Source organism: Semicossyphus pulcher, unplaced genomic scaffold (assembly GCF_022749685.1).
Source record: "Semicossyphus pulcher isolate SPU_LCO1_2020_fin unplaced genomic scaffold, fSemPul1.0.p SCAF_18, whole genome shotgun sequence".
NCBI lineage: Eukaryota > Metazoa > Chordata > Actinopteri > Labriformes > Labridae > Semicossyphus > Semicossyphus pulcher.
In genome coordinates, this window is record NW_027211691.1 from 20,437,450 (window position 1) to 20,714,609 (window position 277,160).

General features: G+C 41.6%; 2 protein-coding genes across 4 annotated transcripts; both read left to right on the forward strand.

The window, feature by feature from the left end:
- Nucleotides 1–123,718: 123,718 nt before the first annotated feature.
- LOC138595781 (RNA-binding Raly-like protein) lies at nt 123,719–243,221 on the forward strand. Of its 3 annotated transcripts, XM_069667192.1 has the most exons (10): nt 123,719–124,623; nt 124,722–124,822; nt 175,923–176,196; nt 218,722–218,797; nt 219,803–219,850; nt 221,970–222,151; nt 230,075–230,191; nt 232,877–233,046; nt 235,985–236,023; nt 238,493–243,221. In XM_069667192.1, the coding sequence occupies exons 3-9, from the start codon at nt 175,941–175,943 to the stop codon at nt 236,015–236,017; spliced, it is 882 nt and encodes a 293-aa protein (XP_069523293.1). In that variant the 5' UTR covers nt 123,719–124,623; nt 124,722–124,822; nt 175,923–175,940; the 3' UTR covers nt 236,018–236,023; nt 238,493–243,221. The 3 variants fall into 3 exon arrangements, with proteins under 3 accessions (XP_069523293.1, XP_069523296.1, XP_069523295.1); XM_069667195.1 differs by having other exon boundaries at nt 123,719–124,822; nt 230,078–230,191; XM_069667194.1 differs by lacking the exon at nt 238,493–243,221 and adding an exon at nt 238,238–238,316 and having other exon boundaries at nt 123,719–124,822.
- Nucleotides 243,222–257,857: 14,636 nt separating this feature from the next.
- On the forward strand, nt 257,858–259,336 carry LOC138595692 (uncharacterized). The gene is made up of 2 exons (XM_069667060.1): nt 257,858–257,925; nt 258,430–259,336. Exons 1-2 carry the CDS (start codon nt 257,858–257,860, stop codon nt 259,334–259,336), a joined length of 975 nt encoding a protein of 324 aa, XP_069523161.1.
- Nucleotides 259,337–277,160: the final 17,824 nt, after the last annotated feature.

Here is a 277,160-nt window from a genome sequence, read left to right on the forward strand (position 1 = left end):
CCTTATAGTAGCACTGGATTATTTCCTTAATCCTTTATAGCCTTGAAAGTCTCATTAAGATACAAGATCACTTCTTCAAGGGAGTCCTTTTTCAAGATGAAAAAAACAAAAGTTTTACAAACAAAAACTGTTTCATGTTATAACACATACAACACACGAAAGCAACACATGAAAAGAAGAGAGGCATAAAGTCCATACAAGCTAAATCCATAAAATACTGACCTAGAGTCAAAGCTTATGTGAAACACTTACATCTTTCATTCAGGGCAGTATTCAAAAGACCTTTAAAGGTATTCAAAAAACTGAGAACTTTTAAGTTAATGGTATTTTGCAACCTGTTCCATGCCACGGTGCAAAAAAGAAAGCAGTTTTACCAAGAGATCACCAAAGTAATCAGGATTCATCCTCTGAGCAGCAGGGATATCTGAACTAAATTCTTGACCAAAGTGGTGCACCAGCAGACTGATACTTCCATCCTTAGAGCCATGCTGGTGGCTTGGCAAAGTTAGTGGTTGCATTACAAAAAGCATTATTCAAAGACCTGTCTGGGTGCATTACGCAAGTTTAATATTTGAAGTACATGCATTATATAGACGAGCGGGTTTTACTGAATTGTCTGGCAGGCTTTCTGAAACCTTAATAAAATTAGAGTCTTTTATGATGAAAGATATCTTTATGTACGTTAGCTGCTCTGCTATACCTTATTACATGAACGACTTCAAATAGGGAATCAGAGAATGTGAGAGACGGAGCACTGATAGAGAGAATGGGGAGCAGAAGGCAATTTAACTATGAACTCACCCTGAAAGAACCTTCAGTCTGTCAATCAGTCGACCCACCGCCTTCAGAGAGCCTCTGCTGCAACACTGAAAGTCTAATGCTTAGCGTCCCGCTCCAGACCTGTAATGAGATCTCTGGGCAATCTGATTGAATTATTCTGATGGTTTTCAGTAGGTTTGTGCCTTCGGGCCCTGACACCCCTCACTGATAAAGCCTGGCTATGAAAGAGAATAAGCTTAAGTGATGGATGTACAAATACAATCTGAGGACGGTGTATTTGCACGGGATCGTGGGGGTCCTCCATGAACGGCCAGACCCTGGGGGTTTCCAATTAAAAGTTTAACCTTGCGATATATTCTATTCAACCTCTACTTTATATAAAGTACATTTTTTCTCCAGATTTATTAAAAAAATGTTAATAAGACTGTAAGATTCTTCATATCTGCTGCCAGGTGTTCAACCTCTGAACTGCCTTTAACGAAAGCGTCTAACTAGCATTGATAATGAGTCTATAGAGACGCGAGTGAAAGACATAAAAGTTAGTGTTGCTTGATAAAAACTGAATAGCAGCCATCTGCCGTCTGCCTTTGAAAGCATTTCGGAGGCTGAAAATTGTAAGGAGCTTCAAAAATGCAAATGAACAGAGGCTCACAAACAAACTTAATCAACAACTAATAACGCAGCTGTTTCAAAGACTGAGTGTGCGAGCCAGAAATAGGTTTTTCGCCTCTTTAATTGGAGCAAATGAATGATTTAGCTGAGCATTAGCTGACTCAAGGCACTCATTGTGACTAATCTTTATCAAGCTATGCACTGATGGATGTGGAAATGGTTGCATATGAGTGAATGGATGGAATATGTAGATGGGTATTAAGAAGTGGGATGCATTTTATGCTCAGTCTTGGCATGTCGTCTAGTTTTTAATTCCTTTTGATTCATGGCTGAGGCGATGTGCTGCTCCCCAGCGACTATATTAAGAGTTCTGAGCTAATTGAAAGAGCCATGAATTATTATTTGCTTGCAGGGCGGCTGTACAGTCGCCCCCTTCTGCACTATGTTGTCTGTGAACTTTAGAAATACATAACAAAACAACTTCAAAACTTGACGGCAACTGGACCAACCAAAGACGTTGAAACGTCTTCAAGAACTTCAACCAAGTCCAGTTGCCTTTTGGACTACACTTGGGATAACCATGACCTGGTTGACTGAGAACCTTCACAGACGTAACAAAACAACAGCATTTTGAATTGTAAGTGCATCAGTGGTGCTTCTAGAATTTGGTAACAACATTCATGGTCGCCAGAGGATGATTCCTGGTCATTGTGCGGTCCACATTTTCCATTAGGCGACACTTAACTCTAGGTTTAAGTAGCTCCGGCACTTATGGGTACATTTCCATGACATTTGCAATGAATACCAATACTTACCACCATTTTTAATTGAAAAATATAAATTCCTATTAATAATTAGATTAATCTGTACTTTTAAAGAGACTTAATTTATGCTACACCCTGGAATTTAGGATGCTTATTGGATGTTTGCTGAAAAAATATGGGTTATATATATAAATATGGGTTTAACTGACTCTTTACATTCACCACAATATACTTAATATCAAAGACTTTAACCACAGAAGTCATTAACGGCATCTTACAACTTGTGATAGCCGTTAATTTAGGCCTTGAAACTGACTTGATGTCGATAATTGGATCCATTACTGAGGAATAACTGTGACATGTATCACCCAGTCATTCTCTATTGATCGCTTTCTTTATGCAACCCTTTATACAAGAGTAACTGTGTGAGCAATTTCATTCACCTTCAGCTCCGTCGCTCTATTTCCAACTGCTTTGGATTTGGTTTCAGTCGGTGACACTTCAGAGGGACAAATCCAGCGTTTGATCGTTTGCAGCCTGACCGTTACTCTGGTGATAATGGGATTGGATCATAGGATTGGTCACATTCCCGCAGAAAAAAACTCTTCTCATTCAAGGATTGTTGGCAGTGATATCCTTGCATTCGTCGCTTACCTGTGATGCTGGAATTGATTAGGAGTTGTGAAGTCATGTTTGAAAAGATTCATCAGAGGAATTTAGACTTTTTCACGCCGTTATCAGTCGCCCAAGAGCAAACTGGAGGCTGTAATTGCTTTTCCAAATTGCCTCTTTGAGCAGTGGCTGACCCAATTAGTTTTGGGATTGTGTTTGTTACAGTATCACTGTCGAACTGCTGAAACTCATCTGTATGAATATTTCAAACTCACATTGGCAGCCAATTACATCTGTATTTGTAACGTGTCAGCCGGCATGATTAGTTAATTATGTTTGCGCTCTCTAACGACGGCACTGCCAAGTGTCTCTCGGTGATTCTCGGCCTCTCAAGTCATCGAGCGCACAAACACACCTTTTTCGTCCAATGTTTAAACTCGGAGGGGAAAATCAATAGTAAAAAATCTTATTTACATGTCAACATGGGGACTCTGGTTTGATGGAAGATATCAACAATCCATTAAGGAAGAATGAGGCTGAATTAGAGACCAAATGAGAAGTAAGAGACGGTAATTCAAAAAGAAATGGATACTGGTGGACAAAACACAACAAAACCCTGATGTGAAAAACATCACCGTGGAGTTTGACAGCAGATATCAAATGTTGAGATAATCTGCAAAGTTAGAACATGAGAGTACGTGCTCTTTATCTTCCCTCTTCTTGCTAGCTGTTTTGCCCTTGTTAACAGTCTTTATGCTAAGCTAAGCTAACCATATACCTTACAGACAGGCCATTGTATCATCCTCCTCATCTAATTCTAATCAACATATAGGGAGTAAGCACTTTACTTCAGATAATAAACAATTTCTTTAAGTGACCCTTATTTTATATTATATACGTATTACAGCTTGAAACAAGAAGAGTATTAAATGATGATATTAAATGTTCAATTAATCTAAGTTGTAGGACCTCATAAAAAGACCATCCATCCATCATTTATACCACTTGTCCTTGTTAGGGTCACCAGTCAATCATAAAGATGGACAACTCACATTCACACCTACGTGCAATTTTAGAGTCACCAATGAACCTAACGAGAGCATGTCTTTGGACTGTGGGAGGAAGCCGGAGAACCCGCAGGGACCCAAGGCATGCACGAGGAGAACATGAAAAGGCCCCCTATATCCAACCCGGGACTCGAACCAGGACCCCTCTTGCTGCGAGGCAACAGCGCAATTGTCAATTTGTTACTGACAAAGACAAAAGAATATATAAGTGAAGATTTGTCTGAAGATTGTGAGTCCAAATGTATTCGTTTTTGGTCATAATTAGGTATTTAAGCCTCCGGCAGTTCATACATTTGGAAGTTATATCGATTATGCAAAATGAGCATGAGAAGACATAACCATCAGTCCCTCAGTGTGCCGAAACTTCTTTACCAATTATGTCAACAGTGTTAGAGAGTGGCAGCTGATGGAAAGACCGGAGGCCTCGCTGCATGAGTCAGAAATGAATCCTCCCGTCACCAAACATAACCCAATCAGATATGTCTTAATCTTATTCCTTTTGTACCATAGATCTCCGTTGCTGAATAAAGTTTGTAAGTAACAAATGTGCATTAATTTCGCAGCTTACTAACAAAAAAACTAAGAGTTATCTGCTATGCAAACAAAGACAGATGGATGACTACAGATACAACTTCAAAAATAAGTGAAAATCCAAAGAAAAAGAAACAAAGTTGACGCTCAGATGAAGCAAACAGTCTAAAAAGGAAAGCGACCGTCAACAAGGAAAATCAAGAGTTACAACCGGAGCCAACCGTGGACGCCACACATGCAACACTGTCTGGATATCTGGGAAGTGTGCTCCCGCAATTACCGTTTATCGCCATAGGTGCCGCCAAAGAGAACGAAACTGAGATCTTCGAGATTACTACTTTAAAGATCGAGCTTTAGTGGAAATAAATCAATTAATTGGGGTAAATTGGGGAGTGCTGCAGACAGGGTAATTAGGGCTAAAATGAAAAGACGGACTAACTCACTGATCATTGTTGAGGGATATTTTTGACAAGAAAAAAGTAATGCCACCCTCATTAAAATGCGCCTTTGTTTTAAAGACGGTGTTAATTATTTGCCTTATATCCTAACTAGTGTGTGATCAAGCTATTTGAAGTAGCTCAAATTAAAATAAAATTAAAGTCTGGTTTTGCAGAATAAAGCAGCCCTGTGTGCTGAAGCTGCTTACAGTCTTATTTGAATGAATTACAGGGCTGCTGATTCGAGCTGCACGGCGCTGCAGCACTTGATAGTATAACACAAACATGAGTGCAGAGGCAGCTTGAACACTTGGCTGACTCCATGCTAACGTTTTGCTACATCAATAGAACACAAATCAAGACAGTAGCAGCCGCGCTGTTTGACTGACAGCATGCGTCTAAGAGCTGCAGAGCACAAACACGACTTCCTGCTCCACCAACATGATTTTGGAGTGTCTCCCATTGAGATATTTTTTGATGAAACAGCGTGGTTACTTTCAATGACACGCAGAACCGTTTCCTTGAATTAATATGTGACATTTTGAAAATTAACATTTAATTTGACTGCACATAGGGATGTTTTCAAAGCTGCGTGTTTCGGGACGCAGACCATCAGGAGGACAGTGGGAACAGCTGATCCCTGCAGCTGACCCAGATGAGGACGCTCCGCTGTAATCAGGCCCCGCAGGTAATCTAGGCAGGACATTATCTGCTTCACTGCCTCTCCGCAGCATCTGGACGCCTCTGCCACCTGCTCGGGAAGGCCTCACACCTCTCTGCTGACGCTTCTCACATTGTTTGTTTCCCTTCTCGCCCTGATTTCCGAAACATTACATTTAGGCGTGTCAGGTGTGTTCTGAAGAATCATGGATCAATTTTCTTGGTTATTTTGAGACACGTTTTCTTATTTATACATTTCTCGGATGACAAATAGATTTTTTTTTTACCTGATTGGTTTGCTTTGACATTACAGAGGTGATTTATCAGTGTCAGTGCAGATTCAGTGAGTATTGCATGATGAATATTGCAACAATGTACGCTATGTATCGAAGCATTTTTTATGCTTAAGCAGCGGAAAACATTATAGGAACCTTTTGCATAATATAAGAGGTATTGTAGTATGAGAATGTGTGTTCTTATCACCCAGTTAGCAAATCAGTCTATCGAGGCGAGACACCGAGTTGAAGGCCGTTGCTAATTAGCATCATTGGTTAAGACAATGGAATAATCGATGCTTTCCTCTACATTGATTCTTGTGTGTCTGGTGCTAATTTTAGCTCGCAGTAATGACAATAATTGCACCGAGATTAAACAGTCACCTCCAGGCTGATTGAATATTAAATAAAAGGTTGCTGATCAAATTAGTACAGACTGTTTTGAATTTTTAAGCCTTGAAAGTGATGACTATCATCACATCACTATCTTTTGACTGTTTTCTCCAATTCTGCACTCACATCCCAAAGTCTTTTAAATTAAAGTCAAATGTTGAGTTTTATTTAGTTTCAAAGATGAATCAGCCGATGGCTGTATATAAAGATGGACGACGCATCTCCACCCACTCTCATTGTACAAAATTGAAGCCAAAACGCACCCAAGGCGGGCGCCGCCATCTTGCGCTGGTGACATTTTGGAGCCAGAGCTTGTTTTAGTTACGTCTCCTCTCGCCATTCCTCCTCTACTCGGCTGCAGGAGCCGGATTTGTCAACAGAGCTGTCAATCATCCTTTTTACAGCATCAAATAACTAATTAAAAATAAACTTGTCAGAAGAATTAACACTAGGACATAAATCAGCATGATAAGAACTAACTATAATGATAGAAACCATGTTTGAGAAAAATGTATTCACGTGTATTTTGATTTTATAGTTTGACTCATGTCCCATCTGTTAACATAGAGGAGGCGGGCTTTATGACCTATACTGCAGCCAGTCAGCAGGGGGCCATAGAGAGGGTTTGGCTTCACTTTCAGGGAGCTGTCATGTCGTCCATCTTTTTATACAGTCTATAGTATCAGCAGGTCTGTAGTCACGGTTTTAGATAGACTGAGGTTATGTGTCTGAATTAACCTCAACACCTTCCCGAAATCCCATAAAAAGTGGGAAACAACAACAAAAATAAAGTCTCTAAAATATTTAATTATTTGGATCTGCACGTGTTATTAATTCAGTAAACTGTTGGATTATATTTTCAGTAGATGTTTGACTGAACATTGGTCTAAAACTGGGCTCAGGTGAGGATTTTTGTTGTTGCAGTGACGGCATGCTAACATGCTGATGTTAAGCAGATTTATAATTGGGTTAGTTTAGCATGTTAGCATACTTGCTAAGTAGCATTAAACACAAGTAGAGCTGAGGCTGATGGGATATTTACTGTACTGTATCTGTTACCTTGACCTTTAAAAATTTGACCTGAAAGTGAAGCTTAACGAACCATCCGGGTGAACCAGAGTTTTTATGATTCCTCAGTAGGGCTGTAAAGTATATCTGTAATGAATATATTGGCTGTCCCTCAAGATGTTGAGGTATTTTCGCAGGATTAGTGAAAACTTTGACCTGCTGTTGGTGTTTGATGGAAAGTCAAGGGATCGCCAAACTTACCAGGACTCATCCTCTGGGGAACGTGAACATCTGTACAGAAGTTAATCCTGTAGTTGCTCAGAGGTTTCAATCTGAAGCAAAGTTGTGGGCCGACTTGCTTGCTAGATTTACAAAAAATAGCAGGGACAACATGAAGTCCTTGGTATATTTTAGGAAATACTGTGGACGCAAACTCCGAGTCCTCAGTTTCTTAATGATGCTTTCAGTCATACAGTCGTTGGCTCTATAAATATCCATCTGTGATAGTTACAAGGAGGTAAAAATATGTGCACATTTATGAAAATAAGACATTTCAGAGAAGGTAAGCAAAGCCGTGTAGCTGAAATATCACACGGCTTCATGTCGGCACAGGTGGCAGACACACCGTCAGCACACGCAGACAGGGAGCAGTCACTGTCAGCCCCCAAATCTGTCAAAACAACAAGCATCTTCAAAACAAGTCAGTCATACTTACAGATAACTTTGGAGAGAATAAACAGCCCTGATTGTTACTTCCTGAAATATTTATAGCGTGTGCAGCTCGCTCACTGAGTTCTGCAGCGCCTCCTGACAGATCCTGACTCTCTCCGAGTCTGTCAGCACTACAGAGTGCGAGAGAGACTGCTGCTGTCATCCGCATCAATGCCAGCCCGCTCTCCCAGGAGACCCTTTGCAAGCCTTTCACGCTAATAAAGATTTTCCGAGGGCAAATATGATAAACTGAGGAGTGTAGGTACAGTACGCGGTAAATGCTTGTGCACTCGGAGCGAGACAAATCATTCCCCCAAAATGACATTCAGGCTGATCTTGCAGGGGATGCTGCTGTAATACACTGTGAAATTGATTCCATGAAGTGAATCATGATCTAATCTCGTCTTCCAAAACAAGGTGCCTCGTCCCATGGATGAAACATTCAGACAGAAACGAACCACAAAGTGTGCAATACCATTTCTGCTATTATTACAAAGCTCCTTTTCACAGTTTGGAAGGTAGACCTGCGACGTTTTTAAAGTTCCCATGAAATCAAAATAAATGTTCAGGATGTTTTATCACATCTTGTATTTATTGTCACCTACATGCCAGGATTCATTTCAACCAAGAGGCAACCTCAGTGGATGAGAAAGGAAGCCTTTTCAAAAGAGCCAAAACCTGCAGTACCTCAAGTAGCCACTTGAGGCTGGCTCCAGAGGTGAGTCAATCCTCATTAGGCCCCATATAAAAGACTTAAACATGTTTACAGCCTGATTCAAGAAACAGTTTTGGTCTCTTTAGTTAATTTTTGTATTAATAACTGTACAGGGTGAATTTTTTTTACAACTTAACTATTTTAATTATATTAAGTTGAACATTTATTCATAATCAGGGGCATGGTCACTAGGTTGCTTACGCTATTTCAGTCACTTTTGGGGGTCTTTTTATGCAAATATACAACAAACATTACTGCTTGATTCACGCTTTTTTTGGGTGAGTGAATGTCTAATATTATACTATTTATGTTAGCGCTTCTTTGTAGGTAAACATGTTGACTCCTCCTACAGGCATGTTCTAATTTTAGTCCAATTAAATGCTTTTCATTTTTCTTTTCACGTCAAACAAAACGTTTTCACATTTTAATGTCAATCTACCATGACTGTAAAGTTACCGCCCAGAGGGCTAATCTTTTGCGCTAGCTAGCAGATTAGCATCTCATACGTGCTAGCCCTTTTGACTTTCCTGTCACTCTCACGATTCCATCGGTATCTATAACAAATCTCTCCCCACGGCTCCTTTTTACAGGAAACATGTTAATATGTGGCATCTAATAGCACTCTGCTAGCTGCCTTTTAGCACCTTGTTTGACATGTTATTTTTCTCTAGAGATGTGTAATGGTGCCATTACTGCCAAAACCTCTTTTGAAAGTAAAATGCAGGCACAAGTGCCGGAAGAATAATAAATCTTAGTTCCTTTTTGGATTATTTCTGACTCCCAAACCTCCAAATAAAAACTACAATCAATAAAAACATGGCCCACTTCTAGGAACTGGTCATAATCAAGCATGCTGTTTATTTTTTGAAAGCAATCTGAATCACCGGGTGACTAAGGCCTGCATCATGAATGTGTAATCAAAATCGGTCAGTGACATGCCCGCAGAGTATTTTCTCCCACTGAGCCGTGATCACACGAGTGACTCACGGGCTGCCATCAACAGCATGAAAAAAGAGCCATTCGGAGGAGAATTAAAGGCTCCAAAAATTGCAATAAACAATCTCATGTGCTATTTGAAGCTTCATATCAGTGCATTGGGATCATTCATCATTATTACATGAGACCTGTCTGACCGAGCTGTCAGAAGGCAACGACGTTTGACTGATCTCTGTACACTGTTGGCTCGGCTGCCTGTGTTTGGTTCCAGAGCCTCGTAGTTTTTCATTTGTCATGTTGGGATCGGGGGGAGGGCGGTCTGTGGTGGGTTTGAACAGAGGTCGGTCAGGTCAGTGTACCCAAAGGCCTCCCTGCTGCCTGACTGAAGAATTCAAGGAAGTAAATGGAGAATTCTTTTTGTTTTTACAACCTGGTTGGAAACATTGGCCATCACTCTTAAATGTCATGAGAACATTTTAAAACTCAGTCTTGTTGGTGTTTTTTTGGAGCGCTGTCGCCTCACAGATGGAAGCTTCCTGGTTTGAATCTTAGTTCAAATGTAGGAAACGTTTCTGTGTGGAGTTTGCAAGCTCTCCTCGTGCATGCGTGGGTTCCCTCCGAGTACTCCAGCTTCCTATCACAGTCTTAGACGTGCTCGTTGGGTTCATTAGTGACTTGAAAATGCTCGTAGGTGTGAAAGGTTGTCTGTCTCTGTGTCAGCCCAATGGCAGCTGGGATAGGCTCCAGCCCCTCCACGACCCTGAACAGGATAAGCAGTATAGATAATGGATGGATGGATGGTATTTTTTGAGGTGGGATGGTACCAGGTTTTGATTTTCTTTCCTATGTGGTTTATTGTTCATTAATATCTAATAATGATCCTGCCAGTGTTGGGCCTCTCTCTATGCCGGTGTCTGTTTGGGGTAACCACAGTTTGAATCAGGTCCTATTATCCTCAGGCATCTTCTGATCATGCCTGACTGTCCATGGGTCCATTTAGGATTGTGTAAAAGAATACATTAATTTTAGTACACATAAGGTTTGTTTTGGGTTTCAAATACTGATATTCAATCTGTGCATTGGAATACTTAACAGAGACTTCCTGCCTCCATTTGGACATACTTACTTCTGGCATTGCTGTCATGTTTTTCAAATGTAAGCAGTGAACGTACAAACAAGGACACTGACTTTGGTTTAAGATGCTCTGAAAGTTGCACATTTCGCTATTAAAATGTAACACAAACTTACCAGAACCGTAATGTAACTATAAATAGAGGTTAATATATGAATGCATTTATCTATAAAAAGAAAAAATTAAATAACATCATGTATAAAAGCTTAGTGTGCACAAATACATATTGAATGGGTAAGGCCTGCAAGTATAATATCTATATACGGAATATCTTGCGGCCAGGAAAGGGGAGGGGCGAAGGAATGGGTATTACACACAACCAAGATACCAAGACACTTGGGACCTCTATTCAACAACAGACAACCTCACTTCTTCTCACACCCCAAAACGTACAGAAACATCCGTCCATCCACCATCTTCCGCTTATCCGGGGCCAGGTCGCGGTGGCAGCAGGCTCAGCAAGGTGACCCAGGCGTCCCTCTCCCCAACAACATTTTTCAGCTCCTTCTGGGGGATTCTCAGGCGTTCCCAGGCCATACTGGGGTATATAATCCTTCCAGCAAACTCTGGGTCTGCCCTGGGGTCTCCTCCCAGTTGGACGTGCCTGGAAAACCTCCAAAGGGAGGCACCCAGGAGGCATCTTAATCAGATGCCCGAACCACCTCAACTGGCCATTCGATACGAAGGAGAAGCGGCTCTACTCCGAGCTCCCCTCGGATCTCCGAGCTCCTTACCCTATCTCTAAGGCTGAGCCCAGACACCCTCCGAAGGAAACTCCACTTGTATCTGCGATCTCATTCTTTCGGTCACTACCCAAAGCTTGTGACCATCGGTGAGGGTTGGAACGTAGGTCGACTCAGGCTCAGCTCCCTCTTCACCACAACGGTCTGCTCCGATCCGCCTGTCAATATCACAATCCATTTTACCCTCACTCGCGAACAAGACCCTGAGATACTTAAACTCCTTCGCTTGAGGCAGAGACTCACTCCCCACCCGTACAGAAACACCCGTAGAGAAACAATAGCCAAAAAAGGGTCGTTAAACACTCCCTGCAAAAGAAGAGAAAACGCTGAAAGTGAATCCATTAAGAGTTTTGCCAGTTGGCATCACATCAGAGAAAGAGTAAATCCTGTTCCTCACTGTATAAGTTAAAAAGAATTAAAGACTAGATGCTATAGTGTATGGACGATGGCTCTCTAACAACAATGGCCCATTTCAAGAGAGTATTAGCCTCTGAGACAAACGGTTCCACATAATTGGCACTAAAAAGCCCTCCAGACGGGCCCTATTCTTCAGATACGGGTTTAATTGTCCAGAATATGATTGCTAAGTGAGAGATCCCTTCACTTATCAAATTAACGGCTTTGAAAAGTGGGACAGTGGAGTACTTAGCGCTTATTAAAGTGGAATGGGTCATGCCAAAGGTAAGCTGTTTATCTCTTGGAGGAGCGCATGGAGCAGGAGCAGGAGGAGGAGGAAAGAAAAGGAGTTTTTCCTCCACAATCCAGCTTCTCATTTAGATATGATTGGAGAGCCGCGGAGTGCTATTATAATACAAAATGGGAGTTTGATGGCAAAATAATTTGAATTTTCCATGTGCAGAGGAGAAACAGGAACAGACACACAGTGATAAACACAGACACACAGGATGCATGTAATTGGATCGACCCACACGTATTTCTCCCAGAAACAGTCCAAACTTGATGTTTTATTCATGAGCAAAGGTAGAATATGGCCACACATGAGCTATCACATTCCTCACCGCTCATTTATAGCTCTCCTGTGTGAGCCTGGCAGGGCCAAGATAACAGCGAAACCGCCTGGAGGGCAGACAAAACACCCCAAAGAGTAATCCAGGCCGTCATAACACCCAGCAAGAAACATGGCAATGCAGGTAAACTCTAAACTCTTATCGAAATGCCACAAAGCTTTCAGCGGGGAGAGTGAGCGCTGTGGACCGGCTGCCAGCTGGCCTGATAACAGCTCAGACATCTCAGGTCCAAGTGTGCACGTTTCAGCGAGACTGGGAGGGAAAATGAAGATATTTGGGCCGTTTAGTGCATTGATTTTCAATAAGACTCTATCAGGACAGGAACCCGAGGAGCTTATTCTGAAAATATTTCCCCACAGGCTGGTGGACTTGCAGTTTAAATGACTGGTCTTACCGCAGGAAGCGACTCATGTTCCAAAAAAGCTGCTCAGCTCGTACATGTAAAAAACCCTTCATAACCGAAATGCCAAAGTATACTTTGATCAAGCCAACAAAATAAGATCTTTACCTTCACTATAGAACCTTTACTTTCATCTTAACTAGATCTTCTTTTTTTGCAAAACTTTGATAGCTGCTGCATTTCTGTCACGGTTTGGGTTTTAAACAAACGGTTGAGGACCCAGATGCAGTCTATGATATTTATTAAAACAACCAGGCCCAACAATAGCTTACTTCAAGAGTCCCGGTAGCAAAAATCCAACAAAAGAGGTCCAAAAAAACAGGTAACAAATAATCCAAAAACACAAGGAGCCACGAGAAGGAAGGACACTGGTAACATAGAGATCATATACCTGGACAAAAAACGACGACGAACTGACACTTAGACAAGGGAGCATGAAGGCTAAATAAACTTGGGAGGTGATGCTAATTAGACACAGGTGAGACAATCAAGGGAACAGGTGAAAACAATAAAAAGTCAGGGCACATAATCCAACAGGCGGGAAAACACACAAAGGCAGGAAGTAAAACAAGACAAAACATACATGGGGCAAGAACTACAAAATAAAACAGGAAACACTAAAAACTAAACTCAGGACTGTGACAGCAGAACTCCAGGAGATAATCTCTAAACAAACACAAATGAATACACAACTAAACAAGACTAAATCCAGACAAGAACACAATATACTAAATACAAAACTAAACAATGAAAACTCATGACAAGGGACAAAGTGACAAGGTAAAACAAGAAATAACTGAACACCGAAATACAAGACAAAACCAGAACTAAACTAGAAACTCATGACAATTTCCTCTTCAAAGTCTGTTAAATCAAGAAGTCTACGTTCAGTCTGCTCAATAAGCTGCAGTCTTTGGAAGGTCAAAAGTTTTAAGTCAAAAATCGTAACTCACCGTCAACTTGCTAGCTTTTGTAAGCTTTCAGTCCCATCTCTGTCTTTCCAATTGGACAAAGAGGGCCCAGTTGTCTTTTAATATATAGAAAATAAGTAGGTAGTTTTTTTATGGCAACTGGGCCGGTACACATCTGAGATACAAGCTGTGTCGCAATTCAGGGGCTGCATCCTTCAGAGGACGTACATGAAGGCTGTCCTATTTTAAAGGGTCCTTTCGATGCGGCCGACAAATGCATCGTTCTTTACCCGGGCCACAAAGGATCCATCCGGTGCATCCTTCACGGCCCAACATATCCCGTGATTCAATTGAACTGGCTGGTGATAAAAATGTTAACAAACTAAATGTTAATAATAAATAAAGGGCCCTTGAAATAAATGATAAAATAAGGCTATAAATGCGTCGTACGTAGACACATCCTTCGAAGGATGCAGCCCCTGAATTGAGACACAGCTACACTTGAAAACTCCAGAAAAGTTTAGTAAGAGCACAACGAGTTTCAAGGTTCTTTAGTTAGGTCGCTTGTAATGACAAAGCCACACAATTATCACAACAGTTACCCTCAGCGGCACGTTTGAACGTTTCAGCATCTTTCAGCTTATTGTTTTGGTTTTTAGGCTCCAAATCATTCCCTCTCATAGTTTTTGTCATTTCCAGACGTAACCTGGAAGCTACTTTATCAGCAGGAATAAATGAGTGATTAGCTGGTGAACCTAGTGAAGCATGGAGCTGCTAGACAGCTAGATATTTCCTTCTGGAGGCTGGTGGAGACCAAAAACAGAGCTAAAAGGGCATTGGACATTGTACATACATTCATCAGGTGGCCACAAACAAGAATCCAAATTAATGCCAAAATTCTCTGCGTGTTCAAAAAACATTCTTTTCGCTAAAAAGTTTTCAACCTCATCTTCAAAGGTTACACTGGAACAAATTTTGCACGTCACTTCTTTACTTATAATTCCATATACATGTGCTAATGTAGGCACAAAAAGACAAGGAGTTTGGTGCTGTTAACATTATTGCTCATTTTACCGTGAGGTCACTCTAGAGGCTCACTTGAGTTGACCACAAGGACTCCTGAACCCACCAGTGGGGCACTAATGGTGACCAGAGGGTCATTAGGCTGCCAAAAAGCCTCTATGGTGGGACATCAGGGCAGGAATACATTTTCTGAAATTGGGACATTTTGGCACTCAGAGCAATAAGGGCACAGGCGGTCGGCTTTTTGCTTGACAGTGCAATTTCCATATTTTCACACTCAGAGACTCATTGAAAGCCCTGAAGGTAATCACACATCAAAATGCTCCAGCATTAGCACGGATGACTCTGGGTGTTTGACCAGCTTACAGAGAGAAGGACTGTTTGACCTTGAGAGGCAACTCGCAGATACTTTTAAGTATTATTTGTAATGCATTTGCATTCCTCACTCTTATGTGCCACTAATCTCTTTCTAATATTAGAAACCATGTTAACAGAGATCACAGTCAGTCGGAATCTGTAACTCTGTAACTGAAATGTTACACAGTTGTTTCTCCCAGAGTCTGCTGTTTGACAAGAGTTCTGTCTCTGAAGATGTTGCAGACCTCTCAGCGTCAAAACATTATGGATACAAGGATTTGGTTTCCTCTTGCTCAGACTGATTTGGCTGCAAAGCATCAACAGTGTGTCAGGAAGTGTAAAACCACCATAACCCGAACCCCAATCTGGGATCCCATCGGCTACAGTCTGAGACGATCTCTTCTCTGGGGACACCGGTGAACGTGCCGGGCGGTAAACGATAAATGACTTCCCTTCCAGACTTCCTTTTCCGTGTGCTGCATTGTTACAGAAAGAGAAACCGTTTTCTTGTGATTAACTTGTTATTAACAGGGCTTACCTTTGCCGAAATTTCAACATTGTGATGCAGATTTGTAAGAAGTCAAAATTCAAGCGTTGTCAGGTCTGTCCTCAAGAGGAGAACAAAACGTTTAAAATGCTCGTTTGTTGAATGGAGGGCGGATCGATCTGCATTCAAGGAAGTCAGGAAATCTGAACGCTGAACAGCTTTCGTGACACAGCGTCAAGGGAATTCATCTCAATTTGAATTTTAGATCTAGAGCAAATTGTTAGCTGAACTTACAGATGTCTGTTTATAGAGATTAATAAGAAGCTAACCCATCGTCAGATGCCGCTGATGGGAGCCGGGATGACATTACAGTGGATTACGTTCAGCCTGCTTTTGCTCTCCTCACAGACTGTTTTTCTTGCATACGCCGCAGCCTGCTGATACATGATTGGTTAATATTACTCGGACTACAAGCGTAGTTGAAACGGCAACCAGAACACTTGCCTTCCAGGAAATCAACGTCCCTATAAATAGAGATGACCCTGACCCTAACCAGTCACACCAAGAAGAACCACTTGTTACTTTTACTGCAGCTCTCTTTGAGTACAATGTATGTACACAATCTTCTGTAGGCTACTTTATGCTAAATAAGGTTATGAACTGTAAGATGACACATTAGCACTGCTGGCTTGGAGTTTTTTTGGAACTAGATAGCAAATGCTTTTTTAATATTTGTAAGGCCTTTAGCCAGCCTTGTCCTCTACGCCAAGAAATTATCCTGAATAAATAATTTCATGAAAAAACTTGTTGTTGGTTTCCAAATCTTTAGCATTTGTTAGCTAAGCTGTGGAGGAAGTACCATCCTTTTTTAGTTAATGCTAATTATGACCAATTTTTACTCTCTCTGTGAATTGCTAAGTTCACTGTGATGTCAATAACTTATGCCTGAATCTGATGATGATGAAAAATTGGCGCGTCTATGAGGCTGATTTTTGAGTAAAAGGACCATAGGTAAAAAACTAAGTAAGGACCAAGACAAGACGCAGGTGACAGCATGATGGCATGGAAAGGTAGAGCTGGACTACAAAACAGACGCAGACTAGATGTAATGATAATGACAGTCAGTACTTTATGTCTTCCATCTTAGACACAGCACAGAAAATGATGTAGCATTAGAAGCACCTGAATTTTGCCCAGAGCTTTTAATTCTTGATGGTTCTGCTGCAGTGGATTCACTCTGTATGGATATGAGTTTGCAGGCCACAGATATGACTAAGATAAAAAGCTGAGGTGACACGATTATCTAAGCAGCCGCTCACAGGTTCAGTAAAAGTCTATTATCTGAGTGAACAGGGAAATGAACCCAGCAGTATCTCCTCATTTTTTCACTTTCTCCTTTCAGGTGCATGTAAGGGCGTCTGGTTCGTTAGCTGTCCCTCAGCACTTTGTCAAAGTGACGGTACAGGGACCGAGCGAGTCAACCGCATATTGGAAAGACAAGATTAATTTACCAGAATGATTCTCCCATGGTTCTGAGCCGAACCAAGAGACCGCGGTGAAGGGTGTTCCTCCGGTCGCACGAGTCAAGATTTATTAACTTGAAGCGGTCGGGTTATGTTTCCTTTCGTAAAAAGTGCACTTTCTTCCATTAAGGATCCAACAAACGCATAAAAAAATCATCTTGAAGCACTTTTATCGTTAATAGTCTTAGGAAAGTCATCACTCTGGTTTACTTCTGCCTTAGATAACGCATGACATCCAGCTCTTGGTGTGTCCCGGTCATAGAGGACACTTTCAGGAGGAGGGGGAAGAATGGAGGTCAGTGTATTCAGAGTGTAAAGTAGGAGGGAACTCTGTCGCACTAAGATGACAAAACAGAAACAAATGGACATGCTAGTTTGCTTTGGGGGGTCTTAAGCTGTCCAAGATGGCCCACTGATTGTCTTTTATTATGTCTTTCATTGGATAAAATGACCAACTGTCCTTTCTTACACATATTTTCTCATGTATATTGCATTTTGGCTATAATTCGGATGATACTCTGTTGTCTTATCTTTGCAAATAAAGTCCTGTTCAGCGTCGTGGGAGGGCTGGAGCCTATCCTAGCTGTCATTGGGCGGGAGGGTACACCCTGGACTGGTCGCCAGTAAGTCACAGGGCGGACACATGGAGACAGACAACCTTTTACGCTCTCCACTTCACCTAACGAGCATGTTTTTGGACTGTGGGAGGAAGCTGGAGTACATGGAGGGAAGCCACACATGCACTAGGAGAACATTACGTCCGAACTGGATTCGAACCAGGAACCTTCTAGCTGTGAGGCGACTAGCCACTGCACCACCATGCAGCCCCTGGATATAATGTGCTAGATGTAGATTTTCAGATCATCCTTGTGTAGTCACATTTGGGAAACCGGCCTTGTGATATCAAATCCCAAGACAAGAGAGAATACTGAGATCTACAGTACACCAAAAGAATCTCTGAGTCACATCTTCACATGCAGAGAGGTTTCACTCTGACATTTATGTCAATGATTGATTGAAAACAAGTTGTTAGACTTGCCACATGGCTGGGACACTCAAACAGAAATCATGTACTCATTTAAGTTTGAATAAAGTGAAAAAACTAAACAATCAATCAAAACGTCACATAACGCCTCAACCATCTGCCTTCAGTGGCTGCCTTCTGGCTGCGTAGACCAATTAGAGGGGAAGTTGAACAATGAATCAGAGAACTTCAAACACGATAGGGACAGAACTACTCATGGAAAGTTAGGAAAACTGTGTAATTTACAATCCCCTGCCGAAGGTCACCACAGTCGGTTTTGTTGTGGCCTATGCCCTCAAAAATATGACCAGAGACATTGTTTGTGTGAGCAGCTCATTAACGACCCATGGTTAGGGAGAATAAAGATTGAGAAAGTCACTGGTATGGGTGGGTAAAAGGGTCTTAATCAAGACTTACACCCAAGAGGCCAGCGTTCATGTCCTGTGTGTAGCAGAACCTTAAGTCTATGGTAAGTTAACACACTTAAAGTCGAGCTGAAACGGCATTTCGAGAGTATCTAGCTTCCGTATCGTGAAGTATTTCCGAGTGAAACAGGACGTGCAGGCGGGACATATCATTAGAGGGATTTGATTTGATCGTTGAGAAGTGGGCGTGGACAGACGTTCTCCACAGCGCAGTAGCTAGCTAACTGACCGAGCGTTCTTGGTGCTCTGCGGCTAAATGTTGCAGATTGATTGGTTGAAATTGTTTGTTGCTAACTTACGTAAGCACGCGTGAAATTTAGTTTTACCGAAAGAAAAAATGATCGGATTTTGATATAAGAATATGAAGATTTTCTGTATTTTGTTTGGCCTTTATTGTCAAATAGATGCACAATATTACCGGGGATGTGATCTAAAAGGATTAAAATAACATTTTTCATTTCACGTCGACTTTAAGAAATGTCAAGAACACTCTTGTGTTTCATACCGAGGCCGGTTTGACCATCGAACAAGCAAGGGCGGTCTGGGATCGTGCAGTCCCTAGAGCATCTCCTCTTTTTGCATTGTTTGTATGAGATGGAAATTTCCATTGGTTCAGCGCATTAATCGAAGGTCCTCCACAAGTAAGGATGTCTCCTTCCTCCATATTGTACTTGATCTGCGCAGGTAGGTGGTTTTGGTAGATGAATGGGTCAAACACAGGACATAAACCAAGGAGTTTAAGTCCTTCGTCTCACATTTTGAACACTTTGAGTCCTCTCAAACTTCATCATGTTCTCCAACCATGCTTGGTTCTCACCTGTAATCACCTGTAATCATTAATGAGGTTGTGTAGCTTACCAACTTATTTCAACTCAAACCAGGGCCTCTCCTAATCCTAACCTATTCATAGCTATGTGGCCTGCACACTGTCGTTTCTTGGATACATGTTTCTCTGGTACTCTCCAATGGTCATTTTGGAGAACACTTAAAAATCGATCTATGCAGCATTTGGTTTTTGGATGTGTTGCATCACTACATCCCTGTATCCTGTATTTCATATGCAGCTTTAATCTCATGTGCCATCACATTATCGTTAAGAAGGCCGAGCAGGAAACTGCACTACAGCTCACAAGAATTTAATGCTGTGACTCTCTGCCAGCATTTAACGACACCTCTACACTTTCAGATCTCAACAGCTGGTCCTCCCCGTTCAGATCTTTTGCCTCCATCTGACCGTTTACTGTTTAAGAGAGACAGAGGAGGCGGAGAGGATGGGGAATATGTGACAGATTAAAAACAGCCAGATTTACACCCAGTCCGTCGACTATCTCACCAGGCAGAATACTGATGTAAAACACCGGATAACATCCAGTGACAACGTTTTTAGCAGTGTGGCTCTAAAGATGGCACTGATGGTCATCCATCATTTTGGTCTGGACTGAAATATCCCAACAACCTGTGAATAAATTACCATGTGCTCCTCTTGCCTTTGAATCAGCACCAACAGAAGGTCAAAATCTACACTTTTCAAATGAAATATCTCAATATAGCAAAGATGGATTAGCAGAAATGTTGGTATAGCCATTCGTGGTCACTTGAAAATGAATCTTGAAGACGTTGGTGTGCCCCTGACATATCCTCCTGTATGATTAGTAGGTATTTGGTTCAAATCAATCAAAAGAAAAACTAATAACATTCTCATCAGCCTCTTTTGTACTTTTCTATTGTGTCGTGCTAATTTGCACGGTAGCATGCCGACACGCTACAAAAGTAAGTTGAAGATTTTAACTTTATACTTGCTAAACAGTAATGATAGTTTTGTAAATGGACTGTACTTTTATAGCACTTTTCTAGTCTTTGCGACCACTCAAAGCTGCTTTTTACACTACATATCACATTCACACACTGATGGCAGAGGCTGCTACGTAAAGTGCCCAACTGTCAATCAGATATCATATTCATACCCGTTGGCCACCGGGAGCAATTTGGGGTTCAGTGTCTTGCCCAAGGACACTTCGGCATGTAGCCTGAGGGAGCTGGGGATCGATACTCCGACCTTCCGATTGAATGACTCTACCACTGAGCCACAGCCGGTGTGTTGTTCGTACAGTTGCGCCAGTGTATCAATTAATCATTCAATTTTTAACGATATAGCTCCAAATAGCAACAAAAGTTACCTCCAAAACAGCAGCAAAGACAACGTTTCTTTTAACCTCAAGCAGAACCAGAGTCATTGGTGGAAAGCCATCTGCCTCGACCAGCTGGCTCCAAACATGGAGGTAGAGGGTCCCCCCACCCCCCCAATTATATTTGAGCAGAGTGCAGTAGAGTTAAGCCATAAACTATTCTGTCTTTCCATCCTGCTACATGCAGGGAACACTTCCTGAACTGGAATTGAACATTGCCATTAGAGGTCAGATGTGCTCTGCAGAATCATTTAACAGGAATGTAAGTCCTTACACATCTGCCTTGTATAATAGCATTGCCTTCCTTATGCAATTACATCTAGTATTTACATGCACTTACCTTTTCCAGGTAAGGTAACTGCTCTCTCTTCACCACACTAATGAGCAGAGAAACAAATCCAGATTTAGTTTTTCTATTCCTGTGAAACTGAAGTGGCTCTCCTTAGAAAAAAAAGTGTTTACCTAACTAAGTTTCCACGTCACTTCATATAAAAAGTTTGCTCTGGGAAAGCATGAGACAGGCCCTGAGGGCAGTCAGCCACGGGCAAATGAGGGAGTGTCTCAATGCCTGCAGTACCAATTGAGCTGGCATCACTTTCCGATCGAATGACTTTCAAGACAGCCTTTTGGTGCAGCTTCCAAATGTCCATGAGACTGCAGAGCTGTCCATCAAAATCATAGTCGAGAGAGAAATCAAAGTCACTTCTTGGCCTAAGCTTGTCTCTCATTAAAGTGAATAGCATCAACCCCTGACTGACCTGTCAGCATCATATTCAGGGCTGCAGTATGTCTTCTGCTATTTGCACTCGGAGATTGAATAACTGGGGTCGGCCTATCACCTGAGACAAGGAGATAACCAGGGAAATCTTTAATAAGGGCCCAAGCATGACCAGTGCGAGGACCCGGTGGAATTGCTAGGATTATCTTTTTTATTCTTTTCCCATTAAAAATGTATTGCATTTTTGACAGGCTAACTGGGTTTCACAATAACAGAAAACGCTGCACACAATTCACAAGTGGTACAAATGTAATATGTTATGGGTCTTGGTAATGGTTGTAACAAAATGGCTTGGTAGCGTCCCCTTCAAAACTTCAACATAAGAGCCCTCGCATTGCGTTCTGCCTACATTCACAAAATTAGGTAGGCACATTTAACGTCCCAAGAATTTAAGAAAATCTCTTGGTGCCTGTCAGTATGCGATCCGTCCCGGCTGCCCGATCCGTTCTGCGCATGCGCATACTTATTCCTGCCCGATTTGTACCAGACGTGAACATTTGACGGCAGCAAGTCTTTTTTTTATTAACTTTATTAACAACACAATATTAGACAAATACACTACACTGCAATACAAGTAACAGTACGTGGCCGTTATTAGCCAACATAAAAGCACAGAAAGGTTGCACAACTGTTGTGAAAAGATGTTTTACTAAAATCACGTGGTGATCAATACTGACACGCGTGCGTCGAACATATCGGGCAGTGTCGTAAAACAGGTTCAATTCAGCGCATGTGCTGACTTTTGCGCATGCACAGAACGGATCAGGCAGCCGGGACGGATCGGGTACTGACACCGCCGTTGTCTAAATGCAACAGGAAGTCGGCCATTTTGAATTTATTGTGAAACAGGAAGTTGTTGTAACTCCAATATAAAATCTATCCCAAACTAAACGTTTGCTAACAGTCAGCCTGATCACATCTACATGCCATTATTCCGTCAGTGTCTTATTGAAACCTACCAGCTAACAGAAAGTATGCCTTGTGTCACATATTTTATTTAATTACCCTAAATTACTCATTACACTTAAATTACTCGACTTTCCCCCTGGAGATTAATAAAGTATTTCTGATTCTGATTAAATATCCTAATGCTCATCTAAAACCAGATACTTGTGTAAATAAAAAAACAGAAATGTTTCAGGTACAAGGAATGTTCCAGAAGACTTACAACAGTGGACGATTCAGAGTTACAATATGTCTTATAGAAAGAAAAAACAAGAGGCAAGACGTGCAGCATGACGGCGGAGCAGCTCCGTCGATTGCCACAGTTCACAATAGCATACCGTTATGTAACCGTCAAAGCATTCAGACTATACTCTTAACTTAGTGTCCAAGGATTTTCCGCTGCCCTCATATGAAGCGCCTGCACATTTCAACCTTCAGTGGTGGTCTCCGCTCAGAAGCAGTTTTATAACGCCATTGTTTGTGGCTGTCAAAGTTCTTGAAGAAAGCCATGGCAACCTTCAGTGGAGCACGTACAACTCAATAATAATGATTCGGTGAGAACGAGTGGAAAGAGTTCTAGTTATGAACCGTATCAATACCTGTGGAAAGTGCACAGTGGTGGATACTTAAAGCCCACCTTTAAACAGTGGTTTTCATGACGGGCATCCCGAGCCCTGCTGGATTTCTCTTTGGCCATATAATCAGGGACTTCACAGCTGTAATGCTAAAAGAATGCTATTAGCTAGCTTACACAATAGGGAAACATTAGTAGACTACCGACGTGGAGGTAGAAAACTTAGTGGCCATTTTTTCTAGAGCTATTTCTGGACCTCATTGAGTTAGGAGGTCAAGGCATGAGGAGTTTAAAACAGAAAACGGCACTGCAAGAATTCAAAAGAGAGAGAAGATAAATGTGATTTGGTCTTTAAAGATGAAAAAATCTGACTAAGAACTAAGTTTAAAGAAATATTGCCTTATTAATTGGAATTAAAGGATGACTAAGGAAGTACATTGGAGCTTAAAAGAGATGATACATATACACTAAAGCACACAAACAACCGAGGTCAACGTCTGATATTTACAGAGCGACTTACACTTCCGTGATTGCATTGTTCTAGTAGTAATCACACCTCTAATGTTGGCAATCGAGCTACAAATGAACAGATGTACAAACTAACATAACACGGCCAGGAATAATAAGCCGCTTTGATTAAAAGAACAAACAAACAAGTCACAAACAAACAGGGGAATAAAGAGCTTTTGATAGCGTCGGTATTCGCTGCTTTTTATCGCCTTCCCTGTGATGAAAGCTGGAATTCATTTGGGGTTTCTGAATATTGTATTCCATCAGTGATATAAGTTGTTTTCTTATCGGATGGTTAAGATACCTTTTAAAAGTTTCATCTTTTCGGATAAATGAAAGAGAATGAGTTATTTAACCATCAAAAGGCTCCACAGACAGAGGAGAGAACGTCTATATTACTGTTTTATAGACTCCTAACATCCGCAGTCGCTCAGACATAAATAGAAGGACACGTCCTTCTGCTGGGGCCGCTCGTCCCTTCAGGGAGCCAGGTAAGAGTATACAACATGACAGCCAATCACACGCTGACAGGCCTGCACATAAATCTCTTGAAACCCTTCACTAACTTATATTTATATCTGCTGCTGACCTATAAAAGCAGTGGCTCTCGAGAGACTTTCAGCCTAAATTGAATGCTACTTGATGTTTTATACAGTATATTAAATATTTTACATTAAACAGCACAGAATCTTACTTTTTGCACTGGCTTATTTTTCCAATTCAGCCTCTACTATCAATATTTGATGGTCAAAGCTGAAGTTCAAATAATTCAATTATGGTATCAGATTTCTTTTTTACAGTCTTAAGTGAAGTCCATCAGGACTAAATGACACAAACTACAGTAGTGTCACTGAAAGACAGAGACTGTATATTGTATAATGTGTATTTACAGACTCTGTAGGTGTGGGACCAGATTTTGGGGTTGGAAGTGTTCATGTTTTCGTTTGTAGTCAGAGGAGTATTCACCAATCGTGTCTCAGCAGGGTTTGTTTGTATGCTGGAAAGCATGTATTGCTTGTGGAGAGCAAAATGTGTTTTATGCAATCATTTGTAATGACATCCCAGCTCCCATCAGTGGTCATCTGACAAGCTTTTTATTAATCTCTGTAAACAGGCGTCTGCAAGTGTAGCTCATTATCCTTTCTTAAACATTGTAGCTCAACTCCGACTCCATTCTCGCTCCTCAGGTTGCTAGGCGGACTGTAGACGGTGCAGCGCTCGGAAAAAGCCAGCCCTGGTCGGAAGTTTTTTACTGCTAACTTTGGCTACACCTCTGGAAATTTTAAGTTAAAGTAATAAGATTTTAATTTGAATAAATGTCTGTTAAGTCACCATCTATCGCCGAATGAGGTAACACAATTGATCCCACTGATGAAAGCCTTTGCATCTGCAGTGTTACAGACTGGGTGTCTGTAATAAGCGGCGCCCAGTTAGTGACGCGTTTTCCATCACCCAGCAGTGGTTGGTCTGCCAGAGAGGGTAGGCGGAGCTAAGCGGCTGCTTTTCCGCTCTCTGCAAGTGTTGCGAGTAAACAGTAATCTACTATGGCTGAACAAACAAAGAAAAGATGGATGACTACAGATACAACTTCACAAATAAGTGAAAATCCAAAGGAAAAGAAACAAATTCGACGCTCAGATGAAGCAAACAGTCTAAAAAGGAAAGCGACCGTCAGCCAGGAAAATCAAGAGTTACAACCGGAGCAAACCGTGGACGTCACACATGCAACACTGTCTGGATATCTGGGAAGTGTGCTCCCGTAATTACCGTTTATGGCCATAGTTGTGAGTCTCGTTAACATCCACTAAAATCTAAGTTAACCGTCAGAATTAACAGAAAAGCTTGTTAAACAATCTGCTGATTGTGGAGACAAGGTCACAGTTGGCGCTTCCACGTCACAGTACTTTTATACATCTGAGTCAGAATCAGAAATCAATCTATCAACATCAAAGTTAGCATTTAGCATACACATGCAACATTAGCTAAGACCCCCATTTGTTCACTATCTGCTCAAGTGAAAGGTTTTATTTAATATATTAGGATTATTTTATGACTTTGTGAAGCACCATGTAACCTGGATTTTGAAGTGCTCTCACTAAAGGTTATTATTAGTCTTCACATATGGTCTCATTATTGCATCCAGTATTTGTTGAGATATTTTAGTCTCGACCACATTGGTGGATTGACCTTGTGACACTACCATCCTTTGAGCCGTGCTGCTAGCGTGACCACAGAGCCCGGTGGCGCACAGCCTACCGAGTCATCTTTTAGAGCTCCTTGTTGATTTTGATGCAAATCCTCTTGTCTCATATGTGGACACACTCCGCAACAATAAATGTCAGAATCAGAATCAGGGTTTATTGCCAAGTGTGTTTGCAAAGGAATATGTCTTTGTGCTTTTTGGATGCATCACAGTAAGTGTAGCAACAAAATAAACAATAAAAATATGAAAAAATATTTGGTAAAATGTGTATAAAATGCATGAAAAGATGTGAGTGGAAGCGAGTTTTTAACCAATGTTGAGCTTTGTTGCATGCAAATAAATACCAGTATAAATTATGCAGACTGAATTATGTATTAACATTATTCTGCACTAAAAAGCATTACAGCTTACAGTCCGCATGAATACAAGTGTTACAGCACATGACTTTAGGCAGCAAGAAGTATAAAGCAATAAAGAGTCATGCCTGATGATTTGATAATTAATCGTCCAGGAGCTTTCATTTGAACTTCCTTAATTATTTTATTACAATCAAAGATAAACTCCGCTTTGTCAGATGCTAGCAATTTATCAGAACGTATCATTTGCAGCTTCACTTTGACTTGTATGACAAGCCTTAATCTTTAAGAGTGCACACGTCGCTGTAAATGCTTGTTCACAGCAGGAAAATTGAAGTAAGCTATTTGCAGCTTAAAAAGATTTAAGTTGTCCCCGCTGCTTCACATTTTAGGCGAAGAAAAAAAAAGAAAAGAGAGAGACACCTTCAGCAAAATAAAGCGAGCATAGAAACTATGACAGGTGACACAAGAAGGTGCTCCGTGCTTTGGTGTCATTGCTTTGATTTTTTTTGCTCCTTAGAGACACTTTTTAAATGTGCACTTCCAGACTGTAACCTTCAGTGGGGCGCAGCGATGTCTCAGATTTATTCCAAAGCAGACTCATTACTGTCAGGCTCCCTTTGACTTCTTCTTAATCAGAAAGACAGAAAAAAAAAAAGAAATCAGAGCGGGATCTTTTTTTTTTCATGTTTTTATCATTGTTGTGTTTACTTGTGCCTTCAGGTGACTCTTGAGGCCCTAAAATCACACACCTTTGCTTTGTGTTGTGGAAACTCTGCTCGTTTTGCCTCTGTTAGTACTGCTTTAGGCTAAATATGTAGAAATTAGCATGACCACAAGTCCTAAATCTTGATTATTCCACATTACACAGTCTTATAGTAATGCACTTTAGAACTGCAACACTACAGCATGAGGTCAAATCAGTGCAGGTACTTAACTGATGGAAACCGTTGCCTTTTTAAACTTACACAGTCATAAAAACCATTAAGAGGGTGCTCAATCACAGGGCTCATTTTAAACCTGCCGAACTGATGAGTCCACTCAGACTGACTGCCAACACACACATACACGTTCATTGATCTTCAGGGAATCTCTATTTTATGACAGGGTTGAGTAATATTGACAAAAGTGCATTAACGTCTTTCAGGTTTGTGTATGTGATCGCAATTTAAATCCTGCATTAATCCCTCCGTTGGCGTTCTTTTCATTCAGGGCAGGATTGCAGAGTAAAATTGGGAAACCAGGCATGCTAAATGTCATTTTCTGGCTCCTAGTTGAATTTCCAGAGTGCATTTTCAGGCCAGCTGGGAGATTGTTGTGTCTCGGGTCTGCCCTGGGGTTTCCTCACAGTCTGCCAAGACGCCTCGGGGGAATCCTCTCACGATGCACAAGAGCTGCATTTTGACTCCTGGGTCATTTTCACACATTTCTGAGTGAGTCGAGTCGCCACATGGATAAACTAAATTTGGCGTCTTATACAAAAACTGACTCATGCTTTGTTACTAATCTTAAATGATTACAGCCACTGAACACAATTTCCCCCTTTCATACATTATTCATGAGCTATCAACTACTGTCCAATCAGGCCAACTCATCTTCACACCATGTGTCATAGTCTTTGCATGTCAGCCGTGCTTTAATCTCTCTCAGGCGATTTCACCGAGAGCACATTTCTGTCATCGCGTAACAGCTAATTTAACATTTGGTACAAAATATCTTTTAAAGGATACACAGACACATTGGGAAATTCACTAAATCACTTTATGTCAAGCGTGACACAAGAAGATTGACACTACTGTCATATTTGTACAGTAAATTTAAAGCTACAGGCAGAAGCTGTGTAGCTAGCTTAGCATAAAAACTTTAAAGTACGGAACACAATTAGCCTGGCTATGTCTTAAAGTAAAAAAAAAGTCTGGCAAGGATGTGACTGCTAGTGTAAAATTTGTTGTTTTATTACTTCACTTTGTTCGCCAAGCTAGCTATATTCCCCTCTTCACGTGCTACACTTAGCTAAGCTAACCAACTCCTGGTTCAAACAACTGAAACAGGATGATACTGCTAGTGTAAAATATTTGTTTGTTTTTTAATACTTAACTTTGTTAGCCAAGCTAGCTATGTTCCCCTCTTCACATCCTTATGCTATGCTAAGCTAAGCAACTCCTATTTCAAAGAACTGAATCAGGATGATACTGCTACTGTAAAATATTTGTTTGTTTTTTAATACTTAGCTTTGTCAGCCAAGTTAGCTATATTCCCTACTTCAAATCCGTATGCTAAGTTAAACTAACCAACTCCTGGCTAAAACAACTGAAACAGGATGATACTGCTACTGCAAAATATTTGTTTGTTTTTTAATACTTAACTTTGTTAGCACAGCTAGCTATGTTCCCCTCTTCACTTCCTTATGCTATGCTAAGCTAACCAACTCTTATTTCAAACAACTGAAACAGGATGTTACTGCTACTATAAAATAGTTTTTTTTAAATACTTAATACTTAATTAGCCGAGTTAGCTATGTTCCCCTCTTCACATCCTTATGCTATGTTATGCTATGCTAAGCTAAGCTAAGCGAACCAACTCCTGGCTCAAACAACTGAAAAAGGATGTTACTGCTACTGTGAAATATTAGGTTTTTTTTATATTTAACTAGCCAAGTAAGCTACATTCCCCTCTTCACATCTTTGTGTTATGCTAAGCTAAGCTAACCATCTCCTGGTTCTAGCTTCATCATTTAGCATACAGGCTTGAGACTGGTATCAATCTTCTCGTCTAACAGTCAGATGTAAAGTAAATAAGCACATTTCTGGAAATATCTTTATTCTAAAAGCATTTTTTACTTTATACCAATGATTTAAAGATAGTTCTTACTCAGATTGGCTAACCTTTAAATGGCTTGCAGAAGTGGATCTAGAACCCTGCATTTCCACAGAAAACCAGGTATTACTGCCTGAGCCCATTTCCCAATCCACACAGCACATGTAGTATAGACAGGATTAACACACTCCCTTGGCCCTTATTTTATCTCTTAAAGTCTGTTTTATTCTTCCGTGACCAGGACGAAATCTACATTTTTTTTTTATCTTGAATCTAATGCTTTTCCATCAGGGCAGTCTCACCTCTCAGGAAACCTTGAGAAAGGATTTCCCAGAGAGACAGAAGAGTGTAATCCCTGGAAATTCCAATACTGAAAGATATATATGGTATTATCAGGTGAAACGATGGAAGTGATGCAATTACTTCTAGTTACGAAAAGGTTGTCATATACTAGCCTATCATATCATGAAGGCAGATACCTTCAATACCATTTGTTGCACCCAAAAGTGAATCTTTTTTGTTCCACTAGTCCAGTACACGAGGATGGACGGATTTTCACCTCCATTGGATCACCGTCTGACAGAATTGTTCATCCAGTTGGATTTTTGTAACCTGTAGTCTATTTTATCTTCTGACTCCTTTAGAATAAGTTACAGTGGACTTACATCATCATCTGTCAAAGCGTTTGACGTGGTGGATGATGAGAAAAACTTTTCCCAAGAAAAACTTCATCCTCTGCCACCCACTCAGAAGTCAGACCGAAGTGATGAAGCTCCCTTGCCAATAATCACGGATTTATAACACATGGGGCCTTAGCCCAAGCTGAGATCACTGCCTCCTGAATCTTTAACTGTGCGTTACTTCATGTGTAAGCAAAGCAGCTGCAAGGAAAAGGTCTGTGTGTCATGAACAGTTGACAAAAACACTGAAGCTTCTCGTCAGACTGCAAGAATATCTGAATCCACACAGTGAAATAAACTTTCCTTGTTGCTGCCGGTGCTTTGATGAAAAAAGCTGTCAACAAAACTTCAATTTTCTCTCTTTGTGTTTTTTTTTTTCCACTCTTTGTTTTCTTTTCTTTTCCCGGAGGCACAACTGATGCAATGGCGAGGAAAATTTGCTTTAAGGCAGCAGCAATACAATATTTGTTCTGTGGGCTTCTGTGTGTTTTTGTGGGTGGCTACAACTTCGCCATTTAAATAACATTTGTTGGAATGAAACTGTGTGTGTGTGTTGTGTTTGTTTGTAAGGCTGGTCATTAACTCCAATTATTTCAGTTTGACAAAAATTAATTTAATTTGACTTGTATTATTTATTGGGAGCCCTTGGCTGTAAGAGAGCCTCGGGCATTTTGCAGGTTTTTGCCAACACAAAGATAAATAATTCACGATAATGTTTTATTTTCTAATCACACATTTTCTCACACACACGCGCGCTCACACGCACACACACAGAGCGAGCTGGCAGGAAATCTGCACTACTTGGGGCACAAGTGAGAAACAATGAAACTACATATTTAACCTGCAACCTTAAACATGTAGACGCAACTTTAATTGTCTTCACGAACATGTGTTTAAGATCTTATTTGTTGTCATATAGTTTCTGTATTAGAACACAAGTTTCCTTTTCTTTGTGCCAGCACGAATTTCAAACTCATGTATTTTCAATTGGAAGTGTTTTTCGTGCCTGCAACAAGCAAGCCCCTTTCATGAGAGTCAACACGACCACATTACTTAGCGGCGTCCGTCAGCCTGCAGGGCTTTCTGCCAGAAGCTCTTTCTTTCACCCAAGAGAGCACTGTTCGTTCCTGTGTGAAACAGGAGTATTATTTTAGGCAAAAATTACCTTTCTCCTAAAAAAAACCCAAAACATTTTTGGTGCCTAAATATAAAAAAAAAGGTTGCATGCAATTTGGTTATAATTAAGCACCAAAACCACCTGGTTAAGTGCTGATAAAAGATCCTGGACTCGCTAAAAATAAATTACGAATGTACGTCACAACCTACATGATGTAACTAATGTCAGATAAATAACTCAACTTTGACTTGTGGTGTCGTACGGGACTTAAACTCATGTCTCCTGGGTTAAAGTCCTGTGCTTTCTTTTGACCCAGCCATCACCCCCAATTTATGTCATCAGCCCTCCCAAAGTCTTCCAGGTGGCTGGCACGATAAATAAGTTTGAAGTGCTGACTGACACAAATTCAGTAAAGTGTGTTCATGCCCAGAAGCCAGTTGTTGTCACTGAAAGCGCTACAGTTGCTTAGCTAGCTGCCCAAACAACAAAGTTAGCAAGCAGCTGATGATCACAGCAAATAATATATCAGCTACAGACGCATATATTTAGATCAAATGTTAGAAGAGACCGAAAACAGAGCTAGAAAGAAAGTGGAAATTGTACTTACATTTACCAGGTGGCAGAAATACTGCTCCAAATTAATGCTAATGGTGCTCCATGGGTTGGATGTGCTAATAGGTAACTGTTTGCTAGCACATTAGCTGTAGAAATTGGTAACTGTTTAGCTTGTGGTGTTATGAATGCTTGGACGTAGCTTATTATCCTAAAATGAAAACCAGATTTACAACTATACTAAAACTGGTATATATCATATACTATGTTTTTGGACTAGCATCAATGAGCTAGCTTTGTTTGCTATTTCTCAAACTGATCACACCCATGTATTTATTTAAACCCTACGTATGTCAGGATTTCTAAGATTGTTGATGTACTATACCCTTTCATTTTTTCCCCTCATATCTTGTTGAAATCAAAAACCTTTTATGTAAATATCTCATAGTTGTATTCTTAGCTCTTCTAAGGAAAAAGGAAACTGCCTCAGTCGGAGTTGTAGTAAGAAAAATGTGACAGAGATGGTGTTTGACATTGAAACATTGAAAAAAGAGAAGCGTACAGAAGCAGAGTGTGGCAGTCGAGACAAAGCCTTGGTAAAGTACAGTAAGATATCAGTGACATTTTACACTGCTGACCAGATTTTCACACCTCACTTTCCCTCATGTGACACCCTGAAGATGACAGCACTAACATCTGTCTTCCCGACCCGACTCCCCCGCCGGGTGTCAAATCCATGGTCTCTTTCTTTGCTTTAAGCAGCCATTAACTTCCCCTCCCCCATGTAATATTCACTGGCCTTTAGGTTTCCATCGTTACATAGGAGGAGCAGAGGCATTGATTTGATTAGCTGAAGTTTAAAATAGACAGAAAAAAACCTTTTAACTCCACGAGGAACAGAAGGAGAACGTGACATGAAGGGGCTGAAATGATGGACTTGACTTCCTCGCGGTCTCCAAGGTGACAAAAACAGTGTAGCTGTTTATTTTCACTGGGTTTAATAAGGAAGCTGTACAATCTATAAGGTAAAGGATTTAGCTAAATTTGCTAGCTAGCACTGTCCATAAGAAACCAGAACATGTATCTCATTTTGTAACACGATACTAATATCAATCCATATCTTTTTAAAAGACTTGTAGTATTGAACCATCCAGAGTTTGATACTATTAAGAGTATTTCACACAGGACATGTTAGCATGAATATGGCAGTATTCCATTAGCTTAAGTTTGAGGGTCCTGCTGACTCACTGTCACACTGCCATTGCTAACCAACTGTAATAATTGCATGGAATGGAGCCAATGTTATTCATAATACGCAAGTATTTCATACATTGATGAGTCAAACTGTCTGCTGTGATAAAGGCCTACAAGAACAGCAAGCTAGCACTAATTAAATATGGATTATTTATTGTGAAATATATAGCTTTTGTGACCCTCATAAGTGTAATTTTAGGTGGCAACCTCTGGCTGTAGTATCAATGATGGGAGAAATGAGCGAATACAGGTGACATTGTTTGAAGTGCAAGAACGAACGACTACGGACAAGGTCAGGTGTACCAGTGTTTGTGTCCTAAGACTCAGTTCTAGTTAACTTAGATAACGTGCTTAAGGAGCGTTGGTGATGTCTATTAAGTAAATAACTGAAGTGATGAACCGTAAAATACGGTGTATAAGACATATATTTTTACACATTTTCTTTCATCTAAAAAGTGGGCTTTATACCGGTGGACCAATATACCAGAGAGGTATTTTATTATACCCAGACGATCGCCAGTGCAGCCGCCACCCTCACAACAATCAACATTACCGTAGGCTGAGCTCAACTACGGTGCTGGTAGCTAGCAGGACTGCAAACTTGACATGGTGAAAACAGATGGTAAGCTGTAATTTGTGTGTTTCGAATGTGTTTAAAGGAAAATAAGTGTTGAAAATTTTAACAAATAGCTATAGAAAACGTGTTTTTTTCTCTGGGATACCCCCCCCCCCCCCCAAAAAAATTGCGCCTTTTATTAAGGTGCAACTTATTTTCCCGGTTTTTTCCCCAAACTTTGTACTCGTTAACCTAACCAAGTATTTTTGTGTTTAAGCCTCGCCAAACTGCGACCAAGGAGAACACAGGAGACTTGAGTTCCTTGTGAATTTAGAGTCAACATTCAGTTATTGTTTTGGCCTGAACCTAACATAGCATACCGTTTCACATTAACAATGTGTCAGAGAAAAAGAGAACAGGCGCCAAATTGTGAGCCTGAATGAGACACCAAAGGGCTGTGACTAAGCGTCAGTATTTCATGACCTGTGATAAGAACACGTTAATCATTTTGGGGACATTGCCCAATTTCGTAGGTATGAGGAGGTGTTGCTACAATGAGGACATTATCTTTGGTAAACTGGGTTGAAAAATACACGGCTAAATTTACATCTGCATAAATGGTTCTGTAAAGATGAACTTTAACCCCATTACAAAACAAAATCAACACCAAAACTCCTTTTCTGAATTTCAACCAGTGTTTCTTGAACACTTTCTGATTACATGAATTGTGCTGCGTAGGATGATGTGACCCTTCTCGAATCCGGCTTCAAAGAGCTCAATCCCAAAACTTTGGCTACAAATTACCATAGAAATGACAAATCATCACTGAAACCTCCTGCAGCTTAACACCCAACAGTCCTGAGCGCATGAAGTGAATGTTAGAGTGATTTAGCCTACGGTCACAGTCTGATCACGCCTGCGAGCGAGCTGCCTTCAAAGGAAATCGCAACTGAAGTTTAGGTAATTAGGAAGACGAGCTATCTACAGCAGGCATCATCATACAGTACGAGCCGCGTTGTCTCATCTCCTCTCTTCTTCTCCTCTCGGTAACACATATCAAAGGGAATTTCAGGGGTGATTAAAAGTTAAACTGGATCCTTAAAGGGGAATGCCAATGCTTTTCAGCTTCATGTGTTTCAGTTTCGTACCACACGAAGCGCGGTTCATTAGTGCAAGGTGTGCTACGGCCTGCGTTAGCTAGATGAGAGAGAATACACACAAACTGTCCATGTGATGGGAGCTAACGGTTATTTAACATCAATGTACGGCTCCATTACAGCCTGAATGTTTAGAAAGAACCCAGTATGACTCGTTCTTTTAAATGATTTCTTGGATAAAAGAGATGTAACTTTTCTTCTGATTGCCAGAGGGGTAGTTCTGCTTATTCGTGACCTCGATACTTTAAAGGGGGGGGTATTATGCTCATTTCAGGCTTCATATTTCACCCTGTGACACCTGTTTCTCTCACTGGTGCTCTGTGCAGGCCCTCATACAGCCTCTGCCTTAAACGACTCATTTGGCTCTGTCTCTTTAAGAAAACCCGCCCCTACAAGCGCACTTACTTCTAATTGGCCTGCCGAGGGGCAGAACTCAGTGTTTAGCCCTTTCCCACTGGTCAAAAAACCTACTAAGACACGCTAACACCAGGCTTTTTTGTTTAGTTGGAAAGGCTACAATCGGCATTCAGACCCGGGTCAAATGACTCTGCAGTAGACCCGGGTAATTATCGCCTCGGCTCCGATCGGCAATGATGGGAACACAAAACCCGTGTTGACACGCTAATCTTCGCCTCCTTTCCGGCGCAATGCTATGCTCCGTCGGTAACTTCTGCGACTCCTTGTCATCTCAGCTACAAGTTCCGCCCGTCTCCGTCCGAGCAGCGCTTGAACATCATTCCAAATTTGTTGGTGGCGAGTTTGATAAACAGACTGAATGAGTAATAGATACAATAAAGATCTAAACTCCCGGGCATTTGTGACGTCAGTCGGTGACGCAGCAGAAAAGAGACCAACGGGAGTATGCTCCACTGGCAACGGGAACAGAGACAATCAGCATCAGTTCTAAAAAACCCTAAAGCTAAATGTAGGTGGAAAAGGGGCAAAAGAAACACTTTCTCCATTCTTAACCAACTTGACAAGCAGAGCCGTTGAGCAGAGTGGTGGAGTTAAAATATGCCCAAATTTAGAGTTCCTCCACTTTGTGACATCACAAAGTGAAGCGTCTGGAGAAGTCTATCTAATAGTAAGTGTTCACAGCAGCCTGCAGACTGAGACTTTTTTAGCTGGGGATTACCCCAACATATTTTTACCTACAGATTTGAAACTGCACCCACATTTAGTCTGGACATCCAACATTGTAACATTATATATATATATGTCTTTAAATGTGAAATGGCATAATACCCCCTCTTTAAGGGGAATGCCAATGCTTCTCAGCTTCATGTGTTTCACGTTCATGACCCTACGATAGCTTGGTTCATTAGAGTAAGATGTGCCAAGACCTCTGTTTAAGATGAGAGAGAATTCACACAAACTGTACATGTGATGGGAGTTAACGGTTATTAGTAATGCATTAGTAAAAACATACATGTATTGACAGAGCCCAGTATGATACTATTTTCTTGGATAAAGGACTTTTCCTCTGATCGTCAGTGGGATATTTTCTGCTTATTCATGGACATGAAAACACAATAATCTTGGTTTACAACTTGCTTTACTTTACTGGCGCTATTTCGTACTCATTTGCACACTACCAAAACAATTTGCCCTTCAATTGGACTGCCAGGCGGGGCACTCAAAAATGCTTCTGTTTCCATCAGTAAAGTGCACTCAATACCACATTCTGGAGGTAATTTCCCCAAGGATGTGATTCTCTTTTCCCCTCTTACTCTCGCTCTCAAACACATTCAGAAACACACACACATATTCACATGCTGTCTACATGCATGAACGCATGCTTATGTGCTTTATTTATCTTTGTGCTGAGCAAACACCCCGCTGTGTCTCACTTGTTTCGTGTGTCACGATGATGAAAGGCACCTGCTGTTCTCAGCAGAAAGCCCCATCCAGCCTACGTTACTGACATCCCGCCTGCATTATTCACGAGTCGAGTGGTAATTCAGTCACTTCTTCGAGAGCCTCAACTTTGGTGACATGGGCGGAAGGGAAATGTGGGACAGATGAGTGGATCCAGAAGCTTGTGTAACCTCTCGGAAAGAGAAATGTGGCAATAATGCGGATGACTTCAGGGCAGTTTGTTTTCACCTTGTGAAATGTGAGGTGTGTTTTCTCCAGGCTGTCTGAGATAACCCGATTTCAGACTGTATGAAACGTTTTTCCGGTAAATAAATTAACTTAATGACATTGTTGTGTTTTAGTAGCACCAAATGTTTAAATGCAATATTCACGGTTATTTCTTCATTTAATTTTGTCTTAATCTTCTTAGGGAAAAGGGGCCTGTGTGTAGGCGCCGCCCTAATCAGACTTTAATGAATGTGTTTGCCTATAAGCAGCAATCTAACGTGGAATTTTCCGCTCTCATATGGTTGCTCATATTGCTAGTTTGAACCCGTTTCCTCTGAGTTTACTTTAACATCCTTTCCCTCTATCATCTTCTTACTATGAGCGATGGGTTCCTGCAACATTTTCTGCAAAGCTACAACTGTTTGGTTGATTTCACAGGATCTGTTTCTCTCTCACTGGGTTTCAAGTGCCTGAGGCTATCCTTGAAGATCTTCATGTCATGTATTTCCACACAGGATTTAGCTGTATTTAAGAAAACCTGACGACAGTTTTGTGGTATTGACCTTGTGCTGTCAATCAAATGCTCATCATCTTTACTTTTTGGTAAGTAAATGGTAAACACTTATATAGCGCCTTTCTAGTCTTGCAGCCACTCAAAGCACTTTTACACTACATTTCACATTCACCTACTCACACACACATTCATACACTGATGGCAGAGGCTGCTACGTAAAGAGCCCATCTGTCATTAAGTCATCACATTCACACACATGTCCACAGTATGGAGCAATTTGGGGTTCAGTGTCTTGCCCACGGACACTTCGACATGTAGACTGAGGGAGCTGGGGATCGAACCAGCAACCTTTCAAGTAAAAGATGACTCATTGAAACACAGCCACCGTCGTTATAAATTGATAAAAGAATGTTTTTACTTCCTGACCTTTAGTTGTTGCTAATTTGGTATTTAGTGTCAAATGTTGTGTATTTAAATGTATAACACATGTTGAAGTGCATTATATTTTTATTTGAATACATACATTGTTTTATTATTTCATTATACAACACCGTTAATAAATACTATTAAGTGTTGCGTATGCGCCATACTTTCTAACAGGCCTCAGGGTAATTCTGCGTGTGTGACAGGGGCGTCTGGTGTGAAATGTGGAGTTTTACTGCCCTGCCCTTGATTACAGAAGAGCAACGTATTACCCACATCCCAGAGTCACTGGAGTATGCTTTCATAAATTCAAGTATTACTGGTGACCAGTAACAGGACAGAATGCATGCAGGTGTGTTGTTCCACCATTTCCATCCATCTATCCATCCATTTCCTATACCGCTTATCCTGTTAAGGGTCGCGGGGGGCTGGAGCCAATACCAGCTGTCATTGGGCGAGAGGTGGGGTACACCCTGGACTGCAGTCGATCACAGGGCTGACACAAAAAATCCACTTTCCCACTGGTCAAAAAACCTGCTGACACCCGGCTTTTTCGCTTAGCTGGAAAGGCGACAATCAGCATTCAGAGTCGACATTCAAAGACCTAACCACTGTAACATCTTCACTGTTTACTGACCCTGTTTCGGGCGTCTTTGTGACGTCAGACGGTGATGCAGCAGAAAAGAGACCAACAAGAGTATACTTCACTGGCAATGGGAAAAGAGACAATCAGCATCTATAAGCGGGTCTGAAAAACCTGTGTCAACGCGCTAATTTCGGTGGAAAAGAGGTAATAGAGACAGACAACCTTTCACGCTCACACCTACAGGGAATTTAGAGTTTAGAGCACATGCAAACTCCACACAGAAAGGCCCACTACGTCCGAACAGGGGTTCAAACTAGCAACTTTCTAGCAGTGAGGCGACAGTGCTAACCACTGCACCACCGTGCAGCCCTCACCCTTTGCAATAGAAAGAAAAATTGATCGTTTGCTCAGCTGCGACAAAAAGGCAGTGTGTACTTACGAGCAGAATCAGAATTGGGGTTTATTGCCAAATAGGTTTAGACAAACATGGAATTAGGTTTGGTGTTTTGGTGCTGAACAGGTAACACAGAAGTAGGATAAAGATAAGTAAAAGACTTGCATAGAACAAGATAAAAACAATACGTATAATGCAAAATATGTACAGCAGGTGTCATTAAAAACTGTACAGATGTGCAGATTATTTAAGAGTGCAAAGCTTACAAAGCATGCTAACTGGGGTTGTAAAATATATCAATACTATTGATTAAGGTCACTGGATGTCACATTAACTGCAAGGGTAGAATTCTTATTGTGAAGAAACTGCAAATAGCATTGAGTGACTTTTTTACTTGATTTATTTCAGATCTTTTTCACTCTTTACTGCTGTGAGTAGTTGTAGTATATCAACCCCCCGCCCCCCCATGGGGTCAGCTGAGGGGAAAAGAGGGCCTATTTTAAGTGTGTACTCTTACAAAGATTAAAAACACAGCTCTCGAATTAAGATACATAATCCGTGTCCAACGATTTGTAAAAGGTCCCACGCACGGATTGGGAATACATTTTTGCCGCAGCTGACCCTCAGGGGTGATCTGTAGATTTCAGCGTAATGCTGCTATTTTTTGGCGTATCTCGTGAAGTCGCACCACCTCCTCTCTCATTCTACAAATACAAAGTTAGATTAGTATGTAATTGGGGCACAGTTGAAGTCTCAGCCTGTCTTCCAGGTTTGTTTGATTGATACCCAGTGAGAGACAGATATTTTGTGTCTTTGCTATTATACTTGTTGAAAGGAGAAAAAAAAATCAGTTCTGAAGTCACAATAATCTTTTTAAACTCACTTTCTATAGAGTACTCTCGCTTTGCAATGGACTGGGGACTGAAACAGACTCTTTTGTCTCACACTGTGAATCTTGAGTGACAGTCTGATGTGGCGATAAAGCATAGCAAAGAAATAGTTCGCTCTGAGATGCTCCTCTTCGACATTTAAATAAGGTGTCAAGTACTGAGGAGACGTTCATCTGTCCTTCTGACATCAGGGAGTCGAGAGTTTTTAGATCTTTCTTCTACCTGTTCGTTATCTGCAGTCTAATGGCGGCATTCATGCACCACTGATAGACGTGTGTCCCCTTTAAATCCAGACAATACAGTATGTCCTTGCATATTTGGAGCCTCACTCGTGTATTTTGTTCAAAAACTTTCATAAAAAAAGAAACTTTTGAGTGTCAAACACATCTAACAGCAACTTTCTTCTGCCGTCGTTGACATGCAGCTTACGGTGCATGAAAAGCGAGTGGTTTTTGATTTGTACTCACGCTGTACGTCCACCTTACCACTTATCAACCTAACAGCAGCGCCGATGCATACAGGCTAATGTGTTTTTCTGTTGTGTGTGATGAGATTCTCAGCAGGTTACAAAAGGACTCCCATCACCTCGGCACCTACCTTCAATCACTGCGATGCTTCCACCCCCCCACCACCACAAAGAAAAAGACATTTTTGCATACATTTAAATGAGAAAATACCTTAAAGGCACGCACCAGCACACACAGTTTGCCACTGGTGAGAATGCAGGTGTGGAGATGAGAGAGCAGCTAATGTGCTGTTCTGTCCTCTGAGGCTCGCCTTAGGGGAGAGGGAAAATAAGACTTCACTGTCAAAACTATTCAACGCTGAAAATGTCTATCTGTATAACGTCTTTTGGATTAGCATATTTAATAGTAGAGGTATAAGTGTAAAGGAGACTGCTGTTGTCGAATCAAAAGGTTGGTGGTTCGATCCCCGGCTGCTGCAGTCATGCTGAAGTGTCCTTGGGCAAGACACTGAACTGCACGTCAGTGGTTTGAACCTTTGCATAGCAGCCTCTGCGATCAGTGTGTGAATGTGTGTGTGAGAGGATGAATGTGACCTGTAGTGTGAAAGCGCTTTGAGTGGTCTGAGGACTACAAAAAGGGTAATATAAGTGCAGCCCATTTACCCTCTTTGTGCCCTTGAATAAAGCTCTACTCCACCCTAAATCTTAGAAACCCTCCTCCTAACAGGCTTTGAATGTGGCCTTGAAGTTTGTAGTCCTTCACACAGCACGACATCTGGAGTTTTGACAACAATGGATTCCAATATTTTTGACTGTATATAAAGATGGACGCAGCATCTCCATCTACTCCAATCGTACAAAACTAAAGCCAAAATATCCCCGGGGCGGGCGCTGCCATCTTGCACTAGTGATGTCATTTGGAGCCAGAGCTGCGCAGTAGAGATCGGTGGGTGGAGCCACAGTAGCCACTTCCATTAACCAAAACACGCACTTAACTTAGCGGAATAAAAAAAACGGATCCCACACGTCGGCGTGTTTAACAGCAGAACAGCTTCTTGTGTTGGTCTGAGGTTAATGTTCACAGATATGGAAACTCCAATGACTGATTGTTTTAGTTACGTCTCCTCTCGCCGTTCCTCCTCTACTCTGCTAATCTGGAACAAATCAGCTGCAGGAGCCGTATTTGTCAACAGAGCTGTCAATCATCCTTTTTACAGCATCTAATAACTAATTAAAAGTAAACTTGTCAGAAGAAGTAACACTTGGACGTAAATAGGCACGATAAGAACTAACTATAATGACAGAAACCATGTTAGAGAAAAATTTATTTGGCGTGTATTTTGATTTTATAGTTTGACTCATGTCCCATCTGTTAACATGGAGGAGGCGGGCTTTATGAGCTACACTGCAGCCAGTCAGCAGGGGGCGATAGAGGGAGAGGTCATGTCGTCCATCTTTTTATACAGTCTGTGAAACAACAAAAAAACATGTTCCCACTTTATATGCACAGAGTCGGGCTGTATGATTTTCATTATAATTAATCTGGTGATTTGTTTTGATTCAGTGATTAATCGTTTGGTTTATATAAAGGTCAGATTATAGTAAACATGGACATTGAAATTCCCAAAAGATGTTGTCTTTAATTGTTTGATTAGGCTCACTAACAAATTTACTACAACATCAGTCAAATAAATGAAAGGTTAAGAAACTCGAAATAGTTTAGCATTTTTGCATCTATCAATCAGCTCTAATCAATCTGATCTTTGACTAAATCAATCACCTTATTGTTTCAGCTCTGGCTTAAAGTATTGAGACAATCAGTGCATTCACCTATAACCAGTTTGACTGTGTTGTGTGTGAAAATAAAAAAGGTAAATTGTCTTTGGGCATTTGGACAAACAGCGGAGAAGAGGGAAGCTCTGGTTTTCTTCCTCGCTCCCTTTATACCACACATTTCAAAACGCTAACGAGTACGCAACTATGTTCATAATAAGCATCACAAACAGTATTATATTCAAACTGCTACTCTAATGATCTCACAGCAGACACTTAACTGTGTGTGTCTTACGGTGTGTGATACTGATTTAAATGGGATCCAGTCATCGAATTGTTTGTTTCCAGACAAATTCCTCTGGGACTAAACTCACATGCAGCGTGGGTGGTAATACCGCATGTCGAAAGCACGTGCTTCAATCCGTTTGAGTTCAGCCCAGCAACACACACATTCATTATGGGAAGAATGAGCAGAAAGAAGTGTAAAATAACCAGAATTATCTCTGAGCAGTTCAGCCTGCCCGAGTGAAAAGTTTCTGAGCAGTCAGTGGTGAAGCTCCTGAATATTTATGACAAGTGGGAGCAAGCGGAGGAGGAATATATGCGACACCTTTGTGACTTAACGTAAGGATGAAATTTGTAATTACATTTTTTAAATTAAAAATCTGAATCTTGTCAATCTTTATGTCGGATGGTAAGCAGTAAAAAAACTGTGATTTTACTGAGGTTGGAGATGCTTTGGTGTGTCAGGTCTCATCTTTCTAGTCGACATTATCACTGCTGTCTTACTGCATCACATCAATGTGTGCTGAATAATACAGCTCACTTTAGCGAGGTGGTCACTCAAAGCAATGATTAAGTTTAAGAGTACATGTGAAATGAAAGCTTATTAGCAGCAAAAGCAGTCCAGCGCTTTGTTATATAATGCTTTGAGTGTATAAGAGTACACACACTAACAACAATTGCAAAATGCAGTGCACTTACCAGGATGGTGCACTCACAACGGTCAAACCGTTGAGTGTGGACTCATCAGCGGTGGTCACCATGTAGCAGAAGTGGAGGACACATCGTGACAGAGGAGGTGGGGTACTCTCATTGTCAGCTGTTGGTGATAACGATCCTCCCTGGCTGCTATTAAAACAGAAGAAGAAGAAGAAGCGGTCAAATGTTGCTGTCATCATTTCTGGTTTGTTCAATGAAACGCTAACCTGTCAAAATCCACCCACCACACATGCACACAGGTACTACACACACACACACACACACACGCACACACATGAATTCATAAGCCATAAAAAAGAAGCAGTTGTTCGGTTTAATATACTCCACTTTTAGTTTACACTTGCGATGGTGGCTAATGTTTGCTGATGTTAGCTAACTTTAGCATAAATTAGCAAGAGATTGTTTTTGACATTACGGAGCCAGTTAGTTGACTCTTTAATTCTACGTTTGTCACATGGCTATCACCGAGTTGAACTAATATTTTGCTGAAAAGTTGTCTGTGGCCACAAGTGACTATTAAAGAATAATGCTAATGCTAAAACAGAGTGAAACTATAGCACAAGCAAAGTAAAGTACTTAAATCAGCAGGAGGTCCATTACCTTAAGATAGCTAACATTAGCTTATTTATCCACCACAAGCTACTTGTTTTACTGATAAATTTAGGGTTTTTTTTAACTCAAAAAGTCATACGCTTTTACTTTATAAAAGGTGTAGAGTACAATGAACCAATTTCAGACCTCTAAAGGACCCCAAAGTATACAGCTAGTTCAGGTACACGCATGCAGTTTTGTTGCACCACAGCCAAGTTCATTGTAATGCAACTATTTCAGCAGCTAGCACACCTACTGAGCGTATCTTTTTTGCATATGTCATATAAATATGTGTTTTTGAAAGTTTGACCTGCCAAGGGGCTGAAGATGAAAATTAGCTTTAATCTAACTCTGGTACATCGAATGGTAACAGTCATGTTTAATACTGTACATGGTTTAAAATCTTTCAACACCATGGACACCAGGAATGCAGCATTTTTATTGCCAGGCACTTTACTAATGAAAGGAGTAAGCTTTAGCATGAGAGCTAACCGTTAGCATACTGACAGACAAATCTGTGTTGAATTGAGACGCTTTGTGATTTATATCAGGTCATACTGAGTGGGACAAAACGTGATGAATGTGAATGTAAGTGCTAAAAAGTAAATATTTGTAATTTGGTGCAAACCTGGACAGTTTGGTCGTGAATGTGAAAAACCAGGACATTTATAGTTTTACAGATATTTGTTGGGCATACTTAGTGCTCCCTCCATGAGAGGAATTGTATTTTAGCACCAGTGTTCGGAAGTGTGTGTGTGGGTTCTTTCCAAAGTATAGTATTTCCCACACATCAGTCAGTGCACTGGAAGTGATTCCAGTCCCCCTGCACACATTTATCCTTCCTCGTCCTACTTTAATGCAGCTGTCAATTCCTCCTCGGACCAAATCAGTATGTTGCAACACAAAACTCTGCTATCTCTCAGCTGACTAGTTACCCCACAGTTCTGAAAGCAGGAGATGTTTTTTTCCTCTCCCTGACTTCCTCTCAGGGGTAGAGTCAAAAGGGCAGAAGTAGTTCGGCGAGATTATATTAAAAGTGGAACTTTCACAACGGTCTCATCTGTATGTAGCCATGTATCATTTGTTCACACCTTTTGCAATTGAATTGCGCCGCTAAAGTGACTCTCGGCGGTGCCTTGTTGCAGTAGCACTCTCCCATCTGACTTGCAGAGAATGAGCAACGTTATTGCCTGGCCTACTTCCTCTGGAGGCATGCTAATGGAACTATTTGGCAGCTTGCCTCCGGAGGCAGGAAGGATGGACTTGTTTCACTTGATGTCAGTGTGGGGATCTGGAGGGGAGAAGAGAATTACAGGTTGGCATTTCATCAATTGGCAGGAAGGGAGCAAAAGAAAAGGCACCACGCGATGTTTCAACCACTGCACACAGAGCTGAGCGGAGATTATTTTGGGGATTGTTTCAGTGCAATTATTTTTGGTGGCATAAGGTTAAACCACCGTGCTCGACCAGTTAAGTCCATTCCCCTTGACCAAAGAAGACACAAACAACTCAATGTAATACCGCCGCCATCTGGTGCAGGTGCATGTATGTTTAGTTTCCCATCACAGCATCGATACACTCCTGATCTGTACAGTAATTAAAACATTGAGCGCTAATGGCTCGCACATATGCTGCTGGCTTATTGGTGTCCTCTCCGGAGCAAACAGCTGTGGGTGCTGATTACCAGGACCGGCCTTGAAATGGCTCGCCAGGACTTTTCACCCCCGTGCACGGCTGTCACCTCACTGCTGGGTTTTCCCTTCCTCGGTGTTGACTCCCTCTTTTCCAGCAGCTACTTGTCTTTTCGCTGCTAATTTCAAGAACAGAATTCGCAATGCCCTCCAGATTACGTTGTCCTAAATGAGCCAAGACTAATGCCCGTTCATAAGACTATTGCCGGACACAAGGGTATTATGTTGGCTCTGCGGTGAGGCCCGCGTGACTGTGACTGGCTGCGACATCCATGTCTGGAATATTAATACATTACCTGTCTGTCTTTCCTCCAGCTCTGTCACACTGTGTCTGAATTCAGCCGCATATATTTTCATTTAAAGTGCACCTCCTGGAAGAGTGTTTCCAAGCACTATTCTCAAAGGTACAAGCTTGTAATGACATTATAATCTCGGAGAATACTGATAGCGCTCCAATGGCTCTCCTCTTTGGCGTATCCCGGGGCTGAAGGCATGAGCCCAGTGTGAGCTGAGCGCTGATGCTTGGCAGTCCCGTATGCCTGCAGCTCAACCATCTATCCGCTCAGCTTAGGCGCTTTCCACTGCTCAGGCTGACACGTACTGCCCTGACGGGAAATTCAGCGACTTAAATCTCTTGTACATGTTAAGTTGTATTACCCAACAGGATGTATTTTGGTGAAATGGCCTCATATTCTCTTACAAAACAGCAGACAAAAGAGACCTGTCGACAGACAGATCACATTTTGTACAAGTTTATGAATCCTTCCCATTTGCATAATCTCCCGAATAGAGATATCTGCTTATAAAAGCAGAATTTGTGGGCAAGGGACAAGACTTGTGGTGTTGGGAGTGTCCTGGTTTCCATTCACAGTCGGAGTAGTATTGTCCATTCACGTTTCAGTGGGATTTGGTTGTATGCAGGTGAGCAGTCAATGTGGAGGCAGAATGCACTGGCTGTAATGCCATCCCAAAACCCTTCTATCATTGGACAACGATTGAGTCTTTATAAACAGATAATTGCATACAAGTGCGGATAACTATCTGGTCATAGACGTCTTCTTCCCACTCAAACTCGATTCGTAGTTTCTTGTCGGACGATAAACAATGACCAATGCACCGAAGAAGGAAGCTTTGGACTAGATCCTTTAATACCTTACCGAAAAGTTGGCCCCCTCAGGATGTAACATTGTCAGACGACACAAGAAGGATTTTAAGATAGACATATCCACAACGTTTATGTGGAAGATACAGCGAGATCGCATCCATCACAGATGCTTAAAACGATAACATATAGATACAAGATTCATATATCACAGGGTTCTTAGATCTGGCGAATGGCATCCCCAGATTCTTAGGCAAAGTGAAAAATATGATTATATCATTTTTACTGACTTGGCAAGCCCTAATCTGAAAAGATCTGGGGTATGACAGATGTGTACATGAATAAATGTCATGTTTACTGGATTGTAAGAGATGCTAACGTTACATAGTTTGTTTGTAGCTTTATCAGTTCAGTCAGGGGTTCGGTAAAGGCTCCTATTGGGTACTAAAGACATGTAAACTTTACCTCAACATCACTACAGATGCAGATTGAAGGTGCACTTAATATGTGAAAAGATTAGGGTCCAATTTTGTCTGTTTTACTCAAAAAATAATTCCATCAAAGATCCAATGTCGCAGTGGCGGATCCAGATTGGTCACCCCAAAATCCCTAACTATGACTGGCTGTTTGCCTTTTCAATGTGGCACATTTCGTTTAGTACTTTAAATTGTGACTCTGGTCATACATGTTTTTAATCCTTTAAGAAGAAAGGGTAAATTAAATGCTATTCATTCGCACACGCATGTGTGTGGACACATATTTCATGCCACCCCTGCATAAGTCAGTGCCCCAGCTAGGTCAGACCAGTTAAAAACATCTGGATCTGCCCCTGTCAGTGTGTAATCTTGTCGTTACAGTCAGTATCTTTTAAACACAAACATATCAACACCTTGGATGTGACCTTATATTTGTGCATTTACCCCAGTTAAAGGACAGGGTGAATGCTTGAACACTGCATCTGTACTCCTGTGAATACAATTGCCTTCTTTGCAACGACATCGCAGCCGAACTTCTTGTATCTCTGGCCCCTCTTTTGAAGAGCGTAAACGCAATTTGTATGAACCTCTGAGTGACACAGTATCATATCATCAAAACTCAAATTTCCTTTTAATGCTTTGACGATCAGTGCTAACTCTGACTGTCAATGTGCCGGAGTAAAAAATGCCAAGTTCATTACTAACAGCTGCCACAGCCGTAAGAGAAAAAAAAAACTAAGCCTTGATATCAGAGGGAGCCGAGATAAGAGGGGAGGATTAGTAGCCTGTCGACATGCTGAGGAGAAATCAGACGGCCTGGTGGAGCTGTCTGTGGCATCAAAGGTCGTCCTTATTAAAGATTATTATGAAAGGGCTCGAAGATACTGTCAGATGAGTGGATTACTCTGAAAATACAGTCCAAAAACGGCAACAGGAAGCAGGAAGGTCAGGCTGTCTGGCTGATCAACCACGGGGAGAGGGTTTCATCTCGGGTGCACACAATGCCTCTGTCAAAGGTGCCCCAAAGGTGCTCCTAAGTATATTTGTCACTGATGATTAGGACTCGCCGGGATATGGAGCAGGGGTTTATGAATGCCAATACTGACTGCTTAAGGTGCTTCATCACTGTTTACTTAGAATCCAATTTATCATCGACCTGCAGCGGGAAAGTCAGCAAAAATTGTCCACTTACACAGAAAAGTGCTGATCAGAGAAAGTTTAATGGCTGCATTATGCCTGCAGCCAGAAAACGGCTCCATCATCGCACATTGATCAAGACGGACTAAATATAGAGAACTACAGTGTAGCATAAGTAACTTGAATCAAAGGCTACTTCAGCTAAAGAGGATCGAATTGCAGGAGATAAATTATCCCTTTGTGAGGTATGAAATTGCCGTTTGCAGGATTTTCATAAAGAATCCGGCAGCAGAAGCAGGTTTATTTGATTCGTCCTGGCAGAAGACTTCCTGCAGGTGAGTGAAAAGACAAAAAAAAAAGGGGCAAAGTTAATCTGTTATGATGTTAGCGTTCTGATCAAATCAGAACCCTAACAGAATTTTCCACTCTGCGTCCCGAGGATGCTTCCAAAATGCAGAAGAGGACCGGAGGACGTTTGAGGAGATTATCTGGGCTGTGAGAGGTGATAGAGGATATTTTGTCCCCTCTTTTCTCCCTGTATGATGCTGTTGGAGCGGCTGTAATGGGATGCAGAACAGTGACAAATGGCTTCTTTTACAGTATATAGGCTCATCCCTCCGACTTTGCCTCTGCCCTTGACATTTACTGTAAGAGAGCGACGTTCACTACAGTTTGACTTATAATGGCAGGGTGTTAAAACACTTAGCCTATTCTTTTTTGTCCCTGGACGTGAAGCAAAACATGTTGATGAGCGGTGTCACCCTGCTGACATTCTGTTATTGAGTCAGGTAGATAACTCCCTGTTTGTGCTTCAGCATCATTACCTGACATGGCTGTCACAGCCACATCACTTCCTCGTTAGCTGTGCTGAACATACCGTACGTCTGCTGGCAACCATTTGGTTTTAATCTAAACTGTTATTGACACCATGCGCTCTATATCTGGGTTTGTAATTGGCTCATCTTTGCTTTATCTCAGTTCTGCCTGCTTTTAGATCATATCTCAATATGGAAATTACAAAGGCGGAGCTGGCGGACCTGTCAACAACATGCAGAAAACAAACATGGCAGATCGCAGGTCAAGAGGAACAGTGCTGCTGCGTGAGCGCTGCAGGTTTTCCTTTGGAGAGGAACACATCGAAGCTTTATGTTGTGCAGCTTAAGACACCCGGACGGGTGGAATTTTGTGAAATTTAAATGTGTTGACCAAGACTTTTTTTTCATGCATGCTGTTGAATAATCCATCAGTAATAACATAAAGAGGCTAAACTGTGTTTAGTGTAGTCTATATTATAATCTACATTTAAAGTGGTAATCTCGAAGATCTCAGGCGGCACCTATGGCGATAAACGGTAATTGCGGGAGCACACTTTCCAGACAGTGTCGCATGTGTGACGTCCACGGTTGGCTCCGGTTGTAACTCTTGATTCTCCTCCTTCCCAGACAAAGACAGAGCAGGATACATCATCCATGCAAGGCACAATGGTTGTTGTAGTTATAGCATGGAAACAGTTGGAATAGCCCATACATATATTAGTTTAAAAAGAAATCTCTATTTACTTTGCTAGCTGTTCAAATGAGGTGCTAGTCTAGCGATACTCTGATGTAAAATCTGTGTGCATCATTCGGCCTTCTTGCAGAAGTCACGTATATCTAATCTAATGTGGTCAGCTTGACACCTGGAGATATGTGAGACAACGTGTGAACAATGTGTCTCTGCTTTCTAAAGATAACTGACTCACATTTTTAAACCAAGTTTGGGTGTGAGACTTTCTCGTAGCGTTTCAAAACTTCTTAGAATCATCCGAAAGTTTCTTCTTTTAATGCATTATATGAGGTCTTATACCCAAAGCCAGGTATTTTTCATATTGAGATAAAGTGGTAATCTTGAAGATCTCAGTTTCGTTCTTTCTTTCGTTTGGCGGCACCTATGGCGATCATTTTTTGCGGGAGCACACTTCCCAGCTATCCAGACAGTGTTGCATGTGTGACGTCCGAGGTTGGCTCCGGTTGTAACTCTTGATTTTCCACGCAGACGGTCGCTTTCCTTTTCAGACTGTTTGCTTCATCTGAGCGTCGAATTTGTTTCTTTTTCTATGGAATTGTACTTATTTTTGAAGTTGTATCTGTAGTCATCCATCTTTTCTTTTCTTTTCTTCCGCCTACCCTCTCTGGCAGACCGACCACTGCTGGGTGATGGAAAATGCGTCACTAACTGGGCGCGCTTGTGATTTTTTTTCTGCGAAAGTCGCACCAGACACCCAGTCTGTAATTCTGCAAATGTAAAGGCTTTCATCAGTGGATAGATAGATAGATAGATTTATTTAAATGAAAATCTTCGAGATTATTACTTTCAAGCAACATAATGTGTTGGAAACATTGATAAAACTGTATTATACTTTGAGATATGATCTGCAGCGTTATTACAATAGATTCTGTTCATGATGTTATTGGTTTGATGTTGTTTTAGAGGTTAACACTGTATTTGTTGGTGGTATGTATCACTTCTGCCGAGTATAAGAAGATGTCAATCTCTTTGTATTTCACCCTCATGAAGACCCGTACGGCGTTCCTCCTCACTCCTGATTGCAATGAGTGTTTAAACATTTCATCTAATGAATACATGAATGTGTGCATACCAGTTAAATTGGGTTAACGTAAAGCTGCACTCTGTCATGTAGACATGTACAAAATACACTTTAACAAGGTTATCGTTATGGCATTAAGGTCTTAATGTGAGGAAGTTAATCATGATTAATGGGGCCAATTTACCGATGACTGGCGTATGTACACCACCCGGTGGTTTGATTCTGGGCCACAGAAGTCTTTGACTAAACTTGAGGCAAAGTGATGTTTTAAATAAACAAAGCCAGGTTGGAAGTCGTTAAATGTTAGATGTTGAACATTGTGTTTTAATACAAGAAGATTTTATTTAAAGGTGCAGTAAAAATTAACGTCTGCAAACATTATTAAAACAATAAACAGCAACATTATACCTCCATGTTCCTACGAGGTTCTTTCTTTTTATTATCAGGCAGCTGATATGAGCCGGTTACAGGGATCTGTTCCTGAAAATATAAATCTTTTAATCTAGCTATTACCTTAATGAGGGTGCAGTAATGCCAGCATGTTCTGCATGTACTGCAATATACTAATTTACTGCAGAAGGAGCACAGACTTTAATCGCAAGTAGTCACAAGTAGCAGCCAAACTCTGCAGCCCTCCTCACATTGTTCAGCTGCTCACATGTCTTGCTGAATGATTTTAGTTTCACCCCGGGGAGGCCCTGTGGTCGGGTGTCCATGTCTTCTGTACATTAAAGAGCTGTTTCTCTTAATTGTCTCTTTCCCCGGGCTGAGTTTGCCATTTGGCTGACCTAAAGGAAGCTGTGGGTTGTAGAGTCTTTGTGGCGGTGCTGAGGGGAATGGTTTCCACACATCATAGGCTGGCTCGCTCCACTGTTTTTTGGACGAAAGAAAAGATTTCGTCACGTATTTGATGGTTTTCGGGTGTACATATTGCAATTATACGATTACTTAGTAAGTCGCATACAGTATAGAGAAAGCAAGGATTACACACCAGCAGGAACAAGCTCCATGCTACCTGAGCGATTAGCGTATTTGTTTTCTGTATGATTCATGGTTCAGAGCCTCTTGGTTTCTACAGAGATAACTGGCATCCAGTTTTAACATCCTGCAGAGAAATATCCATTGGTGTGAGCTGGCGAGGATCTCTTTCAGTCCACTGTTCTTTACCACTTTCAACAAACATAACGTTGTCTTTTTTTAGAGCCTCAAGTTAATTGTTCCACAACATTAAACACGTTTGTTATTGGATCCATTAAACGCCCCGTCTGTAACCTTACTGTGCGTTCACACTGAACGTGAATATTTGCGTTGCATTACTCGCGCGAGTTTGACCACTGGATCTAAATTTGCGTTTAAATAACGGCCGAATATTCGCCCTTCGCTTCCGGAATGGGGGAGAGGAAGCAAAGGGCTTATCTCCATGGTTACCAACGGCGTCAGGAGAATCTCGATGTTGATAGGCTTTTGCTACACCACGTGACTCGAATTTGATGAGGAAGTTACATTTTTTCAACTCACGCGAATTCGCCATGATCATGATCATTCGCGTCCATTCGTGCCGCTCAACACAAACTCCCATCTACTCGCGTCATTGCACTGGATTTGTATGGAATCTCGCCGCAGATTCGCGTCTATTCGCATTCGGTGTGAACGCACAAACGTTAAAGATTTTGGTTTGAACTATTTAGTAATAGTATTAAGTTGCGGTTAGCAAACAGCTGTCAGATGCGCTACAGCCACCGAGTGCGCCTGCTGAGATATAGGGATGTATTCTGTTGGTGCGTTGCCTTAAACCATCTACAGTTGTCCAATAATGCAAAGTCTGGAATCAGTCTAATCGCTACAGTTGTCCTGACTTTTGCTTCTATCTGTTTACAAAGTTGCTCTGAATAAAAACTTATATAAATAAGTTTGCAGTTTGGAAAACTTAAACCAAACTGTTTCTGTGAAATGCAAGGCAATCAATAACCTGAATTTTGGACATTACCATCCTCACAGTTTTTAGCTAACGGGCCTAAAAAGCACCAGAGTTCTGGCTTATCTCTCTGTTTTGATTTTCTTTCCTTCCTCGCTCTTTTTCTTCCTCTTCAGTTATCCTTGAGCTTCATGAAGTTCCCACAGTGGATCCAAGAAGCAGCAGGCGATCATCTCTCTCCCATCCCCGCATCCCTCGGTTTCTACCTCCCTTTCTCTTTCCTCTTTTCCATCTTCTCTTGGTTTGGTGGAATTTAATCCCAGGGTGTCTTCTGCTGCTTTAAATGCGCTGACTTCAGCATCTGATCTGAGAACAACTCTTGTGATCAGGCAGGATTCTTAAACTTGTCAGGACCGCCTACTGCTTCAGTACCCCTTCCTTTCTACCCCCTCTTATTTTTATCCCGTCCTCTCGCTTTCTTCTCTCCCTTTGCATCATTTCCTTTTATTCTGAAGCCGCTTGCCTGCAGTCTCTCTCTCTCTTTTTTGCCTTATTATTACTTCATAGCTTTGTAACAGCCGCTTCCAACTTTTTCACAATGGTCCAGTCGTCTGAAACATTATCCAAGTGGAACTTTCTCTGAGGCAAAACAGAATATATGTACAAGTCATTCTGCAGTGTAGTAATAGTTTTTCATTGTAACTGTTTGTGCAGACGAATAAATGATCTTGTTTTTTGTGTCAAGGGTTGCAGGCACAAGATATTTGAGGTAATCCATTTTAATAACAAAAAATGTATGTTTCAGGAACCACGGTAAGATGACATACTGCGGACAGATTCAGATATTAAAGGATGAAAAACAAACCCACAGAGGATAACGTGGAAGACATCAGGCCGTGTAACCCAGATCTATTTTGGCATCACAGTCACTAAGTGGTTGGACTGTCGCATTGCATAAAGAAGGACTAGTGCATGTCGCCACGGTTCTTTCTGCCTTGAGATCACATATTCTCCATGTCGCTCTCGTTATTCGGTTCCCTTCCAGCCTGTGCAGAAGAGCACTTAAGGGCGACTGGAGATCCTAAATGAGTTATAGTAAAGACTCATACGGCTTGTCTCTTAAGGTCGGTTCGCTCCTTTAATCCAGGAACAACGGAAAATTAAGAGATTAGAAAGCTTCAGTGCACCTCCGCACCAAACAACTGATGCAACCACTTCAATCTGAATGTTCTTTCAGGAGACCTGATGCAGCCTTGTTGAAGTTGTTGCCTTTGACCCTTCACGTCTTCAGAAGTTTCTATGAAGAAATAATGATAGAAGAGGATGTTAATGATGGGAAGTTTAATCATATTTATGAACTGCTAATTTGTAACAGTAACTTTTACAGACATGAAAGGTCATCTGGAATTCAGCCAAGTCCCACGGCTCAAAACATGCAGATGAGGCTTATTTTTGTATCTCTTTTTGATTTGCCTCAAAGTGTAACATTGCCTCTGGTTCAATGTCAGCTGGGATTGGCTCCAGCCCCCAACGGATGGATGGATGGATGGTTGGATGGATGGATGGACCAACGGATATGTTAAGAATGGATGCATGAATAAATGGATGTATGGATGGATGGATGAATTGATATGTTAAGAATGGATGGATGGATATGTTAAGAATGGATGGTTGAATAGATGGATGGATGGACGGACGGATGGATGGATGGACCAACGGATAACGGATACGGTTAAGAAGGGATGGATGGACCAACGGGATGGATGGATGGTAGGACATGTCAAGAATGGATGGATGGACCAACGGATATGTTAAGAATGGATGCATGAATGGATGGATGATTGGATAGATGGATGGATGGATAGATGGATGGTTGGACAGATGGATGGATGGACCAATGGATATCTTAAGAAGGGATGGATGGATGGATGGATGGATGGACGGACCTGTCAAGAATGGATGGATGGACCAACTGATATGTTAAGAAGGGATGGATGGATGAATTGATATGTTAAGAATGGATGGATGAATGGATGGATGATTGGATAGATGGATGGATGGATAGATGGATGGTTGGACGGATGGATGGTTGGACGGATGGATGGATGGACCAACGGATAACGGATACGGTTAAGAAGGGATTGATGGATGGATGGACGGACATGTCAAGAATGGATGGTTGGATTGATGGATGGATGGATGGACATGTCAAGAATGGTACTTTGTACCCCAAACATCAAACAACCACCTCTCTACATGCCAATTGTCCTTTTTTTAACTGAGCATAACCGAGGCATCATTTATGTTCCTTTACAACTTGTTTGCATAATTCTGCACTAAGGGAGAAAGGTTGTTTGTATTTCTTTAAAACACACAAAATCTTTTTGGCGACCAATTAAAAAGTAGCAAATGAAAAAACGGACCCTACTTTTCACTTGATCTGTTTCCTCAGTAAACATTTTCCTAACATGGTCTCAATCGCTAATCTTCTTCCAAACAGAATCATGTTGACATTACAACTCAAGGTCCTGTTTAGACAACTCACTAACACGGCAACCTGTGAACAAGGATAGAGGCCTTGCAATGGATGTCCATTCTCTTGTCCAAATATGGTACCCTGTGGCTCTGAGAGACCAAGATGGCGAAGGCAAAAATCTCAAATTCAAGGCTTCAAAATGGTAGCTCACAAAACTCTCCCTTCTGTGTTGGCTGAAACATTGGATTGCACATGGGGAGGCCAGGCCTGGCATTATAATGGTCTATCACCTGCAAAAGCAAACGCCACATAAAACATTAAAATACTTATCCAACCTAAGGATATAGACGTAAGGCCTGTCTTCTTTCATAATAAATATTCATGGCCACTTGCTGTTTTCAGCGAGTAGGCTGCCAGCTTTGAGGTTTTTGTTGTTTTATGAAGGGAAAATAAAAATGGTGAGATTTAGATTTTTGGTGCCGTCTTTCCAGGATTTAACTGTAGGTAACAATAACTTTATTGATCCCCAAAGGCAAATTCACTTGTCTGGCGTCTCATCTACCACTTACAGAATAATTAAAAAGTCTGATGGCTGTGGGTACAAAAGATCTTATATATCTCTCCGTCCTGCAGCAAAGAGAGAGGAGCCGTCCACCGCTGTTGTTTCTTTCGTCCATCGAGGTGTTATGAAGTGGATGATCCGTGTTGTTTAGAATGGCCTCAAGTCTCCTGATATTATTAAAAGGGCCTCAGGATGTTTGGTCCGTATCCTGGCAACTATTTCATAGAGAACTTCACATCGAACTTCAGCAGTTGCCTTGGGTGGGATGAACACAAGTATTGTTATGATATGACTGAATTCTCTAGGGACGTAGTATGGTCGCACACCATCTGCCAATAATTCAATATCTGGACAACACATCTTCTCCTTGACAGCAACACGAGCAGGATTACACCATCTCTGGTTCACAAACAAAGCCAGACCCCCTCCTTCTCTCTTGCCACCAGCTTTAGCATCTCTGCCTGACCGTATGAGAGTGAAGCCAGGTAGATCCACGCTGGAGTCGGAGATGTTTTCATTCAACCAGGTTTCAGCAAAACACAGAAAACTGCACTCATGGTACACTTTCCGAGTCTCCACCGACATCTCCAGCTCATCACCTTTGTTGGGCAGAAAGGGCCTACATCTCCATTTCCAAGCCTTCCTCTCTGCACCAGCACGGCAATCACTAAAACACCTCTCCATCTCAGCTGGAATAGGGTGGTATCCTCTAGCCTTGCTCTGTTTCAATGAAAGAAGCTCTTCTCTTGAACAAACTCTTCTAAAAAATACAACAAAAATAAAGTTAAGATTCAGAGAAATTCAGCGCTACCAGACTTTGCTGCTACCAGTTGAAGCGCATGTTCTTTCAATGTTCTGAACTCTCTCTGTCATTGCAGTCATTCTGACAATGTAATGTCATATGTGCTGTTTGTTTGGGCGATGGAGTGCTATCAGAACAATCCTAAAATGGTTTCTGTCTCACCGTTAAAAATCTTTGCTTCAGGCAAAACTCATACAAACCTGTGCTGCTATCTCTCAGCGTGAAAACCAATGCACTGATACCAACAACAGATTGGGTTAAGTGAATATGCTGCTTGGCCAATTTAGCAACATATTCCTGCATGTAAGCAGAAAATACATCGATATATCGCATCAGATAACAGTAACGTGCACTTATTCCCAATCTCAGCCAGTACTACAGCTGCATCAGGAGCCTAATTGAGCTCCTATGCTTGAATTTGTCATCACATGAATATGACTATTAATGCAGTTATTTTTTGTCAACTGGAGTGCTAAGCTGCTTGTAGTCTGATCCCCCAGATGGAAGGCGGCTCTCACAATGCTGTTTAAGCTCTGAGAAATCAATAAGGTCTTTGAATTGTATTACCAAGGTCTGTACAAACCGAACCTGCAGAGGGGAAGAATAGCCGAATATTTATTAAATAGCCTTGAGCTTCTAACAATTACCCAAAGGCTGCTACAGAATTAATTCAGCCTTCAGAACTCTTTGGATTAACCGTTGTACCTTGTAAATTAAATAAAGATTTTTTTGTGAGCTTTAGGAAAACTTTTAATCTTCCCCTTCTAGGAACATGCAAGAAATCGCATCTCATCTTTTAAAGAAACAAGAAAGAACCAAATAAAATCAGCAATTTTTGGCTCAAAACCCTAAAAAAGCAGATCATAGTTAATGTTTGCCTCTGCAGCTCAAACACGTCCTCCCTCAGGTTATCCCTGTGAACAAACTGTGTTCCTGGAAAGCCAGAGCTCATTTTCCAATATCTGTTTGCTGGGGAACATTATCAATACCACAGAAAGCCTTTCCCCCTGCAGGAGGTGTCACCTTCTTGGAAGCATGACAAACTTTTGGGCCCCACAACAAGCCATCAAGGTGTTTGTTCCAGTTTATTCATCTTTGTGTAGATATAAAGCTAAAGATGCACAAAACACAACCAAAAGGAAAAATAATTCTTAAACATCGCACCAGTTTTTTCCATACTTCCTGTCTATTTAGTGTCAGGCAATGTTTTGTGGAGGAAACCATGAATTAACGACCAACGTCTTTCGTATGTCAGTTGCCTGTAGGTGTACCCATACTTTTAAAGTCAGCTGGGATTGGCTCCAGCTCCCCACCACCCTCTGGGGATACACAGTAAAGCTAATGGATGGATATGTTAAGGATGGATGGATGGATGGATGGATGGATATGTTAAGAATGGATGGATGGATGAATATGTTAAGAATGGATGGGTGGATGGATGGATATGTTAAGAATGGATGGGTGGATGGATATGTTAAGAATGGATGGGTGGGTGGATGGATATGTCAAGAATGGATGGGTGGATGGATGGATATGTCAAGAATGGATAGGTGGATAGATGGATGGATGGATGGATGGATATGTTAAGAATGGATGGGTGGATGGATGGATGGATGGATATGTTAAGAATGGATGGATGGATGGATGGATGGATGGATGGATATGTTAAGAATGGATGGGTGGATGGATATGTTAAGAATGGATGGGTGGATGGATGGATGGATGGATGGATATGTTAAGAATGGATGGGTGGATGGATATGTTAAGAATGAATGGGTGGATGGATGGACCGACAGATGTTTAAAGAATGGATGGACAGACGGACAGATCTAGTGAGAATGGATAGAAGGATGGATGGATGGATATGTTAAGAGTAGATGCATGCATGGATGGGTTGGTGGATGGATCGAGAGATATGTTAAGAATGGATGGACGGATGGATGGAGGGATATAGTGAGAATGGATAGAAGGATGGATATATTGATGGATGGATGGATGGACATGTTAAGAATGGTAAATGGACTGTACTTACACAGTATAGCACTTTTCAAATAATGTTAGTATAATGAGGAAACCAAGAATGAACTACCATCATCTTCTTCTCTGATATTTTCCATAGAAATGCATGATGGTCATTTCAACCGAGCAAACCGAGTGAGAGCATAATAAGCTATAATAGTTATTCTACCACTTTCTGCCAAAGAGCTTTCTCCACAGGACAGTTCCATGAACAACGGCTCTGTCTATATCCATTACAGTTAATGTACTGGTCTAATATATTCAGTTTGAAATAATGTAACTTACATGGAGTGATGAGCTTTATTATACTCGTACGGCACGTTGTCAAACTTTGAATCTAGTTTTACAGCTTTAGGCAAATAATTCATGATTTATGTCGAATTATTATAATTTAATATAAATTTAATAAGTAGAGACCAGTTGGAGGCGTATAATACTAATAAGGTAACGTAGTGGTAGTGGAGTAGAATCAGCAGCTGACCGACCGATGTAGATTTTCATTTGACATCCAGCAGCTAATGGTGATAGGGATGAGGGGTAAGGTTTGGAATTCTAGGTCTGCGTCCACGGCCAGACTGGTGAGTGTGCAGACAGATGATGGTTAGATGTGGTGTTTTTAATAAAGAGTTAAATGCAGACTATTTAGAATTAGTTAATGGGTAGACTTTTGCCAAAGGTTGGTGACTCTTAAGTCCAGAGGTCCAGTGTGTTTACCTCTTTGATTGGGTCCCTTTATTTCTTTATTTGATTATTATTTCTTTAATTATTGTTTTTTATAATTTTTTATGTCATTATTAGTTGGTTCTTTTCTTTTATGTTGTGTTTTTGTTATTGCTAGGTCCTTTTGTCTTAATCCTTTTCTATAAATGTAGATGATATATGGTGTATATTTAGTATAAATCATGTTCATTATTACTATTATCATTATTATTATTATTATGATTGTTATTAATAGTAGTAATTCTAAGGAAGGATAGATTTATAGATTTATAAATCATTGAGCAGGGAGAAGGGGTGGGATTAGATAAGTTTCGACTTCTTCCCACTCCTTTTTGAACAAACTTTTCATTGTCTGTGTTGTTGTTTTCTTTTCTTTCTTTCTTTTTGTTCAAAATAAACTTTCAAAATTCAAAAATAAAATTAAAAAAATGTAACCCCTATACTTTGTACATGTGGGTGTACTTCGTTAATGTTTGGGGTCCTATGAACTCCAATGATAAAACAAAATTTTGTGTCCACTTTTGTGTTCTGATTGTTTTCTGAGACCAAGTATGAAGACGTAATAAAAGACTCTGCATGTAAATGACAACACAGCCCTCTTTGCACACCAAACAAGGAAATATTTCATGTTTCATGTGATTTATGGGATATGAATGACAGACTTTTCTTTCAGTTTGCCAAAATCTGATTTACAGACAAAGGCATGTTTGGTATGTTACCTTACATAGTGGTGGCATTTATGTTTGGAATCAATTACAACCTATAATTCTGATAAGTAAAAAGTACCATACTGCAAAATCGACACCAACACCTGACATTAAGCAAATGAAGTAAAAGGTATGAAGTAACAAATATATAGTAATATAGTAAAACAGTAGTATGCAGTAAAGTTGTTCATTTAGTAAATTGATAATAATACATTTTGTGTATGAAACAGAAAAACAGTAACTGATGAAATTCTCAGACTTTGTTGAATTCAAATACCATGCTGCAGACTAAAGTACATTCACGGTAATTGGATGCATTTTATGGCAAAAAGGCTTAAGCCAAAATAAAGTCATTCTCCTCCACCTACCACTGGCACACTAACTACTGTATATTCATCCTGTTTTTTTCACTCCCTCTCCAGTCTGGACGAGTTCCAGAAAGAACCATATGAATGGAGGAGGGATTTTGTGGATGCACAGGATGTTTCAGTTTTTATGCGTAAATGAGCTTGTTTTACATAACGACCTTTAGTTCTGCACTTCTGAAGCAGACTCGTGGTTTTTAAAATGCTCAGTGAGTGCTGCTCTCACTCACCTTCACCATCAATTCCTTCTTAGTGTCTGCATTTATTAACAGGGACCAGGCTGCAAAGCTATCCGTGCTTTGTCTTCTGTTACTGGAAGCTCAGTTGTACATTTATTTAAGTTAGAGTGCATGCACACGCTATTATTGTCAATTCTCAAAATTCTCTACAGACATTAAAGTGCTTTTGTGGCTGTAAACACTCAAACGGCTGCACATATTCTAGGTTCAATCAAAGAGATGAGTTCGGCTATTTTTCACTAAATTCGAACTCATTTGAATTCTGAAGAATCTCAAGTGTTTTGCTTTCAAACTCCGTCCCCTGTGGAGTTAAACTTCCAACATGGTGCTCGGTTGCTTCCCAACCCATTTCCAGTCCCGGTGATACTCTCGTTTTATGGGTTAGAGACCCAGTGCGATGACATTTTGAGGGCATGCAGTTTCCTTAAATTGATGTACAAAGTTTCCTAATTACATAGGATGTTAGGGCAGGGAAGGACACAGGGAGGGATCCTCTACACACATTAAACATGATGGATTATCAGTTAGAGGGACTCAAATTATGCTTTAATGGAGTGACAGGATTGTTAAAAAATCTGTGGTTGGTATTTTGGTAGAGGTCAAATAAGATTATCATGGGCAATGTTTGTGAACATGTTGTAATTTTCTCTCTATAACTTTTCATTGTTAATGGTGGAGTCCGCCATTCTCATTCTCATCCTCTCATTTATCAAAATTGCCTGCAGCTGAGCACGAGGGGAACGACGCACGCAGCCAACAGTGCTGTTTTTAATTTGAGTTGGAACGTAGATAAGCAGTCAGGTGCAAGTACAACGTTGTGGAAGAGGAGTGTGAAACAAAGATGGTGTAATTTAAAGTGAACCAGTCACATGAAATGTCGGGGAAAAGAACAAATGTATCATTAAAATGTTTTTGCGATAGTTGGAGACTGTCAGCTTCCAACTTTTTTTTTTATGCACAAATTGAAAATATGCATAAAAACAGATGGAAACACACCTGATATCAGTTTGTTTGGCTTAACTGTCACACACACACACCAGCTGCTCTTCTGTTGTATTCTAACAGATACAACCTCTGGGACAAGCACAGGTGTCGCAATATTAACCAGGTTTTTAATCTTAAACTGACAAAATTGAGGATTTCAGTTTCGTTCTCTTGGGCGCCCCCTAATGCCGATATACGGTAATTGCAGAGCACACTTCCCAATTTAACCAGACGTCTCCCTTTGTCACGGTTGTAACTCTTGATTTTCCTGGCTGATGTTCGCTTTCCTTTTCAGACTGTTTGCTTCATCTGAGCGTCGAGTTTGTTTCTTTGTCTTTGTATTTTCTCTTACTTTTGAAGTTGTATCTGTAGTCATCCATCTTTTCTTTTTTTGTTCAGCCATAGTAGATTACTGTTTACTCGCAACACTTGCAGAGAGCAGAAAAGCAGCCGCTTAGCTCCGCCTACCCTCTCTGGCAGACCAACCACTGCTGGCTGATGGAAAACGTGTCACTAACTGTCATTCGGCGATCGATAGTGACTTAACAGACATTTATTTAAATGAAAATCTTATTACTTTAAGAAATACAACTTTAAAGCACCCTTTGCACTTTCAAGTAATTTGCCAGTAGTTGTCATAATCAACATTAATTGAGTAATCTAAATATTGTTAAATATGGTTAAAGAAATAAAGCTCAAAGTACAGTATTTTTATTCCATGGCTTTTTATTTGCTCTCAATTTTTTGTTGAGGACCCGATTTCATTAAGGTCACTGATTACCTGGGTCCAGACCTCTGAGTACATCCACTCCACTGAGTTGAATGATTCGTCTGACACAGGGTCGTGAACTGTTGTTTTTTCAGGTCAAAAAACAACTGATGTATGCACCCCTTACAAACGAGGCACAACCAGTCTGTATGCCTGCCTTATATGATGTTACATTCAGGCAGATACATTGGTATCTATTTATTGGTTATGGAAAAACTAGAATGGTAGTAAGTGGAAACAAATAATGTAACCAGTTGACTAATTTGTCATACATCAGGTAAGTCGGTCAGAAAAGAAAAAAACCCCTCTGTGATAGGCGCTGCTGTCTTGCGATGGTGACGTAATTTGGAGCCAGAGCTGCACAGTATGGATTGGTGGGTGGAGCCAACAGCAGAACAGCTTCTTGTGTTGGTCTGAGGTTAACGTTCACAGATATAAAAACTTCAATGACTGTAGTGATTGTTTTAGTTACGTCTCCTCTCACCGTTCGTCCTCTACTCTGCAGGAGCCGGATTTGTCAACAGAGCTGTCAATCATCCTTTTGACAGCATCAAATAACTAATTAAAAATAAACGTGTCAGAAAAATGAACAGTTGGACGTAAATCAGCATGATAAGAACTAACTATAATGATAGAAACCATGTTTGAGAAACATTTATTTGGCGTGTATTTTGATTTTATATTTTGACTCATGTCCCATCTGTTAACATGGAGGAGGCGGGCTTTATGATCTATACTGCAGCCAGTCAGCAGGGGGCGATAGAGAGTGTTTGGCTTCACGTTTAGGGAGCTGTCATGTCGTCCATGTTTTTATACAGTCTGATTTTCCGACTCATTCTCAACCTCTAGAATTCGTTAGTTTGGATTGGACGAGGAGAGGTCACCTGGGAACAGTGAAGGAGGAGTCTACCCTAATGGTGACTGTTTCTGGGTTAATATCTAATGACGCTTCAGCTGCACAAACGCAACAAAACTCTGAGGTGAGCGGTAAAGAGTATGAAGTGGTAAAACTCTGCTCTGTGTGTGTGTGTGTGTGAAAGGGGCTTATGATGATATAACTGGAATTTCCAAAACAGCAACTGCGCTAAATGTCAGCTGCGGTTGTCTTTTGTGATTATGACAACTAGAGAATGGCTTTAGGAGTGGTTAATGTTCTTTGGTTCACTGTAAAAATGTCACAATCACCTTTTTATGAGCTGCAGCAGAATCACATTATGTTTTAATTAAGTACAAGGACCGACTGACGCTGCAGTGTTCTCACTTCTCAGACTGTTCTTTTGCTTTTCCTTCGCAAGCTCACTCGAACGCTCGCCGTCTGGCTGCTGCTTCACCTGTAGGCTCTTATCTTTGCATCTTGTTTTTCTTGTGCTCTCGCCTACAGCCGTCCTCTCATTTGTAACTCGCCAGCCCTGAATAAGTGGTGCAGATTACACGCTGCTGATTAATGAGACAATGGAGAGCATTTCTTACACAACGTGAGATAGCTCTGCATTGTGCTGCCCTTCTCCCCAATAAACCACAAAGACGTGTTCAAAGCACAGAAAGGCTGTGTGCATTTCCTCCCCACAGGCTGTTCAATACAATGTGTAATGGAAGATCAGAGTCTGTGGCCTTCTGGGGGATTACTGCAACCTCTGGCTGAACCACACGCAAACAACAAGCTTCAGGAATTCTCCACAATGAAATGTCATCATTTATAAACGACTGAATCTGTGCTGTGCTTGTCCCCGCCATAGAGAGCATAAATATCATTATGCTCTTTTATTATTTCAGTTGTAAAGCTGACATGGGTGGGCGGATGGATGGATCATCTATGGATGGATTTAGGCCTTGAAAACTGAAGTGAGACCCTGTTTACACCTCGTATTAAAATGTGTCTCAAGAAATCGTTTCACAAGCAGACAGCACTGAGTGTAAACGCCCACCAAGAGTCATCGTGAGACGACCCGATCACTCGGACCACAAATGGTCTGGAACAGGATACATCATCCATGCAGGGCACAATGGTTGTTGTAGTTATAGCATGGAAACAGTTGGAATAGCCCATACATATATTAGTTTAAAAAGAAATCTCTATTTACTTTGCTAGCTGTTCAAATGAGGTGCTAGTCTAGCGATACTCTGATGTTAAATCTGTGTGCATCATTTGGCCTTCTTGCAGAAGTCACGTATATCTACTCTAATGTGGTCAGCTTGACACCTGGAGATATGTGAGACAACGTGTGAACAATGTGTCTCTGCTTTCTAAAGATAACTGACTCACATTTTTAAACTAAGGTTTGGGTGTGAGACTTTCTTGCAGCGTTTTAAAACTAATGTTTCTAAACTTCTTAGAATCATCCAAAAGTTTCTTATACTTTTTTAATGCACTATATAAGGTCTTATACCCAAAGCCAGGTATTTTTCACATTAAGATAAAGTGGTAATCTTGAAGAGCTCAGTTTCGTTCTCTTTGGCGGCACCTATGGCGATAATTTTTGTGGGAGCACACTTCCCAGATATCCAGACAGTGCTGCATGTGTGACGTCCACGGTTGGCTCCGGTTGTAACTCCTGATTTTCCTCGCTGACTGTCGCTTTCCTTTTCAGACTGTTTGCTTCATCTGAGTGTCAAAATTGTTTCTTTTTCTTTGGATTTTCACTTATTTTTGAAGTTGTATCTGTAGTCATCCATCTTTTCTTTGTTTGTTCAGCCATAGTAGATTACTGTTTACTCGCAACACTTGCAGAGACTAGTAAAGCAGCCGCTTAGCTCCGCCTACTCTCTCTGGCACCACTGCTGGGTGATGGAAAACACGTCACTAACTGGGTCGCCACAGACACCCAGTCTGTAATACTGCAAATGTAAAGGCTTTCATCAATGGGCCGTAGGGTCAATCACCATTGTGTTACCTCATTCAGCGAAAGATAGTGACTTATGTGTTTTTTTTTCTGAACAACTCAGGGGAGACTTATCCTCTTCTTGTATCTGCCTGTGGTTCATTGGATACCCATTGGACGATTGGATGACCTTCGATTGAGCACCAACACATCAAAAACTGTAAGATAGTGCCGGAGAATCCTAAAAACACTGACACTATGTCCATTTTTAGTCAACTTTTAAACCAATTCCTCAACTTTATTACTTCCCCAATCTTATCTTCCATAAAAACAGGATTTAATGACACAATTATTTGGCTAAATCGCACAGAAATATAGAAATATTCCCGATCTGAAACAGCTAATTAGCACTGGAAGTTCGAGAGGCTGACACACAAAACAACACAAACTGATACTTTGGCTGCAGATCGACAATTTGCAAGAAAAGTTTGTTTACAGAGGAAATAATTTAGAGAATAATATTGTTTCATCTCGACACACTCTGAAGGACTTCATGATTTATGTAAAGCAGCAATCACCAAAATCCTCAACCCGGTGTGGATGTGACCTTTCATGCTAATTCAGCGCTATTCATTAAATGGGCAAAAAGAACCTGGCATCAAAACAAGACAGGCTGTTATTTCCATATGCAACACTTAACCATTTATCATTTAATTGTGATCGGACGATCCCTCGTCAGTTAAATTAATAGAGGCTCTCTGGAAGCCACGGCAAAGTCAAGAGAATTCCTCAGCATAATCAAATATGCTAATTAGACGAAAAGTGGAATTAATCTGCAGGCGTAGACCGAGCTGTAGATTAGTGCCGCAGAACAATAGTGTGGGAGATGCCAGAGTGTGCCATTGTGTGGCACATAAACCAATTTTCTTCTTTATGCAAATGTTTGCATCTGAAAACATAGAAATAGACTTATATTTGTATTATGTTTTACCATGTTAAGGTCACAATGATTGACATTGAAAGAAAATAAAAGCGAGTGAGATGATAATTTATCACTATTCCTTCTTTAAAGCAAAGGAATCAAACATTTCACTGAGCAAAATGTCCGTATGTGCTGGTAATTAGAAGAGCCTCAGAGGTGACCTATTAGAAGCAGAGACATGTGGTACAATATGTATTCATAGACGAATACAGGAACTGATGTCTATGCAAGCGACAGCGACAGGGAAAATGTAGCTTGCAACCATAGACTGTCTAAAAAGATCAAGCCAAACCCTCTCTATCGCCCCCCTGCTGACTGGCTGCAGTATAGGTCATAAAGCCCGCCTCCTCCATGACAACAGATGGGACATGAGTCAAACTAATACATGTCCCATACATTTATTCTCAAACATTTATTCCAAACAGCGACATTCAGCTACAGTGAAAGAACATTAGGGGCTAATATGCTGTTTCATATTTCAAAACATAAATGGAGTATATGTAATTTTACAATGTTGGATGTCCAGACTAAACAAGGTTTTAGTTTCAGATCTGTAGGTAAAAGTATGTTGGAGGAATCCCCTGCTAAAAAGAGTCTGCAGGGTGCTGTGAACGCTTTCAGAGATACTTCTCCAGACGCTTCACTTTGTGATGTCACAAAGTGGAGGAACTCTATATTTGGGCATCCGCCTGAGGCATAGCAGGACTTCCTGCACCTGGCACAGTTCAAGGACATGCCCACCCAGCAGCTCAGTCTGCCTCAGAAATGTTTGAACTCTACCAAAACTGCTCAAAGGCTCTGCTCGTCAAGCTGGTTAAGAAAGTTTTTTCTTTGGCTGTGAAGGAATGACGTCAGTGTTTACTTTCCCAACGGACCAGAGCAGCAGACGTTCATCCAAAATCGAAAAAGGGAAGTTTACTCTTTGCCGACAACTCTTTAACACGGCCACAGGGTAGGAGGCGTGCCGCAAACACTGAGTTCTGCCCCTTGGCAGGCTTTGGAGAGCTGGCCAATCAGAAGAAAGTGGGCTTGTAGGGGCGGGGTTTCTTAAAGGGACAGAGCTGACTGAGTCGTTTCATGGAGAGGAGGTATGAGGGCCTGCACAGAGCACCAGTGTGAGGAAAATGAGGAGTTTTTTTCAATGGTAAATTATGCTAAGCTACTCCACAGGTATCTCAGAGTGCAATATGAAGCTTGAAATTAGCATGATACCCCCCTTTAAGTTACAGTACAGTATATGAAAATCTGTCGATATGCACTTAAGGGTGTGCAAATGTAATAATACAGCCCATCAGAAACGGCTAGGGAACATTTGCAAAGATAATTAAGAATCCTATCACACACATACACACACAGAAATTAATGCAGAGGTCAAATTAATAGTCATCTAAACTGCCAGAGGGCACTTCTTTTTTCCCTCTCCGAAAGCTGCTTTTCTATTCATGCCCACAGTGTCGGAGCGATCTCTGTGATGATTTCTTATCAACACGCACAAGTTCCTCGACCTTTGAATACAGAAAATAGCGCAAAGACCCGAGGAGAATAATGATGATTAACTGCAGGCATTTCTGTAATTAATGAAAATTACCAGAGAATCCATAATTAATGTGAAAGAGCGAGAAGAAGTCATTGCCAACTCCTGATGTGTGATTAGAAGTGAGAAAGAGGCGCTTATCTGTGGAAAAATGAACTTTCTGAGAAAATGTATCTCGGCGACGCTTTGATTTTCATTTGGTGGCAGAGGTGAACGTTGGATTGTATAAAGATGAAAAAGGTCTTTAAATACAGAATGTTTTATATAGTTCCACAAAGGTCTATCTGGATTGTGAGTTTTTATACATTTAAATAAGCCCGTAAATCAAGTTTTACAGCAGAAGCCTTTAAAGAAAGACATAAAAAATCCTCTCACACACGGAGGCAGGGGTCAGCGGGACTTAAGAGAGCCCTTGACAAAAGAAAAACAGACTGTGCATGTTTCCACTTCTTCAAGCGATGACTGGCATTGTAATGACTTGATTGCGTGCGGCTCACCCTTTTCATTTGATTCGACACTCGCCCGGTTTTACCTTCGTCACCCTGTCGTCCAGATCTGTTTCCACTCCGCCGGCGTTTCAGGCGATCCCGTCCAATCAGGGAGACGACGACAGGTAAAATCACGGCGAGGTGAAGAGGCTGAGACCAGCAGAATTTTGATTGATTGGATATTGTTTCCTCTTGAAACGAACGCTTGGTTGCAGGGAGTAACTGTCGGGAATACAAGGTAGGAAAACATGAAGCTCTGAGGAAGCAGTTGAGTAAATTAAATGGATTCACGGCGAGCGGGGAGGCCTCGCGGAATGATTTTCAGTGAGAAGGAGATGGATGAATGTTGTGAATGGCAGACGGCTGTCGGATGCATTTGTTTTGAATCCTTCCTGTGAAATTAAATCCTCAACTGATTATGAGAGAATGGTATTACATGGTTGAGGAGGCAGGAATAGAAAAATGAAACAATTCCAAATTTGAGGAGAAAGACGAGCGAAAGTGTTTGCTCTTCCCCATTGGAAATAAATCTCCATGCTGATGCCGCTACCCTGTGCAGAATTGGATCTCGCTGATAGAAATCATCCAAGAAATGGCTTTCATGATTGCAGCTAATGTTTGCGTTCAGCTGCTTGCCTGTTTGAATATAATCTCTGCTGCACATTGATGCATTTCCTCAGCAAAGATTCACTTCCTGCCAGATATCATACACCTGTATTGTGCAGACTTCTAATGATGACTCGCTGCGTTTGTTTGACTTACAGAAAGCATGAACTCCGCGTTTAAAAGGTCGTGTAATTGCTTTCTTATCGCCTTATGGTGTTATTTTGACAAAGCTCCCAACAGACGTGTAATTTTCCGACTGTTTTTTTTTTGCTCGTCTTCTGCGGCGAGGCTGGCAGCTCGGCGAGCTCCAAAATCCTGGCCAGGAGGCCGGTGTGTACAGAGATGCTATTCACTGCTAATCTGATTAGGGTGAGGAGATAGGGATGCCTGCACTATATGTCATCTGAGTACAGCATCACCGCTATTGATTAACTGAGCCAACATCAGATGGAGACACCAAACATTTACACAGAAATGCGCACACACACAAACACACACACACGCAGCTATTCTGGGCTACGGCAGATGGTGGTCAGATAGACTCATATACAGTAAATGGGTTCATTTTTGTTGGGCCTTTTCCGAGCATTTCCTGCCAAACCGACCCTGTCTGTCCACTCTACCGACAGTCTGCTGGTGATAATATATTGGAACTGAGACAGATGTCTCTCATCAAACAACCAACTCATTCATAATGGAGTGAAAATTACAACCCTAGACGACCGTAACAAGCAATGATGGAAAGGGCGAGCGTCGCAAATCCAAACCAGACCTTAAACCCGTCAACGCGCCTGATCAAATCTTGATCAATGATTCCCAGCTTTTGGAGGCATCGTGCCATCACACCTCATGGATCACATCAACTTGTTTTCTGATTAAAGCCGCGTCACTTTGCAGAGGAAGAAGCATCCATCTGTTGTGCCGAGAGGAGCCATGTGTGTTTGGACTGTGTGTGTAAACACTGTAATGCGTGTTTGTTCACGTGAGAGAGCGGCGACTGGGATTACAGAAGAGAAAAGACAAATAGGAAGTAATCTGTCAGGGGGGGAAACAAATTCCTGCCCAGGGGGGGCAAATGTCCTGACTTTGTTTGCTTTATCTGTGTAACATCCCCTTGTAATTACCAAATGTTGACTACCAGACAGTACATGGCTTCAAAGCTGTTCCTTACAGTTAGTAATGTGAGCACATCAGATGGGTTGGAGCAGACAAATCGACAAGCTCACAACTTACAGATTTTTAGCTAACGTGGGAAGGACATCGGTCCAGTCCAGACTGATTTATTTCTAATGCATGAATTATTTTTATCATCCTTTGTCCCTTATTTTTTGTTTGACATGTATCAATAAAGATGGATTTATAGAACATTTGGTTGGGGTATCCATATTGTGCTCTTAAAATCTTCATCACTTTTGGAACTTTTCAACTGGAGCCAACAGCAGGTCAAAGGCCCCTAAATCTGTAAATTCATTGAAGATGCAACCTAACAAAGTTGGCTGCATCGTCTGCATCATCACTATGAGGTTGACATTTGTGGTTTTAAATGAAAAGTCTCGACAACAATTGGATGGACTGCTGTAAAGTTGGATAAAGACATTCATGGTTCCCTGACTATGAATCCCAGTGACTTTGATCTCCTTACTTTTAAACTAGCACAACCAGAGGGTGAACATTTCCACCAATCATGTGAAATATATATAGATATTTGTACAATACTTTTTTTTCTGGTTTCTTTGGCCTCGGCTGTAATTTGTGTTAAGAGCTAAATAGCAAAAATGTTCATGCACACAGTTTTTACTGAGATGGGAACATAGTTAATCTGCTTAACATGCATTTTATCAGCTATACATTAGCATGTAAACATTATCAATTGTAAAATGTTAGCATGCTCACGTTAGCTTCTAGCTCACACAAATGTTATCATGATAAAACTGAAATGGCTGCTACGTCTGCGGATACTTAGCATCTAAGCAATGTGAGCACATTAGCATTCTGATGTAATCATCTAGCTCAAAGCAAATGTTAGCATGATTAAACCATTAACTATAATGGTGAACATTGTAGACAATATATCTTCTGAAAAAAGAAGATAATCATTGTAAGCATTTAAATGGTACATGGACTGTATCTGTATCGCGCCTTTCAAGTCACATTCACCCATTCACACACACATTCACACTGATGGCAGAGGCTGCTACATAAAGTGCACAACTGTCAATCAGTCATCACGTTCACACACTGTTGGTCATGCCAGCGGGAGCAATTTGGGGTTCAGTGTCTTGCCCAAGGACACTTTGACATGTAGAGAGAGCTGGGGATCGAACCACCAACCTTCCGATTGAAAGACGACCGATTTTACCACTGAGCCACAGCTGCTCCATTTAATGCTGAGGTTATCATCTAGCTCAGAAGAAATGTTAGCATTATTATTATTATGTAAGTATTGTCATTGTGAGCATAATAATGTTAGCTTCTAGCTCACACAAAAGTTAGCATGTTAACACTCTAAACTAAAAAGGCGAGCAAGGAAGATATTATTTCTGCAACTAATTAGCGTCTTAGCAATGTGAGCATGTTAGAAAATGCTATGTAAGTATTGTCAATGTGGGCATATAAACATGCTAATGTTAGCATCAAGCTCAAAGCACCACTTGAACCCTAAGTGCAGCCTCTCAGAGCAGCTAGCATGGCTGCAGACTCTCATTCTTGGCTAATCTTACAATTCAAGGTTACATGTTGAATTTCTAACAGTCTGCAATCATCACTGTAATTGGAGTTAAGTATTTGACGGCGGTAAGAAGGGTCTTTTATCTCATCTGTGCCGCCGTTTGTTAATTTGTGTCTTCAAGGTTTGTTTATGCAGGATGTTAAAATTCAGTAGCCTAGTTGTGGTATTTGAGTAAGGTGCGGAATTTCAATTGAAGCGCTAACTAGAAGTGTTGGACTCTGCCCATGGGAATATGGTCAGGGTTATGGCGTGGCAAAGAGAAACTCTGGAATGGAGAATAAAGGTTAGAGAGCAAGGAGAATGAGCCTCTGCAGGGAATACTGATCTCATGTGAGCATTTAAAACCATTACGGAAAGGGCAGAAAACAGCACTGTATTATAAAGCTCGCTCCTCAGCTGCTAAGATAACACTGATGTTCTTGCCCGAGTGCATTGACGCTGCTTCTTGCATGCCCATATTTTGCTGAATTTGTAGCAAAAAAAATGAGGATATCAAATGAATGATTTAATGATTCTGCATTTCTCAGTCAGCTAAGATGGATGCACTGTAGATAAAGAAGTGGGGGAAAGAGCCAGGGCTGAATGGAAGAGTGACTATCAGATAGAGATTCACTTTCTCCTCTAAGGGAGGGGAAGTGGCCATTAGTCAGGGAAGTAATCTAATCAATGTTGTTGTGCACAACAGCGCAGACAGCCGCAACGCATCACCGGGCGCTATTATTCTTAGTCATGTTCTCATTGAGGGAGAAAACACCGGCTCTCCATCGCCCTGATCTCCTGCAGAGGGAGGCTGCTTACATGCCGCGCTACAGACGGGAGGAAGAGAAGAAGCTGCACAGACTGTTAATATCAAATAGGTAATGAATTTGAAACAGTGATATAAATGTCGCAGGTAGCAGTATATTATCAGCATCCACTGCTGCCAAAATTCATTTTCCTGCTGTGCTAGTTTATGGTTCCGGTGCCCCTTTGACGTGCCGATAATCTCTGCCCGGGCTGCAGGAGAGATAGCTGAGAGATGAAAGAGGAGGAGAGCGGAGCGAGGCGCTTTGATGGCCGACTGCCACGAGTTCAGCCGGGGTCAAACTGCATCGCACCACACTTCATAAAGTTTCGGGGGCCACAAAGCCAGAGGGAGTGTGAGGATTAGACAATAAAGTTTAGTGGTGGAAGGTGCTAATACTGCAGCTGTATTGCTATATTTAATGGCATACATCATTAGTTATTATAGCCTCTGCTTTTTCCCTCTCTCAGTGTTGAATTTCTGTTGCTGTCACACGGATGTACTATATGAGAAGGAGAGGAAGAAAGAACCAGAAAACGAAAGATCGGAAAAACTTCTATAATGATAGAGGAATTTTTGCATATTAAAGGGATAGTTCGGATTTTTGGACACCAAGTTGTGTGAAATACTTCGTCGTGTGGTGGATGCAAAGCTATTAGCTCACTTATCGAGTCCCGTGGTCGGAGTTCTGGCCGTTTCTGAATGTAGACACAAAATCATCGTCCTCTGATTTCATATACTGCGCTGTTCTTTTGGCACTATTTTCTCTCTTGAGAAATCCAGTATCACTACGCCTGCTGCAGGCCGGTTCCTCAGGTGACGTGACCCATCAGCCGTTCCTCAGAGAACACGCTGGAATTGGTAACTTGAGACGATGTTTGTTGTCACAGAGGAAGATACCTGCCCGACTGGTGAGAATTTGTGATTTTCCAGGCTGTAGTAATGAAAATATTCCACCGCCCGTATTTCATCATTTTCCTGACTCAGATCAAAGAGAGCTTTGGCTTATTGCAATTCTCTGTCTCTGCCCGTTCTATGTCCATCTGACGAAGTTCAGCATCAGTATATTCAGGTTCATACAGACATCCTGTTGGATCCGTTGTAAAAGGTAAATCTTCCTCATCACTGTCATAGTCAATGTTTACTTAAACGACGCATATCAGTCAGCTGTGTCCCAATCCAGGGGCTGCTGCCTTCAAAGGCCGTATTTGAAGGCCGATTGCGTCACAGTAGTGCGTCGAAGGCTGTCCCAATTTGAAGGCTCCTTCAGAAGTGGCCGAAAAAATGCGTCCTCCGTTTCCCCAGCAACAAAGGATCCATCGGGTGCATCTTTCGCAGCCCATCGAGATGCATTGCGCGCCAATTCAAACGAAATGGTGAACTTTTAAACGGCCAAGGAGAACACTTTAAAATGTAAACCATTTTAGTTTCAACTCAATTGAATAGCTAGCTTTTTATTCTACATTCGGAACCAGCCAGAACTCCGACCACGGGACTCGATGAGTAAGCTAATAGCTTTGCATCCACTCCACTACTAGCAAGAATTTCACACAACTTAGTGTCCAAAAATCCGAACTGTCCCTTTAAGTTTAAAATTGTAAAATACCAAAGTACTGTGTGCGAACTGATTGATGGAGATGTTGTCTCTGCTTTGCTCCAACAAGGTTGAAAAGAACATCCACGGTATGTATGAGGTTTAAATATTTGATACATTTTGTCTGTACAACAGAATTTTAATAAAACTGCCACTAAAGATTTGTGGTTTTATTAGTCTTGAATATATGACAAGAACAGTGGGGGGTGGGGAATATGCTTTGACAGATGCCTCTCATCACCTTGTGACACAAGCCCGGTCTTTATCACAGCTCAAACCCTCTCGGGGTTAAATTATTTCTTAATAGACAATTTATTTGGAATATAAATTTCTTTGAGCTCTGCGATATCACTGAAAGGCCATTTATGTTTACAGTAAATCATCGGGGGCTTTATCATAAAAGAATATCCCCCCATTGATTTGGAGCAAGTAGAGCCTGGGCCTGTTAATGCTACACCAGCTTCTTGTCCTTCATCATGCGGCCCTGTTCTGGTGAGAAGGTCAACCTGGCATCCTGAGCGGCGATGTGACATGTGAATGATGGCAGCTCGTACGCATGCAGGGAATTCACAATTGAGTAAATTCAATTCAACCTTTGGAAAAGGATCAATTGAGAGGTGATGTTTAAAAGGAGTTCTACATTTTGGAAAATACGCCTGCTGGCTTAAGAGATGACGAGAGGAGAAAATCAATAACATTATCATAGACTATCTGTCCAATAAATGAGAAGCTTCAACCAGTGGACAGTTAGCTTTGATTAAGTTAGCTTAGCATAACGACTGTAAGCTTTGAGAACAGCTAGCATGGTGGTTTTGCCTTTTATTTATAGCCTACTGATTAGTGAGTCTTACTGTGCATTCACACCAAACGTGAAGCGAATATTTGCCTTGTGTTACTCGCGCGACTTTGACCGCCAGATCAAAACTCGTGTTTGAATAACAAGCGAATATTCGCCCTTCGCTTCCGGAATGGAGGAGAGGAAGCTTATCGCCATGGTTACCAACGGCGTCAGGAGAATCTCGATGTTGATAGGCTTTCGCTACACCACGTGACACGAATTCGCCGAGGAAGTAAAATTTTTTCAACTCACTCGAATTCGCGCCGCGATCATTTGCGTCATTCGTGCTGCTCGACGCGAATTCGCATCTACTTGGGTCATTGCATTGACTTTGTATGGAATCTTGCCGGTGTGAACGCACAGTTGGAGGTTTAGTATGTACGTTTATTTACCTTTAAAGAAAGTGAGGCTAGTTGTTTCACGCTGTGTTTAGCATCTATGGTAAGCTAACAGGCTACTGGCTGTAGCTTCACTGTATTTAGTATAGCCCACAGATTAGAAAGGTAATGATTGTGTCTTATAATGTCTGACAGCAAAAGCAAAAAGAGTTGTAACATTTTAAACCATCCTTTGAAATTGTAGAAAAATAAGTGTTCTGTTGTAAACTGGCAGTCCAAGACAGAAAGAGTTAGCAAAACATTTGTTTGCTAGCTTGCATTGCTGGGAACGAAAACACCGTACAACTGTTATTCAGCGGAGAGCACCAGGAGACACAGCGAGGCTGGCAGTATGCTACTAATAATACCGACTGCTGCTAGCATTGCTCATGCTGGAGAGGTCAAAGATCAAATATCCACATGCTGGAAGCCAAACCGCAACTGCTCCATTCAGCCACAACAGCTCAGACCGAACAAGGATGCATTTTTTAAATGACACTGACTTCTCACTCAGAGATGCTGCGAGTGTGTTGTGATGGTGCTCTGAACTCTCTCGGTCCTGCAGTCAGAGTTTTTATTTCCAAACAGGTTAAAGAAACCAGAATGAGGCCTCTGACCTGGACCCAAAATACAAGCGACCACAACAAAATCCAAACAAGGACAGGTAGGTTAGAGGTTCCCCATTCCACCGTTTCTCAGACTGACTGAGAGGACTGCCGGCTGAATTACATCTTACAAGGCTACCTTTGAAGCTAACGTTTAAATGGAACACAGGCTTTATGTCCTGTTGAGTCAATTTCAGTGGGCTACAGCCAAGCGAGACGCCGTTATACTGAGATGATTAGACAGAAAGTAGCAGACTAAAACATCAGCCAATATGCATCGCTACAAGAGCTGCTATTCTTGGGCTACAAAGTAAACTTGAAAGCTCCCTGCAAAGGGACTGTGCTCCCGGCTAATGCCCCTCATGGTGCTCAGTGATGCAATGAGCTTGTTCGCAGCGCTGCCATTGACAGAAGTGATCAAATCATTTTCTTGACTAATGGCCACTTCCCCTCCCCAAGGAGAAAGCAAATCTGCGGCTGATGCATGTGCTGATCCCATCGCCAGGGACAGAACTTTGATGTAATTAATTTATTCAAACAAGACAACTGTCTGGAACAATCGTCTCATGGAAGGCCTTAGAACTCGTATCCATCCAGCTAATGAGTGTGATGAAAATGTTCTATTCATGGAAACGAGCCTCTGAAAAAGACACATTGAGACATTAAAATAACAGTCAAAAATGTTTGGTTCTTCTACTCGTGATTATCTTTAGCCTTCAGACACATGACAAAGTGCCTTTTATCATTACATTGTACAACTTCTTTAATATAAAAAACACATTTTCATTGTTCTTTTCTACGTATTCACAAAAGGCAAGATACAAAGGGTTGAAGAAATTCATTAATTCAGTCCAAACTTTAGATCCAGAACGAAGTGAGTTAGAACATCATAAGTGGATCATGCAAATCAATTGCGTCCTCATCACATTTAAAGCTGCAGCATGTTGGCTCTCAGAGCCTCTTGAGAATTCCTGAAGGACCACTTTACCGTTCACCCAGGAATAGAAGTGGTTATTATTCTTCCATTGTCTCTGGAGAGTTGCTCTGGGACGGTACATGTTAAAATTGTTCCAAAGAAGTTGCATTAATAGTGACAGCAAATGGAACAAAGAACAGAGTGTAGCTATTGTAGTTCTTTTTTGACAGAAAATGTGATAACCGTATGATTAAAAGATGTTTGCTTAGTGTAACTATCCTGGTTTAGTTATGCCAGGTACAAACATACCACAATAATCTATTCATATGTTATGTGGTATGAAAGTTGTGAGATATGGATTGATTAGCTTTCAATGCTAACCAGAAACACTACATTTTATAGGCTGCTTGCACATTTATTAGCCCCATCATCAGATTGAATTAATCATGTTCATGTTAGCCATTTCCGTGGAAAACCACTCAGTATTGACATATCTGTACTATTGACGTCATTTTCAGTCAATACAAAGGCCTCTCTAAGGCCTTCTAAAAGCAGTTTGCTTGAAACCTTTCCTAACTGATTTGCTGGCCACTGGGGGGCATAAAAAACTAACATGTTAGTTAGTATTACACGTCCAGTAGATTTGAATTAAAGACTGTATATATAGATGGACGACATGACAGCTCCCTAAAAGTGAAGCCAAAACATTTCTAGTGCCCCCTGCTGACTGGCTGCAGTATAGGTCATAAAGCCCGCCTCCTCCATGTTAACAGATGGAACATGAGTCAAACTATAAAATCAGAATACACGTCAAATAAATGTTTCTCAAACATGGTTTCTGTCATTATAGTTAGTTCTTATCATGCTGATTTATGTCCAAGTTTTCATTTTTCTGACAAGTTTATTTTTAATTAGTTATTTGATGCTGTCAAAAGGATGATTGACAGCTCTGTTGACAAATCCGACTCCTGCAGCCGATCAGTTCCAGATTAGCAGAGCTGAGGAGGAACGGTGAGAGGAGACGTAACTAAAACAATCACTACAGTCATTGAAGTTTACATATCTGTGAATGTCTGCTTCAGACCAACACAAGAAGCTGTTCTGCTGTTAAACACGCCGGCGAGCGAGATCCTTGCTGTTTTTTCGGTAAGTTAAGTGTGCGTTTCAGTTAGCGGAAGTGGCTACGGCGGCGCCACCCGCCACAGACTCTGGCTCCATATGACGTCACCATCGCAATATGGCAGCGCCTATCACAGGGGCTATTTTGGCATCACTTTCATACAATGGGAGCAGATGGAGACGCGTCGTCCATCTATATATATACACTGATTTGAATAAACACTAGTATTAATTTGGAGTCATGTTTCTGGTCACTGGGAAATTGTAAGTCCAGTGTTCGCTGTTCCCATGCACTCTGTTTTTGGTCTCCACCAACCCCTGAAGGAACCATCTGGTTCTCCAACTGCTTCGTACTCCACTATATTAACCAGCTAATGCTAACTTCAACCGTGGGCTCTTTGATGCTGAGCAGGCAGCTTTGAGAAGCTTCCAAACGCTGCATGGAATTTGCTGTATACTTATATATATATAATACTAGCCTACAGCAGTGATGATGAGAGGAGTGGGAGGAAACCAAAAGAGAAAAAGAAAGATGCTAAAAACTGTGGAAGCCAGATTCCCAGTTGGTTACTTTTGGTGGCTTCATTGCTACAAGGAGGCTCTTTCACAAATACATATTCAGATGACCCACTGTTAATACAGAATAATCAATCACGCAGGTTTAATGTTGCCACATCCTTTGGAGAATCTCTTATCCAAGCTTGTCCACAAATCCACGGCCATTTTTCTGTTGTTGTTTTGTTGGAAGACAACTTGCTTAATCCAGACTACAAAACCGTGCCAGGCTCAGTTACTTCTCCAACGAAAGACTAGCTGCCAATGAGAGCGACACCAAACACATTCGGTCAACACAAGACATATTCAAACGCACCGACAGAATGTGAGATGTGGAGGACGATTCAGAGGTCTTCCACCAAATTCCGGCTTTATTGTACGAAACGAATCTTTCATTCATGCTGGACCTGATTATGATTCATGAGATTTGGTTTTCTTCTATAAAAACACCTCAAATGTTCAGAAGTCTTCAGGCTTATCTATGAAAAACCAACAGTGGTGCTTTGTTCTGCCGCAGCCAGAGTTAAAAAAAATCAGCCTGAAGCTCAAATCTTTGTCCCAAAACGTTGCAGTACACATCAAGATAAATATTGTATGAGGTTTGTTGTTTAGCCTGAAGATAATCTACAGGTAGCCAATAGTAACAAGCAATTTTCTTATTGATTTCTGTCAGCATGTTCATTCTTCAGAAAGGTGAAGCATATCTCGGAACCACAAATGCATTTTCCTCTCATTAGTCTTTAATTAGACACAACAGCTGAAATATTTAATTTAAATGCGGGTTTGAGTTTTTGTAACTTTTCTTCAGCTTATTTTAAAGTCATAGCAGGAGCTGTTTTCTCATCCAAGCTCCTCTTTTTTCTTTGCACACAAAAATCTTGCTGCCTTTCAAAACAGAGCAGAAAGATATACAAACCCAGCATTCTTTGAATTCTTTGTCTCTTTTAACAATCGTCTTTTTGCCACCTTTTTTTGATAGCGTCTGACAGCTATTAGAAGGTAAGAGTTTGAGCAAAACACAGACTTTTAGATTAGGTTTACTACATCTCTGAGTGCGTGCTCGGCGGTGATAAGAAAGTAAGGAAAACCCGATTAAACGGACTCAGAGTTCAGCGTGAGGGTGCCGTGGTGCTCGTTGGTCACTGTCATCCACTGAATCTTCTTTTTCCTCGCTGCCTTTTGTTTACTGCGCTTGGCCTCTGTGGTCTCCCTGGCGCAGGGAATACTTCTGAAACAGCGTGATGAATGTGATGCTCCACGGTCCTCCATAATGTTGCTTTTTTATTCGCTGTGATTAGCAGGCGTTCGCTTGACCGAGCTTAGAACAACCTCTGCAGAGGTCTTGATCTCTTGGAGCACATAATTTCAGCGGTAAAGCAGAATCAGGTTCTTCAGGTGCTCAAAAGAAAAGGTCTAAGAAGAGCGACCTTCTCGATCCGCAGGAAAACTTTCCATCAGGAGAAAGGTCCTTAAGGAAGGACTGTGTTTTCAACGAGCTCATAACCAACGTGATGTCTGTGGGGATAAATAAAGCGTATCTGAATACATCTAAAGACTAGAACTGTATGCACCGAGCTTTACGAGTACATATTTGCATATACATGCATGCATGTTAACAAGCACACAAAAACAGTAAAGAGCAAAGCAGGCAGGCTTATGCACATTTACATAAGATACGGCTCACGTAATGGGAAATAGCACAAACATGCCCAATGCAATTAGCATGCAGGAGCTTTAACGGCACCATGGAGAGTGTAAGCAAAAATGTACTGTAGTGTTACAAAAGGCAAGTAAGAGACAGCCTCTTCTCATTGATATTCTCTGATTAAATCAACGCTTCGATGTGGTTTTGTTATTGTTCGGCCCTGATTACGGACACTGCATCCTGAAACATGCTGTCTGATTCCACATCGCAGGTCTGATTGTGAGAGACGGTAAATGACCAAAGCAGTCGAGATGTTTCATGAACGATTCGTTCAAAAATCTTTTTAGTGATTTGAATGATTCGTTCAATTCCGTGCATTGATTCGTTCCTGCCGTTCATTAAATTCTCTCTCTGCTTGAAGTTAACGTCCAAAGGAATTGCGCCTGACTCTGCTCTGCTCGCGGCTTTCCTTCCTCCTTCCTTTCAGAAAACCAGATCGTATCACCTGACCGAATGTGTCTCTCACTCACTCTCTCCCTCGTGAACGATACGACCCGATTCCGAACGAAAGTGGGGCGGGAGTATTTCAGGCGTGCATAAAAAGCCAATTCATCGGCGTTTAAACCTCTGACAGGTGAACACAAACTAGGATATAGACATTATAATGTCAGAAGCTTCTGTGATGGACAAGATGGGCCAACACTGTAAAAAGGGTATTAAATAAATCCATGCAAATTGTGTAAATTATACGAACAGTATATAAGTTAGCAAGTGAAATAATTACACTTTTCAGCAGTAACCCAAAATAACATAATAAAATCTACCCAAAGATATCGGGCCTGTGCTGCAGAGTGCGCACGCATCAACGATTGTTCTCGGCCGCAGGTCAGGGTTGGATTAATCGGTGTTCGCCTGTGTCGGTGTGCCATCGGGGTTAAAGTTCAGATTCCTGTTTTGCTGTGTCTCATAGAATGAATGAATATATATATTTATTAGTTGGATATACCAGACGCTTTGTAGCCCGCGTGTCTGTATGTGACAAGATGTGACAAGACATTTTAGTTTGTAGCCCTCTCTTAGCGGTCACACTGCCTGATATTAGTAAGTAAATTAACACGAGCAGCCTAATGTTGATAATAATTTATTTTTATTTGAGCATCTTGAATTCCCAAAAGGCTGCCCAGTGGTGCAGCGGTTAGTCGCCTCACAACGAGGAGGTTCCTGGTTCGAATCCCGGTGGGCTAAAGTTTGCATGTCCTCCCCGTGCATGCGCGTGTTCCCTCTGGTTACCCTGGCTTCCTCCCACAGTCCAAAGATGTGCTCGTTAAGGTTCAGTGGTGACTCTAAGTTACCTGTGAGTGTGAGCATGAAAGGTTGTCTGTCTCTGTGTCAAGAGTTATTATTCCTCATTCTAATTAAGTTGTGTAGTCTAATGAGAAATGTAGAGTAGAATTTACCTAATTTATTTTGATGTATCATAGTTGTTAAATGTAGGTACTCTTCACTCAAAACATAGGGTCAAATTTGCTCAGTCAAATAAAGTGCAAATTGTTACCTCAGTTTTATTGAGTAGATTTTTATTGAACTGTTATATTGTGATGGTTTTACAAGAAGGCCAGTGGATGCAATGGGAGCCGTCATCGTTCATAAAAAGTGAGCGCAAGGAAGGAGCTTGTGAGTTGTTTGTTTGTCGTCACGGGTAAACCGGAAATGTCACTGAACGAGTCTGACGAACGAATCTCGCAGCTGAGCGAGATTTGAAGATCCGGATCGCTGCAAAGACACATAACTGTCATCTCTACAAAGCAGACGTTCGTGTAAGACATTCTTTGGTGCTGAAGGTTATGAATGTGCAAATTTCACATGACCTACAGCAGAAGTAAGGTGTTTTTTTCAGTGTCCTTCCGCTTCCAAAGGATAAAAAACATTGAAGTAAATAAAAAGACTTTTAGGTTAGTTTTGCATTTCATTTGTTTTCCCTACATTCTCCGTTTGTGTCAACTGAAGCATGTATGAAATTTTAAAGGCTCTTAAAGCACGTAATGTCGGATCCTGGTTAAATATTTAAAAGGTCAACATTTTTTGTTTACTCGTAAAGTATTCATCCAAACCACCAAAGAGTTTCAGCGGAGTATCAACCTACATAAAATGTGGGACAGAGGCCGAACACGCCTTCCATCCATGCCGACAGCCTCGCTATGATGTCTGTGGCGTTCAACACCTCATGGACTGGAAAAATAATGACCTATTTGGCGATACAAATTAGGAAGTGTCATTTTAAGGAGACAGGTTTGCTGATCTGATTCTGCTGTAGCTTCTGGCTGCGGTGTGACCTTTGAAGTAGGACAACGGATGAACAGAAGAGAAAGAAAAAGGCTCGCCCATAAGAATGTGTCTGTTTATCTCTGTCAGCCTCTTATGTGCTCACAACTTGTCCGGGGTATTTCCCTGACTTGTGCCCAGTACATACTGGGACGGACTCCAACCCCAGAGCACCATGAAGAGGATTAGAGGAAATAAATGTGCTCTCCTGTGTGTGTGTGTGTGTGAGAGAGAGCTGCGTGTATGTGTGTGTGTGTGTGTGTGTGACATCAAATTCATCGAGCTGCTTTTCTGTCAGGCTCTAAACAGTCCTCTCTCAGCTTCCCCACCATGTTATTAGATGCAGCCACAAAGACAGAGAGAGAGAGGAAATCGGAAAGTCCTATAAGTCAAATTGCCACCCGGAGAATGCATCTCAAACCGAACGTGATCAGATAGACGGAGGACATTAGCATTTCTATTACAGCTATTCTGCCTCCAGCAAGGCAGGCCGTCGTCTGTCTCCGTCGAAATGATCTTTTTTCCCCCTCCACCAGTAAAATAAGGGCCCGCTTTGTCCTCGATTTGACAAAGAAAAGTGCGTTTATAATTCATAGAAAATGTGTGATTTTGGAGGATGCCTCTCTCGCTCTGCGTTTCCGTGCAGCCAGGACGTGCGTTGGAGTCAGAGAAGCAGCGGTGGCGCCAAGAGTGAACGGGAGGTCCACCTCAGTCTTATGCTCCATTAGCAGTCAGTGTGTAATAGCAACGGGTGGACATGTGTTCGGCACAGATAACAGAGAAGTGGCTGAGACTGTGACAGAGAGAGACAGCCCTAACAGACTGGCCCTGATGTTCCAGCGCCAATGACACGTCTGCCTCCTTCTCTCTCCGCTCTCTCGCTTCTTGCCTTTTCTGAGATTCAGCCCCTTTCAAATACCTGCAGGTATGACGGAGCCGAAGAGAGAGACGGTGAAAGAGCAAAGGAGGCTCTCTGCGCTGGAAATTATCTGGTTACATTGCAATTATTAGGCCAGACTCTGACTAATTGATTTAACAACTCTGTGCAGATCTTTGCCTCATTCAACCCGGAGCAGCTTTTGGGACTGCTGGATTATGCAGGCTGCGCCGAGGCCTCTCTGTTGCTTTATTCACAATGAAGCTTATTCATATTAGATTTCTGTTGTGCCTCTGCTTCTGACGACAAGCCCACACGGATACACTTAAACAAATTTCCAGCTTAAATATTTATAAAGTGGGTATTAAATCCAGAAAATTAAAATATAGGTTTGCAGACGAGACAAAAATAAACACGCTTAGCAATGCAGATGGGCTTCCTTTGTACTGTTTCATAAGTCAGGGAGGATGTTTTAGTGTGGCAGGTATTAAATTTGACATTTCTCTCAGTCCACATGGAATAAAAATGGCCACCTACACTGACATTTAAAATGAAATTGCTGCATGATCAGTGCATCGAAACTTCAGGTCACGAGGTTGGAAATGAGCACAGCAGGTAACTCGCCAAGAAGATCGTCTACTTCAAGAACTTCTTCTGTCTTTTTACTGAAACTTACAGCTCCACGATAACATGGAATCTAATGACAGCCCGTCATATAAAATGGTTGCTTGCAGCATCGATCCCACTGAGAATCAACCCCCTGGTCTGCACCGCTTTGCAGCTTCCATCTCATTGTTAGATGGTCCATATGGCTGAGTCTCAGTGGCTCTTAACATGCACAGCTCTAAGCTCCCATAACCCCGCCTGCCAAGACGTCGCACAGAGCCAGAGTCAACATGAAGCTGGGGGAGATTTGAACATCGCACAAGCCAAGGACATCGATATTCTTCTCACCAACTGGTGAACCAAACTGTGGTTAAATACATGAATACTGACTGTAGGACACAACATTTTTCGCCTTATGCCTTACCTGTAAGGCGGAGCTCTCAGTTAACCAGTCGATCTACATGCCAGCTGTCACCTATGGTCATGAGCTTTTGGTAGTGACTGAAAGAATTAGATTGCAGATGGGCTCAGCGTTAGAGATAGGGTAAGGAGCTCAGACACCCGGAGGGAGCTCGGAGTAGAGCCGCTACTCCTTCGCATTGAAAGGAGCCAGTCGAGGTGGTTCGGGCATCTGATTAGGATGCCTCCTGGGGGTGTCCAACTGGGAGGAGACCCCTGGGGGTAGGCCCCGCTGGAGGGATTATACATCCCACCTGGCCTGGGAGCGCCTCAGGGTCCCCAAGGAGGAGCTGGAAAACGCTAATAGGGAGAGGGACGTCTGGGCTAACTCGCTTAGCCTGCTGCCATGGTGACCCAACCCTGGATAAGCGAAATAAATGATGTTTCCTACTTTTTTCTGGAGTTTTTTCTGACTCCTTGTGGTCAAAGAATGTCTTATTAGGGAAAGTGTTTAAATTGTGAATAAAAATCTTAACAGTGTTTGGCTTCTTTGTTGTAGGACTACTGATTTCAGCAACCTAACAGTTGGCCTAAGTTTTTTTTTCACAACTACATTGTCATTTTTGGTACTTTCACCATGTTTGTTCAGTTTATAGTTGAGGAAAATAAAAAAGCGAATCAGACATTGGTTTAAATCCAATATTGTAATACACTCATTCCCCAAACAAATGAAAAGTGTATTTTATATTCACATTATAAGAACTTCTCACTGTGAGGTCCATTCATTAAGCTGAGTGCACAGCAAGTGTGTTTGTCAGCAGAATACGTGCCGACAGCGAGTATCAGCCGGTGAAATGTCTGAGCTCGTGTCGTTTTCATCAATACAGGACAATTACATGTCTCACTAATGTAAAGTGGAATGTAAAAGCATGATTCATCTACGATACAGTGTAGACCGATGTACAATGCCACTAGTTAGAGTATTGTTCCTTCCTGTGGCTAATCGTATAAAGTAGCAATTACTGTTATTACATTTTATTACATCAATTACAATAATTTAGTCACTGAGTAACCAGAGATGTATCTTACAGTAATAATAGGTCTCTTATTTCTCACTAACCTCGAATGAATTTGACTCATTAATGGCAATTTACCCATTTAAAGCGCTATATCATTCTGTTGTCTGCAAAAGTATTTCATAGAAACGACAGAGTGCATTTCCTCCATAAAAAGGGATACTTTCCTCTCCGTCCTTTCTTGTGGTGGTCTGTCAGAGAGATCGGAACAACTGGTGGACAGGTTTTTGAAGTTGGTCCTGGTTCCAGGTTGTTCCTGTCAGCCTGACATCAGCACTTCTCTTTACTGCCTCATTACAGAGAAACAATGACTCATCAGCAAAACAGAAACATAACAATGAACCTGAAATGAACTACTCATCTCAAGCAGCATAGTTGGGCCCTCAATAATCATCAACCTGAATAGACTAAGAGTTGTTAATGCTAGCGTGAATTCTCCAAGGGTTTCTTTTCACCATGTGAGGTTCTTAGGAATAAGGAATGGCAGGATTGGTCATCCTCCACTTTGGTACAAATTGAAATATCTCAACATCTATGTGATGGATTACAGTGATATTTTGTACACACATTCAACTTCCAAAGAGTACGAATCCTGCTAACTTTGGTAACAACCTTACTTCCCTCCAGCGCCACCATAAGTCTGACGTTTCAGGTTCAGAATGAACAACGAATTTGCGGATTGCCTTGAAATTGGTGACTGTTATCAAAGGTCTATAAAGGATGAATTGTAGTGATTTTGGTGATTGTTGGATTTTTTCTTTACCTTATTTGATTTTGTCCTCGACCTATGGAACATCTGAACATCTACAGAGGCCACAGAATCCATTGTGCCAGATGATGTGACCTACTGACTTGAAATTAATTCATTTTGTCGGCCACAAACCTGCAAATGTAATAATATTCCAATCAGCTTCTGCTTTACTTGTTGTTCAGTGCTGATTAGCAAACATTAGCTTGCTAAAATGCTAATCTAACACTATAAACATGGTAAATATTACAGCTGTTAAACATCGACATGCTAGAATCATCCTTATATTATGCTCTCTGCGCTCTGTGATACCTGTGGAGTAGCTTAGCATAATTTACAGTTTAAAAAAAACTCCTCATACAGCCTCTGCCTGAAACGAGCTCTGTCCCTTTAAGAAACCCCGCCCCTACAAGCCCACTTTCTTCCGATTCTCCGAAGCCTGCTGAGGCTGCACTTTGTGACGTCACAGATTGAGCTGAGAAGCCTGGGGATTACTCCAACATACTTTTGCCTACAGATTTGAAATTTCACCCACGTTTAGTCTGGACATCCAACATTGTAAGATTATATGTATGTCTTAACATGTGAAGCAGCATAATACCCCCTCTTTAACCCCAGCTAATCTGGTTTGGCTAGTGATGCACAATGCATTGGCTGATTTAATTTAACATCAGGTTAATGTAGATGTATTTTGTCATATTCAGCATCAGGAGGCTTTGACAGAGCTTCTATAACTTAACGTGCATTCACACTGAACTTGAAGTATTTTGACCTCTTGTAATGACTGCTTTCATGCTAACTTGCACTGACGTGTCTTTGCCCCAATTCATGCAGCCTGGAGAGAATTTCCATCTTTTCATGCCCTCATTCCTTTGACTTTGTACGCAGCCATACCACGTCTAACATCTGCTGTGCACTTATTCTGAATTCATTCTTTATCTTTGACATTGAATGAGACAGAATATTCTTTGTACACTTGCTGTATTTTTGGTTCACAGGAAAGCTTTGTTGCTTGATAAAATATTCAATAAAAATCGGAGGTTTAATGTTCATAGATTTGTACTTTAACTTAAAGAGAGGAAGTTGTAGCTTCACAGTCTCAATGGATTTTACAAAAATGGAGCAAACATCATCCACCACAGGCGCCATGCTCATACAGTGTTGGATGTTACGCTTTCTTGGTATGAAATGAACAAAAAGTAATGCTGTTCTGACGCCCTCAGCGCTGTCTTGACCCCATTATTCATCTATTCCACTCTCAGAATCTGTTACATAACAGTTAACCTTGGACATTGAGAAGACACCACAATAAAGAACTTTGTAGAATTGTCTTCTGAGTCTGTTTGTATCTGTGATGTTTCCCCTCTTGTGTCAGATATTCTCCAGGAAACTGACTCATGTTGGGCTACTTGGGGACAATGAGCTCATCTTCCATTTCCATCTCCAAAAGCTTCAGAGTAAAAGTTAAGTTTCCCTGAACTTCTTACCATTCCCTGCTCTCTTCCTTTTGCACCAGGCAGCACACTCTACAATACCAATGCAGACGTTTTACAATGATGGAATACCCAAGCAAGTCCAAACCAAAGACTCCCAACGATGGTGTAGATGGATTTTCTTTACCGTTTTTGGAGCAACAGAGCAGCCAAAAGATAGATTAACACAGTTTGGCTTAGCTGAATTGTAGTTTATCTACAGAGATAAACAGAATGAGAACAGGTAATTTTTCCAGTACGGTAGGTAAACTGGGATTTCTGTTTACCAGAGGACACTGTGATCAATTAAAGTGACATTTTCTGGTTATTTCCTGGGAGGCCTAATGCCACGTTTGCAGCAAAACCAACAGTAAACTAAGTGGAATTATTGCAGCTAATATATGAAATGCAGCAAATGCGTTTCTTTTGGCAAGGCAAGGCAAGTTTATTTATATAGCACATTTCAGCAACAATTCAAAGTGCTTTACGCAGAACAACAAAAGCCAAGAAACAAATCATAAAACAAGACATTAAAAAGAGCCAAACTGCTAAAACAGAAGCCAAAATATAAAAAAAATAAGAGTAAAAGCTACAGTGCAGATATAAATAATTAGAACAGTTATTAAAATAAATGTATTAAAACAGTTTGATAAAAGGCAGCTGTGAACAGCTGCAGTTGTCTGATTGATTTTTTAGGGAGACCTGTAAAGACACTGTTACAGTAATCAAGTCGACTGAAGATAAATGCATGGAGTAGTTTTTCCAGATCCTGCTGAGACATAAGTCCTTTAATCCTAGATATATTCTTGAGGTGATCGTAGGCCGACTTTGTAATAGTTTTAATGTGGCTTTGAAAATTCAGGTCTGAGTCCATGACTACACCCAGATTTCTGGCTTTTCAACACTAATGACTGAAGCTGTGCGCTGACTTTTAATCGCTCCTCTTCAGCTCCAAAAAACAACCACCTCAGTTTTGTGTTTGTTCAACTGAAGAAAATCTTAGCACATCCACTCATTGATTTGTTCAATGCATTTAACTAGAGCTTGTATGGGGCCATGGTCCCCTGGTGACACTGTGATGTAGATCTGTGTGTCATCTGCATACTTATGGTAACTTATTTTGTTGTTTTCCATAATCTGAGCCAGTGGAAGCATGTAGATGTTAAACAGAAGAGGCCCAAGAATGGAGCCTTGGGGAACTCCAAATGTAATCTTTGTCTGCTCAGGTGTAAAGTTACCTATAGACACAAAGTAGTCCCTGTCCTTAAAATAAGAACCAAACCAGTTTGGTGCTTTAACTGAAATGCCTGGAGGGAACAAGACACTTATATTCATTCAAACTGGCCTTTTCTTAATTGAGCGGTGGGGGGTGCTCCTGAAGGAGAAACAGACTGTTCAGAGCTGTCACAGTTCAGGCGTCAGGTCCAGGTCACATTCATTAGCAGAGACGGACAATTTATTCCAAAAGGAAATGGGTTAAGAAAGAACATCCGTAAAATATTGTCGGGTTTGAGGTGACAGAGCGGGGTACTTAATTGGCTTCATGTGACATTTTTACTTTGGGTTACTGGGTCGAGAGGTTGCCAGGCGGACATTTCCACCTCCTAACACACGAGTTACAACAAGAGTAACATGATGAAACATTTAATCAAAGGATGCTGGAGTTCTTTATATTTATCCCCACGTTAAATTGAATTAATCACATCAAAAGATGGAGGATATTTCTGTACGAGCAGCCTCAGCTTCCTTACGTATGATGTGTTTGTTTGGGGCTTCATTGCAGCACAACTAATCAGCTTTTCTGCTTCTATAAGAACATTTCCAGCAGGCCAGACAGTTAATGCCACACAGTTAAGGGTAAGTCAGTGAAACATCAAGCGTTTTTAATTTGCCGTTATATGCCATGGGAAACATAAAGTCCTGTTTATAATTAAGATTCTGTAAAAACTATTTTTTAGTTAGGAATCATGATTCAGGATATTTATGTGTCTGCTGTTTCAACCAGAAAGGATTACACTGACTTTATGATGTTAAATTCCTCATTTCCTCATCTCAAGTACTGCATCAGTGAGCATTCAATATTCTTTCATACACACAGTTTAGCCTGAATTCTCCTCAGAAGAAGAACTTTACACACACACACACACCTCTTAATCTTTCGTTCTCTAGGTTGAAGTATTGAAGTGTTAACATTATCTATATCTCTGGATGCAAACATCACAGGAACCAACTCTCTTCCTCAATTGGTCTATGACCTGCACTAAAATTTCTTCTGTTAATAATATAATATGCAAACTTCATTATTTACTCAGAATGTTTTTTTTATTGCACACTTGCTTTAAATCTGTACTTATTCGTCAGCTATGCATGTAGGGGCCACAGCACGCCATTTACTGCAGAGCTTGAAAAGCAGTTTGGCCTCCAGTGGTTTAACTTTCAGCGCCTTAAAGAGAACATATTGCTCAGGCCCAACTCCTCTGTGCAGATGTTGATGCAAATCCAGTCAAAATACAGTGCTGTATGTGCTTCCACTCTTTTTTCAGATGTTATCAAACATGTTAAAGGCCCATTCTCAGTTTTTAACATGTATAAAAGCCTGTTATATGTCGCTGCGTATGTTGGAGAAAAATGGGGTCCAGACGAAAGTTGCCAGGGCCGTCAGTCTGACCCTGACAACACCTCACTTTCTCCATTACTAATTACTTCCCTTATACTTGCTTGTGCCTCTAGGTATCACAAGCAATACATTTTAACAACCACTTGGCCAACTAGGAAGTACAGTTAGGCCCTTATACTTCATATCTATGCTCCTAATGACAGCTGATAAGAGCTATTTAATGTGCTGATAACATTCAAATCATTTGGTGCTGCAAAGTCCATCGTGTTAAAGTGACAAAATCTAATTTTAACTGCAATGACTTGCTTTCAATTTAGTGTATCTACTGGTCCATTGAGAAAATGAATCAATGATGAATTAGACTGTAAAGCTTAAAGAAACCTTTAGTTAAAAATCCCCTTTGATTTGATTAAGCATTGTGAAGACACAAAGGAAACAGTGTAAATACATGAGGTTGTGTTGTCTCTTCCTCCATCCTTCTTGCCAGTGCATTAATGAGACCTGATGAGTTGTTGGTTACAGGCTCTGCCAAACAGCCTCGGTTCTTGCAGTAATTGTAGATGCTTTATTAATGAGCCAGCTCCGTCTGCTTTGCGTGGAAGTTGCTTTTCACTGTGGTGTTCACAGTTTTTGGGCCGACATGTGTGCTCCACACATCTCTCTCTCACTTACTCACAAACCCAAAAACAGCGATCAGAGTGGGCGCAGGGCAGAGCAGAGAGACGGAGATAATTGGCTTTAGACAGGGCGACAAATACGACCCGGACGTTTGGTTTTCTGGCCTCGGCACAGTTTCACCGCTGACTGATCATCTGACCTCAGAAAACATGTCTGGATCCCCAGACCAACAAGAAATCCTTTCCAGACAACTCTTATTAACATTGTCTTTTTAAATAAATGTTTGCAGCAAAGAATATTTGTTATGTTCTGGGTGGCAACACTGCAACTGTTACTGTGAAAGTGAGCTTAATGTTGAACTTTTAGAGCAAAGTAAACAAGTGTTGAATATGTCATTAAATCATATATTTCATGTCATTAAATTAAGTTCAACAAGTTTTAAGTCAAGGGGGCGCCAGTTTAGCTCAGTGGTTAAATGACGCATCCCACGTACAGAGGCGACAGTCCTCGATCGGGCGGCCCAGGGCTCAACACCCACCCTCGGCCTTTTGCCCCACGTCACCCTCTCTCCTCACTTGCTCTTCCCCTGTTTCCGACACTATCCACTGTCCTCTCTCTCTAAATAAATAAATAAATAAATAAATAAAAGGCCAAAAACAAGAGGCAGTTATGAGGCCAGAGTTACTTGTGAATAATTGTGGATATAAGCATGTTCCATATTTTCACTTAAATTCAGGTGGAGGATTCCACAACAATCTCAGAGTGCAAGGAGCTTCTAGTCTGGGTTCTAACTGGGCTAACTAGCACACGACAACAGGTTAACAATCAATCCATTAGGAAACTGTAAATAACAGAGTTCAGGCATTAGGAACAGAAGACATCAGAGGGAAAACCATAAAATCCATCCATCCATCTTCTTCCACTTATCTGGGGCCAGGTCACGGTGGCAGCAGTCTCAGCAAGGTGACTCAGACGTCCCTCTCCCCAGCAATGTTGTCCAGTTCCTCCCTGGGGGATTCAGAGGCGTTCCCAGGCCAGACTGCGAGCTCTGGGTCTGCCCCGGGGTCTCCTCCCAGTTGGACGTGCCCGGAAAGCCTCCAAAGGGAGGCGCCCAGGAGGCATCCTAATCAGATGCCCGGACCACCTCAACTGGCTCCTTTCGATGCGAAGGAGAAGCGGCTCTACTCCGAGCTCCCCCCGGATGTCTGAGCTGCTTACCCTATCTCTAAGGCTGAGCCCGGACACCCTCTGCAGGAAACTCATTTCGGCCACTTGTATCTTTCGGTCACTTCCCAAAGCTTGTGACCATCGGTGAGAAAACCACAAAATATTTGGTCCATAAAAAAAGATCCAGTTTCTCCACAATCAGTAAGAATACGTTATTTAGTTGTGTTTTAGTGCGGTGACCAGTCCACCATCAAATCAGACCAAATAGGGACTTCACAATTTCACAATTTCATATTAGCATTTTGTGCTTGAGGTAAAACTCAAGCACAAAATGATATAATATTTGCCAGCAGAGGGGCTTGTCATTATATTCAGGAATGGAAAATGTGAAAATACACTGTAATGGGACTAAATATGATGCAAAATAGCGTCGAAATAGAACCAGCAAACCTCGCTGTTAAACACCTTGAAATACCAAAGTATTTGTAATTTAATTTGTAGAAGAATTTTCTTTCCATTTGGCACCTTTACATCACGACCGTGCCTTTACGATTTCCTGTCTTTGCTTTAAAAAACACACATAAAAAACATATCACACTTCTGCTTTAATCAAATGATACACATGAGAACATGTGTATAACAAGAACAAGAGCTTGCAAGACGTCAAATCTCAGTAAAATGCTGCACCGGTTCATCCAATTCTGAACACAAACCGGCTCGCCAAGTGTTAAGACGCTGGATGCTCGTCCTCGCAACTGGCATGAAGCGTCGCGCACGTCGCTCGTCCAGATGGAGGGATTTAGATGCATGGGAAGGGAATGAAACAAAATAACGGGAAGACTGTTTCAGTGTTGGAGGAGGGTGACAGGATGTGATTTCTGGACGGAGCGAGCGCTCGCACAGATGTGAGTGATGAGCAGGTGTAGGGGAGATAGGACGCAGGCATGGAATTATGAGGCTGATGAATAGGAATGGGTCATTTTCACCCACATGTAAGCTGTCACAGGGCTTCTGTCTCTCCCTGCACATGGGGAGGCTGATAATGTGGCGTTACTCGAACTTCTCCATGTCTAATTAAACCTTAACAGGGTGAGGCCGGATCCTGTCTTCATCAAAGACTCCTTCCTTCTCACGCAATGTTCCTCCCTTACAACTTTCCGCGCATTATGTTGTCTCTGTTGGAGAACGCGGTCACATTAGCATGCAGAGTGGCGCGTCATCGGGCTTGTCAAACAAAATTACAGGTGCAGAACACACGGTGAATCATTCATCGCCTCGCACTGTCCGCCCTGGTCTCCGGCTGCTTCCTCTTTGTTTAGCCGCGCTGCTCCGTATCGGAGATTCATCCAATCAATGTAATTGCGGGTGATTGTTTGACTCAATCCAGAGCCTCTTTACAATCACAGCTGCGATCGATGGCCATCGCTCCTGACGTCCCGCTGTCGCACCGAAGGATTATTAAGGCCCGCTACAAGAGGAGAAATTATTCTATGTGAAGACTTATCTGATTATTTCTGCAGGATTAAGCATTTTTAGACCTGCGCTATAGAGCTCGTGTCATGAATTATGAATCAACAGCATTATTTAACAAGCTATACATAAAGACGCTGAGTGATATTGGAAATCAAAACCTCTTTGTCTTTAATGGCCTCTGTTATCTTTTCACATTCGGTATCGGCTGCAGCGGATGAAGTCTTGTGGAAAAGGCAATAAATATTCCATCTGTCTCTGTGGTGTTACTGCTTCTTAATGATTCTGAACTCTTTTACATAAGGTTACATTAGCTGTTAGATTCAGGAACAGAGGATTTGACGGCTCAGCATTGCAGTGAAACCTTGTGAGATACGTGCAGCTTTTATAGTCAATTAATTTGCATGAATAAAGGCCACATAGTTTGGAAACAGTAGTCTTGTTCTCTTATGTGTCCGAAACAAGTGTTCTGCTCTGCGTGTCCATTTTAAGCACCTGTTTATCTCCAGGAGCCATTCAAGGCATGCTCATACTTGTTTTTGGAAGCAGGCCACATGGAGACACCATGAGGCTGAATTAAGTAGATTGAAAAGTTGCCAAAAACAGTGTTTGGATAAAAAATAACACGGGGATGTAGCATAGTGGTGGAAAATACTGTAATAGGAGAAAAAATTGGACTTAAAAAATAGCCCCACAACAGGAGGAGTTTAGAAAGGTGTATAACACGAGACAGGACTTTCAGTGTTTGTGTTCATGATTCAGCCTCGATGTGCTGATTTGTGTGTGATGTACGGTAAATCTTAGGAATCGCACCAGATCTGCTCGTCTTTGTCAGGCCGGGTCCACATTTCTGACTGGGGCGGCACAACTGATCCATCGGTCCAACTGACCGTCCAACTGATCCATCCGTCTGTCCATCCATCTGTTCTTCTGTCCATCCAACTGATCCATCCGTCCATCCATCCGTCCATCAATCCATCTATCCATCAGTCCATCTATCTGTCCATCTATCCATCCGTCCATCTATCTGTCCATCTACCCATCCATCCATCTATCTGTCCGTCCATCCGTCCATCCATCTATCTGTCCGTCCATCCGTCCATCCATCCATCCATCTGTTCGTCTGTCCATCCAATTATCCATCAGTCCATCCGTCCATCTATCCATCCATCTATCCGTCCATCTATCCATCTGTCCATCCATCTGTCCATCTATCCATCCATCATTCTATCCGTCCATCTATCCATCCATCCATCCATCTATCTGTCCATCCATCCGTCCATCCATCCATCCATCCATCCATCTGTTCGTCTGTCCATCCAATTATCCATCCGTCCATCCATCAATCCATCCGTCCATCTATCCGTCATCTATCCATCCATCTATCCATCTGTCCATCCGTCCATCTATCCATCCATCTATCCGTCCATCCGTCCATCTATCTGTCTATCCATCCGTCCATCTATCCGTCATCTATACATCCGTCCGTCCATCTATCCGTCCGTCCATCTATCCGTTTATCCATCTGTTCGTCTGTCCATCCAATTATCCATCCGTCTATCTATCCGTCATCTATCCATCCATCAATCCATCCATCTATCCGTCTATCCATCCATCAATCCATCCATCTATCCGTCCATCTATCTGTCTATCCATCTGTCCATCCGTCCATCTATCCATCTATCCATCCGTCTATCCATCTATCCGTCTATCCATCCGTCTATCCATCCGTCTATCCATCTATCCGTCATCTTTCCATCTGCCCATCTATCCATCCATCCATCATATAAAACTTTTATCCAGAATTCTTTAATGACTCTGCTGCTCTGAAATGGCACAAATCTGCTTGCAGGCTGTAACACAACACGATTCAATGGTTTGAACTTAAGTCCCACCTGTGACCGGGCAGACAGCCAACACTAGTTTATGGAGTAGCCAGTCAAATGTCAGGGATGGCCCAGGCCACCCCCTGGTTACGCCCCTGGTCTTCCTGGCCTATATTCCGTCGCTGAGTATTGAATGTTATATTGTAGTCATTAAAAGTTCAGTGTTGTGTTTGGTGCTGAAGACCTGAAGATGGACTGGCCCATGTTTCTTTTTAAGATGAGCTTTGGAATAACTCTAGGAAACTAATAAATGTTATGATCAATAAAACCGTGAACTTGTCTGAAATTATGAAAAAGATGAATCAAGTGTAAATCAAGCTAAATATCGCTACTCTGAGGCTGTGACTCAGAGACAGATATCTCTATATATGGGACCCAAAGTCTTTATCTGTTACATTGATCATGTGTGATTTATTTGACGCCGTATTTGCAAATCCTCATTAGATCCTCTAATAAAGATGAACTTTGACGGCACAGACAGCTACGCGGGGCTCCGTCTGAACTCTCCTCCAGCGCGCTGACAGGCCGCTAATCCTCCTCCTCTCATATCAGCTGCTTCTGGAATCACGGCTTAGTTTTCATCAAGCCGGCCCGGCTGATGGTAATGAGCTTGGCATTTTCAGAGCAGTGCTGATACTGGTTGTAGTACGCAACAGAGAGGAACTAGTTTCCCTACAAAGACCCATCACATAGGTAATACATTAACACAGGCAGATCAGATCGCTGCTTTTTATTCTAAAATGCTAGAAACTTTGAAAATGAAACCTCTGCTGTGGAGCTGCTAATGGATTAAGTAAGCAGCAATAAAAGCATCTATTAATCTAGGGGCAGATAAGTAATTGCAGCTATTTTTGGAGCATATTGAAATGTCAGAATTTAATACGACTGGCTGTGTCTGTGCCTCCTCCCCGCTGCGCCTCCCCTCTCTGCTGCTCTTAGATAATGAAACTCAACACGTACTTTATAAGCGCGATTTGTCTCTGCATTTCCAGCAGGGCCGCGTGTGTGTGTGTGTGTGTGTCTCAGGCACGGTGCTGAGCAGTAGCGATGGCCTAAGCTGTGCTGATAGATGGCTTGGCTGCAGGCTGCGAGGCGCTCCTGCTCGCCTCGGCTCCCTCCGACAAAACACGACCCCTTTAGCCCAGAGGTACGGCTTAGAATGCAGCTATTAGAGCAGCCCGGAAGATTTCACGAGCTCGTTATAGACAAGTGTTGAGCACACATGCACACAGACGCACACAGAAAAGTCCATGTATGTGCACACGAACGCGGAGGCCACTTATAGGATGCAGGTTCATGAGCACGGAGGGCAGGATTCACGATAAATAAGGGGCAGAATTGTGACATTGCGCTCAGAAACAGTTACAGAAAACTGATCCTATTTAACACAAAACTGAGACAATGAGATGATTTACAGTTTTTGAGCAGCGGCATCATTATAGAGGCAGCAGATCTGTAGCAGATTTACTCCTCAGGCAGGACGGCTTCTCAGGACGAGAACAGGTGCACTGTCAGATTCGGTGCCCGTTAATTATGTTTGCTCGCGTAAGTGGAGCTTGTAATTTTGTTTGCTTCCTCCAATGGCGTTCACAGCGTCTTTTGCATTCACTTAAGATCTGTAGAGGAATAGATCCTGACAGGGCTGAGAGGCAGGGCAGCGTTACTTCATGTTATACAGTTTATTAGACCGGTCAGTGTTAATAAAGCGTGTTTATATGGGTTTTTAATGATAGACGCTGGCACCATTTTAAACCATGACTGAAGAGTTTTCTTATTCCAACTGAATCCATTCTAATTTAAGGGTAACTTTTACTTTAGCAACATTTACCATACCGTCATAATCAGGTATATATTTGCTGTGCACGTTTCCCAAAAGCACATGTTATACAATAGCTCATATGCATATGTATGAGTGTCACCAGAGAGCAGAGTGTGCAGAGTTGAACAGGAAGCACAGAGCAGCAGAGCAATTAAAGGTTCAGTCTCTTGCTGAAGAAGACTTTAAGAGGAGTTGGCACTTGACTGGGAACCACAGGCGACCTTTAACCCAAAGCCTGTCCAAGTGACGACCAACACCGACTTGGGAAACAATGACGTCAGAGACAGTGCAGTGATACTGTATGGTGTTGTTTGCCAATCTATTTTCCCCCATTTTCCATCCACAACTGATCAGCACAACCACATACAGTGTACTTAGCATGGAATGTTACACAGCTTGTTTTTTTAATAAGCAGAAAGAGGACATGTTGATTAAAAGTAAAATTTAATTTAAATAAATATCTGTTAAGTCTCTATCTATCGCCGAATGAGGTAACACAATGGTGATTGAGCCTATGGCCTACTGATGAAAGCCTTTGCATTTGCAGTATTACAGACTGGGTGTCTGTGGCACCTTAACGGACACGTTTTCCATCACCCAGCAGAGGTTGGTCTGCCAGAGAGGGTAGGCGGAGCTAAGCGGCTGCTTTTCCAGTCTCTCCAAGTGTTGCGAGTAAACAGTAATCTACTATGGCTGAACAAACAAAGAAAAGATGGATGACTACAGATACAACTTCAACAATAAGTGAAAATCCAAAGAAAAAGAAACAAACTCGACGCTCAGATGAAGCAAACAGTCTGAAAAGGAAAGCGACCGCCAGCGAGGAAAATCAAGAGTTACAACCGGAGCCAACCGTGGACGTTTATCGCCATAGGTAGGAAACTGAGATCTTCAAGACTGCAACTTTAAAGACTGCTTTTCAAATAACAATGAATCGAATAAATCAAATGACCCTTTGGAGAAGGGGTCGCTTGTAGTTAGGATTTTACAGAGATTTATCACTGGTATTTGCAGCTCCCCTGGCTTTATAGATATGTACAACACGTTTTGGCTAATAGTTTAGCTCACAGCTCTTATTGTGTCGTTTTTAGCTGCTGTAAGACATTTTCAGAAAATGAGCTATGAAAAACTGATGTTCACTTCCTGCTCGGCACCAAACTAGGCCTATCCGAAGGACGTGTAAGTCCAAGGAACGTAGAAGATAGATGGACAACAAAGTACAACTTTTCCTAACGTATCATTAATTTTAAAAGCAACTAAAGCCAGCTCTTATGCTGTGTGCTTCTGCCGATAAATTCTGACAATTCGGCTCTTATTAAAGAGTAAATCTAAAAAGCAGAATAACCTCATGCTGGGATGAAGCTGCTTTTTTTTTGGCGGCTGCAGAATGTGTCAAAATACAATACTGTTGGCTGGAGGACTCACAGTTCCTGCTACTAAACTATACAGAAGAAGGAACCTGTGGTGGACAATAAATCCGAAGCAGGTTTCACCGTGGAGACAAATCAAAGGGGAGTGTTGATGCATTGTGGGAAAACAGGTAAAGTAAGGAATCTGCAGTAAAGTTGCTTACAGCCTCGAGTGTGTGGAGATTATTCCCTGGCCCGTCTCCAGCCTGTCACTCAGCTCTCTGTTGACTCACCCAGCTGTAATGAGAAACACTCAGCCATGGCCACCCCGCGAGTCCAGTTAGCGTTTTGATTTATTGAAATCCACTGCCGGCCGGTGCTGAGTCACCAACTTTGCGGTGAAAGCCAGACTGATACTTCACAGTTCCTGTCCCTGCTTTCACTCTGCTAAGTATCATCACACTGTCAGACGTTTCTCTTTGCCCGTACTGTAGCAGAGGGGGGGCACTCATTTATCCTGCACAGACAGTATTGACAGGGGACACTTGAGCTGGACAGCTGATGCATAAACCTCAGACGTTATTATGCTCATAAATCCACCACTCCAGGAATATCAGCTAACCATATATTTATGCATTTCTTTATGCTTTTCTTCTGAAATCCAATAAACTTAATGTATGCAGTAAAAAATGTTTACTTTAATGACATATCACACCTTAAATATCGTGACCATGGTAACTGAATATGACTTAAAATTAATGCACAGCTCAGACAAAAGGTAAAGGTTAAATAGGACACTCTTATAAGCATCTTTCTCGTCTTAAACTTACATAAAGCTTTTTACATAATATGCCATTTAATTGCACGCATTCACTAACTTCAGCAACACTTGTGCGCTCAGTGTCTCGCCCAAGGACACTTTAACATGTGGAGTGTGAGAGCCGAGGATCGAACCAATTAGCGGACAACCTTCTCTACCTCCTGAGCGCGAGCAGTGCAGAAAGACCTGCAGTGTAATCATGTGTGCTATTAATTACATTCAATGGCAAATTTGCCATATGGATTTACATTTAGGTGCAACGTTAAGTTCCAATGCAGGAGGAGTGAGATGTTTAGGTACTGGATGCTGGATGTGTAAAGGTGATGGGAGAACAATGAGCCTTAAAATAAAGGCAGCAGTGTTCGTGTCTTAATTCAAGTTCGATTTTTTTTAGAGATATATTTTTACCATAATCTCTATTTTCAGATTTTACATTCCAATCATTCCAGATTTATTGACCAATCACGTATCAGCAGGCTGCGGCGTATGCAGGAAGAACGTCAGTGTGGAGAGCAAAAGCAGGCGGAGCCTAATCCGCCGTAATGACATCCCGGCTCCCATCAGCGGCTATCTGACGACGATTTGGCTTCTTATTAATCTCTATAATCAAATATCTGCATGTTAGTGCAGCTAACAATCCTTTCCAAATCAAAAATACAACTTGAGACAAATTTGCTTGCCGCTGCGTCATAAAAGCTGTTCAGAATTTTAGATTTCCCGACTTCCTTGAATGCACCAGAAATGATCATTTCGACCTCCAATCAACAAACAATCTGATTCCCTGACGTCCACCGTTGCTCAGAGTCTTTATCGCCATCAGACTATAGTCGATGAGTTCCTTGATTGCACTAATCATAACTAATTAGTTTAATCATCATAACCTAACAATAGTGTTGTGCAGGCTTTAGTTGCCATGCAGATACTAGATCAAAGGAAACATGTTTCTACATTGTGTAGATATGTTCATTGTGATTTTTGTGTTAAGATTCTGATGATAAACATAAACTAAAAGCAATTACTTTATTATTATTTCTTTATCACTTTTACGCTGAAAGCATCTGTCTGAGAATAGAAGCACAGGAATACAAAGCCCATTAACAATAATGAGAAATAATAACGAAGCACTAATGTTCTGCTGTAATTGCTTTTCTTCACTCAGAAGTTCTTCTGTCGCTCATATTGTAGAATCATTTAGAGGTTTCATGTTTTCACCATCAAAATAACACTTTTTCTACAGTATTTTAAATTGCATTAACTTGAAGTTCAACATGAGTACACTACAGAGTACAACATACACACTTTACTACACGCTGGACTTATTCGTAGTAGAATTTCTTTCCACTTCACTGTTTAAACTCAGATGTGCATATCCTTTTAAGCAATAAGATATACGATAAATTGTGCATTGCAATGATTGTATATGTAATTGGATATGGTTGTAAAAGTTTCATATTTTAAAAGTATAATATTCCTAAATCAATCAGCTTGACAGCAGCCTGAGAAACGTCCTGCATTCTCTGACACACTTCAATCAGCAGGAAGTCTTTGACGGACATTTCAGATAAATCTGCCATCGAGAAGGATTTCCTTCCAATTTGTGCTTCCATTATATTTTACAGTAAACACAACACTCACATAAATGCTGTAACTCTAATTGCTCTTCTTAATTCCAGTAATTGAATTTTCCGAAATGGACCAAAACAATTATTTAAATGTTAATTTGTATGGTTTTTTTTGCTGCACTGGAGAGATTGATGCTTCTATTATGTTGTGTCTAAAAGAATAAAAGCATTATTTCCATGTTGCTTATCTTTTCTTGTCTGCTGTGATTCCATTTTCAGCACGGTGTAAGTCCTGGCAAAGACTCCAGAAGCTTATCGGAGCTTCCTCTCAGCCCTACCAGGCCTTTGTAGAGAAATCTCTCTCTGCTCTCGCCTCCTCAAACTCGCTCCTTCTTCTTTTAGTCGCCATCTCTGGAACATTGATGATAATCGCTGAAACCTTAGACATACGCCATCACAGTCTACACTTTGTTTTTCCTGCGTTGACCACATAAACATCTTTCTCTCTGTCTGTCCGCTTCCCTGCTGGTTTTCTCACACAAGTTGTCAAGATGTTACAAATGGCTTTTAGACGAGATACTTCAAAGTCCTCATTTGTTAACCTTCATTTGTCACAGACTCCCCGAGCTGATCCCAGGCAATTACTCATTGTTGAAGATGGGAAGATGAGCAGTTCATAATCAAGCAGCTCGGAGTTAAGGAACTCTTTGTGATTGATTGCGAGTTGTCATTAATGGCAAAATAATAAAGGCGCAGCGTGCCGCAGGGATGCCTGACAGGCAATGGGATTGAGAAAAGACGAATTAATTACACATCTCTCATAGAATCGGTCTATGGACACATTAGCTCTTATCACTCATGTTAAGTGTTTCGTTTTTGTCCTTGAAAAGTTTCCTTTCATAGTTTTGCTGCCTGCGGTAAAATCAGACCTACATTCAGACATACATTCAGTGTGGGTTCTCTTTTAAGCTCATTTAACTGTTGTGGAAAATGCAGAAAAAATAAAATAAAATGTGTCCAATTATTTGGAGCTCAGTTTCGTTCTCTTTGGCGGCACCTATGGCGATAAACAGTAATTGCTGGAGCACACTTCCCAGATATCCAGAGACAGTGCTGCATGTGTGACGTCCACGGTTGGCTCCGGTTGTAACTCTTGATTTTCCTCGCTGACGGTCGCTTTCCTTTTCAGACTGTTTGCCTTCATCTGAGCGTCGAGTTTGTTTCTTTTTCTTTGGATTTTCACTTATTTTTGAAGTTGTATCTGTAGTCATCCATCTTTTCTTTGTTTGTTCAGCCATAGTAGATTACTGTTTACTCGCAACACTTGCAGAGAGCGGAAAAGCAGCTGCTTAGCTCCGCCTACCCTCTCTGGCAGACCAACCACTGCTGGGTGATACGCGTCACTAACTGGGCGCCGCTAGGGATTTTTTCCGCGACAGTCGCACCAGACACCCAGTCTGTAATACTGCAAATGCAAAGGCTTTCATCAGTGGGCCATAGGCTCAGTCACCATTGTGTTACCTCATTCAGTGATAGTGACTTAACAGACATTTATTTACATGAAAATCTTCCAGATTATTTCTTTAAGTTTAGTCGTTTTAAACCATTTATTTCAGGCAAAAACAGTACCCAGCCTACAAAAAAACCTCCTCTGTAACAATACAAAAAATATTACCTTTAAACTCACTCTGCTGTTTGTCATTAAATATGACAATAAAAGAAAGTAATTAAAGCACAATACGAGGTATGTTTTCCCCAAAGAAATCCACGGCCACACATAACAATGTGATAATTATTGCCTCAAAAAAGGCAAAATTATCTTTTTAATTTCCCATAATCGCTCCTGGAAAGTGTTTTTCCGGGGAAAAGAACGACACCAACAAACACCGTAGACATTTCGGCCTCACGCTGCTTTCACTGTCAGAGTTGTTATTTTCTCAGGAGGAGGAAGCAGTTCATTAAAATCTGAGAGCACACTGGAACATAAAAGAGATATCACCTTATGTTCTCACATAGACAATCAGCACCAAACTGCACCACCAGAGAGCTGCAGTGCATGAATGTCAAAGCATGTGAAGTCAGGACGTGAATTCTGACTAAATTGAGCCACAAAATAACTCAAAATGCTGGAGAGCAAATCCTCTCCTTTCCTGCTGTCATAGTTGACTTGATTATGCATTTCTGTCATTAATCCACCGATCAAGGTCAATCTGTTGCTCTTAATTGTAACTTACTGGAGCCTGGACTTTTGTTTGTTTATGGAATTTTCTGGTATCCTGATCTCGAGTCTTATAACAGAAGATGTTTTCAGCCCTAGTTTGTTAATGTATAAGCCGTGGTTACACTTCTTGCACACTGCACAGAGAAACAGCCAACTTGTGGCAGGAGAGATAAGAGAGGGCTAGCTAGATAGATAGCCTTGTCTAGCCTAAGCTAATGCTAGAAATAATATACTGCAGATTAGCAGTTATCTGAAAATAAACTATGCAGTAGAACACCTTCAGGTTGGAAGTACATGTTACTAAATGAGGCTTTCATTTAGCTAAATCAGGTCTTGACAGAGAAAAACACAGCTAAACTAAACTGCTAACGTTAGCCTAACTAGCTAAGCACTGTTCCAGATGGCAAGAATCTGGCTAATCAGTTCACAGCTTCTCAACTTGTCAGCAACTGAAAAGACAGTGAAACTCTGAAGGGACGTCTGGCCAAGGTAAAACACATATTGACGATTTATTTGCCATCGTTAGAGAACAGCTGACATTCAAACACTTCCTAACTTACATTACCATTCGATAGTGTTGCTTGATATTTTAGGAAGCCGTTAATTCCCAACTAATGGTAATGTTAGCTAGCTAACAGCAAAGTTAGCTAGGAAATGGTTGAAGGCTAACGTTAGCGTTATGCTGTTCTACCTTGAAATATGACTCAGTGTCCCTCCAGATTTCCAGTAGCTTATCAAATGTCCACCTACCTCGACCTATATGCCTATATATGTTGTAAATATCAGCTTAAAAAAGTGTAGAATTATTCGTCCAACCTGAAAACATTACTTCTGTAGTTAGCTCCCTTGCTTCAAGAATTAGCAAGGACTACTTGATGTGTCATGGTTTTAGTTATACACCTGCAATACTCATTCTGGTTGCCTGCAATATTCTGTTTACTAATTCTCCTGTCATTTCAGACCTGGTCATCCCCATCTCTCAGCTCCCCTCACCCATAGTTCAGTCACTCCGCCTCCTCTCCAGTTCCACCTCCTAACCACTCCCACCTCATCTAGACAAATCACTGCACCTGTAGTTTCACCTCACCTGCTCCTCATTCCCTAATCACTCCCCACACTATTTAACATGTGCTTCCCCACTCACCCTCTGCCAGATTGTCATAGTGTCTCGTACCTATACCTTCCAGCGTTTTTGTATCCTGCCTGATTACCTGTTTTTGATCCTGTTTTCGACCCTGCCTGTTTCCCGACTCTGCCTCAGCCTGATCCCTCATACTTGGTTTGCCTGCCTGGATATTTTCCTTGTAACTCTGTTGTTTCAGTAAAGAAACTATTTTTTGTGAACTCCGGTCTCTGAGTCGTGCATTTGGGTTTGTTTTTGGTTCTGACTCGTGACACGAAAATCTGACATGATAGGATATATTTTCATTTTCATACAGCTTATAACTGATGCTTTTCATCATGCTCTAAGTAAAAACACTACTTCCCTGCATACAACAACTGGCTACGAGACGGAGAAGCAGAAAAAAGCATTAGTTTGTCTCAGAATGATGTTTCATTCATAGACGTAGTGAATCCACTGTCCTACCAGAGACTCAGAAATAAGTGGTTGAGGTTTCTAAAAGCCTAGAATTTGCACAGAAAAAGTAAACGAAAAATGACAGCGGGTTTACCCGGAGTTCAGCACGTGGCTTTCATCGTTGCATGACAAACAACTGAGGCACAGCGGGGGGTAAGGCAAACAGCACATGTGCACGCCAGGAGGAGGCACAGCGAGGAATACGAATGAGGAGGAGAGCGGGGACTTGAAAAAGCAAAGAGGTCGAAGGAAATCTGTTTCAGTTATGTTGAGAAAGGTCAACTGTTGTTATGACATAATTAAACATGCAACAAGAGAGCACAATATTAATAATCCATACGTCTTTACCAAGAACATTCATGAATACTAATAGGTAAAATAAAACCCATCCCCTCACTCGCACACTCTTTCTTTCAGGGATGTTTCCCTTGATGATTTTGTACTACGATACCCTAAAGCCCTTTGACTCTAACAGTCACAAGAAACTACACCAATTATTTTTGACTTGACTTGACATGTAGGTCACAAATCAAGTCTCAAAAAACTACACTGCGCTTGGTGATGTGGAGTCTTGTTTGAAGAAGTGAGTTGGAAAATTGTTGCATGCGATTTTAGGTTTCATGTAGTGTGTGTGTGAGCGGATTATTTATTAATATTACACGGCTTTATTGAATACTCGATTCTGATTGGTCAAACAGGCATTCTACGGTCTGTTATATATTTATATCAGATCTGCTTGTAGCTAGTAATAATGATGGGAACAAAGCATAGGAAGAAGTCAGATCATCTAGTTCAGAGTAAGAAAGTGCTTCGGAAGAGTTTACCCAGACCGGGAACCGTTCCACTGTTATTTTAACCCGGCGGGAGTCACATGTTTACGTCATGTATCGTGGCGTACATAACGTGAACAAAAGTTCTTGCTTTTATAGCAGTAGTGCGGTGTTTTCACCAAAAGCATAATATGTTTTGGTGCCTAAACCTAAAAAAAGCTGCGACTCTTTCAAAACGTGAACCACGTCTGTATTATTTTTATGGTGACATCGAAGGTCCGGTAACTTTTTGCCTGTCCGTGTGAAAATCTTTATAATAATAGATGATTACGCAACTTTTGACCCACTGGTAGGTGTAGTTAGCACAGCATTCTACTTAGATCATCACCCTGTCATAGGTTATTTACACTATAATGATTCGCTCGCTGTACATTATTCCTTTCATAACGATAACCATTGAAAGGTGTAACAAAATTAAAAGTGGGTGGTTATTTTTTATTGTCTACTTTAAACATTAACATTGACATTTGCATAGAAAATGTTACCCTTTGAAAAAAAAAGATTACTAAGATTATTATTAAGAAATGTTTACATGTCAGTGTTTTGAGTGCTTAGTTTCTTATCAGATACAGTATCATCCCTTTTACACGGAGGTTTTAAATATGGTTGTTACTTTAATTTGCCTGCTGTATTGTGTCCTTTGTATTGCCCTTTAACGTCAATGCGTTAAACATGTGTTTAACATGAATAACTGCAGTGAATATACAAAGACCAGACATTGAAAATGTATTCCAAAATAAATCGATCCTCCTCTCTCTCTGGTTCGACTTCAGTCTCCTCTTCACCTGGTTCAAAAAATCAGTCCAGTTGTTCAGTCTGAAATGTGTGGTTCATGTGGGGGGATGTGTGGGTGTGAATGGGGATGTTTTCCATCTGATGGATGAACATAATGGACTGTACTTATATGTAGCGCTTTTCTAGTCTTTGCGACCACTCAAAGCTGCTTTTACACTACATATCACATTCACCCATTGGCACACACATTCATACACTGATGGCAGAGGCTGCTACGTAAAGTGCCCAACTGTCAATCAGTTATCACATTCATACCCGTTGCTACCGGTAGCAATTTGGGGTTCAGTGTCTTGCCCAAGGACACTTCGACATGTAGCCTGAGGGAGCTGGGGATCGAACCTCCGACCTTCCGATTGAAAGACGACCGACTACCACTGAGCCACCCCGATAATCTAGTGTTACCCATTCATTTCCTATATGGCGGCCATTTTTGACCGGGAACACCACAGGTGTTACAAAGCTGACGAAACCACTGACATACCACTGACTGCCTAAAAATGATGATCGGCAATTTTATATGTTGAAATGCCGTGTGGAGGATATTATAAAGCCTTGAGGCAATCAAATGTAAAACACAATATCTATGACTGATGAAAGTTGTAAATCGGTCAGATTTGACCCAAAAACAATGGAAGAAAAGGCCCAAAACACAACTAATAAACCAAAGCAGCCCCACAGCACAGCAGTAATATGACATTAAGGCCTCATTATCAGGTTATTGGAACGTGATATCACCTCTTCTCACATTCATCCGCTCACTTCATGTCTTCTCTGGCAGCTGAATTAAGCAAAGCTCAGTGTATGTTTTGTCTAACATTGAGCTTTAATGTAGATGTTTTGCAGCTGTTATGTAAATATTAACATGAAGTTAGTCATGGTGGTGTGAAAAAATGTATAATTAAGAGATGGTAACAGGAAAGAGGAATTGTATGCAGCCCTGCTGTGGTTCGACATTATTGTGCTGGTAACATGTAAATGTGGGCGAGCGCTTTCAGATGAGTTGAAGGACCACATGTCCCTCTACAAAAAACATACACTTCACATGGTCCGCTCATATAACCATTTGAAAACCCTTTCAGTGGAGCAAAGCATTTTTCTTCAACCTCTGAACAAGGTTGTTTTCTTTTCTCCTCCTCTTTATATTATGGTGGCACAAGGTTTTCGCCATACTGCGATAAAAAGATATCTAGATGGAACTAGTGATGTTTATTTAATAAAGACACGGCTTTGTTTGAGGTTTGTTTTCGTGGAAACTTTTCTTTTAGACATAACTTTTCCAAAAGTCTGACATGTGAAGGTTTTCAGCTTTATAACCTTGTAGCTTGTTGCACCAGTTTGTTCTGATCCTACCTGTGGATGTGGTAAATAAATCATCAGCGCTTTCCTTCTGTGTAATGCTGCACAGTAGCTGGTTCACTAACATATATTCTGTCACACACACACATGGTTTCAATTTATATTTTACTGACAGTATCTTCACGTCTACATCTGCTTTCATGTGAATAAGTCAATCCAATCGCCTTGTAAACTGAGCTGAAAGTGATAATTAGATGCATGCTAAGCCTCTTGTGTATAACATATAGTTTGAAAGCATAATTAATATTCATGCAGTTAGCGTATAAGCTGCAAATCCCTGTTGAATTAGTGCAGTGTTCCCGTCATGCCCGGTTGTTTATGCGGAGAACTAAGAAGAAAAAGAGCCACAGTCAGCATCTGCCTCCTTATTCCAGAGCTTAAATACAAAACTGACATTATGAGCAGCTAGTTATGTGTAAACAGAGAGAGAGGAGGTCAGTTATTGTCCCTCGTATCATTTAAGATCATGGGTTAGTGATGGAAGAAAAAGGAGAGGAAATGTGCTTCAATGGTGAAAACATTTTCTGTTAAAATCTGCGTCATGTGTTGAGTGAAAATGACTTTAAAGCTCCTGTGAGGAACTTTTGGTTTGTGTTGATTTTAGCGCCCCCTGTGGACAAAGACGTACCTCTAATCTCTTTGTTGATTTTGTCCTTTATATGTTAATTTTATAACTTTGGGTGTTGAAATGACTCATAGGAACAATCGGTCCAGTAGATGTCGTAGCCGCAATATGGCTGCAATGGCTGCAACATAATCCCCTGGGGCAATTGCACCCGATCAAAATACATCTACTAAAAGTGTTTTTAACACTGACAGGCTCAGATTGTTACTCCACGTGTCCGACAACATTACGGAAATTATCCCTACAAAGATCGACCTCCTTTTTGTGTAACCAGACACAGAAGTCTCGCTCTGAAATCTTGCAGCTGCTCAGATTGATTGCATGACATTTGAGCCAGAGTATATGGACGAAGAGCTCATAGAAATTGAAGAGAGAATGAGGAGAGAGAGAGGGGGGCAACAGGCAGAGGAGGATGAAACAAATACACTAAGCTATGCCTTCTGTACACCAACACAACAATCTCTCTCCAACTCTAACTCACGTTTCCACCGTCCTGTTCAGGTAACATCTCACCACCCGCGGGATTTCAGAGCGAGACTTCTCCTTGAGCGAGACTTCTGTTTCTGATGGAACAAGCACTTTTAGTGGACGTACTTTGATCAGGCGCAATTGCCCCAGGGGATTATGTTGCGGCAATTGAGGCCGTATCGCAGCTACGGTGGAGGAAATCTACTGGAAGTTTTTGTTCCTATTTCGACACACAAATTTGTAAAACCAAAAAAAAGCCAAGGTTTAAAAACACCAAACTTCTCCTTTAATCGCTTCGTCTGACACCTACCCCCCGCCAGCTGTTTCAGGCATTAAAAATAACTGTATAGAAATAATCAATCTTGTCGCTGATGGTCTGGTTTGCTTTTGTAGCTCATATAGAGTCATCAGAATTAATTAAATTCTGCTTCATAACCAGCAAAAAAACTCCTCACAGCAACTTTAATTAATAAGAGATGAAGATACTTTTATTTTGAAAAGATTTTCTGAGACACCAATAAGTGCAGGTAATTGAAGTTTTTACACCAGTTTCTCTGCACAGATGAGTTATTAAGCTGTTTGTACATCATGTCCAGCGAAGAAAGTGCATGACATCCATTAAGGAGCTATTATTAATTTTAAGTTACATGATCGACTGGAATTTGCTTAAAAATAAATTAAGTTTCATTTGAACATTTTAATGAAAGCGCCCGCGGTAACGTTGGTATAATAATTACATTTATGATGAATAATTGCATGAATTATTCATTGTTGAGGTTTTTAAAATCGCTTTAGAGAAATTTCTCCTTCAAAGAGCAAAAATAAAGAAAAAGTCCTTGAAGAAGTTTTTACAAAAACTTCTTTTCACACGTGTTATGTGTTAATATGATGTGGAGAAGGGCCAAGGTGGAGAGCCTGAGGTCGGCACTGCTGCATTATGTTTTTCTCAGAAAGGTGTAACGTGTGTTTGAGACAATTTCCACATATTCAGTGTGTTTTCTTTGTAGAATCAATGAAGTCCTTAAACACAGAGGGTCATAATTCACATCTCTTTTCAGCAGCCGATTCAACCCATGCACAAAACGTTGCCTCTGAAGGATTTAAGGAAGTCATTACCACAGCAAAAAGTGTTCAAATAAAGACTACACACTGACTGCAAAAGGTGCATGACCCTCAATTTCTCTTTCAACATATGTAAGTGATAATTACAGTGTTTAAATGCTTGCAATCATATCACTTTCCCCTCTGCAGTGTCAAACCAACAGGCCAACGCTACAGGGTGTTTGTACTACAATATTGTGTGCTCATATAGTAGTAAAGCAGGATATCATCTTCAAAGTCTCCAGGTTGTGAAATTTAAATCATGTCAGTACAACTTGATCCTGAAAGTCCGAGAGGCCTTGCAGCAAAACCGCAGCATTATGAGCGCTGCGTTTTAAAGCCAAGAGGCTCATGGCACACAGCTAATGCTGGAAGCTAGTCAGCTAGCTGCAAGCCTCACATGCCAAACGCGCCGGGAAAGAGCCATTCACTCCCACTGCAAGGTTCAATAGAAGGGAACAATAGCAGGCAGGCTTCCTCAGACTCTCCCTCGCCCTCTGCTTTCAGGAGAATGTGTATAAGGAAGACCTGCGTGGCTGCCAAAGCACCACCGGCCTCTTTTTCATTATCACCCTCTGCAGAATCTGATTAAGAAGGATGTTCATGGCTTCTGCCACGGCCGCTGGGAGACCTGCTTCCAGGAGCACCTGTGCCTCCAAACTGAAAGCAAATAAATAAGTTTGGCGAGAGTTTGTAGCCACGAACACACACACACCACAGACCTTTTTCAGCCCTTTTGTGCTGCTCCTCCATTTAAGCAACCAATAAGATGAACAAAACCAAGCCTGAATCTTCATGTGGGGTTGCAAGTGAAGATAAAAGGCAAAAAAATACACACATTAGTGAGATACCTGAGCCCTGTAATGACTAAAAAATAACATCCATCAGCATCTGAAGACAGATGCTTTGTCAGCATAACACTCCTCCATGTAAAACAGGTTTGCATAATTGATTAACTCACCCTCACTTCACCTTGACTTAGTGAGTCTATAGGATGACCTCATTATGATTCTTTCTCTACCTCAGGGCATCATGTACAAGATGAACTTCAGCGCTTTCCTTCACAATATCAAAACAACAACATTAAAGTAATAACCAAATGGAATATTTTACTCTCTGCAAAACCATCCCACGAAACATATAAATAACACATTGTTTTTAGTCCTGGCATCTTCCAAGGTATTACATAAGTGCAACATGGCAGGATAAGGAAGAAAACACAAAAGTTCAGAATGAGCTGTTATTCTGTCACACCAGTTTTCTGCTCAGGCTCTGGTTCTAGTGGATTTGATTGACATCCTAATGATCAAGCCAAGTGAAATTCAATAGCAGATATATCAATCATGAAGACTAAGTATAGCGAAACCTTTAAATAGAAAGGTTTGGTTAGAGAAAATCACCAGGCAAGACGAACCGTGTCTAAAAACAAGAAACTGAGCGAGACAGAAAGGCTGCCTTAAATTAATCTTTTAGAACTTTGTGTCCAAATGTTTGCTGTGACTACACTATACATCATTTAGTGTCTTGTCTTAAGTTAAGGCCTTCATCTATCAACATCTTGTTAACTTGGCAAAACTGAGGCCAAGTTACCCAAACAAAACTTTTTATGCTAGTTTGTTTGCCATCACTAGCTAGCACAGCTAGCATTAGCTGCACATGCTAGCTTGCGGGCTAACATGCTCCGATCCAGCTAACAAATTGACATTAGCAAAACATCAAATTGGTCAGCCAAAAGCATCATAATATATCAGTGGTGTATTCTACATTATTCACTCAGGACTTTCTGCTCGGTACGCTGCTGTCCTGATTGGCTGGAATTCGTCATGTGACCCAAACAATTACTGTCAAAACTATTTTTGTCAATGACTTGAAGCTGTGGAACAGACCTCTAGAGGGAACGTTTTAGCAGTGCATCAGTCGATGTCAATAAGTTGTAGCATGCTACTTAGCTTAGCATGCTTAGCCTCGTAAACCAACTTATTGGTTCTACTCAATGACTGTATATATAGATGGACAACACGTCTCCATCTGCTCCCATTGTACGAAATTGATGCCAAAATAGCCCCTGTGATAGGCGCTGCCATCATGCGATGGCTACGTCATATGGAGCCAGAGACTGCGCAGTAGAGATCGGCAGGTGAACTAACTTAACGAAAAAACAGCAAGGATCCCGCACGCCGGCGTGTTTAACAGCAGAACAGCTTCTTGTGTTGGTCTGAGGTTAACGTTCACAGGTATGGAAACTTCAATGACTGTAGTGATTGTTTTAGTTACGTTGCCACTCGCGGATCGTCCTCCACTCTGCTCACTCGGAACTGATTGGCTGCAGGAGCCGAATTTGTCAACAGAGCTGTCAATCATCATTTTGACAGCATCAAATAACTAATTAAAAATAAACTTGTCAGAAAAATGAACACTTGGACGTAAATCACCATGATAATAACTATCTATAATGACAGAAGCCATGTTTGAGAAAAATGTATTGGACGTGTATTTTGATTTTATAGTTTGACTCATGTCCCATCTGTTAACATGGAGGAGGCGAGCTTTATGAGCTATACTGCAGCCAGTCAGCAGGGGGCGATAGAGAGGGTTTGGCTTCACTTTTAGGGAGCTGTCATGTCGTCCATCTTTTTATACAGTCTGTGTTTCTACTGTATCCAAATGGCCCTTCTGATCTACTGTAACGGAGCTGTACAATTTCCTGGTAAGCTACAACGACAAAGTGACAGTGATTAGAGTCCAACTGGATGCCAACATTTTTTCAGCTGAAGTCGGGCACGTCTGAAAACACTTCAAACATGTCATTTAGGCCCACAACCGCGTAACCCAAATGTGTTGATTCGCGGAATGAGACCAAAACAGACAGGAAGGCGAGTCCTCCCCCCGACAGCGTTCAGACAGCCTGTCACTGCAGATTTAGACCAAGCCAAGGCAAAAACTAATGATATGTAGTGTGCGGATACTTGACCATATTCTGTCGTAGATATATGGTTATAAATATAAGCGCTTTAGCCTCAGTGCAGTGTGTCTTTACATGTGTATTCAGTCTGTTGAGCCTGCCCTGCACAAAGGCGTACAAGCTGCAGTTGAATTATTAACAGGTCAGAGTGTTCAGAGCATTACTGACATGCCATTTATTTTTCTTGTATCTTTTTCCTAACACATTATACGTATTTATGTCAATGCTTTCACTTTCACAGTCAGGATTGTGGCCATGGAGCCAAAGCTGAATCCTGCATTTTCAAAATAAAAGACCATTTATTTTCTATGATTTTAGCTTTCCCAATTTTGACCTAAACTTACAGAACCGTGACCCCCAAAGCCAAAGTTTATATCAAATCATGATCCTTTTTTTTAAACCACTACACCCAAAGCAACCATATTAAAATTGGTGCCTTATCATGTTAAACAAAAAGTGAGTTCAGTGAGTACAGCTCCTGATGCATCACCTTCACGCTTATTACAAATTCAAGCTCTGTAAGACAAACGCAGCTAGATGCCATATCAGCTTTGTGATAAGTAATAAAATATATAACACCATTACTTTTACAGTATATTTTTAAAACGTGTGACAGGAGCCCGGAGGCAACGCAGCCAGCGCTGTTTCCCAGTGAAATGGCGGACATGTCATTTATATTTGCCTTTTATTGTGACTACAGGGACACAACTCCTAACTCATGTTTTCAGCCGAGTTAATTTTTCATTTTCTGCAACACAGAGGCAGCAAATCGGAGGGGACAGAGACTTATGCAGAGCTCTTTAATACATCAAAATCTAAGACAACCCTGGTGTTTTTTCTCACATTTGCAGGCAGACATAGAAATGGGAAAAATACAAGGCCTGAATACCAAATCCTCGTCTGTACATTTCACAAATGGCCTTGAAAATCCTGAGGACAAATTGACAATCTGAGGCGATTTTTTTTCACCCCCACATCCACTGCTGACAAATAATGACACTAGCCATTACATAATCTCGCTCTGCGCAGTGTGTTCAGTGGTACACAGAAGCTGCTTTGCCATTAAGTGCACTCAGACAGGAGCGAAGAAGGAGACGAGGCCGCAATCATGTCCATCTTTATGTACATTTTCACAAGAATTTCACATGTAGAAGTTGAAGCCTGTATTAAATGTCTGTTTGCAGGGAACATTGTGTATTTTTAGCAGGTGTTTTTTTCACACTTCTAAAGGTACAAATTACATCAGAGCCTTAGGATAAGTGTTTTGAAACAGTATATATTTGTAACATTAAATATCACGACCAAATAAGCTACAATTAGAGTTAAAGTTAGAAAAATAAAACATTTCACCAGTCAAAAACTCACAAGTTTTGCTAAGCGTTGGTGCGTTAAAACTACATTTTACCTTTAAGCTATTTAAGCAAAGTTGCTTCAAACCAGTGAGAAGAGCACAAATGAAACAAACATTAAAATCTGTGGTTAGAAATAACAGAATGATGTTGCCTAAGCATAAAATCTTGTTAATATTACACCCTATGGCTTTTAAAAAGAAGACAGTCAGTTTACACAAACAAGCTACATATTTAGGTTAAGGAACAAAGATTGTTTTTTCAGTTAAAATCAGAACAGTAGTAAGTTAAGATTGTAAGTGAACAAAATATACGTAAGCCAATATCCACTTTGATCTTACACATGCCTCAAACCGCACTCTCCTTGGTTAAAGCTGGTGTTTGTTTGACTCATTCATCGTCCCAACCACCAACTGAACCTCCCTCTACTGCTCTTACTGCTCCTTTACCAGATGTTTGTGTGTCGATCATGAAAAAGCAACCTACATCCCTTTCCACTGGCGCTGGCATTGTTTGGTACCAGCACATAATTACGCGCCACCACCAGACTTAAAATACAGTAATGCGTACCACATTAATGTAACAACACGGAGGTCCCGTCCTTTGTACAAGACGGCAACTGTAATTCAATTGAAGCCCATTACACAATCATTCCTTCCGTTGTTACCCTTCAAAATAAAAGCGCCACATCTACACTGGTGAAGTAAAGCCTCATAGTGTCCTACTGTGCGCACATTCGCTTGACAACTCGGTGCAGAGAGAGCGGGTCTGTGATGGATTAAGAAGTTTATGAGTCTCGACCTGAAACTCTTTTAGCTGTGCCACACGCTCGGTGCTGTTTTTGAAATAGCTATACACATCTCTGCATAAATCCTCGTACATTCGGGGAAGCTGCTTGCAAGCCGCGCTCGTGCAGAGATCCAATGAGTGACAGAAGCATCGCTGAACTGTTATTGTGGGTTTCTTTGAAAGGGCAAAATGATCGTACATTCAGCCTTTTTTGGCATTATTGATCGTACATCGTACAGAGGGCAAAATTATCGTACAAATACGATAGTTATTGTACATCTGGCAATTGATTGGTCATTTCAGGTACTTCTTTGAGACAAGCTAGATACCCATTGGCTATCTTCTGAGGACGATATAGCCTCTGGGGGTGACTACTTTTCAGGTTTTTTAATGTAGCCAGCAGTTAGCGATTAAGGACTTCTGGCCAAGACTTCCATTTCTGTACGTTGCTTTGTTTACAGTCCGACTAGCAACTAGAGAAGCGAGAATCAATTTGGATTTGTCTAAGAACGAATTGTTGGCTATTAGAGATTCATAAAAAGCGAAAGCCTTGTGAGATGACCTGATGGGATCTTGTTGGGACTCTTCTTCCTGCATGCAACAAAGTATTCTGATACGTGATTGGTCAATACTACTCGGACTACAAACACACTACACATGGGAACCAGAACACTTCAGATCCAGTCCAAATTGTTTAAGTAAAGATTGCTGTGAGCCCAAAGTGTAAAAAGTTTATCAGGGTTTGTTTTGTTTTTTACGACCTTTTAAGACCTCATGACAACAATATTATGGTGAAACTTTAGAAACAGTCATGCACAAACTGTCATATGCAGCAGGTAAAGTGACTTTTTAGTTGCACATTAAAAGCCACTTATCTGATAGAGTTTTAGCAAAAAGCAATTCAGGCCCAACAGTCACAGTTGGACCAATTTCATGCTCCTGTGATTGAACAAAGTACTTAAATGGTTTAGCATCTGTGAAAAAAGGCCCAATGAGGTGCCCATTATTGAAATGTAAAGCGATCCCGTCCCTACCTGTAGCTCCAGCGAAACATTATCTCTAATGTGAATGTGATTATGCCACGGAGAAAGGGCATGGCACACAGATGAACACTAACGCCGCACACAAACAAATTAACTGTCATGTACTTATGTTAATTAATTATCAAAAGGGCATGGCGGCACACAGCACAATCAGCCTGTGTCTGTACCCACAATGCACCTGGCAGTGTAGTGGTCAGGAGAGTCCTGCTGCTCTGTGGTGAAAAGGTCACCCTGCTCAGCCTCGGTGGCCGTCACACTGGAATGGAAATGTCCCCGTGTGATGGGACAATTAATGTGACTGCTGTTAACAAGGTAGGTACATCAGACGTGTGCGCATCAGTTCAGAGGGACCTTTCTTCTTCCTTGTTTTTGCAGGTGGGATGAGGCTGTTTCATGTTTACATTTCGTTTCAGAGCCAATTATTTTGGTCATCAGGATGTAACGATGTGACTTATTTTTCCAAGTTCCCTATGAATAACTGAATACGATAAATTCAAAGCAGAACGCAACATTCCTCTTTCTCTTTACTTTAATGAAAGCAGAATGCTTTCTAAGGTGGCGCTACAGACTTGTCAGTAAAAAGGTGGGATGTAAGGACATTATAATGTGACTATCAAAACTAGGTTAGTCACTGAGAGGAGAAAGCAGGGCTCTGTCTGACACGCTGAGTCCAAGGAGGAAACATGAGGCCATTACTGCAGGTTGAGGGTGTTTATTTTAACCCTTTCCATAAAAACATACATTTGAACATGTATGCAATGATGGACATGTAGGACTAGACTATAATGGGAAATAGCTTTAGTGGTCAACAGAAATATGGGCGCCCTACCTCTCCCTCTCTCTGCACCAAGCAAACAAATTCACAGGTAGGTGCAGATGATATCTGTTAGGCAATCATTCAGCCACAGTGACATACCCACAGACACACAGCTCCACCCATACACACATCCAAACACACCCACTACCCCTAGTGACCAGTGAGAACATATATCCCTGCCTCTACAGAAGTACTAAAATAGTGCTGTAGGCAGAGAGTTTTTCTGACATTTAGTTTTAACGCCCTACATTTGAACACAAATATCTGTACTTTCTGCTCTTTACATGTTCACAACATGCCCTTTTCAACATAAGGACCAATTTCAACCTAAATTGATGGGACTATAACACATATTAAAGACCATTAATTGGTGTGTCCATCAGTGCCTATCATGCAAGAGAGACATAACATGACAAAAGTGATAAATGTAAACAACATATCTGTATCAAGGAGTATAATGATGTATCACGAAGTATCCCAAAGTATCACAACTTATCAAGACATATCACAATGTGACACAACATATCGCGACATATCAAGAAGTATCATGAGGTGTCACAAAGTATCACAACATATTACAAAGTATCACAACATATCACAAAGTATCACAACATATGACAAAGTATCACAACGTATCAAGAAGTATCACGACATATCACAAAGTATCACGATAATCACGAAGTATTACGAAGTACCATGATGTATCACAACATATTACCAAGTATCACAAAGTATCAAAATGTATCATGACGTAACACAACATATCACGACATATCAAGATGTATGACAAAGTATCACAATGTATCCTGAGATATCACAAAGCATCCTGATGTTCCAAAATGCATCACAACATATATCAAAGTATTAAGAGGTATCACAACATATCAAGAAGTATCAATATGTATCACGACATAGCACAACATATCATGAAGTATCACGAGGTGTCACAAATGATAGCAAAGTATGAGGATGTATCATGTCTGAGTGTTGTCAGTAAATTGGTAAAGTTTAACATGCGTGTCCAGGTGTGCGTCTACATGTCTGCCTGGTCGTCTGTTTGACTCGATGCTTGTCTCTGAACCTTTGACCTGTCAATTCACACTTTGTTTACCTCTCTTGACAACATAGCAGAATGAGTGTTACTTGAAGGGGAAGGAAAACACAGTGTGAGTGAATACAGAACGCCTGTAATTGGGTCTCATTTCACAGCTAGACAACACACAGGAGAGCGTCTTGGTATGCATGAGAATTACAACAACTGGTTACTGTTATTTTGATGAGAGCGACTTTGACTATTCAACTCGAGTACATAGATAGCAAACAGACAAACAAATGCAGTCCGCAGAGGTATAGGGGCCTCGGGGTATAGATGGATAAACGGATTCTATCTCTTATTTTCATAATTGTCATATAATGTGATTCCAGTGTTTAATATCGAGGGATCTGTTGGCAGATTTATCAGCACATATATATATATTCTAAAGTATGTTTTCAGTACTGCATTTAATACAGTAAAAGAAGAACTGTAGTGTTTTCTGAACCCTAGAATGCGACGTCTGCCATGTTGGACCGCCATTTTTGTACAGTAGCCCAGAAAGGACAAACTGAATTTAGAGCAGGCCTATCGGGTTTTTCCGAAGTTTCACAACCTTAACTTGTCCTTCACGATTGGAAGGGGAGAGTCTGGGGAGTTGTAGTCATTTGGACACTATCTGCAACCAAATCATACACACAGCTCCTTTAAGAGTTGCAACCAAGTCAACATTGCACTGCTTAAACATTGTTGGACTCATAGTGAACTTCCACACTTTCTTCCTCCTTGTCCAAAACCTTGCGCCTACATTTCCCACAATGCAAACTGACCACCAACAGTGTGCACATTGATTCTGGTGTGTTTAGGTAGTAGTGGCTAATGTTGCCTCAAGCAGAGATTAGGTGTGGTCAGCAGAGGTATGGTGAAGTCACTTTTTTGTCTAGACGTCAGCCTCAACTGATGCTGACTCAAGTGACATCACACAAGGCAGGATTTCTCGAGGCTCCCTCTGGAATCACAAAAGGACCTATTATTTATTATCTATTTACCTGACTTGAGGAAAACATTATGGATCATAAATTAAAAGCTTATGTTTTGAATCTCCAAATGCTGATGAATTATCTACCATGTATCAGGTTTTGACTTTGACGACTGTTTCGTACTAATGAAAGTCAAAAAGACAGCTTGTCCAATGTGAACACTGCACTGTGAACATCTGCTTTATAACTGTATAATTCCCATGTAATGTGTACATTAAGCTTCAACGCAAAGCTGCAGCACTAAATAAATAAATAAAGCGCACCATCTTTTTATTATAACAACATGCTCTTGTTAGAATGAGATGCTTTGTTCACAACTCTACAAGGAGCAGATCCCATAAGCCGCAGCTGAAGGTTAAACAAAAGAACAGAGATAGAGGAACATGCCGTCCCATAAAGAAAAACGCAGCTCTACAATTTCACTCTGCTTTTCTCTCTGAGAGCAGACACAGTCCTTTGCAGTATCTGCATATGGATGACAATCCTATTGAATGTTATACTGTGAATGTATGTTAGGTCTAAAGGAAGAAAAAATTGTGATTTATATATATATATGATTATGATATATATGTGATTTAGATATTATACTATCACACTTTGTAGCTTTAAAATTATAATTAAAGTCCAGATGTGATTTAATGATGGTTGTTTGTCACTAAAAAGCACACAAATATGAGCTCATGTGATTTATTTGCTCTGGTAGATGCATCTGTTCCTCCTCCCCCTCGACATGATTCATGTTGGGCCGATGTTGAAGGTGATGAATTTGCAATTTAATGTACTTAAAGTAATAATCTGGAAGATTTTCATGTAAATAAATGTCTGTTAAGTCACGATCTATCGCCGAATGACGTAACACGATGGTGACTGAGCCTGTGGCCCACTGATGAAAATCTGTGCATTTGCAGTATTACAGACTGGGTGTCTATGGTGACAAGCAGCGCCCAGTTAGTGACGCGTTTTCCATCAGCCAGCAGTGGTTGGTCTGCCAGAGAGGGTAGGCGGAGCTAAGCGGCTGTTTTTCCGCTCTCTGCAAGTGTTGCGAGTAAACAGTAATCTACTATGGCTGAACAAACAAAGAAAAGATGGATGACTACAGATACAACTTCAACAATAAGTGAAAATCCAAAGAAAAAGAAACAAATTCGACGCTCAGATGAAGCAAACAGTCTAAAAAGGAAAGCGACCGTCAGCCAGGAAAATCAAGAGTTACAACCAGAGCCAACCGTGGACGTCACACATGCAGCACTGTCTGGATATCTGGGAAGTGTGCTCCCGCAATTACCGTTTATCACCATAGGTGGCGCCAAAGAGAACGAAACTGAGATCTTCAAGATCACAACTTTAAGTAAAAGTTAGTTGCGTTTGCTACTGAATCATGTCATACTAAATACCTTTTTATTGCCTTAATAAAAAATGTCGCTCTACCGTCAGCCTGTTTCAACATTCTTCCCTGCAAAGTGGAGTTCGTTCTTCTTTTTGTTGAACTACACTCTTTAATATTTAAATGCCAAACAATACTGAAAAAACTCCATGTGCAGGTTTGTAGATTCATTTCTGATGAGTCTGATGATCAGTGCTCACCTTACTTAAAAAACAGCGTATTTCACAATAAAAGCCTCCCTGTGTTTGTGAACACTTTTAATGTGAAGCAGGAAGTGTGGGCTGTGCATTAGTTGTTTAATACAGCTCCATATACATCCCTGTCAGCTGCCTGTATCATAGCTGTAACTCTGAGACAACTCTATCAATGAGATGAAGCAGTACAGCACAACACTGGGGTACATGCATCCCCTAATGTTTACCCCCCTGTGTGTGTGAAGGCCATTGGGATCCCTTCTATGAGAGGCAAACAATGAAAGCGACTATAAAGAGGAAAGTATTGAACACAAACACATTTAATGGCTTTTGTATGAAAAATGGAGAAATGAAAATATGGTTTCATGTAATAAAATGCTTTAGGATTATACGTAGCTTTAAACCAAATCCAACAACTAGCAATATGTCTTCTATCATCCAGAGCAAACCTTCAAACCTAAACTGGAACCAGAGGCTGATGCTTTTGAGTTTACACATCTGCAAAGACCTCCATGAGTCAAACACAAGGATTGTCTGCAGGGTGACTGTTCGTGTCAGTAATCCGGCCTGATGTCCCAGCAGGCCGCTGTGGGTCAGTCAGCTCGGACGGAGAGCGGCGCCTGACAGGGACCGAGGGAAGAATGAAAATGAAGGTGTCACATAAACACGTGGGAAATCCTTTCATTCCGAGTCTGGATGACATTTTCCTAACCGACCCGGCGCACACAAGCACATTTCAAAGTTTTAAAAACACTAAGCCCCATATTGCTAATATTACCGAACACAAGCAAAACAAAACAGCTTCAAAGTATATAATCTTTTTTAATTTTTGATATAATCCTTCCACCTGAAGCTTTAGATTTATAAGCGTTATTGTAATGAGCATTAAATCCCTGAACAGTTATTTGTGCACACTCCATTTGGTTTTGATTAAATATCCTGAATGATTTCTGCAGCCTCCTTGACAAAATGGTAATTAAAGAATACAAATCCTCTCTTTGCTTTCATAAAGGTATTAAATCATTCTGTAGTTTTTCGGTATTGTCACAGGAGCCCGAGCGCTAGCGCTTCAGATCCTATGAATACTTAAACATCAAATGAATCCAATTTAACACAAAAAACATGGTGATTTTGTTATATATATTACAAGTGAAATGATTATGTTCCTTCACAGAGGGCATACAGTTATTTATGAAGGGGTCACGGTCCTGCATGTAACTTAACGAGGCAGCTACATAAATACATCCCAATGAAAAAGTTTTCTGTCTTTCTTTTTGACTCTGCTGCACTTTGAATCCTGTCAATAATTTTTTTTATAACCAATATTGATTGATTCACCTCGAGAGGCTTCACTTTGGATGTGTTGAAAGGCCCTAAAGCCCACATGTTTGTCTGATTGGCTCCTCATGGCCACAGGCAATGAGTGGTCCTTGCACGGCGCTTTAATGTCACAGATTTTTACACGAGCCAATAAATTAAGAATCTGTTTAGCTTCTGAGCTTATTTAAGCTACCGCTAAACTGAGATTCATGTACAAATAGAACATGTGTTTTCCTTCTCTCCTTCAGGCACGCCGGGGCTGCTGATGGTATACAAAGAGCCCCCCAGCATGTCAAGAGGTGGAAATGATTGATATTTCTTATTTCAGATATTCATAAAGGGCATTCCTTTAACCTTGTGAGTCTCTTTCTGATGCACCAGCTGGGCTGATAAACAGACCAGACCTGAAACCTGAGTGTGTATCGCAATAAACATGACAGCGTCTCTCGTGTTCATGCGCACAAATGCATAAATCATGTCGAGCCAGAAATAAATTCTTTATTTACCTGTGTTTCTTCTGCAGCGGCCATTAAAACTTGTGAAGCATTAAAATGAGAGGAAAGCTGATTTTAAAGACAAACTCACAACAGCCCTCTAACTATGTTATAAAGGATCTTTTGTATGTCTGGTAACAAACTTAACAGTGGAAGAAAATAGTGTCAATCAAAATTTGAAATGTAGTCTGTAACCTTCTCGGACACTGGGGTTGGAATTAGGTGTTGTAATGCTCTGATATTAATGACGTAATTATTTTCACAGTCTAAAAACACGGCAGTTATTTGGCAATGCATTGTGAATTAAGTTTAGTAACAGCATAGCATTAGCTAACACAACAGAGCCATGATTTAGCATTGCAGTCATGGCTATAGCAACAAAAGGTGCATCTTAGCTCGCGTTGCATCTGTATGCTAACTGTTAGCTATGATATGGGGAGCAAAGCATTCAGTGAAATTACATTCAGATTACTCAAACCTGCTACTTAGGGCTGAACTATGCAATTTTTCACATGCTGACATCTGTTGTTGTGTGCTGAACCAGGCAGATGTCAAATATAATGTGACTGGGCAAGCCCACATGGTCTTTAGAAATGTTTGTAACAACTAAATTGTTGTTTTTTTATCTAAGTTTTCTAATAGTAATGGAGGTTTATAGTCATTACTTTTGTAGCACACGCTTAATGAGACTCTTATATTTGCTATCATATACATTTATATTATTTAAAGCCAAATTTCCAGCAGCTGTAAGCAGACTTACTGTTTGTAAATAACAAATGTATTTATAGTCCATTATAGAGTGGGGTATTGGATTATCAGGAGCTTTTTTGGCTGCAGTTCATTTCGTTTGTTTTTTGTCACCTCTGCACTGCCTCGGTGTCGGCGCCCATCTCTATCTCTTTACTATCCACGTCTTAAGTTAGACCACTGCAGCTTTGCACCTCATCGACAGTTAGTTAGGTCATGAACACCCTCAGGCGTTGATAATTATGCTCTGACATGTCTTGCTCGGCAACACGCTGACCGTCAAGTGTAGTTTAAAGGCACAAGGACCAATGTGCGATGACAGAGTCGACAAATAACGCCAAATGAGATGGAGAAATCTGTGCAGTGCAGTATGTTTGCCACAGCGCCTGAGCAGGCACTGATGGCTGAGTGAAGGGAGAGGTAAACACACTGAGTGATTAGGTGCTAGATTTGGCTTCAAGGGAAGTTTGATCACTGTTCTTGGACATCCAGTGTATTCTCTGGGGACTGTAAAGCATGTAACGTGGTGCCTCCCAAAGGCTTGGATGTGATCTGAAAAGTAAATTAAATTAGACAGTGCTTAAGGTGGAAACAGTGCACCAACCCCAGTTATGATAAATGAATGATGACAGTTGTCTCCAGCGCTGAGTGTTACATGAACTTGTTCTGAATTTTGTCTGACAACTGCAGTCAGACGCTAATGCATCAATAACACATTATTACTTTCCTGTCTGGCGCAATCAGCTATAACCTACATGTCTCAGGTGTATTTATTTAGCAAATGAGATGCAGAGAGAAAGTGTTTTTTTCGCAGGAAGTCATGTAGGTGCTGTGAATCAAAAAATGCCATTAACCTACCAGGAGAGTCTCCTCTCTGGGTTCTGGGTCAAGAACAAATAAATAAATAAATGCAATGCCACTGGATATATGATGCCTGAACACTTTAAGGCAGGCAGGCACATTGAGAACAGGCTGAAAGCCATGGAGTTTCAGCACCATGGACAGAGCCACAAACGTTATGAGTGTGATAGTGTTGTTTGTTGTAATGCTACACATTCCTTCAGTTTCAGCACCATGGACGACTCAGATTTTGCTAGTTAAATGTGTTCTAAATGATACCCCAGTCTGTTATTATATTTACTATAGATTCAGTTTCAGTACCAAGAACAGAAATGGGTAATATCATATAATAAACTTTTGTTTGTGTGTCCTCAGTGTGCTACATTCTGATTAAGCACCATGGACAGCACTGAGCTGAGGATGACTGTTGCTCGTCTGTTAAATTCCCAAATATCAGAACCATGGACACGCCGACGAAATATTGCGTATATAATACTGTTTTTAGTTTGTCATATTCGCCAAATTTCAGCACCATGGACAGCACCGAGGACATAGTATGTATACCTGTTAGTTTGACATATTCTGCTAATTTCAGCACCACGGACAGCGCTTACGTGATATTATGTATGATAGTGTTGTTAGTTTGTCCTAGACGTGCTGCACTCCCTCACTTGCAGCACCATGGACAGCGCCGCGTGCTATTACGAGTATGATGCAGTCGTATTTCTCTTCATTGTTACACGTACATACCGGTGACCACCCCCACTGTAATAACCCAACACGCCTCTCTCCTCATTGCTCATAGGAGAACCGATACATGCAGTGTATGAGAGCACATGCTGCCTCTTCTCCTGCTTCTTCTTCTTGAATGAACCCAAAGCATGTGTGGATGCTGACACGGCGCGAGCTCTGCATCTTTAAAACCGGGGGAAAAAATAAAAAAGCGGAGGGAAAACACACAAGCAGCTCAGTCATAACTGTGGGATGAGAAGGACTACCTCTTTTTACTTTTGGAGAGAGCCAAGCCGTTAGGAGAGCATTCAGCATCAGCTGTTCGACACTGGTCTCTCATTGCTGGAAGTCGGGGCTGAATGAGTCACATGACAGAACTGGAGGCTGAGATCTAGAGAAAAGGCACAGCATTTCGGCTCGCACCGCCATACTGTATTTTGAGCCATATCACATTTTTATTGCAACATTTTACTCCCGCTCGGTGAGTACATTTCCAATGGCTTTTTTGTAAGCATTTTTTGTCTTTTTAATTGCCCCCCTTTTTTTATTTTTCCTCCTTTTGCTGGTGTTTGAATTGAGCATTGACATGGTGGTTTTGAGCGTTTTTCACATCCAGGCTTCAAGTTTTTAGCATGCAGTTATTCTGATCCAGAGTGCCAAGAGGGTAAAAATGCCAGATCGGTCTTGAGAAAAGCCTTGACTTGCTTGCAGTTTTGTTTCGAGGGTCGAAACCAAGCAGCTTTTGTCAGTATTGAGATTTTTCACACATTTATTGGTGGTTTTGAAACATTTTTATTTTTTTGTTTTCTGTCGACTTTTGCTGTTGCTATGCTTTGGTTTGCATTTTGCAGTGTTGTTTGTTGCCTTCGAGTTTTGTGATTTTGATGTCTCGGTGGAATCTCACCGATCCAGCCCTTGCTTTTACTTTGTTCCTCTTTTCTCCTTTTTAAAGACGTTTTAACGTGATACTTTTCTTGCAGCTGAGCTCACAGGTTTGTTGTTTTTGTGTTTCTCTCTTTTTTCGATTCCGTTATACTTTTGCTGGTGGCAGTGTCAAATATTTTTGGATGTTGTTTTTTTTTTTGACTAGATGATGCTGGGTGGACGAGGGGAGTTTTGATTCTTGGGGGAGTTCAATGCGTTTTTGTTTTCTGTTTCAACGAGGATGAACAGACATTTTCCCTTCTGCAGGTACATTTAATATGAGTGGATAAGTTGTGTGTTTACAATAAAGATGAAGGTGACAGAAATATGCACCTGTGGCTGACGTGTTATTTCGCAGGGCTGGCCAGATTGCTCATTAGAGAAGGTATTCTTTATCAATGTTATCTGAAGGTTACCTGATCGGATCGATCCGTCCGAGAGAGAAAAAAAAAACGAGACGTGTTCAAGAACTCAACAACAAGGATTGGAAATCACACGCATGTCGCTTGATCACAATGTTTTCTTTGTTTTTGAGTTCAACAATCTTCACGCCGTCGCAGCTGAGGAATAAATGTAAGTAGCTGCATTCAGGTCCCTCGGAAGGATGCACTGTAACGATCTCCCACATGCAAAGTATCAAAACTCCATCCATATGTCGACTTAAAGGGGCAGAAAAACCGGATACAGCTGCTGCTTAGTTGGTGAAACAATTAGGATGATAACAGTTTGCATTACAGGACGTCCATGGGCAAAGTACACTTAAGTGCCCTCTTTTATTTCTGCACAAACTCAAATCGGCTTTCGCAGGCCTACATTCATAAATACTCTTGGATTTGTAGCATCTGATTCTGCAGGAAACGGATAGAGCCACTGACGGGACTGAGAGAGGACTTAGAGTGAATTAATCCTGAAAGAGGAAGGTTTAACTTCAGATTATCGGTGTGCTGCATGAGCTGCAAACATGACTGAATCATGTGGACTTAGGAGGCAGCGTGGCTGGTGGAGGTATTTTTCTGTGTGCTACAAAACAGCTGTGTGAGTCGCTTTCTGTCCCTGAGTTTAGACTCACAGGAGAGGAGTCCAAAAACGTTCTTTCACTTTTTCTAGACTATTCCTGGAGGTTTTTGATTTCTGTACGGAGTTTAGCATGTGCATCATCAACTTCCATCATTTGGATCCATATGTACGCAGTTTAACAGATCACATGTTCCATCAGTGCAGTAATGTAGGCCTATAAAACATATGTGGCTGGACCATTAAGTCTTGGTTTACACTGTTAAGCCCCGGTGTCATTAAACAAGCTCACATGGAAGCTCTGAGTCATGTGCTGAAATGTAATATTGATAAATATTGCACTCAACACCAGGCAGGTAAAGGTTACACTTTTTAGAGCAATTAAAATAATATATTCCATCATGTATTGGAAAGCTGTTATCATGTATTGATTCCCCTTCTCCCTGCTTAATCTGTGCAGGTCATAAAGTAGATGTAGGTGAAGAGCCTGAGGGAGATTTAAATGGTTTTTAAGTTGCGAGAGAGTTTAGAAACAGCATGAAGACTATAGCTCAATGCAGAGAGACATCTCGTATAGTGTTTGCATTTAGTGTTACCCCTAAGGGACAGAACTGTTAATAACGTGGTCCAAGGTGTGAATATATCAGCAAGCCTGGGAGTTATTGAGAGAAAGGGGTGCAGCAATTCAACCTAGTAGTTTGAAGCATTAAATGTGATTTCTTTAAAAAGATATAAAAGATTCAGTCAATAATAAAACTTACAATAAGTTTGAAACGTCAAGACTTTTATTTTTAGCCTCTAACTGCAGCATCTTATTGTGTAAAGATGTTTTTTTCAACTCCAAGGCAACACACTTCTATCCTGTTCATCTCTTTAGAACTGAAAGATCTAAACCTTCCACCCTGATTGATTCGAACATTTCACATCCTGCCTTTCATCCCACAAATCACAGCATCCGGACATGTCTGAACGCCTCTAGTTGAGAGGTGTTTCTGTCGGTACGAGCTGCCGGACATCCCTCCTGCTAAGCATTATGATAGCTTCTATTACGTCCTGCGGTGTTGTGTCTCCCCTCCAGGCAGTTTCCCTGTTATCTGGGCCGAGCCAGACCTGCACAGGAGACTTAGGAGGAAATATGATAGCTCCTGAATGGATATACCTCCGCTAGCATGAATAAAACATCACACAGGAGCGGCTTGTGTACACTGAGCATGTGCTTAACTATCGGATGTGTGTGCACGCTCGTTGGGCTGGATGTGGGTGAAGCAACAGTTTGAGTCTCCTGCTTTATTTTTAACCAGCTTCGCCTCCATCCCAGCGTGTTTACCTCCAGTTTTAGTTCACATGTGCTGCATACTATCATCTATTAGTGCCTAAGAGTATGTAGGAAATAGACGAGCATCAAGACAACAATGTTCCTGAGCACATTCAGATTTTTCACTTCTTTTCAGTCACTGAAAGATGTTGGCACGGAGTCTGAAGAAGTTTGGAGTTACATAAGAAGCAGCAGCAGTGGAGCTTTAGTGGATTTATTTTCCCTCTTGTTCTATAAAAGCACTAAAGTATTTCAAAGTTGCTAAATAAAAGCGCTTTTATGACCCGACGTGAACCAGCTGTAAAGTCAGTCAAGGTTTAACTCAAACTCTTAACATTTTTCTGACTGATCAGTGAAGGTCTTATGCAGTTTAAACCGTGTTTTAATCCCACTTAAACCCACTGTTTTCCTTAGTCCATCACTTATATGTGACTCATATCAAAGAGGGGAGGTTTGTGGTGGGCATTAAAGGTTTATTCTCTAATAGAAGAAGAAAAAGAAAGACAACTATTGTTTCATTTATAGAAATTAATGATGTCATGCTTATTATCACTATTTCGCTTTTTCCTAATGGTTAGGCAAACAATAATTGATACATACCTTGTAAATAACTGCATTATTAAAGCACTATATTGTTGGTAAAATCGCATTAAAGCTCCTGAGCAGTGAGGAACTTGTGTTGATTTTGGCGCCCCCTGTGGCCAAAGCCATGCCTCTTATAGCTTTGATGATCTTGTCCTGTACATGCTTAAGTGGTTGTTTTTAACATAATCTCATCCTGCTTTCTTTAACCGTCATATGCATCACTGACTTAATGTAAAATGTAAACAAAAGGCAGCGTGGAGTAATCGCTTCGTCTGACATCTACCTCCCCATCAGCAGTTTCAGGCATTAAAAATAACGTTATAGAAATAAACAATCTTGTCGCTGATGGTCTGGTTTGCTTTGTAGTTCATTTAGAGTCATCAGAATTAACTTCAGTCCGTTTCACAACCAGTGCAAAACTCCTCACAGGAGCTTTAATCTTCCTCATCTGGATACCTGATACTTACGGCCGGCTGATAAATAATGCTGGATTTCCACCTGCACAACAAGTAGCAACATTCATAGTAGAAAACGACTCATTATAAATACAAACATGGATTATTTTTCTCACCGAATTAACCGTCAGAGGAGGAAGAACATTTCCAGCCTGATAACTACAAACATTCTTGATACAGCCTGAGAGACATGATCCAGGGCACAGTAGCACATTGTTGCTCCCAAAGCGTACAGTTGAACTTTAGTAAACAGCAAGTGGCATATGGACTTCTTCATAAAATCAGAGCTTCTTTCATGTTAGAGCTGGACACCCGTACAAATATAAACGACCTGGAGAGAAAAACATCTTTCTTTTATCCTCTCTCAATGAGGCTGTCTCCTGCTTTTCCGGCTTTTAACAGACAAACAGGTACCTTTAGCACGACTCATTCTACCAAAACGGGCGTAAAGCACTTTACTGTCCTTTTCTGAGCTGTTAATTTGATAAGTGAGGGGATCTCACACTTCATATTCTGGGCAATTAAGCTCCTATCTGAAGAATAGGGTCAGGCTGATTGACTTTCCAGTGTCTATTATGGGGAGCGTTTGAGTCATAGTGCATCACTTAAATGAGCCGTCAGAGCCGACATGCTCAGACCTGATTGTTCTTTCAGAATTCAGAAGAAAGTTTCATTTTAGTTTTATTTCATTAACATTTAGTTGTGAGTGCGTCATTCTTTGTAACTTGAGAAGATGATAATTAATATATTCAGAGGACTTAGAAAGCAGAGATTTAAAGACAATGAATGTTTGGTTATTTGAATTAAGGAAACAAGACAGATGTGTGAACGCATGAGTCGCTGTGAAAGGCTTTTACATTTTAAAGGAACACGATCCCCTTCAAAATAAAGCAGTCAGGGCTAACTGTACCAAATAAGCAACACCTGGTTAGACTTTCAAAATAAAGCAGTCAGTGCTAACAGTAACAAATAAGCAACATCTGGTTAGACTTTCAAAATAAAGCGGTCAGTGCTAACAGTAACAAATAAGCAACACCTGGTTAGCCTTTCAAAATAAAGCAGTCAGTGCTAACAGTAACAAATAAGCAACACCTGGTTAACCTTTCAAAATAAAGCAGTCAGGGCTAACAGTAACAAATAAGCAACATCTGGTTAGCCTTTCAAAATAAAGCAGTCAGTGCTAACTAACAAATAAGCAACATCTGGTTAGACTTTCAAAATAAAGCAGTCAGTGCTAACAGTAACAAATAAGCAACATCTGGTTAGACTTTCAAAATAAAGCAGTCATGGCTAACAGTAACAAATAAGCATTATTAGAGATGAGATGTTTGACATTTTATGACTTTTGGATGTGCAACAATCATTCGCTGGTTATTTGATTAGACACCAAAGCTGCTAAAGCTAATTACATAGATAATAAATGTTTTGAAACTTAAGTTTCAACTTGTTAAGAGACGTCAACAAAAGGAATCGAACCGTGGTCTCTTGAATGAAAGTTGTGTGTTTGGGTCAGCCCTTTCATCCCCACTGAAGGCCGCCTTTAGCAGACATTCCCGCCTTTTACACTGCGTCACCTGACTTCAACATGTCATCTAAACAAGAAGCTAAAAGGTTAGCTTTCAGATATATCTCCTTTGGGTACTTTGACAGGTTGGGTCCCTCACTAAGCTGCTGTTTTTGATGATTCTCAGGTGAGAAAGGGCTGCTTTAAAAAGATGAATTAAGCTGCTTTCACCTCCTCTTTTTCTTATCAATAGCTAACAAATCCACAGCCATTACTTTTCCTATTTTTAGAAGGACCTTAGGTTCATGCAGTCTGATAAGGACAAGCCACCTTACAGTGGAATTCTCCAGCAAAGCAGGGAGGTAGAGTTGATGCTGTTTGTCAGCTCGGTGTGCAGATATCGATCCAGCCTGCCTGATAGCTCGCAGGCCACATCTGTCTCAGGTCGACTTAACATATTCAGTACGATTTTCTAATCACGCCGTTCATCAAATTACATCCAGCAGCATCAAAACAGTCAGGATTAGTTTTTAGATTACATATAGATTCAGCATCGCTGCCGCTCACGCAAACTGTTTCTCTAAATCTAAAATCACATCATGACATTTTCTGCAGCAGCGTCTCGCCCCTCCCCCACACCGGCCCCCCTGTCATTAAACTGTAATTTTAGAAAATGGGGAGTTTGCACATAAGCTTGTTTTCATCCTACTTAGCGTTTTGGCATTTTAATGTATGTTTTTCACATCAGTGTGTGGAGCATTATCATTAAAGTTAACCCTTCGGGCAGGACGATGTCCGCTCTGAAGATGATTCACGAGTTTTTTCTGAGTCAGTCGTTTGTGAACGTCTCATCTCGGGTATATGAGGAATTATGTAAATGTGGCTGAAATGTTTTGGCAGAATGCAACACTGTCGCTCCACACATTGTGACTATAACACATACACAAACTCACACTTATATACATACAAATCATTACTCAAGGAACAGGAAAGTCAAACTACATCCAGCGTTTGCAGTTTTATAAACTTGTAAAGTAAGACTTTTCTTTCTTGTCTGACTTGTGTTTGGATTTAATTTAAAACTCTTGAAAACATCACTATAGTTCCCTGGGACATGGTAGCATCACATTAGTTTATATAAATGCTTTTAAGGTCTCCAGGAAATGGCAAGAGCGTACAATATGTTCTATAATGGCCATTCAGTTTTAAGTGGAGGAGCAGAAACTTGAATAATGGCGCTTGAAAAGGCAAATTGATCTACCATTTAGAGTGAAAAATGTCTTTCCAGGGAGAAGAAATACCCTCGTCTTCAGTGGGAAAATACAGAAACTATAGAATACAGCAAAGGAAAAAATAGCAACAGACTGCAGAACAAAACAAAGGGCACTATAAAATGCTAAAAGCCGCTTTAACAAGATAATGAATACAAAAGATAAACCATAAAAACAACACAGCAGGTCTCGCAGGTCAATTTGTGCAGCTTAAAAATCTGATTGCACTTTGGATAAAAGGCTTAAAAACGTTGCTAAAGGCAACATATAAGCTGCACTTAATTAATTTAACATTGAAATGCAAAAGTGAATACTACAGGCAATTTAGAACTGACCCGGGTGTGGATGTAAGAAGTGTAGGAACACAGCGCACTGGATCTTAATTGGGGGAGGCATTTTTGTTTGCTACAAGATAAGAAGTAAAGTTTTCCTCGTGGCAAATAGAGCAGAAGAGTCTAATTTATTGTTAAGATGGCCTATCAGGACAGAGAGAGGCTTCAGTGGGGACACAAACAGACGGAGACTCGATCCGCACACGTCTGATATGTCCAAGTGTCTGTGTGATGTTCGCCGAGACCGGGGGAGGAAAGTAAACAAACAAACCTGCAATAAAAAGAGGCAGAGCAGCGGTGTGAGGCCTTCCAGAGCAGGTGGCGGAGCCCTCCAGATGCTGCAGAGAAGCAGCGAAGCAGATAATGTCCTCTCTAGATTACCTCAGGGACCCCGATTACAGTGGAGCGTCCTCATCTGGGTCAGCTCCAGGCTGGTTCTGCAGGGATCAGCTGTTCTCGCTGTCGTCCTGCTGGCCTCAGCTGTCTCTCACCTGCTCGGGACCAGTGCTGGATGCACCGAGAACAACTGTCTCCACGGACACGATGTACTGTGCTGTACCTGTCGTATATTTTCAGCCACATTTGCAAGTTTATTGACAGTGCGGATATTGTTTTGACACTTTTCATAAGCATGGAGGGACTACTGAGAGGGCCCCCTGACCTTTGAGCCTCCATGGGCCACAGATTCTGTTTTTGGGCCGTCAATCTTAATGACACGCCAATCAAAAAACTACAAAGAGACGTAAACAAAAACAAAATGAACAAACGAGTCATAAACATCGACTTCAAAGAGAAGAAAAACAAACACAGAACAGGCAAAATGAGGAGAAAGTGACACAAAGAAAACAAAATACCTTCAAAGAGGAACAAACTAACATCAAAAATATGCAAAACAACAACAAAAAGACACAAACTGACTGCAAAACTACAGAAAACAACAACAAATACACAAACCGAATGCAAAGAGAGCAGCTTCAAAGAAACCTCAAAGAGATGTAAAATGACAAAGAGATGCAAACAGGCTTTAAAGAGACACAAAATGTCAGTAAAAATACACATAAAAAGAGGCGAAGCAAACCACACAGAGACTCAGCATACGTGCAGCAAGACACAAAACATCCACAGGGATGAGAAACACACCACAGTGTGCCACGTGTAATATATTCAGCGGCTCCTTCAGGAAAGGTTTCGCTCCTCTGTGTAGGAAAGGGTCATGAGGGCATCTATACTGTATGTCTGTGCCCCCGAGCCTGTTCGCTCATATTCTGTCTATTTTCATACAGCAGGTCAAGACGGGAATCAGAGGCTTAAAACTTTAAAGAGTCAAATCACATCTGCACACGATTTAATGTTAGTCAGTGTGGACAGTCTGCGATCATTTGATACAAAAAGGTCAAAAAAAGGTTATTGTTGTTATTGCTTCTCACGTTTCTGTGAAAGAGCAGCTCCAGTCATGTTTTAAGACACATAAAATGCTCTGCTTGAAATAATAAATTGTGTCTGTTATGTTTTTTTCCTGCAAAATACAAGGCATCTCCTCCTTTTCCCTCATTAAAAAATGTTCCAATCTGCATAGGCCCCGCCCACTGTGCATATTTCCAACGGCCCCCTCCATCGCGAAAACAAAACACGTCTCTGCCATCGCTTAGAAGCAACTTGTTGAAACTTAGTAATTAGAAGTAATAACGTAGTAGGTTTGCAAAAGTTACGATGGGCTCATGCGTGGTTGCCATAGGTTACACATAATGATATGCATAGCGTCACCCCGTCCATTAACAGGATTGGCTCCTTAGGTTTGTGACGTCTCAAACCTGCCAATCTGAAAACGTGTTGTTCAGCCTGTCCTTGGTACACTGCAGTTTAAAAGCAGACAGGCCCAGCCATGGAGATGACTGCTGATGTTGTCCCTGATATGTGTTGTAGAACATGAAGAACACCACATGGAGATGTTTACAAGGTTACACACTTGATTTTACCTGGGGGGGGTCTTTAAGGACACAGTTGTGATTTCAATTATTAGTATCACGTTTTCCTGTGGCTCGGACTGAACCTAATTTACTCACAGACTTTAAACTGAATGAGCGAAATAATTCTCCTTATGTAGCACAATGTTTTCAAGGTGATTTAAGTCAGCTGTTTTTACACTTACCTTTTGTGAAGTGATTAAATAAAGGATATTATAGTATTCAGACGCCTTCATTTTTTTTCACACTTTATTGAGTTGTGTGTAATTAAAGTTATAACCTCGAAGATTTCATTTTCGTCATCTTTGGCAGCACCTCTGGTGATAAACGGTAATTGTGGGAGCACACTTCCCAGGTTGCATGTGTGACGTCCACGGTTGGCTCAGGTTGTAACTCTTGATTTTCCTGGCTGACGGTCGCTTTCCTTTCCAGACTGTTTGCTTCATCTGAGCGTCGAGTTTGTTTCTTTTTCTTTGGATTTTCTCTTATTTTTGAAGTTGTATCTGTAGTCATCCATCTTTTCTTTGTTTGTTCAGCCATAGTAGATTACTGTTTACTCACAACACTTGAAGAGAGCGGAAAAGCAGCCGCTTAGCTCCGCCTACCCTCTCTGGCAGACCAACCACTGCTGGGTGATGGAAGGTCACTAACTGGGTGTAAAAGCTTTCATCAGTGGGCCACAGGCTCAATCAACATTGTGTTACCTCATTAGGCGACAGACAGTGACTTAAAAGACATTTATTTACATGAAAATCTTCCACATTATTACTCTAAAAAACGGTTAAATGCAACCTTTGGCAACTCCTCAAAGAATTCATGATGAAAAGCAAAAACACATTTAAATCAAAAAATATCTTTCATTCACTAAAGTGTACGGACAGTTTGTGACGGCACTCCAAAGCTCAGGTGCTTTGTAAACTAAGTACTTACTGTACTGTCAACATCATCATTGTAATTTAGTGCATATTAATACAGATATATAGCTGTAGATTGGTGTAATACTGGTACATCATGTACATTATACACAGAAGATGAATAAGAATTGTGCAGAAAGGGATTCTCATAACGACAATATATAGTCGTAGTTATATTTCATGTTCTTAGTTACAGGGAGAGGATATAGATATGCAGACATATCCAAATAGATATTTCAAGGAGATGTACCTTCAAACGGAGAGAAAAAAAGAAGAAAGATATTTCAGCACAGAGCCATCCAGGCTCACACACTCACGAGGATCATGACCTCAATTTTCAGTGTCTGCCACTAGGAAAGCTCAGGTGCACTCAAGGAGAGACGGCTAGCCGGCTAGCTAGCTATTGAGTTTGTGTACCCCTGAGGGCAAAAACATGTCCACCGAGCAAACCTTTTATGTTTCTCTCAACAAACGGTTCACTCAGGGGTGGCGAGGGACAGTCGGTGATGGCGAAAATGTATTCCGCTCCACATTCAAACTTTGATTGAGCCTGACAGGGAGGCTTTAACCGACTCCAGCAGATGGACGGACTGGGGCCTTTTATGGAGAGATTTACATATTTTGTATTTGAGTTGCTTTGTTCTGCAGCACATTAATTAGAAGGAAGTGATGCTGATGTGTTAATTTTCTGTATTTTTTACACTTAATTGCAGTCGACTTAGCTTCTGACTCATCAGCATCAACAGTGAACGAAACCCTTTGTCATAATCCAGATTGTGTGTTTTTGTTTGCATGCACACGTCCCTGCGATTGCACACCCTGCACTGCACACTCACCGGATTGAGCTTAAGAATGCCTGATTACACTCACAGCGTACAGAGGCCCGCTGAGGCCAAATCTGAGCTTTAAAAAAGACAAAAACATCTGTCTGGCTAAAATGAAGCCCTACTTAGCGGTGAGTTTACGGGCTAAAATAGAACTCCCATCATTTAATTCCCCACTTAGCCTCAAAAAGCAATCTTCTCCTGAAACATTAATAGCTTGTTGGCGTCTCGCAGTGAGCCACAGTCTATCAGGTGGCGTGTGTAAATAAGGCTTCATTCCCTCGAATCGATTCTCATCCAGGTTTTGACATCGGAGGAAATCAAGGAGCTCATTGCGGCGTGTTCTCGCAGATACCGCCGGCTATTACAGCTTTTACTTCTGTTTCCACGCACTGTTTTCTAATAAACATCACAAGCCTTCATCTCGGAATTTTTACCTTTATCTACTAATCATTATAAAGCACCTGTATCACTCATGTAGCCGAGTCGAGCTTTATTAGAGGATATTGATTTAAGTTTATTACTTATTTTGGATCCTGTTAATACTACACAGCAGCTCCCACACAGTAATAAAAAGACAGCGCCATATATTTTAAGTTGTATTTGATACAGAGTTTGAGGCCAGAGGTCAAGTTAGTTACATGAAACACCAGGAAGGATCAGAAGAGTGTCTTTAATTTGTACCTTAGCATAGCAGACATGTTTTTTTTCCTGGTTTCTCTGAGATTTTTCTTGCAGCCATTTGAAAGCACTGCCCTTAAAGTCGAGGTGAAATGAAAAATGTCATTTTAATCCTTTCAGATCACATCCCCGGTAATATTGTGCGTCTATTTGACAATAAAGGCCAAAAAAATACAGAAAAATCTGATCATTTTTTCTTCCGGTAAAACTAAATTTCACGCGTGCTTACGTAAGTTAGCACCAAACAATTTCAACCATCAATCTGCAACATTTAGCCGCAGAGCACCAAGAACGCTCGGTCAGTTAGCTAGCTACTGCGCTGTGGAGAACGTCTGTCTACGCCCACTTCTCAACGATGATATGTCCCGCCTGCACGTCCTGTTTCACTCGGAAATACGTCACGATACGGAAGCTAGATACTCTCGAAATGCCGTTTCAGCTCGACTTTAAAGGTATAACAAGCAGAATTTTGTCGTCTCGTCGTACGCTCTTCGTCACCTGAAGCTCACTCTCACTCTCTCGTGCGAGAACACGCTGGGGTGGCCATTTCCATAACACCAAAAAGGAGGACAATTTGCAGAATTCAGTGAAGCCAGGAAAAAAACTGAAAAATAATCCCAAAACTATAACACATACTGTAGTGTACTCACCACAGAGTTGAATGTCTATTTGCTGTACTTTTTCCCCTTTGCTGGCCGCTTCCAAGAGTTTTTTGTTTGTAAGGCGTTTCCGGTGCATGTCCGTGCACTCAAATGTGCAACTGACACAAATTTGCAGCTCTGCCTTGACACTGTCCGCATCCAGACTGCTGAGGTCATCTGAAAAGACACGTTCTGTACGTGCATTGCTACATGGGGTGGAGAAGATGTAGGCGCTGACCTTCCTCAGGTTCACATGTGGGACATCTGCTTTTGAGATGCCGCTCCTCACTGTGGCAACCTTAGAGTCCACCATGCCACATTCCTCACAGAGTCCATCCATATCAATGTCTTTCAGACTGCAGGCCTGAATTCTTCATAGGACACAGCAGTTGTGAGGCCGAGCTTTGACGCTATGAAAGCTGTTCTCAGAGAAGTCATCTTTCACTCCATATTTTTTGTCTCTTTCATAGAAAACAATAAAATCAGCTTCACATTTCTGAGGCAGATCAGGGGTTAGCTGCCTGAAAAATGTGTCCTTGAGCCTTCTTTCAAGGTTCCCTTTCAGTTCAGTCGTTACCTTAAACACGGAGGTTATGCTAAATGCTTTGGCCTCGAGTGCTTCAGTGCAGTCTGGGAACACCTTTAGAATGTGACTGAAGAAGAGAAGATTCAATGCCATCTTCTCCAAAGCATATCCACAAAATCTTGGAGCATTCCTCCTCACCTAGAATCTAAAAATAGCTGTTCAGAGGTTTCCAATATTTAGGATTCTGTCAATGGATGGCAGCGGAGACAACCACCTCGTCACAACGTGCCAAAGCAAATTGCATTCCTCCACTTCCACGACTCGCAGAATTCCTTCACTTGAGTCGTTCTGCTAGCTGAGATGCTAAAATGGCTATAAACCTTTAGCACAACATTTTCAATGTCAACACCCGAGCTGCTTGCTGCATACCTTGTTGCATTGTGCAGAATATGGGCTAAACCATTTGCAGCAAGCTCGTCCTTTTGAGCCAGCTTCAGCTTCTGATAAACACTGTTGTGTTTTCCAAAGTTAACGCTGGCGTTGTCTGCTGCATTTTCTCCACATGTAGACCAGACATCTCCAGTTCAGCCAGCAGCTGATTTGTTATAGTTTCCGACGTTTCGTTGCTATCACTGTAAAAATCCAACAGTGCATGTTGCACGCCCTCCTCAAAGTGGAAATATCTCAGTACAATGGGAAAACACGCGATCATACCTTTGTTTGATGCATCAGTTGCCACTGACTAATGCAGTTCATTGTCTTTATATAATCCACATGCGTCAGGACAGAGTAGGGGCAGTCCATGCTAGCATGTCTGTCGATGGCGCCTTTTCCTTTGCTGCTTACGTCCACATCGCAACCACACAACGAAAAGCATGGAAGTCGTCCTTTCTGCTTTTAGTGATGAATCCATGCTCGTTGGACGATTCAGGATTAAACCAAGTCTTTTGTTTTGGCATTTCTGCAGTTTAAGCTACCGCTACAGGTAGATTGGGTCTTTGCCTGCCATGACGTCAAGAAGCCACATGGCTAATTTGTTTACATTTTGGCAATTTAACCAATGAAATACCAGATATTCATTTGATACGGCGTTCAGCCAATGATTTCTTAGACCACAAGTTTAAAGAAATGTATACTTACAGGTAGCCTATTTTTTATTTGTTTTATTATTAATTTATTATATACCATTACATAAAAAGAAGTATACAAAGGGATGATCTCAAAAGGTAGACATATGAGCGTCTGGCTCAAGGCTGCGCCGGTAGTATTTCAAAACCAGACTGTTCGACCTAAAACCGGATATATGGCCACCTTAGAACACGCCCACCCCGTCGAGCTAACACCGACAGCATCACGGTTACCTTTGCGCTAGCATGCTAACTGCCAGTTAGCTTTCCGCTAGCATGCTCACCACCGGTTACCTTTGTGCTAGCATGCTTACCACTGGTTCGCTTGTCCTACCCGGTTTGATGCACCTACCTGTCCAACAGAAAAAGGGCCAACTCTGCATCACTCTTTCGCCATGTTCGCCGGTCTGAATGGGGCCCAGCTGCTAACTTGAACCACTCCCACACTCACCTGTACGCTGTGATTGGCTCAGGGAACCACAACAGCGCCCCTCCTGAAAACGTCCTGTGCTAAGCAAAACAAACAGAGGAAAGGGTCTCACAAAGGTCTGCACACACTCACCAACACACATATATAGAGGCCCATAAGTGATGATTTATATTATATTTGTAAAAGTCTAAACTATTATAAGCAGGGCAGAACAAACTTATTAGAGGGACTCGGGTGCCCTACTCAGCCCCTTAGGTGGCCCAAATTAGTTTGTTAAATTTAATTAAATGTTAAAGATATAATCTCGAAGATTTTCATTTAAATAAATGTCTGTTAAGTCACTTTCCATCGCTGAATAAGGTGGTGATTGAGCCTATATGGCGCACTGATGAAAGCCTTTGCATCTGCAGTATTACTGACCGGGCGACTTTCGTGACACAATAAGAGTTGAGAACCCAGAAACATGCTTTTTTCCATCGGCCAAAGAAACATTTGTTGTTTACATTACTTCATCTGTTGTTCTTTTCTGTCTGTCCTTGTTTAGATCCACAGGGAGCTACCTGCCTCAGAAAGCAGTCTGTTTTTGACACGTGTGTGGATGACAGCAAATGTATTCATCGGGGGTGGATGTGAAGCCGTAGCGAGCCACAGGAGCTCGACAGATCCGTAATTCTGCTTTAGTCTCTAATGCAACATTGTGAATGAAGCAGGACATCTGCCGGGGTCTCTATTTATTTCACAATACTCTCAAAGACACCTGTCAGTGACATCATGAGGGAATGCAAACATAATTAAGTAATCAAGCAGACGCATTACATATGTAAATGACATTAATTGCAGACATGGGTTTGAAATATTCATTCACATTAGTCACATCATTTAGGCAGGCATCTCTTCCCGGTGAGCGTAATCATTGAACTAATTAGGTCAGTCAATGCAAGTTGAGACAATTTGAAAAGCAATTTCAGCTCGCAATTAATTCCTGACTAAGAGAATGAAAATAATATAGGATGCAAATATGTGAGGCGAGAGTAAGTGCTCCTTTAGAAACTGGCACTCTGCGAGCAGGCTGACACAAACACACTGCAGGCCGAGAGGAATTTCACCTGAAAACTTGAACCTCAGCTGTTATTGTTTTTCAAGATTTATGGGTCAGAATGTGTTCGCCGGGCTGACAGTCTCCACCGCTTTCTTGAAATATCTCAGGAACACTATTCAGCGCTGCAGTGCTGAAGAGTGTCAGATGAAAGCCAAACACTATTTCACCTTTCTGATACAAAACAAACCACTTAGAAGGGTTCATAACCAGCCGGAGAGTGCATGCCTTGTTCCGAAGCAGGGAATACAAACAGACCCGATGCACTCGGCTCAGACTTTGGTTCAACACGAGAGGCCTGGTCACATGATATCATGACAACTGCTGTGTAAATCTGAAGTGGGACAGCGGTGAAGACAAAAGCTGGTGTCTGAATACTTTGTTATAGAACTTGTCAAACATGTCAATCTTAATGAAATTCATTCCAATTTCAAAATAAGAGTCTCCGTTTTCCCTGCACACACAGCAAAAATGAACATTATTTTTGAAGTCATATTTGTCCCCCGCTTGCCCCTTTGAAACAAACATCAAACCACTTCTTCCTTAGATATATACATATATATATGCATTAAAATTTAAACACACATAGTATGTACATTGTCCATAACATATAAAGTCATCCCTAATATGAGCTGCTAGTCAAAGCAACCTGCCAAAATGTGGACAAATAGGCTCTAGGCTAGAAACAAGGAGGTGAGTAAATTTAAGTAATGATTTTATAATCATACACACTCTAAACAAACTGACTTCTTTATCTGGACTTCTTTGCATGCATCGAGGCAATATGAGCCACTGAGTCAATATAACCTCTTATTTTGTCAATAACTTTCTCATCTTCTATCGTAGATCCTACAGACACACTGTACACGATTCTGTCTCCTTCCATTACATACAAAACCTCCTGCTCAGTTTCCATTCTTCATTTTCATACTTTCATAAATAGAACAATATAAAGCACAGACTTATCAGCTCCAGTAATGTTTTAAGACAGATAAAATGCTCTGCTTGAAATAATAAATTGTGTCTGATATGTTTTTTTTCTGCATAAATGCTTTTAATTACCTTGTAAAAAGGCTTCTCCTCCTTCTCCCCAATCTGCATAGTCCCCGCCCACTTTGTACGACGTTTCCCTTTTGTAAAAATACAGCCAAAACAAAACACGTCTCTTCCATCGTTTAGTGGCAGCTTGTTGAAACTTAGCTAGCTTGAAATGTAGTAATGTTAACGTTAGTAGTCAGGAGTGAGTTTGCAAAAATTACGATGTTGGTTACAGCTGCTGAAGTGGTTACCATAGGTTACACATAATGATATGCATAGCGTCACCCCGTCCATTAACGTTATTGGCTGCTTAGGTTTGTGACATCACAAACCTGCCAATCTGAAAACGTGTTGTTCAGCCTGTCCTTGGTACACTGCAGTTTAAAAGCAGACAGGCCCAGCCATGGAGATGACTGCTGATGTTGTCCCTGATGTCTTGTAGCACATGAAGAACACCACATGGAGATGTTTACAAGGTTAAACACTTGATTGGAAACATTGGAGGGGGGCTTTAAACAACTACAAGTCATGTTTTTTCCACGTTTAATTGAGGCACATGGATAATAAGTTGTGTTTACTTATGTTAGAGCTTCCAACATGGGCCACACTCCTCTTGTACACACATGAATACCAATATTTTGAACCTTTACGCTTTGTTCCTTCACCTTCCCTCTCAGTGTCAACCTCCCCACCTCGCTGCCCGTCCTTCCCCCAATCCTCACAGATCCCCCCAGAAGCCTCCAGAAAGACAGATGCTTTGTCCATTCATTCAGTAATTACATTCCACTGCCAGGTCTTTGCTGGCTGATTATTTAGCTGTCTGTCTTTCTCTTTATCTATTGGCACGCCACTTCTTCCGTGTTAGCTGTGAGTCAGGCGCTCGGCAAAGCAGCACATTCGCAGATAAGACTCACATCCAGTAACATCGTCCTGACTGTGTGGAACAATGAGAGATTGGAGAGCGATTGACCTGCCAGATTTAGGGGATTGTTTTTAGCTCCCATTCATGGAGGAAAAACAATAATCGCTTTATCACCAATGACAAGCAAATCCAAAGTGTTTAACAGCACTGGATGTAATGAATTTATTAGAGCGGTACAATACGAGGAGGATCTAAACAGTGACATATGGAGGATGCTGTTTGGTGTGCTGAAGCAATTAATCAGTTTATGCCGCCTTTACAATAAAACATGTTTACTGTGGAAACATAAAGAAAGTTCAAGAAAAATGCCTCTGGGCTTTTCCTTTTCTTAACTCCCTTTTGATTGTCTTTAAATCACACAGTCACCAGCTGTTTGTGCAGATGGGTAAAAGCAGCAACCGATTTAACTCCATCCATTTCTACGGAAGCACGAGTTAAAAAAAACCGTCTCACTCTCTCTCTCTGACTTCTGATCATTTTCCCCGCCTTTCAGTTAGGAACCCGGGCCCTGCAGCTCTTTGATTTTTTTTTTTTTCTTTTACACACAGATCTGCCAATATCAGCCTTGGAGTGAGATTGTTAGTGTCCAGTGGCACAAAGGAGAGCAGTGAGGCACAGCGGGAGGTGTTGGAGAGGTTGAAAGTGGCTGGAGATGCTGTTAAAGTGAGGTGTAGCTGCGAGTGTTAATGGCAGGGATGGAAAGTTGAGGGCGATGCTGCTGTGATTCACAAATTGCCCGGATCAGTGTTTACAGAACACACGGCGAGATTAGGGGGAGTGGAGTGTGGAGCCCGACCGATATTGGACTTTTGAGACCGATATTTTTGACATTTTACTGATATAGAGGTGAATTATAGAGCCGATATAAAGTGTATTTTTAACTGGAATGTAAATAGAGCTTTTCTACATGGATTATGCATCAATTTTGCGCTATTATGATCACTTAGTGATCATAGTATCAAGTAATAATCTCAAAGTATTTAATTTCTGTTAAGTCACTATCGCTGAATGAGGTAACACAATGGTGAGCCGATGGCCCACTGATGAAAGCCTTTGCATTTGCAGTATTGCAGACTGGGTGTCTGTGGCGACCCAGTTAGTGACGCGTTTTCCATCAGCCAGCAATGGTTGGTCTGCCAGAGAGGGTAAGCGGAGCTAAACAGCTGCTTTTCCGCTCTCTGCAAGTGTTGCGAGTAAACAGTAATCTACTATGGCTGAACAAACAAAGAAAAGATGGATGACTACAGATACAACTTCAACAACAAGTGAAAATCCAAAGAAAAAGAAACAAACTCGAAGCTCAGATGAAGGCAAACAGTCTAAAAAGGAAAGCGACCGTCAGCCAGGAAAATCAAGAGTTACAACCGGAGCCAACCGTGGACGTCACACATGCAGCACTGTCTGGATATCTGGGAAGTTTGCTCCCGCAATTACCGTTTGTCACCACAGGTGCCGCCAAAGACAACGAAACTGAGATCAGTGGAGTACGAGTAGTTCTGCTGGAAAATCTACGTTATAACACCATTTCTAAAAAACCTCATTTTATGTTATGTAAAAAAAAAGGTTTTAAAGATACCGATAAATTTCCCATATCAGCAAATAATATCGACCAACCCATATATAGGTCAGGGTCTACTCTTTAATGCTTCTAAAATCTCCTTGGACTCATTGATGCGTATTCATCCAAAGCTAAATGCCGTGAACATCCAATTGCTCAAACAATAACTACCAAACACCTCCACTACATCAGACAGCCAGTGCCCAAACACGCCTGTGTACTAACTGCTGTGGTGATAATTGAAAGCAGCGTAAGCACATAAACACAGAGCTGGACACTCCACATGCAGATTAGGAATTTGAACTTTAAAAAATAAATATATAAAGTCAGGCCTAATGTGTTGTCATAATTTTATTGCTTTGCTCGCATCCCTGCTGCGGCTGTTGGCAGAAGCTAATAAGTTGTGGCTAACACGTGTCCCCGTCCAGCCACTTGGTGTAAGTTGCATGAGTGGGTGGAATGAGAAGGTCACTTTAATAATATTTGTACATTGATCACAGCCTCGAACGCTCAAAACCCAATGACTCTGGTTAAGTTGTTTTAATTAGTTTCAATTCAGAGGCACTGCAGGACACCTCCGAGCTTGTTTGTGCTTTCAATAAGGAGCAGAAGGTGTGACCACGAGGACAGAGCAGCTGCTCTTACAATCTGTATCAGCAATATTCCTGTCATTGTTCCTTACGGGCGTAATCCTTCAAGTAACTAAACAAAGGCATAGTTCAATTTGATAATTTGGGAAATACAATATTAGCCTGAGAGCTAGCTGAGAAGATTGAACCACTCTCATGTTTGTAAACTAAATTTGAAGCACGGTTTAGCTTAGCTTAGCATAAAGTCCGGAAGCGAGGGGAAACAGCTAGCCTGGCTCTGTCCAAAGGTCACAAAATCAGCACCGTTCCTGTAAAACGACACTGGTCCATTTAAAGTTTGGTTTCTGAAGAACAGATTTGATATAACTTGAAAGAGACAGGCGAGCTATTACTAGTCTTTCTGCACAGCTAAGCTAACTGTCTCTGGTTATTAATGAATACGCCTAATACCCAAAGAACCTGTTCATTCAACTCTCCTTTGGGAGAGGATAAAGAACTTTCTGTTCTCCCGAAAATAAATCACAATGTTCTGACTTGTTACAGTTCAGGAAAAAGAGATTTCATGTTTCTGTGACAGAAGGCAGCGAACTGAAATAACACTGATGCAAATGAGACAGAAGGGGGGGGAGTCTGAACAGAGGGATTCTTTTCTGATTTTCTTTTGTGACAAATTTCATTATAATAATGTCATGAGAGTTAGCCCTTAGCCCTGTCATAAAAATAGCCCTTTCACGCGGGGGCTCTGAGGCCTGAGAGCACTTAGAAGGAATAATTCAGATCAAATGCGGAGTCATTCTGTTTTCTGAGTGGTGTGTGGGTAATAAATAGACAGCTATGTTACCCAGGGCAGTGCTACATAACCATGAGCAGCTCCAGAAATGTGCCAGCGGGGTGGCTGGCCTTGCTTTACACATACAGGTTAACTTCTCTGCATTAAACATTGATCCGAAATCCTTCTACTATAAATGGACTTAAAGTAATAATCTCAAAGATTTTCATGTAAATGAATGTCTGTTAAGTCACTGTCTGTCGCCGAATGAGGTAACACATTGCACGCCTTTGCATTTGCAGTATTACAGACTGGGTGTCTGGTGCGACTTCAGTGGAAAAAATCACAAGCGGCGCCCAGTTAGTGACGCGTTTTCCATCAGCCAGCAGTGGTTGGTCTGCCGGAGAGGGTAGGCGGAGCTAAGCGGCTGCTTTTCTGGTCTCTGCGAGCGTTGCGAGTAAACAGTAATCTACTATGGCTGAACAAACAAAGAAAAGATGGATGACTACAGATACAACTTCAAAGATAAGTGAAAATCCAAAGAAAAAGAAACAAATTGGACGCTCAGATGAAGGCAAACAGTCTAAAAGGAAAGCGACCGTCAGCCAGGAAAATCAAGAGTTACAACCGGAGCCAACCGTGGACGTCACACATGCAGCACTGTCTGGATATCTGGGAAGTGTGCTCCTGCGATTACTGTTTATCACCATAGGTGGCGCCAAAGAGAATGAAACAGAGATCGTCGAGATTATAACTTTAATAAATAATCCTTTTTTTTTTTTTTAAAGAACGAATATAATTATATGATAGTAATATAAATCTGATATATTACATAATAAATTACAGTAAACAAATTCAGTTCAGTATAATATATAAAAGAGTTAAAGGGGCTCTGTATATAAAACTTCTTGTTTTTTTCAGTATATTCAGTATAATTACGTTGGTTTGTTTTTATGTTGACAAATAGATTTAATCACAGGCAGGATCTTGAAAACTTTGACCAGAAATCATTTTATAAAGTTTCTGTTTTTCTTTAATTACTGAGCTTCTTTATGTGTTATTTTCTCTGCACAGCTCTAAGTTATGTTTTATGTAAATTTTATTACCCAACATGAAAGACAAAATGCTGTTTGTAAGCCTTTCCCACACTACCATGAATACAAATTCTGAGCTTTCATCTCGAGATTTTTTTTTACCTAAAAGTAGTCGTTGAGCTGGAATCAAAAAACACCAATTATGCCTTCATTTAAAGACGGTACACATTATTCCAGGTCAAAATAGCTACCACGGAGGACATGACCTCAACGTCCACGATCTAGCCCTGGTTACACTCACCTGTGCTTAATAGCATGATCGTGGTAATGATGGGTTAATGATAATGGTTCACACCATACAATAGATTATTAAAGGTGTTGGACAGTGTGTAAGAGCCTCTTGTGGTTCCTGCAGGATAGAGGAGCATTTCTGCTTTCACAATTCATCCAGTTCACAAACTGATCTGGATTCAAAGGCAGCAGCTGCAAATAACAACCCACACGACTAGATACTGGATATCAGGATGAACAGTTTTATTACAAAAATGTAATTGAGAGAGAGTAAATTCTTGATTTGTTTTAAGGCCTTTGCCTTTGTTGATAGGACAGTGGATAGAGTCGGCTATATGATAAGAGAGAGTGGGGAGGATGTAAAGCAAAGGGCCAAGGGTCGGAATGAAACCCGCTACATCTAGGTGTGAGCCTCTGTCCAAAGGACGCACAATTCAACCGCTGAGCTAAACTGGGGCCCTAAAATCTTGTGACCCTTTCTTTTAATGTCTTTAAAAAGAAGCATTCGATTTTAAGCATTAAAGGAGCGATTGGCCACAGTCAAAGCTGGTGTTCTCTGTAATCGATAGAAGCAATAATATTTGAAATTGGCACCATAGCTGTGGAGAAAGTTGAACAAACAGCTCGTGGTTTCGCCCATTCTACATTCCTACAACACCCAGCGTGCATTGCGACCCTCCCTCTGAAAGGAACGGCCCAGCAAGAGACACTTGAGGGAAATACTACCGTTTCGGCTCAGAGCAGTACAGAATCTGAAATAAGACACGAATATACCGGAGGATCGTCTAAAAAATCTTCAGGTCTGCAGTCTACATTTCAAACCTAGCTTTTTGAACGACACATGACATCGGAGGCGGGCGTCCTAGATTGAGGAAGTGTCGTTTAGCAAGCTCCCTGGCCTCCGCCAGATGAGGTGCTTTACGTAGTCTGGCGGAGGTTTTCCAGGGCCCATTGGAGAAGCGGATAGCGTCCTCCAAAGGCGCAGAGCCATATTGCTTGTTTCCCTACCATGATAGCATTAGCTCCCCATAATAGCATGATAGGACTGAGGTTGAAAATCGACGAACTGGCCCTTTAGGTAATTATAGGTTCCAGTTACAAAACCTAATATATTTATGGATTGGGTCTTCCGTATCTCGTACTGGCCCGTGGTGGAAAAAGTAAATGGAAAAAGTTTCCCACTCAACATCTGCGAGTGCATCCACTGTTCAATCCATAATCAGGCCTGCAAACCATGTTTGCGCTGTACACCACAAACTTTACCGTTATATAACTTTCAAATTTTGACCTCCATCTACTGTAGACTCGTATACAAAGTCACAAACAGACAGCAGATACTCATGCATATGCAGTGGTGCATATTTTACACTTCTGATCAGAGCTGGAAACTCTGCAGTCCAAATTTGTAACTGAAGCAGTACCTCGTTTCCCCAACTAACTGTCTCTGCAGCGAGCTAAAAAATGCAAAACACTTTCAAGCAGTGCTGAATCACACCGTCTCATATGGGAAATAAACATTAAAACGAACAGAAATACTCCATGTAAACTCTCAAGATATTTTTTTTCCATGGCCTTGTTGTGCTTTCAAGTCTGTGTTCCTGCTTTGGATCTCTGCCAGTGTCATAGTAACGTGTCAGGATGTTTCATCGTCTCATCCAGGCGACGCTTTGCAGAGGGCTCCCTGTTTGTGCAGGATTGTCGGAGTGCTGCACACACAACATCAGCAGACCGTTTATTTTTAGACAGCCCGGCGCTGATTGTCTTTTGAGTGATTTAATAAGTGTCGAGAAATGTGGAGAAACTTTGCATCGTTTGAGACATCATCCCCGGAAAGGTCAGCTGAAATTAATGGAGTAGGAGGGGAACTTAACCTTTCCCAGGGTTGACTGACAGAAAGACAGAAGTGGCTTGATTGCAGCCATTGTGTACTCTTGTGTTTGATGATAATTACACATCCTGTTGTTTGCCTGGCTCCATAAATATTTCATGAGCTCCTCTCGTGGATTTAGAAAGATTTTTGTTGTCTCATAGCAGGAAAATGACTGCTGCTATAATCGTTATAAAATACTAATGACTTCTTATGGTTCTGCTTTATTTCTAACCCACTCTGGTTACCTCTAACGTTGTTGTTGCATAATTCTATTCTTTGTTGCACATGGAGCCTGTTTAAAAGTGATTTTTACTTAAGCATTCTTAATAAGAACGTGTCCTTCTTATATATATCTGCTTTCTTGTCAAGAGTAAGATGAAGGGACGCCGGTTTAGCTCAGCGGTTAAATCGCCTGTCTCATGTAAAGAGGCTCAATTCTCGACGCAGCAGCCCCGGGTGTGACTCTGACCTTCGGCCCTTTGCTGCATGTCATCCCCTCTTTCTCTTCCCATGTTTCCAACTCTATCCACTGTACTGTCTAATAAAGGAAAAGGCCAAGAACATAACAGTGGGACGACAGTAAGATGAAAATATCGATGTTAATTTTTCATCAGAGTTTTACCTGCAGAGATTTAGCTAGGGGTTGATTAGCCTAGCTTAGCATAAAGACTGGCAGCTTGCACATCGCCGAAGTGGTTGCCATAGGTTACACATAATGATATGCATAGCGTCACCCCGTCCATTAACGGCTGGCTCCTTAGGTTTGTGACATCACAAACCCTGCCAATCTGAAAACATGTTGTTCAGCCTGTCCTTGTTACACTGCAGTTTAAAAGCAGACAGGCCCAGCTATGGAGATGACTGCTTATGCTAATATGTCTTTTAGCACATGAAGAACACCACCTGGAGATGTTTACAAGGTTAAACACTTGATTTTCACTGGAGGGGGTCTTTAATATATTTTTGCTAATGGTGGCTCTCCATGGGTCTTTGGAAGGATCCAGACTAGCTGTTTCCACCAGCTTCCACTTTGTGCTAAGCTAGGCTAATCAACTCGCAGGGCTATCTCCAGAGGTAATGCACAGACATAAGATGGATGTTGATCCTCTCATCACACTCGGCTAAAAGGGAAAAAAATAATACTTTTTTAACTTGAAGCTTGACTCTTTCAACTTTTATGAGTAACACAACAAAGAAAAACTCAGACGACCAAGGGCATTTTCTTACAAGTTAATGTCTCAGTCAGCCTTTAATACCAACGCCTTGAAGGAGAAAGTCACAGTTAGGTTGGAGACCTGAGCCTTGACTTTGAAAAGATTGTAGAAAAATAAAGAAGTGTTAAAATGATGGTGGTTTAATGAGGCCAAAAAAAAAGTGACAGATACCTTAATGCTGAAGGACATCAGAATGATGTGATGGGGATGTTTTTACATGCACAAAACCATCAACACGCCTTCACCGAGAAACTGAACGTGAAAGAAGGATTTCACAATTTAATTTAAAAAACAGTTCATAAAACTTTCACCTCTGCAGCAGTATCATTTTCCGTTTGCATTGAATTGTTCAAAGATAATTTTTTACTCCAGCAACTAGATTTGAGTCTCCTATACACTGCATAGTAAACATGACCCAGCGGCACAAACCAACATATTTCAGCTCTCATATTGATTACCGACTGAGGGATAAAGATTGTGGCATCTGGAGACACAGCTGGGTTTTGATGAGCGCACCCCCTCTGGACACGAGCACTGAATTTAGCTGAGAATCAAAACCCACTCCTCTCCTCGTGCTATGTACAGTTGCATCTTTTGAAGAGAATCCTTAAGAAGTGCCTCTTTTATTGTCATCGATTTTGAATTACAAGCCATTTAGAAAACACAGATAAAATTGCCAAAGTGGTCTGTGCTGTTACTTTATTTTACACTGAGGTAAGCCTGGGACAGTGCCAATTTAAACACAGAGGGGAGAGATAGAGTAGTGATAACTCTTTGGGGCATCGTTTCCCATATGCTTGATGTAAAATCAGGAGGATTAGCTTAAATGTTTGCAAAGCCATTTGCTTTTTATCCATATGTTGTCCTCTTAAGGATAATAAAGTAGGTCAGTTTGCACCAAATGCAGAGAAAAATAACAAAATAAAAGAGATAGATCTTTTTTCATTTTCAAGTCAAAATGTGTACTTCCTAAACATAGGACCCAAACACACACAGAGTGTCTGATCTTTGTGAGCCTAATAATGAGCCGTTTCCCAAGACAATAATTAGTTTGAATATTGAACCTGGAGAGTGTCAAAATCACTGCTTCCGGGCATGTTGTGTGTTTACTGTGTATACTTAAAGAGGGTTTCAGATCTGTAGGTAAAAGTATGTTGGAGTAATCCCCAGACTTCTCAGCTCAGTCTGCAGGCTGCTGTGAACGCCAGGTTTCACACCGTTTTTTCTACAAGCTGCACTTTGTGACGTCACAAAGTGCAGGCTCGGTAGGCTTCGGAGGGCTCAGAAGAGAGTGGGCTTGTAGGGGAGGGGTTTCTTAAAGGGACAGAGCTGACTGAGTCATTTCATGCAGAGGCTGTTTAAGGGCCTGCACAGAGAGAAGAGTGTTTTTTTAACTGTAAATTATGCTAAGCTACTCCACAGGTATGACAGTGAGTGAAATATGAAGCTTGAAATTGGCATGATACCCCCCCTTTAAACAAGCTTTATTCTAGATAATTTAGCTAACATTTTACATTGACTGACTTCATCAGAGTTAAAGGGCCAGTTCGTTGAATTTCAACCTCAGTCCTATCATGCTATTATGGGGAGCTAACGCCATTATGGTAGAAAGAAAACACAATTTGGCTCTGTGCCTTTGGATGACGCTATCCACTTCTCCAATGCGCCCTGGAAAACCTCCAACAGACTACGTAAAACGCATCATCTGGCGGAGGCCGGGGAGCTCGCTAAACTACACTTCCTCAATCTAGGACGCCCGCGGGGCGCTGTTTGGCTCGGTCAGAAGAGCAGGGGCCCCATGTACAGAGGCTAGAGTCCTCGTTGCACTGATCGCAGGTTCGACTCCCGGTCTGCCGATTATTTGGTGCATGTCATCCCCCAGTCTCTACTCCCAACATTTCCTGTCTATCTTCAGCTGCCCTGTCAATAAAGCCAAAGACAAAAAAAATCTAGGACGCCCGCCTCCGATGTAATGTCTCGTTCAAAATCGTCAGGATTGAAATGTAGACGGCAGTCCTGAAGAGTTTTAAGACGATCCACCGGTATATTCTCGTCGTATTTTGCTATACACGTCTCTCACTGGGCCGTTCCTTTCAGAAGGACGGGCGCAATGCACGCTGGGTGTTGTAGGAATGTAGCCAAGAGCTGTTTGTACAACTTCCTCAACAGCTATGGTGCCAATTTCAAATATTATTGCTTCTATCGATTACAGAGAACACCAGCTTTGACTGACAGTGGCTTTTTCCAGGGGCGAACTGCTCCTTTAACTATTCATTGAGTGACAGTTTTGGTATATTTAATCTGTGTATTCCTTGTTTTGAAGGCTTAATAATGCTTAAGTGACACATTTCTGACCTGATATAAATGCTGTGAATGAAATAAGACACAGGACATGTTTACATGGAACACAGAGTACCTTGTTCTTCATCCGCCTGCATTTGTGATCACGCTCTCAGACATGCTGAGAGGTAACTATCATGTCCACACAGACTTTTTGTTTTGCAACATTCAGAGATGACCTCATTTCACTTCGGATCTGCGTGAGTGAAGAAAGGAACCTTGACACGGAGTTGTTTAGTAATCCCGCACACAGACACAGAACACACACGCACAGACCAGCACCTCTGAGACACTCGCCGTCCTTGTTTGAGCACAAACTGGGTGTAATCCAAACCTGCCATTACGAGACACCATTAGCGGCAAACACAAAAGCTAAAACCGAGAATGGAGCTGAAAGCATACTGTTTACTATCTGGGCTGCAAACAAGGTCGACAGAGAGAGAAAACAACCCAAAATACATCAGAGTATCACACAAAAGCAAAATCACACTTCCCCCATCCCTATCACTAATTGGCAGGAGTGTTGTTTCTTAAGGTATAAGGTAAGTAAAGGGATTGCATGTGGCAAACAAAGACATTAAAAGCTGCATAATTTAACACCAGCAGAGCAACATTTTCTAATCCGTGGTGTTTTCTAGAACCTTTTGACTGCAAATCTAAAAGATCCAGACCCAAGGAAGCCATTTAGAGAAAAGGAAACTTGGTTGCAGTAGAAAGAAGTAGAAGACTAAGTGCTAAAGAGGCCGCATGTCGTACAGTTTGTCATGCTGGAGGCTGAATGGCTGCTGCAACAATAGTCTGCCCCGTACAACTCTGTTACAACTCTAACAACTGCCATAAAATCAATACCTTGGCACTTTTCCAACTCACCTACTGGCCCAGTATGAGGAAACAAGGACATTACCTGTTTATGTGACATCTCATGCAGAAGAAGGTGATGAATGTGAGCGGGTGTCAGCCGCCAAGACTTCATCCAGCAGCGGTCGTAGGTCATGGATTTACCAGCTGACGTCGTAGCAGATCTACAAACATGAGAAAAACATGTTTATTACTCCACGAAAACCTTGTGTTGCTTCTGTTCTGATTTCTTATATCTACACGAGCTTAGTGGGCTACGTTGGGTTGTTAGTGTCTCTTAACCAACTTAACTACGAGTCTTGAAGATTGGCTTTTTTGAGTATACAGCCCTTTGAAAGAAATTCTACACATGGATAACTTTCCAGAAACTTTTTTCAATGATCATAGAACAGCACAAGACCAAAGAGAGACCTAAAGAAAATGTGTAAGTATGTGATACAAAAAAACCCTCGGTATTTAAGGCGCCCATAGCAGCTAAATGATGGCAATGTGAATTAATCAGTTGGAATTGTTAAACCCAAACTTTTTTCTTTCGTTCCAACACATTTCAGATCAGCTAAAACTAGATATTTCTATTTAGTACATGTTAGCATGTCAGCACGATAAACTAAGATTGTGCACATATAAGTAAGTGACTAAGTAAGTAAAGCTTTATTTATAGAGCACTTTTTAAAACATCAAGTTACAAAGTGCTTCACAAACACAGGGATAAAAAAAACATATAAACAAATAACAGTTAAACAAGGCAAAAAATAAATTAGCAAAACGAAAACAAACTTAAACACAAGACAGGGATGGAGGGCCACAACAACGCGTTTCTATACATATTTTTTAGCTGCTACTTAAAGCGATCCAAAGAGTTGTTTCCAGAGGGTGGGTGGCTAAAACAGCGAATGCACGATAACCTTTTGTTTTGGTATTAGGCATAGCACTGCCTAACATACCGCCAGTAGGCCATAGACTCCTGTGATTGGCTCAGACAGCCGATTTTTAAATCCTGTCGTTTGCCCTTATTTGAGCATTGGACTGGTGCAGTGTGTGTTTATTCCCCCCTCAACAGTGCACAATGCACCAACTGTACAGACGTTAGTGCTAAGCTAGCTAAAAACATAATGACTGTGAAGGATTGTTTCCGTGTTTTTAAGATGTGTTGACATTTCTTTGCATTAGTTTGCTTTTTGTCTATTGGCCTTTTATGTAGGAGGAACCTTTAGGGAACTTTGAGGAACTTTCAGTTTGTGTTGACTTTAGCGCCCCCTGTGGACAAAGCCATACCTCTTATCTCTTTGTCGATATTGTCTTGTACATGCTTAAGTGGTGTTTTTGGGGTTTTTTTAAGATTATTTTGTTGGCTTTATTTAGAGAGAGGACAGTGGATAGTGGCGGAAATGGGGGAAGAGAGAGTGGGGATGACATGCGACAAAGGGCCAAGGGCGGGAGTTAAACCCGGGGCCGCCGCATCGAGAACTATGGCCTCTGTATATGGTTGCCAATTTAACCACTGAGCTAAACTGGCGCCTAAGTGGTGTTTTTTAATAATAATAAAAAATAAAAATCTCATCCTGCTTTCTTTAACAGTCATATGTTTCACTCACTTCAAATTTTTGCCCTGGAAAATGTAAACAAAGACAGCGTGCAGTTAATCGCTTCGTCTGACACCTACCCCCCCACCAGCAGTTTCAGGCATTAAAAATAACTATATAGAAATAATCAATGTTGTCACTGATGGTCTGGTTTGCTTTTGTAGGTCATATAGAGTCATCAGAATTAATTAATCACTCCTCACAGGAGCTTTAAACACACCTGTTGTCAGGCGTATAGTCGGCCACACACTCGGTTTAGCCAAAAATATATTTTTTTAAAGTTTCCAAAGAATCTAAACATGACCCCAAAACAGATTTCTGGTCGCAAAACGATGCGCAAAACATTTCAAACATTAAATTATGCTTCAAATCTCAAAAGTGTGAGAACGCTTACACATACATACAAAGTTTCCCTGTCAGAACCAAAGCAGGCAAACTGAACTATAAATGGGAAAAGAAAAACACTTTTCTGTCATGTTATTCATGTTGTTCTGAAAGTGACATTCAATTTCTGTTGAAATATTTCTCCTCAAATTCTCTTTCATCTCCCGTCTATGACACCCAAATACACTTTCATCAATAAGCTCCCGGGTGAGTCATTAGTCGAAGGAGAAAGTCATTACATGTCTTCTGCATACTGAATAATGGAGCGGGTGCCAGTCGTCTTTGTCATTAAAATGTTCACAGCCGAGATGCAGCATTACCGAGTGGATTCAGCAGGATACTCCAGAAAACACTTCACTCATCGCCGTGTTTCAGATTCTGTTGTTTCATAATGAAAACACAGACGTTTCATTTGATTGAAATGACGGGGTTAGTGGGGAGGTTTGCAGACTTTCATGCAGAAATTGCTGCTCATATCTGAGTTCCTTTAACTGAAGTGACAGTGACGCCAAAAAGACACAAAAACACATATTAACAAACACCTCTTTTCTCTCCTTTGTTTCTTGCAATAGTAGTCGGGGCTTTTAAATATTACATTCAACTTATAAATTTTCCCAAACATGTCGTCTCCATCTCTATTGTTGTCTCAGGTAAACCGATTTGAAAGTTTACTGTTGACAAAGTTAGATCAGTTGTTCTGTGTGCGTGCGCTTGTGGCACACGTCAGACTTTGACAAAGTGCACACACACTTCTTTTTTTTTGTTTTTCCTCGACACTCATTAGAAAGCATCATATTTTTGTCACATGGAGAGGAGAAATGTTCCAGCTTCAGTCTGTGTGCGCTGTCACTGCCTTTTGAAATAACCACCGAGCATGCTGTCATGAGTGATAGACTTGAAAATGTATGTCATGTAGCCAAGGAATTGTGATGACTAACTTGGAGGACAGACAACAACCAAAACACTCCCCGAGCAGGCTAGGCATGGAGGATTTGCTGCAGTTACACTCCTTTTCTTTGTCTGGTCGGGGTGCCAGTTTGATAAGGACATTGGGTGTAAACTGGGTATATAAGTTGTATGATACTGCCTCTACAAAGCCAATGGAATTAAAGAATAACATAAAAATCGGTCCATCATGTTAAGTGATGATTTTTAGCGAGTGTTTATAAACTAAGAAATGTAATTATTTGACCTGAAGCTTTACTTTGTCCATCCAGTGCTGCCGAGAAACAACAGTTAACACCAATGCACCAATGTACTGTACAGTTATAGGTGATATAGAAATGCACTTTCACATATCTATGTATATGACTGAGTCTTTGAGACCTGTAGGAAATGCATATTTTCTTGTGGAATAACAGCATAAGAGGGAAGTCATGCATTAAGGATATGGCTGCCAACATTGGATATTTTGGGGCTGGAATAAAAATAAAATTTGTTACATAGATTGTGCATACACCGTAAAATCCGGAATATAAAAGGCAGTCTATTTTGGGGGGGACAAAGGTTTTCTTTAGCTATTTATTAAGAATGTGTTATTTCTACTCAAATTCAATTTGTTTTCATTTAAAACACATTCAAAACACACACAGATTGGTTTCCAATGTCGAGTTTGCAATCCTGCTAGCTAGCATTGCAGTAGTTGAGCTTAACCGACGGTAACGTTGATTGCCATTTGAAATTAATTTCCCTTTGGGGATCAATAAAGTTATTGTTATTGTTGTGAGGAAGGCGGCTGCACCGGCGATCATGACTGTGCATGTCCGGGAAGAAATTTTAGCTAGATTATAGCGCCATCGTCCGGGTAAAATACTGTAACACACTAACACAGCTCTCTCTGCATTTTAAACTGGTATATTGGTCGCACCAGTTTATTGGACGCAGCCCACTTTTGAGATTCAAAATAACGTGTGGGTCTTATACACCAAATATTACGGTATATGGCTTTCCAAAGGCGTCTTGAAGAAGGTCTCAGAAAGCCTGCAAATTAAATACGATCTTTGCACAGATTTGAGAGTGCGGTTGCTTTTTCATTCATTGCAAAGGTGTTTGAAAGGCTACTTTCCTACACGAATAACTTTAAGAATATTCCACATTATAATATATTATCAACAACTTTTTGCACGGACCAAAGTCTGCTAAGCTACATGTACTGCAAACGGTGCTGAGAGTAATGTAAACAGTGGAGTCGGAGCATGCTCTGTTAAGACACTATTACTGAATCAACACAAGCATTGTTTACTGCGCTACATGTTCAGTTTTCACATTGTAACACATCTGAAAATATATATGCCGTTACTGAAATATCTGTGATATCGGCCACGATATCGGCGGACTGATATATCAGTCGTGCTCTGGTATCAAGATTGAAAAAGAAGTGTTTTTTAAGAAGTGCTCAGAGTTTCCAGAAAAATAAGGATTTAGTTTATTAAACTATGATAGTATTTGTTGTTGTTGTTATTTTTAAACTCAAGTACTGCGTGTTCTGTTATGGCTCGAGAAAATGGACTCGCAAATTAAGCTAAATAAACCATCTGAAACACCGAGGGGGATTATTTGAACAGTGCATTATCACAAAGCCGAAAGCATTTCTTAGCTCATCAAAAATTGATGTCATGTTTTCTTACAGGACAGCGACAATAGGCTTTTAAAGCATCCTCCTGGCTGCTCTTTCCACCGGAGACCACATTGTGCGTGCATGCCGAGGCACTGCATGTTGACTCACTTTATGAGACAAACCAAAATCTCTGCAGTCAGGTGGAGCTGATAGTACAGCTATAATGTAGAGTCTGGGGGAGGGGGTGCAGTGCAGTGCGGTGTGGGTATCAGTAGTGATTTAGAGTGAGAAGGAGCAGAGGTGATGGAGAGAAAAACATGAGGCCTGTCTGTGCAGAGCGTCCGAGCTCCTCGGAGGGATGTGAGGCAGTAAACACTAAGCCGCCTGCAGCTCTGTCATACATATTATTGGGTTAGCTGTGAAGGGAACCCAGACTTAATCCTCCTCAACTCTGCAAGGCAAAGCAGGGAATCATTGCGCAGTGATTATCACATGACTGTTTATAGTTTTATTATCATAACTTTGCAAGCAGCCACGCGTTGAGCGAGAATTGTAGGTGATTCACTTTGTGGTGAATTTTATAAGGCTGCTTCAAGAGGCAAATTAAAAAGAATCCACAAGGGAAGCTGATTATTGTGTAATACTTGTTATTACTTCACCAGCAACAACAAATTAACAGGATTCACTCCGCCGTGGAAAAGCTGTTTATCTGTGTATTTTTAACTCCCCGGGGTTGGTGTGACGAGACACAAACGCCCCGTCTGTCATCTGCTTCATCACCATTCTTTGATCATCTCGTGACCTCTGTGCACCCCTCCTCCGCCACGCCGGTTTATGCACATGACGATTCATCCGGCACTCTATCAGCATTAATAATGCAATCTGACAGGTATTGTATAAGGCCGAGTACGAGGTGTCACTCACAGCGACAAATAAGAGAGGAAATGGATGATGTGATAAGGCTTGAGAGGGAGGCAGAGACACAGAGAGAGGAGGATCAGAGGTTTAGCAGTTCACTTCACCTCAAGTTATTTTAGTATTTGACAGATAGAGCCGCTAATCTGGGTGGATAAGATTTCATGTGTCACAGTTTTTTCACCAGATCAGAGAAAACGATTACAGATATGTTCATGGAGATTCATTCTAAGTAATCTTTTGTGAGAATGGGGGACATAAGGATGGATTTCACTTTGTCGCTGTGACAACTGTTTCTCATTCCCACCTGAAACCAGATGAAGGTGGCCCTGCACGTTTAAAGAAACCTCTCTTAAGCATATGAGTGTTTCAGTTGAATTGTTCTTAAGAGGAGCATTTATCAACAGTTGTGTTATTATTAAGCAATAATACACAGGAGGGCGTGCTGTTAAACTAAATATTAGCACGGCTGTGATTCAGTGATGGGCACAAGGCCTAAGGCTAGTGCCAAAGATAATCACAGCTCAACCTCAAGTGAGATATTGCTTAAATGCAGCTCTACAAACGGCTTATTAGTTAACAGAAATCAGATAATCATTTTTTATGTTATTTGAAGAATGATGTCCTTCAGGTCTAAAGTTTGCTCAAATCTAAACAACTACAATTTGCTTATTATGTAACATTAAAGTTCCCAGATATCCAGACAGTGTTGCATGTGTGACGTCCACGGTTGGCTCCGGTTGTAACTCTTGATTTTCCTGGCTGACGGTCGCTTTCCTTTTCAGACTGTTTGCCTTCATCTGAGCGTCAAATTTTTGAAGTTGTATCTGTAGTCATCGATCTTTTCTTTGTTTGTTCAGCCATAGTAGTTACTGTTTACTATTCAGTTGCAGAGGCTAAAGCAGCAGCTTAGCTCCGCCTACCCTCTCTGGCAGACCAACCACTGCTGGCTGATGGAAAATGCGTCACTAACTGGGCGCCGCTTGTGATTTATTTCACAAAAGTTGCACCCAGTCTGTATGCTGCAAATGCAAAGACTTTCATCAGCGGGTCACAGGCTCACTAGATAGTGACTTGACAGACACTTATTATTTTAATTAACAGCAGTCAGAACTTACGTTGTATAATTCGGTTCAGTTTCTGCACTTATTTTAAGTTTACATCCAGTGTAGCACCAAAAGGACACAAAGGATTTCCGGCAAGTGCTTGAAATTCTTTAAATATTTCACAGATATTATTCTTTGCTCAGACATAAATAAATTCTCTGATATGTTTCAAATCTTTTTTTAGAAACTTCTGAGCCATTTTTGTGACAGCAATCATTCTCACACAGTAGGTGTCACTTTTTTCGCACATGATTGATGTCTTATTCTGAAAAGAAAACCCTTCCAATTCATATTCATAATGCAGCTTTCTGAACCCCCCCTCCCACTGAGGCGGTATTTTTTAATGTCTATTTTTATATATTGTTGGTTTTGTCTCACGCAAGCGAAGTCTCGCAAGCTCGTGTGGAGTTATGCATGAAGCCATATGGTGCGTGAGTTCTATTACTCTAAGAGGAGAAGAAGTGTTGAGGGCAGCAGACAGACTCCATAAGCCTCCTGCGCTGTACAAAAGACAGCATGTGCTGTCAAACTGTCAAAACTTCTACTTCAAGGAGCGCGATCGGTCCGCCGTGTGAGGTTCTCCTTCCCTTTAATGTCTGCCGTGTTTGTATACAAGCGTGTGAGTGCTTAAGTGTGTTTTTACACCTGTGTAAGCACCCATCTTTACGTCTGTGTATTTCAAAAGTGTGCCTGCGCGTTCGTGTGTGTGTTCAAGAGGCCTGCTTCTTTTTGACAAACCTCAGAGTCTGATCCATTTAACTGAAGTCTGCGGCTCTTATACTGTGCGTCAGTAGACCTGATAAATGGAAATATGCCAGGGCAAGAAGAAGAAGAAGAAAAAATTTGCTACACTTCATGAAGCACTATGACGGCTTCATTGCCCAGGGAGGCCCTTGAGGGTTCCCTTGGGCTCTAACAAGCTAACGCTTTAAAAACCTGCAACTGTGGCCTGCAATTACACTTGGAGTAAGTGAGCTGTGATTTTTTTGTCGAGCTGAGAATAGGTGGAATTAGCGGCAATTACTATCTGCTGCAATTGTGTTTTTTATTGCACATTTGTAAGAGACACAAAAAGGAGGTATCAGCCCCTTCGTGAAGCTTATCTTATTGTCTGCAGGTCTTAATTCTGGATTATATTCAGGCTGTCGGCAAATATTGAGATGGTTTTAATTGTATTTTACTAACATTATTCTACAAACGCAGCGCAATTAAAAGGAAATGAAATGAGTGGGCGTGATGAAACGTTACAGACGGAGGGGGTGGGAGCCATTTTTAATGGAGTCACCGCATGGAGCCAGCCAATTAAATGACACTGCTGAACATTCCCTATCTGAGACATGCTATTTATTTTTCCTGTCTGTATGACACGTTCAATCCTTGCCTTGGATTTAAGTGTGTAACATACATCGGTTGGAGGATGAGATGTGTCATATTCTCAGTAGGAGCTCTTCTGGGACTTGTGGGTTATTGAGATTCAGCCCCTTAAATGCCGGGCTGCTAAGTCTCTTTGATTTTTGGGAACCGTGCCCTTCAATACAAGAGGCCCTTCACTACAAGAGCCCTCTTTGATATGTACATTTTAAATGGTGAGAAATCAATCGAATTGGACACCTAGCGAGCTCTCCTTTTGTCTCGACTTTATTCCTTCTCACAAGAAAACATTTGATTGAACACAACACCTGCATACTTCTCAGACCCAAAGGAGGTCAAGAAGGTGCATCGATTATGCTCTGGTTATGGAAGGCTCAGAATAAAACTTGAACGCAATGCACTGTTTGACCCTCTGCAATTATCAACATGTAGCCTGTATGTTTCTAGAAAGTGTGTCATGTGTTATCTGTTCGCCTGTTAGAGAGAGATATATGGTGGAAATGATGATAACAGCAATGAAAGGTCAGAGGAACAACATTAATGGCTCAGTCTCTGAGTGCATATTGCTCTGCTATTGAGCTGCAGAATTCATTGAATGTACAACCCTTGAGACTATATATATAAGGCCCCTTTCTGATATCATTAGTTACCAGGATATAGCCATTCAAAGTACTTGCATTCTGCAATTACCTCTATACAGCAGCTTATAATGTGGCTTGGGGAGTCCGCCATTTCCTTAGCGATTTCAAACACACACCCAATAAGAAAGGATTCACAGGAGAGTGCATGTATACAATATGCAGGTACTGGATGTGATGCAGAATGCTAAAGAAGATCATGTGAAAACTTAGAATTTACTGTACAAATGGGCTAATGCAAGAACCAGTAGTGTAAACTGGTGTGTGATTTAGTTATTGAAGAGTTCTACACGATGAATTTTTCTTTTCCTTTTACATTTTCTTTGAAGTGTGTATAATTAACAAGTGGTCCGGGTCTTAAAATACGGCTTACCATCCTTCCGAACAGCACCCAGTCTGTCCCAGCACTCTTTACACAGAGTTGAGTCTTCAACAAGCTAAAGCTAGCGAGCTAGTTGGAGAAGAAAATCAAAGAAGAGTAGTTTACTGGTAATCCTCCTCCCCAACACTCTCTTGGGACTTGGCTTTGAAGTGGCTTTGACATTTCTCTGGTTGGATACTTTCAAAATCTAGCTTACTCCTGCTGGTGCCTGGTGCTGCTACCTTTAACCAATGTCAGTCAGGCCATGTACGTATCACACTTCACTGTAATATTGTATTTTAAAGCTCCTGTGAGGAGTTTTTCACTGGTTATGAAACAGACTGAAATTAATTCTGATGACTCTATATGAGCTACAAAAGCAAACCAGACCATCAGTGACAAGATTGATTATTTCTATAAAGTTATTTTTGATGCCTGAAACCGCTAACAGGGGGTATGTGTCAGACTAAAGCCCAGTTCAGATCAATGATTCACAACGCAACAAAACAATTTTAGAATGTTGCAGAGAAAGTTGCAGCAATGTGAACTGGTTTGTTGCAGAGCGTCTGAAGCCGAGTTGCAAAAGATTTGACTTGTCAAATGTCCAAAATGCAGTTTTAGAACTGAATGATGTCGCTATTTCACTTCAGCCAATCACCGTTTATTAATCAGTGTTACAGCTAACATTGTGAGTCTGTCACTGTCATCCATTTCTTTTTAAAACAATAACAGAAATCCAGCTAGATAATTCATGTAACCTCAGGTCGAATACTAACGTTATAGTATTCATGCAGAAGTAGTGGGGTATGTCAGTGCGTCGTTGCTATGGAGACGGTCAGCTGTGTCTGTGTGCATTCCGTTGCTTTGATGTGAACTGCCCGGTTTTAGAACATTTACAATCAGGTGTGAAGGGGATTCTTTCGGCAGTTGCATCGAGTCTCGTTGCGAATCATTGATCTGAACTGGCCTCAAGCGATTAACTGCACGCTGCCTTTCTTTACATTACATCTAGGGCAAAAATTCTTACACATGACTGTTAAAGAAAGCAGGATAAGATATTTTGTTAAAAACCACCACTTAGGCATGTACAGGACAAAATCAGCAAAGAGGTAAGAGGTACGACTTTGTCCACAGGGGGCGCCAAAATCAACACAAACCAAAAGTTCCTCACAGGAGCTTTAAGCAAAACTACAATCTTTTTTTTAAACCCAACCAAGAAAAAAATCTAACCAAACAGCAACCATTTCACAATGTTAACCATGTATTTATCATTTTTACCCGGGTTAAACGGGTTGCTACTAATAGATGATTATGCTCCATCCAGCTGAGCGGTAGGACCAGTTGGTCCTGTAGGAAGAATTCTTATGATAGTGATAACAACAAACAGCTGTCCATTTAATGGTCTGATAAGACGTTTCTTTTGTCGTCAACAAATTGAGTGACTGAAATCTTAAGGAATATATCTTTGCAGTAATTGCATCAAGTAGCTCAGAATGTAGATACTGCTCAACATTACCAGAGATTGTCAAGAGAAGCTGTACCACTCCTGTACCACTGCAGGGATAAAACACAGAGCCATTACACGTCCTAATAACAACTAAAGTAATGTGGTTGTGAGTAATTTCAGCCTCTTTTGGGCTATGGATGCATTCGATGCCAATTAGTAGGCTGATATTGACAGAGCAGGTGCCGAAAGAGAAACTGTAGGAAGCCCATTAGTATTTATGTCTGAAAGAAGTATTCCTCTCAGGGTGTAACATCCAAGGCCAATTTTCTCCAGATAATTTATTGAGATTACTGTGAAACAAAAGGCAGCAAGGATAGATCTAATGTAATGACTTGAGTAAACCTCCAGGATCACCAATAATTCTCTAGTTTACCTTAATGTCTGGTCTCAACCTCTAATGACGTGTTCATTTGACTGGTGGCAGATGTAATTACCAAATGTCTTGAGCCAGGGGCTTTGTATTTCACACGGGCGAGAGACAGACTTTGTCTCAATTAGCTTCCCGTTTTATCTCCTCTCCCTTTCTCTACAGCTCACAGCTCAGTGGCACCGACAGGGATGTTTGTACCTGCTATACACCGCGGCACTATCAGTCCAATCCTTGGCATGACTTTGAAGATTAGTCACCCAACCATGAAGAAGCTTTTGAAGTGTTTGGGATTCTTTGAAGTTTGCGATGAGAGTTTTCTCTTTTTTTTCCTCCTTGTCAATGCGTTACAAAAAGTTTCTGCTTCCTTTGAACATTTAGGCCGGCAATAAGAGGAGGGTGCAGTCAGAAGCATAAACATAACATGATGGAGATTTGTATCATCAAAGTCCATCTGAGGGCTGTTTCAAACCGACGTCTACGGCACTCGTATCTACAGGTGCCTTTGCTAAGAACGGTCGATGCTGTTCTCTTTGATTAGCATCAGTTCACAGCAAGGAGGACAGCGTGGGTACTTTCCCATATTATAATTACAACATTTGGTTTGACAAACTCCTATTGTGTAAGATGACTTACCCTTCCCCCTGCATACCAATACTTTGGAGATATTTATTCCTTTCATGTGGGAAGCGATGAACAACGAGAATAAACTTCTCATCCATCTTGCTCTTGGCAGGAAGAAATGATCATGAATAAAAATGAAAGTGACACTGGAAACAGCAAAGCAGAAAAACCTGCTCATTGAAGCCTGATGGCCACACAAAGGAGTGACATGGCCAAATTTTCTTGGCTAACTCTGCATGTGTAGGCTGAGTTTCCCTGGCGGCTCGCCTCAATATGAAATTAATGGATTTTCTGTGACTTGATTGACTGTGTTGCTTGCGGTGTGAACGTGCGGTCGGGTCAGCTGCGCTCCACAGCAGGCAGAGAGCAGGACTTTGTCTCTCCGAGCATCCATGACACCAAGTCCAGAAGAATTATGTACTCAAACCAACGGAGGGTGATGGGCAAGGACCTGTTTGACCTCTGACTGTATAAATAATAGACGCAGCCACCATAGCTTCATCCATTAATTTGTTTACTGCCTTTTTGAATCCTTTAATTAAGGATTTGGCCGCCTCCATGTTGGTCATTTGAGGCCTGAAGTGACCATAGTTTGACAGAAGGGGGGCGCTGGAGAAGAGCAAGTCGGGTTGTTCACAGAATGAGATTCATTTTAATTTTCTCTAAAGAAGCTAAGAGAGTGTGCCATCACTCGCTCATCCACATCTCCAGTCAGCTGCAGGTGGACGACATAAAATAAACACGACGGCTCCAAACCTTCTTTGCGGAGAAAAGCAATTAATAACTTTGACCCCAAGCACAGGCAACTACAATAAATCAATGCATGATAAACACCAAATCAAGCTAGGTATGCAAATGACAAAACCAAATGATTGCTTACGTATAAATAATATAGTACTAGATTTTCACTCACCAAAATAGCAGGAGCAAAGACCTCTTGAGCTGTCTGTTAGTACTTAACAACCCAGCAAGCCAGAATATTAGTCAGATATTTGCTTGAAAAAATCTTGGCCACATGTAGAAGACAGCTACTAGGTTACCAACTCTATTTGTCGACCATTGCTCGTAACGATTTTTCCAGACAGTGCTGATCTTACTGTTCTTGAAGTTTTAAAAAACCTAAGTTTAGTTTTTTCTGCATTTAGAACAAGCTGTTCTTGTACTCTCTCACATGCATGCTGAAGGTACTCAGACGCTTTAGCAGGAGTTGGTGCAAAGCAATAAATGACTGTATCATCAGCATAGAAATTAAAGGCTGCGTTTGGTATGTAAACTCCGAGGGAATTCATGTAAGTGGTAAACAATAGAGGGCCCAAAACCGAACCTTGCGGTACACCCTTGAGGACTTGCAGAACCTCCGAGGAGGCGCCCTCTATTTGAATAGAGTTCTGTCTACCAGGTAGTTGGCAATCTACCCAACAGCAAGTTCAGAAAAACCGATAGCAGTAAGACGTGTGGTTAACTTTTAGTGGTACATGGTATCAAAGGCTTTTCGAGAGGTCTATAAACAGAGAAAGATAGCACTGCTTTTTATCTGGGGCTTCAGTAATATCATTAATGACCTTCATGGCAGCTGTAACAGTGCTATGATTTATACGGAAACCAGATTGAAATGAAGACAGTGCAGAGTTGGTAACCAGGTATACATAAATTCACCACCATACAGTTGTCTTGAACCGAGCAATAGGCCATAGAGACCAAAACCATTCTTTGTACTGGACTCTGACTCGCTTTTGGAGCCGGCCTCAAGAGGACACTCAAGGAACTGCAGTTTTGGGAACTCCTGCCTTGTCCATTTTTCAGCCCTAAGGTTTACAAGGTTGCAGCTTTGTTGCTACAGGCAAGGACAGCTGCTGCTGGACCAGCTGACACAGAGGTCATGGCAAGGCTGCAGATGGCCGACCAGCCCCTCTGTGCAACACCGTCAGAGAGAAAGCAATGCCAAATAAATCTTCCTTACAACCTTTTTGAACTTGACTCAAAAACAGAACATTCATGTGCACGGCCCCCAGTATGTGCGAGGCGCATATCATTTGAAAAATGTGCTTGTTTTGATGACATTATACAGATAATATTCCTGTTTTTCTGCAGAGTAATTCCATAAACGAAAGCAGTGAATTTTAAGGTCATTTAAATTCCACTGAGCGGTTGCCAAGCCTTTGAAGCCAAAAAATTGCTTGTCATCCTTTTACAATACAGCCTATTGAGCAGAGCGCGGCTCACAGGGGCGCCCATAAATAAGAAATATCCCTTTGCAAACTGTTAATTGTAGGGAGCCGAGAAGAAGATTAAATGAAATATCCCCGACTCTGCAGAAACATGCTGCTGTTTGGCTGCACGAGCCTTGGCTGCAGTTTGTGTTTTCATTACACTTTTTAAAGTGTAGATTAATGCTCCTAATGAAGAGCAGGGACTTTGTTTTAACCTCTCCTGCAGAGATGATGTTAAAAATGCTAATTTGGCCCCATTAAAAATTTGTCCCAGCTGCAGCTGCAAGTTGGAGCGCTAATGATGACACATCCAGATTTAATTAGGAGAGCAGAACGGTCAGCGGCCAAATACATTAGACCCAACAAGTCAAAGCATGCCTCCACAATATGTTTGCTCTTTTAACACTTTGGTTTCCAGGATGTCATTTTAAAGTTTCCGTTAGTGTCTCTGTATGGATTTTAATTAGTTTGCTGGTCATCGTTGGTAATAATGTTATGCAGAATAGTCAGATATAGGCAACAAGCACAACGGCAGTGTCCAACCTGTCTTATTGAGACATAGCTTTCATGTATTGTTCACTTCTAATTAAATGCTTGTCATGTTTCTACAGTATGCCCAGTGAAAGTGACAAATCCAAAGGCGATGCACAGCTCTGCCCTCAGAAAGATCTGTTGTGTTTGCAGTTCTTTCAATACTCTATGCTCTATTTTTACTCCACCTGTAAGAAGTAATGACAGCCAATCATCACTGGACTCTGCAGCTCCCCTCAGCTCTACCTCACAGCCTGTTCATTTTCATTGTCTTGGCGTTCTGACCTTCAACTTTACTGTTTTGTTTTTGGCAGCAGGCAGCTGTTTGTAGTGACAGAGCTCTTAAAACTTACTTTACACTACCTGCCCGGCACCAAACAGCAGAGAGACAAAGTTCAAGTCGGTGTAGTGATAATACGACCAGCCCATTCGACCTGATATACAGCCATAATGCAGGATGTTCTATTTGGTTTGACTGCGCCCCAATGTTTTTAGTCTCACTTTGGAGTTTGCACACAAAGTTTTAGATCACTGGTAGTGATTCTGCTGGTCTCATCTTCCCAAAACAACTCTTTCATCTATATTTTATATATTAGGGTGATCCACAAGAAGTCTTTAAGTTATTCAGGCCTGCAGCCACTTAAAAAAATCACTAAAGTATGTATTAGTTTCTGTTTAACCCGATCCATACATGCGATAGGCTTGGAACTGAGAGTGAATGTATAATTGGAGCACGTTAGCACAGAGGTGACGGGTTTATTTACAGTTTGTTCCGGGGAAAGTGATCTTCAGTGCACTTTGCACCGGCACTTTAGCATTTCCATTTTTCCATGCTCTCGAAGAAAATCATTTGCATTCAAAACATCGGATAAGTGCATAAAACATGATGCATTGCTATAGTAACCAGCACCTGACCTTGAGTACGTTTCATTCATTCTTTTGCTACTTGTACTAAAAAGGAAGAACTGCAACCTCTTCCACCACCGCCAAAGTGTTGATTTGATGCAAAACCGACACATGCCTGATGTGCTCGTAAACACCCTAATTGAACTCGGTAACTCAGAAACAGATGCTATTTGTCTGCCTTAAAGAAGAGGGGGGTATCACTGCACCGTGGAGAGAAAACTTAGATTTCCTCTGGAGCTATGTTCTTCAGAGGAGGGGAAGCTATCAAAACAATCATGCAGAGTGGGTTTCATGTCATAAAACACCCTGGTGCTATCCTTACCAATCAAACTGGATTAAGAGCAGACAGAGATTGATCTATCCTGTGCCCGACAGCTCGCTGCGTTTGACCAGATTAGTTTCAACTCTGTGCAGCTGTATGCTACCGCTGAAAGAAATGAAATCATGTCTTTGCTGCTGAAGTGTTCCCCTGTCCGTCACAAATAGCGGGCTCCCCCCGGACAATCACGGATCTACTGGTGTATCATCCCATGTCTGCAATGCCCCAGCACACACGAGCCTCTTCCTCCTCATTTCATCCATTCCCCTCCCTGCAGGTGAATGAGGGCCAACTGAGAAATGGCCCATTTGCATCTTAGCTAATTGTTTCACTGCTCTGGGTTTTCTAATAGTTAATGAATTTTCTGAGAACAGAGTTCAGGAGAAGAGGGGGAAAAGGTTGGAGCTGCAAAGCTTACAGACCCTATGTGGAGTAAAGTTAGGTTTGCTGGAGGTAAGAGGAAAAGGCCGGGCTGATAAAGGCTGTGGTGTTGAAGTTAGATAAAACATATGATCTGCCCCGTCATAATGTCTAATTTACAAAAAATATTACACTCATGATACTACAGTTCAAAAACGATGAAAAGGTTTTGAAACACTTGTTTAGTTTCTGAATGCAAATTACAAATGTGCCAAAGTATAACTGGTGGCTTTATGCCAAGAACACATCCGGCAGGACAATGGCAGCTGAATCAAAAAGGGATCATCTCCGTCAGATTATCTGCATCATAATTACGCTCTGAGCACTCCTGGCTTCATGATGCCTTCGCCTGGCTAAGATCACTGCTGCCATGATCACCGGAAAGTCTGGGCTGAACACCCGGGGTTTGGCGGCCACCAAGGCAACGAAAAGTTTTTGACTATTGAGAGTTCAAACTTTCCACCTTTTGATAATAGTCCCTATAGGTTAATAAATAATGACTTAATTGACTTTATTAATATAAGGTTTGTCTATGATATATACCAAGGCCTTCTGGACAAGCAATGTCATTGTATCAAGAAGTCTCTGCGCTGATGCTCTTAACCTTATACAGCTCCACAAAAACTTAACAAATGTTCCTTAAATCAGCATCTCTCTCTTCATGTCATGGCCAGCCCAGTCCAGATGTGCACCCCACTGAAAACCTCCTGAATGCGAACAAGAGGAAGATCGACATCAAGCAAAGCCCTAGCTGCTTGAATTTTCTTGCCAAGAGTGGCATAAAAATAAAACAAAAGTTCTTCTACTCAAACACAAACCTATAAATAGAAGAACCAGAGGAAAAAAACATATTTTTGCAGTGTTCTTACTTTCTTTCCAGGGCTGTATATTCCAAAATTACTTGCAGCAGTATCAATTGGCTGTTTGGCCGCTTAGCAAGCTGTAAGCGTTGGAACCAGTTAACCTATAAAAACAACACTCACGTTATATCATGATATATAGTGTACTTACAACGCCTACTTCCTGAACATGCCTACCAGACATTGATAACATTTAGTGTTGGGTTTTAGACCATTAGTCCATTATCCGCTCTCACCTTAGCTCTGGCTTGGTCTCTATTTACAATGTCATTTCATTGAGCAGACGCTTTTGTCCAAAGTGACGTACATCTGAGAGTTAAAACGACACAAGCAACGATCGAGACAGGAGGGAACGAAGTCAGTGAGAGCCAACAAACAGCTTCAAGTGCGATCGGACTCTGGTGCCAACAGGCAGTGTATAGGGCCTTTTTGTTTGTTTGTTTGTTTGTTTTTTAATAATAATAATCATCATCATCAGCAACATCAACAAGATCAGTATAGTCATCATCATCATGAAAATCCTAGTCAGCGTAAACTACATCCTCGATGTCATCATCATCAATAGCATCAGTATCATGAAGGTCAGAGGTGTTCATAAAGAGCTGGGTCTTTAGCTTCTTCTTAAAGGTGAAAGGGACTCGAATGGAGTTTGGTAGCTCGTTCCATCTCTGGAGACTACTGAGGAGAAGAGTCTAGTTAGCGACTTGTTGTGATGGGAGTACCAGGCGCCTTTCATTGGCAGAGCGTAGTAGCTTAGCTTCGGCACTAAACACACCAATGTGTTAATCGCTTACTTTGTCTGCATCATGGTTTGGTGCTGTGCAGGTGGTGCACTATTGGTTTATTTAAGCTTTTTGTGCTGACAATGCAGACTAAATTTAATTTTAGTATCTAAAAGAGACATATTTTTGGCAGTAAAAGTAAAACAACCGTTAAAAAACAATTCATATTAGAAACAACACCAAAGAAAAGCTATCCATCATCAAGGTGTCCCATTAAGTGTCCTCCCTAAATGAAAACACTGCACACAGAAGTATTCATTATGTTTTTGGTCTGATGTCTTATAAAACAATAGACAATTAAAAGATCTTTAACACCAACACAGACAGTAAACAAAAGCAGATGTCTCCTCACACTATTATAGGTTTTTTAAAACAACACGTCGCTCAGAGATGTTGCTGTGTTTTTATGTTAAAGAATAAATCTGTTAGTTATGACTTGTCATATTCAGTTATGGTGATCTTGTGAAAATTTGCCATTCACTGTAATTCATTTGGGCTTTAACGGAGCTTCAAGTACTTTTGGCAGGCGAAAATTGGAGCGATTTCTCCTTCTTTTATAGAGCCACTTCGCTGTAGCTGTCTGCTTAATGAGTTGAAATCTGGTCCAACACTGTGTACATTAACTCATAAAGCCAAAGGGCAGCAACTGATTAAAAAGCTGTGGGAAATTAAGTTATATCTCTCTATCTGTAAGACCAAACACAAACGTGGACTCTCCTTTGTGGCATTCACTTGCCTTAAGTTCATATCAAATTCCACAGCTGTCCTGTTACCTAAATATCAGACAAACTGTGAGGGCAGAAGAGGTTTCACCCGCTTCACAAAAGTGCATACATTTATGCCCGGTTGCACCGCTGAAATGCGCTGCAGCCTACAATACAAATAGCAGCATTGATTTACAAATAGAGGGAATTTATTTTCCGGTTGTTGCCATTGCTTTCGCAGGCGGACGGACACATTCTAAGACAAGATATAAATGGAGGGGATCCACGAAGCAATTATTCTACCTCTGCAGTACATGGCAGCAACAGCATTGGAAAAGGTGTATCGGCTACCTTTCTCTGTTCTGTTTCACTGAGCAGCTCCTCCAGCCCGTCAAGCTGCCTTGGCAACAATCAGAGCAGAGTGGCTGAGGCGTGGTGGAGAGAAATGTACAGTGGTGGAGTGGTAGGAAATTACAAAAGGAATCAATTCAATGAGTTCCCTCCCTGCATGAAAAAATGTCTATAAATCAGGCAGGTGGCCGGGCCCAAACAACAACCTTTTAAAAGCCTGTCTGCTGAGGCACAATGCATCTCAGAGCGAGGTACAGCTCGGTAATACGGCCACTTCTTTTCTTCTCACTCAACCACTTTCCCAAACACAGCGGTTCTGTCAACCCCACGACCTTGGAGCTTTTTACCGCCGACCTTCTCCTTGTTTCTTTATTAGCTGAATGAGATTTGGTGCTTTTTTTTTTTATCTCATATTAGAGGCAAAGCATGCCAGGATTTTCAGTGATGCCAGAAGAGTGCTGTTTCATTCCAAAGGAGACATCCACCTTTAGAAAAATGTGACACCTCTTCTGACACAACCACCCTGGCATGAAAGTGAAAATGAAGACTTATCTGTCTTCTGCTCTTTACTGACAAAAAGGCAGCACTGTAGAAGCTGTAATCATTTCTAAAGAGCGGGCGTTGAACACCGGGTCATCATTTTTCCTCTAAAAGCAGTTTGCGGATTGCATTTCTGGATGAAGCACTTCTTTGTGCTTTCTTTGATAACAAATGTCAAGTCGTCGGAACAATTATTTTGCCAATTACACTCCCGGTGCCTATCACTTCCTGTGTTGTTTTCCCATGTTTCTCCTCATGACGCTATCACCCCATAGGATGAGACGCTTAATGGGGGCTGTAAATAAACCAAACAGCAAGGTCAGCCGGAAAACCACTGATGGAATAAATTAGCGTTCGGCTTTAAACAAAACAACACAGAACACCACATGAAATATCACAGCAAGGAGCGGTAAAAAGGGCTCCGTGACCGTTACCCACTCCTGATTTATCTGACACGAGAGGCAATCCAACGCTTCTCCCACTGATTTGTCACGCTCCCCGTGACCTGTCCACGCACATCAATTTAGGAGGGGTGTCAGACTGTGGGTTTAAACTACCGTTAGCTGGTCATCGGGAAGCTCATTTGAGTTAGCACATGTATGTGTGCGTGCGCGCGCCACATTAATTTTCACCGTCTGCTGCTGATAAATGTCAAGGCCACTTGAGAGATTGGCGAGCAGCAGTTTGTTCCTTCACACACCCACACGCAGAAACAACACGCAGCATTGCAGCACTGTAAACAGCAGCCCGTGGTAGGTGCTGAATAGTCACAGGAGAGCGGCACAGTGTAGGTGATGTAATGCTGAAAACATGTGCTGCCAAGTGAAATAATATGTGTTTATCCATGAATGAGCAGCTGAATGTCTGGCATGATCTCAGTCTCAGGTGTAATAGATGCCTGACAGAGATTCTCCGCACTGTAAATCACATGGCTGCACTCGTATTTCCTGGATGACTGGACAGTTTCCTCTTTCATCTACTGTGAGGTGCAGAGAGGACGACCTCACGTTGGACTTTAACCATCTCTGGGTTCATGAAGTAAATTCTCTCGCTGTATTTTCGATGTAATTGTTTACCACCCTTTATTAGCTGAACTAACCATCAAAGCACAGAGATGTTTCAATACCAGTTTCCTTCCCGATACCGATTCCAATACCTTGACTTGAGTATTGGCCAATTGCAAGTACCCGACTGATACAAGTGTGATACTTACAATAATAATGACAGATAACTGACATTTTGCTTTGACCAACTTAACGCTCTCTGCTAGCACGGGACTGTTGTTGTTTGTCATCGCCACATGATGATTGACCAATAATTCTCTGCTGATCTAACAGTAGTTGCAGCCATAATACATATTATTGCTGTATTGGCCTGTATTGGTGAAGAAACTACATGTTACATTTTTTTGGGGGGGTAATAAATAAATTTAAATTGGTGCATTTACTGGCATGCATACTTACGGTGGCCTACAAGGGCAATCAAGCTGCAACAGCCAAACGGCTTCCATTATAAGAAACGGACTGCGAATTCAGAAACACAAGCATGCAAAAGTCCAAAACAAATGCAACGATGGACACGCTTCCAATGAAGAAACGTCAAAACAAATGTATATTCATCTTTGAGACGAAGAACCTGAATAAGCTGCATGGCTAACAGAAGCTACAGTTAGCAGCGGTTGCTCTAGCAAAGCTATCTGTTGAGCGGGAGCCGTTTCTCAACACAAGTTGTGCGATCTCTTTGCCCATTTTATAAAGTTGTGTTTTTGCACAGCAGACATGAAAAACAGGGACACTCCACTCCAGCGGCTTCTAACATTAGCTGTGTCCCAATCCAGCGGCCGCAGCCTTCGAAGGCCGTATTTGAAGGCCGATTGCGTCACAGAAGCACGTCAAAGGCCGTCCCAATTCGAAGGCTCCTTCAAATGCAGCTGACAATTGCATCCTCCGTTTCCCCAATGGATCCTTCGCGGCCCATCGTATCCCGAGATGCATTGCACGCTAATTCAAACAAAATGGCGGAGGAATAGACTTTAAAATTTAAACGTTTTGAGTACAAGAAAACGAAAGGGCCCTTGAAACAAATTATCTTTAAAATAAGAGGTTAAGTTATGCAACGTTAGTTATGCTAGCTAGTAAGCCCGCTAGCTACCGGTTGCTAGGTGACAGGAGTGGCGTTTGGTGACGCAAGGGTAGACCAGACCGTCTCTATGCAGGCTATGAATGGAGCATCCTCCATGGACTGCCTACTTCGAAGGCTGCAGCCCCAGGATTGGGACACAGCTATTACAAAGTCTGAGAAGTAATAAATTCACTGCCTCGTCTCCGTCTCTCGCTCCCGTCAACCATAAACCTGTTACACCGAAGGCCCCTCTTCAGGCCTGGAGCGCTCCCGTTGTGATGACTGGATTTGCAGCGTTTTTCTTCCGCACGTGTTTTCTGGGTTTGCATCATTTCTGTATTTGCAGCGCGTTTGATGTTAATGCATTTGTTTTGGCTTTTTGCGGAATGTTTTTTTCATGTGCGCTGCGTTTCCGTCGCTGCATTTATTTTGGACTTTTGCGTATGCTCTTGAATTTACAGACTTGCCAGTACAGCATTTTAGGCTGTACAGGAGCCATCTCCTACCCTGCGGAACCACTCTGTTTAGAGACAAAGATACTGAAGCTACATAGAGTCACATCAGGGAGGGACTACAGCCTCTTGCAATGAAAAAATGTTGTATAAAGGAGGAAATAAAGACTGGGAAAAAAATGTGTGTGCCTGTGTGTATCCATACATATTCCAACAACGTCAGTGTTACCTTGGTTACTAATCCTATTTACTGAGGATGGGATCCATTATTCAGGCTGTTCTTCTCAAAGATGAATAGTTGTTATCACCGTGTGTCAGGGATAGACACTCAGAGGAGGCAAATATTGAATATTCAATGTTTTCGACAAATTTCACAGTCCTTACTGCGCTAAGTGTAATCCATTTTGGAATATAAACTGGAATGAAAACCTGGATTTCTGCAGCTTTAGGAATTACATGACGTGTGCATAAAAAAGTAAATCAATTGGGATGACAAAGAAAAATGTGTGGGATCTATCACAGTATGTATTGGTGTATAATCCATCTAATGTGTGATAACTGTAATTAAATGACATCTTGAATCGTTCAACAGTGCATCCTTTCTTTGGGAGATGTAATTTGCGTGCTCCTGCAGCCAGTCATCTTTCATATAAACTAACATCAGGTTATGAAAAGGTCATGGCATATAATTGCAGGGGAGGCCCACAAAAGCTGCAGCTAATGTACGCTGATAACTTGACAGCACAAAAAAGTCTGAATAAAAAGTGTAACATGAATTACAGCCTCCGCATTCTGTGATCAGTGAAACGGCACACAAAGCATTAGGGATGCAACAATATGCGTATTGAGATAGCAAAGCTTCCCCACTGACAGCCACTGTATTTGCTTTCTCACAAAGCAGAGGGAACTGCTGCGACATTCACATATTGTTGCTCCCTTTAATTCTCTCGCTCAGTCATGCGGCGGTGGCTTTCAACCGAGCAGAAATGTGGCTTAGGTAAGCAGTTGACTGGCCAGTGACCTTGTAGGTGAATTAGATAAGGTAAAACCTTCATCAAGAAAAGCCTTCGTCAACAAATGTGTCAATTTAAAGTCATTGATTCAAGTTAATCTTGTGTTTGATGGAGCCCTGAAGTGTTCAGTGTTACACACATGAATAAGACATTGTGCAATAAATAATGTGAATAAAGAAAGTAAAATACAGCAATGTTTGAGGAAGTTAAAACTGTTATAACTTCTATTTCAAAATGCACTTTTAAGCCTCATATAATAATGCTTTTTTTCAGTGATGTAATGTGGCAGATTAAATCACTTTTCATAACAGTAAGGTTGCCATCACCTCATTTTTCAGCAAGTCAAATGTCCCAAACATTTCAACAGGCCTCTCATCTCAACTGCTTGCTAGCTAACCTGCTAGTATAGCGTGTCGATCAGACAGAGTGTTTTTAGCAGGGTGTAAAACGCGAGACATTAGCTGTCATTAACCTAACCGTTATTTTGTAAACTGACAGATCTCTTCCCATTTATTTTGGCTAGCTAAAATACTTAACTTTGTGTTCAATAGATGAGTTATATCTGCATAAAAAAAGACGGTGAGCGGTTGTTCCCAAATACATTACACACAGGGAAACAGAAACTCGAGGTAAACTCGATGTCGTCAGCCCCACAGAAGGCCCGCCTCTCCATTCATCCGATTGGACAATAAGAAAAAACGCCAATGACGTCGGGCGCTTTTCTACTTTGAGTTGAAGATCTTTCAAGTCGAGGTACTCAGAGCGTTCCTCTCATTGAGAACAACTACTAAAAAGCTGCCCCCAGCTGCTTAAACGCACTCTGTCTGATCGGGACCTTGGACATGCAGTCTTCAGAGTAGTGTGGTTTCTATGAGAACCATTAAACCACCAGTTTAAATCACAACACAGCTGAGATACTTCTTTAACAGTTAACCCAAGCTCACAAACTAGCTTAGCAAGTTAGCTGGCAAGGTAGGTCACATGTGACTCCCCTGCAAAGATAATAAAGAGAACGTAGTTGTATTTGTACTGTGTATATTTTTAGTAGCAGCTTGTTTGCTCAATCAAAATGTCTTTGGCATTGTTGTTGCTCTAGCTAACAGGAGCTAATGTAGTAAACGTGGCACACCAACAATTGTTGTTTTCAACACATGCTACCTACCTTGCTAGCTAAAGTGAGTTAATGTTCAAAGTGAAAAGCCTGTGTTAATTGATGTAGTTACTTTGTTAATTAAAAGTTATATTTTCAGCGTGATTCAAAGATGCTTATCCAAAACTATGAAAAGCAAAAATATAGTCTTTCTCTGCGGCTTCTCTGGCCACAACAAGAGCTAGCTAGTAAGCAAGCGAGTGATTGGTTGGCCTCCTGGGAGACTGGGGTATGTTAAATGAAAATGAGAATGATAAAATATTCAGAGGTTAAGTTATATATTCTATTCTAGGATTATTTCATAATGTCTCTTTAATGATTTAATATTAAAGGCTTTGGAGTTCCATGGTGTCTCACAGAATTACCTGGAGTTGGCCTGTCCAAAACCTCTAAAGGCATGTCCTCCCCTCCCCCCCTCTGTCTGTGTCCCAGGAGGGCAACTGGAGGAGAATGACTGGTAAAACCCAGACCAGCAACGTGACCAACAAGAATGACCCGCGCTCCCTCAACTCCAGAGTCTTTATCGGCAACCTCAACACAGCCATCGTCAAGAAGACCGACATAGAGGTCATCTTCGCCAAGTACGGAAAGATAGTGGGTTGCTCTGTGCACAAGGGATACGCCTTCGTACAGTATTTGAACGAGAGGAACGCCCGGTCAGCTGTGGCTGGAGAAAATGCCCGTATAATCGCTGGACAGCCTCTTGGTGAGTCCCCTTTCCTTTCTCTTTTTCTGTCGTATGTGAGAATTTCTGCCTTGCTTGCATTTCAGATCCCATTAGGAACTCGTGGAGGGACAGTAGGTACAGCACTTTTGCAAAAACTTTCCTTTTGAAATCCAGAGTGTTTTGTTAAAGCCCGCTCTGTGCTGGAGGAATGGATTGTCTCTCTTGGGAACACAAAACGCCTCGGGCCTCTCTCAGACTTTCGGTTTAGAACTTCCCTAGGCTCCTAAATGCTGCAGTGTCTGTGATTGTTGTCACGCTGTTTTGGAGAAAATCCCCTCTGAATCCGATACACCAGTGTATGTAAGCGCAGTTTGATTTTAACATTTACCAGGCAGAAACTTTTAAAAAGTATGTCAATGTTCTTGGGACACACAACTTGAGCAGAGCGGAATATGTTAAGTGGCATGGGATACAGCTACATTATGCTGTGCAAGCGCTGATTTTCTGCTGTGAATGCACTTTGCGATGGTTTGTTTATGTGAATGTCGACTATGAAATGGTTTTTATGCGCATTTGTTTTGCTCAATCAGAGAAGTTCTGTCTGTGGAAGCTATTGTCTTGAGCAGTATCTTGTTAAAACACCTTTGGGAAGAGTGAGGTTGAACTGCAAAGATAAAGCAGAGCACAGTCTGAAACCCTGCTGCTTTAAAATGATCATTACAGGATGATACTGCATACAGGAGTGAGACCTTTTGATTAAAGCCTTTCAAAGTGTTTCCACACTGGGAAACCTGGGGTCTGGAGTTGAAAGTGTGCAAATATAACTGGATATTGGTATGTCACATGGATAAAAATATCACCATGAGATGATCAAAAGGAGCGGTGCATGATAAAAGTAAAGTGCAGAACTGGAATAGATACGAGTGTGGAATATGTGCAGAGTTGATTTGGCATTGAGGATCTGATGGTAACACTCCAACAGTCATATAGCAGGCTCAGCCTAACATGGGTTAGGGTGGTGATAATCCTGCCGAAGAAAACAGAGTCAGAACTCTGGATGCGGCAGGAGATGCAAAACATGTTTGGTATTTTAACTAGGGAACATGGGCGCTAGCTGGTACAGTTGAGGGGCATACTCAGATCTGAAAAACGATGCGAGGGAACAGATATTTTTCCTACCTATTTTCATTAAATTAATTAAATCAATTTGATCGTTTGAATGCATCAATTGAACTGCCAATAAATATCAGGTTGGAAATCCAACATTTACCCATAACCCTCCTGTCGTGTTCGGTCAAATCTGACCGATTTACAACTTTCATCAGTCATAAATGTTGTGTTTTACATTTGATTGTCTCAAGGCTTTATGATATCCTCCACACGCCATTGTAACATATAAAATTGCCGATCACCATTTTCATTGATATGTCAGTGGTTGTCTGCGGTATTCCTGGTCAAAAATGGCCGCCATATAGGAAATTAATGGGTAACACTAGATTATGTTCATCCATCAGATGGAAAACATCCCCATTCACACCCACACATCCCCCCACATGAACCACACATCTCAGACTGAACAACTGGACTGATTTTTGAACCAGGTGAAGAGGAGACTGAAGTTGAACCAGAGAGAGAGGAGGGTGTCTCAGACATGGAAGACAACATCGAATTATTTTGGAATACATTTTATTCTATAGAGTCTATTCTTTGTATATTCACTGCAGTTATTCATGTTAAACATGAGTCTGAGACATTGTTTACAGCTTAACAAGGTGTTTGGTGATGAGTAATAGTTTTTGTGTTAATGTTAGAGCAGTTAAAACAGATCGGTGAAATTTGACTGGGAACACCAAAGTAAGGGGGAAGAAACGAACACGACAGGAGGGTTGATCAACGTGGCTCCGAGCAAAACCACATTAGAAATTGGAATCTAATGTAAATTCTGGCACCAATGTTCTGACCTCGTCAGTCCAAACAAGAAGTTACCAAACTCTACACAACAGAGATTGGGGGTTGATGATGAGAATTCCCCCCTTTGAAGGGAGACTTGCCTCAGATCCTACAAGTGAGGGTTGAGGTCGGGATGCACTGGACTTTTGTTAACAGAACCAACTCGCTGGCTTTCCTTTATTATGTCGCTTAACTGAAGCCATTTATGTAATATATATTGGGCTTGATCTAAGGGACATTGGAGGGCTGGTACAGCCATGATTTTGGTGTGAAAATGTCTCTGTGTACGTTTCAGTAGCACACGCTTCAACTCGTGTCCTCTGGCTTGAAGACGATCCCCCCAACTGCTCGTACACTCTGCCACTCCATTATCCTCAGGGCAGTTAGCGTTGGCCGTGAAAGAAGGAAAGTTTTATACAAGATAATGAACACAACTGAGGTAAACAAAGCGAGTTCAAGGGCATCTCCCAGTGAAAATAATATTCCCTAGACCGTTACCTCCCGTGTTGATGAGTATTAGCTGCAACTAACTTGATTTATGCGCTAAAAGAAATGAAACCTTAAAAAAGATATACAGAGTTGATTTAAAGGTTGAGTGTCCTCCGCATCAACAAGGCTGATTGGTAATTGTTCATTATCAACCTAAAAAGCGATCCAGTGTTCTGGCTCGACTGTCCCAGCCTCCATTAAGCTGCTGACAGACCCACATGGTTTCTTCATTTACTTTCCTATTTTTAAGACGTTGTTCGATGTTTACGATAGGCCTGCTTGTTTGGAATGAATTTATTGTCACCATTCCATACTTAACATATAAGATGTTCACTTTAAAACCAGATTTTTTAATCTGATATAACTGGAAATATACAGTAGCAGCAACAGTTAATGAAACATTTTGTTCCATGCTCCAAGCAAGTATGATGAGCTCTATGTTCCTGATTAATGGTTGCTAATGTGTTTTTCCTCGTTAAGCCTTTCATTAGTGTGATATTTGGTATTATGGATGTTGCAATCAGCAGATAAGCACAAAAAACACATCAGTTATTAATAACCTTGTCGCAACATGGACTATCGCCAGTAAGAGCCACAACCATCACTGAGCACTCTACGGTTCGCATAATAACACTCCTAGAAATGTTTTTGTTACTTCCCTGCAGATGGTTTGACTCTCTTCCCCCATATTTGAATGTTTTTGGTTGAGAAAGCAAACATAATCTAAAGTGTTTTCATTACTCCGGAGATCAATTCAAAGCGACCCTGCAGCAAGGCAATCCTGCCCTCATTGTTATCACTCAATCAAGTCGTGTGGCGGGAGTGTGACTGGGAGATACATCCTTAATTGACAATTAAAGACACCCTCAGTCTCATCCTCCCAAGCTGATGCTTTTTATATTAATATGGCGGAGAAATGAAGTCGCCGCATAATGATTTGCAGTGGAGGGACGACCTTTTGCGAAGGATCATTCTTTATGTTTGAAAACGTTTCACGAAAGGGTTTGTTCTCCCTGCGAGAGGATTCCACCTCAATTTCAGAGATGACATCTGGTCAGCTGATGTTGCTGTTGTTCTGGAAATTTCATCCAAACATGTTGGTGTTTAAAGCATTACTGAGATCACCCACAGCCCACATAAGAAGCAGAACATGTTGTTGAGGCTTTATCTAAGAAGCATGGTTTTTCTGCTGCCAGTGGTCACTGGAAAAGAGGTCAGTGGAATAATCACATCATAGCTGCGCCTGCACAGATCCAACTCTAGCTGCACAGACGCACTGGTGATGACTAATCTGTGCACTCAATGATACTCGAGTGTCAAAGGTTTTGCCCGCCGCCACCGCAAGAAGATGAGACTGTCACAGTGTGTGATTGTGTGTGTGTGTGTAGGGAAGAAAAACAGCTAATGAAAGAATGCTAAAATGTTATAATAACACAGCTGGCAGCACCTTCCTCCCCCTGCGCTGATTAAAAAATGAATGCTCCATTACCCTATCAAATATGAATAGGAGTTTATGAGATCACATCGAGGATTGTAAGAACAGCAACCATTACTAAATAGCAGTGCATGCAATTCTGTTCTGAATGGCATAATTTTGTATTACTGAGCATCTTTCTCTTAAAGCACTCTACATGAACACAGATGCTGGATACCGAGGCTTGCAGAGCAGACATGAAGAATCCCTGCTGTCTTTCCTCCATGATGATGAAACTCGCAAAGCTCAAACAGCGTCCTAATTACTTTTATAAAGTATAAAAAATCTGCATTGTTTCTGCAGGTAATGTAAATGAAATGCTAACATTCATCAAATGATTTTAGACCGCACCTGTCTGTGTAACATTTGGAGACTGAAAAGAGAGAGCAGGATTTTTAACAGCATGGTCCCAGGGATGAATCATCACTATCCAAAGTAAGTGTTTATGTTTTGCAGCTGTGAGAGGCTCTTGTCAAAAAAAAAAAGTCAGTCAACAACCAAAATCCAGCAATAGTTACAAAAGAAATGGATTTTAAGGCTTTTATGTCTCTCTCCATGGTGCTGAAATATTGAAACACATGCTGTTTCTCTTTTAGTTTTGGTAAGATATGTATAGTTTACAGCTTTAGTAGTTGTTATAAACTATAGTAAAGTTTGTAAATATGACCACCAATATATTTAAATGTGTGTGTTTTCTAACTGTGAGTAGCTTTTGCTTTCCCGTGTGTCAGAGAGTGTCAAACAACTAGCAGTAAAAAGGAAAGGAAGTTTAAAATGTGTACAGAGTTTCTCTTAACAATTTGACTGTCTTGTCTCTCTCCATGGTGCTGAAACATTCAAATGCAGACTGTGTTCCGGTTACGGCTATGAGGTATAGAAATATGCAAAGTGTGCTGTCATGGGAATCAGGATACAGGAAATTTATATTCTGTTCTAGAACTTATGCCAGACATGCTCTTACTAATGTTGTGTCAGCAAAATGTTTGTACCTACTTTAATTTTCTTTTCCAAGATTTTCCAGGAAACGTCTCACCAATATGTGAAATACGTTTTACAAGGCACAAACCTATAATATGTTTTCTGGCTTATAAGACCTTTACTCGGGCAGCTGGAGCTATACAGTGAGCTTAAAGGAGAGTCTTGGGACTGTATGTGCTAACAATAAAACTAATAAAGGAGTAAGTTGTTCTGTCCTAGCAGGTGAAGCAAAGCTAACAAGACAGTGGGGGGAGTTGTTTATAGCTGCGCTAAATGTAGCCATGGCAGCGTGCTGTTTCCTTGGTTGCGTAAATTAAACAAAAAAAAACTACAATTAAATTAGACTTTTATAAGAGCATAATTGCATGCTTATTCATTGATAATTTAGCAACAGCAAGTAGCCGCAATGCTATAATTTCTCATTCTAACAGCTTTACAGTAAGTGTTGCCATTGTGGTAACTAAAATACATCTATCCAGTCTGAATTAACTTTATGCTCAAATGCTGCTTAAATGGGGTGTGTTGTGTGTACTGTAATTTGGACAAACCACCAATCTCTCTCGAATTTGGCCCCCAAACGAAATTTAATTTCACTCCAATCACAATAAAACCACTTACAATCCCATAGAGCCATCTGAGGTCGCTGCCCCGTTATGGCACACGGCACGTCCGCGTCTCGACGCGTATTTTTGTGTGCTTCCTTCCCTTCTGGCTAAAAGCTGACTGGGGGGGATTTCCTCGTGACAAAGTGACATGATGATTGCTGGCATCCATAAACCTCAAATGCATCCGAGCAGTTTCCGTCCTCGCCCACTGAGATCTGTCTGCTGAATCTCTACGGCCTCGCTCCTCGGAGGACGTGGCGGGCTGCCATTTACACGAGGAGTGACAGATTTTATGCCCTCAGCCGTCCCAGCATGCACTAAACCTGCTCATGTTGCCGCTGAGCCTCCAGATCTGCAGGTATACAACACACTGACACTATATGACATATGCTGCAGGAACATCAAGAGCTGTATATTGAGGCTAGCTACAATCCTCTGTTTCAGTCAGTCTGCAATAGATGCTAAAAGGTCCCTTGTGCGTCCATACGATGCGCCAAAGGGTCGTGACTAAGCGTTTGAATTGCAGAACCTGGCTTTATGAGGCACTAGCACATTCCTGCAGGGTTATGTGGAGGTGTGGGCATCTTAATTTTTTCTTCAGAACATAACTGCTGTAAAACTATGAGAAAATAATATAATAAATCTCCTATTCATGGCTTTGTCCTCAGTAAAACATCCCTCTGTCTTTTCACTTCCTCTTCAGGTTGCTTGAATCGGGCTGTAAATGTGATTTTAGATCTGTTTCTTAGAGTTGTTCTGGTAACAGGATTGGTACCAGTTTTTTTCCATCAATATAGTGTATTTCTGATAATAGTGTATTTTTGATCCTGCTGGTATTGGAGGGATACTTGGTATTGGCTGATCCTCAAGCCGAGGCATCAGAATCAGTCCAGGAAAATGGCTATTCGGTACTTTTCGATACTTTTGAATGTAAAATAAACTGTGGTTCTATCGTTTAATCATGTGGTATTGAAAAAGTATCAAAGCATTGATACTTTATTGATGGTTTTATCTCTGATTATGTCCTGATGTGGCATTATGTGCTTGTATTTGTCCGCCTGCGGGCAGCTGATGCGTGTGATTGGCAGGTGGTGACCGAAGTCCTGATGGAGAGGACAATGAAATAATAACATTCGATATTTTTCCGAGAGGCCATGTATGAAGACACACGCAAGCTGCTGTGTGACCTGGGAGCAGGGTTAGAGGAGGAGAGAGGCAGAGAGAGAGCGGACTAACAACATCTCTGAGGGTCCGCGTGGTGGCCAGCACACCTGAAAATCTTCCTGTTTGTTGACTGCTGCTTTGAGTAGCCGGAGCCCTCCCAGAAGACATCTGCATTCCCTTCCACCTGGAAGTTTCATGGTGAAGGTCCACCCCATTACAATATTAATGACCACAGTGAAGGATAATGTGTGATGGATCACCAATCATACTGCCTCCAAATGGCATTGGCAAGAGTTAGGCACATAAATAATAAAGTGATTTAGATGCAAAATCCGTCCTAAGCGGATTACAAAGGCAGTGGCACTGCAATCAATCGTCATTTTGGGCCAACATGATGCATAGCAAGGAGCACAGGATGCAGAGAGGGAACTATAGAGAGAGAAAGCTGGAGACTGAGCAGGGACAGGTAGGGGAGAGCGTGCAGGGAGAGATGCTCGCCACAGAAGTTGTGTTCTTAAAAATCTTGGCAGGGTACAAGAACACCTACTGGAGGCATATGTTGTATTAGTGGACTTTTTTATTGATGGCTCGCCAAAAACAGTTGGTGCAAAATCTGTTTCTAATATTTGAAGCCCTTTCACAGTTTTCCCTTCTCGTTAAGGCTTATTACAATCTTGGGCTGTCTGTTGTACAGTTGCCATCAATCTAAAATGATGGTGGAAAATTGTGGCATGAGGGTGGGCAACATACTGTGTAGTGGGACGGCTGCCTGCTATGTGTGGACTATGTCTTTGGTTGTTTTGAATGTGTGCGTATGTTTAGTTTCACTTTTGGGATAATTATTTTATATATTAATTAAACAAAGCCATCAGAATAAGAGCTTCATTAATGCCCAATACACTAACAAGCAAGGAAAATAAATGTTGACGTCAAACTGGCTCAGGATATTAAGCATCTCATGTGTACTTCTTTATGCTGACCATTACAAGCATCACACTCTCATCCATCTCTTTGTCATTTTACCATTTGCATTATAGCACAACCATTCACCATGCAGGATCATGCTAACATAGTCTGATTCCCTTCTAACATACAGTGTAACATACAAAGAACTTTTGTTATCGCATGAACAAATTCACTGCTTGCCAAAGTAAGATGGGAAGGTTCATATCATATCATATCGGTCTGTTGAAGCTACAGCCAGAACCTGGTTAGCTTAGCCTTGCTTAGCTTATTTTAGCTTAGCTGAAAGCCTGGAAAAGGAGAAACAGCAACGCTCAGAAAAAAGGAAATGAATTCTCAGTGTCATTGTAAAATCTGTTGCTTAAAGCTACAGGCAGCAACTGGTTAGCTTAGCTTAGCACAGAGAAATGTGGAGCAACGCTCTGTAGAAAGGTAATACACCCGTTGGTTCTCTTGTCAAAGTTAAATAAGAAGATTGATATAATTGTTATATATAAATGGTAAATGGACTGTACTTAAATAGAGGTTTTCTAGTCTTTGTGACCACTCAAAGCTGCTTTTACACTACATGTCACAATCACACATTCATACACTGACGGCAGAGACTGCTAGGTACAGTGCCCAACTGTCAATCAGCTGGCTTTGCTTCAGCGTCCTACCCAAGAACAGCTGGGGATTGAACCTCCGACCTTCTAACCACTGAGCCACAGCCGCCCCTGGTAAAGCAACAGCCAGCAGCTATTAGCTTAGCTTAGCTTAGCTAAAAAGGCTGGGAATGGGGAAACAGCTAGCAAGGCTCCCTCAAAAGGTTAAAAAATCAAAGTGAAAAAACTCTTTTGCTTCGTCCCAAAGTTAAACAAGAGATCGACATAAATGTTATACATGTGTCTGTAAAAGCTACAGCTAGCAACAGGGAAACAGTTAGCAATGCTCTGTCACAATGTAACAAAATCCCCTATTCAGCACGTCTAAAGCTCACTACAGAGCATATTATATCCTGTTTGTTTGATTCAACTATATCTATAAATCATGCTTCTGTGTTGATCCCAGGTGTCACTTGACGTTCAGAATCCAAGGCCTTTTGGGAAAAAACAGGAAATATGTAACTCATACTGAAAAAGATAAGGATGTAATATAAATTGCAACACTTCCTCACAAAATACTCGCAAGCCTTAAATGCTCCGAATATCAGAGGCTTAACATTATAAGTGAATGCCCAAGGGGGATTTTTTTCTTTAAAGTCTCGCCAGACCAATCCTCCTGCATCTTCTCCACCTGGCTGCTGTAATTCTCTCTATCACTCTCCATTAGTATTCGCCGGCTCGCGTTCGCTTTGAAATTTGCATAGATAATTCCAGCTATGTCTACAATAACTGCACAGCTCGGTAACTTTATTTTGAGAGCCAGGTTCAGAGGCATGAGGAGTCATGAGCGAGGGGAAGACAGGCCTTGTGGGTATTGCAGTATGCAACTAGATGGGCCAATTCTTCCTGATCCACTGGACTGAGCCGTGCCAAAGCTAACCCCATAAGGCCTCCTCTGTGTCTTTCATGTCCTCGTGTTTGCTGCTGAGGCTGTGAGAGTATTCAGTGTGTGTCGGAGCATGTGTGTGTGTATGAAGGGTCTATGTGTGCTTGCAGATGTCAAAAGAGAATTTGGGCTTGCGCTTCATTCGGAAAAAGGATTTGAACCAGAGCGGTACACAACAATACATGATCTCGTCCTCTCTCTTTCTGCCGCTTTGTTCTCTTATTTCCTCTCTTCCTTCCTTTCCATATCTCTCCTTGTCCTTGTGGGTGATTAGAATGCACCCTGGTTGTCCGTCTCCTCCCTCATTAATCACGCTCCGAGAGACTCGGCCGGACGTTGAATGCACAGTTGGCCTGACCCAGCATTCGACAAAAACATCCATAACAGCAGGTACAGAGCAGAGCCGGGCTGGCAGTCAGACAATAACATCAACAGTATAGCCGAGCCGAGGATTTATCTGAGCTGTAATGTATTCAGAATATAAGAACATTGTTTCTTTTGTGGGAACAATACTGAGGAAATTTAAAGATTCTCATTGTGCACTTAATAGGCTTTAATAAAGCCACCCAGGAAACCAGGAAAGCACATTTCCCCGGCTGCCAGGATCTCTTTCTTTCTCTTTCTCTCTGTATCTCGCTCTCTCTTTCATGCATTCTGACAAACGCTTTAGTGGGGCATGAGCCACAGTGTGGACAAAGTGAGATGGATTACTGTGTGGATTTTGGCAGGGGAAACTGCAGCTAATTCTCTGATTAGAAACCTGGGTTCAGGAGGCAGAGAAACACTGAGCTGTGAATCAGAGTCAGAGCGCAGGGCTCAGTGGGCTCCAGAAAGCTCCCTGCGTGTTTGTGTGTGTTTGTGTGAGTGTGGGCATTATGTGTGTAAGAGTGTGTGGGCGGATGCATATGCTCATGTCTGAAATTCAGAAAACAGGCTTGTTTTGCTTTGAGTGATTTTTTTTTTTTTTCACTGATGCTACAGTTCTGGTTAAACAGCAGGCAGCGTGGTTTAATTATCAGGGTCATTATCAATTTGAGCACGAGCATCTCACAAAATTGCAAACTTTCTGGTGCAGGATGGTGGGCCGGTGTTCTGGCAGGTTGCAAAGTGTTAAAGCGCCCTGAAGCAAAACAAAGAAACTCACTTTCTGCTTCCAAAAGGCCCAAAATGAAAAATGCAATATACAAATCACAGAAATCTGATATTCCACTGGATATCCAGTGAATCGTGTACACAAAAGATCCAACATAAGGCAGTGAGATATATATCAAAATGTGGATATTACACATCAGGAAACAGACTTGTTTATCAATTATAGTCAAGCACAAAAGATGCAGGCTTCCTTTTAACAACAGTCTTTAAAATGATGTATCTAAACAGGGAAAAGATGTGTGGTTGGACTTTTGTTTTTTAGAATGGATTATTGTATTATAATTACATACATCTGTTAGCATACCAGAGATTAAATTAGACAGCCGTTATCTCCTTCTAGGGCTTTCACCTTTCCCAAAAATCAAGTTCAAGCGAATTCAACGTGATATGGAATTTGTTCGAATCATATTGAACAGTAACAACGTAGTGTAAATGAGATAATCACTTTTGTAGCACGGTCACAAGCATGGTCACAAGCTAAGTGCGTGAGAGTGTGGTGGTAGAGTGGGTGAGAGAACAGAAAGCGTGTGTGCACGAGTTATGCGAAAGTGTCAGTGTACGGAGCTCGGTAGCTGTATTCACAACAGAACTAATGTACAGTTCAGGTATGCTGCTGGTATGTTCAAGTGACGGGAGTTAGCCCCGAAGCTAGCTACAGCTTCGGCCCTGGAGCAAAACAACAATAAGGAACGATCAGACAGAGCGAGATTTCCAGGCAGTAAAAGGCGAGGTGCACCGCACTGCCTTTTTTATCTACCATTGTTAAGGTAATCACCGAATCATTAGCTGTCTTAAACCTAACCGTTATACTCTCTACTGACAGAAGCCCCGCCTCTCCTTTCATCCAGTAGGAGAATGAGAAAAAACGGCCATGACGTCGGGCGCTTTTCTGCTTTGAGTTGAAGCTTTTTCAACTCAAAGCGCACAGGGTGTGTCCTCAAAAACGCAAGGCGCAGAGAGCGGAAAAATGGTACGTGCTCTGCAACGAAAACAATGACAAACCCCTTCTGTCTGATCGGGCCCTAAGGCTCCCCTGTGCTCTCTGACTACAGTCGCGACGCTGAAGCAGGAAAGGTTAACAGCGGCTTGGCTCGTTAGTTTCCTCCTTTGGTTTGTAGCAGGCAGCGCCACCTGTTGGTATACAAGGCCCACTGCTTTAAACGTGAAGCATTCTGGGAATTTGTTTGTGCAAATGTTATCTGCTGTGCTTCAATTTTGAATTCGAACACATCATTACAGTTTGAACTATTTTATATTTCACCATGTTCAAACGATATATATCGAATTTTGATTGAAACGTGAGAGCCCTATCTCCTACAGATGACAGGCTGCTAATATCAAAGCCTAATAAAACTTTAAATATATATGTAAATATATATATATATATATATATACACATGTATGTATAGACAAGCTAACCTCATACAAGCCACTTTTATGTTCTGTAATAACCCTTAGGTTATTATCCATCCATCCATTATCCAAACCGCTTTTAACCTCCTGAGACCCTGCGTCCTCATATGGGGACATTACATTTTGGCTTCACAGCATCGTAATATTTAATTCTGCGAAACTTAGACCCGTTGGTCTCATTCATGGACACTTTGTCCACCAACCTGTGGTCACAAAGCAAATTACACTGATCGGTGTACATTCAAGATGGCCGTGATGCCGACCAAAATGTGTTACAGTCGGTCTCTACAGAAAACTCAACCAGGTACAAAACCTCTTCAGATTGTATGATTGAAACTTGTTTATTTAATGCGTATTAACAGTTGTAGCTTGATATGGCAGACACATTTGACTAATTTTATCAATAGCAACAAGCTACAACACCGTTACGACAAGGTACTCACATGAAGACATTGGGACTTTTTCAATGTAACACAAAGACAATTCTTAGGTTTCATACTTGTTAGGTCCTATTGATCCCCAAAAGGCAGGAGAAATTAAAAATGCATACCAAACAAAAGCTCGGCTCTCAGGAGGCTACGGGTCGCGCGGGGTGGAGCTGATCTTATGTTTATCTTTTGGCACAAATAGCAGTTGAATCTGTGGGAACATAAGGCCAATGAATAACCCACGAGTTAACACATTAATTCTCAGGAGAATCACTGCAATTCAGCTAATTAGTTTTTAAGGAGGTAAAGTAATACATTCTCTTAGAGGTAACCATTAGTCATGATCTGAAATACAACAATGACGCTGCCACGCGTCAGTAAGCAGGAGACACATCCATCTTCATCCCTGTCTTCATATCTTCCATCTGACCAAGCAGCCTCCCCCCGAGTCTGCTGCTACATTCCCCCCCTTTTGCCGGCCGAGGATCCCCGAAGCTTTCCGTCCCTCCTCTTTCACAGCAGTTAGCACATAAACCGATGGAGGGCCGGTCTGAGACGAACAGCGGGCTGCAGTGAGTGAGGCTTCAAACTAACAGGATTAGCTTGAAGCCTAACAAGCATCCTGGCTAAGACGTGTTCATTAATATTACATCCATCTACATAAGAGATAGAGAGACACAGACAGCGAGAGGAAGAGGCTTTGGACCAGTGAGGAAGAACGGAGCTGGATAATTGTTCCCCATGCATAATCAGAGAGGACTGTTTACTATGGAGAGGTTCACGTTTAGGCCATGCTGATGCGCACAGGATGGGTTTGAGTGAAAACATCATTGCTGGAAATTTGAGACTTTCTTTTAATGCAAAAACTGCACCCTTCACATCGGCACACTTCCTGTTATGATTAACATATTTTGAATAAGCACATTAACTAAAGAGGCTTCACTCTGACTTTATCTGTGAGAGTCGCAGCGACGTGCATCAAGAGTAACGAGCCTTTTGTGCGGGATTAGTGTTCGTACAGATGCTCTACTTGTGCACGCTGGGAGATAATACTTCATGAGAAAACTGTGAGCTCGTGCCAGGTGTGCAGTCTCGCTGCAGTGCGACCTTTACACGGAGCCTCAGCTAAACTGACAGACCTGCGTAACAGAGTTGACACAGACCCCTGGAATGGAAAATCTGCCCTTTAACACTCTATAATAATTGATCCGGGCGGTCACGTCTGTCTCTTAATTCACAGCGTAATCGACGATGTGCACCTCAGCCCGGTCGACAAAAGAGAAAGCAGACAATAAAAGGTTGTGCGTAATGGTGTGTGACTCGCGATTACACATGCAGTGATAATTACTGCGACCCCAGAGGGTTTCTGTGGACCTTATCTCGCTGGGCTCTGCAGTGCAACCCCTCTGACTCCTCCTGCTTAGCGTGCGAATTAAGAATCACAGTGACAGACTCGCTGGGGAGTTCTCCCCCCTGAATGAAGACGGACAGTATAAACAAAACAACATTAAAAACAGCCCACAACCTCACCCGGGGCGCTCTCTTGCTCTCTCATGTGTTTATATTTCACATTCCCTCATTTGACTCCGCGTTTATTCTCCCTCCGCCTCCTCCCTCTATCACGCTAGTTTGCCTCCACCCTGCCCCGTTCCTCCGTTGTCTTACTCACAAGGCCTCCACGCCAATTACGCCTCAGAGCAGAGGGCCTGTGATTCATGCCATCCAGTTGTTAGCGTGGAATACCGACTCACAGCTGGAGGACGGGACCCAGCCTTGGGCTCCACCGCGCGGTAAAGGTCAGGCCGCGCGTGATGGCCCGTTAACTACCTAAAGTTTATTGCAGTCAACACTTTGCATTAGCTGCAGCTACGAGTAACCTCTCTGACACCATCCAGACACAGTTTACAGCCGGGCCATAACCATCACAAGGTACTCGGAGCGCCGTTTAGAGCACTGGTGCATGAAAAAAGTGGCCACTTGGCCTTCTTGGACCTTAAGCTTGAACTATTTTTGGGCAGTGGGGGAGCAGTTAGAAGGATCATTCTGCTGCTGAGAGGGCACAGATTTCTTCCTGACCAAAGATCCACATGCAAACATGTGTTTAATTAAAGATGAGGCGATTAAACTAAACATCTGGTGCATACGTTAGTCGCGATATTTTTGCAGCCTGTCCCACACATTCTAACTTATCTGAAAGCTTAAAACCTTCCCCTCAAACTCAGCTTCTGCTCCTTTATCTGCGTCTCTGCCTTTGTGGCTGCTATAGATTTAATTAGGGAAATCAGTACGGGATAATGACTTCTACCTGGTTTGACCTCCTTATAAAAAGTGTCCTGAATATTTTGCATATTCCGTGCAGACTTGATTAAAACACCGGGCTGCCTAACACTCACTTTGCATGAGAGTTAAACTCTTAAAGCAGAAGAAACACTCGGTAAGAAGGTGCACACCGCACTGCGTTACAGGAGGACCAAACGTCTTTTGCAGCTGTTGAGGGAGAGGAAGCGCGACCACAGCTGTCTGCTCGACGTCTCCTAGGACAAATTGACAGTGCGAGCCGTATACACCGAGGGAGGGGCTGTCTTCAACAGATAGCAGCTGGTTTGAAGTGCATTCCTGACCTTGACGACTCCTTGTGGCTTGTTCACACTTCATTATTAGCCTGTAGCCCTCGTGGAGGCGCGAGAAGTCGTAAACAAGTTGCAAAAGTAATGATTATATAAAAGGAGGACGAGATGTTGGTCAACACGAGGCAGGATTTTAAGAAGATAGCTTGTGATATCCTACATGATGCTTAGTCAGTACCCTAAGCATCCTAGTTAAAGCACACTATATGCGATCACGCCTGTCGGGGCCTTTGCAGCCGATGAGTTCTGGGACTCTGAGTGCTCGAGCTGTAAAGTGTGTCCCCGTTTCTCCGTAGCCTACCTGTGTGACAGAATTATTAATGAGCTGTGTCTGTATTTATGCAGCTCATCTAACAGGGGAAGATGGGCTGCCTTCATTACTCTGAGTTGTGGGAGCCGCGCTGTCAGAGGAGATTTGAGCCTCGGCCAAGACGAGCGCTTGTTATAACAAAAGGGGAAATTCATCAAGTGTTAATCTGGTTTGAAATGACAGGTCAAGACAGAGTCTCTCTCCTCTCCTCATACATGGGCTAAGTGAACATCAAGGAATCAGCAGTGTGTGTGTGTTAATAGGCACCTTCTCACTCTGTGGTCACTGAGCACCACACTGTGGTACTTAGCAGCTATTACCACTTGTGGCTGCCATAACAAAAACATTATGCATCCAGTGTAGCAGTTTCTATGTGTCGGATTCGTTAACTTTTCACTAAATTAATGACTCTCTTATTGGTTTTAGTTTCCTTAATTTTGCCAGCTGTTTAGAGTAAAATATCTTGACATGCTCATGTGTGACATTAAAGAAATCTTATACCATAAAATATTTGGGGGTTTTTTAAGTTTCCTTTTTCTGCCACTTTAACCGAGAGAGGACAGCGGATAGATTCGGGAGGAGAGAGTGGGGAAGGCACGCCGCAAAGGCCCGAGGGTGGGAGTTGAGTAAGGGGCCGCCGCATCGAGGACTTCAGCTTCTGTGCATGGGTCGTGCGATTTAACCTCTGAGCTACACCGCCGCCCTTTACATCCATATAATATTACATACTCCAGTAAAATTGCATTGAAACATATGTTTTCAGTAGGCAACACGCTGTGAGCACCCAAACCATAAACGATTTCTTCACTGTTTTAAGACTATTTTTCCCTGAGGATGAATCACTACCACTTCTACAGAGCAGTTTGAACTTTGCAAATGTTTGTGTCATATATGTGAAAAGTGATTAATCGAGTAACAGATGATTTTCATCTAAACTGCAGAGCAGTCTCCTACATCTTTGAAATGGCTTTGATCAACAGTGACCTCTAGAGGAGACAAGAAGAGATTCTTTTACATATCAGCTGCAGATTGCACAGGAAGGAAACAGATGTACAACACATGCAGTCCTCATAGAGAACATTCAGGAGGTTAATTTTTCCGTAGCAAGTTTGACTTTAAGTTTTTGTTAGGGGCGCTTGTTTAGCTCATTAAAGCAGGTGCCCCATATACAGAGGCTACGGTCCTCGCCGCAGGTTCGACTCCCGGTCTGCCGATCATGTGGTGCATGTCATCCCCCACTCTCTCCTCCCAACTGTCTCTCTTCACCTGTCCTATACAATATAATCTTAACAATTCATAATCTTGTGCAATAGAGGTTCTTACAACATAATAACTGTTATATGTCAATTTAACTGCCACCCTTACTTCCTGCCTACTCTTGCAGATGACTATTGTAATATTGTTTTTCTTTCAGGCACCGTCTCTTTTGCATTAACTCACACACTTCATATTTTCACTGATATTTCAGTTGTTTTTTGTACTTCTCGAATTTTATACTGTATGTGTGAAACCATCGGGCACTGTAATGTCCTTCGAGATTAATAACGTTCTTTCTTATCTTAGGGAAAAGCCCAACAAATAATCTTTAAAATAAGTTTGTTTTATTATAGTTTTAGAATTGTTTCCTATGTTTCTTTTGGTATGTAGTTTCTGTATGCAACCTCGGTCTTTTCCAAATGGCAATGAAATATGAATCTATTATAATAATTCCTATTCTAAGTTTTTATTCTTGCAAAGTGAACTTTATACAAAAAAAGAACCTTGGTTGGAGTCGATTTTGACTCATAATGGATATGAAAATAAGCTGCATTTCCCACTGTGGTGTTTTGCACTATACAAACTTTTATTTGTTCCCACCCACACACACACACACACACACACACACAGATGGCACCTATTCCAAAATACGTATCAAGATCAGTAAAATGTAGAGTTTGTGGTGGGAACAAGTCAGCAAGAGTTCAAAACTCGGAGGTGTTTGCTTCTGTTTCCTTTCCTGGATATGACTCTGTCTTCGCGCTGTGAGCTGTTTGTTCGTGCAGCCTGGAAGTTTGGAAAAGAGTTCCCGAGTTGTTGTTCGACTTTGTTAGACATAGTTACATTTTGTAAAACAGTTGGAATGAATGGCAGTGGGAACTTTCAGTCCTGTGAACACTCAGAATTATAAGTAGAGCATCTGTTTTCGTACATGAAGTATATTTGTCTCTTAGAGCACAGTTGTCAATCTGTATGCCTTACGAGCACCACTTTCCAACTCATGGCTAGAAATAACAAGCCTGGTTAATCTCAGGTGCAGTAAGTAAAATCAGAAGTGAAATAAAATCCATCCGTTCTCTTTTCTTGCCCTTTTTTGGATGAAATAATTCTGTCGAATGGGCGACGGCTCAGCCTATTGTGACTCCATTAAATTCAGGAGACATTACTGTTTGTGTTTCGGGTTTTTCTAACCCCCCGCCGCCCTCTGTGGTTTGTATCATCTCTGCCGACTGGTTGATAGCATCTGAGCTGAATTGGATTTGGCAGCTTTTAATGCCTGTATGAATAGCAATTGCAACTAGTTCAACATTTCAATGCTCCTTAATGTGATTCTTTGCACTGCTGACCCCGGCAGATGGAGAGAGAGAGGGGGGAGGAGAGCAGAAAGAGAGAGTGATTGAGATGAGGAGGGAGGGAAAAATAAAGGAAAGGAAGTAAACAGGGCCGAGGGATAATGCAGATTAGGGTTTAAATGGGGTTTTACTTGAGAGGATGTACCAGTAGGTTGGAAAGAAGCAGCTCATGTGTGAATATAAATGATTAAATGAAGGTAGATTTGAAGACGGGTGTTTTTCACAGCTCATCTTTAAGACAATGATTCCTCCATTTATCGTATGAAAACAGGGCTTACATGTGTGTTTGCTTTGTTGTTTACTTGTGGAGGATTTGTGGAGTTATGGGGCATAGTTATGTTTTTTGTCCTTTTAAATAGAAATAGGGCTGATTGAAATGTTTCTCGCCAATAAAAAGTGACTATTATTTCACTGCATTATCTTACCTTTAAGTTTGGGTTCAAGTATGTTTTATAAATGTATCTGTTCGAGATGCACGATATTATCGGCACCTTATCGGTATCTGAAGATTATGGCTTCAATTATGCCTAAATGCTTGATGATTACCTAAAAAAGCTTGACGTAATGCTACGACATTAACTCGGCGCGAGTGCACGGGCACTGCCTGCACTACGCCTTTCCGTCAAGCGTGAAGAAGGGTGCAAGATGTCTGCGGCATGACAGCTTTTGGCCACTACAATGAGAGTAGGCATGGTATCAATTCCACTACAGGGGAGACTTGATGTTCTCTGCAATTAGGTGGAAAAAAACGTGCTGATTTGTCTGTATGGAAATCAGCAATCGGCAAGAAGGGTTGGAAAATATCGGCATGTTGGATATCGGCAAAAAATCCAATATCGTGTATCCCTAGTATCTGTCTTGGTATTGAGTCTTATTTACTTATATTTTACATATGGTATTCTTGGTTTATGCAGGTATACCAAGTTACTGTTTTATACAGTAGTACATTAAATGCTGCTATTAACAGGTGCTTTATTAATTGCAGTCATTTATCCATTTGTGGCTTTGATATTTGAGTACTGGAGCACTTTAGTTGCAATAACTTGTATGGAAAGTGCTTTACAAATTCATTATTAAGGATTAATTGATGACTATTTCAAAAATTATATATAGAATGTATATAAAGGACAGGTTATGTGTTGTATTTTAGATATATTGAAAAAAGGGACGACTAAGTTTTGTATGCACGCCCTCCACCCCTTATAAGGACAAGTACACCAACTTCTAGCCAACAGCACAGTAACTAAATTCACCTGCATCTCAGCAGGATTTACCGCACAGGTACACTATAGCCGACGGCACATTAACAAAATACACCGCTCACAACAACTTATCAGTGATACGTTTGAGCCACCTGAGCGAGACAGCATTAGCAGAGCTGCTGTTAAGAGAACATGTAGCCGGCTACTACCTGTTGAAAAATTCCTCGTCGCTGCTTCCTCCAGTTTTCCGCTGGAATTGACTGCTGTTGCTCCTCACCTATCCAGGGTAACGTTACTTCCTCCTCTTCCAATTCCTTTGGCTCCATCCGACGGTTAACGTTATCACTAGTGGTATTTTGCGTGGACTTGCAACTATGGTAACGGCATTATTTTTGAATAATAACATGTGTTTATGTGTTGTCAAAACATTTGACATAAGAAAAAGTTTGATATTTTGTCTCTGACCTTGTCAGCTCCACTTTCTCGGTCTATTATTACCCTTTAAATTTGTATTTCCACTCAATTCCACTCTTTCTGTATTGATTTCTTCCCGGTTGACCTCTGACATAAATCGGACCGAACCATTTGAAGGACTGGGGGGGGTGCAATTAATACCACTGCACCTGCCTGCCTTACTGCACAGGTAGCATATTGACATTTTTGGTACCGTGTAACCCCTGCTAAGATTGGCTGTTCCAATATGAAGTGGACAGCAACTGCCTCCCCTTACATTTCTGTCGATAGCCCCGTAGCTGGACTGGTCCAACTGGCATTTGCCCGAATAACGAGGAAATAGGTGAGTGTTTACCACTGTTACCCCAAACCAAAAAAGTTTTTGACGTATTTACATAATATTCTGCTAGTCAATCCAGTTTTTCTACCAAAGAACCAAAGGCATGTTGACCGGAAACTCGAACCAAGACGTTTATTTTTTAAATTGAATTTCTTTTTTGTTGTTATTTTGTCAATAGCATGTTACTTCCGCCCTCATATCAGCTTGAACTGAACATAAAATGAATAAATAAATGATCAGCATTAGTTTTTTCCAGTAATTTCAGAATACAACTAAATTCCCCATAAAAACATTTAAAGTTGTACCGGTTTTGTGCCATAACTTTATACAGTAGTCTTATGAATGAACAGTACCTATAAACTCTTTAAACTGTAAATTGGCATGCTAGAATAGTCTCCGACTTGAATTCCATCATGGCCTTGAGCAACCAGGGGGGAAATGAATGGTTTTAGGTTAAATTTCATACAGGTAGCAGATCAATATTCTTTAGTGAGTTGGCTCACTACGACTGATTACAGAGAGGCACTGTATCAGAGGGAGGTCTATTTAAATGCATAGCTCAATCAACCAGAGAGAAGAATGCAGCCATGCGTGTAAAATCACTGCTGCTACTTGAATCTGTTGCATTATTCACTGTATATAGAGAAGCTGTAGGGGTTGCCTATATGACACCATCACTATATTCTGTCCTTCTGACGTTTTGCTTAAAATAGAAATCCAATATTAAGCTGACAATATAGAAATAACATGTAAGCCAATATTGATGTTCCCTTTAAATCTATTAGTGGTCATGCTGCTTGTTACCCACTAGAGTGTGCTGTATTCCTTCCCAGGTTTGGGTTGCAATCAACAGCTGAACCTGTTGAGAAGTTTCCTGCTGTTTGGGCAGTCACAGGAGATGTTTAGTAACATGTGCATATAAGATGGGTTGCATATTTTCTTATTAATAACGTTTTTTACCCTCACTTTCCCCTCGTTGATTGTTGTAGTCCTCACAGTATAAGGTCCCCTTTGAGCACAGTGCCTCTGTGGGCATTGAGGTTAATCTGCATGCATAAGCATGACGACGTAAAGTGAGAAAGTCATTAAATGTATGCAAAAATATTGCTTACGAGGCAATAATGTGGCACAGGATTATAATAGGAAGCATCAGAGAATTTCACTGTGAATGCATAGAATTTGAATGAGCAGACAATGCAGTTATTCATAGAAATAAAGCCACAGAGAGTCTTTTTTTATCAACTCTGTTTTATAATTTTTTGACACCTTGATCTTGACACCGGTCCGCCGAATTGGACCGAATCCAAACAAATGAGTTGTCCGGGCTTTGCAAAGAGAGAAGGTTTGCTGTCACAGACTACTAAGCAGTTGCAGCAGATTCTTTTGCAATTACTCAGTGCCAAAAGCATTCCCAGTCTAATGAGCTAAGAGAGGCTGTAAGTCACAAGCCAATGAGATGTGATGGCTCGAGCAGATTTATATCAATCATGTAGAAAATCTTCCCCCAGGGCATCGGCAGTATCTCTCCATCTCTCAGCTATAAATGAGGGTCATTTGTTAACAGGGAGTGTGTTTCTAATGCCGGAGAATGCAGAGCACTTTAGATTAGGTTGATGCATGCACATCTTCATATCTTTAAGAGGGTAATGATGCGCTTGGTGGTTGAAGAGTTTATGAGGTTCCTGCAAGCAGGGTGAATTCTTCTTAAGGAAATCGCTGAATTCAAGTGAACACTAGCTGTTTTTGAATGAGTCAATGTGGATTCAGTGTTATATGACAGCTTAAGAGGGGCTGTAATATATAACTTTCAGTGATGGATAGCCACTGTGTAAATTTGACAGCATTTGGTGGTCGTTTGGGAAGATGTTTTTACCCTGTTTGCTTCAAAAATCATCGGGGAAGTGGTGTAAAACTGTAGTAACACATTTTTTTATCACCTTTAAAGGGCAAGTTTGCCAATTTGCAACCTCAGTCCTATCATGCTATTATGGGGAGCTAATGCCATTATGGTAGGAAAGAAATGCAATTTCGCTCTGTGCCTTTGGAGGACACTATCTGCTTCTCCAATGGGCCCTGGAAAACCCGCGCCAGACTACATAAAACGCATCTGGCGGAGACCAGGGAGCTTGCTAAACTACACTGCCTCAATCTAGGATGCCTGCCTCCGAGAAAACAATAGTATTTCCCTCCAGCGTCTCTTTCCCTCTTGCTCTTCTTACCCTCCAGTAGCAGGTGGACACCATGATGCTCTGTTTTTCTTTTGTTTGTAGATATATTTGGTAGCACTCTTATGTTTTACCAACTGTTCTGGTCGAAAGAACGACCAAAACAAACGGGTAGACTTTTCGCGCAGACCTACAACTTCCCCATGTAACCACGGCCTCACTGGGCCGTTCCTTTCAGAGGGAGGGGCTTAATGCACGCTGGGTGTTGTAGGAATGTAGAATGGGCGAAACCACGAGCTGTTTGTACAACTTTCTCCACAGCTATGGCGCCAATATTATTGATTCTTTCAATTAGAGAGAACACCAGCTTTCACTGACAGGGGCTTTTTCCAAGGAAGAATTGCTCCTTTCAACAAAGGTTTGTTATTCACTCTTCTTTTATCTCTATTTTTGGTCTCCACCATCTCCTTCTCCACCAAGAATCTGTCTCTTTAGCGGCGAAATGCTCAACTATGTTCAGTAGTTAGTCGGTAACTTTGTCTCTCTGCCCTTTGGGGCATGGCAGGAAGCTAACAGTGTTTTTGTCAGAGCTTTTTTTCATTGACAAGATCTGCCCTCTGCGGCTGAAAAAGACTCTGAAAAGAGTAAAGTCGGATCGTAAAGAAGAAAAAAATGCATAAAGAAGCTAAAAATCTCTGCAGAACTAAGGAGGGTTGCAGATTTTGGTAGGATCTGTGGGTTCATTAGCGAGAGTCGGACCTGAACAAGAAATTGAAGCTTGATGCTTTGATTTGATCTCCTGTAGTTTTCAAATATTCACTATCACACTTTAGGGAATGTGCTTTCCCTTCAACATGAATACAGTGCTATTAAATTTCATATCCGAGCTGCATTTTTCCACTAACCACAAGGTTGCTAAACCGTGCTTCACAAAGGAACATTTGAATAAAAAAAATCTCATTCAAAAGTCCTTGAGTCAGTTGAGAAAGTAAAGTAATTCTTAATTTCTTTTTCAGGACAAATGAGTCACAACATGACTATTAATTAGGGATTCATATACCCACATTTTATGCCATATTCACTAAATGCTTCCTATTGTATTCTTGATGCTGATTGTTGTATTAATCCATTATGGACAGCAGATGTCCCTGCGTTACTTTGAAATATATACTTTTATTAATGCTGGGTGCCGATGTAACATGTTTATACTTTATTTTTTGGTTTTTCTCATCCATAGAAACATTTCTAAATGTGGAGAAAACATTTCCACACTGCTAAAAAGCATCTGTGACTCTGACCTTTAGTCTCGGTCTTGAACCAGTGATCACATTCACTGTATTGATTTATTTGACTTTTCATAAAATTCATTTTGAGGTGCTTCATCTTTTTCAACTTTCAAGGCACAAACATAAAGAAGACCATTTGTCATTGTGGGGCTTGTGAGCGCAGCAGCCGTTCCAGAGGAAAACAATATGGAACGAATCCCTGCTAAAGGCTCTCAGAGTTGTTTGTTTCCACTGCACACTTCATCCTCAGCCAAAAAAAAAGCTGTTGTTATTCAACGCACACAACAATAATGTAATATAGTGGGATGAATCGCATAAAATCAACATCCAGCCCGCTTCCCTATCCCTGTCTCCTTAGCAACGCAATCCCCTTTGCAAGTAAGATGAGATGCACCTTTTCTCAAGTGTGCCCAGAGGTTGTGGAGGGAAAGGAATATTATTTTTATGCCAGTGTCACTGTATGCTCGTGGAGTAAGATAATAATCAGGGTATTGCTGTCAGATATTAAAATGGTTAGCTGCAGGATGCCGTCCTCTTTCTGTATCATTGCAGAAAGGATCTATCGCTGCTTTATAGTACGAATCAGTGTTACCTTGAAGGTCACAGACTGTTCTTCATTTCTGGGTTTGGTCCTCTTTTAAAAGTTAAATTGGTGGAAACTCTTTAAAGTGCTATGAATTAATCTCAATTGAATTATTCCCAGCTGAAAGTCTGAATAAATTTAAAGTGTTTTACAGGAATAGTAAGTAGCAGAACTACTCTTGGCTGACAAAGAACCAGCTCATTTAGCATTTCCTACCATACCAGCACTATGGATAACAATGTCAGTCCAACAATTTGGTCCAGATTGAAATAACTCCAAAACTAATGGATGGATTGCCATGAAAATGGGGACTGACATGTATTGTCCCCAAAGGATGAACCCTGACTTTGGTGTTCTCCTTTTTGTTTTTTAGTGACTATTGGACGACATGAAATCAGTATCATTTACTACCCCCACACGTGGATGGATTACTGAACAGGCCTATTGGGCTTGAGGCGCATGTCAACATTTGTTTTTGGAAAGTAATTGAAACAAAACAAAACGACCACAAAGAGACACAAAATCATCTCAATACAAGCTAAAGCCTTAGCACTAGTTTGTTGGGAGAGCTAATTGGCAAAAGCTAGCATGCTAACATGCTAAAATAAGTTGGTGAACATAAAGAACATATACCTCCTAAACATCATGTTATTTTTGTAACTAAAAATATGTTGCCAGAATTAGCACTTAGCTAACCACTGCTGCTAGCATGACTGTACTGTCGTTGTCCACAGTTTTGACACACCAAACTGGAGGGACTTCAAATGAGCTAACTGGTTGAAAACATTGCTCTTAACTATTTTGATAACGTATAATGTTTGTGATAACATCACTGATTTGCAACTTTGCATACAGCTCATGCGGGGGGGGGTATTGAACTGTCAACCTATGGATTACTGTGATGTCCTTAAACGTATCATGAGATTAGCACCTTTTTAATAGGGGACCTTCCATAATTTTGATAGACATGACCTTTTTTGGGAGAAATTATGCATTGGAACAGATATTGGCAAGTCGGTAAACAGAAAGTAACAAATATGTACAGTGTATATTACACCTCATTAAAGCTAAAGCTCTTTGTTAAGAGTAGGCTGTTCTGTACTGGTACGTTTAGCTATTAATGAAACGTTTCGTTTGATATGGATAGTATTAGATAATCAGCTTTTTTAAACCTCTCTTGTAAATGATTTATGACTGGAAAATGTGATTAAATTAAACAAATTAAACCGGTAAAATTGAGAGAAAGAATTCCTATATTTTCAGTGAATCCAAGAAGGAGTTTTCGAAAGTAATCTAAATAGAGGGTAGCCGTGCTCCAAATGAATCATCAAAGAATACTTTATATATGTTTTGTAAAGCCGTGGCTATTTCCTGTGAAGATTTTCATATTCTTGCCTCCTTCTTTAGTTAATATGTGCTTGTCACCCCTCTGATCTTTGAGTGCATGAAATGCTGTGTCGCGCGGCCCCCCCTCTCCCCTCTCAGACGATGGTATGATCCTCGCTTTAGCAGCGCCTCCGATTCCCCGTCTGAAGGGCTAAATTACATCCAGTCAGAAAGTCTCGCAGCTCGCTGAAGTCCCGTCGCTCCGTGTCTCTGTAGTCTGGTGCCTGAAAGCGGATCTGAAAGAGCGCAAAGCTGGACCCATACACAATGACCATGTACAAGGGGAAGCGTCGCAACCATCGATGTAAGTTTGCACAGCATTACAAGGCTTTATTGTGCACGGCGGGCTTTATCTTTATGCTGATGTGGGTCGATACAAGTTGCAAATATTGAGCCGTGATTCATTCGTGGACAAAGATCCATCCGGGTCGCTTGAAACCAGATGGAGGCCTTTTTATTTTGTTGTTAATTGCATGAAATTTGGTTTTATGCAGACTCAGTTTCGGGGTGCAAAAGTTAAATACCGCCTCCTTTTAAATATTGTCTTTATCTTGAATGTTAGATTTTCTTTTCTTTAAACCTTTTAATGGTTAACCGACTATTGAGAAGTCTATCACCTGCTGCACGCTGCTGATTACTGTTTGCACCGATTACTTATCCCTGCACCTGCTCTGTTGTCTGTATTCATTCTGCCCAAGTTAGCATACATTACCGGGGAATGTGTCGACTCATCAAGGCTACGAGGTCGCTATAAATAATGAAAACAGTCATTTTAGGTTCATTTCACGTTCATACATCATCTTATATTTAGCCTACATGTTTGAATATACAACAGCTGTGTAATTCAAAGTGCTGTTTCATGTTAAAACTGTCCTGCTGGTGCTGTACACACACAATCTTTTATAGTTAATGCACGTTATGGAGTCCATTAATTACCCTGCTTATATGGTGAAGTAAAATGGTTGTGCTGTTACCTGGGGTAACTGTGTAGCTGACTGGTTATACTGTAGATGAGGGATAAAATTATCAGTGAATCTTTACTGTTATTTTTCAATCTTTCTTTACCTGATTCTAGCCTCTTAATTTTGAGGATTTGCCTCTTTTGGGATTGTAAACAGACTTTATTTTTATTATAATTGATTGTGAGTCAGATAAAACAGGCATTTTAAAGATGCCACCTTAGTATACTGAATTTTTTTGTGTGATAGATGTGTGATTTTTCTATATTTTCTGTACGTTAATGGACTTAATGGTGATTTGAAACATTACTAAGTTGAACTAATCAGATCATTTCAAGCACATAGATATTATGGTTCACAAATGACTCGCTTGACAGTCAGGTTTACCCTTGACTTCCCTCCTTGACTGCTTTATACCTGCAAAGTGCGATACAGGTTTTGGAGGGCTGGTTTGTGATAATAATGTAAAACTATAACAAATGTTTAAGGCTCATGCTGCAAACATTTGCACAGCATGACTGTCTTAGTGTACAGCTTGATTTGTGTTGACAATGTGGGAGAGGACCCAAAATCCAGCGAGTCGAAGACATCCAGGAGCTGCTTAGACAAAGAGAAGGGAGATGGATCTGCCTGTGGGCTCAAATTGGTAGAGCAGATGCTGAACTTCTTTAAGAGTTCATCTGTAACTTGTTAGACCCAGACTGCAGGAAACTGCCAGCGGCTACAGACTGCAGGTCCAAGCCCCGACTGTATGTGTAAGAGATAGACAAACTTGCTGATGCTTGAAATGTGATACTGATATGCTTCTATAATGAAAAACTAAAATTTTTGGTGCATATAAATACCCTAATTTCAAAAGCTAGCTAACTTTAAGCACCCTGGTCAGCTCCTAATGTCTCTCATGTTACTTTAAAGAGCAGCTCCAGTCATGTTTCAAGACATATAAAATGTTCTGCTTGTAATAATAAATTATGTCTGATGTTTTTCTGCAAAATACATTTAAATACCCCCCAAGGCATCTCCTCCTTCTCCCTCATTAAAAATTCCTGAGTCTGCATAGGCCCCGCCCACGATGCACATTTCTACTCATGCACTCACCGCCCCCTCCGTCGTGAAAACAAAACACGTCTCTGCCATCGTTTAGTGGCAACTTGTTGAAACTTAGCTAGCTTGGAAATGTAGTAATTACTAAGTAAGTAGTAGTAGTGTAGTAGGATAACTTCGGGATTTTTCAACAACAAATATTGAAATCGATCCAGTATTCAGGGAGGGAGCTTCGGCCGGCAGCCGTGAAATTAGATGCATTGTAACTTGTGTTGGAGTACAGAAAGCGTTGCTCAGTGCTATCTAAAAGATTGTCATGGCTGAAGATCCTCTCTCTTCGTCTTCGTCTTCTCTCACTCCTCTCTCCTTTTCCTGCAACAACTACAGCGTGAGACTTCTCTTTGAGCGAGACTCGGTTACAGACAACAACAGAGAGCATAAGGTTAAGTAGCATGGCTGCCACAGTGTTGTCAGACACTTATTATAACGATCTGAGCCTGTCAGTAGCAAAAACAAACGCTTTTAGTGGCTGTATATTGGCGTATGCGCGGTGCCCCGTTTAGTTACATTGTATCTCATTTGGTGGCTGCTGGCCGGAGCTCCCTCCCTGAGTACTGGATCCATTTCAATAATTGTTGTCTCCACTAGTCACTTACACACAATCACATGGGAAAATAGGGTCTAGGTTGAAAAATCCCGAAGTTATTCTTTAATGTTAGCAGCATCAGTAGTGAGTTTGCAAAAATTGATGACGGCTACAGCTGGCTAACACATCGCCGAAGTGGTTGCCATAGGTTTCACATAATGATATGCATAGCGCCACTCCGTCCATTAACGGGATTGGCTCCTTAGGTTTGTGACGTCTGAAACTTGCCAATCTGAAAATGTGTTGTTCAGCCTGTCCTTGGTACACTGCATTTTAAAAGCAGACAGGCCCAGCCATGGAGATGACTGCTTATGTTGTCCCTGATGTTACTTGTAGCACATGAAGAACACCACATGGAGATGTTCACACGGTTCAACACTTGATTTTAACTGGAGGGGGCCTTTTAACTAATAAACCCCAAAATTGGGGTCGTGACCTCTACTTAATCAATGCTACTTACTACATTTGCACTAATCGGGACTCCCAGAGGAAGCACCAGTGTGTCGAAGAGATGGCCCCAACAGATCATGAAGGACTGCTGTAACTGATGGTTTGAATGTCACTCCTCAAAAGGTCTTTTGCCTCTTTTTGCTTTCAGAGTGTTTTTTTTTTTTCCCAGCAGCATATATTTGCTAAAACGATGGATGTGCGAGCGACATATAACTGTGAAGAGGTTTGTGTAGGTGTGACTTTTTGGATGAGTTGTTGAGACTAAAGCCGTTTTATTATTTCTTTCTTGGCACCAGCAGCTCTTATTTTGAGAGCGCTTTCTAGCAGTGCTGCAGAGATGTGATAAAAATGTAACACATGACAACCCTTTTTTCCAGTGATTGTTTCTTGTATAATTAGAATGTAACGTTCTGGTAAAGAAATATTTCATTTTGTGACGAATGTGCTGCGTAAAAACCCACAACAGCTGCATCGAGGAAAGCCATCTCTGTGCTGTTGGCTTTGTTTGTCATCAAACGGTGAACTCTGCGCCTGTGCGGGTGTTTATGGTGTTGTCTTTTGTGATTCATTTAATTAAGGAAAGAGAAACCCCTCAGCCTCTTTTCTCGCAAGTCTAAGTCAAAGTATTTGAGATGAAGTCCATAAATATTTTACGATTTTGCGGCTCAGGAATCTTTGGAGATCAAATGGGGTTCCAGCCCTCCGCACCGCGGAGATTTGTTTTTCTGTGAGTGTGTGCATCATATCTTTGTCTGTGTGCGGGATGCAGTTATGAGATTTCATCTCCAGGCTAAGGAACACTTTGAAGTCTGATACGTGACAATGAATTGTTCATACAAAGAAAACTTCCTGTATACACACGCTCTTTAGGCTCTGCAGCTTTTTTTTCGGGGCCTGAGCTCTTCTTGTCGTCGTGATTGAAGGCTGCAGTGCATGACAAATGAATGTGTGTGTGTCTGTGCTGCAGATGTTGGTTTGTGTGTGCTGCGCTGCTGATGTTGAAAGGAGGAGGGGGCACAAGAGGCAGGCTGTTACATCTTCTGTCAGATGTCCTCCATGTTCTTCAAACCAAGTGTCAAGGGCAGTTGTGGTTTGTGTGTGTATGTGTGTGTTTTCTGCCTCTCAGACTAGACTTCTCCTCAGCGTAGCTCCAGTTTTGCTCCAAAATTTTTGTATGTTTGTTTATGGGAAGGAATACAAATCACACACAACACATTGTAGAGCTGTTGCTGCTCTGCTTCTTCTCTATAAATCTACACAAAATAATCCGCTCCAGATACTTAAGTTTCCTTCTTACATGCTTCTTTGCAGCGCCTCCTTTTATTCTTTTGACCTGGACAAGCAACCGTCTCTCTCCCCTCTGTCCTGAAATTGTGATTGTTATCTGTCAGAAGGGGCCTAATGAGACTCCTCCATCGATGCCCGATGATGAAATAATGTGACAGAGTTGTCACAATATGTCGCACCTCCTTTCCCCCGGAGTCCTCCTCATTCTCCCGGCCTCCTCGGCTCTCCCGCAAGCAGCCCCGCTCGCATTTCGGCGCAGCAAGGGCTGTTTGGACTGTCTCCGGAAGAAGAGCCAATCAATGTGAAATAAAGACAAGCATTCAGTGACACGTCTACGCGTGTATGAGGGCTGGCGAAGGGAGAAAAACACCAACACTCGCACGTAAAATGACACCTTATTATCAACATGACTGTGCGCGACGAGGGAAACATGGCAGATTTCTTTTGTTTTACCGTGAAGACGCAGGCTTTGTTGAATGGCGTTTATTAATATTGGATCTAATGTGAACCGTCTACAGAAGTGACCGCAGCATGAGGGAAGGACGACATGAATGTCTGTCAAGTTTAACGACAAGAAGTAATCACAGCACTCGTCTCTCACAAGCGCACGCCCATACAGGGATGTGTAGCATTGTATCTAGAACATGAGTGCAACATTACATCTCATTTTCATGCATGTAGGCCAGCAATATGCATGTGAAATTTCCCTCAATCATTAATTCTCTTTATTTCCTGGTTTAGATGAAATATAAATGTCTATGTAGGAATTATAAGCAGCATAATGTTAGAAGAACTCAATGATTTCTGTTGTAGATTCAACGCCAAAGAGCAAACAAATGGGGCCTATTTTTAGCAGAGAGGAAAGTCAATGGCAATAACCTGATTAGCAACGGTTGTCATGATTGTTTCTCAGAGGAAATACTATTTATGTGTTTGTTTTCATGCCTAGATCCCCAACGCTAAGCCTCCCCCACCGCGCCGTGTTCATCCGTCCAGCGGCCCGAATCGTCCGCTTTTTGAAGTGCATCGTTGTTGACTGGCGTGAGACGGCTTGCTGGGTTTTACAGGTCACACAGAGGGATGTGATCTCAAAGCGATGCCATGCCTTTATCTGTTCCGCCGGAGCCTGAAGGGGCCGGGGATTATGAGCTGATCCCCTCCGACTTTGGTCCGTGCAGACGCAGAGAGGCGGCGAGGCGGGACAGCAGACTGAGAGTCACACTCGAGTGTTTACAGAGAGAGAGATGCTTCAGTTTTGTAACGGGATGTTCACTGAGATGTCGTAGTCACAATGATAAAATGGCTGTTTAGGGAACTCTGGTCTGTGTTAGAAAGTGGAGGGATGGAGGGCGGATTTGATTTCTGAGGCAGTCGTCATCTTTATCGAAGCGGTGAAGAGGTTGAGTTTGGAAAGTTCCTAAATATTTGAAAATCCCTTAAAAGTAGAACAGACTCAGACATGAAATCAAACTCTTAAGGTAATCAATTATTCATTATTGGCAATTTCTGAAGCAAAACTGTGAAAACATTCACTTCTAGCCACGAACATGGCTACATTTCCGTGACCAAAAAAACAAATGCGTTTGGCTTTAAAACTGTTGGTTGAACAGAACAAGCTATTTGATTTGAGTGCTACTTTAAAATCATTACTACAAATCATTAAGTGGTCTAGGGCTCTCAGATGGTAAGATTTACTGCTTTTCTCAGTTTTATATTATTTGGAATTAGAGGGCCTCACCTTGGACTTTGAGAACTTAGTTCATTCTTTTTCTTAGCGTCTCAAATATTAAAATAATATTCTCAAATAGAGATTTTCATTTAAATAAATGTCTGTTGAGTCACTATCTATCGCTGAATGAGGTAACACAATGGTGATTGAGCCTATGGCTCACTGATGAAAGCCTTTGCATTTGCAGTGTTACAGACTGGGTGTATGTGGCGACTTTCGCACGGTTGGTCTGCCAGAGAGGGTAGGCGGAGCCAAGCGGCTGCTTTTCCTTTCTCTGCAAGTGTTGCGAGTAAACAGTAATCTACTATGGCTGAACAAACAAAGAAAAGATGGATGACTACAGATACAACTTCAACAATAAGTAAAAAATCCAAAGAAAAAGAAACAAACTCGACGCTCAGATGAAGCAAACAGTCTAAAAAGGAAAGCGACCGTCAGCGAGGAAAATCAAGAGTTCCAACCGGAGCCAACCGTGGACGTCACACATGCAACACTGTCTGGATATCTGGGAAGTGTGCTCCCGCAATAACCGTTTATCGCCATAGGTGTCGCCAAAGAGAACAAAAATGAGATCGTCGAGATTATCACTTTAACTATTAGAATGATTCGTACTTTTTAACAGATTAATCAAAAAGTAAAATAATTCTTGCTGTGTGGCACTGAGAGCAGACTTGTTTGTTGACATTTGGAGCCCAACAAAAGTACACCAGTGTGTTGACTGTGTGTGACACCTCTGACTTGCGATACATTACTGCGTGTAAAGCTTTGTGTACAAAATGGACAAAGAAGGTAATGTACCTCATATCACTGTCCCATTATAACATAGTGTGAATAAAGTGGTGAATGAGATGGTAAAATCATCAGATCACAGTATTTGCGTCCCCGGCGTAACAAGCCCGTTATGGTAAATCCTGACGTTTTGAGAAGCTAAAGCCAGTAAAAGTTTATTTTTGATCGGAACATAATTAATAATTAATTTAATTTGATTACTAAAATACTACTTTTCTGTTAAAGTTAACCATATGTTTTTATAATTGCTTAAGTTTAAGGCAACCCAACAGTATGTTCCTCATGAAATTGAATCACATAAATTCACTGTTTCAAAAAACCATTTTGGTTGTTGCCCATTGATTTGCAACATTGCTAACAGTTACCTGTACAACCAGTGAAATCAAAGCAATGTATTGCCTCTTGGTGTTTATGAAGATGTGGCCCCTTTGATGCAAAAGAATACAATTTGTAAACAGAAATCTTGAATTCAAACAGAAAAATGGAAACGGCTACGTCACCTCACCTTGAACTTTGATTCACGTTGCTCCTGAATTTCCCTCTTTGATGTTTGATCTTCAAAGAACGGCACCTTTGATATGCAGATGCCCCCCCCCCCCCCCCCCGTCTTCTCGCCACTCTTTTTTTTCATGTAATTAGTCGACAGCCGTCCACATCGTTACGCACCTGCTGCGACTCTCATGTTTTGGAGAGGTGTTAGTAAACAAGCTCTTTTTCTGAGCTGATGATGTCCCAGTTTGAGAGAAAAAGGTAAGAGGTTTTTTCAGTTCAAAGGGACCGCAGTGCCTCGTGACCTTGATTGAGGGCTGGCCGGGAACATTACAGCACAAGAACACGGCTTGTCTGGGAGTGAAGCGAATGAAATGTGAGGTCTGATTCAGTCTGGAGGCTTTGGGGGAAATCAGAACCTGTCGGTGCACAGTAGGGATCCACTCTTGAGTGGCGTATTTGACATTAATTCACCCTGAGATTTTGTGGAAATCTGTCAATTCAGTTGTCAGTCCGTACCTGCATCGTGACCTTTTTCAGTCCTTGAAAATATATCAGAGGAGCAAAGATGAAAGGCAGATCTCGAGTTTTATGATTCCCCCTCAGCCAAGGCCCCGCCTGAAAGTCTTGATGTACGGCGCTGGGTATTAGACGAGGCAATTCCTTCATCTCCGTCTCTCAGCTTCACAAATCAGCGTGGATTTCGGAAGACGAATTTCCCACATCCATACCTGTCCCTTCTGCACGTCCATCACCAGCTCCTCCTTCACGTCTTGTGTTTTCCTTTACGTCTGTCCTGCTGAGGAACAATTTGCATGATCAGTGACTTTGTTCAATTAATTAAGACATTGGGGAGATTGGCGTGAGAGTTTCTCATTCCTTGAAGAGATGATGGGCAGCTCCCTCTGCGTCCCGCTGCCTCCCTTTCTCGTCTCTGCCTTTTAATGTTTTATCTCATCAGAAAGACAGTCGGCGTTTGCGCGGAGAGGAGAATGAAATGAGAGAACACGCAAAGTGACAAATGCGTCGTAGAGCCATCAGCTCTGGTCTGTGGGGAATTTTCCTCTGTTTTGGAAAAGAACAGAACACATTCCTCTTTTTTTTTTCAAGGTCCTCGCTGATAAGTCTGAGAGGGAGTTTATTGCAGTCAATCACCTGGTCGCTGTGCTGCATGCCTGAGATATGAGTCAAAAGGAGACACCAAAGCTTTGTGGGTAATCGGGAGGAGAAAAGACTTTTTGTACTTTGATGGAAGCACAGAGTTCTAGGTTAGCAAGACTGCTCTATAAATGTAATATCAGAGGTTTAATCCTTTTGACAAAAACATGTTTGGATCCAAAATGTCCTTTAATGAAATTATAATGTTGGGGGGACTTGGCAGGCAGCTCTAAATACCACAACACTGATTAACCACGTCCACTGCTGCATTCAGAACACTTTGACCCTTCATGCCAGTGGGTTAATTTAAGCTCCAGGCGTTGTCAGAGTTTACAGCCATGTAACTGTGATGATCGGCCTTTCCACCACTTTCTACCAAACTGACACGTCAACAACCGTCCGATGGATTGTGATAAAATTCACGGAGACGTTCATGATCCCAGAGGGGCAAAATCGACTGATATTTTTACCTCATCTGTGAATATATCTCAACATCAGCTGGATGGATTGGCCCTAAGACATCGACCTTCTGGTTCCCTTCCCTACTGAAATCGATGATCCTTGAGTTTTTATCAAGTGCCATTTTCAGATCAAAATTAAGATCATCCCATGAACCTCAGCGGTACTCTGTTTAGAGCTAGTTAACAAACTTTAGCATGCTAACATGCTAAACCAATGGCAGTTAAAAGCATTGGCTCTTCTAAAAAGATTCAGCACATGTTAATGCCCATCAAAGACAGTTTTTAATTCCACAAAGAATAACAGCTTACAAATGGCGTGTTTGTTAGGAGACGTTCCCCACAGGAAACCTGTTTATATCCAGTATCTGTGTGAGAGCCCAGACATACTGAAGGTGATATCTTATTGGCGTTTTTGTCAACTACAGCTTCTGCTCTGTACTGTACTGTACTGTACCGCTCAGGATTGAAGAAGCTGTTCAGGTGAGAGGCGACACATCTTCAAGAACCTCAACCGTGTCCAGTTGCCTTTTAGATTAAACCTTTGAATTCCTCTGTAGCAGGTGATCAAAGAGGTCATTTGCTGCAGCAGAATCCAACAAACCCCGCTGTGTTTTGGACTCTTGGTTGTCTGTAAGGGCAGATGAAATTTGACATCAAAAAGTCATAAAATTAAAGCTTTTAGAGTCGGTAGCCGTCAGTCACTACAAGTGGCTTTTGATAAAAAGGTACTTTCAACAAATGTCATCAAATTGAGAACAGCATCAAAGCAGAAATAGATTTCCAGCTTGTCTGTCCATCCTCCAAGACCATTACCTCACTCATACCAAAAGGTTCTTTGGCTCATGTGACACAATCCGTCCGTCTCTCCCTCTCTTCGACCTTTAGTCACGCCTATTAGCTGTCATCTGAAGTCTCAGGACTATTAACTAGTTTATCCCTCTTTTTGTTGGTGGAAGAGAAAAGGTAGACCGTCTCTCTCAGGAAGAAACAAAGACTGAGAGAGACACTCTGAGTTGTTGTTGCTTCAGAATCACAGGCATGAAGCTGGGCAATAATTTGGGGCCTGTGTCCAGTAAGGGCGCTTTTTGCGCTGGCAGCGCCTCCTTTCTGTCGCTGTGCTCACAGCGCTCTCAGCTGAAAATAGTTCAACTTTCAGAACAGCGCCGCGCTCGTCAAAGTCACTTCTCCCTCACTGACCAATCAAAATCAAGAAGGGGCGGGACTTCAGATATCAACTTTGTCAACAACAATGGCAAAGGTGAAGCTAATCCTTTCGTTTTTTCGAGGGTACCAGGTGTAGAGCTGCTGCTAACGCCAGGACACGATTCCTTTTCTTTGTTTTCTTTGTAAAATGTTCTTAAATGATAGCAGATATGAAGCATACAGAGCGGTTTAAAACAGTCTTAACGATAACTACTGAGGGAAGCAGAAATATCGCCAGGAAACTTTCGTAACTTGGCAACAGGTGAGAAGCGCTCTGAAATTGAGGTTGTGGGCGCTGCCTGCACAAAACAGCATTAGCGGATACAGGCCCTTATGCGCTAACGATCAATATCGATATTTACCACAATACAAAGATTGTCAGTGCTGCCAGTTTAAGGAGTGTCCTGATCATGGAGAAAGTTTCAGGACACAGGAGGTTGGAAGGAGCGGCAAGCCCAGCTGCTGCTAGCATTAGCTCAGCTTGACTGTTATGTCAGGATTCCTTCAGTGTTTATGACTGAAAGGGTTTTTTTTGCGGGAGCTGAATTATTTGAAGTAGTCTCCTCCGCTTTAAAACAAACACATCGATATTTAAAACAAAGAAAAAACAGGTTTAGGTTATAAATGTTTCTCCAATGCTCTTCAGGGGTTCCAGAAGTTCAAGCTAAATTCTGCAGACTAGCTTGCTGTTGTACCCATTTCTGCTGTTCTCTATAATCAATCAATATAGAATAATATTTTAGGCTTATCTTTATCGACATTAATTATATCACAATCCCCTGTCGAGATTGTTTTATTGTCTTGCCCTACACCGACAGGTTTCCGGGTTTGTGCATGCTGCAGTTGCTGTGTCCTCCTCTTCCCCTCCTTCCTCACAGGACTCGGCTGCTCCTTATGCTTTTTTTTGTTCCTGTTGATTTTCACAGGAGCCTTTCTCATCCCAGCAGTTCCCCTGCAATACGTTGCCATATGGCCCAGTTTACAGCCTTGATTTAGTCAAAGCCTCGACTTCCCTCGCTCTGCTGTTATTCATCCCTCGCTAATGAAAGGAGGGGAGGAAAAGTCTTCCAAGGTTTTTCGTCGGCAGCACAGGTGTCGAATAGAAAAGGGGCCCCACAGGTAATGCTCTGCACTGAAACGTCTCATAATGAGCCTCCTCAGTGCGCCCAAGACTCAGGAAGATGTATGGGAAGCGAGCGAGAGTGATGGATGGAGGGGTGGGGTTAGATATCGTGCCAGAGAAAGCGAGGGGAGTGGAGAGAGAGAGGGAAAGAGATGTTGAAGGATAGGTTGAGGCCGAGGGCAGAACAGGAAGCCCAAGCGAGAGAGAAGTCTGACGGAGACAGAGATGTAAGGCAACAAATGAGAGCAATAAAACACACGGGCAGGCTGCTGCGGGGAGTCACGGATCCTTGTTTTCTTGACGGAGGAACACAGGTCTGTCCTCAGTGATTACTTACGCTGCATGCCTCTGTCTTTCCACTGCAATTTACCTCCAGAGCCCTTTCCTCCCCTCGATCCCTCAGCCAATAACACGGTTACCTTAAATACTTATACGTACCTGGGCTCTGTTTGTTTCAGTATCTAAAGAAAGACATGCAACTTCCAGTTCGGAAAGATAGTAAATAGAAGTGGAGCGCGAACTTACCCATAAATAATTTGAAGGCAGCAAAATTCAAATTGCATCATGTGTACATCCACACAGCTGCAGGGTCGAGACCTTTTGTTTTGTTTGCTGCCCAGACAGAGCAGTGCAACGGACCTTAAAAAGAAGAACCTTTGTAACTCGTTCAGCACCACGGACAGCTCCTCGTCCCTGTCTGGTGGAGCTGCAGAGTGAGCAGGCAGACAAAACAACGACACAAACAAATGGGGAAGCAGAAAATAAAGTAAAATGTTTCCCTGAGCACTTAGTCCTCAGCGCTGCGCGGAAACAAAGGTTTCTGCTAAAAGCTGCCTTAGAGATCCTTAACAGCATGTGTTGCAATTAGTTCCTCTTAAGCGCTTTTCACACCGACAGAAGTGAGGATAGTATATATAGAAAGCCAGTTTTCTTCTCACAGCGCATTCAGTCGTTTTCAACAGTTTCTTTGTTAACGATGGTGGCAAAAATGCCTTTGTACCACAGCTAGCACACTTCAGTAGTTTCTCCACAGACACCACACACAGCAAAACTCAGTATTATTTCCCTTTTTAAAAATCTACAGGTTTCAGGTTGTACTTTCAGGTTTCAAATCCTCATGTGAAAATAACAAACAGCCCTGGTTGCAGGCCAAGGCTGTAATGCATGTCAAAGCAGCAAAGTGTTTTTTCAGGAATAATATGTATAATTTGTTTTTGCGCACTGCTTTCAGCCTGGACCCAATTCCAGGTATTGGAACGGGTAATGAGAAGGATAAAGTGGTGTTGGAACGGCTTTAGTTTTTACAAACCAGAAGCTGATGTTTCTGTTTATTAAAAAAAAACTGAAAAGAACGCTCACCGGCCACTTCATTAGGTACACCTAAGGAACAATCTAATGCAATCCAGTACACCAGCTCAGCCATAAGAGTTGCTTATATGTTGCCTGTAATGTGCAGGCTTCTTTCTAAGCTGTCATAGAGGTGTAATTTCAATGATACTTCAGCGTCAAGCTCATAATTGGTGGTAGGGATGCACGATATTATCGGCACATTATCGGTGTCGGCCGATATTGGCTTAAAAATGAACACGCCGATATCCGCCGATATAATTAACCGATTAAATACTGGGCTGCTGCATACTTGATTAAATGCCCGACCTCGGCGCAATGTCCCCGGCGCGAAGAAGACCTGCGCGGCACAGCGTGATGACGTCACGTGTGTCTACCTGCAGCATGAGAGAGTTAGAAGCCAAAATGTCCGTGGTGTGGAAGTTTTTCAAAGTGTCCGAAATAGATAGCAAAACTGCTATTTGCAATGACTGCTCAGCTTCGGTGATGCGAGGAGGAGCCAAGGCAAAGTCTTTCAACACTACGAACTTGATTAACCATCTCAAGACCCGTCACCCCGACCGTTGTAACAAATGTGGTAAGAGTATCACCATTATACTGTACGCTAATTCCAATACAGAAGATAGTTGATGATCTCTGCAATTAGGTGTGCCGGAAAAAAATATCGGTATCGGTAATCGGCTAAATGAGTTGTAAAATATCGGCATATCGGATATCGGCAAAAAATCCAATATCGTGCATCCCTAATTGGTGGTGGGGCTGTACTGAGCTGCATCATATTAAGAGGTGTTCCTAATACTCTGGCCCCCTCATGTGTGTAAATAGAGAGGACAAAAAATTAGAGACACATCTCAATATAATTTAGTTCAGCACAACACCACCTGTAACTATAGCCTCAGTAATAAACTTAACTGCATTTACACAATTCAGACTGTCAACAAAACAACAAAAACTAAACTTCATAAAAGCAGAAACCATGGCAGTGCTGTTGCATTGAACTCCATTAGATTGTACAGGTGTACCTAATGAAGTGCAGGACCGGTTTGTTTGAGTGTTTTTAAAGGTTCAGTAGTTGTCGCAGTCTCCGATACGTGCTGCTAATTTCTTCCAGGAGCCTCGAACAGACACCACCATTAGGCTACATGTTGTTCTCCGCTCAGGTACATTACAGCCTCCTCTTGTGCTCCGGTGTTTCTGCTACTTTTTCAGTATAAAATCATTTAATTGTCGGGGGCAAGCCCAGTTACGGTGAGCTGGTAGCATTAAAGTAGCGGCCTGTAACGTGTGCAGTATGCAATATTTTACGTTGAGCTGCATTTTCACAATTATACTGAAGTTAATGAAAGATATTCCATCAAAATATCCCCCGACACATTTAATCAACAATGATGTAAAAGACAGAAAACGTTTTACCCTTAAAACTGAGGTAGTAGATTAATTTCCTGTCAATCAAACTGGTGATTAATCGAATCATCGTTTCAGCCGAAGCTTTCTCTATCCATGCGGAGAATGTGCTATTGATTGCTCCACTGGACCCTCGAACCAGACTTATCCTGACAGTCTCAATCAAAGTGGGCTGAAGCTCTCATTGGCAGCAGCTGCCGGGTTTATCTTCAAAGCCAGGACAGAAAGGCGAGGATTTAGCTCTCCTGAGTGATGTATCTGAACCGTAAAGTCATTTTACAGCCACAAAAAAAAGATCCGGGGTCAAGGATTGTAAGATTGCTCGATGTTTTGGACACCAATTCTATTTAGCTGGATCGTTGTGGGCTAAACTTGAGGTTAATGAGCAAAATCATAATTATCTCTTAAGTCTGCTTCATGGTCAGTTCTAAATGTGGAGTACACACACACACACACACTCTCCTTTACTCATTTGGTCATGCAGCCGTGCTAAGCAGCCTGTGTTTTAGCATGTCTGAGTAGGTAGTCTACAAACCGACCAGGGTTTAATCCTATTTCTCGTGAGAGCAGCCACTGGAAGACGGAGGCACAAGATTTTCCAGAAGCTTATTTTCAACCCGGTGCAAATTCCACTCCCGGGGATCAGCTTCCACTTGTTTGCTGTTTGGAGGGGATGCATAAATAATTTAAGCAAATATGTACTGCTAGAGGGGACAAATGATAGGGAGAACATGGCTGCATGCAGAAAACAATCATTTGTGAGAAAGAGCCTTTTAGTGATGGATGTACCTGTGAGGTATTATGCAGACGAGGTTGGGCTCGGTCTCCCAAGGGCACCTTGCTGATTGCTATATTGTATTGAGTGTTGAACTCAATCTTGGCAGTTTTATGAAATAGCCTCTCTTGAGTATGTGGCTGCTTCTAAGCATGCAGATAAATGCAACAGATATCAAAGATGATAGAAAAGAAGATGCTGCTGCCTTTGAGAAAACTCCCTCTGCATATTCTGACCACTTTTTTGCCCCGGGCGATCGATATTCTTCATAATCCTCTGTGCCGTTTTTGTAGAATAATGTTTGTGTAGCTCTTCCCTGACCTCAGATAAGGATGAGAATGCTGCCTTTAATACTAATGCTCGGTTTAAGGTGTTATTTTCATGCGCTATTCTCTGCTAAACTTAATGCCGCCTCATGTCCGCATCCATAAAGTTTCTGGACTGATTTCCACACTTTTCAGAGGCCGAGTGCGTATTCTGACCCGCTGGCTCCTCTCCCGGAAGCCATTTAGACTGTGTACAAAATGCGAGGACCTTGCAACACCCTTGGCAATGAATGCACTGATAGCAATTCCAAAAAATACCGCATCACTGCCTGGCTCTGTCAGAACATGCACCACCTGATGGTAACGTTTTTTTTCGCACAAAAAAAGAAGAGCCGGCTATAAATCAGAGCTCCACCAACATCCTGCTTTTGTGTGAGTTTCTCTTTGTATGCATATTCCTGTCATTGTTTTTATGTTTACAAGGATTTTTTTTCTGCCTTGCAACAACAATTTCATTCTGTAATCTCTCCTCTGCAACATGGTGGGGTCTGCGGTCTTGCCTTGGAAAATTGGCTCCCACAATGCACCTCCACATTAGTGAATGTGTCCTACAGTCGTGCGGCTTTGTGCGCCGCTTATTTAAACGCTGAATGAAAAGTTCAGTCTTACGGAGGAAGTGGCGCACGGCTTCCTGAGAATTTGAATTGATATTTTCGCTCCCTTCATTATGCAGCGGCGCTTTTATGTTCCCTTGTGTTCCGGCAGCGCTTTGAGTTACACGCAGAACCATCAGTGCCATCGTGAGCCGTCGCTCTGTGTGAGGAGCTCCGAAGAAAGGAAGTTGTTTCACTTTGACACATTTCTTCGGCTTTTAAATGGGGTTACCCTGCAGCGAAGGAAACGCTGGTGCTGAATGAAATCCTTTAATACTCCTCACACTGCATATGCATGAAGTGCTTTCAATAGTAAAACTTCACTTTAACTCCTTGAAAAACTCGATAAATAGTTTATAACACACTGTGATGTTGAAGACGGATATTAGGACATTTTAAGTGTTTTATTAATGTTAGCACTTTGACTTTAACCATGAATTATCTGCAGATGGTGGTAGATCATGTTACATTATAACAGAGCCGTATTTAATGGTGTGTAGTGGAGGCCTGTCATATATAGACACATAACCAAATCCTTACAGTGCATTAAAGAACATGTACCTAATGTTATTCATGTGTTAAGAAGTCATGTTGAATTTGGAGTCTGATTTCACTCATGGTCCTCTGAATAGATTTCTATTGTGCTGAGCGCGCTTAAACATTTTATAAAGAAGTTCTCACTCATAATTTTTTTTAACAATTGTGGCAAATATTATTGTATGGAAGCAAAAAGTTAAAGGTTAAAACCTAACCTAATTTCTAGCACTTCATTTCTTTTACTTAAAATAGTAATCTCAAAGATCGTTCTGTTCTCTTTGGCGACACCTGTGGCGATAAACGGTAATTGCAGCAGCACACGTCCCAGATATCCAGACAGTGTTGCATGTGTGACGTCCACGGTTGGCTCCGGTTGTAACTCTTAATTTTCCTGGCTGACGGTCGCTTTCCTTTTTAGACTGTTTGCTTCATTTGAGCGTCAAATTTCTTTGGATTTTCACTTATTGTTGAAGTTGTATCTGTAGTCATCCATCTTTTCTTTGTTTGTTCAGCCATAGTAGATTACTGTTTACTCGCAACACTTGCAGAGAGCGGAAAAGCAGCCGCTTAGCTCCGCCTACCCTCTCTGGCAGACCAACCACTGCTGGGTGATGGAAAACGCGTCACTAACTGGGCGCTGCTTGTGATTTTATCCCTGAAAGTCGCACCAGACAGCCAGTCTGTAAAAATGCTAATGCAAAGGCTTTCATCAGTGGGCCATAGGCTCAATCACCATTGTGTTACATGCGGCGATGGATAGGGACTTAACAGACATTTATTTACACCTGAATACAGTGAAGTCACTTGGATTCAAAAGCCTTTTTCTTGTGTTGAAAGACGTGAACTCTATTCAGGTTGTTGACACTGGATAAAAGCAAATAATTGCTCTCAGATTATTAGGGCCTTTCTTTGCTTGCATATTATTCCCTACACACACGCTCCACAGGAGTAGATATTATCACAAACACATGAATTAACACGTAAAGCTGTCTATGTTCCTACAGCTCCAGAATAGTGTGTTGTTACCCATTCATTAACTGTTTATGCGAAATGAAGCTTCACCTGTAAATCCTCATTACTGCATGTTTCTGAGTGACAGACATTTTATCCGTCTGTGTGTTTGTGTTTCTTTTGCAGACATAAACATGGCGGGCGAGCCCAAGCCCTACAGGCCCAAAGCGGGCTCCAAACGGCCGCTCTCTGCCGTTTACAGGTAACATCTTCACGCCTTTCACCCGCGGGGGTTTCAGCTCCTGTCATACATATTCACTATCTCTCCCATCCTGCTGAACACGCTGATGTAAATGTGGAGTAATATTTGAATAAGAGGATTCCTATTATGTGTTTCTTTTGAACTTTGAATTTCTAATTGAGTTTTTAATGCTTTCCCCATCCTTGACTGAAGTTTGTTCAGCACGGGTCTGTAAAGCTCAAAGGAGATGCTGTTTTATAAGCTTCATTATGCATGACCCTGATTTTCTGCCCCGCACACACACACACACACACATCTCCTGGTCACAAACAGATCAAAGCAGCGCTTGTTTACTGAAGCCTAATGTGACAGAGTGGCCGACATGTTTGTCTATAAGCAAAAGTTCTATTGTCACCACTTCTTTCGTTACTGTTGGTTTGTTGCACTGCATGTCCTATTTTACTCATTTGTTAGTTGTGTTAATATAAACCCTCATTTGCATTTTGTAGCTGCAGCTGAAAACAGCCAGGATGTAATATGGTAATTATGGAACAGGAGCAGGAGCAGCAACACTACACTGCTCTAAATTGAAATAGTAATACATTTATCCTAATTAGAATTCCTGTGGGAATAACAACATTTCCAAAGAGCTCCTCTCCTCTTGATTTTATTTCTCCGTATTCTAAATGAGTCGCCATCCTGAGCTCGTTCTGAACATTGATTTTCCTCTCCGGGGTCTAAGAAAAGATTTTCCTTCAGTTCTCAGACTGTAAACTTTTTTTTTCTCTCTTTGTTGATTTGTGGTCTTTGCGTGCCAGCCTGGCTTAGTCTCGCTGCTTAACCTACAGTCAGCTTTAGGCGTAAACTAGAGCGTGTCCATTCAAGTCAAAACCGCTCGAGTTTGATCTGCTTACGTTTGACAGATTCAAAATGGCTTCTCATAATACGAACCGTCTTTATCTCTCTACTTCCCTGTGTGTGTGCACCCTCCTCCCCTGTCTGCCCCTCTGTTTGTCTCTCTCACAGCGGTTATGAGTTTGACTACGAGTACTACAGGGATGATTTCTACAGCAGGTATGTGTCATTTACAGTTTTGGATTTAACAAGGAAGCAATTTACCACGAGCCCTGTCACGCTTAGGGGGTCCTCTTTATGTTCTGAGGGTCCATTATTTGCTAGAAATAAACCAACAATGTAAGAGACTGTTAAAGACTATATTTTTGAAGGAAAACAAACATTTCATAGCAGTTTGGATGGTAAAAAACAGACCAGCCACTGGAAACATCAGCGTCTAGAGTCCAGGAAACTGCCTTGCCCCAAATCTGAGAGCTTAGCTTTCAAGGAGTGTAACATCAGAAGGCTATGAACTCCAGGTGGTTGATTTCAACGTGTTGAACCAAGTGAAAAAGCATTTCTAAGAACATAAAACCCTTCGTAAGGTCTCCTAAATGCGCCATACAACTATTTATTTCACTCAAAAAAAGTTCTCATAAATAACAATCAACTAGCTGAAATCACAGCTTTCCCGAACAGATTTTATAAGCTATGCTAACTAGCTTATTAAGCTAACATTAGTTCACAGCATTTAGCATATCACCTGTATATATTTCTAGCTAACTTGCTTGATTTTAAGAATCTTTTAAAAAGGGGTCTGAAATATGCACCTGATAGGTGCCTTAAAAATATTAGTGCTCAAAACTGAGGCTAAATCTCACATTTTCCAGGCCAGGAGTTAGCTTCATGGCTAGCCACAAACTAAAGAAGCAACTTTGTTCCTTTAAGTAGTGTTAAACTAATTAGTTCAAGAATTCATAAATAAAATCAGGAACAATTTAAAAGTAACATGTTTGTTCTAGAACAGCTGTGTCCCAATCCAGGGGCAGTGTCGCAGGCTGTCCCAATTTGAAGGGTCCTACAGATGCGACCGACAAATGCGTCCTCCTTTTCCCGGGCCACAAAGGGTCTATCGGGTGCATCCTTCACGGCCCAACGTTTCCCGATTTGTTGTGCGCCAATTCAAACGAGATGGTGGACTCTTAAATAGCCAAGGAATGCACTATAAATGTAAAAGTTTATGGTTTCAACTCAATCGAATAGCTAGTGATACACATGTTTAAAAAAACGAAAGAGGTGGGTTAAGTTACGTAACGTTAGTTATGCTAGCTAGATAGCCCGCTAGCTACCTGTTGCTAGGTGACAGGAGCGGCATTTGGCTACGCAAGGGTAAGGGCGGTAACAGCTGGTGACTCCACAGGAAATCGGTCTGCTAAACCCTGCTAGCTTCCAGGACCAGGCTTTTTCAGCGTAGCCTTTAACATCACAAAGTAATTTTGTTAACGATCACAGCTGCTCCTGTAGTTAGCTAGTTAGCTGGACATGCTAACGGTGCAGGATAACGCAAAGCAAATAAACCCTCTGATTAATTAATTGTTTACACATTTTTTATTTATGTGTTGAGGTTTTTGAAATGCTAAAAAGAGACACTAGCCTGCTAGCTTTTAGACTCTACCCTTATTTAAGTAATGGTAAGCTAAGCTTTAATTTGACACTGTAAAATTAACTGCCAGTATGACTTCTCTCTCGATTGATGGCTCCTTCCCAAATTAAAACTTTCTCCTTGTCAGATGTAATTCAGCAACCCTCCCATTGAAGCACATTCAAGTAGTCAACTTATCAAAATGACTGCACAGATCCAGCGTGCAGGCTTGAACATGCTAATGAAGGAACACTTGTTGTGTCTGTCATTTATCCGTCTGTGATCAGAGTGCGTATCTGCGGAGACATTTTCTAAATGTCAAACCTGTTGAGGGCCGTGACAGACGTCCACTGTCACTGAGAGCGGCTTAAGCTGACACCTTCATTTGACATTTAGCACCCTCTTCTTTTCATCCTCTTCACTTTTAAAAGATATGCGAGCAGGATTACTTGCATGCGTGAAATGGGCTGGAAAGACGAGAGGGATATTGGTAGATTTGAAATGTAATGTCTTTTGTTTCATGTGTTCTGTGTGAGAGAAAGAACCAAAGAGGAATCCATTGAAAATCCATCTTGGAATAGAATACTGGGAGCAGATAATGGGCTTTAGAAGCGGAAAACCTTTTAGCTCCAGTAGATGGACACTTTATGAATGCTCATATAAAAAGAACGTGTGTACGAAATGAAGTCTCACATTGCCCTCTTTCTTTTTCTCGAGGCTTTTCGACTACCACGGCAGAGTGGCCCCCCCGCCCAGAGCCGTGATCCCCCTCAAACGCTCCAGGGTGCTCGCTCCCTCCTCCCGCCGCGGGAAGACCTCCTTCCCCATCAAAACATCCTCCTCTTCCTCCTCTTCGTCCTCCAGACCTCCCACGTCCTCCTCCTCCTCTGGGCTAAAACGTACGTACAGTAAAGGTGCTTTTTATTACTTTGTCTTGTGGAGTATGTTTGTCAAAAGAACATTGCTTAATTACGCTAATGGCATTCTGTCCTTTTTAAAAAAAACCTGAAAGCATAATGCAATCTTAAAACCGCTGCTCTGAGAGGGAAAAAGCAGCGGCGTGATTCACTATAAAAAGCTATTTAATTCACTCCAGCAGCTCAGAACAAGCCGCGCCGCGATGTAGAGCAAAATCACAAACACAAATATAATCCGAGCTTTACCGAGCGGCTCGCATTCAGGAACCGGCGCTATTCCTGTCATCCTGGATCCATCTGGATCTCATTCGGTTTGTCTGATTAACCGGTGATGCATTATAACGACCTAAATGTAATTAAAGCGAGATTGGGGCCATCTCTGCGGAGCTGTGGTCAGCTCTGTTAGTCTCATCCGTAGCCTCTGTAATTGGCTACAGTGTTTGTTTCATTGTTGCCTGTCTGGGCCGGTGTTATCAGGCCGAGCAGCTTGGTGCGGTCTGTCAGGAGGACCCGCTCACAGTTGGTTTTACAGAGAAGAGGAGAAAAACCCATCTCCCATCCTCTTTCTGGACAGACTCAATGGATTCTCTCCTCTGTCTGAGCTGTATGTTTGGGAGACTAATTTGCCCCTGCCAGCTCTGTGAAAAATCACTGTTTGTATTGAGTTTGGCCCGGATAGATTGGACAGCAAAATAAGGTTAGCTCGTCCAAACAGCAGGGCGGGTCAGTGTGGGCAGTTTGAAGCACTTTGGCTGTACGAGTAATGATTCACCAGAGGGGGAGAGAAGGGAAACGACCGTCAGACGCATGGATTATGAGGATGGATAGATTTGTGTTTTCCTACATCAAACCCTCTCTGACAAACTGTCAGATTCTGAATGCAGGATTTGGCTTCTGCCTGTTTAGTCTATTAAGGAAAGACTGTGAGTGATGACTACATCTTTTCGTTCTCCTTTTGAAGCCCCGGGCTGCCATGGATACTGGATACAATCATAGTAAATAATGCACATGACCCCTTAATTAATATCAGATAGAGAACAGTAAAGTCATTAAAGTGGCAGTAAGCAACATGGACATTCTGCCAGTTATAAAATATGCACGCGCATTTTGCAACCGGTGTGTGCCACGCAGCTGTTGTGTGGTGCGTCTCTCTGCAGCACCGAGACAAGGAGAGAAAGAGAGAGATGCCGTTCATTCCAAAAAGTACACTTTATTGCTAAATGTTCAAATACTGCAAAAGTTATCATTACAGTTATGATTCTTGGTGTGGACCACCTTTTTACCTCTAGGTGTTGGAGCTTAGTGCTACCGTTACCTGTCAAGAAGGAACAGGGCAACCTCTGCATCGCTTCGCTCTTCAGCCCCTAATGCCCGGCCCACACTAAAAGTAGTATAGTACTATAGTACAGTCCCTATACTCCGACTCGCAGAACTCTCACGGTCAAACAAGACTTTAGAGTAAACAAACATGGCAGACGACGGGCAGGAAGAATTGGTGATGATAGCTTTTGGACTTTTTACTGAAAATTCAGGAAGAAAAAAGAACAAGCTGTGGAAGAGGTGGTGGAGACGGCGTGAACATGGGCTGTATGTTACTTTATGCTTCACGTTTGAGTTGTCGCCATGGCTACGGTTGTTGTGCTTCCTCCTTCAGTCAGCTTGCTTCCCCATTGGCTATCGTTTCGTGTGAGTGTGTGCTCGGCTGTCATCGGGGTTCCCCCCCGCACAACAGGATAACGGATCGTAAATTATTGAAAAAATTTTATATTTCCGATTCAAAAACGGTGCTGCCACGACGGCCTTCTGAGCAGATCGGGGGAAGTAAAATCATCAATATCCCTCACACCACAGGAACATCTGGCAAGATCATCTTTAGAACCATCAAAAAACTTTGCTTCAGTTGTCTGAAGGCGGGAATCGAGGCCAAAATCTGCCCGATTATCTTGTAGTGTGTACCCCGCTGAACACGCCCACTCATTTGATCCCTCTTTTTATTGAGGGCTCTCTTTGTAGCTTTTTTCTCCTCCAAGCTCATCCTTCTTTTTGCTTATATATGTTTTTCGGCAAAGGAGGCGCGGGAAATTTACCGCAAGTTGCCGTAGCTCCGGACTGACACGACCTCTGCATGCGTGCTGCTGACACAAGTCACGTAGAAGCCGGACGACTCTTGTTTGTACAGAGTCGCTGTGATTGGCCAGTTACGTGGAAAGCAAACCCTGATTGGTTGTTTGATTCAAACCGGACAAACTAACTAAATATAAAGGGGCGGGTGCTCGCAGTCACAGATCAGCAATCAACATCATTTCAGATTAATATTGTTCCTGAAATGTAATGATCGAAGTTTGTTCTTATGAAATAATGTTGCCTGCTGCAGCTTTAACCCTTTACAAGCCCCTTCTTCTCTACAAGCCCAGACACGATGAAATAAGGTCGTTTTTATATGACCTTCATGGGGGTCACGATCTAAAGGCAGAATTGGCCTTAAAGTAAACTAGAGCTGCGGCGATAAGTCCAATCATTGATTTGCTAGGTGACAGAAAATATTTATTTTTCATTAACTTCTCCAAAACCTGTGAAATTGAGTTTTTGTCACTGTTCCATCATCCTAACTTGATAATCACACCATTCACGACATTTGAAAATAATCACCATCACCACATTTCCAAAGATTTTGAGATGAAATAATTAAAAACAAAACAATAATCACCATTTTAATCCATGAAATTACCTTAGCAGGTAGAAATACATTCCGTCTCCTGGGACGGATCCAAAACAAAAGGCAGCCCTGATTAATGCTCCTGAGGTGAAGCAGCAGCTTTGGAAAACCATTCAACTTGCATTCAGTGGCTTCATGCCGCTCTAACATCGCTGTAGGAGAGGGAACAGTTCACAGCGAGTTTCATTTCAATGTAATAAAATTTTAAACGGTAACGGCGGACTTCATGCTGAATCATTTCCTGTGAGTCATTTGAGCGTGTGAAGACAATTTGCATCCAAACGGCAAAGGGAAGAGGGTCCTCTCTGCCACTGAACATGAGAACTACTTTGGAGGAGTAATAATGAAATGTTAATACAGCGAACAGCTACGACTGAAAGATGGAGAGCAGAAGTACAAATGGATTCGGTTTCATGGCGACCTCAAGGTTCAAAACTTTTATCTGAAAGTGTTCGCTGGTGAGTGAGCCTGAAAAAAAATGTATTAAAGGGGCCTTTATATCTTTAGAATGGATAGTCTCATATTCTGCATGGGGTTCACATGTTTGGGTGTTTATTGTTCACAGTGAAAACTGCATAATTCCGTGTTTTTCCAGAATGACTTGAAGGTTTCCAGAATGACTTGAAGGTTTCCAGAATGACTTGAAGGTTGCTCTGAAACGGGCCGTTCAGAACAGCTGCAGGTTTCTACATAGAACCTTGCGTTCGGTGAAATCGACCAATCGTCATTCGCCTGCCTTCTTGCACTAGCCGAGTGAAGTCGATCCTAGAGCAGCCATGTTTACTACAACTTTGACGTGACAGTGCAGTGCGGCCGCTCCCCCATGTGGGGGAGGGGCTACGCAGTCACTCCAAATACTGTGAGCCAATCGTTGTTAAGGTCTGACCTTTGAATGGCAAAACGGCTTGTTTGTTTCAGGAGGAAGGAGAGGCTCAGAAAAATAATTAAAACATGTATATGATTTTTAAAACGAAACAAACTTTACCAACGTGGTTCCAAAACTCATTAGAATAATAGAAAATTGGTTGCATTGCATTAAATGTGTGTTTTTTTGACATTTATTCCTGTTGCAAAACAAGCTGGTCTGCAAGAATCATGAGGCTTTGTGCTTTAAAGAGATTTAAAGTTGGATGAAAATTGCCCCAGAAGCCTTCCTAAATTATGAACCAGCACCCGTCTGTACTTGCTTGTTTTCAGGCTGCTGCTTTTGAGGGGGTTTAATAAAGAAGTGTTCATATTTAGATAAAAAACAAATACAAAATGTTTGGGTATTTTTAGTTTTTTATTTGTAGTTCTTTATTTTAGTTATATTTTTATTCTATACAATCAATTTTCTATGATTGTAATGTGTTTTTGAATCACGTTGGTAAAGTTTGTTTCCTTTTTAAAATTTTATACATATTTTAATTTCATTATTTTTCGGAGCCTGTCCTTCCTCCTGAAACCAACAAGCCGTTTTGCCATCCAAAGGTCAGACCTTAGCCACGATTGGCTGACAGTATTTGGAGTGACCATGTAGCCCCTCCCCCACGTGTGATCCCACGTGGGGGAGCGGCCGCACTGCACTGTCACTCCAAAGTTGTAGAAAACATGGCTGCTCTAGGATCGGTTATTCGACCTTACGTGTACGAGCCAGAATCAGCAGGAGGTATCAGAATGGTAAGTTGAAATCTTGACAACGACTTGACTACAAGCTCGTGTGAGAAGGCAGCCTGAGGTGAATGACGATTGGTCGATTTCACCAAACGCAAGGTTCTACTTAGAAACCTGCAGCTGTTCTGAACGGCCCGTTTCAGAGGCGACCTTTTTTTAAATGTAACTCTGGAAAAAGATAGAATTATGCAGTTTTCACTTTTTCACTGTGAACAATAAACACCCAAACATGGCAGAAACTCATGCAGAATATGAGAATATCATTTGACAGATAAGACCCCTTTAAAAAAACAGCTGTTTGGAGACTTGATTACGTCAGCACAGCCAGCTTCAAAACTCTTTGTCTGCTTCAATCTTCATAGACCGGTGAGTCAAGAGATCTTCGCTATGCTCCAAATAAGAAGTTCATCATGAGGTCTAAATTTAGATCCATTACTCCCTCCATAAATCTTCCCTAATGCTTATTAAATAACAATACGGTTTTCCCCTCTTTCCCTTTAACCCGAGCTATTTAAAGATGCAGCGCTGATGAAACGATGTTGGATTAGGATGTGTGTGTTTTCTCTCTGCAGCTTAGGGGACTGATAGCACAAAAGGAAAAACTGCCTGGAGGCGGCGATAAATTAGAAACTGTTCCACACTTTCTTATCATCAAAGGACGACTAGTAAGCTGCCCAGAGCGAGCTCAGATAATGCTGGAATAAGGAAGCGTGTGTATTCATGGCTGATGGTTTGTACACATTGCAGGCAGGTGAAGCTGAGAAGGAGATGGAGACACTCCAGTGTGTCTCCCCGTCGAGATATCATTGTGTATGCCCTGTTTTCTGCTCTTTGCCCATCCAGAAAGGTCGATTTTCTGCTTCCGTGGAGCTTTAAGGTTGAAGGCTGCTTCACAAAACAACATGAGGCTCAATCTTGAGACTTCCACACACGTATTACCACCGTCAGCGCGGCAATATATTCCCCCTTTTCTGTCTTTTCCTCATGCACATATGAATCACCCTGCTGCGTTTTATAGAAGTCAAATATTGAAAAATACCACGTCGTTTGCACTGAACCTTCCTTGGGCTGCATTTTTCATTTTTCAAATTGGATTCTGTTGAAAGATTAAAATGTTCTTTTTAGGAAATCTGCTTCATGGCCGGCTAATATGTGAGAATTTATTATCGCGCGCTGACATCTCTAACAGTCCATGTTTTATGCATGTTTTTATGCGCATACGTGCATATCAGCGTATAGACATTATGTCTCTGCGTTCCGATGCGGTGTGGGTGTAAATATACATTAAAATAAATTACAGAGGCGCATGCAGACGTGAACGCAGACGAGTAATGTTTGGATCCCGCGTGTGTCTCCGTGCCTCTTATTTTTCCGGCTGCAGCTTTGCAGGAACTCGTGGGTTTGTTTACCCGTCCTCTCTCCAGCAACTGACAGCATCTGATAGGTGTCAAAGAGAATTTTATGTTTTCTTCTCAACTTCTGGTGTCTTGTTTTTCTTCCCCCGCCGCTCAAAAGATGACACATTCAGCTGCCGAGGGTTAAAGAATGAGATTATCTTATTACTTTATGCTTTAAATTCCTTAATCTGCTCAGTTTGAGCTGCTAAGAAGCACAGCCGTGTTTCAGCAGCCAGATTGAATTAATGGTGACGTCCCTCAAATGAATGTTTTCCCCCCTCTTTTTTCAGCACATCTCATTTGCATATCAAGGTTTTAGAGTCAAACTTTGACACTATACGGTTACGCTACATTTACCCAAATCTCAGATATGTATTGTAGAGTGAACACTGAGGGTGAGATCCAAAGCAGAGCAGGGGGACGGGGAGCGCAATTATTCATGAGGCAGTAAACAGAAGCAGTGGGGGGACATATTGTGCCCCCCGTATCTGCTAGTGAGGCAATGAGCAGGCTGAGTTGCATGTATGAATTGTAAAACTTCAAAGGAAATACAGATATTTTGTTTATAAAAACAGTTTTAATCACAAGTGTCGAGCATTTAATTCTTTCCCTTTGCTGGATTAACAGACAAAAGAACTGTTCAGAAAACATTTCTTCTACAGAATAATCTTCACCGAGGTTTGTGCAAATGTCCTCTTAGTTTGTTTGACTGCACCTCGTGTTGTATTTGATTTGCTGGTGTCCGTGTAGAGACTGTGTGCAGGAACAAAACGACACAGTTCTTGCTATGAAATGAATTATTATCTGAGACCATATTGTTCGACACGTTTGGAGTAAAGGTAAGTGTTTTGAGTTCATAAGAAGTCGTTGCTGTGTAAAACTTACATATATAATGTAATGTCTTATGTGATGTGTTTTTAACCTTTGTTTGTCTTTACAATAATCCTACTTTCAGCTGAAAAGCTGTGCTTTGAATTAAAGAATCTGCTACCAAATAAACAAATACAGGCCTGTTTCTGTTCTGCTGCTAAATAAAAGCCCACGCTTGTTTTGCTTGTTGAATACTTTAAGGTCAAAGTGCAACAGTAGATCATCCAGTACAGGAATTACAGAATCTGCCACCGACTATAGAACTATTATATAGAGAAGGAATAAATATTGCTTTAAAATTTAAAGCAGTAATCTCGAAGATCTCAGTTTCGTTTTCTTTGGCGACACCTATGGTGATAAACGGTAATTGCAGGAGCACACTTCCCAGATATCCAGACAGTGCTGCATGTGTGACGTCCACGGTTGGCTCCGGTTGTAACTCTTGATTTTCCTCGCTGACGGTCGCTTTCCTTTTCAGACTGTTTGCCTTCATCTGAGCGTCGAGTTTGTTTCTTTTTCTTTGGATTTTCACTTCTTGTTGAAGTTGTATCTGTAGTCATCCATCTTTTCTTTGTTTGTTCAGCCATAGTAGATTACTGTTTACTCGCAACACTTGCAGAGAGCGGAAAAGCAGCCGCTTAGCTCCGCCTACCCTCTCTGGCAGACCAACCACTCCGCGAAAGTTGCCACAGACATCCAGTCTGTAAAACTGCAAATGTAAAGGCTTTCATTAGTGGGCCACAGGCTCAGTCACCATTGTGTTACCTCATTCTGCGATAGATAGAGACTAACAGACATTTATTTAAATTAAATCTTCGAGATTATCACATTACAGATATAGTATGTCTGAAATCAACTATATACTCCTCACCAAGCAGACTATATCCGGCAGCGTAAACATTATATAATCATCTAATGCCAACTGAAAGATAGTTTACAGTCGGCTCAGATACTGGCATCACGGAGGAAAACTTGAGCTGCACTGCACAGCATGGTGGGCGTAAGCCGAGCACTCATCTTCAAATTGGAAGCAGCAGGTCCACAGTTTTAACTTGGTTACTTTGCAGTCGGCCAGATTGAGATGTTCTTCCCTGAGGAAAGTGTGACTCAGAGCGATGATACGCCATCCAAAACTAAGAGTATTAACAGATGACAGCGTGCGGTTTGTGATAAACTGTACCGAGCAGCGTCATTAAAGAAATTAGGACCAAAAAAACAAACTGGAAGTAGCTATAAATGTTGCTGTGTGTGTGTGTTTCTGTGCCTCAGCAGTGAAGACGGACCAGCTCCAGACTATTAAACGGGAGCTGACTCAGATCAAGATGAAGATCGACTCTTTGCTGGGTCGCCTGGAGAAGATCGAGAAGCAGCAGAGAGCTGATTCTGGTGAGAAGAGGAAGAAGAGATAGCAGGGAGAGAGAGAGAGAGAGGGAAGGGGGAAAAAGGCGGCAACACAGAGGGAGGGAAATTAAGAGCAAACACCGGCCATAAGTCACAGTGACATTCTGGGAGATAAGAGCAGCAGAGCTCTCTGTCATAACAGCCGACAGGTGTCAACGCCTGCTGACTCACTTTCTATGAGAGGTCTTTATAGATGCCCTACACTACAGCAGTGCGAGTGTGCAGCTCACCGTAAAGGTCATGTAGACTTTATTTCATATCGCTAACATTCTTCACACGGCATGTTTGCAATCATTTATTTAAAGCGGAGCATTTTTGCTCTTTGTTTCATGGTAGTCGAACGCTGAATAAACCCCAGCGCGTCTTGGTCGTCCTCCAGGCAAACTGTTTATGGATGTGTTTGAAGTGAGAATGAAAACTGAACCTGTAATCTTTATTGCATGATATGTTGGGGCTTTAAAGGTAATCTGTTTTTAAATCGGTTCTAAAAACAGTGGTTAGCCTGCGCAGGGCTGCCAGGATAAGTGAAATTAGAGACACAATCCAGACAGCTTAGTTTGGACTTTGCTAAAAACTGGCTACAAGTTGTTTTTTCAGATGCCAGAGAGCATAAAACTAAAATAGTCCAACAACAAAGGTGTGAACAGTTTCCAAGCTTTGGGGGGGAAATTATATAATCTTTGAAATGTGTCTTAGAGGACTGAACTCTTAATGTGTTTCTCTTAAGTTAGGTTGCAAAGACATGAACATTGAGTTCTTTGTACTCTATGAAAAAATGGAATTAGCGTTTTTCAGCAACAACATTTGGTATTTAAAACTGAAAAACTGTCAAATGAAACAAGACCACAGCAGAATTTCCTGCTCTTTACATGCGTTTTATCTACTTTATAAAGAGACTGATAATAGAGTAATTTATTGTGATTAAAAACAAAAATCATGAGCCGTGATAACGGTGTTGTTTACTTTGGGTTTTTAATCATTAAACTGTGTTCACACAGAACACGGTTGCAAATTTTTGAGGCGATTGCATACAAAGTGTCAAAGAGAGAATTAGCAGCGGTCTGTGGCAAGCCTTTTAACATTTAATGAGCAGACTGGATTTTAATTACAGATAATAATACTAATTTCCATTTCAGATATCTAAATTGAAATAAACATTCCAGATACCCATAATTTAATTTTGGATGCTATGTCAAAAAGTGATTTCTCCGAGGAAGGATGACGTCGTAGATATCTGAACTGACCATTGACGAAAGTAAGAATGTCACTGCGGATATCTGAAATGCTCATTTTGACGAGGAAGAATTATATTACAGGTATCTATAATTAATATCCAGTCTACTTATTAAATGTTATAACAGCCACTTGTACTTTTTAAAGATTTAAAGATATTGTAGTGGCAAATTTCTTATAGGTGTTAAAAATGTCACGTAAGATAGTAGGAGCTTATCTCGTTGCTTATTTGACGCGTGTCCACTGTGATCCTTTAAAATAAGTCATGATACTCACGGATCCGTTGAATTCACTTTCCGTTTATTTGACATTCGAAAAGGTCCACAATTTCCGTTTTGATACCAGGACAAAAGAATAACTCCAAACATCCTGCCCCATATAATTACTTAACTCCACCCATAACCAAAATATTCACCAAATCTATATTCAAATAAATCATAACAATCCCTCTTTCTTCTTTTTAATCAAACATATCCCATAAAATTATATTCTTACTTCTGTACTAAACTACTTTAATTCTTTTTACCAGAATATCAAAATCTTTAAATTAAATTACCATTGACTAAAATGGACTTCAACAGATATCTTTAATTGAATTTTGAAATATCTTTAAATACATTTTCTACTTGTAAGAATGTCATTGTGGATATCATTAATTAAAATCCTAACTAGCCAAAATACAGTTTTGACTAGAAGAAATGCGATTATGGATATCTAAAATATGATTCCTGATAGGAGTGAGTTAAATGTCAAAACGGCTTGCCATATTGTTTTGAAATTTTACACAAAGAAGCATCCGTACAAGTTAAAAATGTTCCACCGTTAGTGAAAAAACTCTCCCTCATCCTTTGTCTTTTAAGTGAGCTTCACAAACAGATGTGAGAGGAATATAACAGAAAGAACTTGGGAGAACTGCAGATGCCCTTGGTGCGTTAAATGCTAGCTAGCTAACGTACGTCGGTACATTAGCCTTCTTTGGAAAAATACAAACAGCGCATTAGTTAAATGATGCTAATGACACAAGGTAAAAAATCTGTTTTCTATTCTGTCCGAAGACACCTCAATAGTTTCTTCCAAGTTCACTTTTAGTCCCTAAATATCTTTCGTTTAAATGTTAGCTTTCGTAGCAACTAGCGCTAACACCTTGCCCACACAGCGATAGCAGCACAGCAACAGCAGTTCCTGTCGGTGACTACACTCACTTAATTCTTGTTGTCTTCGGGTTAGGTTAGAAGTTAATAAACAGATGCTGTGGTTGGCAGTTGTGTTGTTCATTTAGTTATAAAGTTCAAGTGAAATAAAATAATATACCAGCTGGTGTGGAAAGCCGTATTTGTTAAAAATAGGAGTGTGTCTACTCTGTTAGCGGTTGGCTCGTGCACAGCAAAGGGCAGCGGAGTAAACTTTCCTGTCACCGTGCCCTTCTTCCTCCCTCAGAGGCTCAGAGAAAGTACGAGGACAACTGCGACTCCCTGCATGAGGAGTCCGTGTCAGAGACGGCAGAAAACTCTGGGGAGGAGGCCGGAGAGGGGGCGCTGGACGTGGAGGCGGGAGAGATGACCGACGGAGGCGAGGACGACTACGACGAAGAAGGCAGCCACCATCTGGTGAGAGAAACAGTTGACAGGGCTGACAGGGAGGCAGAGAGCAAGGCACTGTGGGAGATCTCAAGTGGGGAGACAGTCCTCGCCTACTGAAAGTTAATTTTCCAGAATTATTCATGGCCACAGATCAGAGCGAGACGAGCTTCACATGAGTGAATGGTGAGGGCGCCTGGACTGACAGTCTCTCCCTGTCGACCCCGGCTCAGTGGAAGTGTTCACAGGCCCACACACACACAGCCACACGCTCACACCATGCAGGCTGTAATTAAAGCAGGACACACAGGAGAGCGTTTAAGACAAGGCCTCAGCTTTCTTTGTAACATCGGTGGGGACAACAACTTTTTTAATTGACTTCATTAAAAAAATGTATAGCAAGATTTAAAATCTGATTATTCATGTCATTATATCTCCTCGTAGTCTCGGAGTAGTTTTAGCGAGGACACTCTCTCTGCCTTATGAAGGAATTATGAATTCACAAACAAATTATTATTATTTCATCTTTGCTTGAAACTGAAAAGAAGAAATTACTCTGTCTTTTTCTCCACCACAGTAACTGGTATTTGTAGCTGTAAATAGGTTTTATCCATTCATTATAACTGACAGAGTGATCCTCCTCCGCAGGTTGAAAGTGGAACAGTTACGTGTATCATATATTAATATATAATAAAGTAATTTTTGTATATTCCTACCCAATTCTACGCCCTTGGTTTAAGACCTGCATGGACCAGTGTGGATGTGACCGTGAGGTGGTGAGTGCAGAACAGTTTGAAGAGGTTTTCTTTTACAAGGTCACTAAAGAACAAGCACCACTCGTACGCTGAAAATTTAATTTTCATTTTGATAATTAACGCCGTCTTAAATCGCCTGTTTCGGTCGACCAGCCCTCTAAAACTCAAAGTACACACATGTAAAATGAATTTCTGAATGAGGAAACATTCGGGCTGGAACAGCTGATGGTTGGCATGTTTACTTGAAGGCGATCAAAAGATGTTTTTCAAAATGTCTGACAGTTTAATAACCCAATCTTTTATTCAGCTTATCATTTCCTTTAGTTGATTTAGTTTATTCTCTTTCCAATGCTCCGCATGGTCACAAGAAAATGTCTCACGATGTTCAAGACTGCTTATTTTTGAGCAATGGATATGACTTAAAAAAAAGATTTATTTTGGAGCCATGTTGAAAAATAATTTATACAGTAGTTACTACTGTTTCACTCAGATTACACAGGTGGGGAACCAGTATTTTTAATTGTAAGGCTGAAATAAACAATGAGGTAACACTTTCTTTGAAGGGGTGAACATGAATGAGTCCTAGTGAGTGTTCATGACAGTTGTCATTAAGTGTCATTCGGTCAATTATGTCATTTTTAATGCAAAGTTGATCTCAAACAATGTCAACTTTGAATTAGGACTCATAAGGACTCATTCATGTTCATGACAGGTGTCATGTCATGGTTATGAAGGTGTCATGTCAGTCTCTTTCCCACCCCTTCAAAGAAAGTGTTACCTCATTGTTTATTGCAGCCTTACAATTAAAAATACTGGTTCCCCACCTCTGTAATCTGAGTGAAACGGTGACTATTATAAGTTATTTTTCAACATGGCTTTTTTAAGTATCCATTGCTCAAAAATAAGCAGTCTTGAACATCGTGAGACATTTTCTTAATGTGACTATGCGGAGCATTGGAAAGAGAATAAACTAAATCAACTAAAGGAAACGATAAGCTGAATAAAAGATTGGGTTATTAAACTGTCAACATCTTTCGATCGCCTTCAAGTAAACATGCCAACCATCAGCTGTTCCAGCTCGAATGTTTCTCCATTCAGAAACTCATTTTACATGTGTGTACTTTGAGTTTTAGAGGGCTGGTCGACCAAAACAGGCGATTTAAGACGGCGTTAATTATCAAAATGAAAATTACATTTACAGTGGTGCTTGTTCTTTAGTGACCTTGGAAAGGAAAACCTCTGTCTTATGCACACCCCTTCAAAGAAAGTGTTACCAGCAATTATATCATAATCAACTAGTTCTTGATTCATTGATTAATTTTTGGATCAGTAAGATGACAGAAAATGGTAAGAGATACCCAACCCAATTTCTCTTGCTTGTTCTATCTGATAAAAAGATATTCAGAATTCACCCGCCTTCTCTCATCTAACTGACATGCAAGAATTGTGATGTCCATCAATGTCCAACCAGTTTGAAAGAAGAGGTGGGACTGTGTTTTTTAATGGGGTAAAATAAGCAGGAAATGCTCAAGCTGCAACTTTAATAGCTGAAATAGTGTCTCATTGACAGCCAGGCCCAAAGTAGTTGTTGGAAATGTTTTGCATAGAGAAGAAGACAGTTTTGTGCTTTGAATATTTAAAGCATTTGAACCATTCAACTGCTGGCTCTTTAAACTTTATTAATTATATTTTCACCTAATAGCGGTTATCTGCCCACCGGGGGGCTTTAAAACACCCACAGTGCTCCATATTATGAGGCTTTTAAATTCAAGATAAAATATAATTAATATATTTTTCAGTTTTCTTTCATACTGCACAATGATTCAAGTTTAAGGGTTGACGTGAGAGTAATCATCCTCGCTTTCGTCTGGGTTCAGCTATGCGGTGAGGCCATGCCTTTGACCGCGCTTTATCTATTAGCCATTAACCAGGTGAGCATGGGCAAACCATCCTTGATAAAAGCTCGGTGCCCTCGCTAATAGAAGACTATTTTTCAGAGACGTGGTGGGAGAGATTTATTTGTCTCCTGAAGGTCACATTGATCACAGGTGGTGATAATGTACCACAAAGACAGTTGTGCAGGTTGGCATAGCTGCTCTTGTTCAGCATATATCAGCTGTGACCTTTTGGAAAAGATTAAATTCAACCCGAGTGCTCGGCTTAAAATGCAACGTAATATCTGTGATTTCAACTTCTGCTATTTTCCTTTTCAGATAGAGAACCACGTATCGGATATCGACAACTGAGAGCAGGTGAGAGTTTTTAATGTCTTTATTTAAGTGTCCGTTAGAGCAGGTTGTTCTAAATGTCTGCTACAGGTCTCAGAGGCCAGTCCTGATTAAAGGCCTTACATCCAGTCTTCATTAAAAGCCAGAACCACTGAACTGTGTCGTGAGCATCTCTAAACATCCGTTAATCATCTCCTGAGTCATAAGCTCCATGACATTTGAAAGAGCAGCTCCACTGAAGGGCGGCTAATGCTGAAATCAACACAGGGAGCAATAATGGCATTGCAATGGGCCAGAACTGCCCATAAACAACACTCGTTTAATTGAATTGTGTGGAAGGGGGTATGAATGCCGAGGCCCAAGGTAAAGAGTTTCCTGCCTCTCGCCTCCCAGGGTGTTGTGGGTAATGATGCAGCCACATCATCAGTTGGCTCGGCGCTGGCTGGCTTCTCATAGCGGGGATGCTTAGCAGTGCTTATGATTCACAGAGTGTTGGTGTAACGATGAGTTCAGATCTGTTACAGTCTCCTTTTTGTGCTTCTGGGTGAGCAGAAGAAATGCAGAACGTGGCTCTGTTCTTTAGAGGCTTCATATACAATTTAGCTTAGCTTAAATTATTAGGTTTTTAGTCATATTTTGGTCCTGGAGATTTAGTCTTCTTTCCGTGTACTTCTCGCTCGTGTTGTTTCCTGTCTTATTCATGCATTTTTGAAGTTAAAGGGTCACTTCGCCAATGTTTCAACCTCAATCCTATCATGCTATCACGGGGAGCTAATGCCAGTGTGGTAGGAAAAAATTCAGTTTCGCTCTGTGCCTCTGGAGGACGCTACCTGCTTCTCAAATTGGCCCTGGAAAACAATTCAGACGCCCGCCTCCGATGTCATGTCTCGTTCAAAATCGTCGGGTTTGAGATGTAGACTGCAGATCTGAAGATTTGTTAGACGATCCACCGGTATATTCTCGTCATATTTCAGATTCTGTCCCACTCTGAGCTGTTGCCTGCAGTAAAACAGTAGTATTTCACTCCAGCGTCTCTCGCTGGGCCGTTCCTTTCAGAGGGAGGGGCGCAATGCACGCTGGGTGTTGTAGGAATGTAGAATGGGCGAAACCACGAGCTGTTTGTCCAAATTTCTCAACAGCTATGGTGCCAATTTTAAATATTATTGCTTCTATTGATTACAGAGAACACCAGCTTTGACTGACAGTGGCTTTTACTAGGAGAGAACTGCTATTTTAACGGTTTTTGAGCTTTTCTTAGGCTGTCAACATCTTTAATGTGCAAGTTACCATGTTTAGAAACGTTTTTCTTGTCGAATATGAGGTGGCTGAAAAAGCTCTGTTTTCCTGCTCATTCTAGACATAACTAGTTCACACAAGTCTGACTGAGCGTGAAGCAAGCTTAGCATAAATGGGGCTAACCCAAAGCTCACCCATAAATAAGTTGTATCATGTTAGCTCCATCAGCTTAAAACAAATTTTATTGTAAAGTACATTCTGAACGTTTTCAATTGAAATACTAGTACTTCTCAAAATGTCAAAATATTTTTTAAACACACATTTCACGTACATGCATATTTTCATTATGTGGGGTAAGATAAAGAAAGATTAGATGGTCGTCAGCTCTTATCAGTAGCCTATACGAACACAAAACAAAAGCTAGCCAAATCAAAGTATTGTCAGATTCACATCTAAAGGCCAGGATCATGTTACGTTAGCATTAGCTTATCTGTTTCTAAATGTTAGATTGCTTGCCTGCATGTTAAATGTTTTGTTCTGCTTCTTGTTAAATTTGTAGCAGAATTATGGATGCTTTTATTCAAACATGTACTGAGTAAAAAAGCAGATATGCTAACATCAAGTTTCTATTCACTCATCCGAATTATTAAAGAGTTTCTTTGTTTAGTTTAAACCCCATTTGCGTCCTGGATAAATATTCAACAAAGACTGTTATCATGTTTTTTGTAAAAGTTAACTTATGTATAAAATTAAAAGATTCATGTAGGTACTCGCAACACTTCATCTTTCCCCCCCTGCCTGTCCCGGACTCTGGTGCCCGACTTCTATCCCCCTTTTAAGAGACCACATGTTACGCTTCAGTTTTCCATTCCCTTTCCACATGTATGCTCTTTTGAAATTCTATCGGGAGCCAACTCACAAAAGCCCCTCACTGCACATACATTTAAGAAGCATAAAATCCCACTGGAGGTTGCTCAGAATGTATGAATGTTTTGCTCGCAGGCCTTCCACGGATAGAAAATCGGTGTGAGAAGAACCTCCAATAAGTCATGTCCAGAAGGATTACAGAGGCAGCTCTGGCTACCAGCAAAAGATTTCTGCACTTCCCGGGATATTTCTGAGGCCATTCAAAACGGACAAGCTTTAAAACTCAGCCTAATCCTCATCAGATTTACAGCTTTATAAATAGCCACCATGTTTGAGGAGGAGACACGGCCCCATAATGTGTTTCATCAGTTTTCTCCTTTATCACTGCAGGAGGAGGCAGCAGACACCCGCGCTCGGTGGTATTAGAATTCATCATCACCTTAAAGAGGCAGAAAAAGGATCTCTGAGGAATCGAGACACCCATTCTGGACTGTAAGTTGTGTTCAAGAGACGCTGAATCACATTTAGATGCCAAACTGTGCAGCACAAACCAAATGTGATGTGCTCTCTAAAGAAAATGTATTTAAGACCCATTTTAATGCAGTTTGCCTCACGGATATGTCGTGCAATCTCTATTTCATTACAAGAGGCTGACAGTATCATTTGCTTCTCCTGTTGCTGAAAAAATAAAACAGATGGGAAGAAAATAAAGTGTTTTTATTCTGATTTACAAATTGAATTACGTGGAGAGAAGGGAACACGACGTTTTTGATCAATTGTTGCTGCTTTTATGAAATGTGTTTTTGCGCTGTAATTTCACAAACTGTTTTTCAATGAATTTCCGCTGCTGCTCAAAAATCTAATGAATAACTGACAGAACAATCTGCAGCAGCGATGTGATGTTCAGAAAATGAATGAAACAGATTTGACTCATACATAAGCCGGTGGCTGTAAGCATAACTTTATCCAGCTTTATCCATTTATCTCACAAACGCCCTGAGGGGCTGTTCCATCATATATTCCTCCTCCTGCCAAGTTTGAGAAGCAGAAAGGGCTTCCTGTGGTACAGAGCCAACGCTGGCACAGGCCTCCTGCCAGGGAGCAGCGCCCTAATGTCTCAATGCGCCGCTCCCCGCTCAGCCTGCGCAATCCCAACATGCACTGCTGCTGTGCAGGAGCCAACGCCCTTTCTCCTTCTCCTTTTCCATCTCCCTCCGCGTCCCGCATTGATTCGGCCTTATGTAGACATGTGAGCGAGGTTTGAGGAAGCTGTGGAAAACGAATGATATAATATGTTGGCTTTAATTTGATCTGATTGTGTGACATTTCCGAATAAATATGGAGTAATCCAACATGGCACACTGGCTATCGCTGCCTTAAAACAGCTTACGTAATTGGCGAGAGAATGGGGGGGGAAAGTATCCCTCTTCTTTGATTAAAATGTCCCTGAAGTCGATATTAAAGTGAAGTACAACCACAGCCAAACTGGCCGTCATTGGTTGCTTTTTCCACTCAGTTAGTTTCAGATTTGTTGCTCACTTTTCTTCCATGTGGAGCTGCCAACACGCAAACGTTTCCAATGCAGCTCGAGCTTCGGCTGAGCAATTATAATTAACCGCATTATCAATATATTTACTCAACGGAATTATGTCACCAGTCACTGGATGTGAGCTTGTTCTGCTCTTGATTATGGTTTTTATTCCAAGTAACAGACTAAATTCACTCCAAACAGTGACAGAGGCGTGTATGCTGTCTCAAGCTTTCAGTTATATTTAAAGTCATTCTCAGAAGGAGGCAGGTGTTATTGAACTACAGCTAATAAGCACCAGGTGTTCAAGTTCATTGTTCATTGCACTGAATTAGGCTGAAAATGTTGTATGTATGTATTAGCTGTAGTGTTTAACGCCTCAAGATCAATCAGATTAATAAATGTCTGATGTAGCGGTAAGCTGCGAGGATAGGTAGCTAGTTCCAACGTTGACTTTATATGGCCTCCAGTTCAACATATGCAGACGTTTAGCAAGACATTACACTTACTGTGTGTGTCACAAAACTACCATCCAGTTTGTTTGCTACTGACCCCGTAAAGAATACAAACATTTCAAACAGCCACATGCAGCCATCTTGGATGTTTATATAAATGCCTCAATGGCCTGATCCGCCCCTTATTAAATAAACTTCTGTGATTGGCCTAACCTGAATCAGGTCGGATGGAAATCAGTCTGAACAGAAGGGGAACAAACGCATCTAAAGCCTCTTTCCCACTCTTTAAAAAAGCCGGGTGTTCCCATCGGCATTGATGGGAACACAAAACCCGTGTTGACACGCTAATCTCCGCCCCCTTTCCGGCGCGATGCTATGCTCCGTTGGTAACTTCTGCGACTCCTCGTCATCTCAGCCACAAATTCCTCCCGTCTCCGTCCGAACGGCGCTCGAACATCATTCCAAGTTGATTGGCACCGAGTTTGATAAACAGACTGAATGAGTCATAGATACAATAAAGACCTAACCACCATAACATCTTCACTGTTTACTGATCCCATTTGTGACATCATTAAAGGCGTGTTTACTTCACTGGCAATGGGAAAAGAGACAAACAGCATTTATTAGCAGGTCTGAAAACCCCCCCCGTCAACGCGCTGATTTTGGAAACGGGTATTACAGAGCAACGAGCTAGCGGGATTGCTTCAAATTTCCACAAAGTTGTAATTATTCAGCTTATTATACAACACTTTAAAGCTGTGGTTCTCAACTGGTGGGTCGGGACCAAAAAGTGGGTCGCTGAGCTGTTTCCGGTGGGTCGCGGATGTGTGCTTGAAAAAACGTGCTGCGCTTTTATTTTGAAGGACATGCGTTTGCTATGACTTGCATACAGTAGTAGTGTAGTTTATTCACACTGTATCCACTGATTGGTTAATCCGAGCTACAGTTACATTCCTGAAACTTTACTCTAACAGTAGTTGGACTTATGTTGCACTGTTTGAGTTTATTTCTGTAGAGGGAGTATTTTCCTCTTCTGCACTGCCACCTGCTGGTCCTTTAGGTTGACTATTACACCGCAGTGTTTTGTGATGTTGACGTACTGTGTATAATGTTTCATTCCGTCTCGGGTCCAAACGGCATCATTTTTCATTAAAAGAAATTTGAGTGGTTGAAAAATGTGGGTCTCCATTTGTGGTTCAGGAGGTGGTGGTGGCTCCTGAGGCAACACCAGTTGAGAACCACTGCTTTAAAGACTCCCATCAATGTCCTTGCACTGAGTGAAGCCAAGTAACATCGTTCCCTCTCCTTTGCTTGTATAAGTTCAGCGTGCAGTGATATAAACAGCCACCCACTCTCAAACTGTTGAGACTCCCAGTTTGAACTCTTCCTCTTTTGTAACAGTTCACATTGGAAGCATGAACATGCACTCTGACCGCACCATGACTCCTCCTGAGGCTGTTTCTTTAAAGTTAAAGTAAAAGCATGACAGCACACAGCCTCTTTTCTTGGACTAACATATTCTAATACTGACTGAACATCAGAAGTTCATATTGTATGTATGTGTTTTCAGTGCTGTTAGTTTAATGAGTCTTTTCACCCCAATAACAAAAAGCCCTCTGGTGACTATTCAAGCAGATACTCGTTGATTTTGACACGTCTTCCTCTGAGACTCGGAGCCTCCTCAGTGTAATCACGGGAGAATAAATTTCATTTGTGGCACTTGAAGCGTCAAAATGGCAAGTTCAACTGCACTGTCTCTTAAACACTGCGGGAAATCCACACATCTTAGAGGATTTAACTACTAAAACTGTGGATTATTAAAGTTATAATCTCGAAGAGCTCAGTTTGGTTCTTTTTGGCGGCACCTGTGGCGATAAACGGTAATCGCGGTTCATTTCCCAGATATCCAGACAGTGCTGCATGTGTGACGTCCACGGTTGGCTCCGGTTGTAACCCTTGAGTTTGTTTCTTTTTCTTTGGATTTTCACTTATTTTTTAAGTTGCATCTGTAGTCATCCATCTTTTCTTTGTTTGTTCAGCCATAGTAGATTACTGTTTACTCGCAACGCTCGCAGAGAGCGGAAAAACAGCCGCTTAGCTCCGCCTACCCTCTCTGGCAGACCAACCACTGCTGGCTGATGGAAACTCGTCACTAACTGGGCGCCGCTTAAGAGACCCAGTCTGTAATACTGCAAATGCAAAGGCTTTCATCAGTGGGCCATAGGCTCAGTCACCATTGTGTTACCTCGTTCGGCAATACATAGTGACTTCACAGACATTTATTTAAATGAAAATCTTCGACATTATTACTTTAACCTAAAAGAAACAGTGTTGGGGTTTTGTTTTTCTTGGAACATCATAAACATCATTCCATCCATCCTTATTACTTCTAATCTGCACACCTTGGTTGATACAACCACGCCAGCCGGGGTGAGGAAGAAAGTACGTTGGGTTTAGTTGGACTGACCTTTTTAAACACTAAAATTGTTGTGCACACATTCATGAACACAACGATCGACTTTGGCAGCGCTGCCTGAAAAAATACATAAAATAAAAAGTCTGTCCTGCAGCTCTTTCAAAATAAGTGTCTGGTGAATGATGATAACGTGTAATATTACGCACTATTTTTGTACCCAAAAACATGACTAAAGGAAATGGCTCTGCTTCATGTTTCTTTCTTTTTTGCTGGTTATTTAATGAGCAGTATGGTGATGTGTCAAATGTTTTGCAAAGAATACTAAAAGAAAAAACTGCTTTTAACTGTTGTAATTTATCTGGGTCACCTGAAACACTCACTTTGAATTTGCCCTGTAAATAGTCCTTGTAATGTTTATTTCAACTAAAAGTAAACTGGAAGAAAAGTTTAAAATGTTACTAAAACAATATACTGACAGTTTGTTGGGGCGCGTTGCAGGTTTTAACACGGGGCTTGTCGAGATGTGTAACTGACAACTGTTGTATAGAAATGTACATTTTTTTGTAAAGATATTTTTATCAAAAGGCATGTTTACTGTAACTTTGTATTTTCAGTTCATGTATAAAATATTAAACTGTTGTAAGGCTAGAAAACTCATCGTCACTGTAGATAACTTCTTGTGTTCTTCTCAGTCAATAAAATGTTTGTGTCATATTTAAATGTTTCAATGATCAACACTTTATTTTACAATTAAATATGAAGTGAAGGACAAAGATAGTTTGCTGTTGTGGTGCATAAAACAGACGTGATAATTACTCACAGGCGTATGTAAATATTTGGTGCATCATTAAGGCGCGCCACTTAAGAAAACATTCTCTCCATTCAGCAGCGTGTCTTCCTTCACCACAGACTGCTTGTTTAAACATGATTTATGGAGTTGATTATGCAGCACATGTGCCACAGTCTCCGTCGAAAATGACACTTTAACAAGTAGCTCCGCACAGTGTTTGAATACATGTCACATTAACGTCAGTCAGCAGAAGAGCGGACACCATGAAGGCAGCTTGTCATCGGCTGTTTCGCTAACGGGAGCCGTCCTGCTGCCCGGGTGTTGATAACGCTGTGTACTTAATACAATCTGACTAAAGCAACATGTCCACCTGTGGCAGCTCATTTTACACCTGAATAATAACAGCAGCTGATAAGGAGAAGGCACCACAGCAGTCTGAACATTTTAATATCTGGTCTGAAGTTTGTGTTGCTGAAGTTCAGAACTGGATTTGAGCAGGTGCAGTTTGTTGTCTTTTCGATTCAGTGCACCACAAATGATCGATAACGGCTCAAATTCAACCTGTCAGATGTGTTTAAAGACCCCCTCCGGTGAAAATCAAGTGTTTAACCTTGTAAACATCTCCATGTGGTGTTCTTCATGTGCTACAAGACATATCAGGGACAACATCAGCAGTCATCTCCATGGCTGGGCCTGTCTGCTTTTAAACTGCAGTGTACCAAGGACAGGCTGAACAACACGTTTTCAGATTGGCAGGTTTGAGACGTCACAAACCTAAGGAGCCAATCCCGTTAATGGACGGGGTGACGCTGTGCATGTCATTATGTGTAACCTATGGCAACCACTTCGGCGCTGAGCGAGCCAGCTGTGACAGTCATCGTCATTTTTGCAACGTTAACGTTAATACTACTGATTACTAAGTTTCAAGCTAACTAAGTTTCAACAAGTTGCCACTAAATGATGGCAGAGACGTGTTTTGTTTGGCGGTTGGAAATTTGAATAGTGGGCGGGGACTATGCAGATTGGGGAATTGTTAATGAGGGAGAAGGAGGAAACGCCTTGGGAGGAGTTTTACAAGATAATTAAACGTATTTTGCAAAAAATTTATTATTTCAAGCAGAGCATTTTATATGTCTTAAAACATGACTGGAGCCGGTCTTTAAAACAAACTGATTTCCGTTGTTTTACCTAAACAAATAAAGGAAAATTTAAAGTATTTTAACCCAGGTTCCCCTGAAATAGAGATTTCGCTCCTCTTGCTCCAGCCTATCTGGGAAATCTGTCCCTGTGTTGACAGGCTGCCATTATTCTTAAATCCAGAGGGAGCGTTTGCATTATTGAAAAGTGTTAAATATGTGATGAACTGCAGAGTAAAAGGTGAGAATTTCCTACATTACTCAAACTCAAAAGCAAAGTCTCCTTGGTGTGTTGCTTAGCTAGTGAAAAAGGCAGATCACGTTAGTCCCTTAAATTTTAAACCTACCATGAGGAGTTTCTATGAACTCTGCAGTCCTGATACCTCTATATGACATGAAACAGAAATGCCTATCGTAACGCTATATTATTTTTAAAGCCTGTCACAGCTGTCACTGGATCAGATTGCAAGAAAGTGATTTACACAGCGCCGACGGAAACAGCCTTTGTTTGACAGTGGAAAGGAAGATTACACACACATTCACAGGACAGGATCAGCCAAGAGGTGACGCCCACATCTTTTCTACAGAGTTCCCCATAGCTGCTTTACGGTAATGTAACTCGCCGACCAGTTGGAACCACTTTATGTAAAAGATGGACAACATGACAGCCTCCCAAAAGTGAAGCCAAACTCTCTCTCGCCCCCTGCTGACTGGCTGCAGTATAGGTCATAAAGCCCGCCTCCTCCTTGTTAACAGATGGGACATGAGTCAAACTATAAAATCAAAATACAGGACAAATAAATGTTTCTCAAACATGGTTTCTGTCATTATAGTTAGTTCTTATCATGCTGATTTATGTCCAAGTGTTAATTTTTCTGAGTTTGGTTTTAATTGTAATTTTATGCTATGGAAAGGGTCTAACGCCATGATTGACAAATGTGGCTGCTGCAGCCGATCTGTTCGGGATTAGCAGATTAGAGGAGTCACTGAAGTTTTCATATGCATGAATATCTGCTTCAGACCAACACAAGAAGCTATTCTGCTGTTAAATACGCCGTCGTGAGGAATCTTTGCTGTTTTCTGGTAAGTTAAATGTGTGTTTTGGTTAGCGGAAGAGGCGGGACGTCAATGCCGCGGCTCAACCAGCCGACCTCTGCTGTGCAGACTCTGGCTCCAAGATAGCAGCACCCGCTGCCAGGGTTATTTTTGGTTCACTTTTGTACTTGTACAATGAGAGGAGATGGAAAAGCAACGTCAGTCTATATATAAAGTCTTTGGTTGAAACAATGAAAATTCAGATTAGGTGTTCTTTTAGGTCCTTTACAGGAAGATAAAACTGTCTGACTTCTTACAGGCCCTGAAACGTATGTAGTCCCTCAGAGTCATAGAATACGAGGTGAATGCAGTTTATATATTTGGGTTGTTTCACCTAAGACATTTCTGTATTTCATGTTTTTCTCTTTGCTCTTCTCAGTGATTAGAAGTGGGCGGAGCTAAGTCCAAAAGAGTTGATGTCATATAATTTCACCGATCAGGATTTAGTGTCAAAATTCAAGATTAAACAAAAAGGTAGAGGACCCAGTCGCAGACAATATTATTTAATAAAGAAAATACACAAACATGGCAAAACCAAAAGCTTACTGTACACAATACAGAGAAAGAAAAGTCCAACCAAAAGTCCAACAAAACACAAGAAGCTACAATGAAATTTAAAAAAAAAAGTCCAGGTTAAAGTCCACAAGAGAAAAACACATCACTAAACAGACTTTGAGGCACGTTCTCAGTGTGTGTGTGTGTGTGTGTGAGGGCACTCAACCTTTCGGCCCTGTGAGAGATTTGTGAAAGAATCAACTCACTGCAATCAGGTGTGTGTGGCACTGATTGGCTTTGATTAAGCCCAGGTGTGGGGAGTCTTCATATACCCTGAGTCTCCAGTGCCCTGTGCTGACTCATTATCTCACCTTCAGAGGTAGTGAGAGGTTCTCCATGTGGCTTCTCTAGTTGTCGGTGTATCTGCAAACACCAACTCAGAACTTTGTGTGTATTTGTGGTTCCCTGTTTCCCAGGGAATAATTTGGGGTGCTGGAGAGTTTGTGTGACTCCAGCCTTTTGGGTTATCAAAGGCCTCCCGAACAGCCTTTGCCTTTAGCTTCGAGTTTTCTGGGTCTCCTGGACAATTTTGGTTTTGAGTCAGCTGCTTGGCAGCGGTGATTTAGTTAATCATATTAGTGCTTTATTTCATTAAGGAAGCCTGTAGCGGCTCTATACAGTTTCCTCCCCTTTCCAATCTATCACTGTTGTGATTTTGTGGTTATCCCTCTGGGATAACTTTGAGACACCCCTGGGTCTGCACTTGCGTCCCACCCCCCCTTTTCCTGACAGTGTGAGTGCTTATTGCTGTCCCACTGTCAGATCACAGAGTGCGTGAGGGCTCTGATGCGGACTTTTCAATGACAAATTACGAACTTTCTGTGAGTCGCATATCTGCAGACTTTCCTCCAGGACTCCCCCACTAAATGCAAATAAATGTTCGTAAATTGAAGTAGTATTTAATCAAGTTTGAACAAATGTAAACAATGCGAGCGTGGACGGGGATGGGAACCACAAATATGTTGATCTGTAAGTGACAAATGAATATTTGCAAATGATTAACATTAAAGCCTTTCTGACTTTTGATAGTTTGTTAAATAAAGCTGATCTGATCTTAAAATATGTAAACACTGTAAGACACACAAATACATGCTGCAGGTTTTTTCTTATTAGACTTAATGGCCCATCTGGTTTCCAGGCAACGTGTGATGCCATGATAGTGCGTCTTCATTTTGATGCAGTTCTCAAACCCTCAAAGACTCACGCACTGCACGCCTGACGCCATTAAAGTCTGTGTGTTCAGTGTTTAGGCTTTAGGGTGGAGATTGTGTTTGGGCCAAAGACAAACTGACACTGAGACCGGGGAACACAAAGACTAAATTAACTTGGGAGGTGAGGCTTTTTATACACAGGTGAGGCAATCAAGGGGCAGGTGACAACAATAAGGGCAGGGCACATGATCAAACAAGTGGGAAACACAGACAAGGTGACAAACAGGAAATGATCTAAACAATAAAACACAAATGAAATACTTAACTAAATCATGACATGAACACAATAAATGAATGAATGAAATACAAAACTAAACATAAGTCATGACATGTAGCAGTCAGTGGGTTGTTTGTTCACAGACTCCTGATGAATGATTCATATTTGTTATCTATGTGTAACTCTGGACATCATGAGACCTATCTTATGAAGCAGATTAGTTGGTGGTCAGCTTATTTATAATATACGTTTAATGTTACAACACTACATTTCATTTTAAAAAGGGTTTAAAGCTAAACAAAGCATTTAAAAACCAGTTGGATTATGTGGAAAATGCTGAAGGATTAAAACAGCTGCTGCTTGTGTGTCTCTCTCTCTCTCAGCAGTCAGCACAGTCGTTATGGCTGAAAAATGATCACGGTGTAAATATGTAAATGATGACAAAATGTGAAACCACAGATTGATTGTTCCTTCACACAAAGCCCTCGAGAAAATCCGTTCACATTTTTTGACAGTTAAACTAAGATGTGGAAAAATGCACCGTCCTTGAACGAGGTTACTAAATAAAGGCGAGGTTTCCATTGATTCAAACTGAGAAACATTATTTTTGGTTGCCGCCTTTACAAAGGATCAGAAGTGCTTGGTAATCGCTGTCATTCTCAAGGACTCCTAAGCAGGACTTGTGGGACTTGTACTTGTGCCCTGTGTTGGAGCCGTCGTCTCCGAACTCATTAAACTGGCCCTCACTCAGATTAACAAACAGTCCAGCTCTTGTGCTTCACTCTGGGACGTACGACGTGATTTACAAGCTGATTACGACCCTGATTTGACCTTGGTTTTGAGGATTGGGGAGAGACTGTGCAAAACTCAGCAGAGCAGCATGGACAACCTGCCAACATCGTCCTGTCCCTTATCTCCCAAATGAAGCTCAAACTCTGATGTTACAGCAGAATGATGAACATTTCCCTGTAGTTTGAGATCGAACAAAATCCACTAAAATCTTGGTTCTTCAAGTTAACTTAATGTCTGATTCACCAACACTGACTGATTCATCAACACTGACATCTAGGAATAATGTTTGTACAATACTAAACTGCTTTTCTAATAACATTGTGGTTGACATTGTAATTGCTTCCTGGATTATGTGCACCCATAGACTAAAAAATGGTTAACCCTACTCTCCCAGGGGCAGGGATCGAACAGGTGTGCCAACGTACCCTTCTATACACAGCACACTAAGGTGAGCCTACTGCTCGCTACTCTCCCTACTCTCCCAACTCTCCCACCAAGCTCCACTCAGACGAGGCCCGCCAGCCTTCTTCCCAACCAAGGACAGCTGCAGACAATGCTCCAGCCAGCCTTCTTCCCAACCAAGGACAACTGCAGACAATGCTCCAGCCAGCCTTCTTCCCAACCAAGGACAACCGTGGACAACTGTGACAACGCTCCTGCCAGCCTTCTTCCCAACCAAGGACAACCGCGACAATGCTCCAGCCAGCCTTCTTCCCAACCAAGGACAACCACAAACAACGCTCCTGCCAGCCTTCTTCCCAACCAAGGACAAGTGTGACAACGCTCCAGCCAGCCTTCTTCCCAACCAAGGACAACCGCAGATAATGCTCCATCCAGCCTTCTTCCCAACCAAGGACAACCGTGACAACGCTCCAGCCAGCCTTCTTCCCAACCAAGGACAACCGCGACAATGCTCCAGCCAGCCTTCTTCCCAACCAAGGACAACCGCAGACAACGCTCCTGCCAGCCTTCTTCCTAACCAAGGACAACCGCAGACAACACTCCAGCCAGCCTTGAACCCTGCACCATCATTTTCGAGTCAACTGTGATACCCACCGTGCCGCCTGGCCACTGTGCAGTACTTGCCTGTTCCTGTATATCTATTTCCCATTACATTATGATAACTTAAAGAAATCCACCACTAATATGGTTATTTGTTTTTCCCAGGGTTGGATTTGAACCAGGGTGTGAACTTCTGCTTCGATATGCAGGGCAGATGCTCTATCCATTGAGCCAAGTGGATGCCCTTCCTGAAGGAGATCCATCAGTGATTTGAACTGATTATACATTTTCACGACAACGTTAAATGGCTGTTCTGGAAAGGGCAACATGATTGATGGTCTGCCGGAAGTGGGTATCAAACCGGTGTGCGAATGTACTCTTCTATCTACGGGGCAGGTGCTCTATCCATTGAGCTAAGTGGATGCCCTTCCTGAAGGAGATCCATCAGTGATTTGAACTGATTACATTTTTTCACAACGGCAATGTTAAATGATTATTCAGTAAGGGGAAATATGACGGAAGAGGGGATTGAACAGGTGTGCAAATGTACTCTTCTAACCACATCTACTTGCCATCTCATCATGATAATTTACAGGTGGGTGCCAACTGGGGAATCAAACCCAGGAACTCCTGTCTGCCGAGCAACGCTGCTAACCACCTCACTAACCTGCCTCCTGCCTGCGAGACAGCAGCGCCAACCATTACGCCACCGTGCCGCCCTGAAGTGTTTACCTGCTTGGCTATATCAACCTCTCATCCCATAGTGATGGTTTAATTTTAGTCACAACAAGTGGATTGTGTCCTGCAAGAATGTATATTTTGGTGGGACACAACTTAAACTCTCCTCGACTTTTTAGGCACTTTATGTTGCAAATTATGAAGTCATATAATAATGTAATTTCTTGGGGATTTAGCTGCATTCAAACATTTTCCACAGTTTGATTTAGTCCACATGAATCCGGTCTTCTCCTGTAAATGACCTCTTCAGCAATCAGCCCGAGTCCACTCATCTTTTCTCAAGGGCATCATCCAAAAAACAACATACCTGGCTCATAAAAATGATGATTTATGATGGATCTTTTTAAAACATAAGGTGCTTCACAGAGGATTTCAAGACATAAACTCAACAGCTGCTGCAATAAAAGCAAGACATAATAAAAGACTAGAAGCCAAAAGCTCCTGACATTAAAGCAAAGCCTTCATTAATGAGTGTTTGTAGTGACATTAAAGACTACTTTGAGCTCTGCAGCTTTTTTATGTGTGTTATTAGAGACGTCCTCTTTGTTAGACTAAATCATTAGCGTCCTTGGAAGGTTCCAGGATGTCACTTCCTCTCCGTGAGCGACTGTGTGAAGGTAGCCGGGCGGCAACAGATGGCTGGTTTAAAGCCCCCCATTTATCCACAGTAAAAGGTAACGCACTGAGGTTAATGGAGGCCAACTGAGATGCCACACACAATTAGCCCGCTGTATTAAGTCCACAACACCCGTAGCTGGCACCATCGCACACAGCTGTTCCTGTTTAACCTATATATGAGGAAACTTGCTGCTTAATGCGCTGAGTTTATTCATTTATACAGAAATGACTGAAGCTTCTGAAGTGAAAAAAGGAAGATATTCAGCCGTGGTAGGGAAGCCTTCGGATGAAACACGATTTTAATTCCGTCGGAGCTGTGGAAATTTTCACTTTCACAGCCCTGGAAATTAAAAAAAGATTAAGATTATTGCTGTTTCTGCGGCTGGCCGGTCAATGATCTCTGGATTTTGTGGATATGTTTTGGACAGAAACAAATGTATTGCTCTGTCCGGCCCACGACCAGCAGCTCGCGTGTGTTTACAGCAGCTGACAGATTCATGTATTGCTGGTCTCTCTTCACTGTGAGTATAAATCTGTTCATTTTCAAGATCATAGTCCGGGTTTGCGTAAAGATTTGCATCTTTTAATAATATAAGCAACACATGGATTACTGTGGAAAACCTCATTTGGAGCCAGGCCAAATTTACAACATACTAATGATATAAAGTCGAAGTTCTCAGTTTCGTTCTATCTGGTAGCACCTGGCGATAAAAGTGTCTTTTAGCACCCAGGTGAAAATAGTCTCACTGCAGCTATTCGGGTATTTACATCCAGCTCTCTCAACCCCGCCCTGGCTCCACAAAAAAGTATTTCTATATACTACATTCATATTATGACAGGGGCTGCATGGTAGTGCAGTGGATGGCTCGAAACACATGCTCGTTAGGTCAGTTGGTGACTCTAAATTGCCCTTGAGTGCGAAAGGTTGTCTGTCCCTGAATAGGATAAGTGGTGTAGATAATGGATGGATTAGTGACACACATACACAGAGAGGCTGTAAACCTGAACCTTTAGATGTCATTATCGTGCCCAAATCAAAGCGTGTTTATCATGTGATAGTCAAAGTAAATGTAGATGGATGCCAATAGGATTGGGGGTATGATTAGGTTAGGTTCCTATTTACACTCATGCAAATATACAATTCACTTTAGGCACTGTATTACACACCTATACACCAAATAGCAACTGCCAAAAGTTAATTGTGGGCGCATACGTCCACGGTTGGCTCCGGTTGTAACGCTTGATTTTCCTCGCTGACGGTCGCTTTCCTTTTCAGACTGTTTGCTTCATCTGAGCGTCGAGTTTGTTTCTTTTTCTTTGGATTTTCACTTATTGTTGAAGTTGTATCTGTAGTCATCCATCTTTTCTTTGTTTGTTCAGCCATAGTAGATTACTGTTTACTCGCAACACTTGCAGAGAGCGGAAAAGCAGCCGCTCAGCTCCGCCTACAGTCTCTGGCAGACCAACCACTGCTGGCTGATGGAAACGCGTCACTAACTGGTCGCCGCTTGTGATTTTTTCTGCTGAAGTCGCCACAGACACCCAGTCTGTAATACTGCAAATGCAAAGGCTTTCATCAGTGGGCCATAGGCTCAGTCACCATTGTGTAACCTCATTCGGTGATGGATAGAGACTTAACAGACATTTATTTACATGAAAATCTTCAAGATTATATCTTTAAGAAGTCGCATTTTAATGTCATCTCGTGCTTTGTCTTACACATATATTTTCCTTTCTATGTGTATTCTTATTTAAAGCTAATATGCATTTGTACAGGGTTAAACCCACTGATACTGTACTCAGTTTTTAACGTTTGAGAGCATTTGCATTACTGCGAATATTCATTTCCCCAGCTCTCTGCACAAACCTTAATTAACATGTATATTATATTAGCTCAGGGGTGCATGATGAGCATAATTTCGTCGTCTGATTTGAAAAATATTTAAATGACTCCGCATGCGTTGCCAATAATCTGACTGTCAAGCTGCAAACGCAGAATGATGAGTCTTGATTTGTCGTCTCTGCAGAGGCTTCAATGAAATAATGACGGCAGAGAGGGACGAGCTGGAGTCATTAGAGGCTAGCAGGCTCACATGATCCTTTAGGGTCAAAAATATTATCTTTTTGTAAAATGTGAAATATACAGCTGGATTTATATGTTTTAGGTAATTACAAAAGTCAGCTGTACTAACCTCACATGACATTTTCAGTACATGCAGCATTTCGGTGCGGAATGAAAGCATCTGAATGCAACAGTACATCTTCCACAAATTGTTTTATTGCCAGAGCAATTTTATGCCTATTGGATGATATCGCATTGATTTAGGAGCTGGGAGGAACAATCACTCGTCCTGTCCCCGAGCTGCAAAAGTCATCAGCTACTTCAGATGACATCCATCACGGGGTAATTTGAGATTGAAAACATGTCACGGTGATGTATTGCGGAGGCAGAGTGGGGAGATTGTTGCGTCGTAAAGGTTAATCCCCGTTAGATCAGAGTCAGAGTCGGAGCCGTGCTGCATGTGAGGTTCGGATCTGCAGTTTCAGCAGAAAAATCAAATGTGACACGAGAAGAGAAAATCAAAACGACAAGACGAAAGTTTATTGATCCTCACGCAGAAAGAGGAAGAGGGAAATAAGCATCACTAGACAAAAATGTAACAAATAGCAAAAGGAATAGACTTTAGTTTAGGTAGTTAGAAGGAATACTTGGCAGGATGTTACGAGATGATACTCAAAATGTTGTATTTGGTTGATGCTCCAGAAATTCACGGCCTCACTAAGTTGCTCTTGTATAAAGCTTTAAAAGTGACACAAACTCCATGTTCAGCTAATATGACTCATTTGTATCTTTTCAGCCTTGTAAAAAAAATAATTCTATTTGTGCTCATTTTCTGTCCTGCGAACGCTGATGACAGAGATTATGCAACGCGGCATCTAGGAAATCTAAATAGCTCGATGAATGCTGCCAAAAAGCGACCAGAAGAGATCCTTATCAACAAGCAAAGGCACTTCGGGGAAACGGCACTCCATCTCTTCAAAGCAAAACCTCAGAAAAGAATCACGTTGAATTATAATCTAAGAGTCGATGGCAGACAAAGAAAGTAAACTGCAGAGCTGGATGTTTATTATTTTGTCAACCCCTGTATCTTTACCTTTTCGGTATTTTATTTAGAGCAGCTTTAATAAACTTTTACACATTATAATACAAAAGGTACCTTCTTACAGACAGTAAAACAGATGCTGGAAGCTAACTCAAAAGAGATGATAAAGAGTCCCTAAAAACGGACTCTGAGGGTACCTTAAATCTGATGCTTAAAGGAACAGTCAAAGCTGGTGTTCTCTGTAATCAATAGAAGCAATAATATTTGAAATTGGCGAAACTGAAATTTCCTGTGGAGGAAGTTGTACAAACAGCTCGTGGTTTTGCCCATTCTACATTCCTACAACACCCAGCGCGCATTGCGCGCATTGCAACGGCCCAGCGAGAGACACTGGAGTGAAACACTACCCTTTCGCTGCTGGCAATGGCTCAGAGCGGTACAGACTCCGAAATGCAATGAGAATATACCGGTGGATCGTCTAAAAACATCTTCGGGTCTGACGATTTGGAACGAGACATGACATCGGAGGCAGGCGTCCTAGATTGAGGAAGTGTAGTTTAGCGAGCTCCAGGGGCGGATCTACCAGGGTGGCATTGGGTGGCAGCTGCCACCCTTGAAAAACGTCTTGCCACCCCAGCTGCCACCCCAATTTTGAATGATCAAATCAAACATCATCCAAAACAAACGTATATATGCATGTATTTGAGGCTGGTCGGAAATTCAGAAGAGTGAAACTCCAATGTTCGAGTGCAAGTAAATGCAACAGATGATGATGGCATGACGCTCCTCCTTGCACCTTGACACTGCAGGGCTGCCTGTCGGAAACTGGGACTCTTTATAACGGCTCCTTTGTAACAGCTCCATACTGGCTCCAAGCATCGGGGAAAGTATGACTGTCCGGGGAGAGTGTAACCCCTGATTTTACATATAATAATGTCAAACTATTATTTACACAGGATTGTGATTCGTAGGTCACACAGGTGGTGGAATTGTTCCCATGATGGTTGGAAAGTCTGAGCGTGACACCTCTTATAAATACGCCACTGCAGTTTCCACCAGCTCTCTGCAGACGGCTGTTAGCGCTGGTGTTTGGGTTTTTTTATTGCCATGAAGCTCAAATGTCTGCATGATGAGTTATTTAGATAGAAAATAATATTAAATGCTTAAATAAGACAAAGTGACTATAAATCCAACAGAGATGCTGTTTCACCTGCAGCACAGTCTGGGGTGCATCTCTTTTCAGTCCGTTTCTGTTGTCTCATTTGTGCAGGTTAAGCGTCTTCAAAAGAGGCCTCTGGTCAGGTGTTAAAGGCAGGATGTGACTTCACCAATTTGTACAAAGAAAGTAAAACAAAGTATACTTCAAACAGATTCTAAAGGATACCTGAAAACAAACAGAAAAGAGAACCATGAAACAGCTTAAAACAGACTATTAAAGGGTACAGTAAGCAGACACTAAACAATAGTCACATAACTGTCTGTGGGCTCATCCTTCTGAGTGACCCCTCTTGATATTACATAGACTCATGTAATGTATGTACATGAAATATAAAGAAAATCAAGGCCTTTTTTTTTCTCAATAAAAGGAAGAAAAACACAGAATAGGTTACTTGATTTATGTTCACAGTTGTCAATGACAGGGGAAGTGTTATTAAAACACGGTTCAGAGTAAAACTATGGAATCAAAAACTGACATCTAGTGAAGAAACGCAAATCAAATTGGCAAACAGATAGACCAAAGAGTTGAAGGAGGATGAAACACAACTCCCCATGCAGAGGAACATCTGACAGCTGGAAACAAGAAGGGAGTAATCCTCATTACCTATGCAGCTGTGTGGGCTGAGTTATCCCCTCAGTTCTGCACTAATTGCTCTAAATCAATAAAACTGGATCATCCAAAGGAAAAGTTTGCAGTCACATTCAGGACATCGTGACCTTGGGAGCCTTTTTACTTTCGAGAGACGAGACAGAATCTGTTTTATTCTTTCCGGGGGAACATATTAGGAATCACCGACTTGAGAGAGAGCAGGTGAGACAGGCAGGCAGACAGGAGGAGATAAAGGAAGAGGATGCATTTTGAGTGATCTCTTTGAAGCAGCATGCTTGTGCTACACGCCTCAAGGTGTCACTTCATAATTGAATCCTTTCCTTTGTACTTTGACGAGGCCGAGGAGGCTCGAGGACAGCCCGAGGACGCCGGCGTGAACACCTCGAGGAGCCGCAGGCCACGGTTTCCCCCGCTGATAACGGCGTGTGAGCTGTAAGACCACCCGATAACTCTCCACGGAGACAGACTCCTAATGGAAAAAGTTATTATGCATCTCAATGGGGAAATGATAACATAGTACAGAGAATTGTCGCATTATAATTACGAACAGTGAGTGGGTAGAAAAGGAACACTTCAGGTTTTTTGTGACTGATTCGGCTCCTGCCTCAATTACTTTCTCGAGAGGCCGCTGTCCATTCATGAAGCCTCAAATTATTGTCACTTTAGTCCCAAATGTCATAATTATCATTCACATTTTCAATTTTAACAATAGGGTGGGAAAGAAAGGTAAGGTGGTGTTTGAAAAGGAAGACGTGACTGTGAATTCAGCCCTTCTTATTGAGTGTTTGTATAGACAACAGAGTTTTTCAGTGATGGAAGAAGTACAGGGATATTTTGAAAGATAAAAGAAGCAGTTTGACAAAGTAAAAACATGTAAAATCCAATAATTCAAATTTCTATAAAATAGTTGCAGTTTTGGCATAAAAACTACTCCTACTTCTCCCCTGGAAAAAGCCACTGTCAGTCAAAGCTGGTGTTCTCTGTAATCGATAGCAGCAATAATATTTGAAATTGGGCCATAGCTGTGGAGAAAGTTGTACAGACAGGTTGTGCATTGCGCCCCTCCCTCTGAAAGGAACGGCCCAGCGAGAGACGCTGGAGTTAAATACTACCGTTTCGCTGCAGGCAACGGCTCAGAGCGGTACAGAATCCAAAATACAACAAGAATATACCGGTGGATCATCTAAAAAATCTTCAGGTCTACAGTCTATATTTCAAACCTGATGATTTTGAACGAGACATAACATCGGAGGCGGGCATCCTAGATTGAGGAAGTGTAGTTTAGCGAGCTCCCTGGCCTCCGCCAGATGGTGCGTTTTACGTAGTCTGACGGAGGTTTTCCAGGGCCCATTGGAGAAGCGGATAGCGTCCTCCAAAGGCACAGAGCCAAATTGCATTTGTTTCCCTAATGGCATTAGCTCCCCATAATAGCATGACAGGACTGAGGTTGAAAATCAGCGAGCTGGCCCTTTAAGTATCATTTTTTGGATCAACCGCATAAGTTAAGGTTTGTACGTAAATTGTGTAACGTAGACTCCCAGTGGAAATCCTTGTTTGTTGGACCTATCCATGCAACCCAAACACTTTCTCACTCTTTATTCCGAGTCACCTCACTTCCTCCTGTGCTCATAATTACTAGAGTGCACTAGAGCTCACTGCATAACAAATGTAAACATGGATGTTCATAGGCTGCTTGGGCAGACAACATCTTGCAGTCTTAAAGTTAACGTAACATTCAGTTGGTAAATGGCCCCCATGGGTTATATATGATTAAGTATTATTAGTTTAAGAGTTGAATTTAACTGTTGTACATGGTTTGTAGTGAAGCTGGTTTTAGATACTTTAACGGTACAGTAACTGAAGGCAGTTTACTCCAGTATTTTCCCAGCTCGCTCATTTAAGAGAACAACTGGTCAAAAGAAATTAGGCGATGCCCTGTAGATTATCTGTTCCAAAGCGCATGGCTTCTTCTCAGCATGTTATACATCACACATACTAACACGGCAGATCACAGAGTATCACAAAGTATTTTTGCAATCTTATCTCCACTGCCAAGGTCAGTCCTTTACAGCAAAGGAGTGATTCCCTCCCTTACTGTATTGGTTTTGGATGTTCATCATATTTTTCCTGGCTTCTCCAGGGTAAAACAAGGATGATAAAATGAATTATCCCTGATCTGTTCTAGCCTCATTCCAAGGCCAAATTGCCTATTGATTTCCGTCTCTTTGTCTATTAAGGGGGAGTCTTGCATGCCAAAATCGGTCACCGCCATGACGGCTGCCTATATCTCAATGCTGATTGATTCTGTGCGAACCGTGGCCGGCCTGACCAAACCAAGGTTGATGGGAGAGGGGATAAGGATGATTGTCTGAGGTTTCTGTCAGCCTGCCAGTCGACGCACATGATCAGCAGAGCAGAGATCCACAAAGAGCAATCCTTTAGCCACATTTCTTTGGCACAGCATTAGCGACAAACTCTGTGTTTCTGCCATCAGTTAAAAAGGATATGGATACAGAGAGGAAGGGTAGTCCACTCAACCGATTGGAGGGACTCAACGCAATCAATACTGGCGGAGGGGAATAATGGAGCATAGGCTGCAACAGTGCAGGGACTGAGACGGTGCTATTGTATAAGGTAAAAAAATGGAAAAGGATAACAGTACACATGAATTGTTACATTATTATAATGAGCGGTGAGCGGGTACAAATGGAGCCCTTCAGGTTCTCGTGACTGATTCGGCTCCTGCTCCAACAAAGTTTCCTAGAGGCCGCTGTCCATTCACGCAAACCACTTATAGTCTTACAATGTCAGACATACGCTACAAACTTCACGTTTGATTGAGGTCAAAACCCAACGTCACACAGACGACAAAACCCAACGTCAAACAGACGACAAACCCCAACGTCAAACAGACGACAAACCCCAACGTCAAACAGACGACAAACCCCAACGTCACACAGACGACAAACCCCAACGTCAAACAGACGACAAACCCCAACGTCACACAGACGACAAACCCCAACATCAAACAGACGACAAACCCCAACGTCAAACAGACGACAAACCCCAACGTCACACAGACGACAAAACCCAACGTCAAACAGACGACAAACCCCAACGTCAAACAGACGACAAACCCCAACGTCACACAGACGACAGAACCCAACGTCACACAGACGACAAACCCCAACGTCAAACAGACGTCAAACCCCAACGTCACACAGACGACAAACCCCAACATCAAACAGACGACAAACCCCAACGTCACACAGACGACAGAACCCAACGTCAAACAGACGACAAACCCCAACGTCAAACAGACGACAAACCCCAACGTCACACAGACGACAGAACCCAACGTCAAACAGACGACAAACCCCAACGTCACACAGACGACAAACCCCAACGTCACACAGACGACAGAACCCAACGTCAAACAGACGACAAACCCCAACGTCACACAGACGACAAAACCCAACGTCAAACAGACAACAAAACCCAACGTCAAACAGACGACAAAACCCAACGTCACACAGACGACAAAACCCAACGTCAAACAGACGTCAAAACCCAACGTCACACAGACGACAAAACCCAACGTCAAACAGACGTCAAAACCCAACGTCAAACAGACGACAAAACCCAACGTCACACAGACGATAAAACCCAACGTCAGAATGATGTTGGGTTTTGACGTCAGTATGGAGGAGTGTGGAGTGTGCTATTCCAACGATTTTCCATGGCAATGAATCACATGACAGTCCATAAAATGTGACTATAAAACAAGTAAAGGAGCACTCTGATTACAAGTGATCTGATTACCCTACCTAACATAATGGGCTACTCTGCCTGTCAGAATGAGCTACACTAGTGTTCCCTCTTAAAGCAGGGCAATCAGATTACTCAATGGAAAGTGTACCTAACCCATTTATCAAAGGGTACTTCCGACCCTGGCTCTGCCACAGTCATTTAACAATACAATTATGCACAACCGAAATGATTTTAAAACTCCAAAAGAACCCCTGAAGGCAGGGCAATCAGATAGCTCAATGGATAGAGTGGCTGCCCTGTGCATCAAAGGGTACTTCAGACCCTGGTTCAAATCCCCGGGCAAAACCAACAAGACCCTGGCCTTTCTATAAATGATCATAATGTAATTAAAAGTAGATAAATGTGAAGAAGTAAGTACTTCAGTGTGGCAGCATGGTGTAATGGTTAGTACGGTTGGCTTGCAGGTAGAAGGTTCTGGGTTCGAAGCTGGTGAGGGGCTTTCTGTGTGGAGCTTGGTTGTGCATCAAGGGAGTCGGGAGAGTCAAAAACTGGCATCAAACACTAGTCCAAATTCCGGCTTCAAAAATCAACGCCAAAAATCTGGCTTCAAAAACTGACGTCAAAAAAAAGCCGTCAAAAACCACTGGCACCGACGTCAAAAGCCGAGTCCAACTTCCAACGTCAAAAGTCAACGTCAAAAGCCAGCTTCAAAAACTGACTTCGAAAACACCAGGTTGACGTCAAAACCCCATGTCAGCAAATGCCGTAACCCAACAGATTGACGTCAACCACCTGCGTCAGAAAGACCTCAAAAACCAACGTCAGGTTGACATCAACCACCTCCTTCAGAAACATGTCACAACCCAACATCAGACAGGTGTCAAAACTCAGAGTCATATTGGCAGCAGAGCAAGAACTTATCATGAGGAAGCAAAAGAAAGAAACCCCCTCCTACTGTGACCCAGTGAAGGCACAAGAGTCGCTTTGATTTCTTGTTTCCTCTGAACGAGTCTTCAGCTGAGCTCTGTGGCTTTCTGTGATTTGAATGAGAGTATATTGATTTTCAAAAATCCCTCTGAACGTTGAGCTTATTTTCTCCCTTGTTCAAATCCAACTATTGGACAAGTTTGGATATGTGATTGCAAGAACAAAGTTTTTCCAAATAGTTTTCTAACTTATTTGCAACACATTCATTTTTAAAAGTAGCCTGGTTCCTGTTATTTAAAGGGGAGCCTTGGCAGTACACCTCCGCGGTCATGCTCAAATTACAACAGGAACAAACCTTGATTAATGATAATGATAACAAATTCAATCTTAAACAGAGCTGTGGTTGGCATTTTATACATTTCAGTTACATAAAGAACCATGAAATGGTATTAGCTCGTATATTCATTGGATTTTCTCCGATAATAGCATCACGTTAAACTCAACTCAGCATAAATATGTGATTGTTTTATCTGGCTAGCTAATGCAACATTACTCAATTTAAAAGTTCTGTGAATAAATGTTCTGTTTGTTGTTTTGCTCTTCCTAAAGTTTGTTTTCTATTTCGCGTGTGGTAAAATGAATCCTCTGGTTTCCTGCAGGCCGGGCATAACAATTAAAAAGCCTCAGAATCTGTCCTCAAAAAGTTGCATTGTCTTTTATAAGGGCTTTGTTGCTTAGAACAGTTGCTTGCTGCATCTGAAAGTTACCCTAATGAGAGCATGGAAGGCCATAAACCCAAAACAACGAGCTGAAAGATGCTAGGTTTATACTTTAGTTATGTTTTTGATTTGTATTTCATTGTTTAGGTATTTCCTGTTTTACTTTGACACCTTGTCTCTTGGGATGATCCATTTCCTGCCTTTGTGTGTTTTCCCGCTTGTTTGATTATGTGCCCTGCCCTTACTGTTCTCACCTGCCTCTTGATTGTCTCATCTGTGTCTGATTAGCTCCCAAGTTTATTTAGTCTTTGTGCTCCCCTGTCTCAGTGTCAGTCCGTTGTTTGTCTTCGTCGTGAATCATCGTCATTCTCAGTGAAACCTTTGGATGTCCTGTTTCCTCGTGGCTGTTTGTGTTTTCTCCCTTTGTTGGATTTTCAGTTGGAACTTCGTTCGTTTTGAGCCTTAAACAGTGAGCCTTTATTTGCTGACTTTTTTGTTTAAATAAATATCTCAAGTCTGCACCTGGGTCCTCTCCTTGTTTTGTTTAAATCCCTAAAACGTGAGCACAAAGACTCAATAAACTTGGGAGGTGACGCTAATCAGACACAGGTGAGACAATCAAGAGGCAGGGCACATAATCAAACAAGCGGGAAACACACAAAGGCAGGAAGTGGATCATCACGAGAGACAAGGTGTCAAAGTAAAACAGGAAATACTTAAACAACAAAATAAAAATAACTAATGACAGCTTTTCAAGATAAATGTAGAAATTTAGTTAGTATAAAAATACTGAATAGAGCAGCTTTAAGTCACTATTGTGCTACATCTTTCTGAGGTCAGAGGTCACTGTGTTCGAAATGCTGTACTATAATATATGCTATATACTACATGCTATATGCTGCGTTCGGCAGTAGTATGTAGTACGGAGGAGCTTTTCAAATTCATTTTGCAGTATGCTACGCCAGGCGGAAGTAAACAACCACCGCTTCTTTAGCTACAGCGCCCCCTGTCCGTCATTTCAACTGCCGCTGTGACGTTCCAGCGCTTTGCATTGTGGGATACAGTAGGCGAGGTAGACTGGTCCGATGCACACTGGAGATTTTCTCCTAATCAGTACAACATCCGGGTATTTTTGGCACACTGCACATCTTGCTTTTGTTTTATACTACACACTACATGTTGGCCCAATCAGTGCGTACGTATAGTATGGCATTCGGAACACAGCACATGTGTAGGTTGATGTTTTCATCTCTTTAACCTCTAATAATTAAACACGCATATTTTCTGTTATAACATGCTTCTCTCTATTTAAAGGTGTTTTTTCTAACAGCTGCTGCAAGAACATCACCATCCAAACAGGTGTGATTAGACACAAGAACTGTGACTGGGAAACTGTGTAACATGACCTTGCTCTGTACGCATTCAGCAAGTAAAACAGGGTATTGAGAGAAACTTATTCATCATGATATTATTCTTCCACCTGCAACAGCATCCAGTGAATTCCTGAACTGCAGAATTTCATCATTAAAGAGTCATTTAACATCAAAAGTATTTTAAAAGTGCTTTGAAAGGAAGTCTTTCAACCGACAATGTTTCTGTTTTTTGAGTTTTTCAGCAGGTCGGAGAACGGGTTATGCCATTCAGCGATGTCGTGCCTGTTAAAGCAAATGGGCTGTTTCTGAAATGTCAAACGAAGAGGTGCAACATTTGCAAAGGTTAGGCATAACAAGGAAAGACCTACTGTACAAACCTCACTGTCTGACGATCAGTTCAGCCCTGACACCATATTAGCCTCGCTGCAATATGACGGAAAGGTAATAAAGACATCAGAATGGGAGGCGATCGAAAACGGAGTCAGATGAGTCTCCATCATAACGACAATATTAATGCCCGCTCCAAAGTCTCAATAAATCATGAGTTACTCTGAGGGTGGCTGCTGAATTTAAATTTCATCTGCAGGCATAATTTGATTTTCCCAAACAGCTGCTCGGGGTAATGCCGAGGACTTTATGGGGAGCTGATGGACCGAGCTTCGGAGAATCCAACGAGGGAGGAGGGATCTGGGAGATGACCTCCAGCTCGATTAGAATGGCTAAAGTACTGGTCTGATTTAATGACTTTTTTAATTAAAGGATGAGGTGTGATCGATTCAAGGCTGTCTGTGTGTGTGAAGTGGCTGCTGCTTTAAATGAGGTGGGATTAAACAGGTGTAGTTGGAATTACTGAATACTGCAGGTCAAATACTCACATTAGCCTTCCAAATTCAAAGCAAATACATCTGTAATGGCTTTGTGATGTCTCAGGGGATAACAAGGTTTGTTTTCTACTTCCAACACTGTGGTGCCATGTTTGCTAAACCCCCACAGAAAACTCAGTGGACTAGTTTGGATCTGAAATGACATATTAAAGTGCTGACTAAAACATTTAACTTTAAAGCTGCAGTGTTAAATGTTTAAATGTTAAAGTGAAATACTTTGCCTGTATGTCACATTTTCCCTGTTCTTATATCTTTCAGCTAATTGCTTTGGTGTTTTGCCCATACTGTATATGATGCTGGGAATGAGCCACCACTTTGCCATCATCAGCATTCAGCTGTTAGCAGAAAAGCTCTGAGAAATCTAGTAAGTTAGCAACTAGCTTACTTGAAATCAAAACAGCTAAAAGGACAGTTATAACTAGATATGAGTATGTGAGGTGGCTAAAACAAGACTTATAAATAAATGCTAAATGCTATGTTCTTATGTGTTTGCTAGATGTGAACATATGCGACTCTTTGCTAACATGTTTACCATGAACTTTAAAGACAAGCTCGAGTCATGTTTTAAGACATATAAAATGCTCTGCTTGAAATAATAAATTGTGTCTGATGTGTTTTTTTCTGCAAATTTGTTTAATGACAGAATCCAGAATCAGGGGCACCGGTTCAGCTTAGCGGTTAAATTGGTGACAACATACAGAGGCTACAGTCCTCGATGTGGTGGCCTTGGGTTCAATTCCCGCCCTCGGCCGTTTGCCGCGTGTCATCCCCACTCTCTCTGCCCCCATTTCTGCCACTATCCACTGTCCTCTCTCTCTAAAATAAAGGCATAAAAAGCAAAAAAAAAATCTGCATAAGCCCCGCCCACTATGCACATTCCCTCCGTTGTGAAAACAAAACACGTCTCTGCCATCGTTTAGCGGCAACTTGTTGAATCTTACTTGAAATGTAGTCATTAGTAGTAGTAACGTTAACTTTAACATTCAGTAGGGAGTTTGCATAAATTACGATGAAGGTTACAGCTGGCTAACACATCGCCAAAGTGGTTGCCATTGCACATAATGATATGCATAGCGTCAACCTGTCCATTAACGGGATTGGCTCCTTAGGTTTGTGACATCACAAACCCTGCCGTCTGAAAACGTGTTGTTCAGCCTATCCTTGGTACACTGCAGTTTAAAAGCAGACAGGCCCAGCCATGGAGATGACTGCTGATGTTGTCCCTGATATGTCTTGTAGCACATGAAGAACACCACATGGAGATGTTTACAAGGTTAAACACTTGATTTGGGGTCTTTTGTATCAGTCCTCCTCATTCTGAAGGACCTGGCTTGGGAACCGGAGGGTAACATTAAATTAACAAACACTTGTTGCAAGATTGTTCCAAGATTTTTGATCATTGCTTTATGTTAAAAAAGAAAGAATCATACATTGGCTTTTGCACAAGAGCAAATCAGCAATTAAGTGCAAATTTCTTACAGTGTAATGTACAAATGTGGAATTGGAGCTGGTAGCTGGAGAGGTGCCAGTTCCTTTCCTGGGCTCCATCGAGGTGTCCTCGAGCAAGGCACCGAATCCCCCAACTGCTCGGTGTGCATGTCCGTGTGCAGCCCCCTCACTCTGACATCTCTCCATTAGTGCATGTCCATGGGATCCTGTTAGTGCATGTCTGTAATGCGGCCATTGTGTGTGAATCTCCCCTCGGGGATTAATAAAGTATACCTTCTTCTCCCCATAAATGTGAATATTGCTGCTTTCACGATATTGGAAAATGACAGATCTTTATGCTGGAAACACCTGTAACGTCAATGTTTGAATGATAACTTTGAATATTACGTAACATTTTGGATAAACTTGAATGAATCATTGATCAATTTTCCTTCAAGCTTGATGAGTAAATAACCACATATCTGTGCTCTGTGTGGGATAAACAAAATCTCGATAATTTTATTATTTTTCTCTCAATGTTGCATGAAGAATTGATTTTCCGGCATCCTCTAAGATCAAGTTTAATGGCATCGCCTCGCTTGATCCAACCGGACATAAACAAATCAATGTCGAGCAGTTTTTTTTCAGCTGTCTCATAATGCTGCTGAAACACCTACGAGCATGTTTTATGTTGTGTTCAAATGAGGTGTTTATTGCAATGCAGTCTTTTCTATCTGTCTGCACTCTACATCACAGTGTTACCAGTTAAATGGACTGTACTTATATAGAGCTTTTCTAGTCTTTGCGACCACTCAAAGCTGCTTTTACACGACATGTCACATTCACCCATTCACACACTGATGGCAGAGGCTGCTACGTAAAGTGCCCAACTGTCAATCAGATATCACATTCATACCCGTTACCCACCAGGAGCAATTCGGGGTTCACTGTCTTGCCCAAGGACACTTCAGCATACAGCCTGAGGGGGCTGCACATCGAGCCTCCGACCTTCCGATTGAAAGACGACCGACTCTACCACTGAGCCACGAAATGCTTCATTCCTTCAAAAGGAAAAACAATACTGACTTCAATACTTCACACGCTCTTACTCCCTTAATGAGTTTAGCTATTTAGAAAACATTTTTGATTTCACGACCAACTTTTTTTAATGCTTTTCTAATAATTCATTGTGTCGGAAAATGACTTCTAAATGTGTTTCTGTCCGTGGAGATATTACACCACCTTCAACTTTATTCCAAATCCAATCTTGAGGTTTCACATATCAATATGTTGTGTGGTGTGAAAAGATGCACCGCAAATCACATCGCATACAAATGTGTCTGCGAGATCATTAATAGCGTCGCAGGGATGTGCCAAATTGAAAATTGAACACAGATGGGTTTTTGCACAGTTCATTACTTGTATTGCCTTCTGAGAACAGAAGTGTGGAAATACAGTGCGTGTGCACTGATGAGTCGTGTATACTGTATGGGCGGTAACAGCTGCCTGCGTGTGGGGCTGCAGACCACAGAGGGGCCGTACCGTACAAATATATTCACCGAAGACTTTACCAATTAAATAATGAATCATCTTTGCTGTGGATTTGATGGAGGCGCTGTTAGATATTCTGTGGTTCCTTACATTTTAATTGGAGTTTTGATCGATATCCACAGGCTGCTGGAGAACATCATGGGGGCGTGAATCAAAATTCATTTGCATCTGTTATTCAGAAACAATATTCAGTTGAAACCAGTTATAAAAAACAGTTGTTTTATTTCATAAGCAAAAGTTTGTTGTTGTTGTAAGGGACCAAGCAGTAAGGCACAAGGAGTTTGTTTCTTAGAAAACCTGGGTTTTTATTTTACACAAAAAGAATATCAAATGTACAAAACAAACTTACAACAACTAGGCCTGTACAAGAGATCAACATCATATTACTCTACTTAAGCTGATGAGATAACATAACAAACAGACCTGACATAATAGGCTCGGTCGAGATGATCTCCTCCTCCTCGCTCCCAACAAGGGAGAAGAAGAAGAACAACAGCAAGGGAGAAGAACAACAACAAGGGACAAGAACAACAACAAGGGAGAAGAACAACAGCAAGGGAGAAGAACAACAACAAGGGAGAAGAACAACAACGGAGAACAACATCAAGGGAGCAGAAGAACAACAACAACAACGGAGACGAACAACAAGGGAGAAGAAGAAGAACATCAACAACAACAACAACAATGGAGAAGAACATCAAGGGAGAAGAACAACAACGGAGAACAACATCAAGGGAGCAGAAGAACAACAACAACAACGGACAAGAACAACAAGGGAGAAGAACAACAACAACTGAGAAGAACAACAACAACAACAACAATGGAGAAGAACATCAAGGGAGATGAACAACGGAGAACAACATCAAGGGAGCAGAAGAACAACAACAATGGAGAAGAACAACAAGGGAGAAGAAGAAGAAGAACAACAACAACAACAACTGAGAAGAAGAACAACAACAACAACAACAACGGAGAAGAACATCAAGGGAGAAGAACAACAACGGAGAAGAAGAAACACAACAACAAGTCGTTGAGTCGTGTTAAAGCTCTCTCTGAATAAGAGGAAAGGTTAATCTGATATAAACATTGAGGAAGTTAAAACACAAAAAGTCTGTTTGGTAAGTTTAATGTGTCGTGATAAAGAGAGACGGGACGCAATTGCACACCAGTGGTGTCTAAAGTTTTCCCAGAGGAATAAACACAAAAATTCCAAGTGATTATATGGGAGAGGGGAAAAACCAAAATAATAGCAAGAACAAATAAACTCCCTTCACAAAGTAACGTGTCGATAAGGACAAACTGAACCACGGCTGCCAAGCAGCTGACAAGAAACTAAACCTTCAGAGTGACCAGGGAAACACAAAAACCAGAGCACAATGGCCGCCTTACAAGAGAAACACAAAAGGCGACGGTTAAAAAGATACCCAGCACCAACAAACGACTCGAGGAAACAAGAAATGGTCTGCAGATCACAGAGAAAGGAAAAGCACGAAGAAAACCTCTCACTACCTCTGATGGTGAGATAATGAGCCAGCACAGAGCGCTGAACCAAAGGACATATGTAGGCTTCCCACACCTGGTGTTAATCAGGGGCAGTTAGACACGCACACCTGACCCTGCGCTGAGCTGATACCAAACTCAGTGAGTAACAGACGGACTATTTTTATACTTCATTTTGTAGTACAAATCTTGCAGCGTTCAAGGTTATATCGAGAAATATGTCAAAAGTCAAAATAGTAAGTAACTCAGTAAGAAGTCAGTTTAATCAGAAGTGTGCTTGATTTAAAAAATGCACACTCATCTTTCTGTTACTCCTTCATTCTTTACAGCTCTTCTCAAAAGATCTTTGACACCAAACTTCTTTGTTCACCTAAACTCTGCTCTGACTTTGAAATCCTTACCTTCAGAAGTCTTTTCACTGCTGATTAAGGAAGCCTTAAAATAATAACCATCCATCCATTATCTACACCGCTTATCCTGTTCAGGGTCGCAGGGGGCTGGAGCCAATTCCAACTGGATGAGAGGCGGGGTTACATCCTGAACCAATGGCAAGTCAATCACAGGGCTGACACACAGCCTAGAGACTAAAATAATAATAGGTAATTTGTTTCAAGGGCCCATTTTTAACACGTGTATCGCTAGCTATTCGATTGAATCTAAACCAAAAACTTTTACGTTTATGGCTGTTTAAGAGTCCGCCATCTTGTTTGAATTGGTGTGCTATGAATCTCGGGATACGTTGGGCAGCGAAGGATGCACCCAATGGATCCTGCATGGCCCAGGAAAAGGAGGACGCATTTGTTGGCTGTATCTGAAGGAGCCTTCGAACTGGGACAGCCTGCGACACGCCGCTGTGACGCAATGGGCCATGAAATATGCCCTTCGAAGGATGCAGCCCCTGGATGGGATGCGGATATTGTGTTTATAGCTTGTTGCGCTGCCCCCGAGTGGTCAATTTTTTTTTTATAAATGTAATAAAAATAAAATATAAAACAAGACAGAAGACAGATATTTTAGATTTAGCTGAAGTATAGGTTAAATTGTTCTGAGCATCTCTTGTCTATGTTGGTGTGTCTCTACTGATACCCAGTATTGATCGGAAACTTCCTCCTATCATTATCTGCTCCCTCCTCTCAGACTCTCAGCTGCGCCTCGAATTTTGTCTCTAAAGTCTTCCTGTGTGCATCTCCACTTTCCTCCATTTTAGTCGTCTCGGTGCACAGCAGCGCTCCCGAAATCCATTTCTTCACAGCACCTCTGGGCTCTGCAGCTCCCTGGGGTGAGGTGAGGCCTGCTGTCATCATCTTCTCTCTGCTTGTCTGCGGGTTGAAAACTTCCCTCTCTTATCTGCTCGGTCTGAAGAGGCCTAAACACCAGGCAGAAAGCAGGATTTCAAATCTCACTCATCGAGGAAAACACGTACAAAAGAGCCTTTCTCATTGTGAAAGAGTCTGACTCACACTCAGTCTGTAAAACTGTGCTGGCACACGCAGAGCATAATTTCAGCTTTGAGACCTAAAATCCTTGAAAGAGAAACTCCTATTTTTACATTTTATTTTGGTGACATCGTGGTTCCAAAGCAGCCGAGCAGTCACTTCCCAGGTATCGCCTGTCAATCAAATGGTTTGTGCAATATTGTGAACTCTGAAGGAAGCTTCAGGAGGTGGAACTGCTCCTGCTCCTCTTCTATTTACTCCACAAAAACAATGTTGACACAAAAATATACGCACATTTCCTTGGTGGCACGGGATTCTTAGCAGGAAAGTATCGCAAGTATAAAAACTTTTGTTTTTAAAAAAAAGCTGTTATTACGTTTGTCCTGATAAGTTATTGTGCTGTTTTCTGTTAAGTCACTATCTATCGCCGAATGAGGTAACACAATGGTGATGGAGCCTATGGCACGCTGATGAAAGCCTTTGCATTTGCAGTATTACAGACTGGGTCTCTCAAGTAGCGCCCAGTTAGTGACGCGTTTTCCATCAGCCAGCAGTGGTTGGTCTGCCAGAGAGGGTAGGCGAAGCTAAGCGGCTGCTTTTCCGCTCTCTGCAAGTGTTGCGAGTAAACAGTAATCTGCCATGGCTGAACAAACAAAGACAGATGGATGACTACAGATACAACTTCAACAATAAGTGAAAATCCAAAGAAAAAGAAACAAACTCGACGCTCAGATGAAGCAAACAGTCTGAAAAGGAAAGCGACCGTCAGCCAGGAAAATCAAGAGTTACAACCAGAGCCAACCGTGGACGTCACACATGCGGCACTGTCTGGATATCTGGGAAGTGTGCTCCTGCAGTAACCGTTTATCGCCACAGGTGCCGCCAAAGAGAACGAAACTGAGAGCTTCAAGATCACAACTTTAAGGCTCGTAACTTTGAAACGAAGGCAATACGTAAAAACTACTGACCTGATTTCCATGAAAATCGGTGGAATGGTGTAACATGGGCTAAAGAAGAACCCACACTGACTTAGAAATACTGAAAATGTACTAAACACTGTTTAATAAACATACACTGCCAGCAAAAGTGTTAATTCCTGAAATTAGCTCATTTTCTAATGTTCCACATCATCTATTAAAAATAATTTCAACCCTTGCCACCGTGTCGTCTTCTTGCCCGCCTCCTTGCTCTCCCGTCCCACTGCTCCTGGAGAACTTGGGCTGGATCCCGGCGGTCCACTGACCCGCTCACCCCAGTCAGGACAGCAGAGTCTCCTTGTCTTCCGAGACTTCCCCTCATTAACAAGCGCTCCACGTGCGTCCATTTCTGTCCTGAATCACAGACCTCGCTCTCTTATTGCCCCCGCTCTGTAAGTGCTCCTGCCTTGTTAGGGAAATGTATTTCCTTTCTCTTTGTCCTCCCTGCAATTACTCTACCATGTTTAAATTACTGGTTGCTTGTAAATGTGGCGTCGACTACTTTAAATGCAAATGTAAAGAGGTCAGTTTTCATTTGCTACCTTTAACAGCTTCAGCCGGTAATTTGGGATTTGGAGTCAGACGAAATCAGCTTGAAATGCCCTTCAAAATAAGAGACTGTGCAGGACAATAAAAACAGGGTTTTATGAATACATATCAATACAAACACAAACTGCAGACCTTGAAGAGAGTCATGGCTTTTGTATTGTTACACCAGATTGGTAGTGAGGGATATGGAGCATATTTTCCTTTCTTTTTGTACATTCAGGGAGCTTCTGCTGAGCTTGCATGCTCTTATTCAGCACTTCACTCTCCTATTTACATTTGCACACTCCCTATCGCACCATAGTTATCCTCCCTGCCTGCAATTGAAAAGATCCCCAGCCTGGTTTCACTGCGCCCAAGGGAACGTCCAGAGCAGCTGTTTAGCAAACAGTAACATTAAAATGTTTCATGGTTATAAATGATTTATATGAACACAGTGACCACAAGCCCATTAAAGCAGCCACACAAAGTCTCTTAAGTACATAAATAGACCTGGGCCTAATAGTTACACAGCAGTAACACATGAAGAATGGACCACCCGTGTTCCCAAACAGTTAAAAAGTTAAAATGATGCAACAACTTTTCCTGCATGCTTCTTAAAACTTTCACTTTATGTCTAAAAAACTCGTCTCACTCTTAAGATGTTGTTTTTTTTACGTGAAAACCAAGCAGACATGAAGAGGAGCTACTTCCTTGTTTATAACTTTGAGCGTTAACATCTTGCTCTAAGAGCAAATAAAATATGGGTAAATATGGTAAATATTTTACTATAGCGTGAAATATTTATGAATATACAGCAATAATTAAAGTCAAAGTAGGGGCAAAACAACACCCTTACTTATTATTTATGAAGAATTTAACACCAAAGCTCATAAACAAACATGCAACTGGCATCATGTTTTGCCTCAGATGCTAAACTCTGAATGTTGCCGGGACGCACGGGACATGACCTTTTTCTTAATAAGCTACACCTGTTTAAAGGTATAATCTCAAAGTTCTCAGTTTCGTTCTCTTTGGCGGCACCTCTGGCGATAAATGGTAAGTGTGCCACGTTACATCCACGGTTGGCTCCGGTTGTAACTCTTGATTTTCCTGGCTGACGGTCGCGTTCCTTTTCAGACTGTTTGCTTCATCTGAGCGTCGAGTTTGTTTCTTTTTCTTTGGATTTTCACTTCTTTTTGAAGTTGTATCTGTAGTCATCCATCTTTCCTTTGTTTGTTCAGCCATAGCAGATTACTGTTTACTCGCAACACTTGCAGAGAGCGGAAAAGCAGCCGCTTAGCTCCGCCTACCCTCTCTGGCAGACCAACCACTGCTGGGTGATGGAAAAGCGTCACTAACTGGGCGCTGCTTTGGATTTTTTCTGTGAAAGAAGCCACAGACACCCAGTCTGTAATACTCCACAATACTGCAAAATCCATCCATTATCTACACCACTTATCCTGTTCATGGTCACAGGTGGGCTGGAGCCTGTCCCAGCTGCCATTGGGGTACACCCTGGACTGGTTGCCAGTCAATCACAGGGCTGACACATAGAGACAGACAACCTTTCTCACTCACACCCACACCTATGGGGAATTTTAGAGCCACCAATAACCTTACAAGCATGTCTTAGGACTGTGGGAGTAAGCCAGAGACCCCGGAGGGAACCCACGCATGCACGGGTAGAACATGCAAACACAGAAAGGCCCACTTTGAACCAGTGACCTTCTAGCTGTGAGGCAACAGCGCTAACCACTGCACCACCGTGCAGCCCTGTTTAAAATGAAAATCTTTAAGATTATTAATTTGAGAAAAGCAACAATTTCTCTAATTTGTAAATAAATCATTGTAAAAATCTGCTTTTACTTTGGTAGACGATGATGTCAGCCACAGTGAGGAACTGATATAGAAAGTATGTTTGAAGAGCTCAAAGAGAAACTCATTTAGTGTGTGTTTTGTGTTTCACCCACTAAAGAGAGGCCTTTCAGAAACTGTACAATGGAATACACCTACACTGTGCGTCTGCAGGCGAACATTACATTGCATTTGGAAAGAAACTGTTAAGAGAAACTAAGAAGGATAACTGTAGGTGTTTTTTCTGTGCATCTACCCATTACACCACCTCAGCTCCTGTGCTATAAAATGTGGAAGAAGAAGAAGATATACTTTGTTCATCCCGGAGGGGAAATTCAATCTTTGCACTCTGTTTTCACAAACATGCTACACACATGAAGGCCTGAAATACACACATGCACTAACAGGATCCCACGGACATGCACTAATGGAGAGATGCCAGAGGGAGGGGGCTGCACACGGACATGTACACCGAGCAGTTGGGGGATTCGTTGCCTTGCTCGAGGACACCTCGACGGAGCCCAGGAAAAGAGCTGGCACCTCTCCAGCTACCAGCCCCAATTCTGTGCCTAAACAGTAAGAACATAAAGCAATGATCAAAAAGGAATAATCTCTTGGAACAATCTTGCAGCAGCAACATGTTTGCTTATAGGTTTAAGTATGTTGCATGTTAACTGATGCTACCCACCACGGCATGTTTACCCTGAGCTAATTTGCTTCCCTAGAGAAGAATTAAAAAAAACAAAAATTCAACAACAAATGCACAAGAGACACAAACATAAAAACATTCATTAAGAACTTTCTTTTCCCCTACAGACAACCAGGACCACTGAGGAGCACGAGGGCCTTACGGTGCTGCAGACCGAGTGTATTTGCATCATGGTATCGCAGCTTTCAACTCATTTTGCACCATTAACTCCTTGTCTGTATGTGTATGAGTGTTTGTGTGTGTGTGCTCATATCTGCGTGAAAACCAAAGAGACAGAGGCAGGCAGAGGTAAGTGTGCTGTGTTTTTAGAGGCTGACATCTGACGGAGGAGGAGGGGATGAACAGATGTACTTTGTTCATGCGTCTGACAGGTGTAGCAGAAAGCTCTCTCTCCTCTCTGCTTCACTGACAGGCAAACAGCCGCTCCTCTGCAGATCTCCTTTGAGCCGTACGCCTCCCTCCTCCCTCCTCCCTCTCCCGTCCCTCAGACACAAACCGTACCCCGCAAGAACCCGCAGGTGGGACCTCACCGGCGACTCCAGCAACGTGCCCGGGATCCTATTAAAGAAAGGAACTCTGTGTGCTGTGTCCTCTGGAGTGTAAAGCCTATTTCAGTCCCTACGAGCCAAACAGCTTGCAGTCGTTTGACGCTCGGGTGGTTTGTTGCAGATGGAAAATGGAGCCGCAGAGGTTTTGGTGTGTTTGTTTTGGCATTTGGTCGTGGTCCACGTAAAGTTTCTGGGGTTTTGAATCGACTAGGGCTGAAAGCGTTTACCTGTTATCTCTTTGTGGTCACTTTGGTCCTTACTTCCCTCGAAGTTAAGTCACACATTTACAGGACGTGTCCACTCAGCTTTGGTTGAAAAATGTTTTAAAAGATACACCTGATATATGTTGGAATATCATTGAAAAGCTTTTTAACCATCATTAGCCTAATAGTGAATATATCCACTCACAAAATCTGAGAGCCCAAGGCGACTTCCTGAAAGATATTCACCTAACATTGAAATAGAAAAGAGAAAATCAGAAAATGCTCACATTGGAGATCCTGAAACTAGAAATATTTTATATTTCTGCTTGATGAATCTCATGATTAACCTTAAAAATGGAGCTGTTACTGATAGCTTCCGAAACCATGACCACACCCTAACCATGTAGTTTAAAGAGGGGGTATTGTGCGGTTTCACATGTTAAGATATTTTTATATATAATGTTACAATGTTGGATGTTCAGACTAAACGTGGGTGAAGTTTCAAATCTGTAGGTAAAAGTATGTTGGAGTAATCCCCAGGCTTCTCAGCTCAGTCTGCAGGCTGCTGTGAACGCCAGGTTTCACACGGTTTTTTCAACACGCTGCACTTTGTGACCTCAGCAGGCTTCGGAGAGCTGGCCAATCAGAGGAAAGCGTACTTGTAGGGGCGGGGTTTCTTAAAGGGACAGAGCTGACTGAGTCCTTTCAGGCTGAGGCTGTATGAGGGCCTGCACAGAGCACCAGTGTGAGCAAAATGATGACTTTCTTTAACTGTAAATTATGCTAAGCTACTCCACAGGTATCACAGAGTGAAATATGAAGCTTGAAAATAGCATAATAAGTTTCTTTAATGTAGCCAAACTGTGACCACAAAGGTGTCAGAACAGAAAATGTTCAAATAAATTGCATTGACAATTCAACGTAATCAGAAAGTACCACGTGTGTAGTTTGGGAATGATGACTAAGGCCATGATTAAGAACCATTTTGGCTTTCAGAAATGACATCTTGCTATCATTAAAGATAAACTTTGATCAAGGACATACTTTATAGAGACTCTCACACAGCCTGGTCTTGGTGGTGTCATGAGTTTCTAGCTTAGTTCTGGATTTGTCTTGTATTTCGGTGTTCAGTTATTATTGTTTTACCTTGTCACTTTGTCCCTTGTCATGAGTTTTCATCGTTTAGATTTGTATTTAGTTTATTCTGTGTTCTTGTCAGTATTTAGTCTTGTTTAGTTAGTATTTCACTTCTGTGTCTCTTTGGTTCGATCATTTCCTGTTTTACTTTGTCACCTTGTCTCTCTTGTTGATCCACTTCCTGCCTTTGTGTTTCCCGCTTGTTTGATTATGTGCCCTGCCCTGATTGTTTTCACCTGCCCCTTGATTGTCTCACCTGTGTCTGATTAGCCTCACCCACTAAGTTTATTTAGTCTTTGTGCTCCCCTGTCTCTGTGCTGGTACAATGTCTTTGTCTTTGTCTGTGAAAACCTTATGCATGTCTTCCTGTGTTTGCCGATGTATCATTTTGGATTTTGGGATTTTGGATTACCCGGCTCCTTGTGGTTTTGCCTGTATTTGTTGGCTCTTCAGTTGGATTTTTTTTTTATTAAATCATTTAAATCTGCATCTGGGTCCTCACCTTTTTGGGAACATTGAACCCTGACAGGTGGTTTGTGAGTGGAAAGACATTTTGGTCCACTCTCTGACTCCATAGACGTAGACTCTAATGTGCGAGCGTCTTAAACATGCAGTATACACATCTGGTAGAAAATGATCCCTACTTCTCAGTTGATTTATTACCTCTGTAGAGGTTTTCCTCATGATTGTATTGTCTCAGTCGCTAATATTTCTTCAACACAGCATGATGTTCATTTGGTGAATTATGGTCCCATTTAGAGTAAAATCAACAATGAAGCGGGGTATGCTTAAGGGCTTCTTTTGGATGACAGGTCGCTACAACATCAACCACTCAATCAGGATAGAGGTGTAGCAAAACAAATCCACCCTCTCGTCCAAATATGGTCACTTATGGCTCCAAACAAACAAGATGGCGACGGCCAAAATATTGAACGTCAGACTAAACAATAGTCCTCTACCAGTGGGTGCAAACACGGTGGCTACATCAACTTTTCGTCCTTTAACACATAACAGATACATGTTGACTGAAACAAAAAGTAAAGAAAGGTACATCTTTCTACTTTTTGAACTCGTACACCCAGATGTCTTCTCACCTGCAAAACCAAACATGAATTTCTGAGCTTTTTCTTCCAAGGCAAACATCTACCAGTAGCTGAGGTCGGATCTGTACCATGTTTAAAATTCTGTGTCTTCCTTGACCTTGATGAGAAAGACGTTGGCTTTTATATATTTCTGAAGCGCAGAATGCCAACATCTTTATTTCTGAGCATAAAGGAGACCGAAAAAAAACAAGTTAATTACCTCTTCTCGCTTGTATTAAGAGAATTCAGACCATTTCAATCATAGTTGGCATTTAAACACTTTAATTAACTCGGCACGGAGCCCTTTTAATCAAGCCTTTCAACTCTGCAGCAGGTGTTAAGACAAACAAATGTAGAAGCTGTGCTGAAATCATACCAGGCTTAGTCACAACCATTTAAAGAGTAAAGAGTAAAAACTGCATATATCAATGAGACAGTGCTGTTCAGGTTAAAGCCCCCCTCCAGTGAGAATCAAGTGTTTAACCTTGTGAACATCTCCATGTGGTGTTCTTCATGTGCTACATATGCGACATATCAGTGACAACATCAGCAGTCATCTCCATGACTGGACCTGTCTGCTTTTAAACTGCAGTGTGCCAAGGACAGGCTGAACAACACGTTTTCAGATTGGCAGGGTTTGTGATGTCACAAACTTAAGAAGCCAATCCCGTTAATGGACGGGGTGACGCTAATTCATCGTAATTTATGCAAACTCACTACTGACTGCTAACGTTAACATTACTACTGCTAATTACTACATTTCAAGCTAGCTAAGTTGCTGCTAAACGATGGCAGAGACGTGTTTTGTTTACACGACAAAGGGGGTGGTTGTAAATTTGCAAAGTGGGCGGGGCCTATGCAGAATCAGGAATTTTTAATGAGGGAGAAGGAGGAGACGCCTTGGGAGGATTTTTACAAGGAAAAAAACACATCATACACAAATGAT

Coding starts and splice junctions, on each gene's coding strand:
- LOC138595781 (XM_069667192.1), top strand. CDS start 175,941: ATGACTGGTAAAACCCAGACCAGCAACGTGACCAACAAGAATGACCCG. Junction 230,192..232,876: donor GCAGCAGAGAGCTGATTCTG/GTGAGAAGAGGA, acceptor TTCCTCCCTCAG/AGGCTCAGAGAAAGTACGAG. Junction 233,047..235,984: donor AAGAAGGCAGCCACCATCTG/GTGAGAGAAACA, acceptor TTTCCTTTTCAG/ATAGAGAACCACGTATCGGA.
- LOC138595692 (XM_069667060.1), top strand. CDS start 257,858: ATGACGGCTGCCTATATCTCAATGCTGATTGATTCTGTGCGAACCGTG. Junction 257,926..258,429: donor GCCGGCCTGACCAAACCAAG/GTTGATGGGAGA, acceptor CGTTTGATTGAG/GTCAAAACCCAACGTCACAC.